Source organism: Boleophthalmus pectinirostris, unplaced genomic scaffold (assembly GCF_026225935.1).
Source record: "Boleophthalmus pectinirostris isolate CB_2022bp ecotype Guang Dong unplaced genomic scaffold, ASM2622593v1 HiC_scaffold_8, whole genome shotgun sequence".
NCBI lineage: Eukaryota > Metazoa > Chordata > Actinopteri > Gobiiformes > Gobiidae > Boleophthalmus > Boleophthalmus pectinirostris.
The window spans coordinates 26,796,477-27,035,270 of record NW_026571515.1 but is presented as its reverse complement, the minus strand read 5'-3'; the positions used below and the strand labels follow the sequence as shown (position 1 = coordinate 27,035,270).

General features: G+C 38.4%; 4 protein-coding genes across 5 annotated transcripts; 2 read left to right on the top strand and 2 right to left on the bottom strand.

The window, feature by feature from the left end:
- Positions 1 to 1,039: 1,039 nt before the first annotated feature.
- Positions 1,040 to 3,821, bottom strand: lhfpl5b (LHFPL tetraspan subfamily member 5b). The gene is made up of 2 exons (XM_020930125.1): positions 3,410 to 3,821; positions 1,040 to 1,317 (listed from the first exon to the last, which is right to left on the bottom strand). The coding sequence occupies exons 1-2, from the start codon at positions 3,819 to 3,821 to the stop codon at positions 1,040 to 1,042; spliced, it is 690 nt and encodes a 229-aa protein (XP_020785784.1).
- Positions 3,822 to 39,115: 35,294 nt separating this feature from the next.
- cpne5a (copine Va) lies at positions 39,116 to 154,977 on the top strand. Its single transcript, XM_055165912.1, has 21 exons — positions 39,116 to 39,222; positions 65,703 to 65,743; positions 66,972 to 67,018; positions 73,962 to 74,065; positions 75,641 to 75,680; positions 76,707 to 76,721; positions 76,842 to 76,918; positions 101,643 to 101,706; positions 110,675 to 110,778; positions 112,516 to 112,620; positions 118,673 to 118,714; positions 118,926 to 118,992; positions 123,131 to 123,184; positions 124,716 to 124,777; positions 142,208 to 142,254; positions 143,191 to 143,372; positions 146,210 to 146,337; positions 149,980 to 150,082; positions 152,897 to 152,954; positions 153,573 to 153,635; positions 154,778 to 154,977. Exons 1-21 carry the CDS (start codon positions 39,116 to 39,118, stop codon positions 154,975 to 154,977), a joined length of 1,710 nt encoding a protein of 569 aa, XP_055021887.1.
- Positions 154,978 to 171,130: 16,153 nt separating this feature from the next.
- Positions 171,131 to 176,438, bottom strand: dclre1b (DNA cross-link repair 1B). 2 transcript variants are annotated; one of them, XM_055166457.1, is made up of 4 exons: positions 176,258 to 176,438; positions 175,323 to 175,488; positions 175,048 to 175,230; positions 171,131 to 173,702 (listed from the first exon to the last, which is right to left on the bottom strand). In XM_055166457.1, exons 1-4 carry the CDS (start codon positions 176,270 to 176,272, stop codon positions 172,432 to 172,434), a joined length of 1,635 nt encoding a protein of 544 aa, XP_055022432.1. In that variant the 5' UTR covers positions 176,273 to 176,438; the 3' UTR covers positions 171,131 to 172,431. The 2 variants fall into 2 exon arrangements, with proteins under 2 accessions (XP_055022432.1, XP_020785781.2); XM_020930122.2 differs by having other exon boundaries at positions 171,134 to 173,702; positions 175,907 to 176,438.
- Positions 176,439 to 223,533: 47,095 nt separating this feature from the next.
- On the top strand, positions 223,534 to 229,064 carry adora1b (adenosine A1 receptor b). Its single transcript, XM_020930120.1, has 2 exons — positions 223,534 to 223,874; positions 228,311 to 229,064. Exons 1-2 carry the CDS (start codon positions 223,534 to 223,536, stop codon positions 229,062 to 229,064), a joined length of 1,095 nt encoding a protein of 364 aa, XP_020785779.1.
- Positions 229,065 to 238,794: the final 9,730 nt, after the last annotated feature.

Genomic DNA, 238,794 nt, shown 5'->3' with positions numbered 1-238,794 from the left:
TTGATATTTTAGGTTATTGATATTGCCTTCCACCCTGCAAATGTCTCGCACACCCCCATACTGGATGTAACCCCAGACCATGATTTTTCCGCCACCAAACTTAACTGTTTTCTGGGTGAATCTTGGATCCATGTGGGCTCCAGTAGGTCTCCTGCAATATTTGCGGCGGTTGTGATGTATTTCAACCGAGGATCCATCTGAGAAATCCACCTTCTGCCACTTTTCCAGTGTCCATCCTTTTAGCAGGCTGTGGGCCTTGGCAAATGCCACACGGTTTTTTAATTGCCTTTTGTTTAGTGCTGGTTTCTGGTGCACTGATTTGACCATGGAGGCCATTTCGAGACAGAATTCTACAAACTGTTCTGGTTGACACAGGGACTTGAGGTGACCAGGCCTGGTGGAGCTCTGCTGCAGTGGAAAAGGGGCTGGCCTTGGATTTTTCGAATCAACAAACGGTCCTCCTGAGCAGTTGTCTTGCGGGGTCTGCCCGACCTGGGCTTGTCAAAAACATCTCCAGTCATTTCAGATCTTTTTCTTATTCTTTGTACTTGACGCTGAGACACATTGAAGGTGTCAGCCACCTCAGCAGTGGATCTGGTCTTCAGCCTCTTGATAATTAACGCTTTGGTCTCAGGGTGGATCTTAGGCATGTTGTCAGAGGTCAAGTTGCAGTTGATGTGAAGGTCTGGTGTGCTGGGGTTCTTTTTATACACATCCACTAATTGATTGATCAGTAACTGATCACAGGTGAGGCTGTAATCTAGGATTGAGTGCATCATATGACAAGGCGACAAGACTTTTGTCTTGCCAAAATCTGACCTTTCTGTGTTCATTAAATGATCAATCTTTCTTCAGTGAAGCAAATTTATTTTAGTATATTGAGCATAATTTGGGAGGGTTTTAGCTTTCATATGAGACATTTCTAAAACCAATCGATTAATTTAAAGTCAAGTTATAAGCTTTTGTTTCTACAAAATGGATAAGTGACAAGACTTTTGTCAGGGACTGTATTGCCATAGTTAGTTACATTCATCTATGCCTATTCCAGTTGCTTCATTACCCAGATTTCCCCTGTCTCACCTCCGCCCTCGATCTCAAAGTCATCGGGCAGCAGCTTGTCTTGTCGATTGCCCAGAGTGAAGGAGAGAAAGGCGAGCAGCACAGCATCCAGGATGCAGATGATGGCCAGGATGTAGGCCCAACGCACTGTGCAGTTCCCCAGAGTGTACTTGTCTGTCCTCTGACCGCACATGCGCTTCACCTCCTCTGAGTCCCAGCCATCGGGGTAGATCATGCACCCCATCACCATCAACACAGCTGTGGGACAGGGGCACAAGGTGTTTATGTTTGCATGGATAGTAAAAATCTGATTTCTAGAATAATTAGATAAGTAGCATAATTAGATAACCCAAAAATTAAATCTGATTATTAGTGTGTGTTCATACCTTGAAATCAGATTATTAAAAACCCTAGGTAATATGTGTATGGTAATCAATTGAAAATGGACCTACACTAGACCAGGACTCTTAGGGCTCAAATTAGGCTTAAACCAGGACCAAACAAAGACACAACAAAGTGTGATCATACCTTAAAATAGTTGGCAAATTTCTCTTTTATTTTTGGCTTTGTCGTGGTAGCTTGCCCTACTTTATATAATGTACCATGTTAAAACCAGTATAGGTGTGATCAAAAATCAGATTACCCTACCCATATCTGAATAACTGCTTACATGATATTGCAATAATCTGATAACTCCAGAAGTCAGCTAAAGATAAGACTTTGGTGTGTATGTAAAGGTAGCCAGTGCTGTCTCCAGGCGGTTGGTTTGAGCTATAATTATGAGTAAGAATCATCATGGTCCCATGAGTGGAGTTTGAACCTGTGAGTGCTGCAATAAAGAGAGTTCTTTGTTATAGTAATGTAGGCTCAGGGGTGTAGTATGCAAGATGTACTGTTTTAAATAGACTTTATGGTCAAATAAGGTGTAATGAGTTCAATAAAGAGTAGGCTGAATACATAATTAAATTGGGCCACATCATATGAGCTTAACCATTGACCTGCTTTGCACAAATATAAGGAGTTGATGGCCTGGATACTGTATTAAAATATAAGTGACCCCTAATTGACCACTGTAACATAACTGATCTTATGGGTAAATATTTCTGAGATGAGAAGGGAGCACTCATATTAATGTAACATCACGTAACTTTCTGGAGGTGGCTGAGGAAGAATCACATCTGTGAATAGTTGTGTAGTAAAGTTGTCCAGACTCCCAGCTAGCTCTGAAAAGCTACAGACTTCTTACACCAATGCAACAGGCTTTCTATGGAGTGAGAGAGAGGCCGAGAGGAGGCTTTTCTATTGTGTCTCCAGAGTTCACTTGGCTCACCTGACTCTTCAGGGACACAGAGGAGGGACACTTTTGTCCTGAGGGCTGTTACTGATGACCCTACCTGTCGAGCTGCACTGAGAAGTTTGTTTAAACATTATGTTGTATATTACTGCTTAATGTACTTAAATTGCCCAAATAATGTGAGATTGACTGCTTGATTGATCAGCTTGGAGTCATAGGCAACATTTTATGTTCAAAAGATATATTTTGTTTTTAATTGTTAATTGCTATGGCAAACGTCCTAAATTTCTCATCCTGGATTTAAGAAGGCTATTAAAAATACACAATGTCCAGGAATTGGAAAAGGCAATGAAAGGGCGTCTTGGTTGTGCTAACAAAGCTGTCACACCTGATCTTGTTTCCTGTCACTTTATCCAGAGTCTGAGGTGTTGAAGGTTGGACTGAAACCAGATCTTATTGGCTCCAATGGCGCATAACAACAAGCCCAAACTCATAGTATCGAACTAAACCAAAGAGGTGACATGATGCCTCGGGCTGGACAACTGCAGCACCTCACACAGCAAAACACCTGGGCTTCCTTACCTGCCTGTTACCATGGAAACACACTTCGAAATACCTAGTGTAACTTTTCAGTAACCTACTTTCAGTTTGGTGCAGTAGCTTGGGAAGAGTCCTGCTGAGTGACAAAGTAGTGCAAAATGGTTATTAAAATGTGAATCCTGCACTTAATTATCTTGGTAGAGAAAGACTTATCTTTTATTATCCTATTATCAGATGCCCAAGGGTACTCCTTTGTGCCCTTGAAAAACTAAATCAATTTGAAAAAATGTGCACCAGCAAGGACAATTAAGCTACTCTGAATACTCACAGGCCTGTTACTGTGACTATACTTCAAAAAGGGGTGACCTCTGGTATGTTCACCACCATCATCACTACTTTGGGCATCACTGCTACTGCTGTGTTTCTACTAAACTGCAATGTTTTGGTGAACAAAATTGATACTTTTTTCAAATGTTTCGATGCGTGTTACTTTTGTTACTTTTTGCTATGACCTACCAGCAGCCAGTTGCATCCATGCGCAGATCTTGTACACATTCCCCGCGTTAAGGAAGAAGAAGAGACTGAAGCCCACCATGGTACCCACCACAAGCAGCATGGAGGAACCCACAAAGAACATGGCGGTCCTGAAGGCCGGGGATGGGATGGAGGCGAAGTCCAGTACACTGCCTTTGCATGTGAGCTCTGAAGTGAGAGCATTCCCGATGCAGTAGTGAAACAGTCCGAAGTAGCCGGCTTGTGGCGTGTTCACACTATCCCCGATCCAGTAGGGCTGTATGAAGACCACCACCTCGATGATGGCGAAGCAGATGGTGAAAACGGCCCACATCACGCCAATGGCACGCGCATTACGTACATAATTAGTGTGATAGATTTTAGCGGCTTCTTGAGCTGGCAGCAGATCAGGCATTTTTCAGCAGGATTTCGTCTGTACTGTGACAAACACTGAGAATATGTGCTCTGTGTTCACTGGTTCATTACTTAAATGTGTCTGTCTGGTGCCGTGACGAGTTCACACCTGTCGCGTGTGACCAAGAGTGACGGACTCCAGTCACGGTTCAGCACCTCGGACAGCGCCCTACTCACTAATTTATGAGGCTTCTGCTCTACTCTTGTGTCATCCCAACACACTGGTTTCCTGGCTGCATGGATAATTTTTAAACCTGGTGTAAAATGAATAAATACACCTTGAAGCTTCCATCACATGCTTTTGTTCCTATTACTCAAAAGTACAGATATACCATCTAGTGTCTACTGAAAATGAAAATGGGATATTTCCTCCAAATAAATTGGCCCTGAAGCTAAAAAATAAAAAAACTACACAAAACTGACATCTTTGTAGTTGTTATAATTTATAACTCTGCTGGTGTCCCACGTTGGAGTTGTTATGAAGTGGCTGCTATTGTTGGACACAGCAGAGGGCGCTGTGGGAGTCACCGTGAGGTCAAGAGGTCATCGTGAACCAGTGAGTGAAGAAGTGATTAATAGTTTTATACATTAAATCAGTCAGATCTTTATATTTTTGCAACACTCTTACTGCAGAGTGCTAATGCTCTAAAATAAATGGCAATCACATAACAGAAAGTAGTTGCCCTTAAAGGGTCAGTGTGTGCTCAGTTCTAAAAACTCTTAATATGTCTGGATGTGCTTCAACTGTTTATGTCTTTATACACCTCTGACTGCTCTCTCGAAGCTCAGTGATCTTATGATTTGCTGTACTATAACGCTTTATTTCCATATTTTGAAAGGTCACTGTTTGATATTTAGCAGCTCATTCAGAAACAGCCTGCAGGCTCTGCTTGTGTGGTAGTTTGCTCAGATTTATTGAGTGAGATACAGGAAGCCAAACACGATACCCACTTTAGTATTAAGTCCTCCCATCAGGCTGTGCTTTTGTAAATAAACAAATTAAATTGGACGAGCTGGTGGTGGATAATGGCACAGGCTGTTTGGAAGCGTAGATAATGTTGTACAAGATGAGGCCAAGATGAATGCTCTGCTTAGCTAATATATGCAAATATATATTAACACATATTTTAGCTTACAGTAATTACACAGAATATTTTTTAAACACAGCACTGCCATAGCATGGTGGCATTTCTTTCTACTTGTAGGTAAGGTATAGGCAAGGTGTAGCTGTACCCTAACTGAACCGTGAGCTAATCCATGTGATGTTTTGGTAATAATGTCATATTGTATTTCAGTGCCACACTGATTAAATCAACTTTATGATCAAACACAGCCCCTGTCATGCTCTAAGTGCGTGACAGGTGGATTTAAAATTATGACTCTTCCTTTTTTTTATATATCACCCACCTTTTGAGTGCAATTAGGAATGAGAATTGAGTCTAGAAAGATACCTGGTGTAAAACCTATGCCATGTTGTTGTGTACAACTTTACAGACCACTGACAGGGGTACATTTAATTTCTGACTTTGTTCAAACTTTCTTTCATTTTACAAAGGTCCAGCAAGATTCTGCAACCTTTTAGATCAGTCTCAACTGTCACTGTGCTCCCTGTGAGGCCTATTGACCGCTTTGATTGACAGCTCGCCGCTCTGCTGCCAGTCTTTGAAGACACTCTTTCAAATGTTTTTTTCTAAACAGTTGTTGAAGCTATGCCCAGTAGCTCATTCCTATGGTAACATATCACAACCGTGGTTAATTACTGTCTGTTTATACTCTAGATAACTATTCAAACAATGTACCATTATTTTATTGTAGCGGTCATCGCATTCACACTTAATTAGTACCAGTTCTTTAGATAACACTATTTTCACTGACTCCAGCCACAAGATGTCACCAGGGGACACCTGATTATTGCTGTGGATTTTTAAACAAAGGTGTTATATAAGAGTGGTTAAAAGATAAAATTTTACCACTTCATTAGAATAAGCTCAGAGTTATGCTTTGTTGCAACTTTGAGATCCTGAATATTTTTAGGTTGTCACCAGACTCCCCCAGAGCCTGTTTATACAATCCTGCATTGTTGTATTTAGGATGAAGAGTCTGTTTTATAATTCTGTAGAATCGACCCATTTTACAGATGTTTTAGTTTAGCATCCAAGCTAATTACTTTGGCTTATACATATGGCTTGGATGACACATTAGCTCATCCTAACGCTATGATTTTGTCCCTTTGGTGCCAGCTCTGGGAACAAAAATGTGGTATTTTTGAAGCGAAAAGCTAAATATGCAGTGCGCGTCCAATCACCCATGGCAGCTGCTCTGTGATGTGTGCCACTGAACACAAATGCAGGCCTGGCCGTTCCTCATTCCTTTGCAAATATAGCACTCATTGCTTTTCCCTAATTTCTCTGCTGCTCTGTGGGCGTGTGGTCCAAACAGCAGAATTAAACTTTTGGCAAAAACAGAGAATCCAATTTGCAGGTGACCAATTTTCTCATTTAGGCAGGATTTTAGTGCGTGCATGCTTTTAATATTAATGATCACTGATAGGTGTTACTTTGAGTGTTGTACTTTGTCAATTTTGATACTACTAGTAAGTAATTCGACAACATTTCAGTTCTTAAGATCAAGGTTGAATGTGTTACATAGGGAGATTTTCAATTCATCTTTCAGTTCCTCAGGGGCAGCCTGTCAAGAGCAGTAGGCAGTGATAGAATATTCTGACAATTCAACATGAGAGGTTTTGTAAAATATAACTTTTGTTTTTCTACAATCCTCTAAGAAGCCAAACACACTTACTGTTCAAAAGAGCATTTGATCAACTGTTCTACTACCCTTCTGTTTCAGAAACGTCAAATTCTAAATTAACATAAGAAAGTTATAGTCTTATTTTTCAGTAGTAGTATTTATTATTATTTTTTCAGTATTCTCTTTACATGTTGCCAGCTAAAAATACTGATTGATTAATTCAGCACTGTTCTTTCCACTGGATGTTGTTTTAAATAGACTATAGGACCACTCATGGGTTACAGGCATAAGCATTTCTTCCTGATTTGAAAAACTTGGCGTAAAAACGCAATTCAAATCAAAATATTGTATCTTTTGAATGGGGATCATTTACCTGAAACCCATGAATAGTTTTAACTAGAATGCATACTTCTACCACCAGATGTCTCTAACAAACATACACATGCCACTTTTTGCTGCTCTGTGCTTCAGGTCTAAACAACAAAATTAAACATTTGGCCAAACATTGAAAACGCAATTTGCTTCTGGCCAGTTTCCTCATTTAGGGAGGACTTTACTCTTTAGTGGCTTTTAATAGCTCGCTCTTTGCTAGTTGTCAGGTTGTTTGAGGTGTTGATGACGGTTCCTGTTGACAGGGGGCAGCGGACAGAGCACACCACCATCTGGGCTTCTCCTCCATTTCCAAGTCCAAGTGTCTGTAACGAGCAGCTCTGAGGCGCCTTTTCATGTGTGGAGAAATGTCGTCAGGCGTGAGTGCTTCTATGTGTGTTTGTGTGTGTGTGACTATTTTCTCCGGGGGATCCCTGGGAGCCTTGTGTAGTGGCTCCGCAGTCGCAATCAGCTGCCAGCGGGGGGAGGCAAAGAGGAGAGGACACCCCATGATGGCACTAATCAAACCCAGAGTGAGCTGGGGAGGAGCGGGTGAGATGTGTCTGAATGCTGCTTTAATGAGCGTAGTCCCCGGTTACGGCAACATTGTGTGATGGGAAGTTTGAATGATGCCTTTAAGAGCTGAGAATAAACAACAGCGGTTTCATAAAAATGTGCTTCAGGAGATAGTTGTTATTTGGGTTGTGTGTTTACTGCTGCTTTCCACTCAGGAATAATGAGAGTTGTAATAAAAAATGATTCAAATTCACTGCAACCAGAATCTTCACTAATCTTTTGTTTAGAATGTAAAACCAGTACCTACTTTTTGATGATTTGCACTCATAATGGTATTATGTGTGGTGTTTTTGCTTGTAATATCAGGTTGTATGTCCTTTAACACAGTTTAAATTCAATTACAAACATTTTCATAGTTTTCTAATAAATACCTTACCATTCTTTTCTCAAGTAGAAGGAGAGAAACAGTGCAGGGTATTGAGCTATAGGGCTTTTCACAAACGTTTAAAAGAGTATAATGCTTTTCTTCCTGTTAAAAGACAAACTGATCTTCAAACTGTTCATTACTCTTACAATGCTATACATGTAGCCACAACTCTTAGTCTCTTTGGCATCAATATTTTTTTATTGGCACGAGCCAGTAATAGAGTAAGTGGTGAGGGCTATTGTTCTTTGATGGTTTCTTGTTATTTTTTTTTCCTCAAAAGGAAACTGCATTTTTCCCGAAGTGACCAGACACCAACAAATGTTTTAAAATATTTTGCACTCACATACTTAGTTTGATAGACACGAAATGTCAACATTATTGGATTTGTACCAAATTTGGGGATTAACTTCTATGAATGACTAGAAGCAAAAAAAATATTATGGACATGGTGTGTTTTTCACATTGGCCAGCAGGGATGCAAACACTCCCCTAAAAAAAGATTTTGAAAGATATTACAGGCACATGCTTAGTCTGAGCTGAAATGTGAATCACTAATGTGCGATCTTGGCCTGAATAGAATCTACTATAAAGCATAGGAAAAGGATACACTATAGCGCTGCCTACCATAGACATGAAACATCAACATTATAAAGACTCCTAAAAATTGTGCACTGTGTACTTTTTGTGATGGAGGATCTTTGCAAATTTTTGGGATTCAATTCTATGAATCACTAGAAGCAAAAAACGATATTACAGACATGGGGCATTTTTTCACATTGGCCAGCAGGTGCACAAACACAAAAAGACAAAAACATTTAAAGATGCATTGTGTATTTTTTCTGGTGGAGGATCTGTGGGCCTGGGCAGCTGTCGGTAAGTGACAGTGTTCGCATTGGAGGGGTGTGCGTGCCGGAGCGAGGGCCATCATCGCTGCGAGCATCTTTAATTATATTTATTATTTTGTTTTAAGTAGTTTTTTTTTTTTTTTTCTTTTTTACTTGTAAGTTACCCCATTTTGTTTAGACATGAACAAACCATACGCTTATCTTCCCTGTCAATCATGCCCATTGAATTTCTGGGACACAGGGTATGGCTCCAGACTCCAGACTCATCTTTGTGAAGTTTTGTAAAAGCATGTGGTTTTGGCTAGTCAGGTTAGATCAGGTGGTACCCAGGAGTCAAATATTTTTTAGGTGGTACTTGGTGTGGAAGTTTGATATAAGACATATAGCAATATACTTTATTATCTTCATAAATCCCTTTGTTCATGTGTTAAAGTGCTTATGCTGTGGATTTACGCTCATATTAACACAGTCTCTTTAACTCCACAGTGCTGTTACACACTTCGCTGTCCACATGGGGAAGATCAAATCTGATTTGAAAGATGAAGGAGGTGAGCTGCTTTCCTCCATTCCTGTGCCTCAAAGGTACCACACTAGAATATAAATGGGAATAATGCATACATTTACCTTGTGTTCTATTGACAGACTTTTCTGCAATAGAAGCAATTTCAGTCTTTCAGTCTCTCAGTCATGTATAATGTATATTTGCTGAAGAAGGAACAAAGGGTTGTGTAGCCTCTGTCAAATTCAAAATAAACTGAAACTAATTCATTCATAAATGACACAGTCTTTGAAGCAATTAATTATAGCATAATGAAGAGCCACAAACCTGTTTAAGATACATCCTACATACACATTAATGGTGAAGCCTCAAGTATTATCTTGTGCTAAGGAGGTCACCAGTTGATTTATTATGAATGCTTTTGTTTTCTAGAAATCTGTTGTTAGTAATTACTAAATGGTAACATGGGAAACCAAGCTGGGAAATCTGAATACATCAAACATGTCCTGTGACCTTATGTTGCAGGTAAAAAACAGTAACAAATTGGAAGTCTTAATTTTCTTTTGTGCCTGCAGTGCCCCCTAGGTGTTAGCTATGGGCAAACCGCTCTCCTACTGCTTTCTACTTTCCTGTTTGAAGTGTTGTTTTGATAGAAATAGAGGCACAGATTTGACTTGTGCCACTAATGAATAAAATGTATGCTAAATGTTTTGACTGTGGATTTTGAAAAAGGCTTTGGTGTTTTTTTCTTTCAACACTGAAAAAGGTAGCTACACACTGTATTTTGTCTTTCAGTCATTGAAAACATTGGCCAGCAATCCTTGACTGTGGGTCTGTGCAATTAATCGAAGTTTAAACAAATAAAAGTCCAATCACTTCTAACTGTCAGCTAGGATTGGTCTTTTTAATCAAAAGGTCTACAGTCAATCTTCTGTCAACAAAAGCATGTCATTTGGAGCATGATAAAAAAAAGTCTGATTATAATATTTAGCCAAATTTGTAGAGTAGTAGAGCAAAATAAGCCTAAACCTAATGAAGTAACATCAGATATGAATTTGCACTACTGAATATGGGATCAACATTACCACTGCACTCCTCTGTCAGGGTTTTTTAAATGCCCCCTGTGATCTTCAGCCACAGTATAGCAGTGGCGTTCCCCTCTCACTGTGTCACTGCAGCACACACACACACACACACACACACATTAATGCGTATGAATGGCTCTAGTCACATGTCATTAAGCCTCCCTTGGCCTTATACAAATGTCCGCCTCCTTCTTCCTCAGTTCATCATATTTGGGTGTATAATCGAGAGCGAGGTGTGAGAGCGCTTGTAAAATGGCCCATGGCACTTCTAATAACCTCCGCTGCTTTATTACATTTATGGGCCCCTTTCATCAGATGAGGGACGCGCTACTTATTCCTTGATGTGATTACGGCTCTGCTAGTGAGCACACAGGCGGCCATATTGTTTTTCAGGAATGTGACACCTAACTGTATGATATGTTGTGTTGTAGTGTTGTGTAGTACTGGTGCCAGGGTTTGCTGTCAGTATTCATCAGAGTGATAATTGTGTGAGGAGCGGTTAGGCATGCTGAAACATTGGTTTAAACAGGGCTAGAATACAAAAATCTACACCGGTCAGGTAGAGCATGTGTAACCACTTACAGTCTGTTTATCATGTCATTGGTTAGTGGCTCGTAGGAAGTATTGTGCATCAAGAGAACAGTTTGTACTCCATTTGATTTAGTAGAAGCAGCGCAATTAGTTATAAAATACCTTAGTGGTAGCTCATTGACTGGGTCATTCTGCAGTTCAAAACAGTTCTTATGGCGAGTCTAGTGATGGAATTAAGTATCTACCAGAAGGGGTACAGAGTGTAACAGAGCTGGATGGATGATTGGGACACTCATAGACTTGCCTACTAATGGGTTTGTATATTGCTGTATATTAGTCATATCAACACATTAAACATGTTGTGTGCATGATTGAGTAAGCTGTATTTTGTTTTCTCCATATAAATTCTATTGTAATTGCAGTACTTTGTGATAAAATCAGACCATAGCACCCTGTAATTGTAAAAAAATTTCCTGATTGCAAACTTCAAAGATAGAGCCATGTCTCTCGCTATCTGACACTTTGGGATGAGAGCTAACTAGCTGTGCATTGGTAGTTTACGCCAGATATGAGGACTTGCAAGTTGTGACTTGGACTCAAGTAGGATTTGAGTCACTATTTTTAGGACTTGAGACTTGACTTGATAAAATGGACTAAGACTTGGGACTCAACTTGGACTTGAAGGTCAGTGACTTGGGACTTGACTCAGACTTGAGGCCTGTGACTTGAGAAGCACTTTTAAATCTGAATTCTTTCTATTCTGATCATACTGATTCACACTCAAGGTCTTGTCAAGACATTTAAAAAAAGAAAAATGAACATTTCTACAACTCATACATACTCTATAAAAACTCATAAGTATACTATGTAAGTACAATTTATCTTAAAAGTCACATAAATTGCAAAAACTACTTGAAGCTCAAAGCAGACAACTTAGACTTGACTTGGATTTATGGGCCAGTTACTTGAGACTCGACTTGGACTTGCCCGTCTTTGACTTGTGTCTTGAGACTCGCAAATCAATGACTCGGTCCCACCTCTGGTCTACACTAGTTCACTTTGCCCATGACCAAAAAATCATGCATGTTAATGAATACCTGCTTTGCCAAAGGGTTTGTGAGGGTTAATAACTAGATTAAATACTTCCTTCTTTCACAGTTCAGGTACCCAGTCTTTAAGGTCAAAGCACACTATATATTTTTTTCTATTTGACCTAAGTTATCATCCACTGTTATCACTCTTATTTGTACATCTAAAGATGAATGTCTGACTCTGAAGCATTACATCTGAGCTGCACATCTCCCTGTTTCTATTACCTTTTTCCAGTGGTCTGTTCTGTGATCTGCAAATATCTTACATATCTACAACAGTTGTATTTTTCTTTTCTTTGTTACTGACTTAGGTGATATGGCTATCAGCTATCACGAGAGTAATGCACCCATAGTGATCCCAGCTTTGCATTCATTCAAATAGGACTCTACATCAGCATGCAGTGGGGGTCTCCTGGTATCCCTCCTCTCTGTCTCTGGTCTGATCTGGGCCTGGAGGCAAAGCACACTGTAATAATGGTTTAAACTCCTGTGCACGTTCTTGGTTCTAACCTTGAGTCGGAGCTGTTTTGTTTATTGGTTTCTCAGCAGCGTTTGAACATAATGAGCTCTGCGTTTTTGCTGCAGGTGTTGGCCGCATGTAAAATAATGTACTTAACCTAACATATTGCTGTTCTGTCGACAAAGGCTGCCTGTATAATGGAAGTATACACTATGTTAAAGCTATTCAAATGTAAAAGTAATAATTTATTGTCCTCAAGTTGGACAACAATGTAGCTATTAAAACACCACTGTCAAGTCAAAAGTCTTCTGGGCTTATCACATAATTAGAAATATTAGCCATTCTAGTGCAACTCTATCTATTATCAACCATTTAGCAACACAACAGATATTGATAGTTTATAGAGTTGCCTAATCAAAAAACAGATACTCATTTGCTCAGGCAGTGATACCAAAAATGGAGGAGCAATAGTTTAAGAAAAAAAGTTTAGTTTGAGCCCTATTCCAGTGTTGTAATCAAGTTAAGTACAACACTACCTTACTGGAAAAAAAGTGATTCCTGCCTTGTTATACATTATATAACTCATTTGGCAATATCACTATTTTACTTAGCCATTTTCTATAATTTGCTCTGTTTTTATTGAAAAAAGAGTGTATAATAGAGTCATTGTTCTAAAGCCCATAGTTGTGACAACATAAGAGGAATATATTTACAAACTTACAAGTAGTTTCCAAATTGTTTTTCAAAGTTTGATTTGGTCATTATTTCAAGCTGTCAAAAATATGGCACCATGTTGCGAGCACTTGCCCAAATGATCCAGAGTGTTTTTTGTCATTTTCACTTCATTTTGTTTCAGCTGAGATGAAAAAGTGGGCTATTTTCACTTAATGCACCTGGACTTTCGGAAAAGTTTGAGCTGACCCAAATACATTCTTCAACCCACTTTTGGATTTCTCTGAAGAAGAAGAGGATTTACATAGACCCAGTACAGACACCTCTGAGAGAGGACATTTGACTCTTGCAAAAATACTTTCGAAATATCTCAATCTTTTCTTAGACCTTTGTTCTGCTCCTCTATCTGCCTCTCCTCCTATAGGCCTCTAGAGTTTAAATCAAAACTACCCAAGGCACCACAGGTTATTGTATCATTTGAAATAAAATAACTAGGAGTACACTAGGCTCTAAATGTGTAGTATGGTTTGTAAATCAGAATAAGTTGTGTAAATGGTACTATCTCGGTTTTAAAAGTGATTTGTGTCATGGTTTCTTTTTAAATAGCTGTTTTCCAAAGACATCCTCTGGTCTGTTCTCTCTTTTTGGTCTTGAAACAAAGGCGTGACTTGGTCTTAGCACTTGTGACCAGTGACTTGCAGATCCAGTAATGTGTGTACAAGAAACACATCCATTTAAATGACCAACAAGGGACACAATTAGTGGTTAGAGCTGCAAACTGCAAAGAGGGACAGACTATGTTTCTGTTCTTTCAATAGGAAACCATTTAAAGGTTTTAAACTAAACTCTTGTTGTTTCAAGGCAATAATAGAATCCAGAAATGTGTCAGAACTCTATAAAACATTCATGATTATTTACTCAAAATACTGAAGAAAGTACAGGTTGTATTGAGATTCAGTAATACAGTGTTGCAATCTTTTGTACTGATTTATTCATAAATGAAATATTCATAAGTGTTTACAATAATAACCCTTAAACTTAAAGAAAATATATTTTTTTAATGTTAATATGATTAACTGAGATTCAGGAGCTGGACCACACTTCAAGGTCCTCTCCAGCCAACCACAACTTATCTCAACCATGCCTTCAATTACCCAAATCACCTATTTATATGGCCTCTCCCATCAGCTCTTTCGTGTTTTTAGCCCGTCCTTCAGTCTGAAGATTTCATCTTCAAGATGGGAGGTTCCAATTCAGCTGGGTGACCATTTTAGTTTGGAGATTGTACCATGACCCTGGGAACTCGAAGGCGGACTCGTCCCTCAACCTGGCTGAAGTCACTGAGGTGGCTGGCAAGCTCCTAGGTGGCAAGGCTTGGGCGAGTGGATAAGATCCGTCCTGAGTATCTTAAGTCTCTGGATTTTGTGGGGCTGTCTTGGCTGACATGCCTCTGCAACATTGCGTGGAGGTAGGGGAGAGGACCTCTGGACTGGCAGACCGGGGTGGTGGTCCCTCTGTATAAAAAGGGGGACCGGAGGGTGTGTTCCAACTACAGGGGAATCACACTTCTCAGTCTCCCCAGAAAGGGCTATGCCAGGGTACTGGAGAGGAGAATCTTACTGATAGTCGAACCTTGTCCAGGAGGAGCAGTGTGGCTTTCATCCTGGCCGTGGAACACTGGACCAGCTCTACACTCTCCATCGGGTGCTCGAGGGCTCATGGGAGCTTGCCCAACCAGTCCAAATGTGCTTTGTGTATCTGGAGAAGGCATTCAACATGTTCCACCGGAAGGAGGCCCCGGGGGAAGTCCCAGGACACGCTGGAGGGACTATGTCTCTCAGCTGGCCTGGGAACGCCTTGGGTTCCCCCCTGTGGAGCTGGAGGACATGTCTGGGGTGAAGGAAGTCTGGGAATCCCTGCTTAGACTGCTGCCCCCGTGACCCGGCCCTGGATAAGTGGAAGAAAATGGATGAATGGATGGACCATGATCCTGAGTCTCCCCAGTCATCACATCTATCCACCTTCAATAAAACTTATCCTTATTACGTCGTATTCATATTCCTTTGTTGTGACGTGGTCCATGCTAGTGAATGGCAAAATAGCGGAGAAAACACCAGGATCATGTTGAGTGGGTTAATATGAACATTTTAACACCAAAATGACAAGGCTCACTGCAGCAGTTACAGAGAGAGGAGCCACAATATTCCAGTGTAAGTCAATGGAAGCCAGGGTCAGAAAGAGCCGGAAGTGCCAAGTACATTTATGTATACATATCTATATCAGTAGTGATATCAACAATGAACCAGTTCCCTTAGCTGTACATTTTCTAAGGGTCTCTGTGTAAAAAACAGTGATATGTGGATGTCAGAGGACTTACCCAGATGCTCTGGTCTCTGTCTTTTAGGCCGGTTCTGGTGTTGATAAATGAAAGGTAATTCCTTAGGATCACTTCTTTACTTACTACGCCGTCCAGTTCAACTGTTTCAGAGACCCTAGTCCCAGTGAAATGTGCACATTAAAGGCACTGCTCTACATCTGGACTCACTGAATATTGTACTAGGGAGAGGAAGGACAGAGTACACTCACACAAACACACACAACAATTTTTAAAGATGTATCACGTACAAAGTAAAAGGTTTACAGGTTACAGGTGGTTTGAAAGCAGTCTCTGCATGTTGTGAGGTCTATCTCTGTAACCTGCACTAATCTAAGAGGATTAAGTTATTGGGCTTTATCTAAGGCCATTAAAGGAACATATGGGCTGCAATCGCCTCTCTTGGTATCAAAAGTCATATTTTTGGAGTTTATCCCCCTCGTTAAAGGAAGGACTCCAAACATAACTTTGAATGACCAAAGTCTGTGTTATTGGAGATAACACAGACTCTATGTCCCAGAGTCGAGCCAAAGCGCCCAGTTTTTCAATGCCAAGGTCCCTAAATCTTACAAGGACAAAGCAAAGCATGTAGGTGGCAGTCTCTTTGCAGGTGCTGACCTAGGAGCATGAAGGCAGGTGAGCTTAAGGAGGCGAGTCCAGTAACATTTTTTTTTAGTTCATCCTGTCATAGTCAGGAGATCTTCTCTTCTCACTGCTTTTCTCCATCAGACATACCATATTAAAGTATTAATTATGACATCATACAGCATGCCTGAAGTTTTGGGTTTTTCAGATGAAGAGTTGAGTGAAACCACCGTCTTACGTGTCTGGTTAGATACAGAACTGTGTGCACTCAGTATGTTTTGAAGTTGTATGGCCTAGTAGGACCACAGGTCGACCAAGATGGTATTTTGCTTTGTGGCTACACGACATACATGTAAACATCAGATTGCTATATGACCTATATGCAAACATCACTTACATGAGGTTTACAAGAGTTAAATTCATATGATGAATAGTACATTATTATGAAACACAAAAACATATCACATTATTGAAATAAAGAAAATGAGTATACAGGTACAATATAAAATATGAAAATGATTTATAAATCAAAGAACAAAAACAACATTTTAACAGTAAAGTGAGAATTGGCAACCTTCTCAACATTATTTACCATACTACTTTTTTTTTATTTATTTTATTTTTTTTTACAGTGTTCATTGTCCTTAAACGAAAGTTCACATGCCCCCTCCCATCCAGTATAGTATATTTTCCATGAGCCTCTTTCAATGAACCAAATGCTCTTTGTCTTTTATGTTTTGGATGCCAGTGCTGTGTACAGAACTGAAAAACACACAAAATAACCTGCTACATTTTTGCTCCCAGCAACATCTTTCATCATTCAATTCAGCAGTTCTCAAAGCCTCTTCATGTCCTGTTTTTGAATGCTGGATCTTGCTGTATTTACGTCACTGTTGACCCTGCAGCTGCACTATACCAGTATATTTTTGGGGCAATGGTTTTGGCTGTGGCACTAATGTGGATACTTTGTTCTGTGCTTTTGTGCAAAGCCCTCCAAACAAGAAAATGCTCTTACGTACCCCCTGGCTTTTCTATTTGTGCAGCTTCCTGTAGAAGCTGTTTTCTTCCAGGTGAAATAGGCCAACAGGGGGCAGTATATCAACAGTGTCAGGCAGCTGACTTATGGTAGGGAATCCTCAGAGGAGTCTAGAGTGAGCCAGAGATATTTCAGCATCAACAGCCATGGCTACAATAAACAATAGTCTTTTTTGAATGTATGTTTTGGACCTTGTTCAATGAGTTCATGGGGATATTTCTTAAAAATGTCTTTTGTCTCATCTCTATTGTGATTTTCTTTCAACATATAAAACATAGACACTACCAATTATAGCAGTGTGCACGAGAAATAATAATCTCCCCTTATACTACCAATAGAACTGCACTTTTTACTTGATAGGGTGCCAGACATATCTATTACATCAAATGTATCTACACTCACTGTTTATTTTTTAGCACTTCATCTAAGCTGTGACTTTATAAAAATGACTTTGGTTTTATATCAGCTTCTATGTTCTGTAAGAATGTAGTGTAGAACCACATGTGTGTGTGGCAACATCTCATTTTGAATAGTGGCAATTAGCAAATTGATGTAACTGCAATTATTACCATAATTGCTTTTGCAAATATCCTCACAAATCTCATCTCATCATCAAATGTGATATTTTTCTAAAAACGCTTCTAGGGGAACAAGATTCATGCAGAATGATAAAATTCATCTAAGTAGGGTATTTTTGTTTCCATACACTCCATTTCATTTTCTTTCAGGCATTCACTGAGGATATTGAGGATACTGATTTTAAGTCAAATGAAATGTACAGCTTTGTCCAAGGGAAGGTGGTCCTGAACTGTCCTATAGTTAGTATAGAAGTAGTAATTGCAGTGTAACGCCAGTGTCTGTGGCAAGGCAGTCCTGATCGTGTGCAGCCAACTTCTCCCTCCCTGTTTCCAGAGTATATATCTCCTCTAATGATTAAGGAAAACAAACCTATCATTTCAGTCATGATGCGTGGTGGCCTTTTGAAATGTCATCCCTATCAATATGTCTGTCAGGAGTCCCATTGGCAGGGACACACTCACTCCATCACTCTGCCCTGTTCACCTCTCTGTCCAGACCTCCTCACATGGGGCAGTCCTGTCTCAGCTGGGGGTTGTGTAACTGAAGGGAGGTAGGAGATACTTTTAAACATGAATAGTGTTCCTTTTACACTCTGAAAAGTTACACCAAAACCCAAAGTCCCTGATTGTAGCCCATATCTTTTCATCTTTGTTGAGTCTGTAATGTGCTATGCAGTGTTTTCCTCGCTTTACAAAAGCATTAAACCCCAACGTAACTAAACATAACATATACTAAGTAAATTAATACATTTTTTAATTATATGCCACATGCTTATCTCCATGGGGATTACCTAAAATGTTTCACATTGTAGCTTTAGATTTATCAAGCTTGGATTTATTCAGTTACTGGTGTTTTGATTGCTCAAAAATATAAGACATACATTAATGTGCACAGGGTCGCCTCTCCATAGGCCAGACCTGCAACTTGACCACCTGCATATTTCCATAGGGATATATATTTACCATACGCTATACAAGTAGATGGTTAGTACGCCTGTACTGTATCACACAACATATAGACTTATCACAGTATATTCAATATTCAAATTAGAATATTGTACACTGGTATATAAATATTGCTATTAAATATTAGTACACACTTTTGTTGCCAGTTTCTTTCTGTCTCATGCTATATAGTTAACTGTTTAAGGAGGAAGTTTCCCACTGACAGTGAACAGAGGCTGAGAGAAAGTTTGTTAAATGGTCAGTGAAGGTTTTCATGTAGAAAACACTTCCTCTGTGTCTGTCTGCGCACCACAGACACTAAGGAGGCATTAGTTTACATGATGAGGTCCAGGCCTTAATTAAAATGGTCTACACAATGTGGTTCTAGTCCATAGGAAGAAATGCTCTGACTGAATCACACCATTTCAGAGCTGCGAAAACAGTCATACAAGCGTACAAATATCAATTCTCCTATGGAAATGAAGTTTACAATGCATCTCCAATGCACAATGTAGTCAAAGAATACAGTGGAAGGGCAAATATGTGACAAATGGGAATATAGGTTTACATGTGGATCCATCCAACATGTGTGGAACATTTTGTGATTTTCAATTTTTAAAGTAATATTTTGGGTTTAAATCAGTATACAAACTTAAAATATAGCTAACATTTTATTTAAAGAAGACATATACTTTTTACACTTTTATAAGCTCTTAATTATATCAGTGTTCCATGATTAGCTTGCTCAAAGTTTTTTGAGTGATTGCATTTTTTTAGTAATCCCACATTGTCCTGCATTAGCGTTGAGTGCTCAAAAAATCCTTTTTTTACCTGTCCCCTATACCTGCCCACATCCCTGCACTTGAAAATGAAGACACCATGTGATACGTGAAAGGTTCTAAAATGTCACATAGCTTCTTAAAACAAAACAAAACAAAAAACCTGTAAGTGACAGTCCAGTGCATACTACAGGTTTTGTACAAGAAGTTAATGGTCCCATTTCTATTAAAACGTTTTAGATCAATAATGTTGTTCACAACAAACATTTTTAATGGTTATCTACTTACGTTATAGTGTAATTAGTACCTGAAAAAGCATATTATATTCTCTTCATGGTGAAAATACTTGTGCTCCATCCAGTGGAGCTCTTTTGGCCTAAAGAAGAGTGGAGCCTGGACAATGCCCTGTTAATAGGAAGACTGACATTTATGGACTGGCATTCCTCCAGATGGATTTAAAATTTTATTGGCAGTTGTATCGGTCACCTGGCACTAATTGCATGTAAAGTACAAAGACCTTAAGTTGAACTCTCCACTGTCCCCTGGCCATATACGTGCTGACATTTCATTCTAAAGAGCCGATTGATAGTCTTATTGAACGTTCTTCTTTTTTTCTGGATTGAAAAGAAAAAATCCTGATACAAATAGACCAAGAATAACAATTGATTTGTTAATTGCTTGAAACCAGTGGTGGCTAAAGTAGAAACCAATGAAACATTACAAAATAGTTTTTGGTTTGTTCAATGCCAAAATAGAAAGTTTTAAAAACTGTAAATACTTTTTTGTGATATTGGGACAAAGTGCACAGCATCAATGTTGTGAGAGCAGCATGTTGCTATATTGACATGACATCCATTGCCAAAACATTTTAAAATGGGAATTTTAAAGTTGACACAAGAAATTAATTATATTATTTAACTACACAAAGTAATGGTGGTAAATGTACTGTCTGCATTTGAACAACAACTCATACTGTATATGATCATTTAGATATCTATTGTCGTCAGCAGAAATGAGTGTTTTAGTAAACTCAGTTGATTTTGCTATTTTAGTTTTGGCAGATTTGAGCAATGTAATTATTTTTTAGTCTTTCACAGCTCCACAGAAGACTGAAATAGCTGCGTTCGTTTACATTTTGTCTTCGAAATTCTCCATCCTTGGAAGCTGAATCCAATCATTATAAAACACTACCTACTCCCTTCCTTTGTTTCTTTGTGTATTGAATGTCTTAAGCACCAAAACAATTGGAGTCCCTCGGAGTGGTGCTGACAGATGATTGACGAAGACTGCCCTGAGCTCCAACAGACAAAGCATATGTAAAGTATTTCTCCCACTGCGCTTAGGCTAAGTTGGGCTGTTTTTTAGTATTGTTCCTTTAGCATTTCTTGTCTCTGTGTTAGTGGACTCTTGTGATTGATCACATTAATGACTCCATCGAAAAGGCACAAAAACAGCTCTGATTTGAATCTCTTCCAGCGCTGGGCTTTTAGCACTAACTCCTCTGTCTCTTACACAGGGAGGCAGAGGTGCTCCATCACACAGAGTGCTGCTGCTGCTGCTGCTACACTGACGTGAATGGGGATTTAAAGACTTTGTTAGAGGCTCTCTGACCTAGAACAGGCCTGCAGATGTGTTCACTGTCTCTGTTGAGTGGTGGTAAATTAGACTTAGATTGAGTGCAATATGCAGAAAGTCAAAAGAAATACACAGTGCATAGTACTCACATCTAAAATGATTAAACGTATTTTGAGGAAAAAATAATTTTTTGATTCTGCAGTAATTTCTTCATTAACTGAACTGATTAACTTCAACTGCAACTGTTCTATCCACACTGCAGACCAAGATCTGCACTCTTAAAGATACTTTAACTCCAACAATGACAATTGGGCCCTGGTCAAAATCTATTTTGTATTTGTAAGGCGTAAGATCTCAATGGGATTTTTTTTTCTTCTGCTGAGGTCCATCTCCAGATCTTGTGTCAGGATCCTGGTCAGTAGGATCCACCTGGAGGATTATTCAAGAGTACATTTTGATGAGTCAAGCACAGACATGTAAACCTGCTGATGTAGGGAATGATGCATGTTCTTATCTAACAGCCATTTAATGAAAAACATACAATGATAGACTGCTGATACTGTACTAATAACTGTATATACTCTGTTCTGTTTTTTTAACACCTTTGTAATATTTTTCATTTGTAAGCAGTAAGCAATATTTTTTGGATGGAACTTGCATATCCCTGACTGGCTAATCTACCTGTCAGTCACTGTCACTGGTGACCAGACTCACATCTTCGTTAAGTATTGAAGTGTGTATTCTGGATCCCAGGCAAAAAGTGCATAAAATATACATTGATTAGTTCATGGCTGAGTGCACTCCCTGTTTAATTTAGAATTTTAAGATCATAATTAAAAAAAGATTGGAGAAAAATGAACAAATAATTAGAGTCACTTGGAGTTGTTTTTTTCAGCTTCCCTGCCGCTGTTCTTCTTTTTTGTTTTTAGCACTGCAATAATAACTAGCCCTCTCCATTTGTCCTGGTTTGGAACTCTCGAAGATTTGTGGTTGGATTTAGAAATCATCAATTTGTTGTGCTGGGAGATGCATTTGTTGATTTTTGGACTGTGCAAAATTCAAAGCAGAATAATTAATTTTACTTATAACAATATATTCACAACAAGACAACAAAGCCTCAAACAAGCAAAATTTTACAATCTCAATAAATGTGTAATCATCACAGTTGCAATTGTACACAGTCACTTATTATTGACAGATTTCTTTATGTTGGTCTCTATTAGCTTGGTTGTGAGTGGTTGTTTCATTCATTGACCAGGGAGTAGCAGCTGTTGAGGGTTTGCCAACATTTTGGTGGGTTGGAGGCAAAGCCAATGACTCCACTGCGAGGCTCCACACTCATGGCTTCTCCTCCCAGCTTCCCTCTAGACCCACTGTGCACAGCCCACCATCAGCAGCCTATCAGCGCAAAGGACCACGCTGCTCCAGTAATGAGATAAACCATAATGGCATCTCCAACTCTGAGCTCCAGAGAGTGAGTCGACTGTTCTCATTATCTAAGATGTTCAGTGTAGTGTCTCATGATGAAAGGAAAAGTCATATAAATCATTCTGTCATCGTCCACTTCACACACATGACCCCTTCCACAGTGTCAAACTGAAGATGGCCTGGTGGTATTTGAACACAATAGTATTTGTGGTCTTTGGCTCGTCATTCTCATTGTTTACTCTGGTGGGATCTGAAGCTGAGGAGATGTGACGAGCAAAGACGGGTCACCCACCCACTTCTTTGTCTAAAGATAGACGGGAAATAGAAACTGTACTTTTATGCCTTATGTTGCTATGGAAAGGTTAAACAGTCAAATTAAGTCTTAAGGACTATTTTTGTGCTGTGCTCATTCTGGCATGGTGATTCATACATTTTTATTTATAAAATGCACATTACATTACATTATTTAAACAATGAATCCACTGTAGCAAATCATCTTTGTCCTATAGATATAACAATATCCAATGTTTACCTGGCCCCAGGTGAACTGAACTGGAGGATCACATTATTGTAAATATGCCATCTTTCCTCTGAAACATTCCCTGGCATTGGAAGTGTTTAATTACAGTCATTTTGTTCAGGTTAGTGCTCTGAAATATTGTAGTGGATCATTTTCTGTACCCTCTCTACTTTTTAGTTGCGGTAATAAAACAATGCGTTTAAGGCATCGCCGTTTGATCTATTGGTACAGTCTCCAAAGACTGGATCTAGCAATTTCAGATTTTTTTAAGTATACTTTAGGATGACTATAACCTAATGTAGATTTTTTTTAAACTACTAAATGGGTCAAATCCACTACTGGTATTTCGTTCAGTATAGTCAGTTTGCTAAAGCCAGAGGCCCTTTTACTCCCTTTTACATTTTGTCTTGTCCCTAATTGTCTGTACACCCTTTAACAGCATTGGCTTAATATTTTTGCCAACATGTTAAAATCGTACAAATACATTTATTCTTGCCAGAGGACACTGAACCCCCTGAACATGTTCTTTATAGCATCTCCAGCTGCACCTGCCTCACATCTCTTTGTGAGAGCGTGGCTTGTATCTCTCCCTGGTGAGCCATCAGTGGTGCATGCTGGGAGCTCACTGCTGACGGCCCCTTGCATATTACCGCCTGTGTATTTATTGCACACATATACTCATAGAGCAAGGGGGGAGCTGCGTAATGATTTGCATGGATATAAGCCTGGAAAAAAAAAAAAAAAAAAAAAAAAAAAAAACTGTCTCGAGCCTCTCCGCCCACAGTGAAGTAAACTTTGATCAGCGCTGGGAGGAAGCGTCATGGGGCAGGAGGCAGCTGAGGTTGGAGTTAAGGTTAGACTAATGCTAAATATATGCGTATGTGTGTATGCTGGTGGTAGACCAAGGGAAGAGTGGGTTATGAAAACTCAATGCCCTTCTCCTCCCTTTGCCACAACTGCAGTGCACTGTACAGTCAGCCACGCCCTTCGAATGCTATACATGCAAATATAATGGTAATGGTCATATGTCAAATGTGATGTGTTTTGCATGAGCTAATTCATTTTTAGCAAAGGTGTCAGATGCCCTTCCATCCACTTAATTTGGGTTCATTTCAAATGTTTCTTTTATCTAATTTCACATTTGTCTTGAAAGCTTTTGTGATCAATGAAGTATGCAAAGTATCATGCTATAATGAAAGGTGCATTGTGTAACTTTTCTGGTAGAGGCTCCGTCAGATGCTTTTCTCCATTGGAGCTTGCTAGGTAAATACACCTTGCTAAATGAATACATGCACGGTAAAGCTGTTGAATGTCATGCCGTGGAACATTTCAGGCAGAGCAATGACTTATCCATAGAAATGGCAGATGAGGGACCCCAACAAAAAAAAGTTACATAGTGTACCTTTGATGTGCCAAGTTATTTTAAAGCTACCTGTCACAGTCCTGCCTTTTTGTTTACTTGTTTCCCCAGTCCAGTTCCATTTCTTGAGTCTGTTCCGGTCCTCCTTTTGCCACCTCCCTCCTTTCCCTACAGCTGCCGCTCATTCTGTAATCAGCCCAGGCCCAGTCTATATATACTCCCTCTGCTCCCTCAGTCTTTGCCAGATTGTAGACCTGTAAAGTCTTACTCTCAAGCTCCTGAAAACCTGAACCCCAGTTTCTGAAAACCCTGTATTACCCCTGAATCTGATCTGTTTGCAGCTTCTGCAATTCTGTGTTTTTCCCTGTTTGTTGTCCCTGTTCCTGAGTTTTCTCCCAGTTCATTTCTTACTAGTGTATTTCCCAGTCTTGGAGGATATTTCCGTTGACATTTTATATCATATATTCCTGTGTTATATTTTCAGTCTGAGTTTCCATTATTACATTCCCTGTTAGAGGACACTTTCTGTTATTAAGAGTTTGTTGCCTGTATACTTGTGTTGCATTTGAGTCCAATTTACCTGTGTGATACTACCATCCACAGGTTTATTTGTTGTTTTTTTCCCCCTTTTGCACCAGTAGATGACAGATATGAAACCTGTATGGATGTGCACTTGGTTTAGTCCTGTTCTAATTCAGGTTTAGTTTTGAGTTTAGTTCAAATTTTGATGTGGTTTAAGAGCAAATGTGAACACAACCATAGACCTTTACACACAACCATAGACCTTTACACACAACCATAGACCTTTACACACAACCATAGACCTTTACACAACTATAGACCTTTACACACAACCATAGACCTTTACACACAACCTAGACCTTTACAAAAAACCATAGACCTTTACACACAACCATAGACCTTTAGACACAACCATAGACCTTTAGACACAACCATAGACCTTTACACACAACCATAAACCTTTTACACACAACCATAAACCTTTACACACAACCATAAACCTTTACAACAACATAAACCTTTAACACAACATAGACCTTTACACACAACCATAAACCTTTTACACACAACCATAAACCTTTACACACAACCATAAACCTTTACACACAACCATAGACCTTTACACACAACCATAGACCTTTACACACAACTATAGACCTTTACACACCATAAGACCTTTACACACAACCATAACCTTTACACACAACCATAGACCTTTACACACAACCATAGACCTTTACACACAACATAGACCTTTACACACACCTTTACAAAAAACATAGACCTTTATACCTTTACAAAAAACCATAGACCTTTACACAACCATAAACCTTTACACACAACCATAGACCTTTACACACAACCATAGACCTTTACACACAACCATAGACCTTTACACACAACCATAGACCTTTACAGTTTTCTCTGTGGGACTTATAGAGCCACCAGTTTACGTCAAACATTTTGACAGTGTGAGGTATCCACGGTGACCCAATTTTAACACAAAGATGACCTGCATCACCCAACTGTTATTGCCACTTCAAAGGTTTTGACAGGTGATATAAGTGCGCTGTCATGTCTTTGGGATAAAAGACATCATTTCATAAGGTTAATATTTCATAAGTTTAATAAGTCAGTTAAAAGTAATAAATAAGTTAATTCATTGGTAATTAAATACGTTTATTTCATGTTGCCAAACTGTTAAAAATATTTGGGTAAGGTAGTCAGAGTGCGACATCTTCACCATTAAGGATCGTTTTGTTTTTCGTACAGAGTGTGCGCTCTTGTGTTACACATGATCTTTGACGTTTTTCTCCGCACAAGTCCGAATAACATTCTTGTACACGCTGATTTTGTTCTTAACGTTTGAACCTTGGCAAATTTTCGTCTTTGTAAGTATTTAAAAGTTCACAAGCACTTGTTTGAGGTCATGAATGTATTTTCTTTCTTTTCATGTAAATATCGGAACTTGTTGCTAACTACTGCAGTAATACACGTGTATAAGCTAGCTACTTATATTTGTACATGTACTGTGCAGTTGGTAATGTGCATTTCCTTTTCTGTATGTTTCAGTTACTATATTAATGTATCACCACATGCAAGAGACCTCCATAAAAACAAGAAAAGTACGCCTTGTGTACGGAGCTTTCTTTATTAGTTCGCTGGCTGTCTAGCTTCACCCAGTCACGTGTCGTGAGGACAGCACATGCGCATAAATAATGGGTTAAAGGGGATCGCATGAGCACAGTCTATATTGCAACTTTAACAGCTTTGTTTTTCCAATATGGCTTCAACCAGGTGAGTTAAAGAGTAAATGGAGACATACTTCAACTTTTGTAAACATGTTCCCTTTGTCATTAGCATAATTGTATTTAGTATTTTGAGTGATTCATAGATGTTTGAGTAATCCTGTATTCTCCTGCATTTGAGACTTGAGTGTTCAAAAAATGACCTGTTTTGCATAACAATCTTTAAAAAATATGAAAAATTGCTACTTGCTACTTTCAGTTCCTACAGTTTTAAACAAGAGATGAGCCTGTTTCTATGTTGTTTAAGACCAATATTTTGTTTTGTTATAACTTATAAATAATAATAAAATAAAATAAAATAAAGCATAATCATGTTTAAACTCAGCAGCTGAAGCTGCTGTTACTGCATCTTGGGAATACATTTAAACTTTTTCTCAGCATTGGCTTACATAATTAAACCCTTAAATCATTCTTGTACTATTACATGCACTGGCTAGACGAAATAGCTTCAGTTACTATTTTAAGATACTTACATTAGTGGAAGCTGACGTTACAGAAATGGTCCATGCAGTGGTCTGGTTTTATTCAGAGGATGATACTAGCTCTCTGACTGAAGTAATTTAATTTTGTCTTATTGATTGACACTGGACACGCTGAAGAGATAATGAAGGAATTTTGTGTCTTAGCCCACTCCTGCAAACGAATCATCATTTTGTATTCAAGTGAGTGGTTTGAGTGAGAAAAATATTGAGCAAATAAACAGAAGGGAACAAGTTTAAACTCTTAATATCAGATGTCAACAAACAGCAAGTAAAATATAAGAGATATTGTCTGAAAAATCCATGTTAGACCATCTCGTATACATAACACAACAATGTGATCTATGTCTTATAATTAGAATTTCATTCGTGTTCAGATTGCACATTAAAATCACAATGTCTTCCTGCTTTGGTCTAAATTTAATCGCATTTCAATTCACCCAATTGACACACGCCCTTTAATTCTGAGTGTTGTTTTTGTGACAAAGCTCTGATTTTGAGTTTTGGTACTTTTGATATTGAGTCTCTGGTAGCCAAGCAGGGATAAGCTGTTGAATACAAACATGCTTGACGTCGACCTACCATAGCAATTTTGTAAGATTTCAGAAGGTTGAATGGCTTATTCTGCCTGTGTCATCTCTGCTGTTTTGGACACATTCTTATTAGTTTCCTGTTCCTTTTTACATTTGCCACAAGTATTCTGATTTTAGTGATTTGTGCTCTGATACTTTTAAAAGAGACAAATTATTATTATTTTTTTACTGGTATTTAGTAATAAACTACACCGTTACATGTATTTGTTTTTATTGTTGAAAAATTGACATTTTGTAGTTTTGCACCTGGTCTGGCATGGTCAATTGTACAGTCACCAGTTGGACTGCTCAACTCCTGAGCATTTTTGAAGCTCCAACCATCCATTATCCTGTGTGTAAACAGTAGTGTAGTGGACACACCACACGCCTTTGAATCCTCGCTGTTTTAAATTCAGACTTTGCCACTTCAAAACCGTTACTATACACAGTCACTCACAATGGTACTGTCATTTTGCTGTGTTTATAGTTCATACTGTTGTTGAACAGAAAATAGATATGTAAAAATGCCTCAGAAATGAGGGTGCGGCTGAAGCATGTTAAAATTGTATTTAACTGCATGAATATAGCAAATGGAGAAAGTCAATTTTCTCCAAGTCGTCCCTGGCACTTTTCACTACACTCATCTCACAGTGTAATTGAATCTAGTCTCTATAAAAATGTATTGATTAGCCCTGATTGAATTTCAAGCATGTCCCTGGGGGGTGTCTCTGTGTCCTCACAAGTGCAGCAGTCCCAGGCTCCAGTGGATTTGTTAACATGACCGGGTTTCATTCTGAATTCTCTCAGAGCAGAACACAGCGGGCTCCTGTCAGCTTCATCTTACCTCTCTTTGTTTTCCTGACACTTGCTCTCTTTGCTGCCTTTGAAGATATTCCTATTTTTCCCTCTAAAGCGTCCAACATGTCAAAGTTTAGCACAGAGGAGAGAAAAGACGACTCACTTTTTGGGTAATATGGTAGAGCAAAAGTGTGGCTCTTTGTGGATTTAAAGATTATTTCTGAGAGCTGTACATAATCACATTTGTAAGGATTTTGACTTTGCTTTTTTCCCTTCGTTGGTGCATTAACTTCCTCAAGTGTTGAGTCTGACCTTGTGTGAGCCCAAAGCCGTAACAGTGTTTAAAGTAAATAAAGACGCTGAAGTAAAAGAGCCCCTTTAGACGCAGTGGTAGTAAAACTTTTTTATTTAATCTTAAATCTCATTACAGAGGCATTGTGGGAACGGAGAGGCCAGGGCTGGGCTGCACTAACTGGACTGTTTTCTACGATTAATTAGATATACTTTGTGGATAAGTTTTGTATAGGCCTTTAAAGCATAAACTTATTTATATATTTTTTTATAAATAAAATATGTATAATAAGGTAAATGCTAAAAGATGAATAAATAAATGAATAAATAAATGGATTACTAGAAAAGTTACACAGGCAACCTTTTAAGTTTCATAAGATCTATTATAAGAAATTAGTTGTTGTTTTTTTTCAACATATTTCAATTAAAATGTGTTTGTTTTGCCATTATTAGCAGACCAAAGCCAAACTCTGTGCTTGTTGCCTTGTTTGTGTGTGTGGAGCTGAGCTCATTTGACTTTCTCATGGGGACTTTGTATTGAATTGTTCTGTTCGTTTGGATGCAGATGAAGGTGAGAGGCAGCAGAGCTTTGTGAATGGGAAACAGGGGACATGATTTGAATCCTTGTCATTGGGTTGTTGAGGCTGTATCAGGGGGATCCTTGGATGACTAGGCCCAGACATCAGCTCACATGAATATAAAGGATATAAATCCGAATTCGGAGTGTGTTTTCCCTTCAATGACTAGAGGAAGGACAGAGCTTTCAACAGCCCTTTTCAGCAGCCATCAAATGTTTTCTCTGGCCTTCTAAAAGCATTAGTGCCTTCAAGAATATAATCATGTGTATTTAAAAAGGATTTAACAACTACCGCTGTTGGAATGCCACAATTTGTATTTTCTCAGTTTAGGCTTTAAATATTTGCATTAATGATTTAGTTATTTTTTTGTAATATGCTACTGCGTCCCAACAGCTACGGGCCTTAAGAGAGGATCATCTCTTTGGCTTTTGTTACAAGGAAGTCAAAGAGATCTTTCCAACTTTTGCTAAAAGCCACACATCAGCAGAAGTAGTTCAATTCTATTTAATGGTGCATATCAGATTTTGCTCCTAAAATTTCAGGTCTACAGCACACTAATTGTTTCTAGTGTGATTCATCTCCTGTTGTCCCAGATCGAAATGTGCTTCTTCCACTTGGATATGCACAGCGTGACAAACAAGTGAACTCACGCAGTCGTTCCACCCAGAGTGCAATGGGACATGGGCAGCTGGGCTTTGGTGCTTTGTTGTAACCTCAAATTTGTCTGACCCAGATGTTGTAGATATCACCAGTTAAGAGAAGTGAGTTTAGAAGCCTGCTCCCAATTCTTATTACATGGATGTAATATCAAATATCAAAGGCATAATTTTTCAGTTTTGTGAAAAATGATCTTGTTTTAACCCTGAAGGCATTTTAAATTAACATGCTATACATTTTTTTGGTTAACTAAAGATTATTTTGGTTAAATGTCTTCAATTGTGGAATTGTCCTACTTGAGCCATCAAAACAATCATGTGAGTATGCTACCATGGTATGTGATGTTTATTTAATAAAGACTTTATATTTATTAAAGAATACAGAGTTCACAGACAGAACTCTGGCTCTGCTCCCCAGTGCTACGACACAGTGGATCACAGGAGCCAATACATTTTAGACATTACAGGTAAACTGGGATGTGGTCTAAGGTAACAAAAGGCACATGATACAAAGGGTACAAAAATGTGTGTAGTGGTGACTTCACAGATAACCATTCAATGAACAACATGAGGGTTAAAATAAAAGAGGCCTATAAAGGTAGGTTACATTCATTCAACAGGTGGTACGTTACACAGTTTCACTTGCAGCTTGTGCTCACATTGACACTAAAACCATGTATTAAAAAAAACAAAACAAACAAAAAAAAAAAAAAAAAACATACCACAAGTATGTAAGTATGTTTTCCTACTGTCTAACATCTCTAGGAGTTAGACTAGCTTGTGATAGCCTTAGTAATGTTTTGAGATTGCAGACTCAAAATGTGTATCTTCATGAATGTTGAGTTTTCATTTCTTTACAGTAAAACACACCAACTGTATCTGACCCTTATTATTATACCGCTCCCAGATCTCCACACTGACAGGCAGCCTCACAGAAATGACTGTAGCGTCTTTGAGACACAAACATAAATGACACTGGAGATGTGCACATCCCAACTCTGAATGAGACCAACTAATTAGAGAGTTTCCTCCTTCGCTTGAGAGGCTGTCTTATGATTAAGCCAGCCCCATGAATATGTATATGAAGTGAGCACGGGGAAGGCAGGATCTAGGTCATGCTGCTGCTGCTGCTGCTGGAGCACAAGTGACTGTGAAGTGAAACTAAAAGATATACCAAAATCTCTGGAGAAAGATCCCTTTACTTTTCCAGATTGTGCCACTAATAAGTTTTGGTTCTATTGTTGTTGTTGTTGTTGTTGTTGTGCATAGATGCACCACTCCTGTTTTGGGTTGTTAAATGGTATCTGCAGGGACTGTTTTATTCCCTTTAATTCTGACATTTTAAAATGCCCAATATGACATTGTGTTGTCTATTCATGCTGTATGAGAAGATAACATTTACAGGTTGGGGACACATTAAAGTCTTGAGCTGCATTAAAGTAGTTCAGATTGTAGAGGGCAACAAACTGTTGAGCTGAACTTTAGAAATACAATTTAACATATGGCCTGTGTTTAAAGTACATAGACTTTCACAGCTGACATTTGTTTCAGGTTTTATTTTGTTGGACAGCGCATACGCTGCAGTCCACATATCTTTCATGTTGTAGGATTTGCTTTACTTAGGAACTCCTGCATTATTTTGTCACATATATTCTGGATCTACCCGTTTGCACAATCTTGTGGATCTTGTGGGCATTCTTGGCATAATATTATATAAAGAATAAAAATACATGCAAATCAGTAATTAGATAAGTTTTATTAAGATGCACTGTGTAACTTTTCTGTTTTTTCTGGAAATGGTTTGCTTGGAATGTCTGACAGTATGGCAATTCATTTATCTTATTGTCTATTTTATCTAATTCCAGAGTAAGAATGGCAGTTTTTCAAAGGATCTTTGGCAACAAAAACAGTAATTGTAATTGAATAAATGCAAGGCAGAATTTAATGCCACTACTGTGGGGCATTCCAGATAATGTAATAACATCTGTATGGAATTTTGTATCCAACTATACGTTCTTCTCTGTGTGGATCATCTATAAAGGCAGAATGTCATAAAATTCAGAATTAGCTTTTAGTTACACTTAATAATAATATTTGCTTTAATTATGTGCTGTAACTCAAAAAGATCCATTTGGCATAGACATACATTTCAGTGTAAAGTGAAGTTTTAAATTACAGATACTATGGAAAGAACTGCAATAATATCTCGTGCATGGCAGCCTTCTCTTTGGCTCAGTGTTGCATTCATATCTGAAAATGGCTTTTAATGAATTTTTACAGACTCCAGTTTTAATGAATTCCTGCAGACTTCCCAATCTCTTTTTAGTACAATCAGCTTTTGGTCCACCATTTTCTATGTCTGTGTTATCAGCGTATAATTATGTCTTTCAGATATTACTTTCTATTGAATACATTAAAACCACAATTAGCCCGGTTGAGCAGCTCTAAACCTTATAAAGCATAAGTCTAGTGTATTCTCAGCATCGCATGACTGTGCCCCTCTGCACTGTCACACAAGCTCCACCAGCGCATCTGTCAAAGGATATGAAAAATGCACACAGTATCATTTTCTTATTAAAATGTGCTCCCTTATTTCTTACTCTTACCACTCGCAATGACAGTTTCATACAAGATATATGATCCCCAGATCTCTGACAGCACTGAAAAAATGATTTGGATTTGATCATTAGGATTTATGAAAAATTGTTTGTAGAGTCACAAAGCTATATGATATTGAGCTTCGAAAACCATCTTTACAGAACATTTCCCTACCCGTGTCTCCTATGGCTCAGATTAGGAATTACAAAACATGATTATTATCCTAGAAAAACTCTTCATAATCCAAGCACTCTAGTTGAATGAGGGAAGTTCTGTATTTTCCTTACCACCCCAAACAGAACCACATGCTTTGACAAAACTTTACAGAGACAAGTGGATCTGGAGTCGTATCTGTGATTTCTTAGTTTGTTCTTTTGTAACAGCGTTTTGGGTAATGTATCTCTATGCGCATTGTGTACTACTGCCATAAACATGGCGGATTTCCACGGTAATATTGTTTTTTGATGTTCTTTTCTGGTGGCTCATAGCTATTTCATTAAATACAATGTTATGTCCCCCTCCTGATGCACAATGTTAGGTGCCCTTCCTGATGCAATTTAATTCAGGCTTGCTACTCTCAAAAATGTTACACGAGCAATAGAAGCTTGTTATCACACATGGAAACCCCCCAAAATGATATCACTTGTGAATGATATTCTCGCTACGCTTCAGGCAACAACATAAATGTATTTTTGTGAATAATGTGAAACCTTGCTGCATTAAAGCACTGTAATTTTTTTCAATATAATTACCTCAGAGATGTTCCAGAGCATTGCCGTGTGCAACAGAATGCAGGCAGCACCCGTGGCATTTACTCCATCAAAGTAATAGATGAATTTATATAACACATGTGCTTCATCATAAACATATGCACACATTCATTTACAGACAGAAAGGAAGCACTTGTAATGGCCACTTTCAGGCTAATTGAGGCCAACAACATTTTTCCATAGGCCTTCTCCATACAAATAATGTGGGATACAGTATGTTATGTTAGAGACTGCAGCAGTGGTCTGCTCATTATAACTCATTACATCTCACTGGGGGACTCGAAACCTCAGTTTCCGACTCTTCGGAGATGCCACATCGGCGATCATTGGAAATAGAAAATGACAAATGCACTTCAATTTGACACAAGGGCATTGTTGATGTATGTGGATTCAGACGGAAGAAAAAAAAATCACTATTCATCTTATGTTTCTATTTAAAGACATGGTGTAGAGTGTTTTAAGTGTGAGAGTATGGCACAGAAGCATCTCCAGCTTTCAAACATGGAGTTTCTTTATAGTTGTAATGACAGCTCTTACCACAAAAGACATTATTGGTGTCAAGCCTCTTTTAAACATTCTTTTTTAAGTGTTCAGTAATATTTCTGGATCTACTTGAAGGTACTGCATTAACAAAATACTCCAGTACTCCTGTTTCTGTGTAGAGACATTTACTTGGACAGACTGTTAACCACTCTGCCAGCTTGCCAGCTTTTCATTACATTTTTCATTTTCTCTAGAACTGGTAGTTAAGTAGCAGCCAAAGTAGACCTCAGGTAGACCGACACTGACCACTGGCCCCGACCTCCTCCAGTCACTCACACATTACACTCATGCATTTAGCCTCCAGCTAAGGTAATCCTGACTCATCTGGACATGTGTACAGTGTTCCTCACAGGTTGCCAGAGCACACTGCAAATTTCCCATTTTCAAATTTATGCTTCATGTTAAAATGTTACATATTGAAGTGTTTGTGTTACAAAGGCAATAACACAATAAGAACAAAAGAACAAGACAATATTTTTCATAAAGAACTATGATTCACATATGCATTAGTCAAAAATGGTAAAGACTGGCTATTGCAGATTCTTTCTGCTGTCTTTTCTTTTACCAGTGTGCAGTAAATGGTTGCATGATGCTGCCTTAGAGGGAAGTCAACCAGCCTCCTACTCATCTTGTGATCTGTCAGTTGGGAAGACATTGTGCTAGTAAACAAAATGATAAAGGTCAAATGATGATTTTAAAAGTCTGCTCTGTGGTGGATAGCTCACTAGCCTCTGAACTTTGGGCCAGCTGTCAGCCTCAACATTACAGCTGATAAACCCTGTGGCACCAGCATGCTGTGGGAGAGAGAAGTCAGAAAAAACACAAGGTGCTTTGACATATTTGAATAATTCATTCACATTATTTATGTGTCCATATGACATGGGGTTATAAGATCTTTGTAGTTCTAAACTCAAGAAGAAGGCCCTAATGTGGGATCAGTAAAGTAAACCTTACCTACCCATTGACTTTTCTTTAGCTCTTGAAATGTCTTCTTTTTTTAATTTGCACCACCAAAAAGCTAACATAAACGGTTGTGACCATGATAAACTTGTGTATAGACATTTATTACTAAGCAGAAGAGAAACCAAAAGCTACTTTTACAACAGAAAATTCAGTTACTGCTTAATGGATCCCATCTGTGCTGTGATGAAGAGAAAAATCTGTGTTATCCAATTCACCTGTCAGCTCGATCATTTAGTTGTATTATTAAAGGTACTTTGTGGTAAAATGGTCTTTTTCAAATACCTTTGAACTTCTGCTCGACTGCTCTCTTTATTCTTGGACTTGGGCGTTGTTTAGGTCATGACGATCACTAAGACTGATGATGAATGACTTTCTAGCTGAGTCGTGCTCGTGTTAGCTGATGTTTTGTGTACAAGGGGAAACTGATGTGTGTCTCCAGTGCTGGTGGTAGTTGTTCAAGGACACAGCATTCATGATTTATATGTCAGGAGCATTGGGGCATCTTGAGGAAGAACATTCTATCCCTGCTCATGTCTTCAGTCTTTTCTCTTGCTGCCTTTCAGTTCAATTCACTTAATAACTTAAAAAATGTCAGAACATTACAAGATTCACACGATTTAATGCTTTTGTGACAAAGAAAATTCCACACCAGCAATTTTTCTTAACTGTCACTTTTTCACAGCTGCACAAACTCCATTTTTTTCCAAGTTTTATAAACTTTGTCAGCTCGCGACATCATCCGATGAGTTGACAACCAGACTGAATATTAGTTTATTTTTGAGCACACTCCACTGGCCACATATTTACATTTGAATCATATATATACACGAATGCTGTGTATATATACACTGGACGTATCAGTGGACGTATCAGGCCTGGTGGACGTATCAGGCCCGGTTTACCTCCGGCTCCGTGGCTCTCCCGCTGCTCTGGTCTGGTACCACTGCTCATTCGGCTGTAATTACAGAGCTGCAATGGCTATAGGAGGCAGGTAGAGGGTCTCTCAGCAGGCAGAGAGGCCCAGAGCACTCAAGGGAGCTCAAATCAACCGACCCTAGACCTCCAACGGCCCTAATTACCAGCTCACATGAGTAACAATGAGACAGAGCTAAGGTGCTGTTTAGTCAGAGATGTGCCAATCAGCTGTGGGCACCCCCTACCGGTGAACCTATAGCTTATATCTGGAGCTCATATAATAACGTCTGTGTGGAATTCACCTCTTTGAGTGATGGATAATGGAGAAGGCTGTTCTTGTTTTAATGCCATATGTACTACTTTGATTGAGACTTTGATGTATGAATATTATGTGGGGGAAATGAGGTTTTGTATGAAGGCAATTCTTAAGGAGGTATGAGATTGGTTTATTGAACCAAAAGGAAAGACATTTAGCCTTATTTAAACATTTAAGTGCAAAGGGGAGGGCACATGGCACAAAATGTTATATTACAGCTCTCTTATGGTTTTGTTGTGAAATAGGATTGTGGATAAGTGAGTTTTCATCTTTGGTCTGGTTTCTATTGGCATCGTCCATGAAAAATGATTTCTCTTGTGGTAAGATTAACTCACAAGATCCAAGTTTACTGTAGTTCTTCTGAGTCTACAGTACAAAACAAAAACAAACATGTCAATCTTAGAAGTGAGGTCCTTCTTTTTCATTGTGATAGTGGTTATTTGCCTGCAGTTCTGCAATGCATCTCTGGTTATTTGACCACTGATTCAAAAGGAAAAACGTATATGTGCAAGCCTGAGATGCAACACAAAAACAAACACATCAGTCTGAGGAGTGAAGTTCCTTTTCTGTTGTCTTGAACAATAAAAAGTAACTTGAATATATTGTAGAAGTCTGGTTTAATCCCAAGAGCGCCTCTGTGAAAGTCTCTCGCTCAGACTGAAGCTTTGGGGAGGTGTTAAAGAGTTTGGTCTGAGTTTGGAGTCAAATCAGAGAGACCTGAGGTGACTGAGCTGCTGCCGACCCTGGACTTAAAGAGGAAGACACTGCTAATACCCAGGGTGTCACAGTTCGACCTGGTCACATTTTACTGCACATTTTCACACACTTATCAAGAATACAACATTTACCACATTCATAATTATATTTAGTGTCTAGACTTAACACTTAATACTTAACTTGACATTGTACAATACTGTACTGTGCATATTAAAGATGACCTGTGTAACTTTTCTGGTATAGGGTCCATGGAGACATGCAGCTCACATCACCGGGCCAAGTTGCTGATCAGATCTGTGGAGAAGTGGATGTTTTTGTGGTAGTTTTGAGAAAAAAAACAACAACAAAACACCTGTAATTGAATAAATACAAGATATATTTGTTTAATGCCTTACTGTGGAATATCCCATGCAAAGTAATAATATCACTATGGAGACAAGCAGATGGCAGACCCCCCGACCGATAAAGTTACATGGTGCACCTTTATCCTTTAAGCCTGTGACTGTTACAACATTTGTGTTAGTTTGATATATTGCTGAAGTAAATAAAGACAATAAATGATAATATTTAAACTAATTTATGCAATGACACAATAACCCTAAAGCAGATTTAAACCTCAAAAATGTTTCTAAATGCACAATATAGTTGAAAAACATGAGCTGCAATAAATAAATAACAAAATGAAACACTTAGTAAAGGATTTAGTTTGCATCTGTAATGAGTCATAGATGTGATTCATTCAACCTTCTACAGCTCAAATCTTGTCTTATATAAATGATAAATACTGAGTCCTAGAATATATATTATTCCAGCTGTTATGTATTAAATGATAAGTCTATAATATTTATAATGACAGGCCTAGATATAGGTTTAGTTTGAAGCTAGTGGTTAATAACGCTATACTAAAACTTTAACACTTGGCACTTGGCCGCATACAGCTGTTGTGATTATCTGGGTTAGTCGTGCTCTGTGGATGCCAGGCTGTTATCCTGCTGCGTCTTTGAAGAAGTGTCAAAAACTGTTCTTAAAAAGTGAAGCCATAACACAGTATCGTATGTGGACAAAAACAGAATTCATCTCAATATTTTGGTCAAACCATTTGAAAGTTCAATGGCAAAAACAGATATCTCCATTTTGAAAAATAGCCAGAAGGTTTTGTTCTTTTTATTACCATCTTTTAGATATATTCGCAATGACAATAATCTCTTCTTTTTATCAAGAAGGAAAGGATTTATATTTTGATAGCTGTAAAATAAATTTGTTTTTTGAAAATATGACTATAGTACGAGTAAACTACAAGCCTCCAATTTCTTTTTCAAATGTCATTTATCTGTTTCTCTTCATTTTTCTATGTGTGAAGCAAACAAACATTGTGATGGAGTGAGGGAAGTCTTGATGTTCTGGAATCTAAAGTAAGCGTTCTAACCTAATTAACAAATTAGACTGTCTTGTTAACAAATTACCCCTTAAAATAGAGCAGAACCAGGGATTGAAAACAAAACAGTTGTCGATTTCTTTTTGCTTCAGCTCTGATTTATTGCTCTCACTCACCTATAAGTGTATCACAATTTGCCCCAGAGCCAGACTCTGGACCTGCCCGCCTTTGGTGGCACTTTTACCCTACGTCATAGTAACTATTTTCATTTCATTCCAGACTCCCCAAAGAACTGTGCAAAGAGAGTCTAGTTGCTGTAAGATATGCTGTAGCATGATGTTTTTAATTTGCCTTCACAAATCCATCACACGTTTTCTCTGAAGCTGAGTGGACTTTGAGGAGCTGTCCAGGTGCTGAAACAAAGAATAGAGACAGCTTCTCAATTAGTAATAGGCGCTGGTGGCTGCTGATGTCATTTTCATTTTCACGGAGGAGGATAAACTATTCATCCGCAGCGAGTGAGTGTCTCCACTTTGAGCATAGCTGAGAGAGGCGCACGGCACCAATAGTGGGGAGGCAGCCGATAGAAGGGCGCTAGTTTAATCTACGATTTCAAAGAAGACAAACAGTAGCACTTTGTGATTTATCCATTCTCTCAGTTAGAGGCTTCCAAAATCAATTTAGAGCAGAATAACGATCACCACAGATCAATTTGGTGATTCTGCAGCTCGTGTGAGAATGCAGGCAGAAGGGGAGGAGTTCGCCACGCTTACTTTTCCAGTGCTACAGTAGATCTCAGTGCGCGGCTGTCTCTGAGCGTACAGCGACTCAACTTTCCACGCGATCGCACCTCTCCAATGGACAGCACCTAGAGTCAAGTCCGGACCCCTGCGCCCGTCTCTCGTCACTTCGTAGCCGCCCGTCAACGCCACAGCTGCCGCACGTGGAGCTGGCGCGCGCCTCCCCTGAACATGGAGGGAGATGTGGACAAAAAAGAAGCAACTGCGACGGTCCGAGACTTCGACCCGATCAGCGGGAGCATCCCGGCCACGAAAGTGGAGATCTCAGTGTCATGCAGGTGAGTGGGTGTACCGGAGTTGTTTTCTCTGCGCCGTAACAGGCGCACGCAAACAAGGAGTCCCAACATTTTAACGCACTCAATGAACAATTATAGTGATAATAAAAAGTTCGACCGCATCAACTGGTTACATTTTCTAGGACTGTAAAACAAATTCTTATTCCTTCTACTCCTTCTTATGATATTATTTAATGAGACTAAAATGAAGTCACTCGTTTTGCAAATGATTACTTATATTCTGAGTCCGACTGATCCATAACTTGTTTACTTCGCCCAAACTTGAGTTAGAATTGTATTTTATTGATGCGGTGATGCTCGAATTGTCTTCTCAATTTCATGCATGCTTTGTTCCACTTGCCATTTGAAATGAGACGAACACCAAACGTTTTATTATAGCCTATACAATATCTTACTATTGTAATTTCTGCCTATAATCTATTATATAAGCCTAGAAGTAACCAAATTTCCTCGATGATACCAAATTTTCGCTGGTACATCCAAGTCCCAATTATTGTGTGCGCTGGTATTTTACGCGTGCCAAGTCCCTCGCCACAGGAGACATCCAGCGTCTATAGAGTTTGTTGGCGCTGAAAGCTCTCCCGAGGCGACGTGTCATGTGTGAAACAGGCTGGGTGTGCTGACGCTGAGCATCAAAGAAGACTACGCTTAAAACCGAATGAAAAAACAAAGGCAGGTCCCTGGGAAAGCCCTTAAAGCAGCCTCTCCTCTGCACAGGGCGGGGCACTGCGCGCAGGTAGGGTACAGTGACAGTAGGCTGTTGCAGTGGTAATAAACAGCACACCCCAGTGTGGGGGCAGGATGGCACTGAGGTTTGGTGTGATGCAGTCAGGGCGTGTTTATTCATACTGAATGCTGTTATTTCTCCAATCTGAGATACTTTAAGTTGTGGCTTTGGTGCTTTGGTGTGGTCCTCTGTGACTGAGTTGTCATTTATAATAACATCATTATCATCATTATGTCTCATATTCAACCTCACACCATCAGCTGTGTTTTAGTTAATTCCCTCAGGTTTACATAAGAACAGATGGCATAGCATAAATACATTTTTTATTCAACTCGTGTGCAGGATCTCCTAGTTCTTCTCTTATGTTTGACTATATTTCACATGCCCTGTGTGCTGCTGATCAAACCTTTCCCGTGGAGAATTGTTCAGGCGTCTATCGCCAAAGGCAGGATGCACATCTCTGCTTCTTCTGCATTCTCCTGAAGCTCCTTTGTCCATCAATGGTTTTGCTTGTGGCTTGACTGGCTGTTCATTCTGTCTAAACTCTGAAGTTTCTTGAAATCTAAACAAGCACTGATCTGTGTTATTGTTATGTTGTGTTGTTTTTGTAATGATTAAAGTGAAAGCTCTCAAAAACAAATAATAAATAGAATCATTGTAAATGCAATATATGTGTTTTTCAGTTTAAAATGTAAAAGTGTTGCATTGATGAAGTATTACATATCATCAATCTGGTGAAACACAATCCATTTGAAGTAGCTTTTGAGGCATTCAACTGACGTGTTAATGCTGATAAGTGATCCAAGGTGAAACACTCCTGGTATTAATACATTTATAGATTTTGTATTTTGTGCTGAAAATGTCCACATGTCAGAATCAGACCATTTGGACTGCATATTGGCAGGTTTCCAAACACTAATAATGCAATGGATGAATAGTTTTTCTGCTACAGTGTATTGTGGGTCTGCATGGGTCTGTCGAAGAAGTCTGTCTAAATTATACAATATAGGATTTTAGAGTTACTTTTTAGCAGACGTTGTTTCATCATTTCTATTCTTCCTGACCAAACACCTTTCTGTCTCATTAAGTCTGTGTTCTAGATTTTCCACCAGCTCCATTGCCCATTTAAATGAACTGCTTCACACTGCACTCCTCTTTCTCTCTCTGAACAAGCCATTTCCATTATGTTTTATTACTCTGCCATACTATAAAGGTACATCTGTGAAAATGGTGTTTGACATTCCTTTGAGCTTTGTTGAGTGTAGGTATTTACACAGAGCCTGTTAGATCCGTGTTGGGGTGTAATTGCAGAGCCCAGGAGCTGGACACAGTTTTAGTATAGTGTGTGTTCAGTGTGTATTCAGTGTGTGTTCTTGCGCTCTCCTTGCACACTATCACTTCTCCTTCCATCGCTGGACTTTACGCTGCAATCTGTGTGGATGCCCTGGAGCGATGGCGATCCTGCCTCTCCCCTGTCTGTCATTACTGTCTGTCCAAACAAAGTCTGGCTCCAGGACACGGGCCGTGATAGAGAAGAGAAATTCCTCCCTTGGCTCCCAACACACGGTCTGCTTCAGATGCAAAGAGCTTATTTCCTCTGCAGGTCAGCACCTCTGTGTGAGTGAAGATGTTACTGTAGCCAGCTCAAGCATCCACTCACAAACCAATGGCCTTAGGATGAAAGATTATAACAGTCACATTCATATTTCATATGTGGCTCACAGTTAAATCAGTGTTTCCCAAACAGCGGTATGAGGACACAAGCACTTACATGAGATTACACTGAAAGGCTTCTGATTGGAAAAGGTGAAATCTATTTGATAATGAAGTACATTTTTACATCCTAAAGAATGTTTTTGAGTATGGACATCAGAATAAGACAATTTAATAGTCATAATTGACAACATACTACTATAGTAAGCATATTGGTTTTATTGGTTTGGAGTTAGGGGGCACAGTCCATGTACGAGTGTAAGACAATGTTTAGGTGTACTTAACAAAAAAATGAAAAATTACCAAATTATTAGTTATGAAAATTGTGCTACATTATGCACAATTAAAACTTTTAGTTTCTCTTCAACTTGGGTTTGTTATCACATGTAGATCAAGCCAACACTCACAGGAAACAAACAAATTGATAACTGTCCCAGAGCGCCCCCTATCCTTAGACCCTCTGTCTTAGCAAGGAAAAACTCCCCAAATCTCAGTGGGAAAAAGATAAACCTCAAGGAGAAGCACAGTGAAGAGGAGATCCACACCCATGGACAGACTGATCCTATCGAAACACTCATGACAAAATAATCTTGAAACCATTTTTGTATTCTTTCCTTATACCTTTGGTGAGCTTGCACATATTCCTCAGAGCCTTCTTTGCTCCCCTCCATCAGCACATCCAAAGATCTCTGACTGTAAGTGGAAAGGATTAAAATAACACTGTCATGCATGAAGATATCAACCTGTTATTTACAAACATTTATTTTGATCATTTATACTTTGAACCAATGGGTGCTAAGAGAAAGTTATAGCCTCCAAACCTCTGTGTAATTGATTTGGCAAGCTCCAGAGCACTGTTATTGCTGTGTATGGGACTGTGCCATGCTACAGGTATTCTTATAACACGCTTCCAATATTACAGTGAGCCCCCTTGACTAACCGGGAGACTGAGGCGGACAAGCCCTTATCAAAACAAGAGCATATCGCAGTGATAGCGCATTGTTTCCTTCTTTGGTTCTGATTGGTTTTGCTGGCGGGTCCACAGCAGCTGCCTCTGTGAATGCGATGAGAGGGACACACTCCAACTGGTGGATGATTTAGCTCTTAACATTTGAGTGCTTTCTGTACATGCAATACAGTCCAAGTGTAATGTATGCAAGCTTTTCACAAATGTGGAGAAGTAAATGAGAGTGAAGACTAAAGTCACTTTATATGGCAATTATATGCATTGTTTTAATGAATTGGTTCTTGTATTATACTCAGAGCTCGGTAAAACATTTTGGAGAGTTTTTGGATATTTGAAAGGTTCACAAAAATGGTTGATTGGCCAACTAACATGATGCTACGTAGTCTAAAAATCTGATAAATCTGCCATCTTGCTCTCAAATACAGGCACTTTACCCCACCCATTCTTCTTATTGGTCAGTCATGGTCTGACTGAGTGACAGGTGGATTTAACCAATCACAGTGAAGTGTGAACTCTCAGAGGCAGCAGTTACCTCCTGATAGACATAACAATAAATGATGGCCATTTACTGTGGTGGTGCATGACAAAGTAAAAATTGTGTACTTAAGTATACATTTTAGGTATCTGTACTTTTACTGAAGTACATTTTTAAGTGGATGCTTTTTACTTTTACTCCACATTTGAGAGTAGGTATCTATACCTTCTACTCCACTACATTTTTTAACTGTATTTTTTCATTATTGTTTGAAACCTGCTAAAAAGCCTGAGGGGTGTATTTTTAACACTTTTGTAGTTTGATCAAACAAACAAAAAAAATACAAATTATAACTGCTAGGAAAAAATAAACAAAATGACTGATCCAATTGTTTCTGTTGAACAAAATTCAACACACATCTTTAACAAAATCAAAAACAAACGCTTTAGCAAACATCAAAATCTGCAAAATACTTTTACTTTTTGCTCTTTTTTTTTTTTCTTTTTTTTTACATAGGTACTTTCACACTTTTATCTAAGTAGATGTTTTCATGTCAGACTTTTCCTTTTCCTTTTTTTTTTTTTTTTTGCTCTCGTATTTGCACTTTTATTTAAGTAACACAATTGAGTGCTTCTTCCACAGGCATTTATTGCTGCATTTTAATACCTCAAACTCTTAAGTCTTCAGCCTATCCTCTCTGTGCCACTTTGCACATAGTCACCTACTATTTAAAGTACTTGGATTTGCACATTTCATTTGGCATATGAGAGCTATACTAACACCCTGCAAATCTTATGCTTGTGACTGGTACAAATAGTAATCTAATTTTCAACCCATGTTGCTGGATTCAAAAACGGTAAAGTCAAAAAGCCTATTGTCATATTCCTACAGATAGGCCTGTCACGATAACAAATTCTGAAGCACGATATATCGATAGAGAGAAATATTGTGATGAACAATAATATTGAAACCACTTCATGACACAAAGCAGAATAATCCCAGTAAACACATTTTTAAATATAGAGCAGTATTAAAAAGCCTGAGCTGCAACCAATAAAAGGCTGACTGAACCTATAATTAACCATAACAGTTATTTATTATACTCAAATTTTACGGTATTACAGAAAACTGCAAATTGCAAAGAAAAAATATTGTTCCAGCCATCATATATTGAACCACAAGTCGATATAGTAGTATTTATTGTGACAGGTCTGCCTATAGACTAGATTCTGTCCCTTTATATGCATTGCTAGCTCCCCTATTCATCACAACAGTTCAGTTTGCTTCGTTCCCTGTCCCTTTGTAACCCTACAGGCCACCTTTTACACCGCATCAATGGCACTGCTCATTAGTTGATGTTTAAGCTTCTCAGATGAATATTTCATGTCCCGTCTTTGCGGTTTTGCGACATCATGCTTTAATTATGAGCAAACTGGTAGAAAAGTGAATGCTTATGGAGGGACTGGAGTGTCCTCTCTGTATCTCGGCTCACCAGACCGACTCAGAGCCCCCTCACACAATGACTTCAGGGAGATGGGGGTTTGGCGGTTCCACTTTGGGTTATGAATGTTGGAAAAACTATATTCACAATGGCCCCCAAGCCTCGACATGGAGATATTTATTAATGAACACTTTTCTCCAATCCGTTCTGCTCTGTTCATCATGCAAGGGTGATATTGGACATTTCCACTGCCCCTGGATCACATTTAACATAATACTTGCACTATCTTTTCACAAGAATGAGCAAGGGCATATGGGGATTATGAATAAGTAATAATTTAATAAAAGTCTTTCAATAACTCTATCTTTCAAGACTTTTAAGACTATGGTCCGAGAGCAGTTTATGAGAAATAAGTTTAAACATTTGGGAATCTCAGTCCACCATTCTGGCCATTTTCTGCAGCCTTTATCTAGGGTTATGAAAAAGTTGATGCTCAGATATTAACTGACACTAAACTCCCACTGAAACAAGCACTAATATTGATGCTAAATGTCAAAGTTGGATATTTTTGTTATAGTCTTGATTTATATCAGAACTATGAGACCATATGGCAATATTAGGGAGACTATTAGTGAGGAAATTGCATTCTATTGTAATCTATCATATTTATGTAGTTGTGTTATAGAAAAATGGTATCAGAATTGAGTTGGAAATTTGAGTTTTGTGACAACACTTCCATCTTTTTGTTAATGCCCCACTTCGAGCTTTTTGCACATGTTTTTTAATGTAGTTTTAAACTGCAAATGGCAAATAAACTAACATAACCCAAACTATCACACAAGTATTTCAAAGATATACTGTAGCACACATAACATAGTGTGGAAATGCCTCCACCTCTTCTTATTGCTCCACCATAGCCAGCGTGATTTCATGAAAGTCTGTGTCACGCTGTGCAGATATAGTGATGGTGTGCAGGGAGTCACAGAGGCAGAAAAATACCATCCAGCTCAAAAGCCAGCCCTCTGTGTCAGTTCAGAATATGATGTTGACATTTGAAATTTTGTGCAATCCAGACTCAAGGGGTCAGCAGCCAGTGCCATCTCAGCTGGGCCCCCGCTGCATTAAAAGAGAGGACTGGGAAGGGCATCCGGTGTGAAAGCAACAGGGAATCTTCATGAAACCCTGGATAGCCAGGTCGACAAATGGAAGATATAATTGCAGTAAAAAGTTGAAAAGACTAACAAATTTGTTCATGTAGACAATGGGTCTTATTTGTGAAATGGTGTGAAGAGTCATATCTACACCTAAATGTATCCAAAATGAAGGATATGATTATCGGCTTTCAAAAGAGTGCGCCTCAGAATGAAGTCACATATTTAAAGGGGCAGTCACTTGAATGTGTAGACTCCTATAAGTATCTTGGAACACTCAACTGATTCAAAACTGAGCTTTGATGATAATTGTACTGCTCTGTGTAAAAGAGGCCACCAACACCTTCTCTGTCTGAGGAACATGTCCTTCTACCATGCAGACTGAACCATGATGGCTGTTCTAACATTTATGGTTTTAACTTTTTCATTGGTCTCGTGGTTTGGGAGCATCTCTACTTAAAACAAGGACTCCCTGAATCAGATGGTTAAATGGGCGAGTAAGGTGATTGGCCATATCTAGAATGAATCGTTTTAAAAGGAGCTTCGTTCCAGCTGCTATTGTGCGTATGAATAAATTGTAATCCATTTACCTAAATTTTTGTACGTTGTCTTGGAAAAAATCTTGTATTTTTTATATGTCTAATATTTATTGTGATCTTTGTCAAGCATGATAGATGAATTTAATTAATTATTTATGGGACAAAGCCATTCTGCACTGGAGTACTGTAACACATTTTGTAATTGTGTTTTTATACATGTTTATTGTACATAATGTGGAAGAATGAGATGTGAAATGTGGGACCAGCCTCACAAATCTGCAAAAATCTGTAAGACTAATTTACCCATGGGTAGGAATAAAGCAACCTAACCTAAACTGAAAGCTCTCTTACAAAAGTTTCTAAAATGACCCTTTAAGATTTGTTATTTTTTTTTTTTTTTTACCAGGTTCATGCCGCATTTTCAACAACAGGCAGTTACAAACACCTATACAATGGGGGTTAGAGAGGACAGAATTATGAGTCTGAATTGTGATAAAACAGGATCCTCCTCCATGTGGGACAATACATGCAAAAATGTGTCTTATTCTCTGTTCCATATTGTCTTTACAGCTCATATCAGTAGTTGACTTTAATTGACTGCCTTCCCTTGGTGCTCATATCTCTGGTTTCTGTATCATGCATTCACACAGTTTGCTCATCTGATGTTTATTTGCTGTGTGGACATAACTCTTATTAGATTGTGGTGCAGTGTGCTTTATATCTGTTACTTTTGGCATAGAAATACTCAGCCTTTCACTGTTCAACTGAAGGATGAGCAGAATCTCTGAGATAAGGCTTGACAATGGTATACTGCCCTTATCACATTGTATGGAGAGGGGGTGGATCTTCAGTCTGGCATACCATTTGTTATAGTTAGCAGCAAGAGCTCAGGAAATACAATGATTTGATGAAACACAGATATAGGCTCTATCTGTCTGATATACAAGTTACTCTAACAACCTGCTCACTACGATTTTTATTTCCTCCTAAGACACATTTGTAAAATTTATAGCTACTTTGCGTCGAGTTGAAAGAGACCCAGATCTGCTGTTAAAAGTGGAAAAGCTGACAAAGCCGCCCATCTTCTCCACTCGTCCACCCCTCTGACAACTTTATCAGCCCCCAACATTACATTTTTAGAACAAAGATACCATTTGCATCATAAGTGTCAGTCTTTTTCAAACTTTTGCGGCACCTCTGGACAAATTTGGTTGTCTAAGTAATTAGGACTAACATGGAAAATAAAGCAATAAAGATATCAGAAGTAACCAAGGCAGAAACAAGTCTAGAGAAATAATGTCTGGACCTATTGTGTTCCTCAGAATGTTCCACAGTATGGCATTAAAAGTATGATAGTGACATTCAGATCTTTAGAGAGGCGACTCCACTCATAATAAGAATGTTTTCAAGGTTTTCCTATAAAAGTGTGTGAGCTGGAGACATTTGTCACAGTGAGGGACAAGAGGACATTGGACAAACTGGTCTCCATCATGGACACTCCTGCTCACCCACTGGGGCAGACTATATAAAGGGACTGATAATACTCCCTACAACTGTACAACAGCTCACCCACTACACTGGACTATAGAGGGACAGATAATACTCCCTACAACTGTACAACAGCTCACCCACTGCACCAGACTATAGAGGAACAGAGGAGCTCATTCTCCAATAGGCTCATACAGCTCCACTCAAATAGTGAGAGAGATAGGACTACATTCACACTATAATACTCCCTACAACTGTACAACAACTCACCCTTATGTAACAGATAATACTCCTTACAACCGTACAATAACTAACCCTTATGTAACGGATAACCATATGTCCTGTCAATCATTGTTTGTTGCACTGTCTTCCTATCACCTCTTGTGATTTTATTTTTATTACTTAACTTTCTATTTTATTTTGACTTGTACATTTACATTTATATAACTATGCCTTATTTGACACCTGTCTCTTGCTCTTTTTTTCTACTTATTTAAAATGTATTAACATTTACATTTTTGCTCTTTGTTATTAGAATATATTGTGATGTGTGAGCTACTGTGTCCAAATAATTTCCATTGTGAATCAATAAAGTTTGTATAAGTCTAAGTTTTAGTCTAAATGTAGAATATATTTTTATTTTTAATGCCGTATTGTGGATATTCAAAGCAAAGCATTTACAAGCAAAGCATGTAGCAGACTTCATGCCCAAAAAGTGACATAGTACACTTTAACAAAGCAGCAGCAGTAAGTAGACCACACTAGATCATGCCAACAAGACTCTTCAGTTCCACTACAAGTGTTTGAAAATCCCTTTTGTTTTTGAGCTTGTTTTATTTATTGATTGACTGGTGGCATCTGCTGCAATGGGCACCTGCCTCCAACCAGGCCACTGCACCATGTCCCCCCTCCTCTTTCCCCTCCTCCCTGGGGATTCATTACCTGCTGAAAACACCAGAGGTCACAGGGACTGTATACCGGTGGGTGACTGATGCTGGCGGAGAGAGGCTTCGTGCAGATTACAGCTCCCCTGGGGGTCAATAATGAAAAAAAAGAAAAACTTGTGGCATGCATCTTGGTCTGAACACTTCCCCAGGCGATGATTGTGGGCTGTGGGGGGAGGACTAATGAAATCATCAGGGCGATTAGAGCTAGTGAATCGGTGGTGTTCAATCCATCAAAAACAATTGTGGGTTAGGAGCAATGGGACCGACCTGTGTAACCAACCATTTCTTTATCCGACGCTGTTCTGTCTGTGTCTTAAGATGATTTAAGTGTAAGGCCTAACTGCAGTGTGAGGTTGACAAGATTACTGGGTTAATCAATTGAAGCAAAAATGGGTAGTTTTATTTACCTGACCAGCCAGAACCACGCACTTTGACAAAACTTTACAAAGATGAGTGGATCTGGAGCCTTGTCCTGTCTCCCTGATTTCAGAAGGTGTGACTGACAGGCAGATTAACCAATTAGAGAGGTGCATGGTCCATTCGCGTGACAAAGGGGAAAACAATATAGAGGACTATGTATGGGTTTTCTCAGACTCAACAATCGAAGCACAGAACTATTACTTATCTCAGGTAGAAGAAGTTATATTTTTATTCTGAATGTTACAAGAGGCAAGACATATGAGACAAATTAGTGGTCGTTGGATCATCGTTGGATCGTCTCAAGTTTGGATGGGATTCAAACAGAATAGAAGGTACTGGCTGGTCAGGTAATAGTTTTATTGGAATCTAAAAAAAAAAGGTAAACCTGGTAACCTTACATTTTATCTGGCTTTTTATACTACATTAACATTAATTTATCATGCAGGAAGTTTGACTGTATGAAGCTAGTTACATTTGAGGAATGGTGGTCTGTCACATAAACAACTTAGCAAAAAAGAAGAAAAATCCAAAGAACTCTACTCTAATTTGTGCCAGTTCAAAGCCTTAATAAATGATGTGAGTGGCTAAATTGATATAATTTACTTAGCACTTTGATGGCATGCAGATGTTTGTTGTGGAAATCTCAGGACTTGCCAAAAGGACATAAAGATACTTTTCAAATGTCACCATATTTTATTCATAATCAAACACAAACAGTTCTGTTTTGAAATGAATTTTAATATTTCATGAAAATAAACAGCTCACAGTAATTCATACAAAAAGTGAACGGGGCAACAAAAAGCTTGATAATGGGGCCTATACTTTTATGTTTCACAGTACTAGTCATAAATAGAGTGGTCACGATAATACAATTTAAAACGCAATTTCGATACTAAGGAATAGACTTGACCAATCAATACAGATTCTGATACCCCGGTAACAATTAAAAACTAATATTATATAGAAAATATTTTATAATGTACCACCATTACATTTACCTTGTGGTGTTATGTAATCCCTCAGCCGTCCAGATAAAATCCATAGTGGTCCATGTGCGTATACTAGTCTGTTTGGTCTTATTATGCTATAGTGGTCTGATACAGCTCAAGATCAGGTTCATTTCTGCCCTGTGAATGTGACTTTTTTATTACTGATACTTGCTTCAATTGAGTATCTAGTTTCGATACTCATCTTAGTATTGATTAGTATCTAATTTGTAATAGCCTAAGACAGCCAGTGCATTTCCAGGCTGAAAACTGTATGGTTACATATACTCATGTTTGGTCTTTGCTTTAACTTTTAAGGTTTAAGGTATGTTGTTACTAAAGTAGTAAGTTCAGTCTACAATTTTAAAAAGTATTAAAAAATTAAGTGAAAATAAAATGGTAAAATACTCCATTTTAGTTTCAACATCTGACCAGAACATTTGTATATGGGATTATCTTATATGGCACTGTGTCTTTTTTGGATGCATCAGTAGAATTTGGGTGCTTTGAAGTTTTTTTTGTTTTTTGTTTTTTTTTCATTCCTTTGACCTGGTTTCTCTTCTTTTATTTGGACCTGGCAGAAACAACAGTGGATTTGGTGGCGTGTGCTGTGTGTAAGATGTTAAAATATTAATACAACAGCTCTCACAGCCAAAGAGAAATTTCAATATAGAGTTTTATGCAGCTTCTCTTTCATTTGGAGTTCTGGGTTAAAACTGACCTGAGGGAACCGCCAGCTTTTATCTCTGCTCTCACTGTGAGTTTGTGAGTGCAGTGACAGATCTGAGCTGTACATCTAGAGATGGAGCTGCATGATTATGGTGCCAAATAAATCATTATATCTCATATTTCATCAAATAAAATGGTTGATATTTGAACTTCAAATTAATTATTGATTGATTTAGAGACAATGTCATGAGCTGAACTTCAACAAAGGCATTTTTGAATTGGAGTTAACTGGACAGCTTATAAAATATTTAATATGAGAATAATATCATTTTAAAAGATACATTGTTTGCTCTGTGCACATATTGAATTGCAAATATCTTGTGAGTTTTTATTAAAAGGTACAGTAGATCATTCATCTCTAGTTCATTAATCCTCCAATAGAATAACAAATACAATAACCCAAACTCTGCTTTTACAATAGTTGAGGTATCCTTCCCTTATTATTCTGTTTGTCTTTCATATTGAATCAGACTAGCAAAGACTTGAAAAGACTTGAAACCTTGCGAAGTCGACGAGCGGAGGTCACACTGAATAAGAGGATATTCTTTTCATGGGCTGTTGTTGATTCATCAGTTTTCAAGTTCAAGTGAAAGTCCTCCATGAGCCTAAAACCAAAGGACTACTTTAGTCCATGTACCAGACAAAGTTCCTTAAACCTGCAGTATGAAACTTTATAACCAAAATGTAGACTAAACTAAAAACTTTGTTCCCCCCATTTTGGTTATGTTCATTGTGCTGATAAAGTAGGGGTTGCCTCTCCACAAACCTGTCTTATTTGGCCTGGAGGTTGCAATCGTCCATAGTATGGTATAAAGTGTATCTATCTCAATGGAGAAGTAGTATATTTAATTTAACTTTCTATTTCTATGGAATCGTGCTGGTGAAAGTCAGAAAGTTATATACTGTACCTTTAAAATGCAGTCCATGTCAATGATTTACAATGCAACAACTTACACTTACTTTAATACACTAGTGAAATCACTCACCTACGGTACTTTAAAGTGTATTTAGAAGTGGGCTTGCCCAGTAATTGCAGCTGCCTTGATCTGCCTAAAATGCTTTTCACCACAGTAAGATTTCAATTAGGCGGTATCCAGAATAAACATACAACTATTTAAAAGTTGATGACTCACTTCATGCTCTGTGGTGGGGCCATTAAGATGCTGGCTTATTTTTTCCAATTTTGGGGGGTATTATGAAATTGCATGTAGGTCGTTGATGCGGATAATTATGCATGAACCCTCTGACATGGTGGAAATGAGTTTGGATCGCTGACACTGGGCTTTCACTGTTATTAATATATCCTCATTTGGGGTGTGTGCAGTGGATGGGGATTTCTATAGTCGGGCACACAGCTGTACTGGGCCGATGCCAGTGGTTCTGTTCATGCTGCCAGTGTCATCTCCAAGTGTTGATTGGAGTGCGAGCTGGAGTCTGGAGGGAGGTGTGGTAATAAAAAGTGACGGCTGTCCCCACCGGAGGCGAGGTATCACTCCGTATTAGTGGAGCTAAAACCTTCAGGGTCAGCAGAGTGTGCCCATGGATTAGTGTACGGGGGTATTTGACCTGGAACTCCACAGTCAACTTGGGAAATCTCAGCACCTTTATTGGAGGAAAGCTTTTACATGCTACCAAGGGAGAATTAAGTTATAATTATTGATAGGCTTGTCATGATAACAAATTTTGAAGTATGATATATTGCTGAAAATAAGGACGATAAACGATACTATTGAAACAAATTTATGCCACTGACACAATAACCCTAAAATAGAATTATTCCCTCAAAAGTTTTCTAAATGTAAAATATGGTTAAAAAACAGAAACAGAAATGAATATATAGCAGAATGAAATTGTACTTATAATGAGTCATAGAAGTTATTTATTCAGCTCTCTACAGCTCAAATCTAGTCCTAGAATAGGAAAAATAACTAAGTTCCTGAGTAGTACAAAAAAAATCTAACATCTATAGTATTTAAAGTGACAAGCATAATTGTTTATAATAATAATGATATCTATAATATTATTTATAATAATATGGTTATGGCTGAGACTAAAGCTTCATTATAATTAGAGAAAAATAGTCCAGTAATATTGTGTCTCATCCTATGCATTAAAGATTTTGAGTTGAAAGTTCATTTTTAATGGCTGAACACTTTAACCTCTCCAGTCAAAGAAATGAAACACAACTAGAGGCAACAAGGTGATTTGAAGTGCTGCAGTCGAGTTGCTGTTATTTCTATTTTTTGAACTTTGAACTGTATTTCAGAATTTCAGAAAGTAAAGTATACTTTTTCAATCCATCATGTCAATACCACACCAAACATCAGCCCTTATCACAGCTCGTCACCTCATCAATTCAATTCACATTTTTTGTCCTTGTTTCAACTTGTTATAGCAATTGGTTCGTCCTATCTTAGACCAAACTTAGCCCAACAGTCTAGTTTTAGACCTGGAATAGTTCAGCTGTAGTTCAGTGGTGGTCCTTGAGGGGCAAAATGTTTTCATAGGTGGTAATTGGTGTAAAATGTTTGAGAACTGAATCACTGACGATTCACAGTATAATGTGCATAGAAAAATGTTGAGATGAGACAGGTTGTACTAAAATTAAAATAAAAAAATGTAAAGGTGTTGGCTATTTCTCAAAATTTTCTAATATGTGTGCTGAAAACTGCAAAACATAATTGAGTCTAATCATCATAAATATGTTTAGGTATACAGCGCTTTTTAGTCGCTTTTACAATTTCATGCATAATTCATTCACTTCATACTTTTATTTGAAAAGCAGACACCAGCCTCACCGTCCCCACATGTTGCTGCTACAATGACAACACTGAAAACTGCAGAAGTCCCTTTACATTATGTCTTATATGCTCAAGGTCCCTCATCAACTGGGATACTCATTGCTAAAAAAAAGCAAAACAACACTAACCATTGTCATTCTCTTTCAGCTATCTGATCTGGGAGTTTTTCTGCCCTGGATACATTACAGGCAAAATGCTTTACTGTAGCCGAGAGGGACAATTGGGTGAGTGGGCGAGGGCCTGTGAAAGAGCTGAGATGCTACTTTGGATAAGATTATTCATTCTGACCCAAGGAAAATACATAATTAATCTTGAAGACAAAATTTATCTGCAAAATGTGCATACAATTTTAGAGTGCTGGGGAAGCTGTTTTGGGACTTATTTTTTCACAAAACATGTAACTTTTGTATATATTTCAACATCAATGAGCCCTCTAAAAATAGGCATTTGGCACCGCTTACACTGCCAGTAAACAAGTCAGCTTTTCTCTTTTTTGATCGTTGCGTTTGAAGTAGCAAACAGTGAATGAGGAAAGCGCAACTCAGGATAAAAGAAGCAATGAAAGGCGTTTTTGTGGTGAGGGCTGAGGAGGTGTGCTACAGATGTACATAAACATATGCACAGTATAAAGTAGGTGTCCATTTGTGGGCTAGCAATGCCTCTTTGGTTTTTGATGACTGTGACAATTGATGTGAGAGACTCGAAATCCCTGAGCTGCCAGGAGATGGAGTGGGTTGTATTTGCATGGTTGAAAACTGGATGTTGGTAGCAAGAAAAGCTTTTAAGCAAGGGCCAACAGAAAAAGAAAAGGTTGAAGGCGAGGGGAAAAATCAAGGCACCAGTCAGAAATAAATGGACAAAACTGGAACACCTTGAATAGCTCAGATATTTTGCAAAGCATTGTTGAAAGCTCACAGTGTTAATGTGGCAGTGTCAAAACCTGCCTGTTTAACAATATTCAGGCAAGTGAGGGGCAAACTGTTTAAGTTCTTTATTTGTCATATCCACACACGTTGTAAGTTGACTTTACGATAGAGGGTCAGCCCTGATTCAACTTATATTCCTTTCTATCTGGCTATGATAACATTTGAAATACCCCTTGTGGTGAAGTGTCTGCCCAATGTTTCAACTTAAGTCTCCAATCGAATCACTCCACCATATGAAAGCACATATGTTTTTTGAAATATCTGGAGCAAATAATATCACACCATGGAACATTCCAGGAAAACAATAACCTCTCCGTGGATACGAGCAAGTGACGGACCCTCCACGTGAAAGCTGCGCAATGCACCTTTAATGGAAGATAGATCATGTGAATAGTGTTGTAGTCAAGACCACACTAATCAAGACCAAGGCCTGTCCGAGACCACAGGGTCCCGAGACCAGGACAAGACATCTGAGGATCCAGACCAAGATAAGACCAAGACTTAAAAATCGAAGCTGAGACAAGACAGAGATCACAGCCCATTGAGACCAAATCGAGACCAAATCAAGACCATCTTTGCCATTTTTTACATTTATTTGTTTTTTACTGTTTATTTTGGCATATATATATCCATGATTTGTATAACTCTATCCCCATTTTATCACTTGTCAAGTGTCAGACCTCGAGACCAGACAAAAGCTAGTCCATGCGCTTCAAGACCGAGACAAGGCTGAGTCCAAAGGCTTTCAAGACTGAGACAAAATTGAGTTCAAGCCCCTTCAAGACCAAGAAAAGACTGAGTCCAAGCACCTTCAAGAAAAAAAAAAAAAGGTCTTGAGGCTGATCTTGAGACCAAGGTCAGTCTCGAGTACTACAATACTAAATGTGAATGCCATACTCTGGAACATGACAGGTAAACCAAGAACATCACCATGGAGACAAGCTGGTAGCAGATCAGAAACATCATAGTGCACCTTAAATACCCAGTAAAGTAAAATCAATGCCATAAACATCCTCATAGTTGTCTTGACAGTGAAACTCAAGTGATATTAATATATTCATAAATCACATGACTCCATAGGTTCCCAGCTCCTATAGTGAAACACGCTGTGCCTGCATCAGATCTGTGTTTGGCTAATAAGTACATGTCATAGGGTGATCACATCTAAGTGCTTACACGCCTAGTTAGTGTTCCTCATTACAGTCCCCCTCCACCTACCTGCTGTGTCTCTTCCTCACCTATCCACTCTCCTTCAATTAGACCAGCCAATGACACAATGGCAGCAATCTCATCCCCCACCAGCATCATTAGTGTAACTCAGAGCCTATGTGCGTTTATTATCGTGGTCCCACTTTAGATTGACTGACTCGGTTCTTTCACACTCCACTAGATCCATACTTGAGCCTTTTCAAGCTACTTTTAATGAACAGCAACCATCAGGCCAATATGGAGCTGCACTAGGTTCTCTATTGACATCTATGGGTTCCTGTGTGCTGCCCTATACGGGGAACAAAGACGAGATGTCAGGAGAAGTTTGAGTTTTGAATTAAAATCTGCCAAATTCAAAGTAATAGGTGGAATTGTGGCAGGTGAGAAATAAACAATCTCTTTTTGCCAATTAGTGGAATCTACCAAAATCGTGGTATCAAAAACAATGTATATAAATAATGCATTGGTTTTATATAACACCTTTCAAGACACCCATAGTGCTTTACAGTGCATTATTCATTCACTCCACACTCGGTGGTGGTGAGATACCATTCTAGTCACTAAAGCCCTAGCCCAGCCCCTCGACCACAACCAACACTCACGCGCACACACACACACGCACGCACACAGACACACACACACATGCACCACTTTCATACTAGGCAAGGAAGGTGTTAACCACTGAACCACTGTTGCCTCATATAGATTAACCCCATGTTATTAACCTATGATGCCTATAATAAGGGCTGTGCAAAAATATCGAAATATTGACATATCGTGATACTAAATTTGTTGATGCAGTATCTTTATCATGGGCTGCTGTATTGATATATTGCCGTAAGTATTTTTGCTATCTTTTAGTGGCTGTATGACAGTTTTGTTGCTTACTTGGTGGAAGGAAACATCAATTTAAGCAATATACTTGATATGTTCACTGTTTTGAAGATTAAATAGATGTATTTCATATTAAGTGAAACAGAAATAATGGTTTAACAAACATGCTAAAATGTATTGTTAAAAACAGCGATATAGTCATGTGAAATATATTGAGTACCACATGCATCGCCATATATCGTAAGCTATGTATCGAATCGTGAAGGACCCTGTGATTCCCAGCTCAACCTATAATTTCTAATCTTTTGGCTATTTCAGGTTTTAAAAAGAACTAATGAATTCATTTTAATGTGTTGGGTGCCGTACAATAAACCATAATAAACACGTATAACATTCTACTGCCCATTTAAGTGATTCAGCCACAGTACACATTTTTATGCCCTCCTCAAGCCTACATAAATATGAGAATAACTGCACACAAAGAGGCAGGATTATCTATGGCAACACCACAAGGACAAAAAAAAATAAATAAATAAAAATAAAAAAAAGAGAACCATTCACTACCCTGATAATTGATCTCTCTAATAGAATACAGGTCTCTGGCTGTCAGTTCACTCAGCTCTTCACACCTCAGAGTCAGGAATTTGACAGCAAACCACCTCACCTATGAATTATCAGGTTGAATTTAACACATTTACACCTCACAGTCCTCTGAGACCCACATTTTTTAATAAAGAGACCAAAATACCAATGAAAAAAATCACCCTGTAGATCAATGTGAGGTGATTCATGGTGACAATCCACAACAAAAATTTTGAACATAACAAAAGTAACACAGTAAAAATAAGTGTTTTTCTGTTAGCCAGTGCTTTCTTTTTCACCCACTGTGCGGTGTATTTGCCTCTAAAGGAATTGACGTCTTTAATGGACAAACAAACAGAGAGGGCAAATTGGCGTGAATTCGTAGCAGACAAGTGCAAAGAGCCGTGTTGTGCCTAATATGGACTCCTGTGTGCGCTCGTTTCCCCTGCTCTTTGTAAAAATCCCTTTACACAAATGCCGAGGCTGTCACCGCTCGCAATTAGCGCTGATGTTATTCCCAGGTCAGGCATTAGACGCGCTCCAGAGTCGATCTTATGTGCTTTCCCATTTATTATACTGCCAAGTGAACAGCCGAAGGTTCTGTCATTTACCTCCAAAAGGCCACCAGGGGAGCCGTGCTTAGGCCCAAGGTATGCGCCTGACCACAGAGAGCCCATATTGAAAGGAAAGTGAATAATTAAACATATGGGGCAGAGGAGACACCTGCGCCGTCATGGTGAAGGTCATCCCATAGCTCTGTGATGATAAAAAGAGCAGATTGTGCGTTCAATCAAATAGTGCTGGAGTGCTTTCTACCTTATGCCCGACAAAGAAAAACAACTTTGTGGTCAAAGTGACTAACAGCCAGAAATGTACTTATAGAATTTCATAAAGGTACAGTGGGTGGTCTTATTTGTGGATAGCAAGCTGTGCTAAACTCTAGGCTTTGAAAAGAGTCTAAACACTTTCAATATTACATTTCCATACTTGGAGAGAACAATCTGACACTCAAAGCATCTTGTATTTTGCATAATCAAGCTTTTATATCTCTATAATCTGGAAAATCAAAAAAATCATTTTTTGTAGCTCTAATATTATCAACAAAGAAAATGAGAGCCTTATCCTATATTACAATCTGTGAGACATCTGTAAGATTGTCTGAATATTTTTTTCAAGTTCAGCTAAGAACATTTTTAATTGAAGGTGCACTATGTAAATTTTGTTTAGAGATCTGTCACCTGCTTGTTTCCATGTCATTGCTCTGCCTGGAATGCTCCATAGTATGACATTAAACTGCTTTACCTTACATTTATTCCATGGTGGTTTATAGTTCAAAATTACCTAGAAAAACAAATATTCTGATTGTGAGAGGGGTTGTCTCTCCAAAAATCTGACTTCTAACTAGGTCTGGTTTGGTCTCCATGAAGATTGAAAGGTTTACATACAGTGAAACATTCCAGAAAAGCAATAGCATCTCCACTGAGACTCTAGCCTGATTCATCAGCCGATTCATTTATTTTAGTTTATTCTGATTGTTGACCTAATCGCTGGAGAGAAATGAAATTGAGAGGAGGCACTAGGTGGTGCCAGCCCTCTGAGACTCCCCCTCCAGCAGAAAAGTTATACAAAGCACCTTTAATGTATGGTGTACCACAACTAAGTCTTTGTTACTAATTATTAATATAATAATAGCACAAGCAGTCATTTCAACAGACGGCTTTCCAATGATATAGGAGTGTTATCAATAAGAATTGATGAACCTGTTATTGTAGTCACTTAGCAGTAGTGATACTGCTGTTGTGTACACCATATGAGAAAAGTTACCTCAGTAGAAGTTCAAGTAAGTGGCTGCTCTAGTAGCACTGTTCACTTCCCTGAGTACCCAGCTGCTTTTGACCTCTTACATCCTCTCAAAAAATCTGGAACATTTCTTCCTCAAAAATAATGGGATTCTTTCACTTTGCACCGACATCTGCAGTGGTACATCTCCTTTGCGCGGTGTATGACCTTCACAACCTCTAAGATGCAGCTTAAGGCCAAATTAGACAAAAAGTGGCTCCTCTGACCTGCTCTATGCTCCAACCAGAGAAAAAAAACTCCATGGTACATAAAAGAGGAGAGGGGCCACGGGGCAGGAGGTAGAGTTGGCTTGAAAATGCAAACCATTGCTGAATTCTCATGCTAGCACTCTTCATTGTGGCTAAAGTCATTCAGACGCTGGCCTCACTCTTGCTGGGTCAGTGGCATGACTTTCAGACCAACAATTTGTCCTGCACTTTTAAGATTCAATGAGGCGCAAATCCAATGAACATTTATTTATGAAGCATGAAGTGGTTTCTCAAGGTGCTAATTATGACCACATGAACTATAGTGATGGTCGGTGTATAAAACAGTAAAAAAGACAGCAAGGCCCAAGTCATTACTGCATTTCATAGTTAAATAATTGAACCAATAATCTGCCAAATCTCTCCAGGGATTGAACCCGTATATTCTTCTAAATTAACTGTAACACATGAAAATTAACTTTCAATTAGTGGACTGCAATAGTAGTTATCATGAGTCTCCTGGGGGCATAACTGGAAGAACAGTTCATGAAATGTGAAGATTAAAAGAAGTAGAGTAATTTACCATAAATTGTTTAATTAGTAGCAGTACAATATCTATTATAATTACTTTTAAATAACACTCACATCATTATGATATTCTTAAAATAATCACTCCTCAATTACCATCACCAATTATGTCAGATTTCATAGCTTCATCGTACTCAATTTCTCACTACTCAATACTCCTCTAGTGGTACAGATTGATATAAAGTATCTCAGCAAACAGCACACTCTAGTCATGTGATAAAAAGAGGCTGATGCACTGTAAAGATCCAACAAGACAATATATTAAAAAAAAGAAAAAACAAAAACATTACCTAGTCACTGTAATCCAAGTTTTACAAATGAAATATACCACATTCATTGTAGAAATATTTTCCAAACATTTCAGATTCACATTAATTCTGAGAGCTTCTTGCGTTATGTATGAGTCTTTCTGCTCCTGCCTTGTTAATTAAAGTTTGCGTAACAAAAACAACTGGCTTAATATGACAATGAATAAACCAGCGTTACTGTGTTAGGGATGATTATGCTGAGGGAGCGAGCTATTATATGGATTTTCAACATCTTTGTCAAGTGAAATTGATTTAAATTTTTACGTAATTCCCTTTGTGCTGTTGGGCTAATGGTAGCTCTGCCGACTATTGCTCCTCATGTGATCAAATATTAACAGGATTAGTGATGGTGACGGAGCAGATTATTGCAGTCAAATTTATAATGAACATGGACGAGTCATGTCTTGTAGTCTCGTGCTGTGCCTCTTATTAGGAGCCCCCTGTCACATGTAAGGAAGGCTTTAAAATGTATCTGTTCTAATTACTTTTGTCCTACTTTCAATGAACTTCATCAACAAACTTTGGGCACGTAGTAGCTGGGATAATGATCTTCTCTTATCCCTGTGAGATTTGCACTGAGTTAACTTTTGAAACAGGCAGCAGCATTATTCAGAAGGATTATGGAGCTGCTAATACCCCTCCTGCGGCATCTCCCTCACTAATTTACAGGGAAAATATGCATTTACATTTGCCGTAGATATCAGTTTATTCATACAGTTTAAAACTATTACCCATATTTTTAGAAACAGTGCATGGTAATTTATTGCATTCACGTGGTCCTCGGAAACTTGGGAAAATGAATGCAGCTCAAGTCAGAAAAACAAACTTGTGAATTTGGGCCAAAACTGTCTGCTGGAGTTCCACACTTGACGTCACCGCTCTGAGGAAATGAACCAAAATAAGCCGAATTGTCTGTTTATCTTACACATTTGACAAAAAACGTATTACATTTAGGGGTTACTATCAGTTATCCATATCATTAAAGCAACAAATCAGTACAAGAAAGACCTGAAAGACTATAACTGTTTGATTAATTACCAATTTAACATTAACTTGCAAAAGTAAACAAAAAACCTTTACAACGCTACTGGCAACAACAACTGTTAACCTACTAATTAGCCTACTGTTTAGCCTACTTTTAAACATTGTTGATGAGTGGACTTGGGGATTTTATTGATGGTGACATCACTATCCTGACTTTCCAACATAAAAGCACATCTCATCTCAGAATCCTAAGTTCCCGAGGACCACATCAGTGCAGCAATATTCATAATCTTTATCAAGTTAAGTAAACATTGAGAAGTACATGAAAAATACAAGTAATTAACAATAGTTTGTGGTGCACTAGATCAAGATATCATTATCTGAAAGGTTTTAGCTTCTTGTTTGTAGGGAACTGTAAGTGTTAATTGGTATAACAACACAGTGGTAAATTCTCATCACTCTGAAACCCATGGATAGGTTTACTTTACTCATAATAGTTGAATGAATTTACAATACATTTTTACAGTGTAAGTGCTATTAAATACAAGCCACAAAAACAACCACAACAAAAAAAGGAGGATTGCAATCTTGGTCCTTGTGTCAATCTCCCTCCACTGGTTTTCTTCTTACTGAATTTTCTCTTCTCCCTCCTTTTGTCCCTTAGATTAGAATGACTGCGTGGTACCTCTTGGAAGTTTATTGCAACACACTTTCTGAACCGTAACTCTGCCGATCGCTGCTGCCGTTTGTGAAATTGCAGTCCAATCTTTCTCTATTCTTTTGAACGCATCAATGGAGAAGTAAGTTGTTCCTGAACAGCATTTGTCTCCAGTGCAAAAATAGGTTTATAGCCACCTGTAATGTTAAATGATAAGATGACAAATGAAGAGTTAAAAAGGCCTATATCACTCTATTTTCTGATCTATGTTATAATGTTGTTTCCTCCTCACAAACATGCCTGGAGTTGTGTTTTGATTCATTCACTCATGTTTAACACACAAATCCTGCTCTTCTTTCAAACAGAAAACACTCTGTTTCACCTTGTGATGTCATGTGGTAATACAGGAAGACTGCTTTAAAACTCAACACACCTTCACTAGAATCATTTGGATGATTTAAGACCTGGAATTGCCAATCTCTGCAAAACTAAAGGTAAAAGGAGCTGTTAACTCACAAGGTGGAACAGAGCATTTGGAGCTTTGGAGATGTAGACAGACTAATAATAAAGGATTACTCAAACACGTGTGAATGAAACAAAACACAACTCCAGGTTTGTTTTGAGGTGCATTATTAATGGTTTTCAGATCCTAGAATGTGATGATGTCTTATTCTCAGATGGTGCCAAGAGATAGTTTTCTTTATTGCTTATATTGTACTTTGCCATGAAATACCCAAAAGGTAATTCACAAATGGTGAACCTGATGAGTTTTATTAATAACTAGAGCCAAGACCTCACCGTATTACAACAGTACAATTACTTAATAATAACTACACCTTATTTAGCCTTAATAAAGCATGAACAAAGACTAAATTAATAATGAACAAATACTTAATTAAGAATCATTCAGGCTTAATAACTACTTGATTACTACCTTAATTACCACTTAACTTGCACTTAATTATCCTGTGCTGTAAATAATCACTCATAATTATTTCATACTTACTTACTCATAAACTAACCATTAGTGTGTGTATTTGTAAATGCATATTTAAGTACAAATTTGAACATTTATTAATGATTAGTAAGCCATGAGAGAATGATTTACTAATACTGCAATGCAATGTTATTATCTGTTAGTTAAGTCTTTTTGAGAGCTTTTCTGGTAACACTTTATAATAACTACACCTTAATTAGCCTTAATAAACATGAACACTTTGCTGAACTTCATTCAGTGAAGAAATGGTTTATTACAAGAAAGATAAAGTCTTAGTAATTACTTAATTTAATTAATACAAATTTACTTAATTACCACGTGTGCTGATGAATATTTTAATCATGTAGTTACTAAGTCTGAACACTTTCAATAAATGATGTGTTTGTTATGATTTAATTAATTTTTGTTCATGTTTTATTAAGGGCGTGTTTAGATGTAATTATTATAAGTGTTGCTGTCCTATTCTCTGCACATCATTATTACATTTAATGGCCGAAGAACACATAGCAATTTGGATTTGCCCTGAAGCGCCATTGCCTTGTGCTCGGAGTGTTATTTCGCTTTTGTTTGGTCCGTGAAGCAGTGCTCAGCTCCACTCTGAGGAAGACAGACAGGCTAATTGTTTGGGGCTAATGGCTGTCGGAGAGTTACAGGTTACAACACAAAGAGGCAGTTAGCACACACTGTTTTGTTATCGCTAATGAAAATTATAGCGACTCTGTTCCAGCTCTGGTCAGGTCAACCCTGGGCTAATCCCCCACAAAACTCTCTATTCTGCTCCTCTGCCTCCTGAAGATTTAACATCCATAAATGCATGTACATGAATGATGCCTCGGCTTCCTGTCTCCCATTTCACCGTCTCATCTATATTCATTGAAATCCAGCAGTCGCTCGAAGCCATGAGGATTGTTCTAAACTGCTTTGCCAGTTATTTATTTACACTGTTCAGCCCCAAATGAGACATGTTTATAGTCTTCCTCTGTTCGTCGATATGCTAATAAGATCATCGCCACCATCTGGAAGTGTCTCCCTCATCCGGAACGAGTGATTGGTGTTAAATTTGTTACTGGCGCAGGTTTGATTGCATCTCGGATCGATTTATGGCAATTTCCAAAGTCGTAAAGGTAGCATCTGCTTTATGAGATGTAATGTACAGTAGTTGGTGAGACATATCAGCCCTGTTCAAGTGTCTCTTCACAATCCAAGACTGTGAAAGAGTGGTATTAAAGTTGATTGTTCTCGTCTGGTCTAATTCAATAAGCCAATCAGAGCATGAGAAGGTGATCACTGCAGCTTTATAGAGACATTTTACAAGATTTTTGAAGATTAGGTTTCTATTGGTTAAAATCATTGAGATGAACTGTCAATATTAAACCACATTTGGCCCTCGGTGACCCTCAGCAGCTGAGGGGGCGTCCCATGGGTAGAATACAGCAACCCTTTGAGTGGCTTATCGATAACTCAGGTCATGTGACACCCAATGATCATAAAATACAATCAATTCTGTATTTAAACCAATACACAACAATGATTTAACGTCACTGAGCAATCAGAAAGCTATTGGGTAAATTTGAAACCATTTTGTCAATAAGTATCATGTATATGTATAAAGTTATCGTGAATTGCTTTTGGGACATATTTAATCTATTCTAATCAATATAAAATTATTTCAACCTGAAGAGAAAGTATTAGTAGTTTTATTTATTGAATGAGTTGTCTTTGGCACTCAGATCACAGCAGAAGACATTGCGATGAAGGGCTTTGCTGTTTAAATTATGTTTAGTAGATGTTGTCCCCAATGAGAGAATGAGAACTCAAGGGGGTGCTGGAGAGAAAGTGGGCAAACTGGGCTCTGATTGGACAAGAGGAGGTATGGTGAGCAGGGGGGAGGAGTATTTGGAGTGAGGTGATGAAGGCTGAGGAGCAGGTAAACTCTGGAGAAGTGGTGAGGTTGATGGGAGCAAAGTTATGATCCAGTCATCATCTAGTATCACAGTATAAAACCACAGTCAAACTGGATGATATCCTCATGCTTGTATCTGATGAAGAGATTTGAAGGTTACCTGACTGTCAGGGTCATTTTATGCCTTGCTAATGTATAGAATCTGAGAGAAACCAACATTGTGTATAAGGCTGAAAACTTGACTGACTTAACAATAAATTAAAAATAGGATTTAAAAAAAGGATTAATAATCTATTTATACCTGCCTTATTGAGTTATCTGAATAAGATTTTTCTTTTCTCAATCTGATTTGGTGCTTCTCAAGGCCAAGGGCATGATCCGTTCTAGAGGCAAATCACATTTTATATTAAAAATAAATGAAGATAAATGAGCTCTATATTTGAACAACACTCAGGCTCTCCACAATTGTAATCTGATTGAGAAGAAATGACAGTCCTTTCAAAGTAAAAGCATCAATCAGAAGAATGGAACTCAAGCAACTTTTACTGCAGTTTTGATGAAGTACTTAACTTCAGCAATGTTTGATTTGTAATGAATTAGTTTCTAGACCAGAGGTCTCCAACCTTTTTTCTCCAGTGAGTTACCTTTACGAAACAAAAATACCAGCGTGCTACCAATTTCAGCAGTCTCAAGGAAACTGAGTAAATATAAAAGCTACAGCAAGCCTTAGATGGGGAACATTTAAATGCCTATAAAACATAAAACATTGTCCATTTATTGGTGCACCAAATTAGGCATCAAAATTATACATCTACAATGGTAATTAACAAAATTTTACTTATTAATTTTACTTATTACTAGAATTCAGAAATCCCTTGGCGAAGTACTTGGAAGGGCGTGGAGAGCTACTAGCAGCTTCGGAGCTACAGGTTGGAGACCCCTGTTCTAGACTGTTGGGAGAATTAAATCAAATTGTTTTGAAAAATCAATTATACAATGCCTGTTTATAGATATGTTGTACGTTAATTACTTTTTCTTTTGCAGGAATTTGTTGGACCGAGACACTTTCTCCAAATCAGACCCATGTAAGTTCCTCTGTGCTCATTCCATTTCACATTTTGAGTTTGTTGAGTGTTTTCACCCACTTCCAGCTCTGATTTGGTTTACTGTGAAGTTTCAAAGTGTTCTCTGACTTCTCTCTATTATTGCATATCATTTGCACACTGATGTGACAACCTTTATTCACTCGGTGCTGTAGAGAGTTCCTTAATGCGTTTGGGTTAGAAGTGCCCGACTTTGAATTGAAATGTTTAAGTGAAGTAGCAGCAGCTCAAACAGCACTTGTGGCAGAGAAACAGTCGCAGCAGCATATTGGAAAAACTAATATCGAAAAGAACTGCCTTCATTTATTTAGGATGTAGTGTACACTTATATATACCATAGAAGATGCTGAAAAGTGGCTATTTCACCAAGCTTATTAAACATTTGTTTTATAGGTATGTGACACACTGGATAGTTGGACTGTAGTTGAAAAATTCCTAATATTCTAAAAAACATGCCCAGTGCATCAATAAATCAACTCAATATGGTAATGTTCTTGTGCAAAAGCAACTACACAGAGAAGTACTAGTAAACAGTATCAGAAAGGCAGATTAAATTGTCTAGTCACTCCCAAAACTCCAGCTAACTCACTCCACTTTCCTATCCCCTGTGGTCCATATCGATCTCTTCTACTATTCAATAAAATAGTTAAGTTGAGCGATCAACTTGACTAAACAACCAAAGAAGTATAGCCCTTGTTTTTACCAGACTTGTTAGAATGTTTTGCTTCTATTAAAATAAAAATCTTAACTTCATCTTAAAATCAATTTTGATTTAATATTGTACAGTTTGTTCCATGTTCTGTTACTGCCAAAAAATTTGTATTTACAAGATCCGTGCTTCTCAAATTGCCACAACTTTTCCTGAATCAGGCTTCTCCACATAAGACCTATTCTGTATTCCCACTCACGCAGCACAGATATCGACAGGTCATATTGCATTTGTTTTCCTTGGCTTCATTTAAAGCCGTAAATCAAATAGGAATGCGCTCCATCCTGCCGTTAAGAAACTGTGTGTTTAGAATGTCCTCTAGGTGCTTTCAGATTCAACGTTTTGTGTGAATGTGCCCTGCATAATCAGACCACGACACAGAGTCTATGTGAGATGTTTTTGAGGACTGAAGGGTAATTAATCACTGCACAGACAAACAAACAGGGTGATGGCAATGGATAAGCTCTTGATTGAGACACTGTGTCCTCTTGTTTGTCTCAGTGGTGGTGCTCTACACTCAAGGCGTCGAGTGCAAACAGTGGAGAGAGGTAAGATATTACTTTATTATTATTTATATATTATTATATGTGATTATAAAAACTTTAGCTTGTTAGAATTGTGAGTTGAAACTAAAAGGTATAACTGACAGCTTTTTATATTTTATTGATCAATCCCAAGGGGACTTAGACAGTACATATACTACAGTGGGTTGTAGTTATAGACATATTATAGAATAATATTTGTAACATTTGTATCAAGTAGTAGAGCTCTAAGGCTACATTCAGACTGCAGCCTGAAGTGACCCAAATCTGATTTTTTCACCCCTATGCAACCTATATCTGATCTTTTAATGATGATTTTTTCAAATGCGAACCAGGCCACTTGGATATGTGGTCCTTAAACTGATACATATCCAATCTTTTGACATGTGACTTCAGTCTGAACAGCCAGGTCGCATTCATCCCACCTACACGCCATAACAACACAGTAACAAGCACCTCTTGCAAGCCAATACAGACCAATGCCGACACGTTTGCTCACTGAAATAAGCCGCCGAAGAAGTGTTTCCTCCCACAAGAGTGGTACAAGTAGGCGCTCACAAATGTACACAAATGTTCTTCTCGTCAGACGAAAATTGTGTATGAACTTCTCGTGAGTGAAGCAGTGAAACACATCGCAATCCCACCACTCTTGGCTGCGACTCCTCATCCACACGTTCCTTTCTATGAATGTTGCTGCTGCTGTCCCACAAAACACCATGGCCAAAAACTTTGTCCTTCTCCTTCTCAATTTCCTCCTTAAAACAAATAAGATGTTAACAAACAAGATGTTCTGGCTCCGGTACGACAACAACTTTAAAATGGCCAGGAGCTCAATGCTTGCATCAATGTTTAGGTGACTTCTGTATACACTGAGTACACTCGCTGTGTGTGACGTCATCATGTTCCTCCAGTGAGCATGTGGGACACTTTTGGGGTGTTTAAAGTTCACACTGGAGATCACATACAAGTTGCATTTAATTGTAAATGTGAAAGATAAAAAAAATTAAAATAAAAATTGCTGGGGGCAATAAAAAACACCTTTAATTTGATACTAGGCAATAACATACATTGTGGAGCACTCAAGGCACAGCATTGTCTTCACTGACATAAGCAGGTGAGGTACCCCTACCAGAAAAGTTGCATAATGTTCCTTTAAGAATTGTAAAATAAAGCAACAGCTAAAATTATTGTCTAATAAACCCACTATCAGAGGGTTCTGGACATTTTGAATTATTATGACATTTGTACTCCTGAGATACCCCTCTTCATGATATACCACCACAGCATGCGTTGTGTAGTTTTATTAAATACATAAAACACTAGTCCCTCACTGCTTAGGGGGCTTTATTTGCTCCTATATAAACAATATATTGGAATGCACCCGCCATTACATATTTACAAAGCCATAAACATATTTCACATCGTTACAGTTCAAATCTTTATGTATAAATACGCTTCAGAGTCATAATCTCCACAACAATGTCCTCTGTCCCACTAATTTACTTATCACTCCAAAAGATAACCCAAAAATCCTGCAATATCTCCAGCTAGACCGGTTATGGTGTCAAATTTTGAAGTTTGATATATTGCTGAAGTAAATATAGACTATAAATTTATGCCATTGATGCACTAACCCAAGAGCAGATTCAAACCACAAAAACAATTCTAAATATGCAATGTTGTTAAAAAACCTTGAGCAATAAATAAACAGCAGAATGAAACACTTTGGTAGAGTTTGCATCTGTAATGAGTCACAGAAGCAATTAGTTCACGCTTTTATGGCTTAAATCCTATGGTATAGCCAAAAAATAACCCCAAATTTCCTAGCAGTACAAATACAATGTTCCCAAATACTTGCCCCAGAAATATTGTTCAAGCTTTTATATATTGAACGATAAGTTGTTGCAGTAATAATCATGTTGGTCTACCTCCAGCTCGGTTCAAACTGTACAACAGCTCTTGGCACAGCCTTGTACATCTTTCCTTCCATTCTAATCCCAAGGCAAACATTGTAAGTGCCAATCATCTTCCATTGATTAAACAGGGAATACCCATGTGTCGACGCACGCTGCATTAGCTGTGAGCGATTGGCTGATAAAGTGACAGATTCGTGTATTGATAAAGTTTCTCTCAGATGCGCTGCTGTAATTAGACCAGAGAGACAGCTATTGAAGATGCAGCAGAAATAGCAGTGACACAGATTGTTCCAAGGGGAATTCTCTCGTTCTATATCCTCAGGAGATGTACCTGCTGAAAAACAATAAACAATATCTCAGCGGGGAGTTCATGAATAAATCAAATAACTGTTGAAATAGTTGATAGCTGAATATGTCAGATGCAAATGAAACATATTCAGTTGTATATATTGTTTAAAACAGGCACCGATCATTTTACCTGCTTGTTTATAGATGTAATATTTGACCATTCAAAAGATGTAATATTATTTTGATGGATTATTGCTATGACAGTCATTTTATTCTTCATCACACTGAAACCCAAGGAATGTTTATTTTTTCCTTTACCTTGGTAGGGACTATTCTTCCTCGGAGTCAAGCAAACATACATTTCATACCATATCGATCAACCCCCACACAGTAACAGTAACACAAAAGGTATTGTCGCTGCTTGGACTGTTGCTCTACAGTCCTTAAAGGGCCCATATTACTCTATTTTCTGATCGATTATAATGTTGTTTCCTCATCAAAAACATAACTGGAGTTATTTTTTGTTTAATTCACACATGTTGTTTAACACAAAAATCCATATTTAGGCTGAATTTTTATCTCAAACAAAAAATATACTATTCCACTTTGTCATGTGGTAATACAGGAAGTGTTCCAGTGTGTTTTTTAACTCCATATATCTTCACTAAAATCATTTGGATAACTTCACTCTTGGAATTTACTCCTGGAATCTACAGAACTAAAGATAAAAAATGGCCGAAACTTGAAAACTACCGCGGTGGAACTAAGGATTTTGAGCCTAGACAAAATAAATAATAAAAGATTACTCAAACATGTGTGAATGACACCTTTATTCACCACTGAGCAAATTATTACTTTTTTTATTGACACTAATTGCAGTATTTTGTATTTGCAAAATCTTCAGGCCCAACATAACTCCTCAGGTGTTGTAGCAGATTGTAGAGGGGAATAGATAAAATGATAACATTTGAAGCAAGCGGAACCATAATGTGAAAACATTTTCTGTAAATCATTTTGACACAGAGATTCAAATTATTAGACCATTATTTACTTTGTATCCCCACACCTTAGAGATTAGATGCTATCGTTTGTCTTGTACATTTATCAAAACAGTAACAGTAATTTATATTAAAGCAAAGTAAATATTTTGAACTAAATTGTTAGCAGGGTTAGCAGGAGGCTTGTGTTGACCCAGTACAGAATACAGAGCAGATAAAATGCCAATAGTTATGATTAGTGTAAATAAATGTTAAAATGTATTATTCAAACAGTGTTGTAACAGCTAGTGCATACATCACCTTTTGGGTCTGAAAGCAGCATATTAAACACCTCTGCTCCGGCTACACTACTCAAAAGTACACAAAAAATACTATCTCTGGCACACAGTACTACATATTTGTACCCTCAGGCTGTTTATTCTGCAGCTCTTCTCCCAAATCAAACTCAACATTTCCACAAATCACTCAGACGTGGAAAATATAGAGGTCCCACTGGAGGAAATAACCATAGCGTTCCAGGTGACATTTTGTATTGCACTCCATAAAATACTACAAAAATAATGTTTAGTGTTATGTGCAGCACCCTCAGATTGGGTTTGTTTTGATAGGTAGTAATATATGGTGTGTCTAAAGCAAACCTCTCCTCTCCTCTGAAGTGACAGCACAAACACAATTAAAAGATATTGAAAAGATGTTTTATGTAACTTTTCTGATGGAGGGTTTGCTATTTGCTGTCTCCATGGAGATGTTATTCATTAACCTGGAATGCTCCACAGAATGGAAACTTTTGCATTTATTTAATTATGGGTAAAATACAAAAATAACATTTCCATGGAGACAAGCTGGTAGACCCCACACCACAAAAGTTATATATTGCAGCTTTAATTTCAACTTTATTGTCTATCATAATTGATTTTTTCCCTTTGTTTCACCATCACATGAACACAGTCACTCAGTCACACATCAGTCACAATTAGGTCTGTTTTATGATTCCCTGCTGACTATTACTACTAATTGTTTCCTTTGGGGACAGTCTGGAGCGGTGATGGAGTGACGGACACATTTGTTTTGAGGGACAGTTTAATTGATTTGCTGATAACAGAGTGTGACACGGCTCAATGCATGAAGACAGATTGGCATAAGATTATGATTAATAACTTTCATATAATATTTGACCCTAATTAGCCCCCCATCTGAATGAAGATATATGTCTACTGGCCTTGTATAAAATGACATCTTTAACCTGCGCACCTCAGGCCCCTAGTTGTGTCCCTATAGTTGAGCAGTTCTGTTTTCCCATACAGGCTGGACAGTGGTGATAAAACCTTATGTCTTGTATTGTGAAGAGGATTTGTTCTTCTCCAAGCTGATAAGACTGGTGCCATTGACTGTGCATAATCCAATTGCTTCTACATTGGACAGTGCGTCCAATCACCACTCTGCAAACTGCTGTCTATACATGAGCAGTAGCAAGACACTGTGTACAAAGGGTTTAGAATAGGCCTTCCCAGGGTGTTGTTCATATGGATACAAGAATTATAGGATTTTAGTAGGATAGAAATGGAAAAATCTTGTTTTATTTAAAAAGGCATAGATGTGTATGCCAATTGGGATACTATGAACAAATTATGAATACAAGTTGTATTTGTGTATGTGAATATATTATTTAGGACAATGTAAAAATTTGGGAAAAGATACTTGCTGTAAAATAGTCCAGTTATTTATCAAGACAACAGCTTGTAAACAAGCTAAATTAATGCAATAAAAATTAGAGAAATAGACAAGCTTTTCTCACATTTATTCAAGGGTTGTGGCAGGCAGGGTATCCAAAGCAAAACGTTTGCCAGTTTTCTCACAATACCACACTCTAATCAGATGCTAACATCTTAGGATATTCCGTATATCGTTATAGTTACATTTTTGTAGATATAAATCAACAAAGCTTTACCCTGCAACCATAAACACTCTGCTGACCTTTGTAGAGAAAACCTCTTAAACCGAGCTGTAAACATGTTTATTTGATCCCAAATAGTCGCCAATGCCATATTTTTTTAGTGTTTATTTTTTAAGCACAGCCTCTAGCTTCACATCTGGTCTCTGGAGGTTGCTGGATCTGAAACATTTTTCTCTCCTCATCATTTTGGGCTCGCGGACATTCTCATCCTTCTACTTGCATTATAAAGTCTTAATCTCCCACTCTCGCTATGCTGACAGCTTCCTCCAGCACTAAAGTACATAGTCTCAAAAACCAGTCTGCTCCAGACGCTACTACTCCAAGCTGCATTCCTTGACATTTAACTTCACAATTTATTCAAGTTTTTCAGACTGCCTCCTCTTGGTTACATTGGCTAAGCAGCTGTTTCCAAGAGTTTGACAGTTAATAGTGGTGTGGTGGGCTTATATATTTATATTCTTGGGTGGGGGTCTGTGGTTAGCCCTATCTCTCAAACTGCTGAATGGGGGGCAATGAATTTTTTATAGGCTGAGACACACTTTTATGGAGCAGGGCTCTGAGTTCTTCTCAAACTGTCCCTTACAATTCAGCTTCCCATCACACAAGGCAATAATATATTATTATATCATATCATATATTATGTTATGTTTTGCATTTATATAATTACAGGCATTTTACTGCTAAAAATACATTGGTAAACATCCCGCCTTACTTGAGTGTGAGCCCACCTTAACACACATCTGACCTGTAAGTTTGCCCTGTGACCTCAACTCCTTGTCTCTCCTTCAGATTGATAAGCTGAATGCCATATTGTGGAACATTCCAGGCAAAGCAATAAGAGGAGACAAAAGGCAGACCCTCAGTCAGAAAAGTTAAATAATGCATCTTTACATTTTCTGTTGTTAAAATACTGTTTCTTATGTATTCCCCAAAAACAATATTCTCCATCTTCTAATGAAAATATCACATGAATATTGATACACATCTTCCAATGGAAACTTTTATCTGGAAGTTATTGAACTGCATATGACAATCTCTCTATTTTCCTATTGTATTGTCTCTTGTTTTACCACAAATCCAATGCAATATGAGCAGTACTTGAGTTCCCTCATTTCCTGATGCCCCCGGTGGTTGTGAGCTGTAGGTGCGACTCTGTATTCCCAAAGCTCACTGCTCATTAGGTTTTGACAGTGCTGTCATTAATGCACCATGTCATCTGATGGCAACACTGTTCTACCTGTATCTTTTATTTATGCCCCTCTCTCTCTATGAATAATTCAGTTTTAGACTGATCTAATGTGTGAGATTTTGGGGTGTGGTGTTTTGCCACGGTTGTTGATTTGTTTATCAGTACAACACCTCATCAGCCCTCACAAGTGACACTGACAAATCCTTTCTTTTTATAGCGGCATTCTGCACCAGAGAACAACATATCTGTCATCTTCTCACCATTCCCGACAGCTCACTGCGTTAAGACAAAATATAGAGCAACACTGTTTCAGGTTACCTCATAATCACCTGACTTCACCCAGTCTGACCCAGAATCAGTGTGATGATATTCCAGAGTACAGAGTCAAGTAAAACAAACATAGGTTTTGGTTATATAACACCCTTATTTTAATGAACCTATACAATGTTTGGCTAGTGAAACCTTGATAATCTATCACCATAAATAGAATGGCCCACCTACATATTCCTCACAATACTAAAATGGGTGCTGAACCCTTTAAGTGGACATGAATATGACTGAACACTACATGACACAATCTCTCTTCTCTCCGTATCTCTTCTAGTTTGGTCGGACAGAGGTGATCGACAACACTCTGAATCCAGACTTTGTCCGAAAATACATCTTGGACTACTTCTTCGAGGAAAAACAGAATCTGCGCTTTGACGTGTGAGTTATTTTTCAAGCTTATCAAAACTATTCTTTGTCTAACCCACTTATCCAGGATTCCACGTCCCTTCTCTCGTCACCACTCCATCTAGTCTTCTTAAGGAATTATTCATTGGCACAGGGTCTTCGTAGTAAGGGAGATTGGTATAAGGCTACTAAATATTTCATTCACATTTTATCCCTAATCTCCTCCCTGAGCAACGCAAATGCATGAAAGAATGCCCCATAGAAACTCCAGAGACCACAGATGTCACTGCCCTCTTCTATTGGGAAGGGTCAGCTTTCATTTTGGACTTATTATATTGTCCCTATTGAAAAAAAAAACTTGGCTCAAAATATAGTATTTTTTCTTGTTCTTTTTACCTTGAAGTCCCAGGATGTGTTCAGGAGGTCTCTGAGGACTTTCACACAGATAATGAATACATTTGGTACCCCGCCATGATACAGCAGTTGAATGAGGAAGGAGGAAGTACGTCCCCTCACAATTAGCACAGCTCATTTACATGTGTCTTTTATCACAGTGGAGGGAGCCAGGGCATAGCGAGCGTCTAATTACTTCTACTGCAGCAGTGACTGGCAGATGCTGCAAAACTTTTTCATAGCAATACACTTTTGTTTGGTCCTAATCCCTCTGGCGTCGTACAGAAATTACATTAATAAACTATACAATGACCTCTTTTTTTGAGAGCTTCGTTCTTGGTGCTCCCCACGGCTCATGTGCTAAACAATTTAAAGAGCACCTATTATGTAATAAAAATTATAGTTGTTTCCCCTCACCATTTACTCACCAGCTGTGTTTGGGGTGATTCATGCATGTCTGCGCAATCTTTAATCACTTATTTTCAAAATGCCATTTTGCAGATTAATTCTCGTTTTCTCTGCCACTGGCATACACCCACTGCTCTGTACATATCTCATTCTCCAATTAAATGTTTAAAATCTTTGATTTGGCAACATTGCATCATTTTGGTTCTAATGAAAATATCTGCATTATCTTGCCCACTAGTGTTATCTGCAGCTATTCATTGGGGGTGCCAACAACTTCCCAGCTCTTTGTTGTGATGGTGTTTGTGATGATGTCTGCTGCCATTGAGCACTGCAGTTTTCTAAAAAGAAAGTTAGCTGACTTGTTTCCTTTATTAAGTTGTTTTAGACAAATATTTTAAAATATAAAAAATATTGAAATTATAACATAATGATCCATTGATTATAACTATATAGCAGACTCAAACACAGTAGGTTTGTAAATAGTTCATTTTGCATTTGTATGTAGAGATTTAAACATGATTCACTACCTACCACATATTCACACTCCAGAGGACTTTTGGCTATCCTTGTTTCAGCTTTAATTGGAACAAGAGAACAAGTGAACAAGGCTTCTCAGTTACACACAGGACTAAACCAGTGCATACACAAGGCTAGGCAATAGTCTAAATAATAAATAGTAGTAAATTTAAATCATGACTAGAACTGCAAAAGACATGCTTTCCACTGTGGGTAGACTGTGTACTCACAATGCACCTGAGAACCACTGCCTATACTTTCTCTTTTTAACAACAATGATTGTAATTTCAGGTATGATATTGATTCTAAAAGTCCAGAGCTTGGAAAACATGTAAGTAAAACAATTCCTTTCTTTCACAGATTGTACTGAGCTGTGCATGTCCTTGATATTTTGGTTTTTTGCAAGTCAAAATCAAAAGCTAACTACTGAAATGTATTTGGAAAAAATGTGCTTACATCTCATGGGGAGGCACGCAGCTTATTTTATAAAATGAACAAATCTATTCCTCCAGAGTCATAATAATGGAGTTCATTTGCACCTGGCAAACACAATTACATTGTTTTTAAATGAGAAACGAACCACTGCATATGATTATCAAAGCTTTCACGGCTTCTCCCTCTGCGCACTGCCGAAGCTGCTAATTTGGGTTTTATGTTTCAAGACAGTAGATGAGAAAAAAAAGTACATTTGCACAAAACATACATTCAGTCAATGTGGGTAGATGAAAAACAATCTAAAGTAGACCATTACTTACAGGTATATTATGACCACCGGACACTCTTAACCTGGTCAAACTCCCTTCAGTCCTTACATTTGCATCTTTACTGCTTTGCAATCAGTTTCAATATTTAACCTGCTTGCTAATATTTATCATCCAGGTGCTATTATGAAAAGATAATGCCCTTTATCTGTCAGTGGTCATAATGTTATGGCTCATCATTACATATTACAATGATTGCATACCATGCATATATACAGTTCTAATCTTTGTATCAACTCATTTCCAAAAATACATCTACCCAATGAATGTATGTTGAGATGTGGCCTTCAATAAAAACTTTGCTAATCTATTGAAGAGTTTAAACCATGTGGCTTGCACACAGCCAAATGTGCACTATAGTTTTGCTTGTGTGATGTGCTGCTTTAACTCCATGGCACTGCCCTGAGCCCCCTCTGGTCTGGAGCTCTGGCTCTGTCCCTGCTGCTCTTCTCTCTGCTCCATATTCTCCACTCTCTCTGTTCTTTGCACTGGTTTGATGAAGTCCAGTTTCTGAGTGGTGTGCCTTCTGTTCCATGACTTGCTCTTGTTGTGTCACTGCTGCTGCCTGGTCTTATTCTTCCTCCTCCTCCTGGAAGCCAACCGACTTTAACGTACGTGCTGCACTTATTACATTAGCGTATAATGCTGTTGACCGGGCTAAACCCTTACCGACTCTCCTCTACCCCCACCTGAACGGCCCCTCTCTGTGGTCCCTGCCCCCTCCCCCGCAGGACTTCCTGGGCCAGGTCTTCTGTACTCTGGGAGAGATCGTGGGCTCACCAGCCAGTCGCCTGGAGAAACCTCTGGGGTGAGTGTTCAAACAATCTTCTTTAGAAAAGGCTTGACACCTTAGACAGTGCCTCTGCCACAGCCAGACAGTTAGTGACTCATCTGGGACAAGCCTCATTTTAACCAAATGTTACAAGAAAGTATATAAACATCTTAGTTTGCCTAATTAAATGTGTAGGAGCCATTCTTGTTTCATTTGGGTTGGGGTTCATTTGGGTCACTATTTATGTCTGAGCACAGGATGACCTATATTTCACTTAGCCACAAGGGGACAGGGTGGAGTCAAATCTATATGAACACACAGGTGCCTCTGTACTGGGTGTATGGGGGACAGGAGGTCACACGTTTTTTACCGCTCTATCTAGCCTCTTCTATTCATTTTTTTCATATTATTGAACATCCACCACCCCAGTTCTTTCTGTCCTTTAATGTAGCGGGTCTTGGTCTATTACCATCATCGTAAATCAGAATCCCCCCAAACCTTTAGCCTATCCCAACCTGGATTCTGAAGCGCGTAATGCCTGGATCTCCTGCATCCAGAAACGACAAGAGGTTAAGACTAAAATTGTCGCTACAAGATGAATGATAATTACTTTCTGTAGTGTTTGTTTCCATACCTTCGTATTTATGTGAAAAGTGGTTTTACATCTTTTTGCCTTTTTGCAATGACTTTCTTTTAACCAATTTCAAGAATCTTCACTATCACATCAGATTGTTCAGTCTCTCTTCTCTTTTGACTAATCAATCAAGGATGCACCATTTATATCCTCTTGCTTTTCCACAAATCACCCACAGTGCATTTCTGTTCATGCTGGATTAGCTATCTCCCACCAGAGTAAGGATTGTTGCGGCTTTATGGTTTTTAATACATTTTTAATTGATTACACACATTGTTGAAGTTTATCGTATTAAATGAGGACACATAGTTGAGTTCTCAAGATTAAATAAATTCACAAATGCAGTTTGCATTGAAAATTAGGATTAAGTTTTGAATGATGAATACTAGCCCCACTCTGCACCATCTCTATGATACCTCACACCAGAAGAAGCGTTATATATACATGCAATACAAATATTGCCATTACGAAGCTGTACTGTAGATGGATGTCTGGTGGAAACATATGTACCTGTGGACTTCAGGTGATGTCACACTGACCTGGGCCTGTACTTGGCTTGTCGTGTACAGTCAAAGGGAATATTTGTGCTGCTGCAGTGAGGAGTAGACCAGTGGAGTGTGTAGAAGGAGCAGGCGTGTGCAGCTGGAGGGGGCTCAGGGGGAGGCCAGACACTGTGGCACAGCATCACACAGAGACCGCCACTTCAGAGCTCCACTGAAGCCAGGATCACAGACAGAAACCAGACTTTACACTCATCAGAAACTAAGAGGCCTGGGGTGGGTCTGCAGAAATAACCATCACAGTGAGCCAGGAGTGAATTTGCTAATATTACTAATAATGAAATTTGTTGAAATGAACTTTTAGAAATGGTCAAAGTCATTATTTGGAGAGGGAAATATACAATCAACTACCACTTCAAGAGCAACAACAATTTTGATTTGAACTTTTCCACACTGCAAATGCTGGATCTACTATTACTACTTCTCTTATGACACAGACACACGGTTTAAGTACTGTACAACTGATACTGCTCACTACTTTTGCTACTACTGCTTCCATTGTTAGTACTACTCATTACTTAAAATATTACAAGTGCAAAATCATTTGTAGTTACTACTGGAAATAAAAGTATACTATATTGTCCCTGTAGGGAAATAGCTCCATTGCATTAATCTTCAGTGGAGATCCTTCAATGTCACTGCAGAAACCTGTCAGCTAAGGTGCCTGGAGACCCAGATCTTGGGTAGTACACATGGTCAGAAGTGTCTAGCTGCTGATCAACCTTTTGTGCATGTTTTATGTGAAAAAACAAAACACATTCAGTTGGAAATATATGTGTTGTGAGGCAACAGTGCTAACTGTCATAGAGCTTGTGTTACTTTATTAAAGTAACCATATTACAGTATTTTCTGATTATTTGATATAATATTGTTTCCCCATTACAAACATACCCAGAGTTGTGTTTTAAGGTGGCTGCTAACTTGAAAACTTCCACTCCATGACATGCCAAGGAAGAAAAATGCATTTTGAGGTTTGGAGGATGCACTAATAATGAAGGATTACTCAAACATGTGTGAATAAAACAAAAACAATCACGAGAGTCAATTTTGTGTAATAGAATATTTAATATAATATACAATGTGTCATTTAGTTTTTACTTCTAGAGATGCACATACTATTTACACTTTATTCTGACATTTGTGGATTGACATATATTTCAGATCTTACTCCAAAATATGATGATGTTTTAGAAACTGCAAACAACATAAATAACTGTTTCTAAAAAAAATATATATATACTTAAATAGAGTTGAATGAAGTGTTGTCCAGCACTGCAGGGTGCCTCATTTTCCCAGTACACAAAGTAACAGTGTGGAGGAGCCAGCTGTGCCTTGTCAAACTCCTGATTTGTGTTTACTGAGTGAGAAGAGACCTGAGGCATAACTTCAGGCTGAGAACATTAGCCTGAGGGGTCCCAGGGAGAGAATAGCTGATTCACATACATTTACATTACAACTAAGCTTCCAAAAATGTCTTTATTACAACAATTCAGTGTCCCAAAATGACACTAAAACAAGATAATATTTGAACAGTAGCGAACCCTTGAATATTATACTTCATAGGTTGATACGTCCCAGTTTCCTGACCTGATAGTGCAGAGAGTGAGAACATATCAGTCGAATGGTGCAATTTTAGCTCCGTCCCTGTCGTTTTGTGAATAGCTAAAGTGGCGTGTCCGTGGGTAATACAGTCCCCCTCCCTCCTCTATGGGCCTGCAGACTGTGAGCTCCATTTGCTTGTCATGCGCCTGATGTGTCCCTGCTTCTCTGGGCTGCAGCTCCCTGGGGGGACTGAGGAAATCTGTTATCCATGCTTAAACAAGGCTTCCCAAAGCACAGTGCAGCCAATGACCTGCTTAAGAACCACATCAGCCAGCCTCTGTGTATTCTCCACACTCTGTCTCTGCCTTACTGTCCCATCTCCACCACGTTCACTTTATTTCTGCTTTGACCTCCTTTCTCCTCTTTGTGTAGAAACTCTAAATATCCTCACTTTTCATCCAGGCGCACTAATATGGACCACTAAACATTGGGAACAGTGCACTGGAAGATGTTATGTGGCTTATCTGTTTTATTTCAAAATAAGGGCAAACCTTGTTGGGATATAAAGCATTTATTTACCAAAACCCTCCATTTGACCCTATCCACCGTATACTCTTTTCTCACAACTCACTTCAACTCTTTAGTCTTTAATATAGACCTCCTGTTTCCTGGCAGCTCTAACCTTGTAACCCATCAGCTAGTACAGTAATGGGGTCCTCTCCACTAAGAAGCTTTACGCTATGTGGTTTTAGATTTAAAATATTGACACACATGTTACTCCACACTACTGCCACACTTGCATGGGAGCTTTGTCATATCAACATTTCCTTTCAAACTAATGTGTAAATCCTCAAAATGACGATCATGACAGGAAAAAGTGCTGCCAGTACAGATTAGATTGTGGGAGTAACTGAAAGGTTGGTTCTTGGTGGTTCTGTTCCTTCTGCAAGAAATATTGTTGTTGTGTTCTTGGGCAATACTCTCTAGTGTGATTAGTGTCCAGTGGGACATGCTATAGACAAAGCCTATGTTTACACTATTGAATGTGACTGAGGAGTGGTGTAATAATGCAGTGAGAAAAGGGCTATAAGACTGATGCATTATGTACCTAAACAATAGGGATATTCAAGTCAGGTCCAGAAGTGTGAAAGCACCATTATGGCCCTGAATGATTATGTTAATAAGACCCCACACTCAGAGCTGTTCAATAGGCCTAGCTAACAGAAACTGTAAACAAGTAGGTGTGTTAGTTTCAAAGTAGTTTCATTATAGTTAGCTCCTCCCTTCTCCCTTCAGATATAAGGAAGTGTCCACCAGCGTCTGACCAGAAATGAAGAAGCAGCTTGGATGAGCTGTGAAATGTGTTCGACCAAATCAACTTTTGTCCAGCTGACAAATTGAATTTCTCCTTTTGCCTAATACATTATGATTGATATTTAATTGTGACACAATTTACAGTGACATATAATAAAAACAGATCATAGTTTGGTCAATATTTAGGCCATCCAGACCCATTAATGACTGATTTCCTGTCTGTTTCTATCCACTGACATTTTACACTGTGTTCCTAAAATCCTCCCGTTCGGCCTTGGTGTCTTTTATGGATACATTTTTGTACCAGTGTTAGTTTTTGTCACTACAGCATTCCTGTTTTTCTTTATGTTCTGCATTTGTTTAAAAACACAATAACACAACTTAGCATTTGTTCAATATTCTACCATGACTACATCCTCTGAATTAATTTAATAACATAATCCTCCATTACATGTATCTAAATGTTGTTTTGTCTTGTTGGCGTGGTTGTGAATAGTAAAAAGTTACCAAAGTAATATGTCAATGAAGCTGGCACTTAATTTAATTTGCCACTTCAGTCTGCCCAGGCTTCACCTACAAGTAATTAAAACATAATTTGAATCCCCAGAAGAAATGCAAATGGCCTTAATGGAACGAATCAACAACTTAATTCCTTTTACAAACAAAAAGAAGATGTAATTAGCGCCCATCATCTTTTAACATAATATAACTCAGCCGATTAAATATACTAAGACATCGTGTCCTGTGCAATCCTTCACTTCGGCCTTGCTCATTAAGGTAGTCTGTTTCTTTTTCTCTTTTTTTCACTTCTCAGTCTAGAGTTGCCAAACATCACATTGGGAGTCACACTTCTGTTGCTTAGAAACCAAGCATCGCCAAACCAATTAAAAGATGTTATTTGCGGTGTATGTTTTGACAGATAAGCTATTTATGAATAATTATTCTTGTCAACATTTCTCAATATAAACATTTACTTATTGTAATGGGAAACAAATTGCCCTGCCTTTTGAAATAATTAGGATAAACAAAGTCTTTTTAATTTGATAAGATCTTAAAATGCAAATATAATTCCTAGATGTCAACAAACGTGGGTGTGATGAAGAATTAAGTTTACACTGTTGGATAAATCAGCCATGTTTCTAGATAAACTATTCTTACAAGATGGCCCACTGTAATGTACGCTTATGTTTTTGCTTAACTTACTTAGTTTTACTTTAATACCTCCCCCCCCCTTCTACTTAAAGGTGTACTATGTTACTTTTCTAGTGGAGGGGCTACTACCTGCTTGCAGCTTAACATTTATTCTTGCTGTGAATGAGCTTGCCTCTGCACAGATTGGACCTGTAACTTGGCCTATCATCTGCTTGTCCTCATGGAGATACAGAGGTGTAGTGGGCGTGGTATGTGGGGGTATGCCATCCACTCACTTATCCTGACGTGAGATATAAAAAATAACAAATATAAAATATCTACAACTTAAATGTCAAACTGGAGCTATTGGCAATGGTGAAAACAACCTGCACAGGCCCATGATATCTCCAGTACTGTTGTACAGTGACCTGAGACATGAGGGACCAGGACTGAACCAGGACTGAAACAAGAGGACTAAAACAGAACTAAATGAGAACTGAACAAGGACTGAGTGTTGGGACGAGCCTGGAAGAGTGCTTGTGTAGACCGTCAGCTGATCACAGGAGAAAGGACCGGCAGAGCTCTATGCCCCATGGGGGCCATCGTCCGATCACGCTTTGCGGACACCCTGCTCCACGGGCTCTGGGTTTCTCTTGCTCTCAGGTCCAAGATTTTCCATTAGTCCTGGTTTAATCCTGGTTTAGTCCTGGTTTAGTCCTGGTTTAGATCTGGTTTAGACCTGGTTTGGTCCTCCTGGTTCAGTCTTGGGCACATGTGTTGTAGCCTATGATTTATGTTCTGTAGGATGATTATGAATGGCGTTACTGTTAATTAAAAGTGAAAACATGCATAGCACACTCAGATGGGAGATGTACAAAAGCTTAAAAAAAAAAATTTAAATAACGTAATAAACGCAAAAAAAGGCTAAATCTGATAATTTTTCTTACTTTGGACCACAGTGTTAATGTTAATAACATGATTCCACATCACTTTGAGTAGTTCATCACATCGATAACACCACTTCAAAAGTCCCCACTGCACCGCTGTGGAGATAAATATTTTGCCATACTGTGGAACATTCTAGACAAAGAAATAACATCTTTGGAGACTAGTGGACATGGACAAGTGCAATTGGCTCATAAGCTCTACCATTTATGATGAGTATGGTATTAAAGTTATCTATCTTGCATTAATTAAAACATGCATTCTAAGGTTAAAGAAAAGGCAGAGTTTATTGTCGCCACAGAGAAAACTGCCCTCTGCGTTTGACCCATCATTCATTAGCGCATGAGCATCTCCTCTTCAGTGATCCACCACAGTGCAGTGCTTGGGGATCCATCTCCATTATTTTGTTTCTAGCTTGGTCAGGACTATCTTAGCTCACTGTGAGTGTGGACGTCCCTCCACAGATTGGACCTGTAACTTGGCTTATTTGTGTCATCTGCTTTTATAGTTTGATATGTTAAATGCCATAGTGTGGAACATACCAGGCTTCATGGAGACTAGAAGGTGACATATACCTTCCATTCAAAAAGTTACACAGTGCTCCTTTATTATTCCTTGAGTACAGTCGTTGTGTGAAAGAAAAAGTGTAATTCTACAAGATTAATTACATTTACATTGGCATAGAGGACAGACATTACTCACACCATTGTGCAATAAGCGGTATACTTCTACTGTATATATTGCCAGTCCAGGCTCAATCATTTTTAAATTGTGCACATGGGGACAAATGTAATGCTTGGTTTTCCATCGGCCTATTTGTCTTGGGAAAAGAACAGGCAGTCACAGAGATGTATGGCTCTTGCTATGAGCTGTTATTAAGACAGAAAAGCAGGCCAGTGGAAGCGACTTGAACAGCAAGGGGCCCAACAAACACTGGTAACAAGTGGTACAAAGCTTTCTCTTATAATCTGATTTTAATGAGCTGCATATATCACCGTTACTGTGGCACAGGAAATACAAGACAATATGAAGGAGTGACGTGAATGACTATAGCAAATATGGTGTGACATGTACAGGCTGAAACAATATTGTAAACTCAGAGAGGGCCCAGCAGAACTTTCAAATCATATTTCATTTTCAAAGGACAGATATTGCATTGAACTTACTGGAACTTAGATGTGCACTATGTAACTTTTTGGTTGGGTGTCCATCAATGCTTGTTTCTATGGATATGGAATTGCTCTGCCTGAAATGTTCCACAGTATGACATTAAGCAGAGCTGTCTCACATTTATTGAATTACAGGTGGTTTTACTGTTCAAAAATATCTTTGTTTATAGTCTGGACTTTATGATAGAAAAGGCTTAATGCCACAGTGTGAAACATTCCAGACAAAGCAATAATATCTCAATGGGGAAAAGCATTTGACTGACCCTTCACCAGAAAAGTTACACAAATGCCCCTTTGAAGAAGCCATGTTATGCTGTTTATTTCTGATATTTAGTGGACACACACATCACTTTTACATTTTGTACTACTGTAATACTACATAATAATAGAAACACGTCCATTAACGTTCTGTTCCAAAACTGCTGCTGGTCCAGTTTCTACATTGTGATAATACATCAAAGCAGCAGCAGATTCTCATTTTTGATAAAGTCCAAAACAACTTTTGTTTTTTTATGTATGATCCACAGTCTGACATTTTTAAGTAATCAAGTGGGCAGGGATAGTGAGTGAAAACAGAAACATTTTGATCCTTGAATTCAGGATTACTCAAATATCCATGTAAGAAACAATCAAGATATAATTCTAAGTAAGCTAAAGATGAGGAAGAACCAAGTCAACTCTGCATAATATATCTCCTTTAAATGCCCAAATAAAGTCCACACATGCAGTGAAACCATTAAAATTCTGTTCAGTTTCAAATTATCTCACAGCCATGACTAAAATTGTTATGTGAGATCATATACATATACATACATATATACATGTATGCAGGTTTTATATATGCCATAGAATAATGCCCCTATTTATCCAGATGGGTGGTAGCATTCAGTTTATATGCTAAATTAGCCCCACATTGGAGCATATGAACGCAGCTTTGCATTAGCATGTTAAACCCATTAGCCTTGTGCCCATTTCCAATGCATGCTGGGAACGAGGAAATGAACCATAAGTGAAACAACATTGAGTGCTGCGCGATGCCTGGATGTGGCCACAGGGAACACTGGCCAGTAGGGGATTCATACAAATGCATTAGATTCAAGGTAAAAAAAAAAAAGAAAAAGAAAACGTTGCATATATTTCCAGGAGCAGTGGGGACATCAAAGCTTCATCTGTAGCTGATCCCAGCGGTGGGAGTCCAGCATTTCTTCAAAGAGAATGACGTGTTTCAGTTGTAGAGCCAGCAATAATCACTGAGGTGTGCTCAGAGACCACCGCAGGAAGTTTAAAGGCAGCACACACTACTGTTAGCAAGGGGCCAGGTTTTCCTCACAGGTAATGAAGGTTTACTGTTAAAAATGGGAAATACAACAGAGGAATGTGGAGTATTTTGGGTTGAATATCAATGTATTGTGTGAGTACATTAAGACAGGGAGAGACAGTCGTCAGTCTAAAAAATTATTTTGGAAAGACAGGGTTCACATGCAAGCAAGCCCAACCATCCATACCTGATAGTGACAATGATCATTTCTAACACAGCATATGGCACATGTGGCATTAATATACTGTATCTGCATGCTCTTTTCAAGTGTTACTTTGCTCTATATAAAGAAGTTCTAAGTTTCTTTATGGCCTTGAGAGTTGCCTCTATATACATAATTTAATTTAGAGTTGCCGATAGGATAATTTTAACTTGGGAATCGGGTCATTTTTCACTTTTGAAGGAACAAGCGTGGGCACCACATGAGCTTCTCCCTAAATGGCCCAATCAAGGACTGTGCCTAAATTAAATTTAAGTGAGCCTTGGGGTGCAGCACCAAATGAAATGATAAAACCCAGAGAAAATGAGAGCAGCTCGACAGATACTCTTTCTCTGGCTTTGGATATGTTTGCATTTAAACATACTCAGTGTAACGCCACAGACTGAAGGAGTCATATTTCTGTGTCTTTTGTCTACATCTGTGATGTCTTCCACAGAGCCTCAGTGGATCTCAGTGAGTGAACAGCGGTGACTGTCACGATACAGATCTGAAACAGCTGCTCACCACAATACAGACACAACAACAATAATAACAGCAGCAGCAGAAGCACCGTATTTATAGCACACACTACAATTGTCCCAGTCAGTGGTAAATGGCATCTATGGGCCTATAAGTTGTAGAGGGGTAAATATTGTTGTATCTGTTGAAGCTTGTTTCAATCCGGTACAATGTGGTTAGTGCAATGTTGTGTGCTGTCTGCCTATCCACTCTGTATCGCAGATTTAGACTCCTTAAAGTCCCATGTAACTTTTTATTCAAGAAATAGATACTCTCTTTTCATTTTGGATGTTTTTATTACACTAGAACACATAGGAAAACATGAGTCCTTGCCGTGAGCGTGCTTGCATCGTCATAAACCTGACTCTCATAAAACTGACCTCCTTGAAAAATGTATGGTTTTATCTTTCTGTTTCCATGGAATCATGCAGGTGATGTGCCATCTCCAGAAGATTACACGGTGTTGCTTTAAATATACAGCAGCACTGCATGGGCCCTTAGTCATCTCTTTTGTGCAGGAGCATATGCTCTCTGTCCCTTCACATTTGGCCTGTTTTATTCAGAAGATCAGGCCCCTTACAGTAATCAGTGTCCACCGCCTCAGGGCACTGCACACAATTAGTGTGTTGTGCTGCCTCGCTAAATGCCAATTTGGGCTGTGAGGCTGAGCACTAACAAGAGTCCCCCTTTAATAATGCCTATAGTATCTGCTTAGCTGTGGAAAAGCTGATGGTACATAAACCTGTTTTATCTTCATAAACTGGGGTCTTATTAGAGACCAATTTGGATCTGGGAACATAAAACACCACGGAGGCACCATCCAACAATCACAGCACAGCTTTCTTATTCAGACTTTGAATCAAAACAGTTTGTGTATTAAATAAAATCTCCTTATTGTACAAACGCAATATTTGGAACTAGACAAGTGTTTCAATGAGATGTTTCCAAAATAACTATGAAAATATCATGGAGAAAACAAGAACACTCATGCCAATAAATTAATAAGTATTTAAGTATTGTTATGTAGTTTAAAATATAGTACAGGGTAGGGATATGGTCAAAAAGTCAGTGTTTTAGCTCAGACTGTCCCAGTTACCTCTGCAGGTGGCTCACAGAGCTGCTTCAGACTCTGATGTTATATGGAAAAAATATGTCACAACAAGATGAAAAGTGTTGCATAAATGTGTCTTGATTTATATGTCTGAATGACACTAGCACTTTTAACAGTTGCTACACATTTAAACCAAATGTTTAGGCAAAAAAAAAAAAAACAAAAAAAAACCTTTTAATTTAATTAAAGAAAATAGAGATGGAGATACTAGCTTTTGTCTTGGTGAAAAGTACAGCTATAATTCAGATATAAACCCTGATTCAGTCATAGTTTTCAGACATCATCTATACCTGATATAGTAGGAAACCAGTGCACAAGAAATAATCAATACTTTTACACATACCAAAAGTTTATTTCTGCCCAGTTCAGCAAAGGAAATAAGATGCCTATTATTACTATTAATTACTAACTAACTGATTCTAAATTAATAAAATTAATTAATTTAGGAGTAAATTAGAAATTTAATTTGCATATACGTAAAGATACAAAGTTATCCAATAGTTCTCTGTATAAATCTTTATGTCATTATTTCCGTGTGACTTCTAGGAATTTGTGGCCATGCTGCACAGAGCATGTCTTAAGTCAAGCACAACAGAGCTCTTGTGATTTTTCCTAAACTGAATTAAGTTATTTTTGCCTTATAGGGATTCAGACCAGCTAAAGTTGCATTGTATCTGACCGTCAGCTCTAAGCCTCTTCTCATCGGTGCAGTTCTGTCAGCTGGAGATGAGAGAGCCTCAAAAGCGCCTTACACTGGAGCTGTTTTGACACTGCTGTTGTTAATCTATTCAGAGCCTGTCTGAGCACACTGTGTAATGTAAGGCCGGAGAGGAGAGAGGTCAGACAGAAAGAATGTGATTATGTGTGCTGCCAGGTGAAGGTCTGCTCTCTGATATGGGCTTTGATTTTATGTCTGTGGGAAAATTGGCCGAACATAGAACACCGTGTGGAATGACCAGACACTATGCCTGTTGTATATGGGGAGAGGAGGGCTTGTTATTGTTTTTACCTTATCACAATCCTGTATGATTTAATGTACTGATACTCTGCAGGGACATCACACTGGGGGTGTTCGATAGTGCATTTCTACTGGCAGAATGTTCAGCAGTTTCCATGTTGACAGAATGCACACATTAGCAAACACATACAAAAATGTTTTTAAATCATTTGAAAACTCAAGAAAATATACCAAATGGATTTTTTCAGGAGGCAGTGATCAATACAAGAGTTCATGGTCCTATTTAGGTGTTTCATTTTCAACAAAAAGGTGAAAGTGCCTAATTGAAAAACGGTAGACTAGAGCTAGCTGTTACTGTGCGAGAGACACAAAAGCACAAATCATCTCAACTGTTCTCACAAAATCAACTCAGATTGTGCTAATAAAGCTAAGATTAAAGTCTAACTTCAGTAAAAGAGCTTTTAACAGAATAGTGCCTTCAGGTAACTTCACGTCCCCAGGGAATGATGATAACTTCAGCTGCAAAATATCAGTAGGGAAAGTTTGACATGACATGTTAGAGAAGGTACAAGTGGTCATCTTAGAATAACTTTTTGTATATCTTGACAAAATGTAAGAATTATTTACAAGCTTCCTAGAGGGTGGTTACATTTTAGCCCAATTCTTCAAAAAACAGCAAAAATATTCATACATTTTAGGTTTAGAAATTGAAGTGTATTTCGGGGTTTTCTTCACACATGAGACCAGCATGATATGGACAGGCGGACAGGTGGTAATGCCTCCACAGTAATGCACTGTGACCCTGAAGGAGCTCAGAGTAGAGCCGCTGCTACTGAAACGTGTTGAGCATCTGTTTAGGATGCTTCCCTGGGGATGTGTTCAGGGTATGTCCCACTGAGAGTTGTCCTGAAAAAAGACATGGGATACAGCTGTCTCATGGGAATGTCTTAGGATGTGAGGCTCTCTGCTGCTCTCGACATAAACATCATTGGTAGGAGAAAAATGCTGTTGTTATGTCTTTGGTCAAGACACTTAACCCCACATTCATACATCAATATATGCAGTAGGAGAGTGTGTGTGAATGGGTGAGTGGTTCCTTAATGTAAAGTGCTTTGAGTGCATTAAAGGTAGAAAAGCACTATATAAAAATATATGACCATTTACGGTTTATTAAATCTAGAAATTAAATATTAAGCCGATAAACATTAAGTTTAGTTTCAGGAAGATGTTGTGTAATAGTCTACTTGAAATGATGTTTCAGTATTGTTATAACTGAAGTGTTAATTATTACAATTAATCAAACAAAAAGGAAAAAGTGAATCACTGCACACTGGGAGCTGTTGAATTCTTAGACAGAAGTGGAAATAGCAAATAGTGTTTGGGGGCTGTCTCAACGGGGGACAAATCTTTAGTCGTGTTGGACAGATCTTCTTAGGATGACAATCCTTAATGAGTCTTTTCACTTTTAAAGCAAGGTCCATTTTAGCTCCAGGTGGTTGATGAAACACCCATTTATTTAGAAATAGCCCTTTGTCACTTTTTAGCACCACTATAGTTCTGTGTCTGTAGACGACACTGTTTTAACATGTGTGAACTGAAACTGTAGCATATCAAGTGTTACTAATTAGCACGTATTCTGTATACGACTACATACCTGAGACCGCTGGGAATTCATTCTGTCTTTGTGGGAGACCTATGCTTTCTATAAATACCTCCACTAGTTTACACAAAGGATGAAAGGGATGGGGTGTAATGCTTTTGTGTGTTCCTTCTCCCTGCTGTTGTAAAGCAAACACATTTTCAGGGGTATTGTATCTCCATTTTTCACTGACTTTTTTCACTTTGTGTTTTGTCCTATTTACTGGTTTATGTGCTAGTTCGAACCTGGCTTCAAAGGACTTAGCTGAGCTGAGGTTGCCTGTAGCTACCTGCTTTCAGAAGACATCAGATTCTCAGCATGCTGCAGCACTGGGAGTTGCTATTTCACAAGGGTATGCTGGTATCCACTTGAATTAACCAGTGCACTTTGTAATACATATTTTATTTAATCCCAGTGAGGTAGGATTAGGTATAGATTTATTGATGTATGGAGATTAGTCAGGATTATGTAGTTAATCCTAGTTAAATCAACAAGAAAGTTTTGGCAACCGTTTGATACCACTGTGTATTCCACCCACTCCCCCAAACATGTACAGTGGCACTTAGCCATTTCATCAGATTACATACAACACATAAAGTCGATTAGATCATTTTGCCAACCTAGAGATTTGTTTTTCAGTAACATTGGTCTCCCGATGGTGATGTTTGTCAATGTTTTCATAATACCTCTATCTGATGTGTGATGATTATTACTGTGATAATTCTCAGGGGTAAAAGTGTGAAGTGAAACGGACTCGTATTGGCAGTATCAGCATTGAAACAGTGGCCTGGGAGTCGCCTTATCTTGCAATGGTGAAAATATAGTGGATTTGGTAGGCCAGGGATATCTATTGACCTACAAAGCCATTTTATTTCACTATTGAGAATACATTACATTTTAAAGATGAAGGCAATAAGACCATCTCCAAGCAGCTTGGTGTTCCCGTGATTACAGTTGCACGTTATTCAGAAGTTTAAGGTCCACATGGGTGTAGCCAACCTCTCTGGACGTGGCCGCAAGAGGAAAATTTATGACAAATTGAAGAGATGGATATACGAATGGTAACCAAAGAGCCCAGGACACCCTCCAAAATTAAATGTGAACTTGAAGGGCAAGGTACATCAGTGTCAGATCGCGCCATCCGTCCAAAGTGGACTTCATGTGAGAACACCACTGCTGAAAGCAAATTTTAAAAAAGGTAAAAAGTAAAAAAAGGAAAGTAAAATAAAAAAGTGAGACTGGAATTTGCCACAACACATGATATGTAAAAATGTAAAATTGCATGTATTCTTCACTGTGCTGCAGAGCACAGAATTCCCCTTAAGTTACAACTGCAAGGATACACAATTTCCCTTATCGAACTTCCTAACATAATACTCCGTTAATAATAATAATAATAATCTCTCCTTTTAACATATAGGTGTAAAACTGAATGGTGAAAAACTCTTTATCCCATAGTGACATTCATACATGTACAGAACAGATTTACAACTCCACCAAGAGCTAGATGTGGAGTGGAATCAAAAACTCATATTCTTGTATTTTATGGTCTCCCCCCCTCCTCCTGTATCTCTGGTATGTCTGACACGTCGCTGCATTGTTAAATATCAATGCCATTCTTCATCCTAATGACCACATGTGAGCAGCATCAACAATTGCTTCCTTCCTATTCTCCGGACTTTAATCTCGCCACCGCTCTCTGGCTTTAGATAGGTAAATGGAGAATTCAACAGCAGTAATTCACCTTTTCATGACAGCCCCTGCCTCCAAATGGGAATTTATAGAGGCCAATATATTAAGGTAGATTCCCTGTTACCTTCCATGTCATGGTCAATTGATGCTACTTTTTGACTATGGTGAATTGCTCCTTTGTATTCGAATTGGGATTCTGCACCACAGTTCCATTGTAATTGCAGTCATGTCTAAATATGCTGCTTGATCTTGGATGATTCGTATGATCAAAACATGTCAAGGCAGCTGTGGCTTACTTGGCTCTTAGCAACCAAACATCAAAATGACTCAGTGATCTGCCCCAATCCTGTCCCGTCTTATTTGTTTTCTCCTTCAGCTAATGTTTGATCCGCTGAGTTTGATCATAGATGTGGAGTACCAGAGCTGTGAAAAGACTTACAAGTTACATTTGGGTTTTTGCATTAATCATCAAAGTTAATGTCCAACTGTAATACTTAAAACACAGTATATTTACTTGTTAATAGCTGTAACATAATAGTTTACAAAGGTCAATACAGTCACATTCACATATTAAAAACATATCTAAGGACACATAAGAGTAATGTGCATAAAATATTTAAAGGTACACTGTGTAACTTTTCTAGAGGGGCTCTGCAACCTGTTTGTCTCCTTGGAGATGTTAATGCTTTGACTTAGACTTAGACAAACTTTATTGATCCACAAGGGAAATTATTAGGACACAGTAGCTCACACATCACAATATAATATAATAACAAAGAGCAAAAAAAAAAAAAAAAAAGTTGTAGGGAATATTATCTTTTACATAAGGGTGATTTGTTTTACAGTTGTAGGGAGTATTATAGTATGAATGTAGTCCTGTATCTCTCACTGTTTGAGCGGAGCTGTAGGAGCCTGTTGGAGAGATTTGGTTTATATTATCTAGAGTATGGTATTAAGCTAATATGTTTTGCATTTATTTAACTACATGTGTTCAAGTTCTCAAAAATATCTTTAAAAACATCTACAGTGTTTTTAAAGATCTTACTGTGAGTAAGGTCACCTCTCCTATAAAAAACTATCCTGTAATTTCTAAGTTTCCATGGTGGTTCATACGTTTATGGCCATACTGTACAACATCTCCATGAAGCCAATCACTTGATGGACCCTCTACCAGACAAATTATACAGTGCATCTTTAAGAAAAGTCATTTGTACAGTAACAGATTCAGATCCACTAGTATATTTACAACTACTTTGTCCAGATTTGTTTTGTTTTTTGTTTTATGTATTGATTACAAGCCATATTTATATATGTTTATTAAGATTAAATTAAACTGAAAATGTAATTGATCAACATGCAAGGGTACATTTTATCACCCAGTTCAAAGTAGTGTAAGGTGAATTTGTGAATACTTTTTTCCATTTAGCAGAGGCTTTCAAGGGGAAATACGTACAGTTAGAGTTTAATTAAAATACCCTCTTCCCTGATCACATTTCTGCAGTGATGGTAGTGAACATATGGTAGGGGGTGTCTGTGTCTCTCTCTGGGCTGTCTGTATAACTGATGTGTGAGTTGTCCCTGCCCACAGAGCTGTTAAATATCAGAGGTAGTTAGCACAGGCCTGGCACCACCTCCACTCACCTGCAGCAAAGAGATACTGGAGCTGTCAGGTCAATGTTATTTCATATTAATCATTCGCAACAAAGCAGCAACAGATAAACAGGCATTCATTTTTCCTCAAAACATTTTCAGAAACAGCATTTAATTCTTTATTGTCATGACCTTAAAGGGCTCTTATTATGCCATTTTATGATCTGTTCTGTTACAGTGTTGTGTCCTCATCATAAACATACCTGGAGTTGTGCTATGTTTCTTTCGCACATGTTTAACACACAAACCCTGCATATTTAGGTTGAGGTCTTTTCTCAAAAAGTAGACACTAGTGCTGATTATCATTCAGAAGTTGCCGATACGATACATACCTCAATACAGTGATCTTCCAATTTGATATGTTTCAACATGATATATTTAAATTCAATTTTATATGGTTCAATAAAAAAATTAAGGCTAAATGATGGCCCGTGACTCTAAAAGTCTTTGTTAAACCACTTCTTGTGCAAAGTTAAAATGAAACATGCCCATTTTAATCATAAAAACAGTGAAAATGTTAAATGTGTTGTATAAATGAGTTTCTGTCCTCTGAACAAGCAGCAAACCTGTAGCGCTGTAACAAAACAATTTATTAAAAAATAAGGCGATATGTCTATACAGCAGCCTACGATATTGATACTGTATCATCACATTAAACGATACAATATATAGATATTTCAGTATTTTTGCACATCCATAGTAAACACTCTGTTCCACCTTGTGATGTCATGTGGTAATACAGGAAAACCTCTACTGTGTTTTAAACTCTATACACCTTGACTAGAATCTTTTGAATGAATCCAGGCCTGAAATTGCTAATGTCTACTGGACCAAAGGTAAAATGTAGCTGTTAACTACTACTATATAACATCACAATGTGGAGCAGAACATTTTGAGCTTTGGAAATGTAGAGACTAATAAACCAGGATAACTCAAACATGTGTGAATAAAAAAAAAACATAACTCTAGGTCTGTTTTTGAAGAGGTAACAGCATTATATCATGGCTAAAAGCTCACAAGAATCAATTCTGTGCAATACAGGACCTTAAAATATGACAAAAGCAGGTTTCCAAGCACAATCTCCTAAATAAATTTAGGTTATAAACATAATTCTTAAGACATCAAACAATGAAGATAAGAGTTGCAGATTCAGAAATTGCACAGTGAATTCTTAATGAGGTAGACAAGATAGACAACTGTTCACTTGTATTCATTCACAGAGACCAATTCTCACCCAACACATGATAAAACAAGAAGGCCATGCACACACACCTTTTAAATTATAAAAGCTATTACTGTCATGTCATTCCGACAGGCAACTCTTTATAAATCACATCTCCTTTGTTCTCTTGTGATAATAAAATATGTAATTCTGATGTAACACTTTAAATCTTGACGCGATCATGTCTTCTCTTTGACAATAGCTCATTATCACTCGATTGTCTGAATACATCACAAAACTATTGCGAGCCAAAGCAATTAACCATTCAGCGGACATGATGGAGACAATACAAGGCCAAGATCTACTACCCCATGATTACAGCAGTCTCTCTCTCTCTCTGTGTGAATGTGGGGTGCGTTCACTGTAGACTGATAGTGTAGGAATCGGGAGGACACGGCGTATTTCTCATCATTTCATCATCAAACACCAATTGCTCCCTCTGAGGCTGAGGCTGTGAATGAGAGCAGCTAGAACAAGGGCGCATGTTGCAGGACATTAGATCACTCACAGTGTACATGTGAAAACAAGATGGGAATTTACATGCTTGGAAACTAGTTTGGATAAATGGTGGCGGTGGGGAGCTGGTACATGTCCAAGGGGCTAGACCACACAGGGCTATAGATGAAACCCAAAAACTGAGCCAGTAATAAAACGCATATCCCTGGAAATGTGAGAAAATGATGGAAAAAATAAAATAAAATACAAAGCAGGATTGTATGTACTAGTATATGTTTAGAGCACTGTTGCTTACTGGGTATTCTTCAGAGTTATTCACTTTCCTAACATGATCCATTCTAGTATCCTAATTATTCATCAGCTGAAAAGCGCTAAAGCAGAGTTTTTCAACAACTAGCATGATAAAGGCGCACTTCCTTGCTTCATAATTACATGACTCTTATTTTGACCCTTAGAGCAGATTTTTACAATAGGTCTGGTAACACTTTAGATTAGGGACCACATATTAATAGCTAGTTAAAAGTAAAATGCATAATAAGTGCTTAATTACATCTTTGTTAGTATTTATTAAGTACTTTCAATGCATTTTTAAGACAATTTTTTGCTAGTACCAACCCATTAACTATTTTCTTCCCATTACAGTAGAGGAGATCACAATGTTTGATGATGTTTTTGTGCATACACTGAAATCTTAATAAGCATTAAAGGTTGTATGGAGGATTTTTTTGTTTCAAGTTGTCAATGATAGCATTATAGAGATGCAGTAGCCTTGTAATTACGATGACCAAAAAAAAAGAGAATAAAAATTCATCAACTCTGGACGTGGTGGGGCCAGCTAAACATTTGCCAATAGATAACGACACTGCCTCGTTATCTGTTAGCTGACAGGCTGTCAATCAAACTCCCTACGTTTCTAGCGTAACTGACTTGCCTGCGTGCCGCCGGTACGTGGTTTACGTACGCCTGTCACGCAGTCCACAGACGCAAGCCGCACAGACGCTGTTTACTCCACCAACGCAACAGTTCTTAGCGGCTTTTTTTGACCTATATCTTCCTCGCAGTTCGCACAAAGTTTGTTGCAATGGCGACAAGAAACCAGGAGCAGTTAGCCGCAAAAAGAAAGTCAGTTTTTTGAGATTGCTGAAAGAAGAAGACAAGGGGAAAAGCAGCGAAGCCAAACTAAGGTGATTCTTGAAGATTCATTCCAGCGATGGCGCAACTGAAGCAGACGCAGGGTCTAAAAGACTGACGCACTGGTCGCCAAATTACTCCTGGACAGGTCACTTCTGCTTATTATGAAAACGTACTTTATTTCCAAGAGCTAGACAAACGTTTTTCAGGACACGAAAGCGATATCCTATGTCTGAAAACGTAATTTTCAAGGCAAAGAAAGAGTCCGCTTGCTGCTGCGTGTTGTAGCTAGTTCATTCGCACTGAATCTCCGCGCAACCTTCTCTGCACCCCTTTCCTGCTCCTGTCCCCGCTGCCCGTTCCGCTCTTTCCCCCTTCTCCTCACTTCTCCGGGCACGGAATCTCCGCGCACCGCTCCCCTCTCCTCTCTCCTCTCTCCCTGCTCCGCTCTTCTTCCCCTGCTCCTCACTTCTCGTCTGCGCACGAAATGTCCGCACACCCGCTCCCCCCGCTCCTCACTTCTCCGCCTTGCCTAACCAACACTGCAGTTAGTTGTTTTGTCATGTGCACCGCACCGGCTGTAAACAAACCTGTTTCTGGCGTAAGGAGGAGGCAGGAGGAGGCGTTTCTACGTAGGGAGCTGTAGGGGAGGGGGGGTGGTTTCACGCATGCGCAACATTTGAAAAAGGACAAACAGTCGCTGGATTTCTCGTTCCTTGGAAAATCCTCTATACAACCTTTAATAAGTGTTTGATTAATACCAACTAATAGCTAAGTAACAGCTAATTAGCATACCAATTACCACCCTTAGTTAGCTATTAATTTGTGGTCCCTAGACTAAAGTGTTACCATATGTCTGTACTGGGGAGACACACACAGTTAATTACACACAAACACACACACAAACAAAACCAAACCCTAAAACATCTAATACTGTCCTTGGTATGGTATTCAATATCAAGGTCTGTTATTTTCCACTATGTAATCAATGGTGTTCATTAAAGGTGCACCATGTAACTTTTGTGGTAGAGGGCCTGCCATTTGCTTGTTTCCATGGAGATGTTATTGCTTTACCTTCAGTGTTCCAAATTATGACGTTAAATTTATCACTCTCCATCAGTGTTGGGAAGGTTACTTTTAAAATGTATTCCCCTACATATTACAGATTACATACCCCAAAATGTAGTTTGTAACGGAATCCATTAAATTACTTAAAGTGAGTAATGTAATCTGAATACTTTGGATTACTTGATTTGCTGTAGAGAAGCAAAGACGAGGATGCTTAACCGTATTAAAAATATTATTGATAGAAGAGGAGGAGACACGTCTGTGCAGCATGGTTTAGTCCTGTTAAATCCTGTTACATCCTGTTAAATCCTGTTTTAGTCCTGGTTTAGTCCTGGTTTAGATCTAGTTTAGACCTGGTTTTAGTCCTGATTTAGACCTGGTTTAGCTTCCAGCAATGAGTGGAATTACAGAAAAAAAAAAAATAAAAATAAAAAATAAAATAAATACATAATAATAATAATATTAATAATGTGAAAACAGGAAAATACCGCCGTGTAATCCATTTATTTCAACAAAGTAACTGTAATCCAATTACCACTCATTGAAACAGTAACTGTAACTGAATACAGTTACTCATAATTTGTACTCAGATTACGTAACTCCAGTACATGTAATCCGTTACTCCCCAACACTGCTCTCCATAGAGGCAAGTAGGAGATGATACCAGGCCAGTTTAATCTGGGAAGTGATCCCACTACAAAGGTATTTTTGAGCAATAAAAACACCCATAATTGAATAAATGCATCTTATATACGTCTAATACCATGTTGTGGAACATTACAGGTGAAGTCATAACATCTCCATCGTAGCGGACCACCAACCTGAAAAGTTACACAGTGCACCTTTATTTTCCTTTCCCCACCATCCAATCACCATGTACCACAGACATATTTAATCTAACCTAGTCTAAAACCAGTGTAGCTTTTGTGCTGGTTGCAAACTCACATTAAATTTATTGCAAACATACATTAAATTGTGTTATGAATGTAACGTTGATTCCAGTCTAATTCTGTCTAGTTTATTAGTACAAACAGACAACCTCTCTATAAAGAAATCTGCGTGCCTTCCAGTTAAGCAGTCATTGTCAGGAGGAAATGCCGTGCTCAATAATGCATGGCTCATTTCAGAGACCATTGCCCTTTTGGTGCCTGCTCTTCTCACCGCTGCAGTGATTAGAGTATCTCTCTCAGCCTCCTTCAAGGCATTTTATAAACCACTGGATCTTATTCTGCAGTTTTCAAAGGCTACACGTGAACAGCGTTAGGGCAGAGAGATAACTTGACCTCTGGAGCTCATCTTGGTCTCATGTCCTTGGAACAAAAAGGCTATAAACATTCAGATGTCATCCAGGGCGCACTTGAGCACAACCATAATTCAAGTTTGTGTAATTCCCTTTCAGACAGATCTTGGTATGAAGTAATGAATCTTATAAAAATGTAATATAAAAGTAAAGTCTATTAATTACATACAGTATTAAAATGTGCTCATAATAAAACATATTTATTAAAAATATTAATCTGTCATCATGAATATCACAAATAATCCAAAAGCATTCTGGACAGTTATACAACAAAGATTCCCTTTCGAAACGAACAAATGATAGACCATGTATGAGATGGTGGTGAGTCAAAGCCTTATTTCTTCACTTGGCCTTCTCCTTGAGCTCCTTTTTCGTGTTTGATGTATCTTTTGTTCATAGCCTTAAACCTTGTGTGCAGTGTTATAAAAATATATGAGTATCTTCTGGAGAAAAGGGTATTGATCTAACTGATACGCTTTCTTTTATTGGGCATTAGATATAATATGTATACTGACAATGGGCACACTGAAGAAGCCAGCAGAGGTTAATGGAAAACACACATACCATATTTCTTTAAGTCTTCACAGTGTTTCCTGCACTGTTAGATAAGGAAGAGGAAGTGCTCTGTATCTGATCGAGTCCCATAGCTGCAGTTTACCCTCTTCAGTAATGCATCGCTCTGGAAGTGTAGTAAACCTTAGTAACCTATGTGGAAGTCTTCCCTTCAAGTCAAATCAATACTTCTTCGAAAAGTGAGACTTGTCAATGCATAATACATGGGTGGTTGACTCCCAGGTCTTTCTGTGCAGAGTTGGCATGTTTCTTTCTGTGTCTGGATGGGTTTCTCACTGGCACTCCTATTTTCCCCTTCAACCCTAAACATAGAGTAGTAGTCCTGACCAAGCCTAGCTCAACATCTGGAGCTGTGTGGAGTCCCCACTGCTCCTGACCGGTTACCCCAGCGACCTTTGGGTTAAATGCAAGCATGATAAACTATACATACCTAATATAAACAATTGTGAAACGAATTAAAAATTTTTTTTTTGATACAGCTCATTTTTGGATTTGCATTGTATGAGGGTTGTATAAGGGTCTGGAGCAGGGCCATTGCTAGCCATTTGGGTGCCCTAAGCACAAATGCTTGGTGGTGCCCCACCTCACCCCACCCATGTCCACCTGGAATGAACAATAAATCAGAATTTATCAGTGCGATTCACTTTATTTCCAAAACAAATACACCAAACATGAAAGTTAAAATAATAAATTGTTAAACAAGGTTAATAACTAAATACCACCACCATTACTATAAACAAAGATTTGTGCAATGACTGCAGACTGAACATTGAACTTAACATTGTAAACACAGAACAAGTACATACTCTTGTAAGTAATAATATGCACATTTATTAATGTACATAAGTACAAATAATTGCGCAATAGAATTTACTCAATCAAGGAACTTTAAACAAGAATCTGAAAGTGAAAATTTCTCTGCAAAGAGTCTATCTGCTGGCATGTGTAGAGGTCCAGACCCTGAGGGAGAGAGAAATAGAGGGAGAGAGAAAGTAAGGGAGGAAGAGAGAGAGAGAGAGAGAGAGAGAGAGAAAGAGAGAGAAAGGGAGATTTTGGGGGATTCTGTTCACGCTGGCCCCTGCTTCTTGTCTCTCTCTTGCGAGGCTTCACGTGCCTGGTTTTTTGGTGGTGCTCCTGCAAGCACTTGGTGCCCTACGTGCTGTGCATAAGGTGAGTGTGCGGAGCGACGACACTGGTTTGATGCCTATCCCCGAATGTACAATGTTACACTGGGTCTCCTCAATAAGGTTTTCAGGGCAGAGACAAACTGTGTTTACAAACCTTCACTCACACATTTGCTATAATTCTACAAATCACCTTTTGAACCTTTTGTCATTACTAAGGTAAAGAAGGTTTCAAAAGTCACATCTACACTATTTTTGAAATCAAGACATTTTGACTCCAGGCATCATTTTCAGTCTGATGGTACTGGCCTGAGACACTAGATATTTTACTGATCTACAGTCCTACGCATAAAACTTTTGGACCACTCCTAGATGGATGAGGGATTACTGCCAACTTTTGTATAGTTCATAACCTCCTTGCTGAAAGGTACACCACTCTTCCATTGTGTACTTTTGTAGCAGTAAAATGTTAACAAACAGTGTTTCTGTGTTTAGGTGTTTTTAAGTAAATAGTGGAGTGGACCAACATAGGCCTATGCATCTCTTTTTCTTTATATTATGCTTTATAATATACTCCACCATTACACCTCTCATCCCCCTAACTGAAATGTAGCCAGTCACCTCAAACTTCCAAAAGGACATTGTTGTGCAGTTTAAGAACTCCCCATTCTGTCTCTCAGTATCTAGATGAGCTCCACGGTGGTTCTAACCTTCTAATGATGTGCTCCAGCTCAGGCCGCAGCAGGACGCCCATGTAATTTCCGTCTTTATCCGGAAAGATGACAAGCGCGGTGGCAGCTGGAGTGGAGCGTGATTGGAAAGCGGATACGCTGTCGTGTTGTGTTCACTTGGATGGACTCTCTCTGAAGTGAAGTGACTGAGATTTGGTTCCACTTCAGAAACTACAGTTGGACGTTTAGGATTAGTTTTTCTGTTGCTACAAAAGAGAGAGGCAGTGGAAGTGGGCTGTCAAGATTGTGTGATTGAGGTTGTCTGAGGGACCACAAATACTCAAAATGGAGATTTAATAGGAAAATGAAAAGCTAAAAGGCCATATGTAAAAGTTATTATCACAAATGCTTTTTTAAAAATATTATTATTAAAGCTGCCAGCATGCCACTGTAATCGCACGTAAAACGGCAATTATAGAAGGAATTCTGTACTTATCTGACAATTAAAATGAATACACCTTGATCTTGTTATGAATGTTGTAAATCCAAATGGTTACATAAATCAGCTTGTTCATACCCAGAAAAGTAATTTGTTATACCCCTGAAATCCAATTTTTCACAAACTGAGAAAACTGAAACTCAGATTTACATAAATGTTGAGTCGGCCACTCATCTAAAATAAGTTGGAGCATGACAACAAAAGGGTCTGAAAACTCATTACAAAACAGCTTTCTCATATGAATTTAATTTGTGTTTAGTCCTGACATTTGAATATTGTGTTGTAGTTTCACAAAAAAAATACCCTCTTGATAATGAAATATTTTCTTTTAACAGAGGCATACCCGGGAAGAAATGTGGGACCATTATTCTGTCCGCGGAGGAGCTAAGCAACTGCAGGGTGAGTCAAAGTGCCTCATTTTTGGTTCTCATTTAGATTCTTCAAACAAACAAACACAAAACTCTTGACAAATTGTGCTGCTGTGAAACATGCAATCACGTACACAGTGGTCAAAGTTGAATAAAACATTGCTACAGAGACCAAAAAAAAAACAACAAAAAAAAAAAAAACCCACAAGATTTTATTCATGGGCTACTTTTTGTAATAGCTTTGTTAAAACAATTTTGCCATCCAGTCTAAACATTTAAAAACATGACCACTGGGCTTGCCATGTGGCCTGGCCTATATCAAGATACCAGACTATATATTTATTGACTTCTTCTAGGGTAATAAAGTTTAATGTTATTTCAATGGAAAGTGTTAACGCACAATTATTGATTTGACATTGGGCTATCTTTTCTGAATTGATAATGATCACTGGACATCTATGTTTAAGCTAAATTATAATTGATCTTACTCTGGAAAGAACTGAACTAATAGCTGTCCAAAGACACATTACGATGCTGCAGATCTACTTGCCAAAAGCATTTTATTGATTTATTTGTTTATAATTTAATTGTTACCACTGTTATTCTTAGTTCTGACTTCATTAACTCACTACTGCTGATGTATTATGGGCTGTCGGTACGAAATTGTATGAGACAATTGCGCGTGTGGCTTGAATTATATTAGTGTTCTTTGCACTGTTTACAAATGCTCTGAACTAAAGTGGGTTGGCTAATAGCTTTGACTTGTGTGTCGCAGTGTTATCCGTCTTTTGCAAAATGCTACTGAATATTCTACGTCTTTGAAGATCTAGTTTAATGAGGCTGTGTTTATCCCAATCACTGAAACAGCAATTTTGTCCTGTTTGCGAAGCGTTAACTCATTCATCTGTATAAACACACCACGCTCGCTAATGTCCATTGGCTTTCTATCCACGGCGCTAAATGAACATAGTAAATAATTGTGTTACGACGCTGCCAGTGGAGAAGGCAGAGAGGCTCATTGACCACAAAGCTAACAGGGGCGATAAAGATGGCCACTACCGCTGGGCCTGTGGGGGAATTAGGCCTCTGAGGTATGACCCTGGGCGTTTAAATGGTTTGGGGCGCACTCACATTCAGCACGGTTGGGCAGGTTGAAAGTGGCGAGGTTGTTATGCGCTGTACCTGAAGGTGCTAATGCTGCCCTTGAACTGTGCTGTGCACTAACAAGGAAAATGCACCGTAAAATATTTATCATTGCAGCACAGAAAAGCCATCATGTTTATCTGTATTAAGATGTTATTGTTTTGTTTGCTATGTGTGGCACTGAATGAATGAATGAAGTTTATTTTTGGTTGTTCACAAGGGAAATAAATTAATAAATAAAAAAAAAAAAAAATATATATATATATATATATATATATATGTAAATGGTAAATGGTCACATTTTTCTATAGCGCTTTTCCACCTTCAAGGCACTCAAAGCGCTTTAAAAAAAAAAAACTCACCCATTCACAATTGTCACACACTGAAGTAAGTTGCTTACGTAAGTCCATTTTCATCAACATCATATATATATATACATTATAATTGTACATAAGAACAAACAACATAAACCATTCTCATCATTGACAACTCAACATATAGTTACATAACCATAATTGCATTATTCAATTACAATGTGGTTTTAATCTCTTGAAAAGCATGCATTCTTACTCTTTGCATGCTCACCTCTCCACAGATCTGACTGCCACCTGCTTGTCTCCATAGAGACAGATAGGTTTAATGCTGTACTCCATGGAGGCAAGCAGGTGTACACCCTACTTCAGAAAAATTACAAAGTGCAGCTTTAATAAATATTACATAAAGCTAGGTTTAGGATTTTAATCAGAAAGCCCTGAACCCAATGAGCCTGTGGTTGGACAAAAGGCTCAGCTATCTCTCGATTCTCTATAACTTCCCAAATAAAATTTACAGCTTCAAAGTGTGGCTTCTATCCATTCTTCAGTTTCAGGAGTATAAAATAGTCACTGGGAGCCAAGTGCAAACGATGAGGTGAATGGACGGGAGCCAAGTTGAGGCTGTGAGGTGGATGGTGGAGGCGCACTGCTCTTTACAGCTCAAAAGTGGAAGGAGGTGTAATAACGTTCATATATCTAAAGCATATCCCACTTGAACATAAAACCCAGGAACCTATGTAAAATGTAAAAAAAAATAATAATAAAATACACATATCATTTTACAGAGTTTCATAATATGTAAATCAAGACAAAATAACCTTTTTTTTTTTTATATAATAGTCAAATTGTTTAAATATCCAGTCATACCTAAACTAAAAGTAACAACCAATAATAAAAATTTGAACAACTTGTTTACAGATTTCCATTCTAGTCTTGTTGCTTGGTTCCATGTAGTATTCATGAACGTCTCTATTCTGCACCAAAATTGAATGTGTCATGAAACAGCAGTCCCATCCCATTGAAGTGGGCTTATCCTGTCAGGAACACCTCCATCTGCTTGTTCTGTGGCAAAGATCCATCTCCTATATTATGTCTAGTGTGTTCATCAGTTTGGAAAAAATCTAATGCCACTTCACAGTAATTGTATTTTGACAAATATGTCTTCCAATAACCCCGTATACGACAGATGTAGCAGGCTTGTGACTTATCAGGTGTAGAGCTGTTAGCAGCAACACTGGAAAGCCCCTCTCCAGAAGCAATTTTCTCATATAAATGCAAATGATGATCTCTGTGACAACGAGTCTCTCCTGTGTCAGTGGCTCATTTAGAGGGTCACTGCTTTGACATGTCACTATAACCCTCTCATGTTTATAGCGGTTAACCCTGAGACCAAAAGCACAGTTTCCCCATAAAGAAAATAGCATACATTGCAAGACATTTAGATGTGTGCTGTCCCTTGTGAATTGAGATTTATAGTGTTGTGACCAATAACCCAGCCCCAAGGTAAACAGCTGGAGGGAGAGGGGATTGTCTTGGAGACAGTAGCTGGGAAAGTGGTCTTGTAGCTGGTCAGGTGGCTCTCTGGACTGGCACACATCTGGTTGGGCAGTATCAGTAACAGTGTGGATCAAAGAAAGGTTTCTCTGGCACTAAGTGTACAGCCCGCTGCCTGTGGCGCCTCTGTAAAAGCTCTGCATCTGTATGTGTATCTCTAAATCAATAGGAGAAATACATGTGGCTAATTCTAATATTTTAATAATAAATTTATAGTGCCCCATCATCTTCTTTAAACTCACTTCTAACAATGAAATGTTTGTGAACATCACACATATGCGTGAGCCCAACCGATATATCGGTTGCCCAATATTATCGGCTGAAATGGGCACCTGGAGACATATCGGCTATCTGCCGATATGCTTGCTGATAGGGGCCGATATTTCACGTGGGCATGTGATACATCGTTATAAATCATAGACTCTCTACATTATGTTCATTTAATCCAATTTACAGACAGATAAATGTCCTAATATGTGGCTCCGCATCAGTATCAGTTATCTGTGTGTGTGTCCGTACTGTCCCTGAACACACGTCACTCACGTCATGTCACTCACGTCATGTCACTCACGTCACGTCACTCACGTCATGTCACTCACGTCATGTCACTCACGTCATGTCACTCACGTCATATCACTCACGTCACGTCAGTCACGTCACGTCACGTCACGTCACGTCACTCACGTCACGTCACTCACGTCACGTTACTCACTTGCGTTTGTTTACACTCGCAGACACGGATCCAAACACTTAGATCATATTCTTTTTACAGACAATCGGTTTGAGTCTGGATTAAAAGGACTTTTATTAGTGCAGACTTGTGATGTGAGGAGGAGCCTCTGTGAGAGGTGAGTGTTGCAAATATGTCGACTTTGAATTTAGTTTTGGTTATTTGTTATTAGCGATCAGCTTCTGTAACTCCTACACATAAACAGGCTGTTTTCTACTGGCCTATTGTAAAGTGACTATATTGGCTGTATATTTGTTACTGGAAGCTACATTGATATGTAAATGAGCTGCGAAGAGACGTGTGAATTATGACATTTGCACATATAATTAATTACCGCGGCGCGCAGCATTTACGGCTAAGGGCTAATAGCGGTAGTTTCTTTACTAGCTAGTAGTTATGGGTCGGTCACGAATGAAGTGGCTCTTAGAGCCGGCTCTTTGAAGCGAACAACGGGAGCCTGATCCTTACTGGGAGCTGCAGGTTTTTTTTTTCTTTCACTTTTTTTCTCTTCATGCTGCGTGCAGACTCGTGGTAGTTTGACAGCGGCAGCGGCTCGAAACAAAACTTTCAGAAATCTGCATGTGCATAGGATAGAAAAAACTTACATATTTGGCTGTAGTTCAGCATAAAATAAATAAACCAGGACTAATCTTGGGCTTGAGAGTGCGAGAGAGATAGAGACCGAGTCCCGACACTCAGTCCTGGTTCAGTTTTGGTTTAGTCCTGCTTTACACATGGTTTAGATCTGTTTTAGTCCTGGTTTAGTCCTTTTTCAGTCCTGGTTTAGACGTGCTTTAGACCTGCTTTAGTCCTGGTTTAATCCTGCTTGCAACAAAACAATCTGAAGAGCTGCTTGGGAGCCGAAAGAGCTGGTTGCTTTTAGTGAGCTGAGCCAAAAGAGCCGGTTCTCTAAAAAGGACTGGAATACCCATCACTAATAGCTAGAATGTGATGCAAAAATGCCATTAGGCCAACCTACTGTGTGTAAATATGACGTAAAGAGGCAGAATAACAATAAATGTTGCCTAAATAAACCCAATTTAAAATCCACCAGAGCCAAACGTAAGTTTTTTAAACAATTCAAGATTTACAGTAAATTTTTACATCACTAAATATATCGGCGATTATATCAGCTATCGGCAGCTCCAACTCCCATTTTATCAGTTTCATATCAGCCACAACAAAATCCATATCGGTCGGGCTCTAGTATATATATGTTTTGGTACCAGTGTCCTCAGTCTGTCTGTAGTTTCTACTAAACCATAGATGTGAGTCCTTCAGCTCAAGCGAGCTGAACAAAAACAAGTTTATGTCATGCATCTGTTACATGAGTCACATCTGTGTCACTGGGGTATTACACACAGAGTGACTATAATCCACTCTGACTTGTAGGTAAGGAAAATACAAAAAGAAACCAAAACATACAAATTTAACAAAACCAGTTTGCAGTTTGTCTCAGAGATTTTTGTGGTGTTTCTTAACATCTAAACTTGGTGATTCCATTTGGAACACTCCCAAGTTCAGAATTCTCACTGGGAAAGAAAGAAAAGAACCAAGTAGGCTGCCAGATAAACACAACCATCAGCTGTCACGCAAAACTCTCTAATCACTCTAATCACCCTCAAACTTCTCCGACATAATTACTGTAAGAAAGTCCAAATATTGTAAGGATGGTTGAGTTACAGTCATGAAGCTTTACATTACATGGTTTCCTGGCCTTGTGAAAAACAAATATGATGTACCATGTCAATCATTATGTCAGTTTTACACACACACACACACACGTACACGCACACGCACACACACACGCACGCACGCACACACACACACACACACACACATATATATATCACTGAAATGGCTATGGATCACTATCTATGGCCATTTCAATGTGACATTTACATGCACAGCACTGGTCCTATAGTGCTGTGCACGCCTATAGTGACAGTACCTACACATCCACAGGGCTTTGAAAACCCACTCACACTTTACACTGTGACATTGTGCATCTCTCTCTATGCAGTGCTGTCTCTTGGCAGAGCAGAGAAACAGCAGGACAGCAGTGTGGAGTATTCCCTTGGTACACCTAAACCTCCAGCTCCACTGAATCTTCTTTCTTTTTCTAGTTAATGAGAGGCCTGCACCACATGCTGTTATGTGGAAGCTTGCAGCACCATTTTGCTGCTACATAGTAATTGTGAAGGCCATGTCAAGGCTATAGCAGCTCTCCTTGTAACCATTGTTAAAATGAAAAAACAACTTTAAGGTCTCTATAACCTGCTGAAGTGAAGTTTCATGACACTGTAGTTTTTTAATCCACAAATGAGACGCAGCGTGAAGTTGGCAATTTAGCGGTTATGTAAAAAGCTATCAAGAGTATAAAACTTGCAACAACACAAGATGTCATCATAACTTGCCGGATTCATAGCCAATTTACTCACTTTGAGATGTCCTGCCATGCGCCAGTCTATATTGTAAATCACTGAAGCCACAAGCGGCCTCTGACTGTTTTAATCAGCACTTAGCAGAGCTCTTAGGTTGAAATCCTCAGGGAGATGATTGGAAACAGGGCGAAACAACAGCGCTAATCACTTCTGCTGGTTTTCTCAAGAGCATATGAAGCTATTACTGACATCAGGGAGCAAATGTAATTCTTCTGTTTCTCAAAAACTTTAAACTATCACATCTCTCATAAAAGTGGTAAAAAGATGAGGCGTTAAGGACAGAGAGTGCAAGCTGCTGCCATAAAATTTTGCACTGAAAAATTTAATGAAATACCGATTCTGTCTTACTTAGGTCCCCTTTAGTGAGATATAGTCTGACCAGTGATCATTTGTCTGCAAATGTAATGTGCCAAAACCAAAGAAGAATTCCATCATTATTTGTGATGGTCTGAAACTGTGTCAGAGCAATCAGTCAATATACAAAATGTGGTACAAAGAATGAACAATTGTGAAGTAGCATTGTCATACATGCTTTAGGGATGCATACTATATTACAATTGCTTAAGCATTCTTCACTTTTGCACTGGCACATCAAACCACAAAGCCTGCAATTAACAATTATGGGATTCTTGTATTAGACAATCAGTTCATATTTCAGTCTTCTCTGGGCATTCCTGGATATGTATACCATGTATACTCTAAACAGAATAGGCCTATATTGCAAATCTAATTGCAATTATACTTACTTAATTAAATCCATTCCAAAATTGGCTTAGCATGATTTATATCAGTGTTTCCCAAACTTTTTTTCTGGGGACCCATATTTTAAGTCTCAAACCTTTCTGACCCAAGTCAATAGACATTCTTCGTAAATAACAAAATAAAGGTGGATTTGACCATTACTGAACCTTAATGAGGATATTTTATTGTTGACTGAGTGATCATGTCTCTGAACAATTAGTATTACTCAAGTTTTAAACAATGAAAAATAAGCAATAAAAGGTGTCTGTAACTAGCCTAGTTGGACATTAAATGTAGCCCATTTCTTTTGCTTTTAAACATTCAATTGAACCAGCAATATTGGAACCAAATTGTCAATAAAATAATTCCAAAAAGATTAGAAATTATACAAAAAATGTCTGAACATTTCAGCATTTCTAATGAGATCGGTGGGCCTGTCTGTGTTTTTGTAGACTGTTCCAGTCCGGAGTGCAGGAGGAGAGCGTAGCAGCAGATCAGACACAGCGTTCAGTCTGTTTCTGTGCTTTGTCTTCATTTTTGTGAGCCTAGATGTGTCATGTGTCAGAACTGTATATTGCAGACTTACATGCAGATCATGACAAAGTGACCCAAAATAAAACTCTTATGACCCACCTGAGCATCACGACCCAGTATTTGGTAAACAATGATTTATATTGTACTGTGTAATGCCAACAAATGGGCAATCTGACAGAAATTGAAAAAAAAAAATCATAATATTACATGTGGAGATGTTAAAATGTTGTTTAAACCATTTCTTTTTCTTGAGTCTTACTTCTACCCAGTTCATGTATTTGTACTTTTATGAGATAAGCCCCTATCCTGTATTGCTCATGTTGAATGTGAATGGCTCCTATAGCTCTGTGGTTTGGGGCAGTCAGGGCTCGGCACAGTGGGAACATGCCTCTGATCTGGGTCAAACCGATCAATGGAGGTTTGACCCAGGGCTGAGCACAGTCTGATCTAATAGCTTCACGTTTACACCCTCAAACCCCAAAGCAGCAGGAAGTAAAGCGCCTGTTTACCGCTCTAAGGGGCCAATCTTTGATATCTAAATGTGATGACAGGGTAGTTGCATCATCAGTGTCAGAACTTGGATGAAATATTCAAAAGTAATGCTGAATCCTAAGGCAGATTATGCAGATACATCCTGTTATTGAGCATGGCATGTTCAAACGGTAGCATTTATTTGTGTAGTGAAATATTAGTTGAATAAAGATTAGAGCCTTCTTTTTACAGTTTGTTAGACAACTCAAAATGAAAGTCAATTAATGAAATAGTCATTTAATAAATAGCCCAGCCTGATTCCAACTTTATTTGGCCAATGGGTGATTCATTTGAGTAAAATGTTTGTGTATAATGCATTTGACACATGTAAATCTCATTGATCACTTAAGACCACAAACTGCCCTCCTGGTTAAATCATTGCAATTCTGTATTATAACTTAGTAATGAAATTGAGCTAGGCAGTGACCTATCTATTTAGTTGGCGCCTTCCACCTGTCTGCCATATTGCCTCATTATTATTCAACGCTTTCTATTACCTTGACCAGCGTGGACTCTGTGGAACCAAGAGCATTATGAAGCATATTCATTGTCCTTGTAAATGGCAGCACACGGTGAAATGCTAGCTAAATGAGCATAATTATGGTAATACCGGGCTTTGTAATGTATCATTAGCAGCACTTGTACCCCCCACATCCTCTTTGTACACAGCCCCCTCCTCTGCGAGCCCCATTTTAGAAGCCATTACTTTGCACAGCTCTGCATTGTCTCTCGTACTATTACTATGATTATATCCAACATCAAGCAGCTCCAGTGTGCTATCTTTTATAACATGCACCACTGTTACACTGGAGATGCATAAAGAAGTGATAATGAATGCCTGTGCAGGTGTGGGAGACTTCTTGCTCATTACAATTTAGTCAGCACTTTGCCTGTATGTGGTGCCAGTCTATTGCCTTTATTTCTTGGCACCAGCTTGCACAAACAAACAAGGCACCGAAGATTCACAATGTTCTTAAGTTTTATTTCCCTATCTGTTTCTCTCCACAGGACTGTGCCACCATGCAATTCTGTGCCAACAAACTGGACAAGAAGGACTTTTTTGGGAAGTCCGATCCTTTTATGGTTTTCTACAGAAGCAATGAAGATGGCACGTGAGTTTGATTGGTTTCTTTAACAGGTTTCACTCACAGACAGTTTTTCCTATTAATTACATTGTTGTACTTTACCATGAAATATTGGAAAGCTAAATTCCCAAATATGGAACCTCATCATTTCTATTATCGACTAGACCCAGGACTAGGGGTGTAACGATATCCAAGTCTCATGATGCGATGCTGTCACAGTATGAACCTCACGGTACGATATTTATTGTGATATCATGGGAAAGCTTAGGATATGGTTGGGAGACTCACAATATTATGATATTATACATAATGACAAGACTAACATTATAAAATGCTTTGACCAGTCATTTGGTACAACATTTATTGTCATATTCTAGGGATGTCACAATATCCAAATCTCATAGTACAATATTACCACAGTGTGCATCTCAGTGTACGATATTTATTGTGATATTTTGAAGAGGCTATAAATGAAAGATGGGACACTTTTTTGCTTTACAAATACATTAACAAGATTTTAGTGTGAATTATTACTGTCACAATCTCAAGAATTCAAGTAAAAAAACATATATCTTCATGTTGTCTGCACTGAAATGAATCATGGGATATGTAGTTCTCCATGTTTATAATCCGTTGCTACTATAAAACCATGCATTTAAGCAAAGAAATTTGTGATTTGGTATACTGTGACAATCCACGATATTATTGTGAGACTTTTGATGATATGATATCTTGATATTTCGGTTACTGTTACATTCCTACTCAAGACCATTCTATATTGCAACAAAAATCTGCAGGAGATCAGTATTCATTTTAGCTGCCCCTGATCTGTATTAAATAATATTGGCCTATAGAATATTATGATGTCATCTGAAACTCAGCAATTAGTGGTTTTCAGATTGTAAAATGTGATAGTAGCATACTCACAGACAGGATTACATTATCAATTACATACACCAGGAAATATCTAAAAGGGAAATGCAGAAAAGTTTAACTTGATCAGACTCACTGTATGTCATGTCATCATCATTATTTCATCTTTGCACTGTTTCTCCTTACGACCTCTTGTATATAACTGAGATACATTCGTATTACTGTATTTCTATATTTTATTTTTACTTGCAGATATACATTTATATAGTTATGCTTTATTTGACATCAGTCTATTTTTGCTGCTTATTTATATTGTTGCTCTGTGTTATTATAATTTATTGTGATGTGTAAGTTACTCTGTCCAAATAATTTCCCTTGTGGATCAGTAATGTTGCCTAAATCTAAGTCATATTAAAATTTGCATTTTAGCTATATTAACTTTAGCTGCCTCCTAAATATTATTGGCTTATATAATGTTGAGATGTTATCTGAAACCCAGTAATAAACAACCCATTACAACCAAAATAGGCAGTTATGACCACATCTGTCCCTCCTTTTACAAAACCACTTCTGTTTTTGTTCAGAATTACCCCAGAGTTCAGTTCAGACACAGAGGATTTCCCCAAAACTGCTGTGCACACAAGGTTGTCTAAAAACAGGATGAAAACAATTTCAATGAGCTCCAATGGGACCTGATTTGGGAAGCATTTATTCAGTGTTGTTTAGCAATCCATTTTAATATAGCTATCACAACTGTGGAGAATGATCAAAAGGGAAGGGCAGATGAGGTCAGCAGAAGGAGGTCGGGTGTTTTAAGTGCAGGCAGTGTAGGCACAGTGGGGAGAGGTTTTCTGAGTTGAATTTAAAATCACTTCTGACCTGTGTCTTCAGGTTCACCATCTGCCATAAGACGGAGGTGGTAAAGAGCACGCTGAACCCGGTGTGGCAGCCCTTTTCCATTCCTGTCAGAGCGCTGTGCAACGGAGACTACGACAGGTACACTCAAGCATGATGGAGCCTGGCTTTCCATCTCCTTATTTTATACGAGAATAAGTGTTACTGTCAAGTATTGTGGCAGAAATGGTGGATTTTTATGTGCTAAAAAGGATATTAGGGAGAGATGGAAAAGATTAAATTAGCAGAAAATCAATGTGGTTTACTGGAGCATGGGTCAGAGAAGGTCTTGTCTATCTAAAAGCAGCCAGGTAATGGTAGCAGTCTGCAAAGTGGGGTGTAGAGGTAGTGCTGTAGAAGTAGTAGAAGCAGTGTTGTCACAGTAGAGAACAAAATACTATTTTTATTTTACTAAGAAAAAGGCTCAGTGTCGTACAGTACTGCAACGGTATTAAAAACTTGTATGTGCTATTTTCTGATCTATGTTATAATGTTGTTTCCTCATCATACCTGGAGTTGTTTCGATTCATTCACACGTCCATTCATCCATTTTCGTCTGCTTATCCGGGGCCGGGTTGCAGGGGCAGCAGCCTAAGCAGGGACTCCCAGACTTCCCTCACCCCAGACACGTCCTCCAGCTCCTCCGGGGGAATCCCGAGGCGTTCCCAGGCCAGCTGAGAGACATAGTCCCTCCAGCGTGTCCTAGGTCTTTCCCGGGGCCTCCCCCCGGTAAGACATGCCTGGAACACCTCCCGAGGGAGGCGCCCAGGAGGCATCCGGAACAGATGCCCGAGCCACCTCAACTGGCTCCTCTCGACGTGGAGGAGCAGCGGCTCTACTCCGAGCTCCTCCCGTGTGACTGAGCTCTTCACCCTATCTCTAAGGGAGCGCCAGCCACCCTGCGTAGGAAACTCATTTCGAGCGCTTCTATCTGCGATCTCATCCTTTCGGTCACTACCCAGAGCTCATGACCATAGGTGAGAGTAGGAACGAAGACTGACCGGTAAATTCTTCACCACAACGGTCCAATACAGCGACCGCATCACTGCCGAAGCTGCACCGATCCACCTGTCAATCTCACGTTCCCTCCTCCCCTCACTCGTGAACAAGACCCCGAGATACTTGAACTCCTCCACTTGAGGCAGGGACTCCCCACCCACCTGGAGAGGGCAAGCCACCTTTTTCCGGTCGAGAACCATGGCCTCGGACTTAGAAGAGCTGATCTTCATCCCAGCCACTTCACACTCGGCTGCAAACCGCCCCAGTGCACATTGCAGGTCCTGGTTCGATGAAGCCAACAGGACAACATCATCCGCAAACAGCAGAGATGAGATCCTGTGGTCCCCAAACCGGACCCCCTCCGGCCCCTGACTGCGCCTAGAAATTCTGTCCATAAATACAATGAACAGAACCGGTGACAAAGGGCAGCCCTGGCGGAGTCCAACATGCACTGGGAACAGGTCTGACTTACTGCCAGCAATGCGAACACAGCTCCTGCTCCTGTCATACAGGGACCGGACAGCCCTTAGCAAAGGGCCCCAGACCCCATACTCCCAGCGCACCCCCCACACGACACCCCGAGGGACATGGTCGAATGCCTTCTCCAGATCCACAAAGCACATTTGGACTGGTTGGGCAAACTCCCATGAACCCTCGAGCACCCGATGGAGAGTGTAGAGCTGGTCCAGTGTTCCACGGCCAGGACGAAAACCACACTGCTCCTCCTGGATCCGAGGTTCGACTATCGGCCGGATTCTCCTCTCCAGTACCCTGGCATAGACCTTACAGGGAAGGCTGAGGAGTGTGATCCCCTATAGTTGGAACACAGCCTCCGGTCCCCCTTCTTCCAACCCCGGAGCCTTGCCACCAAGGAGCTTTCCAACCACCTCAGTGACTTCAGCCAGGGTGATGGATGAGTCCGTCTCCAAGTACCCAGCCTCGGCCTCTTCCTCAGAAGACGTGACAGTGGGATTGAGGAGATCCTCAAAGTATTCTTTCCACCGCCGGACAACGTCCCCAGTTGAGGTCAACAGCTCTCCCCCCGCACTGTAAACAGTGTTGGTGAAGAACTGCTTCCCCCTCTTGAGGCACCAGACGGTTTTCCAGAATCTCTTCGAGGCCATCCGATAGTCCTCCTCCATGGCCTCCCCAAACTCCTCCCAGCTTCGAGTTTTTGCCTCTGCAACCGCACGGGCTGCAGCACGCTTGGCCCGCCGGTACCCATCAGCTGCCTCAGGAGTCCCCCGAGCCAGCAAGGCCCGATAGGACTCCTTCTTCAGCTTGACAGCATCCGTTACTTCCGGTGTCCACCACTGGGTTCAGGGATTGTCGCCGCGACAGGCACCACAGACCTTACGCCCACAGCTCTGAGCAGCCGCATCGACAATAGAGGCCGAGAATGAAGCCCACTCGGACTCCATATCTCCAGCCTTCCCCGGAATCCGGGAGATGTCCTCCCGGAGGTGCGAGTTGAAAGTCCCTCCACAGAGGGCTCCGGCAGATGTTCCCAGCAAACTCTCACTACACGCTTGGGCCTGCCAGATCTTTCCGGCTTCCTCCTCCGCCAGCGAACCCAACTCACAACCAGGTGGTGATCAGTTGACAGCTCAGCCCCTCTCTTCACCCGAGTGTCCAAGACACGCGGCCGGAGATCAGATGACACGACTACAAAGTCGATCATCGACCTCCGGCCTAGGGTGTCCTGGTGCCACGTGCACTTATGGACACCCTTGTGGTCGAACATGGTGTTCGTTATGGACAAACCGTGACTAGCACAGAAGTCCAATAACAGAACACCACCGGGTTCAGATCAGGGAGGCCGTTCCTCCCAGTCACCCCTCTCCAAATGTCACTGTCGTTGCCCACGTGGGCGTTGAAGTCCCCCAGGAGAACAACGGAGTCCCCGGTCGGTGCACTGTCTAGTACCCCTCCCAAGGACTCCAAGAAGGCCGGGTACTCAGCACTGCTGTTCGGCCCATAGGCCGACACCACAGTGAGAGACCTGTCCCCGACCCAAAGGCGCAGGGATGCGACCCTCTCGTTCACCGGGGTGAACTCCAACACACAGCGGCTGAGCTGTGGGGCAATGTGCAGACCCACACCAGCCCGCCGCCGCTCCCCGCGGCCAATGCCAGAGAAATGGAGAGTCCAGCCCCTCTCAAGGAGTTGGGTTCCAGAGCCCAAACTGTGCGTGGAGGTGAGGCCGACTATATCTAGTCAGTAACACTCAACCTCCCGCACAAGCTCAGGCTCCTTTCCCCCCAGCGAGGTGACATTCCATGTCCGCAGAGCTAGTCTCCATGTCCGGAGATCCAGTCGCCGAGGCCCCCGCCATCGACTGCCGCCCCATATGGATCCTCCCGCGGGTGGTGGGCCCACGTGAGGATGGCCCCACGTCACTCCTTCGGGCTGAGCCCGGCCGGGCCCCATGAGGGAAGGCCCGGCCACCAGGTGCTCGCTGGCGAGCACCCACCCCAGGCCTGGCTCCAGGGTGGGGCCCCGGTGACGCCAATCTGGGCGACGTAACTGGCCTCGTTGGTACACTTGTCATCCAGGGCTTCTGAACACGTTTGACACATAAACCTCCATATTTAGGATGTATTCTTCTATTCTATTCTTCTTCAGAAAACACTTTGTTCCACCTTGTGATGTCATTTAGTAATACAGGAAGTACTCTACTCTGTTTTTAATCTCCATGCACCTTCACTAGAATCACTTGGATGATTTCAGCCCTAGGAGTTCCAATCTCTACTAAACAAAAAGTAAGAGGTAGCTGTTATCTGGAAAACTATCACTAAGTGACATCACAAAATAAACAGAGCATTTTGAGCATTGGGGATGTAAACAGACTAATAATAAAAGGTTACTGAAACATGTGCGAATGAAACAAAACACAACTCCAGGTCTGTTTTTGATGAGGTAAAAACATTATAAAGCTCTTCTGGGCTTAGTCATGTAACCTTATGGTCTTATTATTTTTATGTTATTGTTGTTCAGTTATAGATCATGACCATTCCAAAAGGTTAATTTTCTCATATACGGGCTTTATATCTCCACTAGTAATCCTTGTTCAAATCAGTTTCAATACAAATTGTACTACTCATTAGTATCTACGTTTTTGACAACCTTCATTAGACGATGTCCGTCTAGATAACCACCCAAAAAGTGCACTTGTTTTTTATTCATTTATTTAAAAATTTTAAATTATACATAAAAAAAGACAAATAATAAATAAATAAATAAATAATAAAGCTCCCACAATGCACCCCTCCCTCCACACTTACCACATCCAAAACAAAAAGTGCACTTCTGCTTATAGTTTTGATTTGGGATCACTGGCTGTCTCACTGCGGTAAGCCATCTTTGTATCCTTCCAAACATTTTTACAGTCTGCTCTTCTATCCTGTTGATTGCACCTTGATGTCTCTGACATGAAGTGAGAAAACCAGTGTGTGACAGAACAAGTTGGAATGTGTCAAATTTAGACACCATTGATTCTCCTCTCTTACTTTATCCACTGTTCAAACAGAGAATTATTACTGCCCTATCTCCGGCTAGATACCACCTTGCCTGCATTTCCATTGATTTTCACAAACTATCTTTTCAGGCTATTTGATTGGCTGCTCTGGTGGCAACTCCTGTATCTTATCAGAATCTGTGCACAGTGTAACAGGACTCTTGGGAGACAGACAGGGAAATAAAAATAAGGGGTAGAAAGTGGAGATTGCTGGTTTGTGTGGACGCTGACAGGAGATGGTGCAGTGGATTTAGGAGATATGCTCAAATCGTCTTGTCAAACCTTGGGCTCTCCACTCCAGGTGTCAGCAGAGGTGGCTCTGGGCAGGCGACTTGGCTGCGAGCACAGGCTAATTGGGTCAGCGGCATGGAAAATATTTGAGAAAAAAAATCAGTCACAATTTAGAGTGTGTGCCTGTTTTAAAATGTCAACACCACAAGCTATTTGGAAGACAGATTTTTTTTCCTATTCATTTTTCACAAAAGCAACTCTCTAAATGTAAATAACTGTGATTAGTCTTAGACTTTTTTTTTTTTTTTACAAAATAGGAAAACTTGTCGCAAAGACTGGGGAAGAGCAGTAGACTTTGTACTTCCCCCTTTTGATAAATACATTTCATACTACTAACTAACAAATAGCCTTTTAAATTCAATGCTGTTTAGACAGATCTTCATGCTCACATTCATTTACTATGACTATATTTTAGCCAGCAAGAACCTATAACAGAATTCAAGGACTTGCAGTTTCCATTTAGCAAGGTTTAAGTTGGTTTGTCCAAGAATCAAACTATATACTCCTGAGATATGTGCATCTTCTTCTCTCATCTCCAGTTTGTAAGAAATAAAGTACCATCACGCAAGGTTAAAGTTGACAGACTGACAGTGTGCCCAGGCTGCTGTGGTCTGAATGTCAAAACACATTTGTTTATTTGTCCATCAGTCAGCAGTGGCGTTTGGACCTCACATGCAGATGACAAGTGTCTGAGTACTAGACAAACCTCTCTATCTCCACTCCATAAGGAGAGAATGATGTGTGTATCATTTAGGGCAGATGGGAGGAGGTCAGGGCAGGACAGCAGGACCTCCTGCCTCTGCCCCATCCGCCTGCTGCTGCTGCCGGACCGGTCACACATGACTGGAGACCACTGATAGGGCCATGCCACAAAATGCTCCACAAATCTCTCTATCTGATCTGGTGGTCTTCATTTTCGATCAATTCTCCATTTAGATTTTCCATCTTGAAATCATAAGGGATGAGTGGTTAGCACACCAGGATGTCTGCAGTCCTTGGATCTGCATATTATGTGTTATTGATTGATTAAGCAACACTGAATACAAACATCCATATTATTCTCTACTTTTCTGTCAGGGACATATGATCTGTTTTGGCTCAGTTTGTCTGCTCGGGCCATTCATTTGATGATGGTATTTTTGCAATTGTTGGATACTGTTGGAACTTTGATAATGCACATACCCCTTTTCTGAAATATTCTGAGCCTCATTTTGTTATTTTGTCATTATGTAAAATGTAAAATGCCCTTTGACGGATATTTGTAGCTAAAATGTAAGATTTTCCGTGGTGCTGCCAATGTTTACTAGAAGCAAACAGTCTCCATGTGCTTTGTGCTGTATTTTTCAGAACGATCAAAGTGGAAATCTACGACTGGGACAGAGATGGAAGGTAAAAGCTCTCAGCTTATATCACAACATATCCATAACATCTCTGTCTAGTCACATCCCTGGCATAACTAAATAGAAAAGAACCACATTTTGCTCTGCTTATTTCCTGCTTAATTTCCATTATCTCAATATTTGTGGTCCCTTAAACACATTTCATTGTAAGTTATTCATGTTGCATCCATTGACTAGAGTTGTTTTGTTTCTTCAAACAGCCATGATTTCATTGGAGAATTTACTACCTGCTATAATCAGCTGTGCCGGGGTCAGTGTGTCTTTGAGGTGAGTGCACATGAACGCCTCTTAGTAACAGACTATAGGTAAGTGTTCCATCCAAAGTGATGGACAGCTGTAACTACTGTCTTTATATTCTATCCTTGCACTTTGCAGCTAACCTGACTTCAGTATTCTAATCCTTTATATTGACTGCTTGCCCTTTACACATAGGAGTATTTATTAGCTGTAGAGAACTGGGAACATCTCAGACTCACAAATTGCTGTGCCCAGGGCTATTACGTGTACAAAGTTTAAACTCTAGAGGGCAGCGTTTAAAACCAACTTCTTTTATAGGCCTGCTCTTTTGAATGGCAAGGTCAAGCTATCCCAAGTTCAACAGCAGTGTCTATTTTGTGAGAATTACCAATAGCCTTGCTTGTCTTTACCTGAAGTTAAGCGGGTGGTAGGTTAAATGGTGCCACAGAGGCTACATGTCCTGAATACTGATAGGAAAGCTACTCTTGATTAAAATGGGGTCCGGTTTTCAGTGAAGTTCTCAGAGGGTCAGATTTGGTGTTACTGCGGCTTTGCTTGGAGGCTTCTTCGGTTTGGCTCATTAAAACACTTGCCATGTTCTATTAGGGTCTGAATTAGTCATGGAGGTGGTTTAAGGAGGAGAGGAGAGGAGGAAAGGGGGGAGAGGTGAGAGGAGAGGAAAGTGGTGACCCCAGCTGGCCTATTCACAGAGCTGACATGGCACTAAAGATGCATCAATTACCCTTCACCAAACCTTAGAATTTTAATGAGGAAAAAACAAGTACAGCAGTTTGGTGCTGCTCTGTTTGCCATGCTGCTGGTGTTACACCGGATAATATATTTGCATTGACCTTTTAAAAATGTATGTTTTTCCTGATGATTTTGTATAGGTAAATGCATAGGTCAGTTGTGTCCAAATTATGGTCCAGGGGCAAAATGCAGTGTTAGCGAAAATAAGTCTTGTTCTAACAACTATGGATGTCTGAGGCAGGAGAAGTTTATTTACCATCTAGGAGACGTTTATTTACCATCAGTCTTAACACTGTACTGTTAGTAATGGCTATTCAAGCCTGACTATGCTTCTACACAAGAAGGTTTAAATAGGAACTAAGAAGGACAGCTTGTAGAAAAGCTGATAGAGATAAACTGAGAAGAACATGGCAGACCGTGCCTGAGAGATGAGTTGACCAAGGAAACTGATAATGTTAAAGAAGGACAAATTCTGTAATAGTTGGATGACACCATAGTAAACACAGAGAAATGTCAACAATGAATTGGAGGCGTCCGTGCTAAGGCAGGGGACACAAAATTCCATAACATGCATCATCTTTTTTTCTAAGAACTCCTGGTGAATTGTCACATTATCGTGACTATTACTTTTTTTTTTTAAGTCAAGTTTAAAAATCTTGCATTATTTTAAAATAAATAACAATCAAACCTCATATCAGTACACCTTTTGGATTTACTGGTTTGACCCAAAGCTTAGGTAGCCCTGACCAAGCTTCATTCAAGATCTAGAGAGATGGGTCCCCCACTGCTCCTGACAGGTTGTCCTAGTGGCACTCAAGGATGGGTCAAATGCAGAAGACAAATTTCACTATAAATATAAAGGTTAATATGCAGCCAATCTCTCCAGGATATTGGAATAGACAGAATATATTTAAACTTCTAATCACAATGCAGATTACTGTGATTGAGGCTAGACGTAGGCTAAAGAGCTTAACATTTTACATATAATACTTGAAAGGATATACCCAGGCTTTTGCAAAACCCAATTTCCTTCAGTGAACATGGCACCAAACTTTTGACACATTTTAACTTTACTAGTTCTACGTTTGAGATTCTTCACCTCAGAAGCCATGCTGTGTGAGATGTTATCAAGTCCAGATTTTATCCAGCCCGCTGAATCATAAAAGTCGTGAAGTTGGTCTTTTCACTCCTCAAATACCCGACTGTCCTTAAATCACCGCTTTAGTCCTTTGTGAACTCTAGGGACAACTCCTCAAAATGTAATCTTCTTTATGACCCACCCTCCTTACGTGGACCTTGTTATTGCTCTACCAACATTTTTATGAGCTTTGAAAACTGCTTAATTAAGTCTAATAAGGTCCATATTGTGGCTTTTCAATGGATATTACGTAATGGCAAATTGCTGTAAGCTGCAGTCAGTAGTGGAAGAAGTGCTTGATTTTGCTACTAAGTAAAACTACTGTAGCAAAAAAATTTATAAATAAATACAATAAAAATAAATAAATGTCACACAAAAAAATCTATTAAAGTACATGTTAAAGTACACTTAAAGAGTAAAAGTAAAAGTATTCCATGTGGATTTCTATTTGCTCAAGCATGTACATAAAAATAAACCTTCAGCCTTTTCAGCAGGTCTTAAACTATAATAAAAAAAAAAAAAAATGGAAATGGAAATACTTTCACTTTTCAGTCCTGTTCCAAAATGTAGTGGAGTAGAAAGTACAGATATCTGCTCTCAAATGTAGTCAAGTTAAAGGTAAAAGTATCCATTTTAAAAATGACTGTACTTTACTACTTTTGCTTAATTACATTTCAGCACCACATACAGCGACAGACTTGCTGATGGAAAAGTGCAAATCATACTTGTATAGCAATCAAAATTAATTAGCATAATAATGAAAATAATAATATAATATAATAATACTTTCACACAACTTTTGTTTTTCTCAAGAGTCATAGAATTGCCCTTTAAAGCCATGACCTTAAGATCAAAACACACCGCAATGCTACCTTTTAGTAATATTTGATCCAAAACATTGTGAATAGGTCATGGGCTGCATTGCTGGAGTATGTTAGTATTTCGCTGAAGCCAATCTGACGTGCTCTGGGCCCACACAAACATTAGAGGTGTGAGTAGCAGTGACAGGCGGCTAATGCTAACATGCTCTGGTGTAATGGAGGGTGATGCGTGTGTGACGTAGTCTGACAATCAGAGTGTAACAAGCCCAGAGTGTGTTGGAGGATCTGAAAATATGTGGGCAGGAGGTGATGGGAGGAAGAGTACATGTCAGAGCTTTTATACGGTAGTTGTATTCAAGAGTATCCCTTTAGGCTTCTGCTTTAAAGAAGCAAGGACTTATCTTGGTGCATATACCACTCTCTGAATATCTGGAAACCCATTTCAAACATGTGGAGAACTCCAAACAATCAAATCTAATAATAATATTTATAATTCTGACTGCGTTAAACATGTCACATATTTTTCACCAATTCTTTTTGTGGAGACATCATGCTGGGGGTGTTCTACATGTGTATGATGGAATGTTCATGAGTTACCATGGTGACACAATGCAAACTTTAGCAAGAAATAGACAAAAATGTTTTGAGATGGTTTGAAAACTTATGAACAAAAAAATACAAAATGAATTCACTGTTTGAGGTGGGTCAGTTTTGAAGAAGAAGTCAGTGCACCAGGACTATATTAGATGAATATTGCAGTTTACCAGTTAACCAACAAACTGTAAAACATTGATCTCTGGACTATGTTACAGTTTACAGTAATAAATACCAGAAAGGTATAAGTATTTTGTTATTTCATCCAAAGGTTTTAGGGTGTAATGCAGCTGACATTGTGCTAATATGTTCAATCAATGAGTTAGTAACTTTCAGCACCACATATGTAGAGTAGTTTTGTATTGTCAGAGTTTTTAAATATAACTTTTTGCAAACTGTTGCATTCCTTTTGGCAGCTGCTAGACACACGTGAGGTGTTAATCTTTTCGCTTCACTTCCTGAATATGTTTTTGCCACTTTTTTTTTCTTGTCACTTTCACCTTTTAACCCACCTCTATTACAAGACATGCTATAAAATGCATCATTTTTTTATCAGTCAATATTCACAAACAAATCTAGATAAGAGCATGTTTCCAAATGGCCTAAAGCTTACAATGCTGAGACTGCACAGAGCTGGTCCTGAGCCTCCAAGTGAATAGATATTACTTTATATAATCCTGGTTACGCTTCCAGGCCTGATCAATGCTATCTCATGCACACCTACTATACTGTTCTTATTGGATTCAGGCTGTGTGCCCCATTACACTTACACACAGGTGGGAGGATAAACATGTGCTTATTACTTGCCTGTGGGGTGCAAAAGGCAGAAAAAAGTAAATATTTTTCATCTGTATTTCTATTGTAGGTGGTGAACGCCAAGAAGAAACTCAAGAAGAAGAGATACATAAACTCAGGAACGGTAAGAATGTGATTATAGCCAACAGGAGATGTAATAATAACATTGTGTGAAGTCATTTTTGTGGAACATGTTTTGTATAGAGATATCAGAGTGACATTTACAGAGCATGGAAAGTGAATATACAGATGTAAGTGATTACAGGAGGATTAGAAACACCTCATCAAAAACATACCCCGAATTGTAATTGTTTCATTCACACTTGTTTACATCTTCAAAGATCAAAATGCTCTGTTTCACCTTGTGATGTCATGAAGTGGTAGTTTTAAAATTATCAGGTACTTTTTACCTTTTGTTCCGTAGAGAATGGCAATTCCAGGTCTCAAATCATCCAGATTCTAGTGAAGGTTTACAGAGTTTAAAATACAGTGGAGCACTTCAAGTATTATGGCATGACATGACAAGGTGTTTTCAGTTTGAGAAGAACTCAGCCTAAATATGCAAGGATGGAGTGTTAAACATATGTGATTGAAAGAGAACACTCCAGGTATGTTTTTGATGAAACATTATAGCACAGATCAGAAAATAGTGTAATATGTTACGTAGTAAGTGTTAGAGAACAATTTATGATAAAGTTATATAATTGAGCAGATGATTAGATGGTGACAAGTAATGCTATTGACATGAATTGGAAATATCCTAATATACTGTATCTTTTTTGTTGGATGGTCTGCCACCTGCTCTGGAGATATGATTGCTTTGCTTGGAATGTTCCAAACAAACTTTTCAACTTTTCAATTTTGATGGACATCAGCAGGACAGGCAATCCCACTCTCAGTAAGAATGTATGTTTTTCAGGGATTTTTTGAGCAACAGACAGCACCTGTAATTCAATACATGCACGATAGATTAGTTTGTGGAGTAGAAAAAAAGATGGCAGAGTCACTCTGATTTGCGGTGTATTTATTAATAGCCATGAAGATAGATTAGTTTAATGCCATACCACAGAACATTCCAGGCAAGCTTTAACATCGCCATGGAGACAAGCAGGTGGCAGACCTTCTTACTAGAAAAGTTCCACAGAGCAGCTCTCTTGACAATCCCTGTCTGCCGTGATGCATGAGTCTAATAAATCTAACTGCTCTAATGCTTCTCAAAGTTTCCCACAGTGACGCACACACTATTCTCTGTCCACCTATACCAAAACTCCATAAGTAAATTTGTAAAACATTTGCGTTCTATTAAATGGGGCGAAGTCCATCTTAAAGACAGCTATTAGGGAGCCATCAGCGAGTTGACGTGACAATATTTATAAACTACACACATTAGCCCATCTTGCACACTGCTTTGGCTGCTCCTGTGGATCCTAGTGGCAGTGTAATTAAAATCTGAGGCCAGTTATCCATCAAAGCTCCCAGACTTGAGCTTGGTCCTCTGCTGATGGCTCCTCTGTGATGCTAATGCTAATATGCAGCCTGCGCAAAGATAAGTTATTTAGTGTGCGGTTAGTGCTGAGGTCAGTTGGTAATTTGGAAGCACTGGCATGGCTTAATTACAAAGCTAAAGATGATTTGTTTGGGCTCTCTCCCCTTAGGTGTCCTTGTTGTCATTCAACGTGGAGTCGGATCACACTTTCCTCGATTATATCAAAGGAGGGTGAGTGAACTGTCTGTTTGCTTTGGTTGTAAATGACTAAACCTTTATGCCCTTAACAACATCAACACCATAGACTATATAAAGTAGACTAAGGCTACTTTCAGACTGCAACCTGAAATGACCCAAATCTGATTTTTTTGCCCCTGTGCGACCTGTATCTGATCTTTTAAACACAGTCTGAACGATACAGATCCGATTTTTTCAAATGCGACCCGGGCCACTTGGATATGTGGTCCTAAAACCGATACATATCCAATCTTTTGACACTGCCACATAGCATTGATCCCACCTACATGTCAGAACAACACGGTAACAAGCACTGATCCCAACATTTGCTCACTGAAATAAGCTGCCAAAGATGTGTTTCCTCCCATGAGAGTGGGATAAGTAGGCGCTCACAAATGTACACAAATGTTCTTCTAGTCATATGAAAATTGTGTATGAACTCTATGTCAATGAAGCAGTAAAGCACATCGCAATCACACCACTCTTGGCTGCAACTCCACACCTACATGTTCCTTTCTATGGACGTTGCTGCCACTGCCCCACAAAACACCATAGCCAAATGTGAACACTTCCTATTTGGAATGTTAGCTACGTCCATTTATATATACAGCCTATGATCAACATCCAGTTAAAGTCATTTACATGTTTCAACTTAAAAAGTCAACATTTGGTGTAGGCCTCATAAAGCAGACTGTGATGGAAAATATTTTATTAGACAGTACACTGGAACGTTATCTCCATGCAAGCAAAACCAGAGGACAAAACACATTTTAGAGATGACATAAACTATTTAGTGTAATGGTTTATCAAATTCACCATATAACTGATAGAGCTGCAGTGAGCTGAAGTGTATCTTAGTCGGATTTGTTGTTTTCTCTCTGAATGCCACTACATATACATTACATGCTAGCAGGCCTAATTAGTAGTTGCTAAATTAGTTTCTTGGTCACATTTTGCAATTTGACAGCTACTGCAAATGTGTGCAATGAAAATGTAGTTTGCTTATATTATGTGATTGATTTATTTAACACTTTTATGATTTAAATATGCATTGCTACATTTATCAAGCTGTTACAATTTCCTTAACTATAATTATAACATATCACAGTATATAGATTTGTATTATAATTATTTAATTTCAGTGGGTTGTGTTCAAGACTGTTTTCTGTGATAATTTCAGATTGATGGTATTAGCCTATTTTTAATCATAATGACCGTTTGTTGATTTTGAAAAATCTTATATGTTAGAACTATCTTTTTGTGGGCAGAGGAGATATCAAAAACTGCCAGTCTTTGTTTTATTTGGATATAGAATTCTGCCCTCCACCTTATTTTGAAATCATGAACACAACCTATTTGGGATCATCCGATGCAGAAGTAAATGAAGAGAAATACCATGGCCAGTGTGCCCATTAGTGTGTGTGCTGCTGTGAGCTTGGCAGGAGCTCTGATGTTTTTGTTGGCACTTCTGATTATCATTAAAGAGGGTTTTCATGAATGTCCCACTCTGGAGATTTCTTTGCACTGTTGTCCAACCATCTGACTAAACATGCCAGCGACAACTTATTGGTGTATTCAAAGATATGGCTTATCAAAACTGACAATTCTCTTTGAAATTCTGTTTTAGTGAGATTTATTTTCATCCAATTTAGAAAGATGTGATTAAAGCGCCTCCTGATGAGATGTGCCATGTGTGACCATCGAATATGCAGTTGTTATATTTGATCCTCTGTGTGAATAGCTCTGTATGAAATGTATTATAAGAGATGAAAATGAACCAGGAGTTATGCCATGGCTTCCGTGCTCATTTATTGTGTTGGTTACGGATTAAAACACACACACACACACATATACATCTTAAAGGGAGGGTATTATACAAAATCGACTTTTTGGAGCTTTCTACGTTATAAGATTGTTCCCTCATCAAAAAACATGCCTGGTTTTAGATGTTATTGATGTTTGAGTAATTTAGTGATCTCTCCTTCAAACTGTTCTTATAATTAGCTGTAAGTGGAATTCTCAGCCCACAAGTCCATGTCATCCATGCTCCCATAAAAGCCTGATACAAAACAACACACTTCAGCTGCACAAACATAATGCAATGTGCAGCAGCTTCATTAGCAGGACACACAACGACTCATAGTAATATCATAGTGCTCTCAAGCGGGTGTGACTTAGCATGGAGAGCTGTTTTCTGAGAATTTAGCATTTTCAAAACAATAAAAGGTAACATGGTGATCTAAATATATTAGTATTTAATACCCCCTCTTTAAAACAACACATTGGCAACAATATTTTTGTGATGTCAACAGTTCCTTTAAGACAAAAATAAATAAATAAATAATAATAATAATAATTGAAAAATGTGTATCTCAATGTTAAACCTTACATTTTTATGAACAGATTAATGCAGACCAAGAGTAACAGTGTGAGCAGTGAGCAGTGTAAATATGGCTGCAGCAGTGGCTTTATAAACAGTGACTGTCTTTGGTGTTTGGGTTTAGAATGAGGTGAGGCAGAGGGGGGAGAGTGCTGAGATTGTCCATTAGTAGTTCAATAGTCCGATGGCCTGAGGGAAATATTGTCACACTGCTGTGATAGTGGACCAGATGGGGATGTAATGTGATGTTGGACTGTTGATTGGTCAGGAGAGGAGACCACCTCCCTCCCCTCTCTCTGTGGGTCCGGTCAGTACTGTCCCAAATAAGGCTCTACTTGAACTTCAGCAATGGTTTGTGTCAGTGACAGAGTTGACAGTCATGATAGTAAACATGCCCAGGGCACAGGCCAGGAAGTCATGCTGGTTTGAGATGCAAGTCCAATATATTTGTTGTGGTCAGTTTTCATGGATACGATGTAAGATGGAAACACAAATCAGGCTAAGTAGGTCCAAGTAGGGCTAGTGGAAATAGCTCTGTAGAGCACTTTGTGAAGGTCCTATTTTATGCTAAACTGACTCTTGTGAGCTCTTTAAGCAATGTTAGAATTTTGTGATTTTCTAAAAACATACTTGGAGTTGTGTTTTGTTTTATTCACACATGCTTGAATAAGCCTTTATTATTAGACTGTCTATCTTCATGGAGTAATAGTTTTCAAGTTAACAGGTACCTTTTACCTTTAGTTCAGCAGTTCCAGGGCTGAAATTATCTAAATGATTCTAGTGAAGGAGTTTGGAGTTTAAAAACATAGCAGAGTGCATCCTGTATTACATCATGACATCGCATGGTGGAACAGAGTGCTTTCTGTTCAAGAGAAGAACTCAACCTAAATGTGCAGGGTTTGTGCATTAAACATGTGTGAATGAAACAACTCCAGGTGTGTTTTTGACAAGGAAACAACACTATAACATACATCAGAAAATGGCACAATATGGGCACATTTAACAGCTTTAAAAAAGTCTGGGCTGTTGGGCTGAGCTGTTTTTACATATATAGAAAAATAAACAATTTGAGTACTCTTGTATATACGTGTAACCTGTGGGTATAGCTTTCCATTTCTTTCAGATTGCCCAAAATGTTAAGACACTGGCTAAGAACTCTCAGCAGCAAGCTATTTGTGGTTCAATTTCAGATATGCACAGTTCCCTTTCTACTTTAATGAGAGTATAGTCAAGAGAGCCATGCTATCTCTGCAACTAATCAACAGAAACACGGTTAGAAAATGAGTCATTCAAGTTTTAATACAGTAAGATTGAAACCAGCTCTGACTCATCATACCAGCACTTGTCCACAGCATTAGACTCACTTTATTCTTGTTGACTCTTTTCTTTCTAAAACGTCTCCCTGAAGTCTTTTTCTTTAATCGGGGTCCATGAGTCGAGTGTGTGTGAATATGAATGAGCGTGATGAAATATGGAGAAGATGTGAGGGCTTAAAGAAGGGCGGACAACCTGCCACTTACAGACATGTTTTTCAGTGGATCAGAGGCTGCCCTGGTTTAGACCCTGTCCCAGTTCTGTCCCACAGCTCAAATGGACTCACAAATGGACCCTACTACCCTAATGTACAGTATGTATTTTACTATACTCTTCTAGCTCCCATTGGGTCTCATTTGACAAGAATTATGGAGCTCCATGGACTGACAACAACCTTCAGCAAAAAGTAAAAATTCACCTAGTTTGTTCTTGTTTATAAGAATACAAGGGTGGGTTTGAATTATTCATTTATTTTGTCCTGGTTTTAATATTCAAACCCAGATAAACACTTTACAAACTTGTGTATCCTCATTAGATTCATTAAAAGCGCTGACAGTTACGATACATTTGACTTGTGGTGACTGCTCTACACTGTTTTTTTGGCCCACTTTAAAGAATGTAGGTTATTTTTTGAGCAATTCTGTTGAAAGTATACCTTCAGTTAGGGCTGTGCAATAACTGGTATTTTAATTGAAAAGATTGAGATGAATCAGATTTGAATAGAGACATTCAGTAATATCAAAGGTCCTATACTAGTATTACACAAAATTGTCTCTTGTGAGATTTAAACCATGTTACAAGGTTACCTCTTCAAAAACATAGCCTACTTGGAGTTGTGTTTTGATTCCTTCATGCTTGTTTGAGTAACCATTTGTTATAAGTTTGTCTACATCTCTAAAGCTCAAAATGATCGTTACCACCTTGTGATGTCACGTAGGGGTAGTTTTCAAGTTAACAGCTTCTTTTACCTCTATTTCAGTAGAGGTAATTCCAGGGCTGAAATTATGTAAATGATTCTTGTGAAGGTGTAGGGGTTCCAGTATTACCACCATGATATAAGAAAATGGAACAGAGTTTCCTGTTTAATAGAAGAACTCAGCCTAAATATGCAGGGTTTGTGTGTTAAACATGTGTTAAACGTGTTAAACACAAAACACAATTTCAGGTATGTTTGTGATGAAGAAACAGCATTATAACAGATCAGAAAACAGAATAATATGAAACCTTTAAATTGTCAGTGATATACTTGGGTCTTTTTAAACGAATAGGTTCATAGCCAAGCTTGTGGCAGCAAAAGCATGTGCTTTGTAGCAGAGTTCAGACTTTAGAGAGGGATTTTGTATTGGGTAAAATGATTAGTGTTCTTTTTACTTTTTTAGTCATATCTGCAGTTATCACTCATCAATCATGTTCTCTTGTGTTTTCTATTTTTGCTCAAATCCCAGAAAGTAATGTTTGTTGTGACATTTCTTTCCTTTCCATGGCATTCTTTATAGTTTGTGGACAAAATGAGGTATGAGTTGTTGTCGGAACTATTAAGTTATTATAATTTTGTGTTGCATAATGACTCTGGAACTACCTTACAGCTGTTTATGTAGAATTATCTTTATCTTTACTACCTTTACTTTATCATTCACTATGTCTGAGTCCATAAAACTAAGAGGTGATCTATTATACAGTGTGAATAAAAGTCTGAATCTGTATTTCACTGTAGTTTGGTCAATGTGACATCCCTCCAGGTTTCAACTTGTAGTACACGGAAGCTGGATGATAAAACAGGTAGTCCCATCATTATTCTACAGAGGTGTTTCACAGAAAAGTGTAGTAGCTTGTCTCCTGAAGAGCTTAAAGAACAAAGAGTTTCCCTGGACGTTGCTATGGAGAACATGTCAAACTAAAATGTACAAGATCACACAGAGAACTATGATAAAAGCATTTGAGAGCCTCCCCATTGATACAAAGTTATGAAAGAAAGTAAAGTTTTATATGATGAATCATTGTTATTTTCACAATAATTTCCAAATTACAGCTGCAGGTTTTATTTTTATTTTTCGATTAGCAAAATTGAAAAGTGGACAACCCCAGTAGGTTAGCACACCAAATTAATTAAAATAGCCCTTTAAAAGTTTCAAGATCAGTGCTTTTATTCAAAATTGTTAAAAGTGTGTTCTTGCTTTGAAAGTTTTTGAGAGGAGCATGTCAGGAATCATTATAATAAAATGACTTCAGGAGAGAGATATTTTAAAATGGTAAAATGTGCTCCAACATTTGCTTTGGAGCTCTCTACGGCATTTAAAGCCCATTCTGGTACATTAAGAGCAATACAGCTTGTATCACATTTGGTCTAAACATTTTTCTGACCCAGTGGAGTATGCTGAATGTAATTGGGAGTGATTTATTACTGTAAATATTGTACAGCTATGGGATTGGTCGCAACATTAAACACAATAGTTGAGTTGTTTTGAAATTAGTTTGCTATTACTTCAAACTACATGGGGAAAATTGAGATACAGTGTGTACCAATAAATATGCTTGCTTCCCCAACCAAAACTAATGAAATAAAGACCATATTTCATAGATATTCTTGTGATCAGTTAAGTTGTCTAGCGGATGTCTAAAAGATGAATGTACCACGACTTGTCATTGTTGCAAAATGTTTCTTAATCAAGTCACCATCTGCTCACTGTCCCTGAGTTTCATTAAGTCTGGGTCCCTCATTACAAGCAGTTACAGAAAGAGGACATATGAAAAGGATCAATTCAAACAGAACTTGAATCGACACTGAAACTATACTATTGAAGCTTATACTAATATGTTGGAGTCAGTGTATTCAAACATTTAATTAATTACATTATTGCTATTCACTGTAAGTATTCCATTAACGCTTCATGGGCCATATGCCGTATCTTTATACCTTATCTTCACCATCCAGTCAGTCATTTATTCATTCATTCATTCATTCATGTGTTTATTTGGCCAGTGTTTAACTCATTGCAGTCTATATGCATTATATTCAATCTGATGTCAAAATAAAACATATTCAGTATGTAGAACAATCAAATCAAATACTAGGTAAGTCACTGACCAGGTGTAGGCAGAAGCTAAAGCTTGCTGTGCCTACTCTTATCTCCAACTACAGCACATTAATAGACATTCATCTCAACATTTTAGTACAACATATTTAAAAAATCAACAGTTATTCTAATTATAACAAAAATCTCTTTATTGTCATTATTCTTTCTAATATTTTTCCATTGCTATACTCTTAAAATTTATTTTGAATTGAAGAAGAGAAGTTGCTTGTTTTAGCGCACTGCAGCAATTGTTCCATAATTGAACTTGTTTTCTTGATAAACAGTGTTCCTGAGAGTCGTTCTTACATGTGTCCTGTTGAATATACATATGCCCCTTAAATTATATTTACTTTCTCTCTGAGTGAACATTGCCTGCAAAGAAAGAGGAATTTCATTATGTTTGAATTTGTACATGAACTTAGCCGTGTACAAGTCGACCGAATCATAGAACTTTAGAACATTTGATTTGGATGAACAATGAACATTTTAATAAAGACTGACATTTAGTAATGTTAAAAGTCGTATATTACACAAAATTGCCACTCGTGAGTTTTGTTTCATTCACATATGTTTGAGTAACTCTTTATTATTGTCTGTCTACATCTCCAAAGCACAAAATGCTCTGTTCCACCTTCTGATGTCACGAAGAGGTACTTTTCAAGTTACAAGCTAATTCCTCATTACAAACAGTTATAGAGAGAGGACTTACGAAAAGGATCAGTTTAAACACAACTTGAATCGAATCTATAGTACTGAGACGACTTATATGTTTGAGTCAGTGTATCAGAGTATTCAGAAACTTCTGTAAATAATTACAGTATTGACATTCACTGTAAGTGTCCAATTAAAGCTACATGGGCCATATGCTCTGTCTGTATACCTTCACCATCTTATATATAGCTGTTGGAGTTTGTTTAATAAATGTATAGAAACTGTAGGACTTTCTGCACCGCTAGCATCATTGACAATGCTGCAGCTGTGCTAACCAGACGGATTTGTCAAAGTAATGCATACATATTACCTCGCCCACATCGGATGGCACAATCATAATAAATAACCAAATTTACAGGCATGGTATTGCATTAACAGCAAAATGGTTTACGCATACAGGGATAGAGAAAAGAAGGATGAGTGGAAACAAAATTACTCATGCTTACGTTCAAAGTATAAAACACAGAATACGAAAAGGAGATTAAAAATAAACCAAAAGCAATGAAATCCAATATGTTGTTTGGGAGATTTAGCACATCTGAAACAGCAGTTCTTGCATTGCTGGATATTTGCTGTCTCCTGTGGCCAGCCGTTAAGATGGGTCAGGTTTATTTGTACAGCCTTAATAAGAGTTTGTGCCTCAGAGGAATCCTGCACCCACTGAACAAAAGTAACCCACCGGCCTTATATCATGAAAAAAGGAGAAATCCTCAAACTATAGCTCATTAGAAGAAAGGCCACGCTCCCGGTGGGACGAGCAAACTTATGGAAGGGGGCGGGAGACCAATTAGCTTTATATGTGTTGGAGGTTTAAAATAACACATGTGGTGGTAAATATATGAAGATAATCCCGGAAATATACAGTAATCAATCAGGAAGTACATTTTACCACAGGGTCAAGGCAGTGTATTTGATAGGCCTACCTGTCCGAGCTCTGATAAATTACATAAAAAATTAAGTTACATTAATTTACATCAGGGAAGCCATCTAATATAAAATCGTAGTTAGAATTTCAAATATAATCCATCCAGCTCCATGGATATTACATGCAAGCATATTTCAGCATGTGTTCTTATACTCATTCTGATATAGACCAAGATTTTAACACTATTGATGAAATAATGAATGAACTTTATATTATTTCTGTTTAGATTATTTCTGTATTGATACTTGTTCTAGTTGAGAAGAAAGGGTCCAAAAATATTCATTAAGTTATTGAGTCAAATAAGTATTGAAGTGCTGATTGGTAGTATGATTCATCAGCCGTTTTCACTTCGTAGAAACAGTCCGACGTTGCAGTTTTAGAATTTGTTGGCTCAACGGTAGGCAGGTACTTTTTTTCATTTAACCAATCGCTGCTATTTGGTAGTGACGTATGTAATGCAGCGCTAACGGGGCTAACTGGTATATTAAGCTTTTCCCAAATCCCGTAGGAAGAAGGACAATAACGTCTTTCCCCTTGATAAAATTCACCAAACATTCTCTTTGTTCCAGCTTTAAATCCTCGATCTCGGGAATCGTTACCAACACAGAATGTATGGTTCTTTGCTGATTGGCTGGTGCCTGAACTTGCACAGAGTTTTTGCAAACCATTTAGCGTATTCTGATTCCTGACCTAGTCGCTGGAGAGAAATTTAATTGAGCGGGGGCACTAGGTGGCGCCAGCCTGGCTAGCTGATTGGTGCTAAGGTGCAAAAAAACAACAACAACAAAAAAAACAACAAAAGTCAAAGCCACACATTTCTAGTAGCTATTTCATATCACACTGAACTTAACTTCTGATTTCTTGTTACTATATCTTTCTCATTTCATAGTCAGGGTAAAGTTGTCTGACCCAATAAAAAATAAATTACCTATGACTCCTTGTAGCCTACAGTAAGGCCTGGTAAAAGCTTCTAGTCTTCATTGATTGTACAAGTGCTGCTAAATGAGTTCTTTTGTCCTGCTTGATTTATTCAGAGGGACTGGACCAGGCCACACATTTCCATTCATTGCAGAGGTTCAGAAGGCCATCAGTGTTATTCATGAGTCCAGCTTTGAATTGCCATCTGAACTCTGAATTTTTGCCTAAAACGCTCTATAATATTTCCTTTTTAGCTAAAACTGAACACTGACCAACTGCAATGAACCATGTGTGCATTTTTATTTTTCTTGTTCCAAATTGAAATCTCCAGCCTGGCTTGATTGCATGTTGCTTTCTTATTACCAGGTTTTCTTATATGGCGCCTTTTTGTATTGGAGGGTAAAAAAGCAATTTCGCCTGACACTGTAGCACATCCTAACAGGTTTCACACTGAATTGGTTTCTCATTAACTTTCATTAACTTTCAATTCGGGGGCTAAAGATATTGTAAAATTGAGGTAATTAAAGTCCAAAAGCCATGCAGCGCTTTTTTCACTGGTATGGGCTAATAAAAGATTGATATTCTATTCATCATGTGCTGAAAAATGTTTCTTTTTGAATCAAATCTTTGGTGCGATCAGGCGTGTAATGGCATGTGTAGCCCCTCGCTATTGTGTTGAGTCTTATTAAGCTTTAATAGTTCAATCCCCAAAATATCATGCTGTACTGAGATGGGAGAAAGCCAGAGCCAGTTCTTTTAGCCTTCTTTGATTTAGGAGCATGTTGTGGTTGGAACTCATAATGTGTGGTCCTCTACTTTTGACTATACATTTCTTAGAACTAAGAGACCATGTCTGAAGGTAGCTAGAAAACTTACAGGATTGTATTATAAAGTACTTTAGTATGAACTGTTTTGTGATACTCTCATCTTGCAAAACATTTCACATTAAATCAGTGTATAACTTTTGAGCTGGTTTCATAAAAAAATATCTGTATATCCAAGAACCACAGGTATATGTGACCTTTCAGCACTTTAGTTTTTCTCAGAGAAGACAGATTTGGGCAGACACACGCTCTAAAATATTTATGTTTGAAAGTCCAAAAGGCTGCTGATGGTTTAGTGGCTTTGTGCTGCACTTTTTGCATCTACAGAAGCCCAGCAGGGACAATCTTGGACAAAATTATTTTTTCTTTTTTTCTTTTTCTTCTTCTTTTTTTTTTTTTTTTTTTTTTTACTTTTTATTTGTGCTTTTTCAAGGTTTAACAATTATATAAGAACGAATACACAGTCTGTGGTGTTCTACAAAAAAACAAAAAAAACAAAAAACAAAAATGGTTATACATTAAATGTATAAATGTCCTCCATTATATCTATCCATTGTTTCAATTTCAAAGGATCACTCTTCAGCCAGTTTCTTGTTATACCTTTCTTGGTGCCATCAGCATCAGTTTATACAAATAGAAGTCCTCGGTTTGAATATTGTTTTTATTCAATAAGCCCAAGTACATAACCTGTGGGTCATGATCTGTTTCATAGCCAAATATCTCTTCCATTTCAGTTTCAATATGTTCCCAAAAAGATTTAATTTTAATACACTTCCAAAACACATGAGAATGATTGACACTCCAATCACCACACTGTCTTCAGCACTGTTGAGGAGTTTTCAATTGCTTACTTTTGATGTGTGGAGTAATAAAATACCTCACCAGGTTTTTCCAACCAAATTCTCTTCTTGTCTTGAACAAGTGGAAGTGTGCTGTAAGAGACATACAGAGTGCCAATCGTCTGACAATTCCAGTTGTAACTCTGTTTCCCACTTTTGCTTGATATACAAGGTGTCATTCCAGTTAACATTTTGCAAGTATTTATACAATCTAGATACAATTTCACTGCAATAATTACAATACACTACAATAATCCACTGCCTTCTTGTGTAAAATGATTTTTAATTTCTGTGTTTGGATTTGGAAATACATAAACAATTCAGAATGATTTCAAAAGAATTGTCCATCTGTTAATGTGCACATGGCTGTAATTCCCTTTGTTGACCCATTTTATAAATATACTTTCCAGCTGTCCATCTCTGACTTTTGGAGAGTAAGCTGGCCATACCAATAATTTACAGTCTCCATCGATTTAGCATTCATCCACCAAATCCCACCAGACCTTGAGAGTTGATTCAATAAAAGGGTTCACCTGTTTTGACTCTGTACCAAATTTGTCACACAGTCTTGTTTGCGGTTGACATGTACAATAACATAACTCAGTGTGTTCCCATTTTGAGTCATATTCTGGTGAACACCAGTAAACAACATATTTCCAATGGGCAGCTAGAAAATAATCTTTAAAATTAGGAAAAGCAAGCCCTCCTCATTTTTTCTCTAGCTGAAGTGTTTTGAATTTTACCCTTGATTTTGTTCCCTTCCAAATAAATCTACTCACAAGTTTATAATAATCAATAAACGATGCAAGTAGGACAGGACTTAAGCAACAACCTTGCCTAATTCCTCTAAATAATTCAAAAGCATCTGTTAAGTCACTATTTATTTGAATTCTGGCCAATGGTTGTGGTACAAAGTCTGTATATATATTCCATATATACTATATAATATAAAAGCTCCAGGTGTCTAGTTATAATAGAGGTAAATAGTTTATAGTCAATGTTTAAAATATAGATGGGATAGTGGGACTCACAGTACTGCTTATTTTTTGGTATTTTCTTTCTAAGATGGTGGAATTTTTTTATATTTAAGTGACCAGTTGAAAGAGTCCAACTAGGCACTAGGTCTTCTTTGAAATCAACCTTTTACCATTCATTAAGCTACCCATCATTCCCTGGGCTTTTGCCATTTTTTTATCTTCTAGTAGCCTGATTCAATTCTTCTGTTGTAATCAGTTTACTTAAGGAATCATTTTGAGTTTTTTTCTATAGAGGGTCCAATTTAGCCAAGTAATCTTCAATTTTTTTTTCTTTTACAGGCCCTGACTGGTTGTATATCATTACGTATAGCATAATCATTTTGAAAAACATTTTTTCTGTTTCATAATTTATCTCCTTATTAATTGGGTCTCTAATCTTATTAACTGCATTCTGTATTTGAAGTGCTCTTAGCTCTTAGATGTTTTGCCAACATTTTAGTAGCTTTAGGGCTTGATTCATAAAATGTTTGTTTTGTCAATCTTTTCAATCTTCTGAGCTGCCAACTCAGTCAGTTGTGTCCTCACATCTTTTATACCTTCTGCCAAGGTCTCCCTTGTATCTGTGTGCTGTTGCTTTTCTAAGTTCCTCAGTCGTTGCTACTTTAGATGGCGCTAGCCTTTTTATTTTGTTGATATGGGATATGATTGATAGAAAGTTCTCTCTCATGACTGCTTTGATAGTATCTCAGAGAATTGTTGGTTCTATCTGTTCATGTATATTAGCAATACAGTCTTGCATTTCTTTTTAAATTTCCTGCACAACTGCTTAATTTTTAAGAATACCAATATTCATTTTCCACAGTGCTATAAGACCTTTGAAGATCTTCGATGTCCAGTGCGGGGGGCACCAATGTGTGTAGGATCGCCACTGCTCTTCGAAGGGCAGACACTCTGGTGAGAAAGGCAGGCACAATTAACAACCTCAATCATGACTGGCTCTTGTGGTTGCTATGATACTCTGGGTCAGATTTCCAAATATGGAGCCTGGCTCCAAATTCGCTCCTGCAAACATTACCATTGGGTTCTACATTTAAGTGGAGCTAAACACTATGGGTGACGTCACACTCATTTAGTTCACTTCTTTTATACAGTCGATGGCCATGACACCCAGTGTCACCGCTTTTGAGATGGTCATTAAGACAAAAATTCTTTCAGTGCATAAAAGTTCATCTAATGCTATTTTTTAACTTGTATTGGGCTCAGTAAGTCTGGTCTTGTAGAAACAAAGAAATAAGGAACAGGATATGTGGAGCGTGCACTGTATTGTTTTTTTATTCCTCCCTGAAACTCTTCTTGTCAAATGTGTTGTAGTCTATTCAATGTACAATAAATCATGTCATGAAACAATTTACATCATGTCCATTGTTTAATAGATAAATACCTTAAAGTGCACCATGTAACTTTGTAACTTCTGGTGGTGCTTGCCTCATTTGCCTGGAATTTTCCACAGTCTTAAACCTGTTCATCATGTATTAATCCAATTACAGTCGTTCATTGCTTAAAGAAATTCCTTGACAAACACGCATTCTTATACTGTAAGTGTGATCTCCTCTCCACAGATCTGACCTGTAATTTGGTCAGGTGGCATCACTTGCTTGTCTCAATGGAGATAGATTAGCTTAATGCCATGCTTTGGAACATCTTCATGTCACAGTTGCAACCAGAAAAGTTACATAATTTATCTTCAAATCTTAAATTATCCTCTAAAAATACAAGTTATTAACTCAAAGCTAAAAACATAATACTAATGCACGGAGAAAACAACTTGAGAGTTCTAAAGAAAATATAGATTAATCCTTTTACTAAACCCATTTGAAATGACATACTGTCCCAAGATGTAGGACAGGATTAAAATAATTTCAGTGTAAACCAGAACAAAGGTTAAATAGTAAAACAGGACAGGATACAACAGTGTAAACAAAGTCTCAGCCTCTTCAATTTTGTCCTTGAGTGCTGCAGGTGATCACTATAACAATGCACGCTTCACTGACGTTTTTGGCCACTTTCCAACTCCATTTGTTTACCTATGGGTTCCCATTACTGCATTCCTTCCTTTGTTTACATTTAGTATTCTCTGATAGCAGATTGCCACGACTACCGGGACTTCTCTTTACAAAGAACACTGCCATATGGTGTTTACGAATGGCAACCGCAAAGTCAACCAAGTCTGAGGCTGTATTTCAAGGTGATGCTCAAACCTGTGGCAGGGCTGGCACTCGGAGACAGGAGCAGAGTGAATTGGTGGTATTATAAAACCTCCCCAAAGATGCGCTGCTCTGACAGATTTTTACAGATTTGAGTTGCAAAAGAGAAGCCAGGCTCAGATTTATACACTTGAGGCAAATTTAGGAAATGAAGGAAGGTGCGTCAGATGCCCAAACAACAGCAGAGCATCAATCACACAGGGGCCCAGAATATGACTTACAAATGCTTCAGATTCTAAAGGACTAAGACAAAGTGAAGGAGAGGAGGAGGCAGTAAATCCTGTTGTTTTTGGAGAAAGAGAGAAAGATTAGAGAGGAAAATATGTCTTATGTGTCTGGTTGTTTGATGAGTTCTTCTAAAGAAATAACACACTGACCTTTCGTGAACTACTTGATAAATGAAACCTAAACCTTGTACATTTTGTATCAATTGTACTTTTGCAGATTAAGAAAAGATTACACCATGAGGAGCAGTTCTTTTGTGTGAACATATACAGACTATTCCATGTTTGTTAACTATAGCATAAGAATCAGATAAGTGTATGACTTTTTGCAGTAAAAGAGCAGTAAACATATTTCTGTTTAGTAAAGAAAATATTTTTTTAAAAATGGTTAATGCAGAGGCAAATGAAGCACATCTAAATATGCACATCTAAAGCTAGAGAAAAATGTTCAAGTGTCATGACGCATTCTTTCAAACCCTTAAAATATCCAAGCTATGCTTCACTTTCTCAGAGAGTATATGTCTGTGAAAGTGGAAATAGGTTATTAGTTACTGGATTTTCAAAATGTATTTCAGTTTATTTCTTTGCAGTTGTGTTTTTAGAAAATAAAAACAATTAGAAAGAAGAACCTGATACATAATACACACTACATTACTACATGTGTAGAAATATATAATATATGTGATTAATGTCTTTCTTCATCAGTGATATTAGTTTGTACAACCATAAACGGAAACATAAAATCCTTAAATTTTTCATTCTAATTTCTATTTTGTATGATCACAAATGATAAACTTTGTGCTTTCTATATAATTATAATTAGTTTGTACAACCATAAACAAAAATATATGTGTGTGTGTATACATACTGTATATATGTTATGCATATGTATTTATGTGCGTTATATATTCATATTGAATATATGTACTGGATATTTTAGGTGCATATGTGTAAGTATGTATGTGTAATTATGTATGTACATATGTATGTACGAGTGTATATTTATGCAGTACATATGACAGGTAAGCACTCCAGAGGTGTAAGAAAAAGGTGTCAACCATGTGATTATTTAAAACAATTGGGGTAGGAGACTATAAGTTTATTAAACTTCATCCTACTCTTTTTGAGAACCAGGTCCCAAATATGTACATGTACATATCTTTGCTGTGGTTTTGTTATATTTTGCTCTAACAAAAATTTTAAAAAATGAAATGAAATGAAAATGTTTAACCAGCATGGCCATATTATATGGGCACCCTGGATCATATACTTTAAGCCTACTCTGGCTCTGAATGGGCTGAATGCTCTCATGACCTAATGGCCAGTTTGACTGACACCTCTGTCTGACCATCTCCTCTGTCTCCACTTTACTGCACCACATCTCCAACTCCACACCACCTGTCCTGCTACTGCTAAAACCAGCTAAAACCTGTTAAAACTCGCTATATTCACTGCTCAGAAAATCAGCACTCATTCAAACATCAGGTCCAGCGGCCATTGTATCCAGTCCCCTTTTGTGAACTGGGAGCTCTCTAACTCAATACTGATTGATGAGAGGTCACAGCCCCCCCGGAGGAAGCCGATATTATCTGGTGTGCGGCTCACGGGAGTTTTTTTTGAATGGGGTGAAGCTTGGAAGGCAATCAGAGTTAATCACAATGAAACAGGCTACACTTTGATCTGCTGTTTCTTGGGACTGCACCATCCAACAGAGACCAGTTAGATCCTGTTTATTTCTTCTCATCAAGGGTTTGGACCAGAGTCATAAAGTCATGCATAAAACATTTCTTGAGATTTTTTTTCAGGTTGTTATTTCCCCCAGATTGACCATAAAAAGTGCAGTAGATGGCAGGCTAATAATAATGCCAAAAGCCTTTCCGACATTATCCGTGAAGGCACTATATTTTTGCATAAACTTGAAAAGAAAATGAAATTCACCAACTACGTGTGTCTATTTGCTCTAATTTTCTTGTTGCTGCTCTGATGCCTTGTTAATAGTCGTATCCTTCCACAGCGTGATGCAGTCAAGTCATTAAGCCAGCTGCAGAATCTCATTATACTTTTATCATAATCATTTGGGAAATTACAGTCATTTGGAAGTTTTTTGTGCATAAAAAACTGTTATTCTTGTGAAAGTGTAAAGTAAATATATGAGACTGACCTCTTTAAAGAGCTCAGACTTTCTGCTATGCTCTGGCTCTATCTCGCAATGATAATACTGTAGTGTAATTAATACTTCTATATCATACTGTGTGAAGTTGCTATTATTCAACATACATGACGTTGAGAGCAAAAAGTACTTATATTTTTATCTCAAGTTGTCAATTATGGTATCTGCATATACTGTATCTCTCTCACATCTGTTATAATGTTGTTTCTCATCAAAAACATACGTGGAATTGTGTTTTGTTTAATTCGCACATGTTTAACACGCAAACTGTGCATATTTAAACTAAAAACACTCTGTTCCTCCTTGTGATGTCACTTGGTAATACATACATGACATACACCTTCATGAGAATCCTTTGGATAATTTCAACCCTAGAATTCTCATTCTCTACTAAAACAAATGGTAAAAGGTAGCTGCTAACATGAAAACTACAACTACATCACATCATAAGGTGGAACAGAGCAATTTGAGCGTTGGCGATGTAGACAGACTAGTAAGAATATTTTTGATTACGTAACATAACATGGATTAAAGCTCACAAGAGTCAATTTTGTGTAATATAGGGCTTTAACACAATTGATCATAATAATAATAATTTAAAAAATGTATTACATATGGTATTACACATGCACAGAAAAAACAACCATTGCCATAATAAACTCCTTTTGTTGGAAATCTAAATTGCTGTAAAAATCTAACATAGTGGAGCAGACTGAGCCAACTGAAGCCTCTTTTTAAATTGCACCGCTGTGAATTTTGTGCCTGTCTTTTGATAACTCCATCCTCTGCTCCTCTCCATTTCAGGACGCAGATTCACTTCACGGTGGCCATTGATTTCACCGCATCAAATGGTGAGTGCTTCCACAGCTATCACCTTGTCTCTATGCTCCTTAGTTTTGATGTACAAGTGCAGCGTTTCCATAAATCAGAGAAGAGTGAAATAGTTTGGTCTTGACTCGTTCCTTCTTTTTAAGCAGCTCGGTGCGACTTTCACTGCTGTTCTGGTGCATGGTGTTTTGATCTTATCCACAGATGAACACTTTTCTGCAAAATGAGCTACATCGTTTTACTCAGCCTAGTGTCAGCATTTATATTTTTTAGTTTTATGTTCTTGCCATTTATGCTTTTGTTCTCAACTGTCTGACTGAGTGAAAACTGCTCTCAGTTATTACACAGTGTAAGTAACTGAATACATGTACTGAGAATACATATTCAGTAACTGTACTGTATTCCAGTACAGTTACGGTACTCTTTCATTTGGTGGTATTCAGAATAAAATTACTTCTTTGTAGCTTTGAACTGTAAATTATTAGTGAGATTAGTCAGTGTGTGCATGTATTTTTTCCTCAAATTATGCATAAGTTATTGCATGACAAACAGGGCAACAGAAATACAGTACTCTGATTGACTCATGTATTGGAATACAAAATACATTTTAATTCCAGTGTTCTGTAATTACACTTTCAACATATTCTTCTCATCACTGCATGTACAATACACTGAATGATATAAAGGGCATTAATCTTAATCAGAAGTAATTCAAATCAAGTGCAGGTCCTTTACAATCATTATTTTAAAGTTAAAACATCTGACTGTGTTGCTTTAAATGGATCACACACATTCAGTTTGGGCCCTTTAAGCCTGATCTTTTAAAATTAAAATATATATTGTAAAGTGCTCTAAGCTTCAGCCTTCTTTCTGCACATACTTGATCTTCTGTAGTCCGCTGTTCTCTGCAGCTGTCAGTCTAGTCTAAGGTTTTGCCTGGCTGCCTCCTGTCTCTCCAGGAAACCCCTCTCAGTCTACATCTCTGCACTACATGAACCCATACCAGATGAATGCGTACGCCATGGCTCTGAAGGCCGTGGGGGAGATCATCCAGGACTATGACAGCGACAAGATGTTCCCCGCTCTGGGCTTTGGGGCCAAGCTACCCCCTGACGGCCGGGTGTCCCATGAGTTCCCTCTGGTGAGAGTTATGCCAGATGCTTATTCACCATCTCCTTTAGGGCCTGTGTTGAGCTATGTAACATTTTTGAGTGTTAATGATCATGTTTTCTCGTATACACAGCACTCACACCACGGGTCATCTTGAGGGTTTATTGGGAAACAGTTGCTCAGTTGGTAGGGTGTTTGACCACTAATCCCCAGGTTAGCAATTCCAGCTCCAATAGATGAATGTTTTCATTGTGCCCTTGGGCAAGACAATTAACCCCCCTCATTCCCAGTGTCTGTATACACTGATGTGTGAGTGTATGTGTGAATGGGAGTGGTCCCTTGATGTAAAGCGCTTTGAGTGCCTTGAAGGTGGAAAAGCGCTGTATAAAAATGTGACCATTTACAATTTGTTAAAATGTCTTCAAAAGTCTTATTTTCAGGTCATATTGATTTCTTGATTTTGTGAAAATATTGTTAAATCAATCCAGTTAGAATACAGTTTCATTATATTTTCTGTGGTATTACATAAAGCTGGTTAGCGGCAGCACAAATCCATTATATAGAACTGAAGCCATTATTAACCTATACTGCAATGTAAAGAGCACAAAAAGAACAACATAAAATAATTTTGTTTGGGCAACATTTTTAAGGTTTATGGTCATGTTTACTCATCAACACTGCTGCACTCACCACTTTTCCCTGTTAACATTCACATACATGTTTGCGAAACATGTTTTCATGTTCTATGGATTTGTGCATTTCCCATTGAATCCAGCTACACCTCCGGCATGCATGATTCACTGTGAACCATTTACTTTTATAGTGCAAATCAGGCTGAAGGTTTCTCAAATCAATTTGGCTCCTCACGGCTGCCTAATGTTCCCATACCGCTGAATAGGGCGGCTGTAATGAGCAGCTCGTAGTCCAGATACCATGCATGCTTCTGTTCACGTTTCAGTAGACTTTCCATGCTTAGTCGCTTTAGTTCTGGCTGTGAGGTTTTTAAGGGTGAAAACACTTTTATTTGGAGTCTTTTGATACTCAGTTTGACAGAGAAGTCACCAATGCTATGAATGATGTTAAAGGTGAACTGTGTAGCTTTTCTGGTCAAGGCTACACTTGATGTAAATGTTATTGTTTTTTCCTGGAGGGCTGTACAGTATAGCATTTAATTTATCTATCTCCATGGAGACAAGCAGTCACATTACCAGGCCAAGTTACAGGTCAGATCTGTAGAGAAGTGGGCCTGCTCACAATAATAATGCATGATTTGTGGTAGTTTTGAGAAATAAAAACACCTATAATTGAATAAATACAAGATATATTTGTTTAATGCCATACTGCGGGACATCCCATGCAAAGTAATAGCATCACCTTGGAGACAAGCAGATGGCAGAGCCTCCACCAGAAAAGTTACACAGTGTACCTTTGAGTTATGTTTTGGTTTACTAAGGCCCAGCTAAGATCAGATATAGATTACTTAGTTGTATGACAGCATAATTAGATTTTCACTTATATGAGATACTGTTAATGCCAAAGGAAACAGGTATTTGGAAATAGATTAGAAAAATATTTTGTCAATCTCCAAGGAAATCAAAAGCCTATAAACCCACCCAACCAAAAATACATAGTTATCTTTAATAGCGCATATTTTACCATATTTTTTTCTTCTGGGTGTATTAAAGTTGGTTTCTTATTTTCAGGTCATGTTGTTTTGTTGGGTGAAAGAGGAGGAAATTTTAACTTTGATGTGATTGAGTGATCCCAGAGGAAATTTGAAACTGTTAAATCCACCCATTCAAAGTGCAGTTTCATAATCTTTTCTGTGGTATCATATAAAGAGGGATAATTTTGGCAGCAGGGGTAAAAGCAGTTTAAGGGTAAAAATGTGTTATAAATGAGGACTACAGCAATTATTACATTATCCTGCAATGCAAAAAGTAGCATTACCACAGGAATAAAAAGAGAGGGTATTGGTCTAAATGTTTCAGTTTCCCAATAGCATTATACAAGATATGATGCAAAGTATTTCACTCCCACTATAATGACTCTTAGAGAAATTGTGGCAAAAGGAGAAATGCAATTTGTCAACTGGATGAAAGTTTTTCAGGCAGATATAAGGAAGTATCCACCAGCATTTTGACCAGAACTGAAGAAGCAGCTTGGGTGAGCTGTGAAACGTATTCGACCAAATAAACTTTTGTCCAATTCACAAATTGAATTTCTCTTTTTGCCATGGACTCTACCTGAACAACTGAGGGATTTTGCACACATCTTTTTAGAGAAATTCCATTTCTGTGCTGTACTGAGGGCTGTCACTGCCCACTTAGTTCCCTGTTATCTCAGGCTGAGTTATCAGAGCTATAATACTCCCTACAACAAAAGCATAGCCAGACTGTACTGTACATTAGGATGGACCGCACTATCACAATATCCTACGGGTTCATGTCTAAGGGTACTTGTTCCCATCCCATACTGATCTCATATCTTAAATAAACTTCTCCTTTTGTTAGAACTTCAGAGCTCCTGTTAGAACTCCTCTTCTGTTCAACTCTCAAGCTACTACAATTTATTCTTCAACAATATTATATGCCTTATCTAGCCTTAATAAAGCATGAACAAAGCTGAAATTTGTAATGAACAAATAGGTAGTTATGGGTGATTCTGGATTAGTAACTACTTATTGGTTTATGAGTAGTTCAGTACCCTAAACCTACTGAAGGAGTTAGGGAATGATTTAAGTAGCTACTAAAACTATTATTATTAGTTCACTGAATTAAGTTTTAAGTGTTATTGAGTGTGACCAGTATTTCTGCTTCATAAACTTGAAACATGAGTATATTTGTTTTTGGTACTTCTGTCCCTCAGAATGGAAATGTGGACAATCCATACTGTAATGGCATGGAGGGCATCCTGGAGGCATACCATCAAAGTCTGAAGACGGTGCAGCTCTATGGACCCACAAACTTTGCACCCGTGGTGAACCATGTTGCCAGGTACTTTACACAAATATCTGCCCGGAAACATGACCATTATCCTGTTTGAACATCTATCTGTGTGCAAACAATGTGGACGAGCCTCACGCTGTCAGAGTGAGATGGCTCCTTATGAGAGGCACGGAGATAACGAGAGCTGCATCTGACATAAACATGGGCTGTAATTGGACAGACAAGTGCTCAGAGCATTAGACCAGGCTACACTTTGCTACTTGAAAATATCGCAGCTGTTAGGAAGATAGGAAAAGAGAGAGTTTAGATGCTCGCAAACTACAGCTAACTTTCACAATAAAAAAAAAAAGTAAATTCTGAATAAGCTTTTGAGGTAACTAAATTATGCAATACTTTTTTTTCCTTTATCATTTCTTCATGAGTACAGTTTGCAGCTTTCCAATAATGTTTAAGGTCCATATGCATTTTTTGTTTATTGACAGGTATTTGCACTTTTTAGCATATCAGCTATTAGCATTTAAGCTCCCACATAGGCAGAGATTGTATTTGGACTGACTGCCTTAAGTGAAAAACATCTAGTTTAATTTTTCTTATGTAGAGCAGTACACTGTACAGGCGCTAACTGGTTTCACAGTGATTTCAATTCGCCTCCACATTATTGGAATACAAAACCCATATCAATTGATCTGTAGTTTGGTATGATATACATTGGTAAATACATTCTGCCAGGATGTCATGTCACAAGCTGCTCAGTTTTCTTGTGCATAGTGTTGCTTTTATAACACCAGTGACTAACAATGTAATCCACTTAGTAGCAGTTTGTAGCCAACACCAAACAAAACACAAACGCAAGTCACTCCATGGTAATGTTTATAGAAAGTTGCAACTCTACTGTGGCTCCTAGCTAGATGACTTCACACTTTCAATACCCCCACATTGCCTTTGATTTTATTATGAACATAAAACTTGAAGCAAATGGTTTTCTATACAAACACTTAAAAACACAGCGCACTGCTTGATATGCAGCCGAACGATCCTCATAAATGATAAATACATCTTAACCCCTATAAAATCCATCTATTGCCTCATAAAAATCTGGAGAGTTCTTTACAGCTGTGCCTCCAGGCTGCAATGAGTGAGGTTGGCTTTTTGGAAAAAATGTTAAGTATAAAATAGAGCAACTTACAACATATTACTAATAAAAGAGTAAAACCAGCCATGTGACTCCATTATGGATTTCTTAACATTTTCATAGAATAGTTACTTTTTCTGGATATAAACAGCTCATGTAAATATGTATTACTTGTAGTGTGTTATTTAATTTGATCTAATTCATGTTCAAATGCCTTGCAATTGTTTTATAACTGTTCCCTTGTTGTATTTTTTTGCAATGGGGGTCTGTGTTAGCCTGATTCCTCAGCCAGTTTCACTTTCACTGTGGAAACCATCTGACCTCGCAGAATTAGGAATCGTTTGCTCAATGATAGGTGGTTATTTTTATTTTATTTAACCAATCGCTGCTATTTGATAATGACGTATGTAATGCTCCACTAACAGGCCTAACTGGTATATTAAGCTTTTCTCAAATCCCGTAGGAAAAAGTCAATAATGTCTTTCCCCTTGATAAAATTCACCAAACATTCTCTTTGTTCCGACGTAAAATTCTTGACCTCGGGAATCGTTACCAACACAGAATGTATGGCTTTTCGCTGATTGGCTGGTGCCTGCACTCGCACTTCCGGGGTTTTTGCGAACCCTCTAGTGTATTCCGATTCCTGACCTAGTCACTGGAGAGAAATGAAATTGAGCCGAGGCACAAGGTGTAGGTCTGTGTAGGGTTGAACAGCTTTTCTCCCAATTTAATCATTCATAAAGTGCATTATATGGTCACATTTTTCTATAGCGCTTTTCCACCTTCAAGGTGGTCAAAGTGCTTTACAACAAGGAACCATACCATTCATACACCAGTGTACGCAGACACTGTGGGCAAGGTGGGTTAAGTGTCTTGCCCAAGACAACGGCAGCATTCATCTGTGGGAGCTGGAATCACACCAGCCAACCTGTGGGTCAGTGGATCTGACCGTCAACCTGTGATGTTTATGTCGAGAGCTGGATTCGAACCGCCAACCTTCAGATCAGTGGGCGAATGCTCTACCAACTGTGCCCCCCACATATATATTCACAGCAGTTGTCTTCTTTGTATATTAAAAATGATTTGATGAGAGTTAATATTTAAGTGTGACAAATGTGCAAAAAGGGTACATTAATATTAATTATATAGTACGTACTCATATATGAATATTGAACACATTGACCTTTCACATACATACAGCCCAGTGCATTATGGATGGTTTATGGGTACAGACAAATGGACCAGTAGAATAGAGACCTCCAACATCAATAGATAAAAGATGCTCTCTAATAGAATATAATTTATTGATTTCAATGGTTCAGTTCAAGTTTATTATATTTTATTTAACCATTACGCCTTTGTGTTGTATTGCCAGTTGTATTACATTATTGCACAAGGTCAGAGCGGGCATCCGACAGCTAACGCTCTGATTAGTGGGCCACTTGCTCCACCGCTGTCACTCCCGCCCCAACATGATATTCCAATCTAGTGACATGTTTAGTATTTCTTGACATGCCCTACACAATACACGTTACATAAATATAATATTAATTTGTCAAAGGTGCATTTCCATATCTACTCATAATGTCTTTCCCTCTTTCTACCAGCCGTTTCTAATGATTTATATACACCACCTCACCTGCTGTGTCTTTTGCATGCAGACTGCTGTTGTTGTTGAACGCTGCAGACAAAATAAAAACAATTTAATCTCCTGAACACCCACCATCACTCTTCTCTCTGTCGCTGTATAACCAGACTCTGATTAAAACTCCTTTCTCTGTGCGTCAAAACTATAAAGCTGTGATCAACAGTGCCGCGCCACCGCTGACCTGTCCTTGGCTCTTGAGGATCAACCTGCCATGTTTTCTCTGAGCGCTCATCAAGAGAGGTCAACGCGGATCTCAGAAATCAATAAACTTCTGAAAGAATGAGACTGCAGCTCTTGCATAAACAGTTTGATAAATAATTCATGGCAAAGTTGGGCATTTCAAAGTAGGCCACACTGGCTGCTTGTCACTGGTGGAGCCTGGATACACCTGGGGAAATACATTAAGCTGTTTCATACACATCTATATTAAGTTCCTGTGTCACTCTCTCTGCAGTCTGAGTGGGAGGTCTCCTAACACTTCATATTTGACACAGCAGTTGCACTCGCGGCTCCGGCTTTTCTTCTGTTTGCAAACACAACGCTAGACTTAAGATAACTCCGCCAACATGCCTCAGCCTCTCTCATAACTCACTCCGCTGTGCCCTGCTTTAAGCCATGTCCAATAGACTACACTGCCAGACACTTGCAGCTTTTATGTTGCATCCAAAATATTCTTTATGAAAATAGGCTAACCAAAACAAAAAACTCAAAATGCCCTCACAGAGTCACAAACAGGGTCTTATTCTTTTGGATTTGGCACTTTCACTTCTGGAATCACCGTTTCAATAACAGATAGAATACTAGAGAGAAAGATTTATACTTAGTCACACTGATTGTGTTTTACATGTTCTTTATAACTAGATTATTGTAGCAAACTTTACTTGAATGCGTATTGTTGTGTGTGTTGCAGATATGCAGCAGCCGTTCAGGATGGCTCACAGTACTTTGTACTTCTCATCATCACGGATGGCGTCATATCAGATATGGCTCAGACAAAGGAGGCCATTGTGAATGTGAGTAAAGTGTGAGGACTCTCTACTCTGTCTCCCACAGGTGTCCACACCAGAGCGCACAGTAAACTTGTGTCCTGTGGCGGCTCTAATGCAGACTGCGTTGGATTTAAGGATTTGAGAATGTTTTCTTCTCCACTTGTTTGCAGACTTCAGCTCAATGTTTGTTTGTTCAGTATTTCTTTTTTGGATGAGACCTTTGGGTGCCGTCTGGTTCAGGGGAGATGTATTTACAGGTCAGCAGGTGTGCAGCTAAAGCAGATCCCTGTGGGCTTTGTCTATGACATTTCAGGTTGTGTTTGTTTGTGTAGTTTGTGCATTTGTGAAGACCTCTATAATGAAGCCTCTGGTCTCCTCAGCCTCAGACCCCCAGCAGACTGGGTTTAAAGGGAATTTGCGACTGTTAATCAAACCTTTCGAACAGCCACACCTTCCTTTTAAGATCTTGTCTGCTGCTCTGCGCTGCTGCAGCTCTGTGGTGCTTCTCTCTGGGCCGCTCTTGACCTGTGTGCCCCTCCTCCTGCTGACTGAGCAAAGCCTGTGACCTTTGACCTCAGGCTGTGTGCCGGACAGAGGAGGCCAGGGCCGACTGAGGGTTATATTTGCTCCCTCTGTCTCTTTGTTTGTGTAAGGGATGTACTGGGACTTTGGGGACACTTTTGTCTTTTGTCATCGGGTTTTTTTGTGACCAAATGTACCTAAGGTCCTCTGTTGATGGAAGTTTTCTGTCTTGCCATGATGGAAAAGAAACTTGGATGAACTTAAATTTACTGTCAGTAGAACAGAGGAGCATGATTATTATATCAAAAGTGACAAAGCTCTGTGTGGAAATGGCCCCATGTGGCTAGAACAGAAGATAAAATGTGATTTTAGTTCAGACTTGAGGAGAGTGAATATCTTTTTCAAGTTTCAAAAGGCTACAAAACAGAGAAATCCTCATCATCCAGCATGTACAAGAGACACCGATGTCTTTGTACTTTCGTGAGTATAACTTTCGAATATATTCAAAAAATATATATCCTGAACTGCAGTAAAAACAATCCACTAGAGAATATTGAGCTACTTTTCAACTGTCAAGTCAGTCTGTAAAACATAATTAGCAAATAACTGAGTATATCATTTATGATTCAGAAAACAGAGCCATTTGTATAAAACAGTTTATAATTGTATTATTATAATTTTATATTATTTTATTTGCATTATGTAACTTGAAGCTGGAGCTTTGTAACTAGTTCATAGCTCTCACAAGACATTACAAATATCACAAGCATTCACATGCATGGATTGTGAGCGTGCACCACTTTAGAGCAGGTAAAAGATCAATAAAAATGTTTCACAATTATATGCAGATGGAGCACAGAGATTTGTCAGATTTGCTGCTTTTCCAATAATCTAAGATGGATTCATTAATTAATTCAAACATTTACAAGAATAAAATCCCATTTTATCTTATAGGCCTATAGTAAAAACACAATCCCAGAAGAGAGCCTCACCTTTCACCTATGAACAAAGATGCAGAAGTGATGGATGGCTCTGTAGTTCAGACGAAGTAACAAATGGTGTCGTCTAAATAATTCAGCTTTGAAAGACCGCTGTGGCATTTGGAGGATATCTGTACTGTACGTGTGAGGTCTCCACTGAAAAGGCCAAACACAGTGTCTGTATTATGGACTGGAGTGAGAGGTCGTGCTGAATGAGAGGAGAGAGACTAAAGCCACATGAACCAGAGGGGCTGCTGATATGAAACACGGAGTGTTCACTGGGGGTGGTCCCTCAGGGGGTTTTCCAGGAACTGACCCACTTTTCAATAATTCCTGTGAATCTACCAGAACATGTACCAGTCACATACATGTTTGGCTGTTGGGTAATGGCTAGTTTAAAAATAAACAGCAAATAAATACATAAATAAACATGTATTTATGAATAATTTCATTTGTAAACATATTACAAAATTACTAAGCAATATTGTATTAAAACATAGACATTGAAAGGCTACCTTTTGGATTCTGTATGATGTTTAGTTGATAGAAACCTACAAAACTTTTAGGATTTCATGTAAGCTGAATGGCAGATGTATTAACTTAGCATGATTGACTCCATGACTGTTTATGTCCTGTCTTTACTAGATAAAGAGTAAAAGGCCATCCATACTATGTGGTTTTCAATTGGCCAAGTAAGCAGTATCCAGTTAATGTCAAACTAAACTGTCCAAATTGGCCAAAAAGTTAAAAATCTCTCACTGTAACACTGTTTCAGAGTAATGTCCTCAATCCAAGAATAAATATTTTGGTAGATAACACTATGTACAGTATATGTCCAATACTGATACTGTGTACTTGTTGTAAAGTGAGGTTTATGAAAGTGTTTGAATTATCCAAACACTATGAATAACTCATGTCTAGTCTGTGTAAGGTAAGTAAGTGGCAGCTGTAATCATGTTTTAAGAATGCACCATTTGACTTCATTCACGTTTTCATTATGTCATCAAACTGTGGGTACTCTGAGTCACGCAAATGTAACTCTCCTACAGGCTACTATGCATGTGTGTATAGTACACTTTAGACAATACATAGGCAATATGTGTAATATATGGACACTGTTTGGCACACTTAAAACTACTGGTGTTTATGTATTGTCTTCTTTGATAAGCCAAAACTGTTTTCAAACTGAGACTCATCAGCCACCATATGCAAATGCATCATTTCATTGTTTCTATATTTTTTAGCATCACAGTTTTGGAGAAATATATAACCTGGTATTTTTATATATATAAAATGCATGTTGTATAAGATATGTTTTATCTCTTGTTTATGTCAGGCTGCTAAACTGCCAATGTCCATCATCATAGTGGGAGTTGGACAAGCTGAGTTTGATGGTAAGAGATATATTTGTATTAAATGGTGCATTGAATAATGACAAGTTGTACAGTACTTTTCACTTTTTTTTATTTATTTACATTGTTAGATGTTTCTGTTGGTGTAGTAGAAAGTATTAAATAGTAGGTAGTAGCAAATAGTATTTTTGACCTCTTAAGTCAGACACTCAGGCTTGGGGGCCAAATTTGGCCTGCAATATCATTATATTTGGCCCTCGAGATCATATCAAATTTGTATAGAGCTGGCCAACATCTACAGAGACATCTCACCACAGCTTAGTCCTAGTATTTAATTTTGGCCCTCTATGAATTTGTGTATGACACCCCGGTCTTAACTCCTTGTTTTATCTCTGTTTTAGCCTTGGTTCAATCACAGTTGTTTTTTTGTTTTTGTTTGTTTGTTTGGTTTTTTTTGTATTTTCTGGATCAAAATAAACATTCTTCCTCTTAGATTATCTTTTAATGCATTACAGCCAGTGCCTTGGCAGAGATCTAGCTCCCTGAATGCTAATACTTCTGCTCAGTGTTGAACTTTGTGGCATCCTTCATTTGTTTAAAAACTTTTGCACCTTACTGTGGCAGTGTGTATAATATACCCATAAATATGTTTGTGTGTAGCCATGGTGGAGCTGGATGGAGATGACGTGCGGATTTCCTCTCGAGGCAAACTCGCTGAAGAGATATTGTACAGGTAAACAAAAACAAATCTATCTTTGCCGCCATAAACATTTAGCCCAAAACCACAGAGCCCCAGATGTGATCACAGTGTACAGGCCTGAGAGCAGCTGTGCCTGTCAGACGCTGGATTACTTCAACAAATCACAAATTGATGCTGGGTTACAGAGGAACAGAACAAACAAGGACAGTGCTCTATTCCCACATTACACTACAGTATAGGCACAGACATCCTGCTAACTCTGAGACCTGATTTTTACATTTACTTATTTTAATCTTTGAATTTAGACGATAACGTGATATGGAAATGAGGACTTAAGAACAATAAAAGAGGTGGAGAATGACAACAGCACCAATCTTTTACAAAATCTGGCAAAACCATGGACAAATGCCAAGTTTCAAGCTGTTTTGTATAACAGCCAACAAGAAAATCAATTCTTAATACAAATTCATGATGGTATCTTAAAGTAGTTTTGTTGACAGACAAAAATTGTAGAAAGAAAATTGGCTTCCAATCGAAACAGACATAATTGCCTATTGGATCAACATGGAAAAAAATCAAACCCCAAGATGAGGTCAGCTCATTCCTAATGCTGCTGCTGTCTTAGTGAGATTTTCAGACTGGTCCATGTCATGAAATGCCCAAATCCCCTCCGATTTGAAGCAGCCTGGGTCTTTTAATTAAATCACAAATTGCTTCAATTTTTTCCACAATGCAGTGCAACTGCTTTGTGTGTGGTGCTGTGTGTTAAGTGCACTAATTACTAGGAATGGGACAATATTCAAATCTCTTAATATGATATTTCCATGATATGCAGCTCACATTATGAGATTTATTGCAATATTGTGTGGAGACTAACATAACTGTGAATATACTTTTCTGTCATAATCCAAATAATTGAGATTTGAAAGTGCATAATAACAGTAATTTCATCATGTAGATTGGACTGAAACAGAGCAAAGAATCATGGTACATATATTGTTCTGTCTGGTTTTTACCTGTGGTTGCACCATAACAATTAATTTAAGCAAAGAAACTTGTAAGTCGCTATATTGTGATGACCCACAGTATTATTGTTAGACTTTTGATGATACAACATCACTATATTTAGTTTACTGTTACATCCCTACTAATTATAACCTGTTTTGCCTCCTGCAGTTTGTCCCGTTCAGAGACTACATGGACCGCACGGGCAACCATGTCCTGAGCATGGCACGGTTAGCTAAAGACGTGTTAGCTGAGATCCCCGACCAGCTCATCCTGTACATGAAGAGCAGGGCCATCAAACCCAACCCCGTGCCCCCTCTGTACTTGTCTGAAGACCAGTCCCAGACCAAACCCGTGTGACCCTCCCTGTCCTCATCCCCCCACCCCACTACACTGTGGTGGACCAGACAGCCAGCTCCACCAAACAATGATCCTTTAACAGACGCTCTTCAAGGCTCTTTGCTGAATATTGAGACTCCATTTTGTCTGGAGCCTGGATTGATGGAGGTCGACGGCATGTGGAGACGCGTGTGTTGGCTTGAGATACGAAGCTTAGTGGTGTGCTGTTACCTGTCCAAGTGGTGATAATCTGGCGTTAGCAAATAATCCCGTAGAGGGCCTGTCCTGAAGGCATCCATACAATATTAGAATGTGTGTATCATGTCTGTGATACCTTTTGGGTCAAGTGTGTTCAAATAGGAAATCAATGTATAGTTCATTTATTTATTTCAGAAATGATTTATTCCTTTACCGGAGTTTTATGAAAGGGTTAGGGATCAAAGTCATAACTCCTTGTAGTTTTCCATCCCTATATTTTGTGACAAGTGTAATAATAAAAGTCATTTCTATCTTTGATAAGAACTGTATTATAAGAGCATGTTTATCAATCGTTTTGGCTGATGTATTTTAGACTATGATAAGGGAGGACCTGCTGCAATGTTTTTTTCCATATACAGATTTTCCAGCATCACGTCTTTTACCGATATTTCTAGTCTTTATAAAAACAGAATGCACTACTGTCCTATTCAAAGCACAACCGTAATGAACAAAGAGTCATTGAATGCACCACAATAGGCATAATGGAAAGTATTGTGGTTTGTGTTTGCAGCTACGTCTTCCATCTCCAACACCACTGCTATTGTTAAAATTATCATACCAGCTGTTATTTCCATATAAATTCATAAATAATTCAAAATATGTTGCCATTGTGAGCACACAGGGAGACTACTGTATATCATTGGACCACTGCATTTCTTTCCATTATGTTTGCTGTGTTGGCTTATTTGTAGTACTTTTTAAGGACCCTACTTTTAACTTTTTGCAAAAATGATGTCAACATATACCCATTATGTTATATATGATCATAGTCCCAGAATGTACAAAAGCAAATCTTGCAACAGAAAATTATATGTTTGCTGACAACACACTATACTGCACAAACTGTATTAGCTCATTCTGATCATTTTACCACTGATCTGAAAATATTGAGATTACATAAAAACAAAAGCTGTATTTTTAAAGCTGTATTAACTTAAAAAGGTCTTCTTTTGTGACTGTACACAACGTATTTCTTAAAGACCATTTTCACCTGTACCTCCTCCAACACATTCGATATCTATATTCCAAATGTGCCTCTTATATGGAAACATATCCCAATTCCCAGGTTTCTGCTTCTTTAAAGGAAAACCTCTGTGGTAACAATATCACTGTTGCAAGATTAGGTTTAATACAGCAGCTGGCTTGTTCTGTTTTGTACTCCTATACAGCTCCACAAATGAGAATCTTTGTGCATTAAAAGTAATGCGGCTCAGTATCTGTTTATAAAGTTTACAACTGAACTGTGGTCACACAGAGGGAGATAGGCTTATGATATCTACATTATATTTGTTTGTTAGATTATGTTTTTTTGAAAAAGTTTACAAAGACGTGCTGGATGGTCTTCTGAGAATGTGAACTATAAACTTAGTTTGTTTTGTTTTGTTTGTTTTGGCATCATATTGTCATTAGCAAATATTTCTATCATGCATAATGTTGCTTTAATGTTGCTCCACTCCAAGTCAATAATGCACAAGCTCCTAGGCCTAGATTCGTAGAGTTTTTATGTTTTAGGTTTGTGTTAATTATGACATTTCTCCCTCAGAAGTCATTTACTTTTCTGCCAAAATCACTTGTACATTAGGTGAAATGAGGCCATTATATTTAGTTACATAACTCTCATAAAATACCAATATACCTCGACAAAAAGCCTATCAAGCCAAAAGATAAGTACTATTATTATGTATAGTTTAATTGAAACACTATTATGAATTCAACTTTAAATGCCATTTCATGAGATATGAACTTTGCAATTAACCTCGTCTCTTAGTTGCATTTGGATTGTTGATGGAGTTGTTCAGACTAAACCTTCACTTTTGCTGTTTACAGGCTTTGCTGTGAAAGTGAATAATGAAGCAGATCATGCAAATGTGTGTGAGGGGATGAGACACAAACAGGAGACAGGGGCCATTTATTATGTGTGCTTTTTTTTTTTGACATAATGTTTGCCAACTCCTGAAAATATGTTTTAATGTTCCCGAGGGCTGTTACCTCTGCACGAAAACCACTCTTACCATTTTGAAGACTATATGAATGAATGAGCACAGTAATGAGACTTATGCAATTACGGCACATCTGATTTGAATATACGTTTTATTATGTTTTCCTCAGAGATGCCTCTTCAGCAGCGCATCATGTTTTTATTAAAGGATATGACTTTGATTATCCTTTCAGACAAAACATTATGACCTGCTATATGTTAATTACTATAGCGTTATTATATCATTTTATTATTTTATTGTATGGTACTAATTTTGTACCTGAACTGGCAATCATGTTAGCAATTTACTGAAATGGAACACTTCATATCCCGCATAAGCTTGTTTATTTCTGACTAACTTAAGTACTTCAGATTTGTTGATTCTCTGATTAGTTGTTTAGCCACATTTTGTTCCTTGTCAATATGACACTAGGGATGTAACAATATCTAAATCTTTTGGTACATTATTATCACAATATGCATCTCATGGTACAATATTTATTGTGATATTATGGAGAGGTTAATATAAATGTACATAGGACACTTTTTTGCTTTTAAAATACCTTGACGAAGATGAAGATTTCGGTGTGAATTATTTCCATCAGAATCCCAAGAATTCAAGTAAAAAACATATTTCTTCATGTTTTCTGCACTGAAATGAATCATAGGAGATGTAGTTCCCTATGTTTATAAAATGTTTCTACTATAAAACCATCCATTTAAGCAAAGGAACTTGTGATCTGATATATTGTGACAGCCTACAATATTATTATGAGACTTTTGACGATATCACAATATTTTGGTTATTGTTACATCCCTATATGACACAAATACTTTTCATACACATCACAATACAAATTTTTCATACTTCAAAATAAGTTATGTCTAGATATATGCCTTTCATGCTAAAAATAAGTGTATTGAAAACACAGTGGTCATAATGTTATGCCTGATTTGGTGTATTTCCACATCACTTTGTTGTTGTACATATATCACTGTATTTAATATAACCAGTGCCAAACCCATCCCTTGGTCTCTTGTAGGCGATGTGCATGCTTGTGCCAAATGCTAGTCTCATCCCCCTCTTGTTATAGTTTATAGCTGGTTGATTAGCTGGGACAATGTTACTGATAGCAGCCGCACTCCGCATGATGCATCTCGGCTTTCTTTGTTTTCCATTGAGATTTCACTTGCGAAACCACCACTGTTTTGAGTTGGGCCACTCCTCCCGTTCTATCCCAGGGTGTTTACATACCTCTTGGACTTTTGCATGCTGAATATTTCCAAACCAGGTGTTGGACATGATTTTGTCGTGATGCTGTGGTTTGTGAAATGCTTTGTAATGGATTGCCTTAACTGACCATAAAGAATAAAATACTGACAACTTTGGCAGAATGCAATGTGCGTCTTGTCTAATTTCAGAAAGGTTTCTTAAATGATTTCTTTACTGTGTTTGGGTGGATAATTTGAGCACTTTGCCAGTAATGTGTTCTCAAATGGGAGTCTGCATGTGCTTTCCGGGTTACTTATAATGTGTTCCATCTGGGTACTATGGCTTCTCTCACCATCTAAAAGCTCACGTCTCTGAAATTAGTGGCTATAAGGGTGCATTCACTCATTAAAATTGGGATAAAACTTGGAACTAAACCTAGACTAGACGAGGACCAAACCAAATCTACACCATGGACTTAAACCAGAAAAGTAAATCTGTCCTGAATATTCCAAAGTGAATACATGTTACAGTTCTTTCTTCATGTCTCTATATCAGTGCTTTGATGAACTGGCAACGTCCCAAGACTCAAGTTCACATACACCCCACATATTCATATAACTCCAGAGGTTAAGGTGTGGAATAAAAGAAATCTCAGTGGTGCAATAGGTGATGTAATTTTCATGATGGTTCTGCATATTACAGTTTAAACAAGGACAAAGGAGGCAAAACTTCACCTTCAGTTTTCATAGGGAAGGCCAAAGACAATGAAGGGTTTAAAGAATGTATAAGGGACCAAATGTCAGGTGCCATTTTGGAGATAAGAATTAAAATACTGGAGACATGCAAGCTTCAAATATTAAGTATTCAGTTTAAAGAAAACAACTTGATGAACAAATTAACATAAATTGAAGATTACACAAATGCTAGAGGCAAAAGGAGGGGCACATTTCCATTTTTTGCCTCTTTATTAATTATGTGCCCATTTTACTAATTTAAAGAGGCACTATGTATGTTTGTAGGTGGAGGGTCTGAAACCTTCTTTTGTCCTTGGAGATGTTATTGTTTTGATTAAAATATATTGTAGCATCTTATGGTTTATTGCTTTATTGTGAGAACTGAACTGGTTACTCTCGGGCCGTAACCACACCAGTACAATCAGGTTAAAAGTCCAATAGGTCCAGCTTAAAACTCGGACTGCATTGCTCTCTAGAACAAAAACAAAAAAAAAACTCCTCTAAACCGCTCTTTTTAACACAACTTCCTCCCAACTTTCATCCAGTCACATAGGTCATGAACTTAACATAACACATAAAATAACAGTTATAAAAACAGGAACAATGTTTTAACAATTACATTATTGCAGGCTGCTACAATATATATATTTTTTTAAAAGCCTGCAGTCTCCATGGAGATAAACAGGACTGGTGACACTATCAGTTTTTTGGCAGGTAAAATGCCTATAATTAAATGAAGTTCAGTTTACCATGCTATGAAGTAAAGCAATAATATTTTCATGAGACAAACTGATGATGGATACTCCACCAGAAAAGTTACATAGAGCACCTTTAATATTAAACAATTTTTTAAATCTATGTTATAAAGTTGTTTCCTCATCAAAAACATACCTGGAGTTGTGTTTTTTTTCATTCACACATGTTTAATAAATCCCGCATATTTAGGTTGAGTTCTTACATCAGACAGAAAACCCTCTGTTCAACCTTGTGATATCATGTGGTAAGACAGGAAGTGCTTTTGAAACTCCATACACCTTCCTCATTTGGAGGATTTCAGCCATGGAACTCTGCATGGTCTCTATGGAACAAAAAGGTAAACGGTATAGCTGATAACATTAAAACTATCGCTTCATGACATCACAAGGTGGAACAGCTTTGGAGATGTAGACCAACTAGAATGAAAGGATTGCTCAAGATTACTGTGAATGAACCAGAGTATGTTTTGATGAAGTAACAACATTCTAACAAAGCTCACTAGAGTAGATTTTGCCTAATATCGGATTTTTAACTTGTTATACCTAGGAAAAACGATGTTGAAAGTGTAATGAGAGTATAACGACAGAATACATTCTAAGTTGCTTTTGGAGTGCGCTGTTGGTCTTTGCATCAGTGGCACATCTGTCCTGGCGTTTTTCCTCTCCTCCGTCAGCTGGCTCTCGTCTCCACAGGTTTGCCCCGTGAGACTGTGACATCCAATCAACCGTGAGCTCTGCCCTCTCCCCCCATCCCCGCCCCACCCTCCAACCTGTTCCCCCCTCAGAAATGTGTGTTTTTTAGCCCCTAATGAGATGCACCGCTGACAAATCAAGCAGTCCACCTGGGGCGAGGGAGACATCATCTGGAAGCATAAATTAGCATCCTCAGTTAGCTCCAGTGTCCTCCCGGCCCACCCCCTCATGGCCCAGACAATGGACCACCACTGGCTGCAGGAAGAGCTCTGGCAGCTAATGACATAGAATTATAGGGCTCTTATCTTCGCCAGGTCATGTATTATAAGCATAAATCAGTCATAAGAGTCTGCGGCTTCAGGGGAATTACACCAATTACATAGCACTGTGGCAGCCAGTACTTTCCTTTTCAACAGAGATGGACCGAGCAGGCGAGTGCACCATGAGTCTACTGCAAAACAAAGCACCACTCGCTTCTATTCATTGGTTAATGTCACTGCTAAGCGTTGATTAAAGAGCCCATGTTATGCTATTTTCTGATCTATGTTATAGTGGTGTTTCCTCAACGAAAACATACCCGAAGTTATGTTTTGTTTCAGTCAAAGATATTTAACACAAAAATCTGGTATACTTAGGCTATAGTTTTGTTCTCATTGAAAACAATAATACAAGAACACAGGAAGTGCTCCACTGTGTTTTTAAACTCCGTACACCTTCACTCAAATCATTTGGACAATGTCAGCCCTGGAAATGTCTAAACTAAAGGACTAAAGGTAAAAGGTATGTGTTTTAACTTGAAAACTACCACTACATGACATGACATCACAAGGTGGAACAGAGCATTTTGAGCTTTGGAAATAAAAAGAAGCTAATAGGTAAAGGGTTACTTAAATATGTGTGAATGAAACAAAACACAACACAGGTATGTTTTTGAGGAGGTAACAACATGGCTAAAAGCTCACAAGAATTTATTTTGTGTAATATAGGACATTCAAGTATAACATCGAAAAGTTCATCGAAAAGGCTATTGTCCCTTAGCACAGGGACTTATTAACCAATGCATGGTTTCTCTGTCAATTACAGCTAAATGGAAAAATATGAGTTAAATAAAAAAACTAAACTATGACAGAGGCAGTACATTTCACTCTAACCCATATGTGCAATAAAGCAAAGAGTGCTTTTCACTGTTTCTTTGAGATCATGAGCCAATTAGATGTAGAAATCCTATATGTTCCTTGTTTTATTTACACACAGCTTCTATAACCAGTGTACATCACAGACCCTCTTTGTAGATCTGCACCACTTGCAGTTTGCATTTTCTCTTTAATGTGTTGTACAGAATACCGTATAGGCCAGAAAGCAACTTTTCATTATCTGTGGTTCACTTAAAGGTCACTATGTAATTTTCATGGATAAGAGTCCATTATCTGCTTATGTTCATGGAGATGTTGTTATTAGTTTGGCTGGAATTGCTTTGTATGTATTCCATTACACGAAGGTGTTTTAAAACGAAAACATTTCTCAAAAAACATTAATTCCTACTGTGTGCGGGCTCACCTCTCCATGTATCTGGCCTGGTGGTGTCAGCTGCTTGACTCCATGGAGATAAATCAGTTTGTGACTGTGCATACTGTGAAACACACAAAACAGTAACAAGCAGGTACACCGTTTACACAAGTAAGCATGAATTCAGAGCCGACATGTTTACTTGATGTGGTTAACAGGCAGGAAGCAGTCAGGAGTTTGTCAATGAGTGTGGTTTGAACATGTCCATTAGAGTGGAGTCTTCCTCTAATCACAGATCACTGTTTCACAGTATTGACTCTCTAATTGAGCACAGGCAGCCTCTTTCCACTGTCAGAGACCTGCATTTTGAACTGGCCAATTAAAAACACAGCCAGTTAGACCTCCTATTATTTCAGTGTCAGTCTTCCAAAGAAATGATTTCTGTTCAGATTTGAGAGAGAATCATGGGGGTCTCTCCTCTCTGATAGTGCAGTGCGGTCCTGTGTCTGATGTAACAAATGAGCTGCATTCACCTTGGGGCAGTCACAGATTCACTCAACAGCTCAAATCCACTCAGCACCGCGAGTCACCGCCCGCTCCTCTATTGCCAATAAATCATCATTTAAGGCCATAAAGAATGATATTAGAAGAATGAGTGAGTTTCTGAGCTCAGCCCGAGTGGATCAGTGGGTGGTTTCCATTTGGCCCTATATGAAATAACTGTCGGACATTTGTCACCCGCTAAGGTCCATATAGATCCCAATAGTGATGAATCGTCTTCATTACTGTGCCACAATAATAATATAACAGACACAAGAAATGTACCTGTTTACCTGTGTGTTTTGTGTTTCTATTTTACCAGTTACATTACTTTATCATTGTTCGAAGTAAAAACTGAAATGATCAAACTTTCTAAAGTGGCTAGAGAAAACAGCAGAGTGGAGACAGAGTGCTAACTGCAGGAGGGAGCCCAGTGTTCTGAATATCATTACACTCAGTGAGGGCCTTATTTACTGTTGCTGCATATTGGAACAGGCTGGTCCCCACAAAAATGCATTTCCATTATGGACAAAACAACAGTGAAATTGAAAATGTCAGGGATATTTTAGTGATTTTATTTGATTCTGTTGGTGTGGGGAGAGCAGAGCACCAAACAAATGGATGTGAACACTGCTGATAAACCCAGTAATAAAGCAGATTAGTCATTATCACTGCTTTAAAATGTAATTGCTGTGGGAGTAGAAAAGATGGTAGCCCAATATAAAATCATAACTGTGATGATAATCTGACAACTCAGAATTCATTGTTTTTCGTAGTGAAAAAATGGGATATAGCCAGCTTGAACCTGTAAACCACTATTTCAGTATTTTCACATCACTTTCACTTCATTCACAAGTTTTTTTTTTTTAACATGAGATAATCCAATTTTCTTCCAAATTAAACAATTGTTTTGTCTCCTCAGCAGTTACATCTCCAATTCTCAGAACTATTTTTTTCAATCATGGAAAAACATTGATGTTCAATGCAAGCTTTTTTTTTTTTTTTTAATTTACCTGGATTTTACATCAATGCCAAAATTCATTCAGTCATATTTCAGAACCACAAGAATGTGTTTAACTGCAAGGTTTTACTCAGTGTTCAGTATTCAAGCACTAGGATTTCCACACTTGTTTCTCTTTTATATAGCTTTATGTCTAGGCAGGTACAGCACATATTCAGGCGTGGAGTCTGCAGGTCCTCTCTGTTGACATGAATAAATCAGAGGAAAATGGATGGATAGTTAAAAGTACATAAAAAAAAGAAAAAAAAAAAGTAAATATAAAGTTCATTTCACCACTATTTTTATTCATATATTTGTTTGAAGTGAGTCAATGAATACAATAAAACACAACAGGAAATGAAATATAATGTTTCAATATATCAGACAGATAGAAGGTTCTAATATTATATAAGAGAAAAAATCTGAGTTTTTATTTCTTAGTTTCGAATTGTGTTAATGCCCCACAATTCCAAAAACATGAAATAATTAAATCCATATAGTGAATTTTACATCTCAAACCATTCTTATTATATTCTCAATATGAACCAAGTCTTCCTCTGAGTCTTAACCTGGTACCTGGCATTGGCCCTCCACTGGCTGCGGTGATGAGAAAGCCCTGAGCCATTACACAGACTGATGGGACCCTCTGTGTTGATGCGTGTCATTTATGTCGGACCTCACACAGCACAAAGCCGTCGTGTTCAACTCCGCCACTCTCTCTATTTCCTTTAGAGACTGGATACAAGTGGAAGTTGCTCACAGAGAGAAGATAATACTTCCTCCACCTCAGCCTGTCTGCCCCCTGCTCCTGTTTACTGCTCCAGACCTAATCTGTGGAGAGGAGGGAGGGCAGTCAGCGCTCAGGAGGGGGCAGATGAAGAAGGGCCAAAAGAGCAAACAAGTGGAGACATTAAAGAGGGAGAGCTGCTGACAGGTGGAGAGAGAAAGAGAGAGGAGGGTGAGTGAGTGAGTGAGGGGATTAGTGGACCACCGAAAGAGGGATTAATAGGAGGGACAATGTAGACATAGGCATCTGAGTTGTTTATTTATGTATATATATATATATATATATATATATATATATATATATATATATATATATATATATATATATATATATATACAATATAATAGTGCAAAAAAGTTGTTAATATTGTCATCATTCAAAAGTAATTGAAGTAAAACTTGAAATATGTGGTTGCTTATTGTCATTTTTCTAGCAGAGCACATGATACACTATCCATACCGCATATTCATATTAGACAGCATAATATGATACAATTGATTTATCGAATTAATTTGGCAAGTGCCGGAAGTCATCAATACATTCTTCATTATACACTGAGTTCTGCACAAGAAGTACACTTCTTGAATCTTAGTATCCTGATGATTCTGTACTGCAAATGTATTTCACACATTCTCCCGCTAAGGTAGCCCTAACCAAACCTATGCTGCAGATCTGGAGATGGGTCCCCACCTCTCTTGCACGTTGCCCCAGCTACATTGAAGGATGGGTCAAGGTGGGGTCAGAGAACAAATTTCTCAACAGGGACAATAAAATTTACCTTAAGCCTAGAACTCAAGATGTGGTGTAATGTCTATTTGACATTGTCAAGAATGGATTAAGTTTGGAACGGATACATCAAAGGACTTGATGATGTTTGGAAATAAAGTTTGTTGAGTGGAGATACAAAGGAGTATTATGTATTATGGGTTGAAGAATGCAGAGGTAGAGGACCAAAGAGAAGATTGGTGTAGTTACAGCCAAGGGGTTGAACTGAGGTCGACTATTTATCGGAAGGAGAATAGATAAAAAAGCAGGTTAACTTACATGTTGCTAAAAATATCATTAAATACCCCTTAAGACTATAGATTTGACCAAAGAGTCTCTAATGCTGTAACACTTAGACAGACACAGTTCTATATGGGCCAGTTAAGTGTGTGGTTTGAACAGATCAGGTTTCTTCACTGGATATGGGCCAGAGCAGCCTCACGAGACATTAACAAAGACGTGATGAATGGCTTTAGGTCCAAAGGAAGGAATCTACTGCAAATCTACTGCAGATCTGCTGCTGCTGATGAGAGGCTTTTGAATGAACTACTGTCATTCATCAAAAGCGTAGTCTGACTATATCTAATGACAGCCCTCAGCAAGTAACAAATGTGCATATGCACTGTCTTTGGAGTATACATGTTTAAATGAGAGAAAATTGCAGTTTAAAGTCGCAGCTGTGTTACTTAAAAGAATTACTGTGATTACCTTCACTCTGAAACAGCCGTCCTCTTTACTAAATGTTTCCAAAAAATGTGTCTTCTTTATAAAGCAACTAAAATCTGCTTTTAAGAAAAAAGTCACTTGGATTTTTAAATGTGAATGTGCAAAGAATTACCATGTGAAACTGGATGTTTTTGATGGGGGAATTCAGACATTTGAGTAGGACTAATCAATTAGTAAAAGTGTAATGATAGCACAAATGAAAATATAAACCAAATGCATCTTTCACACAATAATTTGCCAGTTTTTTATGCCTGATGCCTGTTGCAACCAGTGACATTTCAGTGCCTCAAGTACACTACATGGGTGAAGTATAAATCCAAATATTTGTGACCCAAGGTACTGTTTAACTAATAATGTCAAATGCTAAAAAAGGCAGTCAGTTAAAATACCTTGGAAACAGAGATAAGTTTGTAAAAAATAACAGAAGTGACTTTAAAACGTGTAATAAAAATGTATTAGTAAGTCTAAAGAGCCAGAACAAATTGAAAATGATTTATTATGTAAAACCAGGCTATGATTAAAACTATAAAACAGCCAAATGTTTATTAAAATACAGTGTAATAACTCCAGAGTCTATAAAACCTTGCAGCCCCTGGGCAGTGGAAACACAAATGGTGAAAATAGAAAAAAAAAGTTAATTTAAAAATAAACCAACAAGGACGACTTGAGTAGGGAACTATTTGGAAATTACATAGAGACAGACATTGACATAGGGATTCACAAGGGAAATGTGTATTCTCCAATTTATCTAGTGTACCCATGTGTTTACTTTAGATGGATGTCTGAGCAGCTGGAGTAAATCCACTCACAGTGATAAAACCTGGCTTGCGCAAAGTACTAAATAGAAAGTATATGTATTGTTACAAATCCTGAAGCTTAGTTTGATAAATGCAACTTGGTGAATGCAAGCTGTTTCGGCCCACCATTTTGCCCATCAATACATAAACATCTTATTTCCTCCGCTCACTGCACCACTGGCAGAGGCTGGAGGCTGCCGAGCTGGGGACTGTGAGCTCCATGATAAGGGCTTATTGTGTGGGTGTGACATAGTGCAGCTCTGTCTCTCCAGCACTTTAGGAAGAACCATTCTCCCGACTCTGGGCCTGTCTTATTGTCTACTGACACAAGTGATGGGGCTGTCTTGGCCTAATATCACCCTCTGCTCTTCTGCTGTATTCTGGGCAGCAGGCATTGTCTTTGAAGCTCTACAAACCGACAGACTCAGCACTTTCCCACATTAAAGTAGAAATGTCTGAAGAAAGAGGCAGGTTTCCTAAGCGGCCAGTGGTAAAAAGTACAGTTTGTTTCTCATCAGTTTGAGCTGAAATTCAAATGCTCTGTCGAGGTGATGTATTTGGTTGAACCTGGCTCCTTCAGCAGTGGGAGGTGACGGTTGACTGGGGCCAGGATTGCTTCTGCATTGAGGATGAGTGTCTAGGAGGCGACATTCTGGAGAAGTAGTCCTATGCACAGTTCTCTATACTGACTGAAAAAATAAATAAGGGAAAAAGATGGGCTGTCACAGAGAAAAAAACATGATGTAAACATATGGAGCGCTGTCCATGGTGCTGAAATACTACAGCTGCTACACTGTGACTAATGTTGCTTCTCCAGAACGCTAGTTCTCATCATTATAAAGGCCTAACGCAAATTAGTTATTTATAAATTTATAGATGGCAAATCTAAGCGTTTGAGAATACATTATGCCAAGTATAGTTATATGAAATCAAGTGCACCAATCTCAGTGTTATCTCAACATTCACTTTTTATATGATATAAACATAATGTTTGCATTATTCTTTAGCACTCGTCTTCATCTGTTACACTGGTGGGAACATCATGGCATCATTTGCATAAATATGCAAATTTAGATTAAGGTCATCTACCTCTATTGGCTGTGGTCACGTCTATTTGTTAAAAAACATGATGTTACAAATGTTACAAATAATACTTGCATGATAAGAAATAATGGATATGCTTAATTTACTAAGCCAGTTATGTAACAATATGTATTTATAGGAAGGTTCGGAGAGGGGCTGGGTTAAATGTTGTTACATTGTGTCATATATAAAGTGTATGGTAATGACTGCTGACCAATCAAGCATTACTGATTCTTCTATTGTTTCATGCCTTTTATGCTAATGAAAGTATTATATTATATATTTGACTGGCTATAGGAATTCACCCACAGTATAGTCTCTATACTGGAGATTAAAAGATTACTGTTTAGTTAGTCTACAAAATACACTTGATTATAGCACTTCTCTGTAGCAGAGTTTGTACTGACACACTTTACTAACAATAACTCTGAAAACACATCAGTCCAACACATCAATCTGCTGACAAATCCAGGGCTGTGTGATGTAGCGCCCCGACGCCAGCAGCAGAACTTTGGGAGCTGCTTGTCATGTTCTCACTGTGTTATTTGTGGCAGTTGAAGGCAGTTTGGTGGAGTCCCCAGACACAGCTGAAGAATGTATTTGCTGTAACCGAGCTATAAATTACGCCCTAGGATCCATCCGGACGCCCTGCTGTACAAGGAGAGGCAAACACATAAACACCCAATGTCAGATGGTTTTCAGTCTGCTTTTGAAAGTCAGATTAGTGAGGATAGATATTGACGTGACACAAGTATAGAATTATTCAGTGTTGTGAAGAGTGTGGAAAGGAGGTGTAGAAGGAAGTACAAAACGATTTTGATTAGTTTACGGAATTAATTATGAACGCTGACAGTTAGTTAGCTAACTTTTAAACATAAGTCTTTCATTCATTGATTAAGTTAGTGCATGACATTTTGTCGCCACACTGAATTTAAGGTGGCAGCCATTCTGCCACTATTTCACTACTAGAAAAATGCACAGTCACATCAGCACATCCACACAGGCAAGGTTGGTGAACATAGTTAAAGCTAGGGTATCTGATTTTCAAACTGTCAAAGAATGAAGCATTCTCCAACTAGTTCCTTGCGCTTCAGTACATTGCTAATATTCACATGCATTACTACTCAGTGGAGAAGGATTTTAACTGCCAACACTTTTTGTTCTTTCACCACACAATCAAAATATGTATCCAAATGTTCTACTCTTGTGCTCAAAATAAAAAGCTCTGTTGGCCTGTAAGCATGTAGCAATCACTTCCTCATCTCCATTTTGCACCTGTGGGGGGTGGGTCTTGCAGGTGACATCCTTATTATTCCCACTGGAGTAATGGTGTGTATCAGGAATCCATTACTGTAGCCTGTGCCCTGCTGCGCCGCTCCCGGGCCACCAGACACACTACATTTCCGCTCATTTCCTGGACTCACTTCTGAAGGCATCACATTCGCCCCAATCATTTTTCACTCACAAACGCGCGGCTGTGTTTTTCTGTTAAGTGCCTCGGACTTAAAATAGCTTTGGGGGCTGTGGGGTGGAATGTAGGCTTGGGTAAAAATATGCAGGATTCTTAATGCAAATTCATTCCTAGGCATAGTCTTGTCCTGATTGCATTTCATCATATCTGAAGAATACAGGAGTCTATTTTCCCAGCTGCCAGGAGAGATTAGGAGATTAATGTGAAGCCGTTATTTCCACACTCACTCCTAAAGTATTGATTTTTTAAAACTCATTTTTCACAGGGTAATTTATAGAGGGTCTCACTTGAGCTGCGGTTTTGACCCAGAAATATCTGAACCACTTTTGAGTCTAGATGAAAGAGATGTGTAAAGAAGAGAATCAGTCCATAAATAATGTAGTCATATTTATTATATAGTATGTTGTTGAATATGGTTCAGATTTGTATGATTAATGTAATTCAGAAAGATTCTCTAGTATTAGTTCTGCAGTGGTTAGAGCTCTCAAAGCAAGTCATGTAGGTAAACAGCTGACTATATAAATGCCAAGTACCCAAATAATAGTGGAAGAAAATGAATCAATAAATATTGAATCGAGTGCTATAGTGAAAATACTATTACTTCATCAATTATCAATCAAATACTGTATACTATTCAAAGTAAAAGTGTTGCAAGACAAGTCTGATGTAGGGATGGCAAATTATCCATAATTGTGATAACTGAGATCACAATATAATCATAAGAACCAAAAAAATTATAATTGTTAAGGGTAATAAATAAATGAAACAAGACACCAAAAAGCAAACCTGAATGTCAAGTGTTTTTTTTAGCTGTTTGATGTGTCACTATATCAAGCTTCTTCAGCTCACGTCACAATAATCTAAACAGTAAAATTAGATATTATGACATCCTTACTTACAAGAAACAAGGTCATTACAACCATTTTTTTTTTTTCCTCGATAAGTTTTCACTTCACCATCACTGCCCCATTTGCATCTGATCTCCATGTTTTTGACATATTCTAGGTCACACCCCACTCCAACTGGACAGCCACGTTAGAGCAGCGGTCCCATGTCCGACCCCTGCGGTGTTCCTCTGTCATCTGTATGCTGCTCCTCTCTCATGGGCCTGGGTTTGACTGCTAATGCCAGCTCTCCCTTCTCCTCCCACCCGCGGAGAGAGTGGTGAGAATCTCGTGTCAATCTGATGTCCCACTGATGCTGACGCTATGATGTCTCAGCAAGAGGCCTGCTGGACTTTATGTTCGGACAATTTTAAAGAGCAGCCAAGTGGATCAGGGCCAAGTAAATGCTCTCACCGCAGCATTGAACATAACATTTGATTTATTAGTCCAAGCAAGGGGACATAGGTCAGGCCCATGCATGGATAAAATAAAATTAACATGACATAGAATAACATTCTATGTGGAAACCATATGAATATACTAGTGTCAAATCTAGATACTCATTAGAACAAGTTGCGATACTGAAAACATAAAACACATACAGTATATAGGTAAGAAAAGGACCTTTCCTGAACTGTTTAAGAAAATTATTATTGTGCTATGTGGTACCAAAATGCTTTGCATTCCTTTTCCTTAATATCCAGTTCAAGTTTAAACTTTTACTATCATCACAACACTAACACAAATCACTGCATAGCAAGAAACTGACAATTTTCTGCAGATGAGATGACCCAAGTAGAAAAAAGGAAAAAATGTATTGTGCAAGTACCAAGATGGAGCTCAAAAGAAATAAGCTGCAGACTGATTCTAGGGTAGCCTTTTGTAACTTTAGTTTAACCTTCTGCCTTTTCCATTGTAAACATTATTGCAATGTCTTCATAACAGTTTGCTGACAGCCAAGACCTTTTAAAAATAAAACCGGGTTTGCACTAGAAAGCGTTTCCTTTATTTGTGTTGTGAATTAAACTGGTGTTGCAGGCTGCCCGGGGCAACTGGAAAACTTCCTCTCAGTCAAAGTGAGTGACAGGTTGAGCTGCTACGTGGTCATGTAGGGCAGCGGTCAGACTTGAGTGCAACCTCCACACAAATATTACAGAAAGAAGATGAGGTTTTATTTCAGGTACAAACTCAGGCACTACACAAAAACCTTTCTGCTACTCAAATACTATGTCAATACTCTGTTAATTATACATTAAGGTTATAAGAGTCACTACCATTACAAGTCAGCTTGAAATAACAAAATATATGCATTTCTTTAAAATCTATATGGCTCCCAAGATCTGTGAAATTCAAAACAAACTGCTGCCACCTTAAGGTTAAACCTATGCATTACAGCAAATCATTTCATTTGGTGGTGGTTATTGATTCATTTGATTTAACAACAATAAATATATACTGTAATGTTATTATCTAGATTCATGTATAAAAAAATGAAATAATGTTAAATTCTTTAAAATGGGACATTTTATGTAAATGTTTTATTAGCTTTTAGACATGTTATAACCTGTCATCAGCTTATGTTGAATTTTGAAGCCTTTTAGATAAATACTATTAATATAAATAATATAGTTAACAATGTAAAATCATGATGTATGCTATAGTTTAATATTAAATACCCAAATAATGCATAACAATACTTTATTCTCAAACATTTATCAGCAGCAACAATACTTCACAAATAGAAAAAAGGTCATTTTTAGATAGGACACATTATATTATATTATTTTTTATCCAAAAATATTAAGAATGTATTTTACAAACAATGGCATCCAATGTAGTAACTGGCTGGTTAGACTGCAACAAAACAGATTAGATTTAAAACCTGTTATACTATCCATGTATGGAACAGGCACATAACTTGCATTTCAAGCAGCACCTTGTAATGTTTCTGGTAGACATGTCAACTGCATGTCTTCACAGCAAGTAGACCAATTTTGTTCACTTGTTTTAAAATGCAGACAACTGTAGACATTTTTCTGATTTATATTTTCAACTACATTTTTATGTAAAAAGTGATTTAGTAAACACAGACACCTTTGAAAGACAAATTTTAACAAATTTTAGGACAAAATACAGGAAAAGGCCAAGTTCAGCCTTCTTAATAACCTAATAGCACTTATCAAGGGAATAAAAGGCAGAATCAACATTGAAAAGACCACAGACAGTCCAAAAGATAGGAATAACCCATGGCAATATCTACTGGTATTGTAACATGAAGATGACACCTAAGTGGAAGCACAGGTAGAATTCACTGTGTGACTGTGTGTAATGATCTGGGGAAGATGCTGATCAAAGAGAGACTGACAGGTCAGATCCTCTTCTGAGAATGGGAGATTTTTTAGGAGAGCATCTTCCAGTTTCTCCAAATATCGTTGTTTAAATACTTCTTGATTACTTGGAATACTAAAGGCATTATCATAGCATTTTTGCATTGATTTTTCACAGTTGACAGGTTCAAAGCCAGATCCAATGTGCTGACTCGGACTTGTGTCCCCAGACATGATGTCATTGTCATTTTGCTGACTCGTGTGCTCTCTGTCTAGGCGTTGGCTGCTGTTATTAATCCCATCGCCATACTGCTGATCCCTGTCCATTTCCTCATTGATTATGTTTTCGTTGGTTTCACATGGTCTTCTGGTTTTGCTGCTAAGCTGTAGGCTGACCTTGGGGTTGGTCAGAAGCTTCATTGGACCAAAGTTTTCCTGGCTCAACTGACTGAACGGCATAGATTCGGCCATTGTCACCTCCTCTGATACAGTTTGAACTATATTTAGGCTCCACAAATTCACATCTCGTCTTTTGTTTTTGTTATAACAGGATTGCTTGGACACGTCAATTACAAGAGAATCATAGTTTTTATCAGTAATGTCTGTGTCCATGTCTTCTTCCTCAGAGAGCTGGGCACTTTCTGATTGCCACTCTCCATTACCTATCAATATGGGCTCCTTTTCTGGTGACTCAAAGATCACCCCTTTTGGTGACAGAAAGAGGGGCTTGCGGTGAAAATTGTTATATCCAGATGTGCTCAGCTGGTTGTCATTGTGCCTTGACATGTACAATCGAACGGACTCTGGGACTAAGAACTCATGGCGCTTTTGGTGTGGTAGTAAGGCAGACAGACCACCGGGGACACAGCGACCCAGGATTGGCACTATAGACTTCGGTTTAATAGCAGACACAAAGTCCTCCAACTCTTGGTAGGAGGAATGGTCAGAGTACGGTACTATATATACATTTGGGTGGAAGGATACTAGAGGGCGGCTGGTGGGTAAAATGGCCAGAGTAGGTTGTTCATTGTTGTACTGCAGCATAGAGGTGTAGGAGATCTGTGATTGGTCCACCACTCGGAAACGCCCCGCCCCTCTCTCGGTAGTGAATACATCAGGCAGATTCAAAGCTCTCAGGGTTTCCATACGGTCCACACTCACCTCCACCCAACTCTTAAACTCCAGGGCCAGCTCCACCAGAAGAGACTCCTTACCCAGAGTATACAGGCCTGGAAAGAAGATTATAACAAACTATTAAAAGAGACACTACTTGTTTATTTATGCCTAAGGGAAAAATTGTGTTGCAGAAAGGTCAGAAACTCTGCAGTATTAGCATAATTAAAAGCAATAGTTGTAAACATAATCCCCTCCTCTAACTGGTTGGTTATATTAAATTGTCCAGTGCAATGTAGGCAGAGACACGCACATACAAAAAGCTCTTACACCTGCATGTCTGGTCTAAAACCCATGTGTGACATGTGTCACATGTGGTGCTCTGTGATGGATACCTCTGCCACCACTCCATAGTGTCAGTATTATTTAATTTTCATTATTATTTACATTAAGTTAATTATACTACACATAATTTAATTCCTTTATTTAGACTTATGTTCAAATTTGAGTGCACACATTTTAGTTAATAAGTCTAATTTACTTACACTTGTTCTTTTTGTTTTTTTGAGCACCGGACGGAGGACCCTGGAAGAGACCATCAGGACTCAGCAAAGGGGGGGAGCACTATTTAGTTTGTTTTACTAAGTTAATTTGTTTAGTTTGTGTTAAGGTCACGTTATTCTCACTTAGTATTTTCTGGATTATAATTATTTGCTTTTTTTGTTACTTTGATTAAGTTATTGGTTTAGTTAGGTAATTAGTGTAATTCCTCCCTCTTGTGTTTAGCTTTAGTTGGTCCTTAGGTATTTAAGCACACCTGTTCCTTTGTCTGGTTGGGTTAGTTTTTTTCTGTTCAGTTTGATTTTGAGTTACCCCAGTTGGGCCCATCTTTTTTGTTAATAATTTGCCTAATTTGAGCCTTTGTTAAATTATATCTTTTTTGGCTTTATTAAATTTAAACTTATTTTTATACCTTGTCTTTGCCTTTCTGTTTGGTCCACTACATGCTCCAAAAAAGTACTGTGCGGATCTACTTTCTTTCAACAGTTATATTCAATTGTCCCTCAAGCCAGTGGCATTTTATGTGGACTTTTTTTTTTTTTTTTCATTAGATCTGACAAACAAAAGTGATTCCCTTTGAAAATATGATAATTGTGAATTATAACAAATAAAGTGATTTTTTTTTATTTGAAAATTACAGAGGTGGGTAATGTTTTTAACACATATCCTGCATATACTACTATTAGGAATTACTGATATTAAGCTTTCAATTTATACAGTTCAATTATTCACGCACCGTCTTTCACAAATCAAATAACAAAGTAAAATAATTTATATGCCAGAGAATAATGGCCCATGGATAGTTACAGCTTGGAAATGGCTGTTCATTATCACATTCATTCACAATCAGAGGAGATTTTATGTCAGATAGAATGTGTATTATAATATGTATAAAATTACCAATAACAGCATTGTGGTTTGGGTGGCTGCGGATGATCTCTTTGATTTGCTGAGTGGCTGTCTTCCTGGAGGGGAGGGTGCGATTGGGGTCACAGTTTGTGTTGTCCAGGTACATGACGTCAATAGTAGTGTTTGTTCTCAAACCAGGCTCTCGCAGCATCGAAGGAGTGTAACGAAAATCACCTGCAATGAACACTGTGTGGTTACTACTCAGCTGTATTAAGTTTATACCATATATATGCATACAATGAAGTCAGGTCTCCACAGATACTGACCAGTGTACAGTATGGAGCCAAAGTATCCTTCAAACAGAAACATGACAGCTCCTGGACAGTGGTTTGCATCAATGAGTGTCACAGTCATAGTCTCTTTCCCAATGTCATCCAGCGGCAGCAGGTACGGCTCCCCCAGCTCCAGAGCGTGGATCCAATGCTCCTTCACCTAAAAGGCACAGGAACTAGTCAGGAACTAGTAAGAAACAGTATAAAGCAATTCATGCTCATACTATAACTATGAATAAATGACAAACATGCCAAACATGGACAATACACCAAATCATTGTATGATTTTCTTGAAGGCTAAGTAAGGTATTTTGCTCTTAGAGGTAACTAAAAAACTGCTTCATCTAAGAGTTGACACATGACTATGATGCTGATCCACCTGTCACTCTCTCCACAGCAGGATGAAGACTATATAATGGAGAAAGGATGTTGCTTTAAATAAAACCACTGAACCATGATATGGCATGTCACAGTGATAACAAAGTCACAGACATCAGACAACGACTCAGTGTTTACTGTGATACCACCCAGCCTTATGTCCCTGCCAAATACAGCAGTGATGAGTTTCTCGCGTGTACCTTGAGCTTGAGCTGCAGCAGTGTGGCGGTGACGGGGGAGCAGTAGATGGGTCGGTTGCTCCAGGTGGAGGACAGGCCAACGGTGTGGTCGCTGTGCATGTGGGACAAAAAGAACAAGCGGGTCTCGGGACATTTTCGGATCTGCCAAAAGTCCACGGCCAGCGGAGTATGCGGAATCACTTTTCCGTTCATTTTGTTCACTGCGCATCAGCTTAGCCATACAGATCATGTGCATGAGCAGACTGCGCCACAGCAGACCCACACCGAATGGCGCAATACTGTTCTGGTATGAACCATAATATACAAAGCTTGATGTGTGTAGCAAAACGCCCCGAGCAGAGGCTAGCTTACATTACAATTCTCCATAATAATTCGGTCCTTACGTTACGGGACATCGTCATTTTAACTCTGCCTCGGTCCACGAAGCGTTTGGACTTTTGCACAGTTTAATCCTTATAATTGCGTGCGTAATTAGCGCGAAATGACTTCTCTTTTAAATTTGTCCCAGGCCTCTCCCCTGGCTGCTTCTCGGGTCTAGATGGCGTTTGCTGAATCGTTACTGACATCTACTGGTGAGTGCTCTCTGGCGCCAGACGCAAACAGCTGCAAACAGTTGAACGAACAAAAGGAAAGTGCTGTAAAACTGCTCAAATCTGGCTGCTAATTTAAGATTTAAGATTTATATCATGGTCTCATCTATTTAGACTTCTAACTCTCTTTGTTTTCATGTTGTATAATGTTGGTTGATAGAGGCCTATTTATTTTAGTCTGTAATTTTTGTCTGTTTTTGTTTTACTGTGTTTCCCTTCATGAATGTATTTATTTATTTATTTATTTTTTTTTTTGAGGCATATATTCTTTCATTTGCTCTAAACTGACAATAATAATACAAATAATCACATGAGGGGAAAAAACCAAAACATTTACTTATTTGAAGTTTTATTTGTGTTGCAAGCTAAATACACATAATTTTCTCTCATTCACAAATCATTATATTCCTTGATGTTCTTTTGGCCATATGACAGAAGAGGGCAGTAGAGGAACAGGCATATTTTTTCCCCCATTTCCATTAGTTCAAAGAACATTTGTCATTTTATTACAGGCACTGCGCTTCACAGGATATAAACCAAGTAGAGCACTTAAAACAGCATTTAGCCCGTGAATGTTGCACTAGTCTAGCAACTGTTCCACACATATTTCATAATGAAGGCCTGTAAGACAAATACACTAAGAAATTATTATGGAGATGTTTTTTTAGATTGTTAAACTACACTGCAGTGTGTCTTAAATAATATCATTGTAACTCACTTGAAATCAAACTGACCTTATTCTTGGCATTAAAGTATGCTATTCCTTTCCCTCAAATTACTCATAATCAAAATGTTAGTCAGTATTATGTCTGTGGAGGCGGGGCGCTACCACTAAATGGGAGCGTTGCCTTGGTGATGCTGTCACACAGAACATCCCTCCACCCCTCCTCTAACCCTTTTCCTGCTGCACACTTTCCGGATTACACCTGTCATCTCTGCACATCACTGCCTGATCACCCAGCATGCACCTCTGCTGCACCGTCTACAATAAGAGCAGATTAATCAGACACACTCTTTTAATTATGAACCCAGAATCAACCTCACACATGCACACTCCCAACTCATAAAAATCTCATGAATGGGATCAGATAGAGATTATTAACTGGTCATGCTTAGAAACTCAGTAAAATTATACTACTGATAATATAGGCCTATGCAATGACTCAGCTGGTCCCCTGACCCCTGGTCGATTTTTGCACAATATGAGGGCACAAAAATGTAATATCTATAATTAAAATCTCACCCCAGATAGTAAAAAGATTTGACTGTGCTTTGAATTATACATACCTATTGATTTATTGCTTAGAAACAGTAAAATTATGAGAACACATTAGCTACCATCAGTCAAGGCTCCTGTGGGTGGGAGAATATTAATGCAATCTATTCATGATCTGAAAGGTGCTCAAAAAGGTGCAGATTCACTGTTCAGAAGTCACTATGAGAAACTGAAATGCCGCATAAAACTTAATATCAACCCAAAATCCACACTTACTATATTTTGAGTGTTTTTCCCTTGTAGCAGACATGTATTCTTACTGTTAAAATAAGAGCTCAGACATGACCTAATCTTTTTACTTTAATGGTTGGGCACCCTACTGGAGAACCACAGCTCCACAAAGATATAGCCTATAATCTTTCACATTCAGTGAGGATTAGCTGAAATGATTCTTACATATAATTGAGTGATGAAAATATGTATTCAGATAAGCAGCAATAGTAATTTTGAGTAACTATATTCTGGTGGAGCTACTCTTAATCCCATGGTAATCCATGATTAATAAATGCATAACAAAATGGTGAAACAAATAAATAAAGCTGTTTTAATCCTATGCCACGCTTGTAATATAATATAATGCAATTTAATGCTAAATTATTTTAAAGTAATGATTTTTAACATTCTAAATAAAATGAAAACAACATTCTCCACGGAGATAGAAATGTTTTGTACCATATTGTGGAAGATTATACCCAAAGGAACAACATTGCATGAAAACAAGCATGGAGAAGGCCCTCCTCTAGATCAAGAGTCAGATAAGCTTTGTGGAGATGCAGGCCTAGCCCACAGTAAGAATAAATTACAAAATCCATTTTATTGCAGATATTCAGTATTCTTTCTATAAATTAATTTTCAGAGTATTCTTCCCAACACTGATCATAGACATGCTTATCAGCCACTAAATGTCACGATTCCACTTGTGGACAGAGTGAAAAGTTCAACACTACTAGAAGTGAGGCTGTGATATTTGAAGAGAGGGCAAATTAAACAGGATTTGCATATAGGATAAAACCATAAAAGCTTACAACAGTCCTTTAAATAGCTACTGTTAACACCCTGATAAAACACAACTGCTGACTCATAATATAACTCATCCTTTTGAAGCAAAACAGTAAATGCAAACAATGAACGAATTATACAGCAGCCGACAAAATTAAAACCCCAGCTGTTTACAGTGCTCTCTTCAGGAGGGCCGAGGTTAAAGAATGACTAGTTTCCTGTCAGCCTGTTACTGTAGCATGAAAACAATACACTGTCAGCTCCAACTCCAGCAGTAGCAGCAGCAGCAGTATCAGTGGATGGGTTTATGTGTGTGATAAGGACAGATGGCAGCTCAGTCTGAGGCCTGCCACTGCTCGTCTCTGGCACGCCTTCACAACATTCTGCTTTTTAAACTTTTACTGACCCTCACAAGCTGACATAACCCTCTTCTATACATAGCAACAAATGAATTTGAATCACGGCAGCTCTGTGATGTGTCATGCTAACAGAGTAACAGATTTGCTATTGGAGTTTTGAAGTTTTGACTATGTGTTGCAAAAAAGTTTATTCATATGGCAAAACATAAATGGAAAATACTATGAGTGCAACAAGTAACATTTCTGGTTGGGTGTGCCACCTGCTTATCTCCATGGTTGTTGCTGTTTTATACAGTAGCAATAAACATCTTGCGTACCTTTATTCAATTTAAGGCATTTTACTGTTACAAAAATTTGCATGTCTCCATGGAAATAGACAAGTAAATCTCATGCTGTGGAACAATAAAGGTAAACCAATTACCTCTCCATGAGAACAATAAAACACCAAGTTATATAATGGACAGATACAATTTTAGTTCCATTACTGTCAAATATAATGAAGTAAAATCTTAGCAGCATATATTGTTTTTATCACTTTTGCAATCTTTTGTTGTCCCTTTGTGAGTGTTGATGTATTGCCATTAAAGATCCTGTATTATGCAAAATTGACTCTTTAAGCCATGTTATAATGTTGTTATCACATCAAAAACATACTTGGAGTTGTGTTTTGTTTCTTAAACACATGTTTCACTAACCTTTTATTATTATTTTATTATTAGTCTACATCTCCAAAGCTCAAAATGGTTCCACCTTGTCATGAAGTGGTAGTTTTCAAAGTTAACTGCTACCTTTTTCCTTTAGTTCAGTAGAGATTAGCTGAAATTATCCAAATGATTCTAGTGAAGGCGCATGGAGTTTAAAAACACAGTGAAGCACTTCCTGTATCACAAGGTGGAACAGAGCATTACTCAGCCTAAATATTCAGGGTTTGTGAGTTAAACATTGTGTGAATGAAACAAACACAAATCCAGGTCTGTTTGTGATGAGGAAACAAAATTATAACATAGATTGGAAAATAGAGTAATATAGCTCCTTTAAAATTTAAATCCTCTCTCTGATGTACATAATTAGCAGTACACAAATAGAATAACTTATAATGTACATGAGTTGGCAAAGTCTAAATCCATAAAGCTGAGGATCTTGTGCAGTGTTGCCTACTTCTTTTATCCGAAGTGATTATGCGTATAAGTGTGAGGGCTGGGAGAATGAAGCAAAGAGAATTTTCTGCCTGCGGCAAGATGAAGCATAAATCTGCTCTGTAACGCACAAATGAACCTGTGTTATTATTTCATGTGGGACTTTATACTGACAATTCTGTATGTTGTATGTGACCCAGTTCTCCTGTGAACTTCTTAATACATTGTGAAAGACATTAGTGGCCAATATATTAACAAAATGGATATCAGATTTGTTTCCCCAACATTTTCCAATGCATCAGGAATAGACTAAAATGTCTTGTTTGAGGTTCATAAAATTAACCACAAATGTACAGATATATCACTTTGTACCTTTGTTTGATGTCTCTTTTTGCTGTCATTTATAATAGTATAATTACAGTACACTTGATATTCTAGTACATAAAAACAAACAATGTTATCAATTTTTTGACTTATCTCTCTTCTCTAGTGACAGAAAAAGCATTAAACATAACAGATCCACAAAACATTGCAGTATTTCTTTATAATCTGAATTGTCTTGGCGTCCTTACCCCCCCATATTTCAACTTCACTGTTTATTGATCTGGCAGTAGTAATGCATAGGGCCAGTTGTGCCTAGCCTGCAGCGCTCTGACTCAACACATTTGTACAGAGGTGGTGGTCTCTGGAGGGGTTCTGTGTTGCTTCGGCTCCTGTCCTTTTGGTTTACTGTACGGCTACACCACGTCCCGAGGGCAGGAGCTGGCTGAAGAGGTTGGCGGCAGAAGACACAGCTGTTTGGGCATCTGATCATATTGGGTACTTGTGCCAAAGGGCAATTTCTGATGACTGTGGTTGTCAGAGTGTGAGGAAGAGGAAGTTAAATCTGATCCATTCTGGCATCATTTTCAGGAAAGACTAGTATTGGGCCAAGTGTTTTTCATATCTGTTTTGGTCAGTGGCTTAATGAAGATGTTTAGTATTACTGTAAGATAAGGCCATAATACTATAGGGTATTGTTTTGATTTGTGGACAAAGTGTTACTCCTGAATTACTTGAAATACGTTCTAAGTATTCATGGGTTTCAGCTTCCTGTTATACTGTGAAGTAATTTGAGGGAATAGACACAAGGAACTATGATTGTGTGAAATTAACTGTTTTTTTTCTGTAGCCTACTCCTGTATCCTAATTTTCCTGTAACTAAGGAGCTAGTTATGGACATTTGAGATGATACAGGCTTTTTACACCATATGTGGCAGTAAATATGGCAGAAGGCCTTCCAGAGGAAATATTACAAGACTTTCTAGAGCAGGGGTGTCAAACTCAAATTCATAGAGGGCCAAAATTAAAAACTGGGATTAAGTCATGGGTCAAACAAAATTTTTATTTAAAAGTTTCAACAACATGCATGCATTACAACTGCACGTTTTCTCTTCTCTCAAAATATGTAATGTTATACCTTTTCTTATTAAAATAAATGTTGAATAATAGTTTTGCTTAAACATTGAATCCAGAACCAGCGTAATATAAAATAATACAATTTTAAATAGATACTGTCTCTATAGCCTATCTGTAGCCGGCGGGCCAGCTCTAACACATATTTGATATGATCTCGCTGGCCAAATATAATTATATTGCGGGCCAAATTTGAGTTTGACATGTTTGTTCTAGAGGCAATACTTTGAGGGAATGGCCCATTTCATCACCAACCAAAATACCAGAATGGAGCAAGAACAAGACCTTTCCTGTTGTTTTCATCTGGCTCCCCTTGAACACTGCTGTGATGCCTGGACTGCAGGACACAGAGGAGGGATCCTTTTGGCTTTTCTTCTCCTCAAACTGCTGTGACACAAGATCTAATGATCCTACCTGACCAGTCCACCTGTTAAACTGCACTGAGTTCTTTAACTGAGACACAACAACTGAGAAGTGCAGTGTCAATGTTGCTGCAGCAAATCTTGAATTTCCCTTGGTATCAGTAAAGTATATCTCTCTTTTGAGGACTTTTATCAAAATATATAATTTTTTATGCCAGCAAGATACAGTCAGAGGTAGGAGAGATAAGGCGACAAGATTTACTGGATTTAGCCTAAGCATTTTTGTGGTAAGAAATAGCTCTATAAAAAGCTAAAATTGCTGGTTGTATGGGAACCATGTTTTTCCCATTATATGAATGTGACAAATTCTGGTGGAGGCCTCAAGTGTTAAATCTTGCTTTGTCTGTCTTCACAGGAGTATTTTCTGCCCACTCCGTTCTCTAAGCAGTGTTTTGGTTTCACACTCATAGAGGCCCAACAAACCCACATGAACGCTATATCACACTACGGCAGGAGAGCAGTCTCAAGATGTTTACACATTATTTACTTCACAGTTAGAAATCCAAGCTGTTGGTTATGTTAGATTAGAAGTTGTTAGATCCAGTTTGTGTCAAAACATTCTCAAATTGGCAAAGCTGGGGTAAAACAGAAAAAATGTTCTGCTGTAATTGGACAAGAAAAATGATTTTACATCGCAATCCTACATGAAGAAAAAAACAAAACAAAATGAGATAAAAGGAGATGTTTATGGCTCCAGGATATAGCTGAGGTGCTCAAAAACAGAAGTGTATTAGGTAAGAGTACTTCACGGGCCTTATTATGCACCATTTACATACTTTAGTCCCTGGGCATTTTAGTTACATCTGCTTCACTAACCTGGCAGTGCCAGAGGACTACAGGCTCCCGTGGGTGCATGAAATCCTTGAAAATACCTCAAGTGCGTCAATGAATTTTAATTTTGTGTTAATGAGCATCAAATTGTGCTGAGCGGATAATTTCCAGGAGAACAAAATTCAGCTGTGTAATTTGTCTGGGAGTGAGTAAGGGGCCTTTAATAATTTTAGTTAGTTTATTTATTTATTTATTTCAGATTAACATTAACAAATTCATATGCATTTGAAATCTATGGCAGGTTGCTGGAAAAAAAGAAAAATAATGGCAATTTTTTGTTTAACAAAAAGTGCTACTCTAAACTATTAACTATATAAATGGACAGAACTAGCTGCGGCATTCCAAATAGGAAGTGTTCATGGAGGCACATCTGGCTCCATCGACTCTTTCCAACTGATTTTGCATTGGAAAATTGTCACCTCTCTCTATGTTCGTATTAACCCACTCTACGTCATCCTGGTGTTTTTAGCTTCCTATTTTGTTCATAAATTCCTGTTCCTAATATGGACCTGGCTCCAAATTCGCTCCACTAATCGCCAGCACCATGAGCTTCATTGGTGAGCATCATGAGCTATGGGTGACATCATACTCCCTTAGACCATTTCTTTACACAGTCTATGCTCTAACAAATAACTGCAGTCCAAACAGTGTAATGAAATGCAAATGCAAAACAGAAAAGGTTGATTTGGTTGGTTGGTAACACATTAGAAACACATTCCAGCCTCTCTATGCAACATAGCATTCAGTTCTATTAAACGAGTGTAGGTGGGGTAAAAATGGAGCATGGATGACCTGAGTGGGGGACATAGGAGAGCTGACTGTTAGGTTTCTATTCAGCATAAAACAGTGCCCCTGCTGCCATGACTGTGCTGCATAGGGAGAGAGAGATGTCTGTAATTGTCTTCCTGCAGAGCCCCAATCTTTTCAAGCTTTTCTTTTATGATGGAGTTTTGAGAGAAAAACAAAGTAAAAAGGTCTGAAAAGTGGAGCTGCTAACCACACTGACAAGAGCTGAGAGCATGAGTAATCCCTGTCTTTTATCTAAAGGAGGGACTGGGCCTTGGTCTATTTATCAGTCATATCGCAGGTTAATTAAAACAGATATAACCTCCTGCAGGAAGCAATGTCTCCTCCTCTCAGGTATTATTAGTACAAAGCAAGCTGTGCCCCTAATGCTATTGATTTGTTCATGAAAAATATACAACAAACAAGGCCCTGTTTTTCACGAAACAGAGACAGAATAAAATATTGTGTATGAAAGATTAATGTGTAAAACAACGTCAGATGTCAGATTTTGGGTAATGCAGTCAGAAATGTTGGCCACGAGCAAAGTAGGCATCCAGAACACCATTTGATGTGGTTTAATGAAGACATCAGCTCCCAGAAAATGTGAAAAAACATAACATCAAGGCCCAGCATGAATACTGACATACGAAGATACTAAGGAGTCAGGCTGTCATCACTACCAGATACTAATGTATACTAAAACTAGTACTCTAACAAGATGCTGATCAGAACAAATATCGATACTGAAAACATATTGCCTGGGTTTCAGAATACACACTTCTCCAGTACACAGGGAACATTCTGGACATACCAAGCAGGAAAAAATACATAAACAGGACACATTTTCCTTTTTGGAATAATTTTAGGAAGGTCTTACTATATCAAAACTGGTATAAGACCATCCATCCATCCATTTTTTTTCGCTTATCCGGGGCTGGATCATGGGGGCACAAGTCTAAGCAGAGACTCCCAGACTTCCTTCACCCCAGACACTTCCTCCAGCTCCTCCAGGGAGACCCTAAGATGTTCCTGGGCCAACCAAGAGACATAGTCCCTCCAGCATGTCCTGGGTCTGGAGGGCTTATGTATACTGATATAAGACAACTTGGTAATTTAGAAAAAAAAACAAAAAACCTATCAAACATTACCACAGTCTGCAATGCTGCGCGCCCCCCATTGATGAAGATGATACAGGATCTCCCAAACAGTAATTGACACTACGTATTTAATAGAACATGTCATGATTTTTCCCCCTTCGATTTAAATGTTAAAACAATAGACCTTTTTCACAACGGCCGGAAGTGCCCTGCTGTAGGGGAATTCCAGTTCATGCAAAATGTCTGTGGAAATGTCTCACGTATTTTGCACCAGCTTCATAAATCTGCCCCATCACCATATCTTCATCCAACAAGGTCAACAAAGTACATATTCTGTCCATGAAGAATTTATCCACAACTATCAAGGTAAGAAAGACGAAAAAGTAGAGGCAAACAAGGACTAGCATTAGTGAACTACTCCTGAGCACCTGAGCAAAACTAACATTATGGTCATGAATAAAATATAACAAATAAGTAGTTTGTTAATAAGTAACTTAACTCTAGAATTAAAATTAAAAATTCATTTTATGATGTGGATATTAGCATGGACAGAGATTTGTGCAGTTTGAATTCTACAGATGTTCACAGATTACACGTCTTGCATTTAGATTGCACAAATTGCACTATGCTAATATCTAGATCATGAAAGTGATTTTTTATTTTAATTGTAGAATCAGTCTGAGTTAAAACAAGTTACTTATGTTTTATTCATGACCATAACATTAGTTTTGCTCAGGAATAGTTCACTAATGCTAGTCATTTGCCTTTACGTTTTCTTACCTTGATAGTTGTGGATAAATTCTTCATAGACAGAATATGTCCTTTGTCGACCTTGCTGAATGAAGATTTGGTGATGGGTAGGCAGATTTATGAAGCTGGTGGAAAATACACAAGACATTTCCACAGAAAAGCATTAACTTAAGTGACATTTGACCTAAATCGAAGCACTTCCGGCTGTAGTGAATAAGGTCTATACACCTGTAGGTTTATTACTATTATAGTGTAGTAAATTGAAACAATTTTCTTATGTTGAGTTTATTTCAATCTCATTTTCTTTTATACTTGTTTTGAACAACCTTTGCCTCCACCCCCTTGCTATGCCTCAGGGAGGTGGGAAGTCAAAAATCATAATGATTATTTTCATTATGTTAGCAGAATCAGTATATCAAGCTTTTACCTTAGTTTTGAAATCGACTTTGAAATGTTAGTATCATAGCAGCACTGTTTTTGTCTTCTTGTATCTTCAAAACCATTTAGCCATGCAATAAACACAAACAAGTTTATGTTTCTTTCACCCTATAGTAAACAGCTGCAGTTCACTTGATACTGAACTGACAACTGTCTCATAGGCCTCTGTCAGTGGAACAGTGAAAACACCCACTCATCTGTGCCTCACTGGAGAGGAGAGCAATGTCTTTTTACAATCTGTCACTCACTTCTATGACTTTATAACTGCTCTTTTTATAGAGCAGGGGCATTCTCCCGAAACAAAGGAATTGACAAATGTTTACACCACAGTACGAACAAAGCCAGCGACAAAGGAGCACAAAAGCTGAATCACTTGAGAGAACATGACTTTATTTTGCCATAGAAAAAGCTCTTTGTATTCAGAAAGGACGTCAACAGCTCCATTATTTGGGGGCTGTTTTGTGAAATGAGTGAATATTGAAAATGGGCTTTCAGATGTTTATGTATCCACCAGTAGTCTCCAGCAGATGAGTCAGAACTACAGTAGTGCTCTTTCGTGCCACGACTGTCCACATAAACCATTATAAAAGACATTATCAATTATTGACCATAGAGACTCCAAAGGAACTGTGCTCCCTGCTCCGCAATATGCCCCAGCGTATCAATATGCATGACAAATTACACTTCGGGCCGTGATTCGGCAAAGTGCTTCAGATGTACATTATGTATAGAGTGGAGGGACACACATGTGCACATCAGATTATGCAGGGTACTATGGAGGCTAATGGAAAAAGGCTCTACCCAGTTTAAACAAAGGTGTTTAATAAAAATAAAAAATAAATATAAATGTAAATATAAAAATAGAGAATGACCATTGGAAGCACTGTTTCCATGCAAGGAAGATTAATTGAGTGTTGCTGGACGGTTGCTGAGGGCAACCTTGAAGCCCTGGCAGTGCCCTTTGTGTCGTCCTCTGTGTCATTCAGGTTTGGTGCTGGAAGGCAAAGGAAAAGTCAATTTGATCTCGTTAGTTCCTATTACAGAGTGCCCAGTGCCCAGTAAGTCTGACAAATATCAACAACTGGGTGCAGCCGTTAATGGGACTTGAGCTGTGGAAAAACACACACAGGCTATAACAAGGCTCGGAGTCCCACAGAGGAGCAGCACTGGCTTCAAGGCTCTGGGTAAAGTCAGGTACCTCACTGTAGCAGCCTGCTCATTACCTGGCCCATTAGACTGCATGCAAAACTCCACCTGGCAATACAAGCATTTTAATGGGACCTGTGCCTGCAACAGAGGAAATATGTCCTGTGAACTAATCGACAGCTGTAAGAAAATCAATATGAACCGTCCCTGCTGTATTCATTTAGTGAAGCAAAGCAGGAGTACACCGGTCATTTTACTCCATATCTAATCAATGAGACACTCCACCTCGCTGAGTTTAAAGACCCAGTGTGGCTTTAGGCTCTGCAGCTTAGTAATGGTGCTCTGTGAAGTGCACCCAGTATGACCTTGCCCAAGTACTCTAGCTGCTGCAATCTCTTAAATGTATGTGTGAAGGGTTCAGTATCAAATATGAAATAGGTAGGTATCAATTAGTTTGACAGCAGTTTAACTTGGATGTCCTCACAAAGTGGCAGTTGGCTGAGTGATGTAACAAATGATGACATTGTCTTTCTAAAACTAATACAGGAACTATATTGCAGACACTTACGCACAGTGGATTTTATTAGTGCGTGGGTACATTAATTTGGATGTTTTAGGCAGTGGAGCAGATGGTAGTTGTTTATATATTTTCAAAAAAAAGTTTCTAATAGCCTGCAGTTGTGATGTCAGCTCAAATAGCAAAAGTTAACAAGTTCTAACATTAATGTAACTATCTCATTAAAACATGAGCCAAACTATTATTAGCTTGTATTAATGACCATGCACCATGATGGCTAAAAGTCAACAGATTTTCTTATTCTTTTCACGAGGTTATTTAGTGTCAAACTGTCAACGTAGAAATTCATCTTTGGCTCACTGCTGCATAAACAGCACAAGAACAACATAAATTGCAGTAGCAGTCCTAAAACACAGAGGGTATAAAACATGATTCATGTCTGTGGCTCACGCATTTCAACTCCTGCTGCATTCAGGATGTCCACAGCACAAGGGACAAACATTTTTTTTTTTTTTAAATGCAGGCTCCCGCAGTGCAGAGGCTCAAACTGTGGGTTCAGGGGGTGGGTCTGCCACAATATTCTTAATATAGCTTAGTTTTTTTATTTCTTGGAAGCTGCTTTGTCACAAACACTGAAAAGATCCACTGCTGCCAACATTTAGTTTGAAATTTTCACAGAACTGAGGTCCTTGTCTCCACTGCCTGGTCTTTCATCCTTTGATGTGAAATAGTGGTCTCCTTGGTGACCATTCACCACCACATCACGTTTCACAATTCAAAGCTTTTTACACTGTACTTTTAACACATTTGAAGTCCCAACATGGAGAAACATTCTTTTCTCAAAAACTTTTTTAGCAAAAATATTTTGTGAAAGATTACTGAGTTTATCTACTAATTGGACACAATGATTCGACTGCTCGGGTGCCAGATGGTTGGAGGAAAGCATATGAGGTGTGCTCTAAAAGAGCTCCTTCAGATGCTAGCCCATTTCTGTTGTTGTTTTTGTCAGGATGTTAAAAAATGGTAAATGCACACTGCAGAGCACAGAGATAATGTTTGTTATTTGGCTGAAATTGGCTCCAGTTGGGCCGTCATAAAAGAGATTACGTGGCATCTTGGGTTCCTCCCACGATGATGCTTTTGGAGCTGTGTCTCTGCAGCCAAAGGACCTTTTCATCTGACTTCACAGTGCTGTCTTCTCTTTAGCGTTGTGTTTTCATTTTAATAGCTGGGCCTGCTCATGTGTGGAGGCCCCTGCACTAATTGTTAAACGCAGAATGCATTACCCTTCAAGAATATGCACAACTCAGCATCATGAATAAATACATTAAGTTTGTTTGGTGTTAACTGTTTCTGTCCTATCAGCGTTAATGAGATTAGCATATTTGCAGTGGATGGGTGAAAGTAATTGGCCACTTTTACGCATTTTATTATAATTTCTAAATTACTAAATGTATTTGGTGACATGCTGCCAAAGTGGTAAAAGTGGCTCTTTACTGGCACTCAACAGTGGTCCGGGATTTCAATAATTTTGTCAATTATGATGGTAATTACCTTTGTTTAAAATAAAGTAGTTTTTGAATATTGCCACAGTATGTTTATCACATTTTGTTTTATAAAGTTTTAGAAAAGGAGATTTATCATAAGTTTATGCATTTGATTAGCCACAGACTTCTCTCATTATGGGAAATGAGGAAAACAATTATATTTCTGGAATCAGCCTTCTAGTATACTGTAATATAATAATACTGTAATAATAGTAGTGGTAGTAATAGCAGCAGCAGAAGCAGTGCTAGTAGTAGTAGTAGTAGTAGTAGTAGTAGTAGTAGTAGTAGTAGTAGTAGTAGTAGTAGTAGTAGTAGTAGTAGTGGTAGTAGTAGTAGTAGTACTGAACAAAATGTAAGCAGCAGAAGTAGGTAAAGTAATACCAAGATACCCAATATGCAAACTACTGCATAATAATTTAAAATTTGAATTTATTCATAGAAAACCCCTTGAGAAGCAGCATCTCGTTTTCAGGGGAGACAAAGAACATACAACCTACAGTTACTGTCTCTTACAAACACATAGTTTGACAATACAATACATACAACACATACATACATACATACATACATACATACATACATACATACATACATACATACATACATACATACATACATACACACAACACAGGACAATTTTGCTCACATCCCTCCCCACCACCATATGTTCACTTTTAATAACGACCATATGTATTTCCATCAGCCAATGGTGAGTCAAAAGGTCATGGAACCTAATATACTCTTATACTCTTATAATGTGGTAGTAATGTAGTTGTTTCTGTGTTTGTGGGGGCAGATGGTCACATGTAAAGTTCAGGTAAACACCCCTGAGCTGTGACACCAGAGACAGGACTCACTGACGAATGCTGTTTTATCTCACCTCCTCATGTCAACACTATGAATGTAAATGGACAGCACCCACTCTGCACCACCAGAGCGAGGGGAAACTGAGGTCAGGGTCGCACCGGGTCACAGGGGAGCTGAGACATCATTTACAAAGGTCACTTATGTATGGACAAACATATGGGGCATATACAGGCTGTGCACACACCCAGCTGAGTGGCACTACAGCCTGCACAGTAATAAAGCTGTAATATCGGACACATGAGGGAGTGAGGGCTGATTCCAAGAAAATGACTTGTTTTGCCTCATATTCAAAACACCAATTTTCACCATTTTGCTCTGACCAATTAGAGCTGTTAAATTAATGGCTGCAGGAGAAAATAGATGATGTGTGTGTAGTTCACTGGTCATATTTGTTTACCCATCAGAATCTGAAAAGAAAATGGGCAATTATGTTTATTGCCAGTACATTCACAAGATGTACTAAAACTCTTTTTTCAGTGACACGATTTTATTTTTTAGAGGTAGCTATGTGACATTTTAGAACCATATGTGACTCAGAGTCACATAAAGAACTCAGAGAAGAACTCAATAAATATGCAGGATTTTTGTGTTAAACATATGTGAATGAAACAGAAAAAAACTTCAGATATGTTTTGAATGAGGAAGCAACATAATTAACATAGATCAGAAAATAGTATAAAATGGGGCCTTTCATGTGATTTTGCATAATGTGTCCTGTGGTGTGGTGTAATGCATTGCTTTTTGTTTGATTTTTTTTGCTTGAAATAGTAGCTCAAATCTAAAAGCAGGTAAGCAGGTGTGTTTTGAAACTAAATACCATTTATCTAAAGGGCATGTTCATGATGTGTAGTTTCTGTCCCTTTATGGTAAAAGCGTCATGCTACATTGTGTATAAAAGGTTTGCCCTGACAACGGCCTTTATAGCATTTATTTATAGCATTTATTTACAGCTGTTTGTTACGCCTGTGCACACTCTGCCCCCTTAATGCACGAGAGTATGTCCACCTGTGCCTTCCACAAGCTTAAATTTATGTATCTCTTCCAGAACGACACATTCTGCTTTTAGCTTTTATTGCCGAATGATTGCATTGCATTGCATTGCTGTGTTCTGTACCTAATGATCTGGTGAAGTCAATCTTTTACGCAAATGTTCAACCTAAAATGCCCCAGATACAAATTAGTGTTTCACATTGGACTAAGTGAAGATGTTCGCAGTGTTGTTTAAAAGCACTCACTTAAAGGACAATAATGCACTGCAGCTCCCACATAAGTTTCCATTAGCTGGTCTGGTCCAAATACAGGTTAAAATGGAAGTTTTTGTCCATTCATGAGAAGGTTGACATTTTGACAGGCAGCAGTCTGTGTGGTTTTATAATAGAAGTTATACAAGATGGGGCTGTGGCACTGGGCTGAAAATGTTGCATCATATCTCTCTGAAAAGACTCTATTAGGATGGTAGAGTTGCACTCGTCTCGCATCGTCTCATAATTGCATCAGTGGGTTCTGAAATACAAAATGAAAATAATAAAGCAAAAATAATTACCACAGCGAGGCGTCACTCCCAAATATTTTGTGCCAATGATGTTAAAGTAAGTCGCACTACTTGTCAAATGAATTTACATGGAAAAAAACATGGTGAAATAGCTACTTTGTTCTATTGCCAAATGTATTTATGATATGATTGTCTGTCTGTCTGGGGATTAAATGAACTTCACAGTTTTAAATTATAACAAAATTGAAAATATTTTCTACTTCGATAAGCTTAAGGTGTACTGTGTAACTTGTCTCTATTGAGGTATTATTGAGGTATGTTTCAAACTATAACAAAGCAATAATATCTCCACCTTCATTAAAATAATACTGTATACCAACCTTTTCATTCAGTGGATGCTCTCTTTTCTTAGGTATTTTATTGCCTATTTTATAAACCTCCAATTTGTATGCAGTTTTAAGTCAGATGCTCTTCCTAATTCAAATCTCTCCATTACAGCTTATACATTGGCCAAAAGGTAGTAGTGCCTTTTTTTAGATTAGTAAAAGATCTTCGTTTCTGACTAGTAATAGGAAATACAGTACAAAATGATTAATGTCCTCCTTCTCCCATCTCCCGCTGAGAGTTGGACAGAGAAGGTGACAGAGCAGCAGAGGTGCGCAGAAATGACAATAATACCAGGTGCTATTTATAGTCAAAAGGTGATGCCTGGGCTTGTCCTGCTGCACAGAAATCCACACGATTCAAACCCAATCATATTTTCTAGTTACTGTTCAGCATCAGCGCTCAGTGAGCTTAGATTAAAGCAAAGCAGCAGGAGGTGAAGGCTTATTTGCACATTTTTTCTCCCAAAGAATGAGGCAGGCTTGAGCTGAGAGTTGAACTGGGAATTACACTGTGTAAGGATCACACAGTGCGCTCCCCAGATGATAACACAGAGGCCATTTTCAGTAACATTTTACATAAGTGCATTTTAAGATTCAGGGGTGGGTAGAAACTTTTACTTTTTAAAATGTATCTACACATTTGAAAGCCATTTATTTTTGAATTTCTGAGAGAATGTTTTGTAGAAATTTTCCAACTTCATTACGCCACTTTTTAACCCAAGGCCTTTCTAGTTTTTAGTTATTAACACTTAACTTATTACTTAACTTCCAATTTGCTGTACCACTACCATACACTTTTGTAAGAGGCGAAAAAAGTACTTGGTGAGTATACCAGACTAATGGGAGATAGCAAGAGCTCAAGTGTTATTTGCTAACGCTTTAAGTAAGCAGCCCCTGTCAGATGGATGCGCTCTTTACTTTGATCTTGTGTACAGGGGCTGAAATATTAATACCTTTGCAAACCTCTAGGGGGCCCGGCTCTCACACAAAGTTCTCAGTGTTAACAAAAGGCTGCACACTGGGGACTGCAAGAGAGATTTCTGAGCAGTTGGCATATTTCTAAAGCCTACAAGTACACGGCTAACAGGGAACATGCATCTGGGCTCAAGATCAATTTACAGCAGTGAAGATCATGTGGTTTTCAAACAGCACTTTCATCAAATCATGGAGTTTGTCAAGAAAATTCTACTGAAATGGAAAGAAGCTAGTACTGAAGCATCATTTGCAAATTAAATATAATAATAATAATAATAATAATAATAATAATAATAATAATAATAATAATAATAATAATAATAATAATAATAATGATGATGATAATAATAACTACTACTACTAATAATAATAATAGCAATAATAACAGGAGTTAGAATTTATATTTTTCAAGTTTCATCTTTTAGAGTTTTAATACTTCTAATATGCCACATTAAAGGCCCATATTACATTATTTCTGATCTCTCTTATAATGTTGTTTCCTCATCACAAACATATTTGGAGCTGTGTTTTGTTTCATTCACATATATATTCACAAAAATGATGCATAATGTAGGGTGTGTTCTTCTCTGAAACAGAAAACACTCCATTTCACCTTGTGACGTCATGTGGTAATACAGGAAGTTTTAAACTCCATCCACCTTCACTAGAATCATTTGGATCATTTCAGCCCTGGAATGGCCAATCTTTACAAGTTTTTGCTGAGGTAAAATTATAACATGTCTTAAAGCTCACAAGAGTCAATTTTGTGTAATATAGGACCTTTAAACTCAGGATAACACTTTTCAACAAATCTTTGCACATATTTTGACAAATTGTGATTAAACCAACCCAGAAATATATTTTGCTGGTGCAGTTGTGTCTCCATATGCATCTGTTTTGGCCCAGTAAAATAAGCTGATTGGACGTACTGCCAGTGTTAGTGGGTCTATCACTGTGAGCACAGCACAGCTCTCATTATGTTTTTATGAGCCCCAGTTGGCAGGAGTGTTTGGCAGAGGTTTGCACACCTACAACTACTGCTGCTGCTGCTGGAGTGAATTAACACATCTGCACCCGCCTGCTCCTCCAGATCTCCTCTCTACTGGGACCCCAAGCAGAATGTCCTAGAACTAGAAAAGAAAATCAGCGAAGGATCAGGCGGCAGATTAGGCTACTACACCTCTGCTTATTCCTTCTAACTTTAAAGGAAACTACAAAAAATCCACCTTAATGACATTTGATCATGAAGATATCCACGAAATAGGACCTTGAAAGTTGGTATTGATTGTGGCTAGCAAAAATCAATAGGAGTATCAAACTCAAGACTATTTTAGAAGCTATGTCCTAGTTGTACTACAGGAACAATATTTTGTAATGAGTCCCTATTATTATTTTTCACACAGTATGGTACAGCCTGATAGGAAGTCTCCAGGCCAGTCATAGTGTTTGCTTGAATTAATTACTAAAAGTGGTGAGCTGGTATACCCAAAAACTCATCTCAAGCAAATCCACCTGAGGAAAATGAGTAAGCAAATAATTCCATATCATCATAAAAATATGTAGATGTTTAAAGCTCTGCTCGCAATGTTCCACAATATGACATTAAACATATGTCTTGCTTTTTTCCAATTATAGATGTTCTTTTTTTGTTTGTTTTTTTTAATACCAGGTCCTCATGGAGATATGAAAGTTTAATTCCATATTGCGATAGTAGCAGATAAAGGGCTCTTCACCAGAAAAGTTACAGATCAGATTTAAAGTGGGTCTTCTATTTTTATTTTAGCCTGTAGTGATGGTCTTCATCATATTGTTTTGACGATAAATGATTCAAACTGCTCAAGTCACATCCTTCTCATATTTTGTGAATGTCTTTCTATGGGGAAATAAATAAGGAACTAAAATGGGAGAAAAATCCAAAATAGAAAATTATCCTTCAGCATTTCTGTGGGAGCAGTGTGAACCCTATCTCTGTGAGCAAAAGTGTCACTTCAGTAGACAGAACCCTGCCTAAATGGCATTATATAAGCATTTATAGGAATGGTTTGCACAAATTGATTTGGAAAGTCTGCACCATGCTGGCAGATCCTTTCCAATCTTCAGGACTAATATGAGAATGTGAGAGCAGAATAGATTAGGTCACATACATGGCTGTGGAGATAGACCTGTTATCTAGGTCACTCTCATTGCAATCTTCTAACTTGAAAAGGGCAAGTTGAGTCTCTGTAGACTTCCAGTGTTCTCTTTTTGCTAGTTAACCTACTGTTATATACATTTCTGCATAGGGAAACAAAACCAGTATAATTACCATAGCTTACGTAAGTGATTTTTGTTCAGTTAACCTATATGTAGATCCAGGCTGACCTATTTGGAGTGGTTGAAATTCCGTACAATTCTGAGGTATCTATACTTTACTGAAATAAATGTTACAGTGGATAGTTTGTACTTTTGCTTCACTACCTTTGAGAGCAGCCATCTGTGTTTCCTACTGATTATATTTTTAAATAGACTAAAAATTATTTGAGGGATTATTTATTAATAAATTCATACTGTAATCCTGCTTGAAACCTAAATAGTCATTCATTACTTCACCAACCTGGCCTTGGTCTCTGCTATAACGGTCACAACCGCTATCCTTTATTTGAATGGAGGGATTTACTTTATTCCTATAACCCACACATTGCACTCATTAAGAGCTCCTATTATTACCACAGACAGAGTGGTCGCGAGGGAGGGCAGTCTGCACTTAATCAGAACTCTGGCTTTGACTATTCCTACCAAGACACATTTGCCCATTGTGAATAATAACTGCAGGGCTGATTGTCCCTGTAACTGCCATCTCTATTTATGCCTTTTTATCAACTTTTTAAAGTCTAGTTATAATTTCAGTGATTTTGCAAACAGAAAATGTTGAAAGTTATAATTCACTTTTACTTAACCTTGAATTCCTGATGTTGATGTGTACATTTCTGTGTCAGATGTGAAGGGACCAGAGTTGCTGACATTGCTGATATTGATCCTGGAAACAGGAGAAGTCGTCCTGTATCGAATATATATCCCCATGTCCACATCTACAATGGACTATTTTGAGAGCAGCGTGAGAGAGCATTTATTATTCATGAGATCAGCAGCACTTATCTGACTATTTCCTAGATGTATAGATCTATGCAGTAGGCAAGGAACGATATAATGTAAGATTAAAACAGCCAGAGTTATAAGCATGTAAAACAGTCTATGAAGATGATCTCCTAATGAAGTTTGGTACCCCTGTTTAATAGTCCTGATAGTATAAATATATGAGCCTTGAGTCAACCCTCACAAGTATGGCATTCACAGTTTAATTACCATGTTCTAGGATGGAGAGGCCCTTTACAGTGAAAACAACTGATGGAAATAAAATGTTTTTAAGGTTAAGGTAGGGTACACTTCATTGTATTTATTTATATTTCAGCTTCACAGCTTAAATATAAGCTTTTTAAGTATACAATACTAAAATCTCTTCATTTATAACCAAATAGTCCATGTATAGTCTGAGCAAGATTGATCCCGACTCAATCAGAGCAACACAATTTTAAGAAAAGAACATTGCCATAGAGACTCACGCCTGCTCTGGCCAAACCTGCTGGGCTTGTATTACCAGGGGCATTCACACTGGATTATGCTGCTGTGAAAAGCACATTTGAGAACTCCTTTTAGAACAAGTGGAAACTGCTTTTTGAAGAGTCTGGTGCTTTCACTTAATCTGCCCCAAACAGATTAAAGCCACTTTGATTAGTTTGGGTATTTTGCTTATCTCTAGTCTGAGTTCTCAGTCTTTTGCAGAAAAGGTCGATAAAGTTACGAAGCATAAAAAGGAAGCCCTTCGCCCATTACAATTCACTTAGCCCTGAGCCTGTAATTGGCTGCAGATAAGCTGTTAAGTGAAAGTCTAATTTAACTACAGTAGACTAAGAATATTTCCATGAAAGAATCTCTAACAGAAAAAGTGCAGCTTCTCTTTTACAGCCAAAGTATGCAGAAATAGGAGCAGTGATATGATTAGTAATACAACTTAGGAAGTAGTATTATAGTTATAGTAAATTGTAGTAAATGTGGTAGTAGCACAATCATATGGATAATGGATATATCAGATACATTGAGATATGAGGGGAATATCGTATAGTTTTGGAAAGAAAACAAACACAGGCAATATTTTCCAAGTAAAATACTTAGATAGCTTTATATTCTTTTGGCATGTATCTATGGTAGACTTTCTGTGCAGAGCAGCAGACCAGGGCAGATAGTCTTTTTTCTGACTGGTTGGTAAATGGACATGAAGTGCAGGTGAAAGGTTAAAAGAGTCACCGTGTGTTGAGGTGATGACACCCCATCGGTCCAAAGATGCCTTCATGGCCCCTGGGAAATGTCTCCCTCAGTTTGCAGCAGAAGGTTAGCAAGGCAGCCGGCCACTTCTCTGAGTGCTCATACAAACCAGCACCTCAGGAATAGAGGGGAACATAACACCTGCCAACATGTCAAGGATGAAAATGTTAACGCCTATTAGCGAGCAGCGTTTGATAGACACGTTGACATGAGAATCGCAACATCCATTTCAAAACATTTCCAAAGACGAGTATATTTTGCCATTACCAGTGACTTGGCATTCAGATGAGGAATGTCATATATGTCATTTAGTGGTGAGTGCTACCCTTGATTGTATTCTGATGAAAATTGCACTTAGCTTCCCATTGAGCGCCCCCTAGAGTTTTGCACTACAGCTGCTGTCTAATTCACAACGCTCTCGTGCCAGTGTGGTGCTTAGTGTGAGTGGCAGCAGATGGTAAAATATAAAACACAGGAGAGTAGGGAGAGCCTGTACGGGCGTGGGTGGGTGGAGGACTGAAGGAGATGGAGGACGTATGTAGGAGAGATAATCAAAGAGGGAATCGTGTGAAAGGAAAAAGACATGCAGGCGCTGAGATGCAACAACAGCAATATGAATAAATACGGAATACAGACTTTATTCATTGGGACAAAGCAACTACAACACTTCTCATATTTTTATATAGTTTTAATAATTCATTCTCTTTGAGACATTGGGCAAAAGGCCAGCGGCTGTACCTACGATTCCAAGGGGGATACAATTACATACGTACATCATCCTAAACCACTACACCACCCGGCAGAACACACCCTAATCTCACAATTTTACATGCTCTAGGAATCACGTAAAACACAGACTTTTGTTTCTTTTTTCCAAATGCTTTGCAACCATCATATTATCCCATTATGACCATCATAATTGGCTAAAAAGTGCAATTACATATTAGTCCATTATATATAGTTTCAACAATCATAAATCATACATTTTATTATAAATATTTATAAAAAAAATTTATGTTTTTACCACCCCTAAACTTAAGCTGAAGGGAGGTTGTAACACTAGAGAGCGGTGAAATATTAGGCACTCGTGGGTGGATGGCTGCTGGAAGTATAGAACAGAGTATAGTGGAAAATATCAAAGACAAGCATGCACAAAAGAGGAGAGATGGTAGTCAAGTGCAATAGAGAGATCTATAGAGCTGAAAAAGTCAAATGAAATAGTGATGTCGTGCAGACGAATCAAAGGTGGAGGAAAGTGACAGAGGAGATGGGAATAGGAAAAATGTAATGCAAAAATCTTCCTTCAGTGTCAGTCTACTATGGAGTGTAGGGCTCGTGTTGGGACCAGAGGTTCTCATAGACCAGTGATGGCCTGAACACTGGAGCTGACACTTTGCTCTTTGACAGATGAGATGAAGGAAATAGCTACAATACAGAGGTGACAGGAGTGGGAAAAGTACTCAAACTTTAAGCTCTATGCACGGTAGGAACTTATACCTAACTTACAACTTTCACAGCAGGGATGACCAGAACATAAGACATTTAATCTAGTGGTTGTTTGGCAAATGGTCAAACAACAAATCGACAAGTTTTAACAGACTGCTCTGTTACCCATTTTTGTCATTTGTGCCATGATGAAAAGGTAATACTTCATGCACTTTCTCAAGCAAAAAACATATCAGACCATTTTCCCTGGAGAAAACATTTGAAGAAGTGCTTCGGAAAGCTTTTTGTTATGGTATCTAGCTTGTGGTGCATACTTCTAAACCATCATCTTTCTGTTGCAAAATAAATGTGTTTTCATAACTTGCTCTTTTTCACATCAGTAAAAAGTTCTCCATTAGGACATGACCGGCACTCTGGGTTGTTCCAATATCTATAATTTATCACTTGGTCCTGTTCTGCACAGAATCGTTGTCGGGGCAACAGGCTGCAGCGGGCACAGTGGACAGGTCAGGGCTGTGGAGAGCATTGTGGATCAGGTGTACTATCCAGCTCTCTGTGGTAAAGAGCCAATTAACTCTATTTGACCTTTGGGTATCCACAGACACACACTTGCTGCTGTGAGGGAGGATCACCCTGCTTAAATAAAGCTCATATAACTGTAGAATTGTCAAATAATACAACCACAAAGGGAAAAGGGCACACCTGGAAGAGAATATAAACATTATATAAATCTCTATGATTCGATGTTCCCGGATAATTTAAGGGCTATAAAAGGCAGACTATTACCTAAGATGACACCAAAATGGGAAAGAAAATGCTTGTAAGTTAACTTTTATTGAATACTTAAGTTTCACGTTTTTAAATCTAAGGAAGGAGTCCAAGTTTAGATTAATTATCCCCTCTCCTTTTTATTATCTAATGTTATCTAATATAAAGTGCCACTAATGAGGAAATGAGTGCACTGATATTAAGTGAGTTTCCCACAGTGTCCAAAAGACCATTTTGAGATGACTAATACAGTGACAATAATGGCCCTCCACAGATTCAACTTTAGTGCATTACCCGCAGTCCATTAAGGGCTTATATTATCAAAAAGAGGCATAATGCACTCAAAACCAAATATTTTTTGCTTGCATAGGAACAATATGACATGTGTTTTTAAATAAATAAATACATACAATGAAAACTCCTACACCAAACATTCTAATTCAACACTGTAAATGTATCTATTGTGTGTCTTTTTCGGTGCAGGGCCCCTGTGAGAGAACATTCACATAGAGCTGTAAAATATTTATCTGAAAGTAATCAAGATCAGTGGGGAGCAATGACAGCTGGGAAATAGGCCCATGGCCACAAAACACATTCAAAACTGGCCTGCTGCTCCTATAGACACAAGTACAATAGCTCTCAAACTTTTAATAATATCTAATTTTTTCTCTGCAAGGAAAACTTACTCTGTTAGCTCATGAATAGCTGATGCACTCTACAATCAGTATGGGATTGAGCATTCTCGCTGTGTTTCCTTGTGCCGCCCTTGACGCTGCACCTGGGCACTTGAGCAGGTCCTTAAGAACAAATTGATATTGATATTAGACCTTGACCTTGGTATGTATTATTCATATGCATTCACACTAGTACACCACTTCAATCATCCCAGAAGGAAGAGCCAATAACTCAGAAGGGCTTGTTTCTTTACACATATTTACATTGTTTTCCAGCAGCAGTGAAGCTCAGTGGCAGTACTGGGTCAAAGAAACCGTGCCAATACCATAACATGAGCAGATTACACAGATCCAGCATCATGTCTCTTCTGTTTTAATCTGCCACCTCATTTGTCAGAAAACCTTTGGACATGAATCCCAATGGGACAGTCCCATCGCTGCTGCCACAAAGCTTTGGAAATGATTGATAACGGTGCACTAGAAGGTAATATATGCCACTGAGGGATGAATGGGTATTGATGGAAGAGGAAGCGCTTATTTTTACATTTCGGAGAAATATTGCTTATTGAAGATTGAGTATTGAAATATTGTTCAAATGATCAATAGAGCAAACATCAGGACACTGCATGCTAGAAATATAATCTATTAGTCCTGTTGTGATTGGTGGATACTGAATAATCTATATCCAATTACCGGTAGTTTAGGATTACAATAATCCTGTTTTCTCCATAAACTCAAATATACAAGGCTTAATTAAAATGGCTATACTCGAAAAACAGTCTGAGATTGATTGGTATATGCAATATAATAATAACAATAACAATAACCCTGCTATTGTAAACAATTACTTAATCATAGATTTTTTTCTATTGGATGATAACCTCTTCTTGCCCTCCCAACAACATACAAGAAAACCTGGTCATGCATCTACCTCAGTCATATAGTGTTAATGATTTGTGCTGTGGAGTTCAAAATACAGTAACATACTGACTCAGGACATAATACAACACCACAACAGCTAACAACACTTAGTTTAATCTTATCTTTAACCCAATCTAAATAGATTTGCTTTTCTTTGTCCTTAAATGAAAACAAACCTAGTCAAGTCAGCTGCATTGAAAATATCTTATCTTGCATTCTTTGACTGATAATGGAGAAAAAATTCTTGGCACAGGAATCAGTTGCCTTACCTCATTCAATGTAACAAGACAATAATGTAAACCAAAAATAAATCATACATTTAAAAGACACGATAGGCCAAAACACATCACAAGTCACATCTAAACAATGTACAAAGCCATTCAGGTTTGACACAATTATGCAGACTCATGCTCATGCCCTTGCTGTTAAATGTTAATGATATGGACTGGGGTAAACATGTTTCTATACCTATTTTATAGCCTACGTATATCCAAACAGCATTTTAAAGGAACTCAATATCTCCAGCAGTCAACAGGACACAACCATAATCTTATTCAATCAAAGTTTTAACATATTTTTATGAAATATTTCACTATTATTATTCACAGCTTGATGTTGCAATATGGTTGAAGTAATTTCCTAGTGTACAAATTTTGTTAACTGACAATGGTCCATAAATGTTATTGTTATTGCTAGCCATTTTTACCAATGTAGCATCTGCGAATTATATTTTACTGTCAGACTCAATATTGGCTCTATAAAAAGTCAGCGTAATATGTTAGCTAACCTCAAACATTCCAGAAATACAGACATTTATGTACATTTGCGCACTTACTTGTTCCATGTTCACAGCTCATTTTCTCATCCATACACGTTAGTATGTTAACATGTAATTTGTCTCATTAACAAGATAATTGGGTTAATTGGGTTGACTCCTCTGAGATGCTGATCTAATTGAATCACCCAGTTATTAGTCAGGACCCCTGGTGTGTCTCAGTAAATGGCATTATGGTTGATCGACATGTTTAGCTATTAATTTCATTTCAAAGCATGTAAATGACTTTTTCACTGACATAGTTCAATGCACCACAAGAATCAGATAATGACTAGTGCTGACTGGATCCATTCTCTGTGACAGTCGTTAAAGTCACACACCTCCACGGCCGCCATTTTTTATCCCCGTCTTTGTCAGATCGCCTGCAGGGTTAAAAGGCGAGTCATTATACTGTGGATATGTGGCCCTAAGTGATCATTAGGATGTGCTATACCAGCCCTGAACCCACTGTATGGCAAAGGAATATAGTGCACTTTATATTCAGCCCCAACAAGAAGCCAACGACCTTCATCGAGATAGAGGCTATAAATCTCTGTGGTTTACAGAAAGAAGATATGAAGCATGTCTTTGTATGAGCTCACACTGTCACATGTGAGGCAATGAAATTAGTTCACATAAAAGCGGCTGGAGACCTGTCATGGTTGTGTGTCCAGTTTAATTTGGAACTCATTTCTTTTTTGTATCTCTCCCAGCTTATCTCAGTCATAATTTTTAAATCATTAATTCTCAGTAACTAATGTCCTTACTCAAAATTGCACAGTGTAACTTTTGCGTTGGAGGGTTGGAGGGCCACGAACTTGTGTTTCAAAGTATGGCATTAAACATATCCATCTTGTTTATTCAGTTACAGGTTACATGATACACAATACATGGCTTACAATTATGATATTATCACGATATGGTGATACATGTGATAATCAATATATTGCACATGATACTCTTTGATATGTTTTTTAAGAACCAAATACATTTGAACAACAATATTTTGTTAAAACACCATTTGTTCAAAGTGAATATGAAATACATCAATTTTAATCATGACAACATTGAATATATCTAGGGTATTGCATAAACAAGTTTCCATCCACTAAATAAGCAACAAAATTGTCATGAGGTCACAAAAATAAAAAAATAAATAAATAAAGACTCTTGACGATATATTGATACAGCACCCCACGATAACGATATTGCATCATCAAATTTAGCATCACGATATATCAATATTTTTATTACAGATATTCTTATTACTTCTGAGCAGGCACGTCTCCCTACAGAGAAGACCTGTAACTTGCCCACAGGTGCCACCTACTATGGAGAAAGTCTCTATGGACAAGAAGGTTTAATGCCATTCTGCGGAACATTTTATTCAAAGCAATAATATCTCCATGGAGACAAACACCTATAATCAGAAAAATAGCGCAACTTTAAACATTCACATTGTTAACTTGTCACACTCTGCCAAACTGCAACCAGAGTGATTGATCTTTTTATTTCAAAATGATTCATAAGGAAGCACTGACTTTTGATTAAAGACGGGTCATCACAGGACAAAGAGAAAAAACTTCTCAATTTCCCCTCAATTAATCTTACGGTGGAGTATGCAGTGATACATTGTAGGTGCCCGGGAGTGTTCTTACTTATAACTTATAATGAAGGGACTCTTGAACACTTTGCAATTGTGGCACCGCATACATAGTTTCGCTCAGAGACTCTACCTCGTCAAAATAAACAAAATAATGAAACTGCACTTTTCCAACTCATTAGCCAAGAGTAAGAAAAACAACCAATGATGTACCTAATATATTCTCAGCACCAATTAGCAACCTAAAGTGAACACTGCAGTACCACCTTATAAAACATAAAACGTACACAAAAATGCATTCAAATATAGCCAACAACTTGAATGCCTAAATATAAAATAATAATAAATATGTTAGCAACAGTTATTGTGAGCTTATATTTATTTGGGGCATTTCATGGGATTTTAGAAATAGCAATAAATGTTGAGTAAAAATAAAGAGGACATGTTGTAAGCTGCAAACTAGAGACAATTACAGAAATATATATATACGGTATACATAAAGCCAGAGAGGTAGGTCAAAATAGGGAAGAGAAGAAGCTATTTTAAACTCTATGCCTGTATCTGCTTTGCAGATTTGGTGGAAAAGTGCATGCTGTGCGCCTCCTACTTGCTGAACTCTGACCTACTATATGCTCTAATTGTCCAGTGTTTTCTGCTACACTGGATCTACCACTACAACAGCCATCACACATCAACATGTACTACTTATACAAGATTAAGTGCAATACTTAAAGGTCCTATATTATGCAAAATATGCATTTAGCCATGTTATAATGCTGTTACCTCATCAAAAACATACCAGTAGTTGTGTTTTATTTCATTCAGACATGATGGAGTAATCTTTTAATATTAGTCTGTCTATATCTCCAAAGCTCAAAATGCTCTATTCCACCTTGTGATGTCATAATGCAGTAGTAGTCAGGTACCTTTTACGTTTACTTCAGTAAAGATTAGCAAATCTAGGGCTGAAATCATCCAAATGATTCTAGTGAATGAGTGTATGGTGTTTAGAAACACAGTGGAGCACTTCCTCTACAAGTGAGTTTTTAGTTTGAGAGAATAACATAGTCTAAATATGCAGAGGTTGTGTGTTAAAATTGTGTGAATGAAACAAAACACAACTACGGGAATGTTTTTGATGAGGAAACAACATCATAACATCAATCAGAAAATGATGTAATACAGGGCCTTTAAAAAACAACACAACACAGATGCATGACACTAGCCATATCCAACCAGACAAAACAAAAAACAAAAGAGCTCTTGGCACACCGAGGATAAATATAAAGGTTAGTGTCAGATGAAAAGATGATGTAAAATAAATTACAAATGAATCAGAATATCTTGGGGAAAAAATACTGAACTGAATAGAACAGTCAAAGTTCCTGATTCTTTTCTTTTTGTCTTACCAACAAACAACAACTCATTATGGGCACACTGACAGGGTAAAAACAGCAAATAATTGTTCCAAATTAGCTTTAAGGTGAAAAAACAATTGGCTCCCTGTTTTGCAATTAAAATAAGCTGTTTTGCCAGCACTTTGTCATGCACATGCTTTGACCTAGGTCTCTCTAACTAACGCCTCTAATTCTATCCATCATTCGTACCTGTGTGCAATAGACCACTCTGTGTTCCAGTCTATCTGCGGTTAAGTGGGTCATTTACTTCATCTGGAACAAAATACATTAAAGGCCCTGGTTTTAATTGTCTCCAGTGCTTGTGCATATGCATCAAAGCACATTTCATTTGCGTGGCGCATTTCTGTAATAAGTGCATCCTGTGTCAAAAAGAATCAATTCTTGTGCACGAATATGTTAATATAGAAGGAAGGTATCGAATTTATGCACTGATGCTGACAATTTTGGTGGATTGGATATCGGTTTCCACATATCGGTTCAGATGATATCCTGGTTGGACATATACATTGATATTATTAAAACTAATGATATTAAAACTAAAACTATTTACTGGTCATACTTGGCCCAGAAAGTCTCACAATGTTGAACAATTAATTTTAACTGATACAAAGTTGTGATTACATCAGAGATAAATAACACATGGGTCCGGTCAAGCAGTAGCAGACAGGGGCAGATTTTTTACATTCAAACAGCTCTTATTCAGAAACTAGAGGGACTACTGAAATACGTAAGGTATTAGAATGTAGGAAAGAGTTAACACTCCAACAGGGTAAAGTTAACCCTGTGATATTCTTTCAAGTTGTTGGCAAAAAATTTAAAAACTCATGTCAGTAATGGAGGGAATGACATATGCAGCACTTTTTGGGCAATAAATACAAACAGTGATAACTACCGGTTCTCACTTACATATCCTTAACAAACTGGTTTGAATATTTGCTTCATATAGTTTTCTACCATATGGTACAAGATTAGGTTGAAAAACCTCTTACTTTTTGAGTAATGAGATTTTTTATTAAGAAGGGTCATGGTAACGGAGGGAAAAGTAACAGAGGGAAAATTGTGCAAACAAGTAGAAGGTGCATGATTTTGCATAATTTGTCAGCTTTTTTCTTCCAAATGCTTTAATATTACTTCAAAATGAAAGGTAACTGTTTCTATACAATATGTCAGTCCTTCCAAGCAAATTTTTATCATGTTAAATACATTTCCTTTTTTAAAAATCATGTACCTTCATCAACAGTTCAAAGATCGAATAACACAAGATATGATGAAATAAATCAATTTATTTACATGATTTGCAGGTCTTTGAAATTTGGGAAATAATTTTTGCTCCATGTTGCATACATGGTATGTTTAAAACCTATGTAACTTTAGAACCAAAAATGGTACAGAAAAAGGTAAACAGTTTCATAAACTAGAGTACATATGCTATCTGTTGAATAAATTTTTATATCAGATGCATTAACTTGAATTTTTGGCCTTGCTGTATACTTCTGCTTGACTGGGCCCACATGTGGGTCACATTTGAATCAGTTCTGACTTGTTTTATTTGAGTTTAAGGGAAATAAATGCTGTTTTCATCTCTGCACTGGTATTGTATGATATCAGAGATCGGCAGAGACTTAAAGCTTCATCTGAAACAAAATACATTAAAGGCCCTGGTTTTAATTGTCCCCAGTGCTTGTGCATATGCATCAAAGTGTATTTCATTTGAGTGGTACATTTCTGTAATAAGTGCAAAGTATGTCATGTGGAGTGGGCTAGCTGCTGCAGTCAGTGTCGAATGGAATGAATTCTTGTGCATGAATATGTTAATGTGGAAAGAAGGCGCCATTGGCTGTTTTACCGATCTCAACCTAACACCTAAGAGTGAGTCAGAGAAAGTGGTCCAGAGGTCTGAAGAGCGGCTAATGTGCTTCACACCATCTATGACAGATAAACTCTCCAGGGCAGTGCCACTTTTCAGAGTAATGAAACAGGACTCTATTGTCCAGTGAGTGAAAAGACCATTTAAAACTCTCACAGTGACATCTTTCTGTCCAATCAAAGGATGGTAAAAGCCAAATTACCTCATTCTGTTTCACTGGTCTATCAGGAATAACAGAAAGAATAAAATAAGCTGTACCAAACTGTAATAACATGGTAGCCAGAACATGGACTTTCAGACTGACTTTTTGAAGAAGCTTTTCAAAGTGGAACCATCAGCAAAGAACAAAATCAACATCTATTATTGAAACCCAGTGAGTGCACCTGGGCAACATCTGATGCATGATTAAAACTAAGGTTCATATGTGGTGTTTTGTTGAGAGAGGAGCCTAAAACATCTGAAGAAAATGAAAATACAACACCTCTGGATGACTGAATGCAGTTGTAAAGATTCATTCAAAAAAATACATTCTACTACTCACTCAAGTGTTCATATATTCATGGATTTTTGAAAATACTTTCTTTTTTTTTTTGAAAGACACTAGTTCACTCTTCTTTGTGCATTTTTTTTCAGTCTACAATTCTATGTCTGCAAACAGATTCATCACTACTCAATTATAAGTAACTATAGAAACAGAGCCCTGCCAAAACATTACACATTCACTGTTCCATTGCTGACTGTTACCTTTGTAGATACAAAATTATACATTTATTATATATGATATATATATCATATATATATAATGTGTTTCTCACCTTCCACGGTGGTAGGTCTCTCTCACCCTCATTCAGCTCAGGTCCTCTACCAGAGGCCTGGGAGCTTGAGAGTTCTGCGCAGTATCTTTGCTGTTCCCAGTACTGCACTTTTCTGGACTGAGATGTCCATTGTTTTTCCCGGTATCTGTTGAAGCCACTCTTCCAGTTTGGGGGTTACAGCCCCGAGTGCTCCGATCACCACAGGCACCACTGATGCCTTTACTTTCTAGGCTCTCTCCAGCTCTTCCTTGAGCCCCTGGTATGTATGATATATATATATATATATATATATATATATATATATATATATAGGGGCTCAAGGAAGAGCTAGAGAGAGCCTAGAAAGTAATAGTATATGTGTGTGTGTGTGTGTGTGTATATGTGTGTATATATATATATATATATATATATTATAAATATATTATACTCTTAATACACACATACAAAAACACAAACAAACTAGTACATGGAGTCACAGTTGGCACTAAGTGAAGCCTTCACACTGATATAATGACCACAGGGAAACAACAGTGCAGTTTCTCATTGCCTCCTGCACACAACAATGCTGGAGGATTCCTCAAATGCAGAGAATCAGTTCCCTACAGGAACAATAACATAAGCTTCACCTTGGCCTCCTGGCCAAGTTTGGCTGATATCTGGATCAGGTCAGATATCTGGACCAGGTCAGACCTCCAGTGCTTTGCTTTATGAAGGCTGAGTGACGCCTCAAGGACCAATAACATTTTTATGAATTGAATTAAGCCAAACTGAATCTTTAATCCAGAAGCCCACCACTCCAGGTTGACTCTGTAAGCTGTGATTTGATTTGAACATATAACCCACCTGTATACGCAGCTCCCTCCAGGCATTCTCTATGTTTCTGTCCACGTTTCACTGGATATACTCAAAGTCTACACCTCTTCGCAATTGACTTCTGCTTGGGCATTAAACATTTAAGGTTAGTTATGGCCATGCTCCAGATGCTGAGGTTAAAAGAATTTAGGCCAAATGAATGCGCTGTAGGTGGTACAGTGCTGGAAATCACAGCTGTTTACTTTCCTTGCTACGTGTCACTAAAGTACAGCATTCAGCTTCGCTTCACTTCACTTCCATTAACACAAGGCCACTGTGATATAAGAGTGACGGGGTTCAATATGGCTGTAATATGGATAGATAGATAGATAGATAGGTAGGTAGGTAGGTAGGCCGGTCGATCAATAGATAGACTGATAGATAGAATTCAAAGTTCTGCAGCAACAACATAGAAACAAACATAGCAACATGGAAAAGATATTTAAAGTTAGCAGTTAATTTATTGTAAACATAAGAAAAAAGAAACAAAAACATTATTATCACATAAATGGTAATCTAGATCTTGTTAGTCATGTCATGATTGCAATACCACTTCAAGCATGTTGCTTACTTTTCTAATCTCCTTCTGCCTGAATGTTATTTGTTCTCCATACATTAGTTCCCACATTGATATCCATTTCCATAGCAACATAAATTCCCACATGGATGCCTATAGAAATGATGGAGGCTACATAAACAAAATTAATTTGGCAACAAAGAAAGCATTTTAATCAACGTCTTTTTCATTGCTGGCATCCACAAGAGTTCATCTACCAGGTCAAGATACCATCGCTCAGTATTTGCACAGGAAATAAAGTCACTAACCCCAAACGGATATGTGCAGAGGACTGTAAGTGCTTGAGCATATATATTAACCTCTTATAGAGCATATTGTAATCCATCAAAGTGCCAGGTGGTAAATAGAGCTGGCTGTGAATATACAAACAGGATGGGCTGACTTAGTGAGGTGTCCACTTAAATCAATGACAACACAAAGGTTTTTTAAGGAGAGTGGCCCAGTGCAGATGAATAAATGGGGCAATCATGGCAGGGACCCAGTGATCTTATGGTGAGACAAAGAAATTATGGTCTTTACAATTCAGACAATGCAATCTGTATCCTGTACCCTAATATTGTAGTTGTTTTTTTCATCATTGTTGATTGTTCATTAATTTTTGAACAAGCCGATCGATGTTTTCCATCTTTTATCTAATCTTTAAAAAGATTTGATTAATATGTGGACCCCTTATTTGAATTTTTTAATAAGTAGTAATAAGGAGTTCTCTGCTACTGTTTGCTCTGGGCACAAAAAATGGCTTCCTTAGCTTGAAATGTCAACTTCAATGCCAACTTAAATGACTTTTCAGATTTATTATTATTTTGTAGGCTTAATTTTCTGTTGGATAAAGGGGACCGATTGTTGTCGAATGTGAAGTGCAGTGGGTGATTAAATGAACAAAGTAAGAGATGATAGATAGTAAGAAGGAAAGAATGAAATTAGTAAATGAAAAACAACAACAATCAACCAATGCTGGCATTACAACACACTATTAAAATGTGTTGTTCGTTTGTGGCATTAAAACACAATTATGCTTTGAAGGAAAGTACAAAGTGCTATCAGCTCATAGTGAAGCTGAGTGAATCAAATCAATCAAGTCTGCCTCATTGCAGTCTGTTTCATAAGTCATGATCAAATGCTGCTGTGTTGTGGAATGCCCTGAACAGGTCAAAACTTCACTTCACTGTAAACTTGAAATGTTACTTTATTTAAACAGGTAATACATTTAAACAGGTAATACAGGGAGATTAACTGCTAACATATAACAATTTTAGGCCACCATGTTACCTTGTATTGTTTGAAAATGTTATATTCGCTGAAAACAATGTATTACTGAAGCATGTCTGATAAGTTTCACTATAAACATGAGCAAAATGAGGAGTCCCTCGCTAAGTCACTCCCCCTTCATACCACTATCACATTACAATCAGCACGCATTTCGATAATGAAACTACTACACATCGCATCAGCATCATGAAGTTATAGTGCATTGTTTTGTATCCTGCTTTTGTATATTAATGGAAAATTGCTGTGCAGAAGCATGGTTTGTTTTTGTTTTTTTCATTACCTTTAAGTTTTACTTAGTATTTACTTACTTTTCTTTTTGTAGTTCTGCCTGGAATGTTCCACATAATGGCATAAAAAACCATCTCCATGGTGACATGTAGTTGACACCAGGAAACCAAGTATACTTGGGCATAAACGCCAGTAATTATAATTTACAATAGTTCATTGCCATACTTTGGAACATTCATGACACGCCAGATCCTCCCACAGCACTGCAGTACACAACAATAAGGTACTGAAAGTAAATACTTCTATTGGAGCATTAAGCACATTCTGATGTATTGTAATGTACCTGAGTTTATTTAAATTTGCAGGCTTTTAGCATCTGCTATAATGCAACTACCTATGATTGCTTGCCAGCATTGATTGAAATTTGCAAAGCACTAAAATATGGATTCCACATTTGGTGTAATTATTATTTTGCACCACTCTCTCCAATCTCGTCCCTTCCATTTATGTAAACATGCTCGCGGCTCTCTCCAAATGGTGCTTTATAATCCCAGATCCACCAGGCATTTCCTTCATTTGCCAAATTGCTCTTAAAATCAAATTGAAATGGCAAGTGTCCACAGAGAACTGGGATTTGTGTCATTACTCAACTATTTGGACTGGAGCACTTTAAAATTCATCTCCAAACCAGAGTAGGACAAGCTGCATAATATGTTTCTACAATATATTCCACAGTACGCTCCTCTCATTCCCCCCTGTTGTGTATATCTCTGTTTAGCCAAAGGCGTGTTGAATTTTAAACAACATGCTGAAAATGGAAACTGTCAGGCATTTGTAATTATGACTAACAGCCATTTTGACCTTAAAATATTGTGTTCTGGTTGCAGCCTGAACAAGGAAACTCAAACCAGCACATAACATATTAAAATAATTTGCTCAGGCAGAACTGAGAAATATCTAGAACTGTTTATACACTCTTTGACAGATATCTTAAATGTTTCAGACAAACACAACCTATATATTCCCTATCCTGCCAGAGCCTTGGGTATTCTGGTATCGGAGCAATATAAATCACACAGGCTGAATAAAGAGAATTCAGCAGGAATACAAAAGAAATCCCGTTGCACAGTAACGGCTCTGGTATAAAACACATGTTCTATTATTTAGCTTTTTCCAAGAAGAGCTACAATATTTGCAGTGAAAACAGAATGAAAGAGCCCCACAGCAGCATCCCAGATTTAGGCATCTGAATTGTTACAGAAAATGAGATTAGCTTAGAGTAGAGCTGCTGCTCATACACATCTGGTGTTTTACAAGACAATCCCATGAAAGGAACTTTGTCTAGTGTAGCACACAGAAGCTGAAAAAAGAAGAGACTGGGAGGTGTTTTGCCTAAACTGCTGGAATGATAAAACATGATGACTAACTGATAGACAGGGTTATACAAATAGTATTACAATATATAATAATGCAGAGCGAAAGATCTTAACGTAACAGCAACTGCTACATACTTTGGCTTCGTCATGCTACATTGTTCATTCGATCAAATTATTTCTGGAGTCAGCGCCTCACCCAATGGTGCTGTAACTTATAAAACCTGGAGGTCAAAGGGTCTTGAATCAATACATTTCTTGCTTTCGGCACTATTAATGTGCTCACAAAAGAGTTGATAAACACATGGAGGTGTTCAGCAGAAGGTTACAAAAGGTCAACCAATCAATACAAATGAATCTTTGTGGAGGGCGTTAACATCAGTGAGACTGTGCTAAATGTACTCTGAATGTGGAAACAGAGAATCAACAAACAACAATGCATAATGCATGACTGGTGATAGGTAATTATTGGAGTAGAGCTGCATATGGTAGAGTGATCAGATTTAATTAAGAGATGAAATGTGCCATCTATTCATCTGCATCTAAGACTTGTTTGTGTGATGCATCTCTCCCCCAAGTGTGACTGATTAGCACCGTGTTTGTGTGTGCTTGACACATCATAGGACCCGCCTTCAGTCCCTAGTCCAGGCACAGTTTGGCTCTGAAAGTCTGTGATGAGAAAGTGCATCATCATACAATGTCAGTATGCAGACAATGTAAGTTTGGGGGCTTTTGAAGTGTCCCATTTCAGAATTAGGCTTGATTATCCTTTTTTTTTTCTCCAAAGACTAGTCCTGACAATCTTCAAAAACTACCGCAGCGAGATCAAAGACGCAGGGGCTGGAGCGGATTCTCCCCCTGCCAGCCCAAACTGTGCATTTGACCCACTTTTCAGAAGCCTTGGAACATCAGAGCAGACTGGGCTCACAACAGACGCCACTTAAAAGATAATGCACAAGAGGCCAAATCAAGTCGTTTGATTTAAACAGCAAGGACCACACCTCAGCTCCATTTCCACATATTCAAGCACCTCTCTTTCATCTTTTGTGCAATCTTGTTTTAGGCAGATGTTGGTCTCCTGTATGCCTCAATCTAATTATATTTTCTCTCCTTACTACTTCTGTCGCTGCTTTCTTCAGTGCTTAGTTCAGATGTTTTCAAAGGCCTGAGCTGACATGCATCATTAAGTATTTATTCAAATCTGCTATTTTTAAGTAGTACTTTGACCATTGTGCTGCCAACATTCAAAGACAGAAAGATGTTTTTTTATGCTAATAGTTCAAATATGACTCAGAGCACTACAGAGGGACACAGATTTATTATTCATAATGGTCTCTTTAAATAGTAGTTAATATAATAGTTGGTTAGTAGTAGTAGTTGGTAGTAGTATGGACCTTTATTGGCACTATATCCTCTTTGTTAAAGTGTTTGGTAATAGCATAGATATGAGTAAAAGCATCAGTTTATTTAATTTAACTCCATATTATGCATTACATACAATTTTATACAGATATTAAATACATTGATGCACCATAGTCTAAATAGTACAAAGTTGTACTCTGCTAGAAGCAAAACTCTAATAGAAGCATCAACTGATTCAATAAGTAGCTAGTTTCACTTTTCATAAAGACGTTTGGAGTGAATATTAACAACAGTAGTAGTTTTGACTAGGCAATTAAATTATTCATTTGTATTTTCTTGCAAACAAATAACTACACTAATTATGAATTGGTTTCATTAAATATACCACTTAAAAGATAAAGCATATGCGGCAAAATTTAGTTCAGTGATCATGCCACGTTCTACTTCTAAAACAGCTTTTAGTAGTGATGGATGGCATCAGCGATTTTAGTTTTAGTATCGCAATATTAATCTGATACCAGTGTGTATAAACAATGTATTTAAAAATAGATAGTTTTTGAAAAAATATATTTTTTGGAGAAAAAGTACTGATAGATTTGTAAGAGAATCTATACTTCTAGTTAGTAATGATATATCTGGTACCAAAGAGAGTCCATCAATATTTTCCAGCTGCATGCATGCATTGTCTTGCTTAGTTTAGACAGATATTGTTCTATCCTTCAGTTCCATTATTTTCTCCCTTTGTTAGGTATTCCCTCTTTGTGCTGCCTCTTTCTCCAGAGCTGAGTTTAGATAATGCTTTCAAAGAAGAATGCTGAGTTGTGTTTTGAAGTAATTATTCAGGTCTATTTTACTCCACCTTTTGAATACGATATCACCTAATTATCCAGGACCTGTTTTGCACTAACAAGCATATGCACAACATCTATCTCTCTAATTATTGCAACAAATAAGAATACCATAAGTGGATGTAACATACACTGTCAATATTTAATGCTCCATCTGGCTTTGTACCAGGTATGTTATGTTATAGCACACATATACATATGGCTGTCAAAAGTGAAGCCAATTACTCTAATAGGATCACATGTTGGGGAAATGAAGTGAATATTCCATATCATTATAGAAAGGTGATGGGTGTGCTGCTACACCTGGAAAAAGACAAATGATCAAATGCTTTAGACATTGTTAAGCTTAGCTGGCTTTGAAGGGCTAAATTAACATGATGCAAAAATAGCAGCCTTTGAAGAGGAGGTGAACTAATTTCTTTACACCTGTTAGTATAAATAGTTCAGAAGAGGAGGTGGTGTTTCAGTATAGCATCAAGTAGTCATTGTGTAGGTAGATGGTTACAGTAATTTATAGTTTTAATTGTAAGAAAGATTCTGTTGACAAAGAGTACTTCATGGAAAACAACATTTGCTATTATAGTGCATTCAGATTATCAGATTTTGTATATTCTTTATTGTGAGTTAAATTCACCTTTTACTTTATTAAAAAAAAAAATAGGCCTCAAAATTGAATGCAATTATCTAATTTCCATAGAGTTGGTGGTTTGATTCTTGCTCTCCACTGTTCATTATTTTCTTGAGCAAGATATTCCTATACCTTGTCTGTATGAGTGTAATTGAGTGCCACATCCACAGACTGTGCACCTGCTTGGTCTGTTATTAATGTTCATATCTTAATTTAAAGATATCATGCAGAGAAAGTTAATACAAACATCTTAAGACCAAAATGACGAGGCAGCGTTAGGGAGCAGGGCCATGTTTTTGAACAGAAAATGAATTGAGTCAGTGGAGCCAGAAGTGCACCCATGCTCACCTCTTTATTTGGAACGTGGCGGGTACTGGGTTAGCTATGTTCATTTATATATACAGTCTATGGTCACATCTGATCACTATAAAGTATAATTATCATTATATCGAGGCTCATGTGGCTAGTGTGTAAATGTATAATTGTAATACTCTTCAATCCGTGTATCATTCGTTCATTCGTTTTTCAATATAAAACTAAAAATAAGAAAACGAAAAAACAACAGTTTTCTTCGTTATTTGTCTCCAAAACCAAAATGAAAAAACGGATAACGATTCGTTTTTTCAGTTTTCGATTTTGTGTTTAAATGAAGAATGGAAAAAACGGATAACGGCCGTTTCCCGTTTACGTGACTTCCGTGACTGCGATACCGAACTTTTGCACCGGGTACGTACTGAACTAGGACTGATCCAGGTCCGAGACCAGATCGAGACCAGAGCGGGACTGAGACCGGGACCAGACCAGGACCAGAGCGGGACTGAGACCGGGACCAGACCGGGACCAGGGCGGGACCAGGGCGGACTCCGAGCTTTGACTCCGAGTCTCCACGGGGTCCGAGCCTCAGCTTCGAGCTCCTGTCCTGCCGTGGGCTCTGAGCCTCCGGTCTGGTCCCGGTCTTGTCTCGGTCTCGGTCTCTGGCCCGCTCTGGTCCCGGTCTGGTCCTGGTCTGGTCCCGGTCTCAGTCCCGCTCTGGTCCTGGTCTGGTCCCGGTCTCAGTCCCGCTCAGGTCCTGGTCTGGTCCCAGTCTCAGTAGCGCTTTGGTCCCGGTCTAGTCCCGGACCTGGTCCATTTGAACCAAAAGCTCTTAGTTTGATTCATTTTCATTGGTGTGAATGCGTCAGTCGGAGGCTTTGCACCTCGGAACCAGCCGCGGTTCTTGAGCGCGGAGGACCAGAGCAGCTCTGTCCCGGTCTCAGTCCTGCTCTGGTCCCGGTCTGGTCTCGGACCTGGATCCGTCCTGATTCAGTCCGTATGCGGTGAGACTGGGACCAGAGCGGGACCAGAGCAGGCTTGAGACCGAGACCGAGACAAGACCAGGACCAGACCGGGACCAGACCGGAGGCTCAGAGCCCACGGCAGGGCCGGAGCTCGAAGCTGAGGCTCGGACCCCGTGGAGGCTCGGAGTCAAAACTCGGAGTCCGCCCTGGTCCCGCTCTGGTCCCTGTCTGGTCCCGGTGTGGTCTCGGTCTCAGTCCCGCTCTGGTCCCGGTCTGGTCCCGGTCTCAGTCCCGCTCTGGTCCCGGTCTGGTCCCGGTCTCAGTCCGTACCCGGTGCAAAAGTCCGGCATTGCAGTCACGGAAGTCACGTAAACGGGAAACGGCCGTTATCCGTTTTTTCCATTCTTTATTTAAACACAAAATCGAAAACTGAAAAAACGAATCGTTATCCGTTTTTTCATTTTGGTTTTGGAGACAAATAACGAAGAAAACTGTTGTTTTTTCGTTTTCTTATTTTTGGTTTTATATTGAAAAACGAATGAACGAATGATACACGGATTCTCTTCCATCATCTACAATCTACAACCTACTTGGTCTTCTATAGACCTGCCTGGGATTGTACAAAAGCCTTGTGTTCAAACCTTGGTATCTGGAGGGTTATGAGGCCGTTGTGCTGCTGTCTGCCTCTCTCAGTGTTGACAGCTGCAGAGTGGAGCCGTGGGGATGGGGTGCAGTTTCTGACAGGCGAGTATTTTTTGCCCGGTAATCTTGTTTGTGGAGGAGCTGATGACGTGGAAGGGCTCGCAGCTCACCCACTACAGGCAGGAAGGAAGGATGCAGTCGGTGGTTTCTTTATTAGTTCTGTTTCAACTAAATGTAGTGCTCCTGCAGAGAGAGACAAAAATATAATGGGGAAAACCCTTTTTACTGTGTCTTCAGTTTAAGTGGAAGGGAAGCAAAAACATTCTACAGAATTACATTACATAACAACAGGAGGTGAGCTACTGTAACATACAGCAAATAGAAACATGCCAAAACAAATAACTAAATTACTGAATGTGGTAATGGAAAAATAAAATACTTTCTCCTGCTGTCTGATAAAAAGTCTTACATTACAGCATGATGTTAGTTTTGTGCAGTGTGTGCAGATGGCTAAAATCTCAAAGAGTGCATTTACATCCAAGCCAAATAACATATTTTACACTTCACACTATTTTTCCTTACAAATTGAATCAATGTCTAGTCAGTGCCTTTTGAGAGACAAATACATGACAAATACTGTACAAGGCAAATTAACTAGACTGACTATTATTTATTCAACCTAATCTTAAAATGTAGATATGCAAATGTAATTTTTTTGGACTATTGATTCTGTTGGAGTGGATCAGTTCAATGTTGTATTGTTTTATCTTCTGATCCTCCAGATAGATTTTGCCTAAAGACCTGCCCATACCATGATGGTCATCTATAGATGACCGTAAGCCAGTAATAAACGGTACTCAAGCAGTTTAACAGGCCTACCGATAAAAGGAAGATAAAATGATAAGCAGCAACTCATTCAACGGATAAAACCCCATGAATTATGCATACGCTGGTTTATATTGCAAAGAGACAAGCCTATAAAATAATGTGGATTGATTGTGCTCATTGGACACCCCATAATGCATTTGTTTTCTGTGTACCCTGCATTAGAACAGAGGGTTATCATGTAAACGGAAAGGTGAGCTGAGAGGGCTGATGTCTCCATATAATCTAGTAAACAACACATTCATGATGCACATTATTATGAGGGCCAAAAGCACCCATCAAGAAAACAGGGTTAGAGGAAAGCTGACACCTCCTTCTGCCCCATAGACTCAAGTGGGTGCGTTGCTAATGTCCCAGGCACTGAGGGTCCAGAGGAGCAGGAACGGAGCAGCCAATTAGAGGAAAAAACACTGACAAATATTGATAAAAGACTGTTCGAAAGAGTCGCAAAACAGATATTGACAAGTTGCTGAATTAATTTACTGATAGAGTGTGTATATTTAAATAAAAAGAGAAATAGACAGAAGGAGTACATTTCATTTAGATCCAGCAGTGTTTCCAGAAATGTTGCATTTGCGATGCAATTTTGATATAGGGATCCAGTTAAAATGTCTCATTACAAAAACAAATTTGACTGAATATTTACAAGGGTTCAGTGGAAGAAGATTTCACACCTGAAGTGTTTATTTCAGGAGTCATGGGGTTTTTGCATAGCTTTTTGTTTACCACGGTGAGTTACAATTAGTGCTTTTGTAAGCCTCTTCTATAGACTTCATTTTCTAATTTATGTGCATTTTATTCCTACACTAAAACACACACTGGCCACACATTGGGGCTTCTCTATGATAATGATACACAGTATTGCTTTCAACATCGCCTGTGGGTGAGTTTAAATGATAATTTAGATCCAGCATTATACAAATGTGTCATATTCTCTTGTGTACAGCAGTTTACTGTGACTCGTGGCAAAAGAGCAGCTCTAATTTGATCAGATTTAATTATGCAGAGAAAATGAATGGTGTGTTAATTCTAGATTTTCAGTAAACCACATATACTATGTATGTGTGTGTGTGTGTGTGTGTGTGTGTGTGTGTGTGTGTGTGTGTGTGTGTGTGTGTGTGTGTGTGTGTATATATACAGTCCCTGACAAAAGTCTTGTCGCTTATCCATTTTGTAGAAACAAAAGCTTCTAACCTGACTTTAAATTAATCGATTGGTTTTAGAAATGTCTCATATGAAAGCTAAAACCCTCCCAAATTATGCTCAATATACTAAAATAAATTTGCTTCACTGAAGAAAGATTGATCATTTAATGAACACAGAAAGGTCAGATTTTGGCAAGACAAAAGTTTTGTCGCCTACAGAAAATTGAACTAATAATTTACTTCAAATACAAAAATATGTTGCAGAACATCAGTGAATTAAGTAGTGGTGCTGTGAGATCCATATTTAATATCTTGTATGACTTCCATGAGCTTGAAGGACTGCATCCATGCGGTTCAACAATGATTCATACAATTTGTTGATGAAGTCATCAGGAATAGCAAAGAAAACAGTCTTACATGCCTCCCAGAGTTCATCAAGATTCTTTGGTTTTGCCTTCCATGCTTCCTCTTTCATTCTACCCCAGACATGCTCAATGATGTTCATGTCTGGTGACTGGGCTGGCCAGTCCTGGAGCACCTTGATCTTCTTCGCCTTGAGAAACTTTGATGTAGAGATAGAAGTATGCGATGGACCACCATCCTGCTGCAAAATTTGACCCCTTTTATGATTGGGAATGTAAGAGGTAGCCAATACTTCTTGATATTTTAGGCTATTGATATTGCCTTCCACCCTGCAAATGTCTCGCACACCCCCATACTGGATGTAACCCCAGACCATGATTGTTCTGCCACCAAACTTAACTGTTTACACACACACACACATATATATATATATATATATATATATATATATATATATATATATATATATATATATATATATATATATATATATATACGTACGTACGTACATACATGCAATAATAATAACCTTTTTGTAGTGCTTGATGGTGCGCCCCTCTCCGAGGCTCATGTAAATGGCTGTCTGCCCAACCCATTACCCAGCTGCTGTAATAGTTTATACGCTATTTGAAAGCTTGTTTGATTGTCTAAGGGACACTTGAATGCATCGCACAATATTGCTTCCTATCTGAATTTTGCACTGAAGGTCTTTGCTTTGCTCAGGCTATCCATCTCCTGTTATTTTCGTGAAATGTGGCTTGTAATAGCACAAGGTTTTAGGTCCTTGTTAGCCCCAGTCTTGTTTGAAACATCTAAACTGTTTTCCTCAAGGCTTCCTGGCTAATAGGACATGGCTCTTGTCTTTGTGAGTTTTAATAATGCTGTCATGTGCCATTCAGCGCTCCCCTGAGACCATCACTGATGTTCATGGCCCGAGCCCTTCTTAATAACTGCACCATATTGTTTTTAAAGGCTTTTTAGCTCACACCAAACAGGGACATGGACACGATTTGATCTCCTCATTTGAATATTATGGATATGCCTCACTGAGCAGTAACACACCCTCTGCTTTGTCAGGGGCTTAAAGGTCTGATAAAGTGTTTAGGCCAAGGTGGAGTCTACTCTGTACACAGTAGCATCTATTAGTGGCTCTTTCTGTCAGATCAGAGTTGGTCTCATGTGACTGAGGAACAGAGTAGAGTATGTGGGCAGCAGTAACGATGTGTGCCCAGTTCCTGTAGGAAGACTGCAGCCGAGTGTCACAAACTGACTGCACTTCACTGGTCACACCGCCTCAAAAGAGAACGTCTTTCAAACCACTCGCTCTTATGGACATTTTATCAAGCCAAACTGAGCTGTCAGAGCACACCTACTCTGGCCTGTTGTAAATCACACTAGAGACTTCTGTAGTTGAAAAATGTCAGCCTATTTCTGGGAGAAGTGTTTAAGAAATGTTCATGCGGTGGCATAAGCAGTATTCCCAGGTCTGTTTTGGTGTTATCCATGACAGGACTCCTCTGCTAAGCAGCTCAGTGCTACAATAACAACAAGACCAGCAGAATCACATCTTAAAGTCACTGTGGACCGAGGGTTGTCACTATTACCACAGCTGCTCAAATACATGTCTCTGACACAGAGTAAAACTGCACAATACAAAAACACAGGTAACAGGTGTGTGATAACTAAGTTGAATATTGACATTGAACGTCAAACTAGGGATAAAAAAAAAAGTTGAGCCTAGAAGAACAAGAATATTTAGTTTAAATAAAGCCTTACTAGCTACTTCTGTTGCTAAAGCTGCCCTGGGGTAGACTGACAAAAGTGAGACTGCTAATTAGCACCATTAGCCCCTCCAACCTCCACCGATCACTCATGGACTCATCACATTCATACACTGGGTTACACACATGGCTAAAGCATCTTGCCCAAGAACTCAACAACAACATTAACTGGTCTGATGGTTCAAACCACTGACTTTTAAGTTGGTGGAATAGCATTTCAACCACTAATTTGAAACTGAGAAGAAATATGAACTGCTTAATTCACATTTATGTCAAAATATGTTTAGCAGCATTCATACAACAGGGCATTATAATACTTAAATGTATTGAAAATGTTGTAATTAATACCAGTTTCAATTAAATACTGAAACATACAAAAAACAAGCACAACAAAATAGTGAGGACAGAGGATTTGCATCTTAAAAGTCACTGATAACTCATGTCTACTGCTTGTTTAGTAATAAAGCGTTAACATTTACATCTGTTCTGAGAACCCAACACGGTAGCCCACTGACAGCTGACTCGAAACATAATGCGCTTGTCAGCTTCAGTGTACTATAGAGCGTTATCTTACACCCTGAGCTCCATAATGATTGATTCCTCATGTGTTACACTCATTAAACCGTCACAAGTGGATCAAATCCCAGTCACAGCCTTAGTCCATATGGCAGCTCGTCTACTGCTGCACACTGTGGCTGACCTTCGAGCTGCGCACTGATGAGTGTGACTCAAACACACATGGAAGCAGCCTTTTCACTGGTCTCCTGTTGAGAATATCCTCAGACACTATAGATATCATCAGCCTCTCCATCTCCTTCTATAGGAATCTGGTGATATATGTGGCCGTGGGAACCATCAGGGACCACTTCTTCACCACAAAGAATCTCTCAATCCTGGGATAGTGGTCACACATGTTTATGAGGGTCACACTATGTGTTTACATGTTGGAGTTTGCAAACATAAAATTCCCAATTAGCCAGTTTCAGACACATTTCCTGTCTGCTTATCCTCATGTACAGTGTGTGCAGATGAATTTGGCACACGTTACTATATACATTCTTCCACACTAAACTCTTTGCATTTCATTTTTCACAGATTGGAACTGTCAGGAAAATGGTTTAAGATTGTTGAATGCATCAAAAATAGTAATGTAATAATGAATATCGACATGATCAGTTTCTAGGATAGGAACACACAATTCTGAAACACTCCAAGTCCCTGGATCACATTATTTTTAGCAGAGAGTGGGATTAAGGAAACATCTCCATAATCCTTAATTCTTTCAAGTGCAACCTGACATTTGTCCCCAGAGAGAGTGACTTTCTGAGGATTTATCAAGAGACAAGACGGGATATAGTGGATTAAATCTTCAGGGCTGAAACAGATTGTTTTGTGAACTATATTGTTTAGTTTAATAAACCTTTCTGTTATTAAGTCTATTTTGTTTGTGTTTAACAGTTTGTATATATCCTTAACTTTCAAGTTTTGTACGTAACTAAAGTAACCCAAATGCACTTCATGCATGTTTATGACCTTTGAACTTCCTTGAGGGATCATGAAATGCCATTGCTGTAGCCCAGGTTATTCCTGTATGTTTACAATGCCAGTGCTGCACACTTTGTTCTTTACGGTTGTTGTGGGGGTGCCAAAGGTGGCGTCCTTTTAAAACTGTGTGTAGCTACAAAATATGGCTATAGGTACTATGGGCTGCACTGCCTCTTGGCTGTTGCAGATTCCCCATTATTTAGGAAGATCTGGGGCTGCCCTCAGGCTTCTAAGTGGTCTTTGAAGTTTTCAGATATATTTAGAATGACCTGAATTGAGTTTGTTCTCAGAGGTAATGCAAGAATGGCTAATCCAATAGTTTTCAAAATTGTTCCAAATGAAATATTAACAGATTTATATGCTTTTAGAGTACAACAGCTACAGAGTATGCCATACACCGCCTCACCTCTTATCTGAACAATCGGAAACAGACCAAGGTCCATTAGCATTAGAAGGGCGTGAGAGAGGCGTGTGTGGCGTTATGACCTCTGGACTAACACTGTATTTCTTGGGACAGTCCCGCGTAAAGCTGCGCATAGCGCCAAGAAAGATTAAGGGGAAAAGGAACTGGAATAACACCACATAGGTGCTAGCGATAGATTAAATTTATAAGCAACAGAAGGCAAGTATCAGAGTTATTTTCGGAGACTGCATTATTGTGAGAGTGGAGAGGGGGGTGGAGAGAGAAAGACGGAGAAGGAATGGGAGCGAAACCATCAGTGCCCTGACACCATTCCTCAGTTCTTTCGGTTTATCCAAGACATCGCAGCTTTCGCTTCTATTCCCCGAGCTTTAACCACAGCTTTTGTTGACGGTGCGCCAGAGGATGCCCAGCTCACCATGGAGGCAGGTGTAGTGAAGCGAGGGGAGACGCGCAGCGCACAATAGCCACCTGCTCCATAAGAGAAGACGCTCACATCCCCAAAAATGCTGTTTGAAAGTAGGACTCTCGATGGATTAGACCACAAAGTTTAGTCTTTTGCATTTGTTTAGCGGCAATGTGGGAATCGTGACGCACATGGACGTTTGGAAAAGACAGGACGCAAAGACTGGCTTTAAAATCTGATCAAGGACACAGGCGTCTATCCAGTGGCCAGGATGCCCGGGACACTCACAGCAGCGCAGTCCTTCTACATCGGGATGGAGGTGCTGATCGCCGTTTCGTCTGTGCTCGGGAATGTGATGGTGGTTTGGGCAGTAAAGATAAACAAGTCACTCAGAGACACCACGTTTTGTTTCATTGTGTCTCTCGCGCTCGCGGATATCGCAGTAGGAGCCCTAGTGATACCCCTCGCAATCACTATCAGCATCGGACTCCAAACTCATTTCTATAGCTGCCTGCTCGTGGCGTGCACGGTGCTGGTGCTCACACAAAGTTCTATCCTGGCGCTGCTGGCCATCGCTATTGACCGTTACCTCAGGGTCAAGATCCCCACCAGGTAGGACACAGAGCTCACCTTTGGATGCGTGTATGTTATCTTCACTATTTCCTACAGTGCAATGTCTCTCACATATTTACTACACATGTGTTATGTTGTTGAGATACTGGTGGCAAGCTCACAAAGTGCTGTCCCCTGTTGGCCTTCATCCTCTGTGGCTGTAGGTTGTGAACTACAAAACCACTTAATCAGCTGCTGCCACCACAGGGAGCTGTGGCAAGATGCTGAGACATTGTTCCAGGGAATCTATAGCCTAAAGACCAACATGCCATTGTCAGACACCAAATCTAGAACCTTTTTTATGCCCTATTCACTTTTAACATCAGCAGTCTTTTGTTGTTATGTGTGAAATATGGAATTATTGAGGGAAGTAGAACATATAGCCCTACTGTTTGTTTATGATTGGGTATACTGTGAGCTAGTATGTTCTGTCCTGTCTAACTGTACCCAGTCAGTGTGTAATCACACAGATGTGAACAACATCTGGCTCATACATCACAGTAGAACAGTATAAACTACAACAGATAAAACTGAATCATCAAAATGTTCTACTAAATAATTAGTTATTTTGCTCTATGTGGTGAGTGGATGTTCAAAATAGTCATTATCATCACAATTTAAAAAAAAACAAAAAAACGCTGCTGCTACTTTAAGTTTTGCAATTAGCGAAACACAAAAACTGCAATTAATTATATAAAATAATTTCCTCTTCAAAACATGTGGTCTCCATGGGGTCTTAATAACTAACCTTGTTGTAGACCTTAACATACATGTTCTGATATGCATAAGATTGTTATAGTTTAGTTGATCATATTTATTTGTCTTTTGTCTTTTTTAACATAAATCATAATTTATTTTATCAAACTGATCAGCACTATTGAAGATTTCTTATTATTTTGGAGACCATATCAGTTGCCACAGTGCTGATCAGATAGTGGATAGTTGTTCCTTAGCCCCTCTGCTCACACTCACCAGAAGTCCCCTCTCTGTGAATCTGGGAATTGATTTTGTCGTGGGCCTTGTTTCCGGCCTCCACTGAGTGCCAGCCCAGTCACAACATGTGCGTACAGTATGGCACTAAACTACTGACACAGAGTAAAGCATGGCTCATCGAGCAGCAGTGTCTATTAGTTATACTAGAGCTCAAATGTGAGCTATGCAGTGCAGAAGATGTTTTGTATTTATAGGCATTATTTTAATGAAAAACTGCAATAGATCACTGTTAGATTCTTAAATTTTACAGCTCAGTGAATTAGGCCAGTCTGAAATCCTTGTTTTGGCTTACATTATCTGTTTTGCAAGCGGCCATATGTTTCACAGTTAGTGCTGAGCAGTAATTGATGATAGTCAAATATGTATTACAAGTGATAAACACTCATAATGTTCTGCTAAACATGGCTGCTAGTGTCTGATTTGTACCAAGACAGAAACTTAAATGCACTTGTTATGAAGTTTATTGTGCAATTCTTCAGAAATGTCTAATGGTGTTTTTCATCACAATTAGACTTGAGATATGTCTCTTAAAATGACTAGGAGCATTAACATTTGCAATTTGCTTGTTCATTTCCAAAATCATTGCAACCTAAATCTGATTTCACAGTGGCCTGGCATCTTTAATAGAAATAATGCAGTTAAAGCGACACTTTTGGGACCTTTTAGAATGGTTGGACTGGAAATATCCATACTTATAAACATGTATACAAATGGAAATTGGTGCTTTTGTTATTCTGTAGAAACCTGCTTGTTTTCATTAAAAACAGTAAATTAAATGCAACCAATAGACACAATGCACTATATGCCATAAATGCCAGCTGATGTCGAAATGCTACTTGAACTAAAAGACAGTTTGTGCCAAATAGGATTGAGCTTATTTGCCAAAGGGTATATGTAATTCTATGTTGCTGGCAATGATTAAATGCAGATATGGTCCTAAAGGGTATTACAAAAGTAGACTCCATCTTCATATTCATTTTTGTCTCTCATGGCATTTATCACTTAGGTCTGAAACAAAAGCTCGTGCTCTGAGACTGAGGCACTCACTGAGAAGCTTAATTAAGAGGGCAGTTTCATCTAAAGTTCAGTTTTGTTAATTTGTTGTTTAAATAACTTCTGCTCTATCCTCCTCACCATCTTAAAATACCACTTCCCCCCACATGGGAGTCAGAGCTGCCACTCCCAAGCTCTTCAAGTCTTAAGTGGGAAAGAGTTTTGTAACATGACTGCAATAGATTCCTCCCTCCAACTAAATGTTTCTGTGTTACAGTTAGTTGCAGAACACAGGGCTGGCTAAGTGTCCGTATCCTCTCAACTCTGTTTGAGGCATTATCTGATTTCTTTCTTCTTTCACTGTATCAGTGTGAGAATAGCGATCTCACCACGATCCTTCAGCCTACTTCTACAAACACATCCCCAAATCAATATTACCTCCGCAACTGTCAGTGGTCAAATAAGTTATAGCATTTGTTTGGCTAGGGGCATCTTCCCATCAAAGGTCAGCATGGAGTAAAGCCAAGAGTTCTCTGGCAATCAGCAGTGTTACACCTAATAAATGTCAGCTAATGTGGCCATCTTGATCTGACTAGCCACAGTGTGAACACATAAAACAACTTTCTCATCCCTGATGCAAGCTAGGATTAAACTGAGCCTTCTTGTGTCATTGGGTCAGTATTGGACTAAGATGCCTATCTCTAGAAATCTAATGTCTTTAAGTGGATACTTGGAGTACCCTTCTTGCAGTCATCAATGTTCCATTAGCATTATTGAGCCAAACTTTTATAGTTGCAGGTGATTAATTTCTGATTAATCACCAAGAAAATTGTCTGAGTTTTTAAACACCTAAAAAATTATAAAATATGAGTTGCCTTTTGGGGTCGGCTGAGGCCATGAATGGTTGTATAACGGAGCTAGTTTTCAGTTCAGGCTAATCCACTTTAACCACATATTTAGTCCAAATACCTTGAGACAAAAAGTGGGGTTTTGCAGGACTCTGTATTTGAGATTTAAAAAAAAAAAAAGCCTAGTGTTTACAAAGTGTGCAATTAATCTGTGGAATAGATAAAACTGTAATTTCAATGTTGTTTATACTGTAAGAGAAAAAGCATGGTGCAGAATTTTAAGTAACTGGGGTCATTAGTCCAGCACAGAGAGAGTGCAGAGGAGTCGTGTTCAGTAGGTGGGACCATGAAGGGAAAAGGCAGGTGGCAAAGTTAAAAAAAATAAGAGCAGCTCTGATTGCTGTCTTACAGCCATCTTTTAACTGAGCTAAAAGATAAGGATGAGTTCACTGTGATTAGGATGGATACAATTATCAGTAAGACAGCTCATGTGAGTGTTGGAGATCGACATCCAACATGGAGATTTAAGAACATGGTAAACAATAACATGAAGTTAGTTAAAATTTGAGAAAGAGAATAAATATATGAGATAGTAGCAGTCAATGTAATCCCTCATTGGTTCTTTTTTTTTTTTTAAAGCCTTTAAAAGATGTCAGTCTGTCCCAGGGAAGCTGTGACTATAACAGTATCTTACCACCATCAAGGGTGAATGAATGAATAATGCTTTGTAAAGTGTCTTTGGTATCCAAAAAAATGCTATACAAGTCTGATGCACTATTAAAATGTGAGGTAGGGTGTATGAGACAAAATCAAAATTAAGAGCAGGTACGCCTGTTGCATTAGAGCCAAAGCTGGAGGCAACAGAGATAAAAGATATTGATGAGTCCATTGTTTGTGACAAGGATAGAATTATGCATCAATAGGACAGCCGATGTTAGATGTTGAGAAAGAGATGGACGTCCAAAATGGAGATTTATAGACAACAGTAAACAATATGATGAAATTAGTTAAACAATAAGATGGAATTAAAGGACATGAGTGGATAAAGTTAGAATGAATAGTACAAAATATTAGCTCATGTAATCCCTCATTTGTTCATATTAAAAATGATAGATAGATAGATAGATAGATAGATAGATAGATAGATAGATAGATAGATAGATAGATAGATAGATAGATAGATAGATAGATAGATAGATAGATAGATAGATAGATAGATAGATACTTTATTGATCCCAAAGAAAATAAAAATTTTGGCAGCAGCAACAATGAAACAAACATAACAACAGAGCAATCCATCCTCAGCAATAGGGATGCCTCATATCCACTAATGTTAATTGCACATTAGATGTAATTTAAATACATTTTGCAGTTGATGAAAGACTTTCATGAAAATAACAATAGCATGTTATTCAAATTCCTACAGAAATAAATGACTGGGATAGTTAATTAATCTGTATACATGGAGTGTGTAGGGATTCTAAACCTGCGCTGCTTCTGTGCCATGTGTCCAGATGAAAAACGAGCCAGGACCTACACCTCACCTGCTGCTGTCCCATGTTGCTCTGGCTGTGATCTGAAGAATGTTCTTATCCTCCGCAGGTACAAGCGCGTGGTGACTCCTCGTAGAGCCGGTTTGGCTGTAGTGCTCTGCTGGACCGTTGCCTTCATTGTGGGACTGACTCCGATGTTGGGCTGGAACAACCTATGGCGCCTGCAGCAGAACTCCTCCACTATCTCCTCAGACCTCATTATCACCTGCCAGTTTGAAACAGTCATCAGTATGGACTACATGGTGTACTTCAACTTTTTTGGATGGGTTCTGCCCCCGCTGGTACTCATGCTTGTTATCTATGCAGAGATCTTCTACATGATCCACAAGCAGCTCAACAACAAGAAGATCAATACAAGTCATTCAGATCCAAACAAGTATTACGACAAAGAGTTAAACCTCGCGAAATCTTTGGCTCTTGTGCTCTTCCTGTTTGCGATCAGCTGGCTGCCCTTACACATCATCAACTGCATCACTCTATTCTGTCCGGAGTGCAACAAACCAATTGCTTTGCTCTACGTCGCCATCTTGCTAACTCATGGGAACTCTGCTGTCAACCCCATCGTTTATGCGTTCCGGATCAAAAAGTTCCGCACGGCATTCCAGAAAATTTTGCAGCAGTATTTTTGTTGCAAGGACCTTCCTGTCTTAGAAATCCAGCCGAGTGATAGGAAAGACATGCCCCAGTCACCTCCTTCCATGCAGAAACCCATGCTCAAATTGGATATTCCCCCCCAGAATGGGCAGCGAGATAAGGGGAACCAGGAGTCCAAAGACCAAGCACTGGAACAGAATGCTGTATAAGACTTTGTAAACAGCTGGGTCATTTTTGATGATTTATTGATCAAAACCTCATTTTATGCGATGAGAATGTGAAAATGGCTGCCATGGAAGCTAATGGAAAGTTGCTAATACTCAGGAGCAATGGATGCCCTCCAACAGTGGCCAGTAATACAATTTTCTTTTACAATGTCAATATCTGCTGTGTTCAACTCTTAGTAAAAGACTACCAAATGAAGTCAGGTGCAGTGTAGCATGAAGTTATCGTGAATGAACAGTCAGTATTAACTTTTGAAAAAATGATGAGGTCGGTATAATGTGTGTTGAAGATCTTACTACTGAGTTTGGGATGGATTGAATGTAACAATTATGTAAATAGACTTTTACTATTGGCTTTTTCAGGGTCTATTCGCACAACACTTGTAAGGCAAAGATATTTAGTTGGACGAAGAGTGATGAAAAGGACTAATCCGGTAACACCAGCGAAGCAGAAAATTCCCAGTGCTGGATCCATTATGGAGAAGATGGACAGGGATAAGCATGCCAGCAGCTGGAGGCTACAGCAGCTTTAGGAGACGCTATGTGCTGGAGAGTCTGTGAGGATGACAGCTCCTCATGGGAAACACAGAACATGATGCACTTAAGAGGACTCGATCTGCCCATTCCCAGTGCCAGCTGGCAGTGGGACCAGGGGTCTATTATGAAACAGGACAGTGGATCCAAAGTGGTTGCTAAATGTTTGGAACCGAAAGTTGAAGAAATGACTCAAATTCAGTGTCGTTTACAGAAACAATTATTTGGACAATTATGTTTTCCCCACGTAAGTTGCATTACAAACAGAAAACACTACTACATGAAGACATTTTTTTTTTAAGTGATCAGCTTTCACAATTGTTTTGCTCTTCGTTGGATTTATAATCCTACAATAAAGTATCAGGTCTTGTTAAAAGATTGCCACTGTGGAAGTTACTTTAATCAGAACATTTCGTTATGGTCAATGAAGAATTATATTCAGTTTTATTGTACTGCAGTACCATCATGGACCATTAGTCTTGTCCACACTGCTAATCAGATCATCTCTGTGTTATTTACATGAATGGATGTGGAGGTCCAAACATTTTGCATTTTACCAAGAGACTGTTTAGTCCAAGGCATTTTAATTTTTCATTGCACATTTTTTTGTATAAGCCCACAGAGGAAAACATGAAGATTGTGAGTATAATATATTAACTCCATTTTGCATTTTGCCACATAGGGCGTAGATGTAGTCATGTAGCCAGTGCTAGCCACTTTTAAAAGAGAATGTACATTACTTTTGCGTTGTCTCTTGTGAGAAATTAAGTTTATTATTTACATTCTCTTGAGCAAAAGACAATCTCTCTTTTTTGTTTTACTTTAACCAACTTCTGGCAGGTACAGACAGGGATTGTGTTATGCTTGTATTATGAACAAATCTAAACTGCAGTTTCTAGGTGTTCTCAAATGTTACCACAGTGTAGAGTGGAGTGAGATAAAAATGAAAACTTGGAAAATACATGTATAATTAATTATGATACTGTAACAATGTGCTTTCTACTGTACATGTAATGCTATATAAATATTGAAATATAGTTTTACATGCTGAAAGATTCTTTGTTCACATCATGTTGAGTGAATTTTGGGAAAGCTAAAATGATCACAGCATACACAAAACTTTACAAATATCAACTTAAAAAAATAAGGTTGTAACTATTTGAATTTATTTTTCTTTCTTAATTATAGACTGGCCTGCCTTCGTTTCAGCTCAGTCATCCCATTGGGTTTTATGCTGTGAATGTTCCAGTCTCCACTATGGGAGCTGTTACTTTCCTTGCTACAGGAACTGCACACACCAGTCTATCTTCTGCTTGTGTCTGGATTTCATTTGCGGAGCTTGGCTGAATATCTGCCTTTGTCAACTTCCTCAACTTGCTGTATTTTATTTTTTATTTGTGAATTTTATTTATACTTTTCTGTTTGTCCCAGAGAAAGGACAAAGGTTGAAAAGATTTAGAGATTATGGACTGCCTGTGCTACAGCCAGAAATGCAACTAATGAGGCCCCAAGGAGGATGACAGAATTCCCAACAGGGCAACAAACAACTGCCAGGTGCATGCATATTTAGCGTACATTAGTTTGAAGGAGCTTAACATCTCTGAGTGCAGTAACAGTTGATAACTGAAATCACCATGGTGGATAACTTTTAATTTAGTGTGACCAGAGTATCAAATTCAAAACTGGGACACACTGGGATTGGGATGACTGGTATAAATAAAATTTCTGTACATTTTCTGTATTTTGGCTAAACAATGGTCCTCTTTACTGTTGGCGAGGATCAGATTAATCAAAAATTGTGATAGTCCTGTTCTAGTCCTGGTTTAGACCTGATGTAGATCTGGTTTAGTCTTGGTTTAGTCCTGGTTTAGATCAAATTGGTCAAAAATAGGGATACCTGGGACATTTTTTGTATAAAACTGGGACAAACCACTGGTTTTGGATAAATCTGCTGAGACAAGGGACACAGGGCTTAAAATTGGGACTGTCTCAGGTAAATTGGGACATCTGGTCACCCTATTCTAATTACATGCTAAACAGCAAATGTCTTGGGTAACAATACACTCCGTTCAGACTATACATTTAAATTAGAGCAAAGAAGACACTATCGATACTGATATACTGATCCCATGTCTCAAACAACCCAGTTTGTTTTGCATCAAAGTAAATGCAGTCCATGTATTAAATATAATTAGATACCATAATCAAACGGTATCTTGTATATCAACATAGCTCTCGTCAACATGTCCTTCCATAGTGCATTTAGTGATCGCCTACTCACTACTTCAAGTAACTTAAAAAGCTGAAGGTTTTAAACTCAATTCAACCTACTTGGAACCACTTTTCAGTCCCAAATCACTGGTTAAGAGTTGCCCAAAGCATCCTACAGGGACGTCATCAATTCTACATAGTTTTCAATGGCCATAACAAATACGCTTAAGTACACTTATAATATATTGAAAACATTGCATCAAAATTGTAAACAATATTAAATTTGAATGAAAGTGCACTTAAGAGGGAACACTTGTGCAATATGGTTCAATAGTATTAATCCTTCCTCTGTTACCCTGCCAAACCACTGAATCGTAATTGCTCCTTATAGCTCCCACCAGCCTGGATTCTATCTGTGGTACACTGCCTCCGTGTGCAGTTCCATGGAGTCAGTGGATTCCTCATTACCATGGTGCAATAATGCAGCTAGTGCTCTCCAGATAAGGCTAAGAGACATCACTGCTCTCACAGCCCATTTCTTCAATTTTTTAGAAAGTTCTAGTGACTTTAATCCAAGCACAGGTGCTAGCTTCTTTTTTATTTTCACAGTCAGCCCATTCATGATAGCTAAATCTATTCTGAATCCTAGTGGTCAACCCTATGGTATAATGAATTAATCATTATACCATAAAGTTGACCAGCAGTACAGGATGCGGATCAGACACCCTACTGTATATCTATAAGAAACAGGCCATCTATAGACTACTATTATTGTTTGTATTTTCTGGGCAGAGATGTAGAGGACCTGGATTAAATATCAAGTGGGCGCAGAGTGAGATAAGGAGTACAAATAGGAGGAAAGAAAATACTTGTGCGGCTGTGTAACAGAGGTGACCTTTCCTTACGGTGACCTATTGTCCTTGTGCCTCTTGACAGTGTTAACAATAGATCCTCAGGGAATAGCTTCTGTCGCACAAATGCTGCCTGCACTGTCCAATGATGAAAACAACCACAGCAAAAAATAAGGTGTAGAATTTATAGACTTTCACAAATTTTATGTGCTTAGAATAATGGCAGTATCATTGGTTCTGGTTTACAAGCAATTATGAGATAAAATATGTTATTTTGTTTTATGTGTTTGTTTCAGTAGTGTAATTAGATTATGTCTATTCAAACCCAAAACATGAGCTCCCAGACACTGCACTGTGGTCAGTCATTGTTCCTGGTAAAGTGGTCCTGATACACTCTACAAATCCAGAGTCAACAAATATTCCCAAATAATCCAAAATCTATAAATGGAATTTATTATTTTAAATAATTTATGTATTATATGATGTAAATTTTGTACCAAAACCACAAGTCATAAGAGCATCAGGAATAAAATGTGTGGCAAATCACAGCCTCAAAGGCAAGAAGATAAATGGGGAAATTTTACATTTTTGTATTGCAAATGTATTTAATTCCAAAGGAAAGTTTCCTCTTGAATGTTGTTGTTGAAGCTGGTGTTGAGCAGTAAGAGCATGACCTCCATTATGTTCCTGTCCTAATGCACCTGTGTGGGGCCTCTGCCATGTTTCGGTTCAATTTCCTGCTCACATTTGCTGCAGCAGCTCCAGAGTCAGCGCTCTCAGGCTCTTTGAGCTGCAGGAGCGTGCTGCGGACGAAACATGCATGATATTTATGTCACACAGAAGGGCTTTTTTCATTAAATATGGAGGAGCGATTTGATCTACCTGAGCTCTGATCAGAGGGCATGAATAAGCAACCAGGTTGTTGCCCCCAGTGCAGTGAGGTGCAAGCCTCCTGTCACTGCACTATATACACTGCACCATTAAGATGTGTCTTTGGTCTCTGAACTGACTTTGGAGTGCAATCATGAAAGATAGAAAACTATAAAAGGCACAAACACTGCTGCTTTTGACACCAACAATAACATGCAATTATGACATACTATATAAATGTATATATTTAATGCATAATGTCTATGTGGTTCCCTCATCAAAGGTATGTTTTCTTAAATTCTGACTCTGACTTTTCTGACCTCAGTTACACAAAACCAACCACTGCAGGAAGCACTGGTCAATCATCCATTTACTGTTTCTGAAAGCTCAGAGCCAAAGTCATTTTTGGAAAACTTTTTTTTTATTTAAGTTTGTGAAACATGCAGTTATTCCCAAGGCAACTGAAGGATATTTAGAGAGATGTAAAACTACATGTTAAACATTTGAGTGTAATGCAGACACCTACAGATACAGAGATTTACAAATGATTGGATTATACACAATTTGAACTAAAGTGGATGCTGGAAATTGCATCTAAAGGACCTTGAGATCAATGGCGTTAACAAATCCTCCAGCTTTCTTCCACTCAGGCTTTGTAAAATAACCTTTCCTGAGACCACATTTAAGTGCTGGAAATAAAACAAACTAATTTCCCTGACAATCAATTATTCACCAAACAAGCTCACAAAATTAGAGTTACATCAATATTTTATCTTCTCTTTCTATCAGATCACTGCCCGGGGAGGTAAACATAGACCCCGGTGCACGCTTGTCAGGCGCTGGGAGGAGTGACTCGAGTGTGAACCCACATTCGACAAGAGAAGGCTATAAAAATCTTCATTGAATTTCATGTGCAAGAAGAAAGGCTTTATGAGGCAGAGATGGCATTGTGCTGCGTTAGTGTATTATTGGCTTCCTGGGGAATGTCACAGATTTCCACCATACACTGTGTAGCTGTTAGGGCTTGATAATGCTCTCTTCCCTCCTGGCAGTAATTCCCTCAACCTCGTGCCTGGCTTCACGGACTAGGACTTATGAAACAGTGCCCCCCAATGCTTGATAGGGGGAGTTTCAGTTGAGGATGCCAAACCAAACACTAGGCCAGAGTGTAACCAAGGTCAGTTTTTTCACTTCAGACATGCCTTTAAAGACAAACACTTGTAAGGTTATTTTGGGGAATATAATTACTTTGTCCAAGGCCCTTTTAGAAATAGGTCAAACTGGAATAGAAACTGACTATTGTAAAATGTGTTTTTAAACCTTTAGTACATTACGTAAACTAATCTCAATTTTCATATAATAGTCTGAAGTAAAATGATTTGTGCTGTGTTGTGCACTATATTACCAAATAACAAACTTGCATGCTTTATTGACTCAGCATCATCTCTTTATTGAATCTGATGATACTGAGATTTGAAACTACAGATGGATTAATTGTCTCACACATTTTTGAGCAGTTTTCTGTAGTTCAGTGAGATTTTGAACCATTCCAATGTATGCATACAAGAATAGCTATAACATTCAGTAATTATTTAATACTGAATACATCAATTTGTGCTTTATTTCTCTATTCACTTCAATAAGAAAGATGACTTGTTATGCATGTGCGCAACATATCCTTTGGGAGTTCAACTGTAAAGATGATGACCACAGGTTAACAGGAAAATTATTTTATGTTTTGGGTTTAAATGATCTAACATTTCCCACTACTCCAGGTAAATACTGCAATTAATGTGATGTTAGTTTAAGCTGACCCAGTGAATCCCGTTTATGGTGAACTCAAACCACTGTGCACACACTAAAGGTGAATGGTGCTGCCTCAACAAGTCTGCAGCTGAGCGCTCCGAGGCTGAGGCTGACTCACTTCCTTCTTCTATCAGCTGCTGTCCGTTCACACAGGGAAAATCCCACTTCTCTGTCTATGTTTTTGAATGGACATCTCCGCACATGACCGCCAACAGTTTTAGAGCGACTATGTGGCTCAGACTTTATAAATCAGAGGGAATTTTAAGGTATGCTATGTAACTTTTCTGATGGAGGGTCTGCTATATGCTTGACTCAGCATAGATGTTATTGCTCTGTCTAGAAAGTTCCACAGTATTGTGTTAAACTTATCTGCCTCCATGGAGAGAAGTTGGTGCTGGCCTCAGGCAAGCCGAACAAGCTACTTGGATAAGTGCCAAAACGCATATACATTTTTGTCCAGTTGACAGAATTAAATTTTCTTTTGCTATGCACCCTAGCTGGTTAACTACAGGCACCAGGTCAAAATTACAGGTCAGATTTGTGAAGAGGCAACCCCTCTCACAGTAAGTAATAAAATCATAAAAAGACTCTCTCACCAGAAAAGTGACATTCACTTTTAAACACAGCATTGAGATAAAAGATGTTTGACCTTGTCTTTGTGTCTTGGAGTACAGTACTGCTGTTATTGTGTCTCATTTAAAAATAACTCTGAAGGCGTTGCTCTCTACGCAGTTTAAAGGCAATAACAATATTTGGTCGAGTCAGATTTCCCATCAGGCCTTGTGGCGGAGACTTTGAGGGCACGCCTAGAGAGACCACTGCTGCGGGGTGTTGGTAATTAGCTTTTAACAGAGTCGGTGAAGGATGGTTGTCCATAAAGTCAACACAGACCTTTGCCAGCCCACGCCACTGCCTGCTCCTTCTCATCCACATTACATAATTAAATCTCTCGTACGATTGACAAATGTTTTGACTCAAATGTCTCTGGGGTGCACTTGTGGGTTTGGTTTTTGACGTCAGAGATAAACCACAACGTCACAACTGTTCTTTCTTGATATAGGGCTCATCTCAGCTCTACACTATCAACTAAAGGTCAGATGCCATGATAAAATCCAAATATTGACTGTCTAAAATATATATACATATGAAAACACAATAAAACAATGACACAGCAACAACAACGTAAAGAAGGTACTCTGTCACATCCTGTATCCAAAAACCAAAATGTCCCAATCCTGTAGAGTCTGTAATGGCCCAGGTTTCTTCAGCAGCGGGGCTGTCTCTACCTGAAGTTACTACAGCAAAACATCTGTTATTAGCATGATATGGCACAATATCAGATGTCCTCTCTTATGCAAATGTACAATTTATATGGTCGGATTTGGACTGGCCTGATCTTTTCAATGTAGAGTTTACCACTGCTATAATATAGTATGATTTGTTGAGCTTGTAAAATGCTAAAAGTAGGACTAAGATTTTTCATGCATATTTTGTATTTTTACTTGAGTACAGTTTTGCCAGTAGTACTATTAACTGTGTAATTTAATTTACAGCCATGTAAGTTCAGTTGAGTACAAACTTTCACTTCTCTTCCCACCACTGGCTATATTTAACAAATGAAATTATGGTGACAACTTTTTGTTCAATATGATGCCATACCAAGTCAAGAGGCAATATTTTAACCTTAAATGGCTCATGTTACACTATTTTCTGATCTATACTAAAACATTGTTTCCTCATCACAAACAGACCTACAGTACCTAGATAATGAGTTCTTCAGTCAAACAGAAAACACTCTGTTCAACCTTGTGATGTCATGTGGTAATACAAGAAGTGATCCATTGTGTTTTAAAATGTCATACACCTTCACTAAAATCATCTTGTTCAGCCCTGGACTGTCCATTCTCTAATAATCAAAAGGTAAAAAGTTGCTATTAACTTGAAAACTACTGCTCATGACATCACAAGCTTTGAAGACTAATACAGGCTAATACAATACTAAGATAGACTAATAATAAAGGGTTTCTCAAACATGTGTAAATGAAACAAAACACGACTCCAGATATGTTTTGATGAGGTAACAACATTCTGGTTGCCTTTTCAGTAAATTTTCATAATATAAACGCTAATTTTGCATAATTACAGCAATCATAGTGGGCAATACAAGCAGTTGCCTGTTGGATTGAGCCACACTGCTTTTCATTATGAAATGTCTCACAACCCAAGACGTTTATGGTTTGTTATTCTGTGGCACATATTTTATGGTCCAACAGATTTAGCCTGATTTCTTTCCAAACGTGAGTAATAGTCTCGCTCTAACGCTGAAGCAGAAGTGTTATATCCTTCTCCCATTCAGGTGACTGCCCTTTATATTGTGGGATATTTATAAAAGTTATCAGGCTAACTTATGACCTATATACTATATTGTTGAATGACCCTTAGGTTTGTAGGGCATGATCATGAATAGCTGAATGTGTGTTTTGTCTGAATGCCAATGTCCTCATTCACATGCTTGCATATCTGTCGACAAATTAAAATGTTATGAGGGAGTTGCTTAAGCACATCTGTGTTGGCTACACTGTTATGCCCAAACTGAGCAACTTAAAACAGATGCAAAAAATGGTTCTCAATAATAAATAATTCATAATAACTATATAATAAAATAAAATACAAATATAGTTGTAGTATGTAATAATACTGATTTAAATTGACATTACCAATACCATTGAATAGGTCTTGGTCTTCTTGGTATTTTAACAGATTCTTTTTTTTTTTAGGTTTTCAGGTCTAAACCAGGACTAATCTGTACTGATTAGGACTTGATTGCACTGTATTAATCTACACAGAGGTTAAAATTTAAACAGAAGTAAATCTGAAGCTACTCTAGCACCAAACTGCAAAAGACAGTCAAGTCCCATCAGAGACTCCTTTGACCCCTTACTGGTGTAAGAGGTCTAAAATAGCTGCAAGGCCCACGAAAAGTACCTGGATGGGGTTATGTAACCCACATCAAACTTAGTTACAATCCCGTTGTATTATCCAGGCTCTATGTCCCACCACAAAGTCAACAAACCAGTCACTGTAAAACTACGCAGCTGAGGAAGCAGGTTTGGCTCGAGAACCACATCAACTGAAGCAGACAGGAAGTGACTTTTGCATTTATAAGAGACTGCTCTAAGCATACCATGAGACCAAAACAGTTTTTCTTTAACGAGACACTTTGAATCTAAACAGGCCATGTCACAATACGCAGCAGCAGCAGAAGCACAGCATTGCAAAAACTGATCCAAAATGCTAAACAAACACTGAAATGTAGGCCAAGAAAACAAGGCCAGGAGTTTAGTCGGAAGTCTTGGGAAAACAACTTTTTTATCACTAACCATCGCTGAACTGCAAGATTTATACTTAAAGAGCCTAAAGGAAAAAGGGCTTAGATGATGGCA

Bases quoted from the DNA above. Each gene is read 5' to 3' on its own strand.
- cpne5a (XM_055165912.1), top strand. From the start codon at position 39,116: ATGGAGGGAGATGTGGACAAAAAAGAAGCAACTGCGACGGTCCGAGAC. The intron at 67,019-73,961 runs GTAAGATATTAC...TATCTCTTCTAG, and splicing joins AGTGCAAACAGTGGAGAGAG to TTTGGTCGGACAGAGGTGAT. The intron at 101,707-110,674 runs GTGAGTCAAAGT...TTCTCTCCACAG, and splicing joins AGGAGCTAAGCAACTGCAGG to GACTGTGCCACCATGCAATT.
- adora1b (XM_020930120.1), top strand. From the start codon at position 223,534: ATGCCCGGGACACTCACAGCAGCGCAGTCCTTCTACATCGGGATGGAG. The intron at 223,875-228,310 runs GTAGGACACAGA...TATCCTCCGCAG, and splicing joins AGGGTCAAGATCCCCACCAG to GTACAAGCGCGTGGTGACTC.
- lhfpl5b (XM_020930125.1), bottom strand. From the start codon at position 3,821: ATGCCTGATCTGCTGCCAGCTCAAGAAGCCGCTAAAATCTATCACACT. The intron at 1,318-3,409 runs GTAGGTCATAGC...CCTGTCCCACAG, and splicing joins ATGGATGCAACTGGCTGCTG to CTGTGTTGATGGTGATGGGG.
- dclre1b (XM_020930122.2), bottom strand. From the start codon at position 176,098: ATGAACGGAAAAGTGATTCCGCATACTCCGCTGGCCGTGGACTTTTGG. The intron at 175,489-175,906 runs GTACACGCGAGA...TGTGCCTTTTAG, and splicing joins TGCTGCAGCTCAAGCTCAAG to GTGAAGGAGCATTGGATCCA. The intron at 175,231-175,322 runs GTCAGTATCTGT...TGTTCATTGCAG, and splicing joins TGGCTCCATACTGTACACTG to GTGATTTTCGTTACACTCCT.